The sequence below is a fragment of the Anolis sagrei genome, chromosome 1 (assembly GCF_037176765.1).
Source record: "Anolis sagrei isolate rAnoSag1 chromosome 1, rAnoSag1.mat, whole genome shotgun sequence".
In the NCBI taxonomy this organism is placed as follows: domain Eukaryota; kingdom Metazoa; phylum Chordata; class Lepidosauria; order Squamata; family Dactyloidae; genus Anolis; species Anolis sagrei.
The window spans coordinates 168,353,861-168,641,788 of record NC_090021.1 but is presented as its reverse complement, the minus strand read 5'-3'; the positions used below and the strand labels follow the sequence as shown (position 1 = coordinate 168,641,788).

At 40.8% G+C, this 287,928-nt stretch overlaps 5 protein-coding genes across 12 annotated transcripts; 2 read left to right on the top strand and 3 right to left on the bottom strand.

Moving 5' to 3' along the window:
* Positions 1–87,538: 87,538 nt before the first annotated feature.
* On the bottom strand, positions 87,539–104,308 carry FASTKD2 (FAST kinase domains 2). 4 transcript variants are annotated; one of them, XM_060782724.2, is made up of 13 exons: positions 104,227–104,308; positions 103,405–103,535; positions 101,093–101,898; positions 98,853–98,956; positions 97,943–98,051; positions 97,175–97,298; positions 96,455–96,594; positions 94,987–95,159; positions 93,227–93,390; positions 92,649–92,870; positions 91,920–92,007; positions 89,374–89,488; positions 87,539–88,256 (listed from the first exon to the last, which is right to left on the bottom strand). In XM_060782724.2, the coding sequence occupies exons 3-13, from the start codon at positions 101,813–101,815 to the stop codon at positions 88,158–88,160; spliced, it is 2,061 nt and encodes a 686-aa protein (XP_060638707.2). In that variant the 5' UTR covers positions 101,816–101,898; positions 103,405–103,535; positions 104,227–104,308; the 3' UTR covers positions 87,539–88,157. The 4 variants fall into 4 exon arrangements, with proteins under 4 accessions (XP_060638707.2, XP_060638724.2, XP_060638716.2 ...); XM_060782741.2 differs by having other exon boundaries at positions 103,405–103,468; positions 104,227–104,289; XM_060782733.2 differs by having other exon boundaries at positions 103,405–103,496; positions 104,227–104,283.
* A 2-nt stretch (positions 104,309–104,310) lies between these two features.
* MDH1B (malate dehydrogenase 1B) lies at positions 104,311–134,123 on the top strand. The gene is made up of 13 exons (XM_060782753.2): positions 104,311–104,454; positions 107,158–107,270; positions 111,988–112,122; positions 115,028–115,170; positions 118,029–118,528; positions 120,114–120,255; positions 122,190–122,353; positions 122,602–122,741; positions 124,685–124,736; positions 125,993–126,061; positions 127,709–127,771; positions 130,497–130,568; positions 133,706–134,123. The coding sequence occupies exons 1-13, from the start codon at positions 104,433–104,435 to the stop codon at positions 133,723–133,725; spliced, it is 1,635 nt and encodes a 544-aa protein (XP_060638736.2). The 5' UTR covers positions 104,311–104,432; the 3' UTR covers positions 133,726–134,123.
* A 4,267-nt stretch (positions 134,124–138,390) lies between these two features.
* DYTN (dystrotelin) lies at positions 138,391–167,186 on the top strand. Its single transcript, XM_067463886.1, has 13 exons — positions 138,391–138,409; positions 139,397–139,471; positions 141,173–141,374; positions 143,336–143,421; positions 146,057–146,157; positions 147,228–147,299; positions 148,754–148,917; positions 151,828–151,939; positions 157,047–157,192; positions 157,988–158,102; positions 159,836–159,906; positions 162,977–163,124; positions 167,172–167,186. The coding sequence occupies exons 1-13, from the start codon at positions 138,391–138,393 to the stop codon at positions 167,184–167,186; spliced, it is 1,326 nt and encodes a 441-aa protein (XP_067319987.1).
* A 2,052-nt stretch (positions 167,187–169,238) lies between these two features.
* Positions 169,239–173,053, bottom strand: FAM237A (family with sequence similarity 237 member A). The gene is made up of 2 exons (XM_067463869.1): positions 172,626–173,053; positions 169,239–169,378 (listed from the first exon to the last, which is right to left on the bottom strand). The coding sequence occupies exons 1-2, from the start codon at positions 173,005–173,007 to the stop codon at positions 169,239–169,241; spliced, it is 522 nt and encodes a 173-aa protein (XP_067319970.1). The 5' UTR covers positions 173,008–173,053.
* Positions 173,054–181,093: 8,040 nt separating this feature from the next.
* ADAM23 (ADAM metallopeptidase domain 23) lies at positions 181,094–265,075 on the bottom strand. 5 transcript variants are annotated; one of them, XM_060782785.2, is made up of 26 exons: positions 264,725–265,075; positions 260,756–260,976; positions 241,493–241,569; positions 234,064–234,127; positions 232,077–232,159; positions 230,709–230,772; positions 228,177–228,249; positions 227,693–227,760; positions 227,178–227,243; positions 226,235–226,306; positions 225,668–225,834; positions 223,475–223,559; positions 220,326–220,416; positions 219,165–219,216; positions 218,549–218,648; positions 217,823–217,894; positions 216,897–216,983; positions 215,730–215,810; positions 214,277–214,327; positions 213,619–213,682; positions 212,136–212,241; positions 210,655–210,774; positions 203,202–203,370; positions 202,229–202,340; positions 196,017–196,107; positions 184,515–184,654 (listed from the first exon to the last, which is right to left on the bottom strand). In XM_060782785.2, the coding sequence occupies exons 1-26, from the start codon at positions 264,882–264,884 to the stop codon at positions 184,609–184,611; spliced, it is 2,442 nt and encodes an 813-aa protein (XP_060638768.1). In that variant the 5' UTR covers positions 264,885–265,075; the 3' UTR covers positions 184,515–184,608. The 5 variants fall into 5 exon arrangements, with proteins under 5 accessions (XP_060638749.2, XP_060638768.1, XP_060638760.1 ...); XM_060782777.2 differs by lacking the exon at positions 196,017–196,107 and adding an exon at positions 193,699–193,789 and having other exon boundaries at positions 264,725–265,074; XM_060782766.2 differs by lacking the exon at positions 196,017–196,107 and having other exon boundaries at positions 181,094–184,654.
* Positions 265,076–287,928: the final 22,853 nt, after the last annotated feature.

Below are 287,928 nucleotides of genomic sequence, written 5' to 3'. Positions count from 1 at the left end.
GATGGACAATTTATTGTAATGCTGCATTTTAAATAATTTGAAAATGGAACGCTACAGGAACAAAATGGAACAACACCAGTGGTTCCCAACCTTTGGTCCTCCAGGTGTTTTGGACTTCAGCTCCCAGAAATCTCAGCCATTTTACCAGTTAGGAATTGTGGGAGCTGGAGTACAAAACACCTAGAGGACTAAAGGTTGGGGTCCACTGACTATACTGTAGAATTAAGGAAGTTTGACACCACTTTAATTGGCATTACTCAATGCTATGGAATCATGGGAGCTGTAGTTTTTCATAATTTTCAGCCTTCTCTGTTCAATAGAGCTGGTGCCTCAGTGAGCTGCAACTCCTAGCAACCCATGGTAGTGAGGCATGGCAGTTAAAGTGGTGTCAAACTACATTAATTCTACAGTATAGATGCATCCAATATTGACTTTTTAAACTTCTCTACTAGCTCAGTGTAGAATATGAAACCATCACCTCTTAGGTGGCTGGAAAGGCAACTCACAGAAGAATGTGTACTGTGCCCTGGTCTTCAAAGTAGGCCTGTCTCATAAGAATCAGAAAACACCATGATGGCAGATTGGATTTCTGCACTGGCCTTTCATCTCTTTCCAATGGCTCCCCAGAATTAATGAGAAAAACATGTCCAGTTATTTAGAAAAAAAAATAGTTAAAATAAACATGGCATGCTCCTCAGGAAAAATGAAAAAAGATCCACCAAGTGAGATGGCAGGACAAAACATAAAAGCCTAGTAGTGATCTTGGGAGAAGAAACTGACACCAGTAATGGGGGAGGCATTGCAAAATAGTGATGGAGGCTACTATGTTCCTAACATGACAGGCATGTACCAATGAACATGTCAAGAACACCAAATATGGTGTACTTCATATGTGGCTGACACATTAGTCTGCTGGCCAGTCACTTGTACTCTGTGCCTTCACCGCTGTTTTGCCATGTCCACCAGTAAGGCTACCAGATCCCTTTGGTCAGCATTTGGCATTGGCTCCATCCCTTTCTGTTATTATTGAAAAGACCACTCTGCAATCTGCTTTGTACTAAAGAGGCAAATCCTATGGAAGTCAGGATTACACCGTGAGATGTGCACAGAATTTCCCTCTTGTTTTTGAGGTCATCAGCAGAAAGGAAAATCATATGTGATGGGAGTTGCTATAACAATAAAGAACTGTGCTTTTTAGGGAAATCCTTTTTCATATTAAGCGCCCTAAATAACCTGAAGAGAAAGTCTGTAAATATTACAAGGGCCGAATTTCACCACTCATTCTGGCTCTCACTCCCTTGTACGTTTTTTTTTTTAAAAGGAGAGCATTTTCTTACATTGTGAGAGTGATGACAAACTTCACCAGGCCTAGAGCTTGACCTTGATCCAGAAATGCTAATGGGAGGAGATCTCGTAAAGAGCAGTACTTTTTTTTGGATGCTCACCTCCAGAATCTCACAAAACAGCATTCTGAGGGATTCAGGGAGTCATTCAAAAAAGTAATTCTTGGCCCAGCTTTTTGGGTGAGAAGCAGCACTTGATCCCATAGTCTAGCACAGTGGTTCTCAACCTGTGGGTCCCCAGATGTTTTGAACTTCAACTCCCAGAAATCCCAACAGTTGGTAAACTAGCTGGGATTTCTGGGAGTTGTAGGCCAAAACACCTGGGGACCCACAGATTGAGAACCACTGGTCTAGCATAAAGACTATGCGATCAGGTTAATAGGGAAGGGAACTCGTAAGGAGCAGCCCTTTCGGCTGGAGAGGTCTCACTCAATGCTTTAGTAGGTCAGATGTTCTGCTCCATAGGATTGTGAATTGCATTATATTGTCTATGTCAACCATGGCTTCATAATTTCTGCCCTTGGTCCCATGTTAAGACTGATTTGGGTGGACATTGTTTTACAAAATAAGCTAGAAGGCATCAAAGACTTCCCTTTCCTCTTGAGTGGTAATTATTAGAACATGAATTGGAAAGAGCAACACTCCTAACAGAACTTTCTCTGGGTTGTTGTAGGTTTTTCAGGCTATATGGCCATGATCTAGAAGCATTCTCTCCTGACATTTTGCCTGCATCTATGGCAAGCATCCTCAAAGGTTGTGACCCCACAACCTCTGAGGATGCTTGCCATAGATGCAAGAGAGAATGCTTCTAGAACATGGCCATATAATCTAAAAAACCTACAACAACCAAGTGATTCCAGCCATGGAAGCCTTCAACAATACACAGAACTTTCTCTATTTAAGTCTCTCTCCTTAGCCTTGTTTCTGGATGGGATTAGACCAGTGCTTCATCCTCCCCACCTTCCCAAGGGGGAAAAAGAACACAAAGGAGGATCCTAATGAGAATGGATAGACTGTTTTACTTTGAAACGCAAGGCAAGGTTTTGTTTTGTAATATATTATTTCTGCATGCTCATAGATTTAGGAATTTACATTGGTTCCTTTGTCCCTCTCTTTTAAAATGTCACATTTCTTTGTTTTGAGTAGAAGACCACTAATATTCCCACACAAATGACTCCGATCTCTAGTGTAGTAACCAACAGTGCCTATTTCTACTTGGCTTGGTGAGGATACTACGAGTGAGTGAGTTTTAGAAACATGGCAGCTAATGTAGGGACGTTTTTGCCTGTGCTGCAAGACATATTTTGTTGTGTACAGTGAGTGAATAGAGCACAAGAATGGGTTACAGGAGGAACCTGAGCCTGAAACTGAAACATGGTGAGGGGTGACATTTGTTTTTGAAGTCAACTTCGCTCTTTTGACTGTAGTGAGCCAAAATCTGCTATCAACACAAAGCTCTCTTATTTTTATTTTTGTGTGACTGGCTGTCAACTTGACAAATGAATCTGTGCAGTTAACGTCCACTCAGATAGGCATTCCTGGGAGTCTGAAATTCCTCCACTTCTGTTGCTTAGTGCTTTCAGTGGATATATGGTTGTCATGTACTATGACATACAGCCAGGACAAATAAATGTTGCTCTGGAAGGCCAATTGGCCAGACATCTTAATGCTCAAATTATATTTGTTCCACTGCAATAATCCAGTGCGTCATTTATCAGTTCCTCATGCATTTCTGAGCTCTGTGCCTGCTCACTCTTGAACACCAAATTGCCAAACTCCTTTTAAACATCAGACTTCGCTCCATTGTCGGAATTGCATTGATTTTGTGGTGTTGTTTTCTCCCAGCTCCACAGACTCATCCAAATTGTTCTAGCAAAAAAAAAAAAAGGGGGGGGGGACGACGACACATTCCAGCATGTGTCATCTGCAAGTGAAGACACTAATCAGAAATGGCAATTAGTTTTTTCAGAGAGTTGAAAGCAATTATATAATAGAGGCATCATAACCTATTGTATACACTGGAATTTGTGTTCTAAATATTTTCACCGTGTAACAAGGCTTTTAGTTTGTTTTTAATGGAAAATCCCCATTGGAAACAGTATATTTGTGGGAAGAGGAGTACAATTTGTTGTTGTTCATTTGTTCAGTCGTTTCCGACTCTTCGTGACTTCATGGACCAGTCCATGTACAATATAAGCCAGGTTTTATGTTGAAGGAACATGGGAGATGGCCACAGGTGTGGGCAGGGTGCATTCACACTCTCTGCCATCAGTTTTCCATGGTTTTCTCCTTCTGGCTAAACTTTCCATACGGGCTCCCTTCAGGGTTCACCCTTTGTTGTGGAAGCTCTGCATCCATACATCCTGCCTCTGCCCCATGGAGGGCTCAAGGGTCACAAGAATTTCACAGATTACTTTGAGTTGAAAATACCGAGTGGATTTTGCATGCCTGAACATTGATTCCTAGTAACTTTAGTAGTTCTGTCCCCTGAGTATGGAACATGCAGGGTTTGTTTCAAGAAAGCTCACTCAGGGAGGGGGGAAATCTAACTTTAAGGTGAGTCAGGGGAAGTTTGAACATTGGTAGTTCTAGTATTGGTGGGGCAACTGTCTTTTTAAATGTCGGCTTTGAATTTGCACCACGTTTTACTGATTGACCTGCTTTAGGAAGAGTTAAAACCAGCACAAGCATGTGGTTAGTTCAGATCTGTGTTTGCTACTGAAATCCCAGCAATTGGCTCTTAATGTGTGCAAATAAAAACTAAGGACTACCACTCCATGCATTTTGCACTTTCCAAATCCAAAGATCTCAAAGTCTCCCCTTAGCCTGGCTCAGTTTTCTTGCCATACTAGATGAGAAGTATGGGAGATGATGTTCCTATCCTTACTTTCTTTCCCTCCTTCTTTTAAAGGGGGGTGGATGGGTTTCAATCCTTCAGAAATAGGATTTCAAACCACAATTGTAAATATTTATCTTGAATTGGGGCCATAATTGTACATGTATGCCAGGATTAGGGTTCCTCTTCCTTCTCCATCCTGTCCCAGCACCTTGTACTTGCAGTGAAGATGTTCCACATTTCACATGTGAATAATCCCTTGGTAAACCGGAGCAACTTAGTTTTTAAAGTGCAGATTTGACCTGCCACCTCTCTACGATTATTGGATCAGAATATACACAGAGATTTCAAGCACTTATTAGGAGAACATTGCTCCTCTGGAATGCCATCCTGCCTTTAAGAGGGCTTGTTTTTAGCATCAGTGACAAAAGAAAAGGTATCACGACAGAGATGAAGAGGGGGAAATACACCAACATTTCCCACATAAATAAAAACGTGACCCATCATGTCTCCTTTAACAATCAAACAAATCTACTAGAGTCCCTTTTTTAATTTATAAAAGTATGTATCGTTTCTTTTTAGTGTCGAAACTCCATCATTCCTTGAATCAAGAAACACCACAATACCTATCTAACAACCAATAACGCTTGAAGGACTTTTCGTTTTTGCACTACGGCTTTCCTTTTGCCAGATGTTTCTGCCAAGTGCATCTGGAGAAAACTTTGGTCACATTCTCTCAGGCCTTCTCTGGTATTTCTAGTATATCGCAGAAGTACCCAAACTTGTAGCCCTCGGTTCTGCCTTTTTTGGTTGACATTTTATTTTTTTTAAGCTTTTATATATATATAAATATAAATATATATATATGAATATATTACTTTGTCAATTTTTTTGGCTGTACAAAAGTCTTAAGATTTAAGAAAAAAATATTATTTGTATTATATGATGGTGGTATGTTAATGTATCAAGATTATTAATGAAGAAGAAGATTTATTTTTGTTACTGGTCTGTTTCATAATTCTTTTTTAAATTCGTATATTGTAAGATATCTATGCAAAAAAAAAGTTATGTGACGCATTTTTATTTAAGAATGTAATATGTGTAATAAAAAGTAGAATGTGTTTGGCCTGAAAATGGTTCAGATGTCCTGAATGTTTTCTTTGTGTCATGCACAAACCCTGCAAGTAATGAGGAAGATTTATCTGGGGGACAATTAATACGGTGGTGAAATTCACTTGGCTAAAGTAATGGCACTTGGAGATAATAGTGTGTGAAACCAGATTTTAGCTGATATCTGAACCATCCTGTAAGTTGGTCCTTGGGGTGAAAAATAGGTCTCCTTACTATCATTCAATGGCCTCTCTTAGTAAGGAAAAAGCCAATATTTTGAGAAGCAACAATACAGTTCCAGGGGCGTTCACGGACCCCCATTTCTTGGGAATCTTGTTCTCTTGCTAGGGAAAGGTATTAGGCCAGGGGTCCTCAAACTAAGGCCCGGGGGCCGAATACGGTCCTCCAGGGTCATTTACCCAGCCCTCGCTCAGGGTCAACCTAAGTCTGAAATGACTTGAAAGCACACAACAACAACAACAACAACAACAACAACAATGCTATCTCATCAGCCAAAAGCAGGCCCACACTTCCCACTGAAATACTCATAAGTTTATATTTGTTAAAATTGTTCTTCATTTTAATTATTGTATTGTTTTTCAGTGTGTTTTTTTTTTGCACTACAAATAAGATATGTGCAGTGTTCATATGAATTCATTCATGTTTTTTTTCACATTCTAATCTGGCCCTCTAACAGTTTGAGGGTCTGCGACCTGGCCCTCTGTTTAAAAAGTTTGAGGACCCTGCATTAGGCATTTCATATTTCTGTTTTGGAAGAGAAGAAATATTTGACTCTTGCATTGGCCAATACAGCCTATCCACCAAGACAAAAGGAGCCCCCGATGGTGCGGTGGGTTAAATCTTTGTGCTGGCAAGACTGCTGACCAAAATGTCAGCAGTTCGAATCTGGGGAATGAGGTGAGCTCCCATCTGTCAGCTCCAGCTTCTCATGCAGGGACACGAGAGAAGCCTCCCACTGAATGATAAAACACCCGGGCATCCCCTGGGCAATATCCTTGCAGACACCCGATGCTCTCTCACCCAAAGTAACTTGCACTATCTCAAGTTGCTCCTGACATTAAAAAAAACCAAGACAAAAACAAAACAAAACATGAAATACTTAAGCCTGTACTTCAGTACTATATTATTAATGCATAGATGCCCCTTTCCTTCCAGATCAAAACAAGGCTGGGAGCTTTGGACACACAACAGGATATCAACCTCAAAGTCTGGAGGACCCAAAGTTTGCTACCGTTGGGAAATTGCTTTGAAGCATTTGGAAGTGGATCAATATATGTATTAGGGGTGTGCAAAACATCATTTTTATTTAGTAAGTCATATTTAATTATAAGTTTTGTATATAAGAACAGATATTAAGAAACATGGGGGGGGGGCACCCACACAAAAACTTAAGAACTTACCCAATACTTTTTCGTTTGAATTCTGTAATGCCAGGAAGCCTATCAAAGTCCATTTCATTTTCAGCGCAAGCAAGACGAAGCCAAAAAGGCTGCCATTTCTCTTTAAATTAATGGCCTCCCACAATGAGGAGGCGAAAGCAGCAGGGCAGGACAAGCTGAGCGAGGTGGGAAAGAGACATAGAGAGCACAGAATTCTGGGAAATGTAGTTTAGGAAGGCAAGGAGCCCTATGGCAGAGAATCCAAAAGGCTCTGCCTCAAACTACATTTCCCAGAATTCTGCTCAGCATCAGAAAGTTTCCATTAGGAGAAGGGGGAGATTTTTCACTCCTAGCAGCAACCAGACTTCCAATAAATTGTTGAATCTGCAAAGAGGAAGATTGATTGATGCTTCAATACAAGTAAGTAAGTCAATGTTGGGCTGGGAAAAAATCCCTACATTGAACTTCTATTGGCTAATATGAGGGACATTCAATGAGATAGCTATTGTGGCTTTTTAAAAAGGTTTTTTAAAATCCCAAAAATCAGTAGTAGATGTATGAATATTTCTGAAACATGGGGAGAATGATTCTCTCTTATCTTGTGTCATTGTATAGAAAATTCAAGGAGATAGCTCTTGTAGTTTTTAAAAAGAAACCACAATTTAAAACTTTGAAAATTCCCCCAAAATTTATGGATAATAATAATATACTTTATATTACACCCTGTCTCCCTGAGGGGACTTAGGGTGGATTACAGTACACATATACGGCAAACATTCGATGTCGTTATACGATTAAAGACAGACAGTACATAAACAGAAGTAAAGGCTTCCCATCTTTTTCCATCTCCGGCATCTGGAGGCTGTTCTCATCTCCAACCACAGGGGGTGCTGTCACTCTATCTTCCATGGCGAGATTTGTTGTCTTTAGACGCTCTCCCGATCAAATCGCCAGCATGTCCACAAGGGTGTCTTTTATTACCTCCCTATTTATCTACTCGCATTACTGTTTTCTAACTTCTAGATGAGCATAAGCTGGGCTGATGGTTGGGAGCTCACTCCAACCCGGGCTTGAATTTGTCGAACTTTCAGTCGGCAAGGTTTTCTACAGCTGGCTAAAGCCCGGCCCTAAGTGAAATGTTCTGACACTTGATGAGCTAGCTGTGGTAAATGTGTTCTATAATTGTAGCAAGTTTCATGTCAATAGCTCTAACATTGAGAGAGAAAGGCACTCCTGAAGTTTCCCACTGGCACTATTTGTTAATGAAAAGTAACAAAAAAAGTAGTTAACTCATTCTAGTTACAATACAGACTCTGTCCAATTTCAGAAACATTGTACAAACTATTTCCCCCATCTCCTAATTTCATAATGAGTATTGAAACATTTTTTGCATTGATCACACAGACCTAATATGTATACCTAGGATTTGTAAGAGCCTAAAGCAGTGGTTCTCAACCTGTGGGTCCCCAGATGTTTTGGCCTTCAACTCCCAGAAATCCTAACAGCCGGTAAACTGGCTGGGATTTCTGGGAGTTGTAGGTCAAAACACCTGGAGACCCACAGGTTGAGAACCACTGGCCTAAAGTGTTACACCATGCTCCCTTTGGTCCATATTCAAGGAAGGACATCAACACTCTCATTGAAGAACATGGGGTGGGTTCATGAACGCAAAGGGCAGGAAGGAGTGCAGCCACATAACTCTTTCCTCAATGAAAAGCATTGTATCTCATCAAAGTCTGTCAGCCAGTCTCTCGTAGGAGTTGCTGAACTGAAGACCTGAAGATCATTCGTTCAAATCTGTGAGACAGGGTGAGCTCCAGCTTCCTTTTTTTGACATGTCAGGAGTGACCTGAGAAACTGCAAGTCACTTCTGCTATGAGAGAATTGGCCGTCTGCAAGGACATTTGCCCAGGGGACGCCTGGATGATTTGATGTCTTTATCATCCTTGTGGGAGGCTTCTCTCATGTCCCCACGTGAGAAGCTGGAGCTGATAGAGGGAGCTCATCTGCCTCTCCCAGGATTTGAACCTGCGACCTGTCAGTCTTCAGTCGTGCCGGCACAGGGGTTTAACCCACTGCGCCACCAGGCTTCCCATGCAGGGACATGAGAGAAGCCTCCCACAGGATGGTAACACATACAGGTCTCCCTTGGGCAATGTCTCTGCGGACGGCCAATTCTCTCACTCCAGAAACTACTTGTAGTTTCTCAAGTTGCTTCTAACATGATAAAAAATCTGTCTATCTGTCTCCTATCTTTATCCATCCATCTGATCTATCCATTCATCCATCTGCCCATCAATTTTTCTAGCCATCTGTCCAACAGCCATGGTATAAGGAAAAGGTTGGCAAGCTGAATAGGATAGAAATGGCAGGAAGGGTCTACCCTACAGAAAGAGGGTGGTCTTCACTGTTGGCATTACAGAGTACTCATTGGTGCAGAAGGGACACAGTGGTATGTGAGATATGGGAGGGAGGGAAGCAGTACAGAATATGAATTGCGGTGCCACTTTGGAATATTTTGAAAATGTAAAATGGTCTTGTAAGGAAGAGCCAAAGTAGTGTAGTGGTTTAAGCATTGGACTATTTCTCTGGAGATCAAGGTTCAAATTCCCACTTGGCCCCGTTGGGTGTTCATGGGGAAGTGACAGCTATCATTCTGAGAGGAAGACAGGGGTAAACTCCCTCTGAAAAAGTCTTGCCAAGGAAACCCTATGAGAGAGTCAACATAAGGCAGAAACAATTTGGGTGCACACCACCACCACATCAAGGGAACAGTACTAAAAAGGTTATTTTCACTTGGGTTTCTGAAAAGTGCTGTTTTTAATAATTCAGACTGCTTTTACCCAAGTAAATCTGTTTAGCATTAAAGTGTCAAAAGTCAAAGGCCATTTTATTCCCATAGCCAAGATAGTGTCATCATGTGCACATGCTTAACATTCAAAACTGTACAAGCTCAAGAGCTTTCTGGATTTTTCAGGAAAACTGCATGTATTTGCTTTACAAGCATGTATTTGCTTGTATTTGCTATATGATTTCTATATTACTCTAATATAGAAATCATATAGGTACCATTATATGGGCCCAATGGTGGCACATCGAGTTAAACCACTGAGCTGCTGAACTTGCTGGCCACAAGGTTGGTGGTTTGAATCTGAGGAGCGGGATGAGCTCCTGCTGTTAGCCCCAGCTTCTGCCAACCTAGCAATTCAAAAACATGTAAATGTGAGTAGATCAATAGAATCATAGAATCAAAGAGTTGGAAGAGACCTCATGGGCCATCCAGTCCAACCCCCTGCCAAGAAGCGGGAATATTACATTCAAAGCACCCCCGACAGATGGCCATCCAGCCTCTGTTTAAAAGCTTCCAAAGAAGGAACCTCCACCACACTCCGGGGCAGAGAGTTACACTGCTGAACGGCTCTCACAGTCAGGAAGTTCTTCCTCATGTTCAGATGGAATCTCCTCTCTGCCTTGGTGGGAAGGTACCAGTGCTCCATGCAGTCATGCAGGCCACATGACCCTGGAGGTGTCTATGGACAATGCTGGCATTTCGGCTTAAAAATGGTTGAGCACCATCCCCCAGAGTCAGACATGACTAGACTTAATGTCAGGGGAAACCTTTACCTTTTATAGGTACTGTTGCATTAAATCTAGTTGTGTCCAACTCTGGGGGGAGGGGGGTGGTACTCATCTCCAATTCTAAGCCATAGAGCTGGTGTTGTCCATAGACACCTCCTAGGTCATGTGACCAGCATGACTACATGGAGCACCATTACCTTCCCACAGAAGCGGTACCTATTGACCTACTCACATTTGAATGTTTTTGAACTGCTAGGTTCATAGATTGGCAGGGTGAGGGCGTTTCATCATCATCATCATCATCATCACCATCATCATCATGTCCAACTTGCATGATACGTGTGTACATGTATATGCAAGTTTTCTTGCATTCCTGATTCTAAAACAACAGCAGATAATTGGAATTTCCAAAATAGGGACTGTGCTTGACTCAAATCATTGCGGTTGCCATTTTCCCAGCAAAGCAAAGCACTGTGCTTCTCTAGACGGAGATGTTTACAATCTTGGTGTTAAGCATTATGTGTGTGTATGTGGAGGAGGGGCTCCTTTTTCCATCTTTCCACAGCAATAGTTTCATTTCCTGCCATTCTTGGAGAGTCCGAGCAGGAAGAGAGGTCAGGAAGCTTGCAGCCAAGTCAGTGATTAAGAGTGGACTCACTTCCTTCCTTTTCCTCCACTACCATTGGAAAGATGTGTGCGTTCCCATGTTTGGACTTCTGAAGCACTTCCCTCACACATAATATTCAACTAGTGATGTTACGATTTTCTTACAGCCTCCTGGAGTGGAAAAATGTGGCACGTCTAGTGCTTCTCTCATGGATTGTTCTTGGTGCTTGTTTTTACGGATGGAAATCATGGGAATGAGGAACCTACCTCAGGCCTTGACTGAGCTAGGAATGTGGGTGTTGTAGCAACAAAAGTGTGCATCTTATACACAGGGCTGTCCTTGCAATCAAGTGTTTTAATTTTTTTTAAAAAAAAAATCTTTCAGCAGAACTGGGTTTAGATGTATGTAAAAAAATAAATGTGATTCTAGGCTGCATCAATAGAAGCATAATGTCAAGATCAAGGGAAGAAATTGGCCAACTCTATTCTGCTTTGGTTGGACCTCACCTAGAATACTGGGTCCAGTTCTGGGTCCTACAATTCAAGAAGGATGTTGACAAGATGGAAGGTGTCCAGAGGAGGGTGACCAAAACAGTCAAAGGTATGGAAACCATGAACCCCTATGAGGGACAGCTTAGGGAGAATATGTTTAGTTTGGAAATGGAGACGTTAGTTGGGCTCAGATATTTGAGAGGATGTAATATTGAGGTGAGAGCTAGCATATTTTCTGCTACTGTAAAACACAGAACAACATATTCAAACATCAGGAAAAGAAATACACCTAAACATGAGGAAGGACTTCCTGTTGGTAAGAGCTCTTCAACAGTGGCGCATGCTGCTGCCTTCAAGCATAGTGAGGAGAACCTTGACCACCTGGCAACTCGATTTGGTGAGTTCGTACATCATTATGCAGGCAAAGTCACTCAACTGCGTTCCGACTTAGATGCTAGTTTTGATGTAACGGAGGCACCTGTCTGTCTGGTTTTGATGGATTCATTTCAACCTGTTCAGCCTGATGACATGGACAAGATTCTTGGAGCGGTGAGAGCGACCACCTGTGCCCTGGAACCTTGCCCTTCCTGGTTGATCAATCTTGCCAGTGGGGGGTTGGCCGAGTGGATCTTGAAGATCATAAATGCCTCATTGTAACAGGGACCTATTCCATCCAGCCAGAAAAGTGGAATTATGAGACCGTTACTCAAAAAGGCATCCCTAGATTCCTCTGTCCTAAATAACTGCCGGTCAATTTCTAACCTCCCTTTTTTGGGCAAGGTTCTAGATCGGGTGGTTGCCTCCCAACTTCAGGGATTCTTGGACGACATTATCTAGATCCATTACAGTCTGGTTTTAGACCTGGCCATGGTACTGAGACGGCTTTGGTTGCCTTGGTGGATGACCTCTGAAGAGAACTTGACAGGGGGAGTGTGTCCCTGTTGGTTCTCCTGGATATCTCAGTGGCTTTCAATACCATTGACCATGGCATCCTTCTGGGGTGGCTCTCCGTAATGGGTCTTGGGGACATTGCTCTGCAGTGGCTCCACTCCTTCCTGAAGGGTCGCTCCCAGTTGGTGAAGCTGAGGGGTACCTGCTTGGATCCGTGGCCTTTGGCCTGTGGGGTCCTGCAAGATTCCATTTTATCCCCCATGCTTTTCAATATCTACATGAAACCACTTGGTGAGGTTATCTGGAGTTTTGGAGTAGGGTGCCATCTGTATGCATATGACACCCAACTCTACTACTCATTTCTAACAAATTCCAAGGAAGCCTCCCAGACATTTGAACCAGTGTCTGACAGCTGTGATGGACTGGATGAGGGCTAACAGGTTGAAGCTTAATCCAGACAAGACAGAGGTCCACCTCGTCAGTCACAGGGTTGACTGGGGTATTGGGTGAGAACCTGTGCTCAACGGGGGACTGGGCTAGGACTGGTCATTCTCAAAGGCTTGTTGAAACCACCTGGTCTTCAAGCTCCTGGACTCAATGCTGTTGCTGGATGCTCAGTTGTTGGTAGTGGCCGGGCCTTTGCACAACTTAAACTTGTGTGCCAGCTACAACCATACCTCATGAAGTCTGACTTGGCCAGGGTGGTCCACACCTTGGTTACATCCAGACTGGACTATTGCAATGCGCTCTATGTGGGGCTGCCCTTGAAGATGGCTCGGAAGTTTCAATTGGTACAAGCGGCAGCCAGACTCCTCACTGGAGTAAACTATAGGGAACATACAACACCCCTTTTAAAACAGTCTCATTGGCTACCAATAAGTTGCCGAGCCAAATTCAAGGTGCAGGTTATGACCTATAAAACCCTAAATAGTTCAGGCCCACCTATCTTTGCGATTGCATTTCCTTCTATGAACTGGTGCAAACTCTAAGATCTTCTGGGGAGGCCCTCCTTTGCTCCCACCACTGTCACAAGTACGGTTGGTGGGGATGAGAGAGAGGGCCTTCTCGGTGGTAGCCCCCCGCCTCTGGAATGCCCTTCCAAGGGAAATAAAACAGGCCCCATCCCTCCCCTCCTTTCGTAAGAGCTTGAAGACCTGGTGATTTCAACAAGCCTTTGAGAATGACCAGTTCTAGCCCAGCCCCAAACATTGTTGAATATGGCCATATACTTCCTATATTGCCCCGGTCATCTCTCTAATAGGACCTGGAAATGAGCAGCCACAAACCCATACTTGTTATTGCTGTTAGCCTGTTATAGCACTGTACTTAATTCCTGGTCCCCTCATATTTTAAGTTTGCACTAGCCTCGGCCCAGCCTTTTAATTACTCTGAACAGGCAGGATTATTTTTAATATATATATGTGTGTGTTATTGTGATAATTTTATGCTTATGTTGTTTTTGTTAATTTTATGTTATGCTGTATATTTTGATGATGTTGCTTTGAAACCGCCCTGAGTACCTCTCAGGGAGATAGAGCGGTATATAAATAAAGTTATTATTATTATTATTATTATTATTATTATTATTATTATTACTCTGGAGGCTTTCAAACAAAGGCTGGATGACCATCTTCTAAAAATGCTTTGATCGTGTATTCCTGCATGGCAGAATGGCATTGGACTGGATGGCCCTTGGTATATCTTCCAACGCTGTGATTCTACAATGGTAAGACACAATTCAGGCGCAAGCATGGTGAGGCATGACCTTGCTACCACCTTCTAGCACCTGCTGTCTGAAATAAATGTTTTCCTTTGCTTAATGGTAGAACCAGTTATGATGGATGATCAACCTCAAAAAAAAAAAAAGCCATTGTCAGTTCTCCTGTTAAGCTTCCCATCTCTTTTTCATGATCTGAATGCAAGTTCCTTTGATTCCTTTTCCAATACAGTAGGAAGTGCAGCACACAGTGACACAAATCTCACGCAACAAACAGAGGTCTCCACAATCTTCAGATGCAAGTTCTCACTTTATTTCCATTACAGCTGAACCGAAAGGCCAGTAAGTTCGGGCACTTTCCCAAAGGAGTGGGAAATCCCCAAAGGGTTCGAGAGAGCTTTCACAGCTGAAGTGAAACTCCGCCGGAAATTTGCTCCATGTGTTAGGTCAGTCCTTTCACAGAGGATGGAAATGAGGCCATTCTTTCTCCCATGTGCGGCTTCCATGACCTTTCTCAGCTGCAAAACTTCATTTAAAAAAATGCTGACTCCCCATTTCCGTTTTTCTCAGCAGATCAGTTACTAAACAATTACACTATGTAACACAATTTTTGTTCCTGGGTTATAAATGTCATTTTTTAATTGGTCCTATCATAAAAACATGGAAAAGGTTTATTAAACTACAAAAACTTTGTTTTTGCAGGGCATCCTGCAGCACATTTTGCTATGGTTTTCCAATGAATATCTCAGAGAGTCTCGACCAATTCAACATAGTTTGTGGCAGCCACAAAAACAAAGTTTCTGGAGTATAACAACTACTTTCAAAGTAAGTACTGCACAATTAAACAGGGAACAACATTTTCAAACAAAAAACAGATTTCTTTTTTCAATTCTTGTTACATAGTGTTATTTACAGCGCTGCACTCTGGAAGGAATGTGGCCTTTTCAAGACCATGAGGACTTCTTTGCCTGCTATGTCAGCTCTGGGTTACAAATGTCATTTCCTAATTCATTTTATCAAAATTACATGGAAAAAAATTAAGAAACTGCAAAAGCTTTGTTTTTGCGGGATATCGCGCAGCACATTTTGCTGTAGGTTTTCAATGAATATCTCAATCAAATCTGAATCAATTTAACATATGTGTTGTTGAAGGCTTTCATGGCTGGAATCACCAGGTTGCTGTGAGTTTTCCAGGCAGTATGGCCATGTTCCAGAAGCATTCTCTCCTGACGGTTCACCCACATCTATGGTAGGCATCCTCAGAGGTTGAGAGGTCTGTTGGAAACCAGGCAAGTGTGGTTTATATATCTAGGGAATGTCCAGAGTGAGAGAAATAACTCTTATCTGCTTGAGGCAAGTGTAAATGCGGCCAGTTGCAGCATTCACACTTGCCTCAAGCAGACAAGAGTTCTTTCTCCCACCCTGGACATTCCCCAGATATATAAACCACACTTACCTCGTTTCCAACAGAACTCACAGCCTCTGAGCATGCCTGTCATAGATGTGGGCGAAACGTCAGGAGATAATGCTTCTGGAATGTGGCCATACAGCTCGGAAAACACATAGCAAACCAATTCAATATAGTTTGTGGTGGCTACAAAACAAAGTTTCTGAAGTATAACAACTATTTTAGAAATAAGTACCGCACAATTGAACATGAAATGAGACTTACAAACCAGAAACAGATTTCCCCCCAAATTTTGTTACATAATATTATTAAAACCTAGAAATGGAGGTGCATGTGACTGGACGCGGAACAATGGCTTCAACCTACAAGAAAGGAGATTCCATCTGAACATGAGGAAGAACTTCCTGACTGTGAGAGCCGTTCAGCAGTGGAACTCTCTGCCCCGGAGTGTGGTGGAGGCTCCTTCTTTGGAAGCTTTTAAACAGAGGCTGGATGGCCATCTGTCAGGGGTGATTTGAACGCAATATTCCTGCTTCTTGGCAGGGGGCTGGACTGGATGGCCCATGAGGTCTCTTCCAACTCTTTGATTCTATGATTTGGTCAGTAGCGATCTTAATGCAGCTGACTCCCAGCCGGCTGCGCCGCAGTCAGGGGCGGCCCAACCCATTACGCAAAGTAAGCATTTGCAGTATAGCTGATTTTGTCAAGGGGCGCTCTTGAGGCGCTCTTGGGGGGAAATAGACCTTGACATATGCAAGTTGTAGTTACTGGGATGTATAGTTCACCTACAATCAAAGAGCATTCTGAACTCCACCAAGGATGGAATTGAACCCAATATGGCACACAGAACTCCCACGACGAACAGAAAATATATATCAGTGATTGGTTTGGGGGGGGGGGGGGGCGCCAAAATACTATTTGCTTACCATCGAAAATTACCTAGGGCCGTCTCTGGCCGCAGTCCCAGTGCTGTGGCACAGCTGGCTGGGAGTGGCAAAGTAAAGCTACTTTGCCGTCATTTAAAAGTTGCAAAAGCTTTCTCATACCGTTCCACAGAAAAAACAAAAATAGTATTGGATGCAGTTACCCATGCAAACCAGGCATCATTTGTAATCAGGAAAGCCCTAGTCTTGTGTTTGAAGACAAAATTGTATAGCGTGAAAAGAACGGCCCATCTTTGCTGGACTGAACCTTTCAAAAGAGACCGTATTTGGCTTAGAAAAATTCCAAATGTATCATTGGTACCATATGTTAGGAACCCGAGTGTGAATGGGAGTAAACACCTGGTTGAGCAAGACTCCAGATGTGTCAGTGTGTTTTGCTGCTGGCCAAAAATCATCCTGAATTGCTGTCCCCCTCCAGCTGTGGGCTGGATTTATTTCACTTACTAATCAAGCCAACCTTGCATTCAAATATATTTGCACATATTATTTTCTTCTTTGAGTTTTACCAGGATTCTGAGCCCATTTATATACTTTCCCACCATAACTATTTCCACAAACGACTTTCCCAGTTTACTCCCAGTCCTCACTTGCTCTGCAGCACTTCAAATATCCACCCTGCTGTCAGAAGAGTCCATCTCCTGGTCTATGGCATTGGACCTGAAATCTCAGGCCCCTTCTGCACAGATTATCAAATCAGATAATCCACATTATCTGCTTTGAACTGGATTATCTGAGTCTACACTGCCATATCTTCCAGTTCGAAGCAGATAATCTGGGTATTGGGTGGCAACCTGTGCTGGATGGGGTTGCACTCCCCCTGAAATCACAGGTCCGCAGTTTGGGGGTCCTTCTGGACTCAGCACTGATGCTTGATGCTCAGGTGTAGGCGGTGGCCAGGAGGGCCTTTGCACAACTAAAACCCGTGCGCCAGCTGCAACCTTACCTTGAGAAGTCTGACTTGACCATGGTGGTCCATGCCTTAGTTACCTCTAGACTGGATTACTGTAATGCTCTATATGTGGGGCTACCCTTGAAGACGGCCCGGAAAATTGCAACTTGTCCAACGTTCGGCAGCCAGATTAATAACTGGGCCGACTTATAGAGAATGGTCAACCCCCCTGTTAAAGGAGCTCAACTGGCTGCCGTTTATTTTCCGGTCCCAATTTAAGGTGCAGGTTATCATCTACAAAGCCCCGAACGGTTTGGGACCCGCCTACCTTCGTGACCGTATCTCCCTCCATGAACCATCTCGGGCCCTCTGATCCTCTGGGGAGGCCCTGCTCTCACCACTGTCAGTGTCAGAAGCTCACCTGGTAAGTACAAGGGAGAGAGCCTTTTCCGCTGTGGCCCCCCGACTCTGGAACTCGTTGCCTGGAGAAATTAGGAAAGCCCCTTCTTTAGAAGTTTTTAAGAAGAACCTTAAAACCTGGCTCTTCTACTTTTCCTTTGATGAGTAGGTATACAATTTCACATGACTGTTTAGCTGATAATTCAGTCATTAGAGTAGACGTCCCTCTCCTTGTGGGAAAGCTTGACTCCACAACCCCTGCCATGATGAGTACTACTCTGCGTATTATCTGCTCCTCTCTTTTATCTTGTCTGAGTTTTTAATTAGTTTTAATTAGTTGTTTTTTTAATAATTACAGTAGCTGTCCCCTGCCACACGTTGCTGTGGCCCAGACTGGTGATCTGGAAAATAAAGTAATGAGAAAGTGTTGGTTTCTAATATATGTAATGGAATATACCCTGGAATATGCAATGACAATTACCAAATGACAAAATCAATTTTTTGAGTGGAGGACATAAATTGGACTGTTAGGTGTCTTGTGTCCAAATTTGGTGTCAATTCCCCCAGTGGTTTTTGAGTTCTGATGGTAGCACGAACTAACATTACATTTTTATTTATATGGAAGAAAGATGTAGCCTGCCCATTGTCTGTGCCTGTGTTTATTGCAATTCTTATATTGTTATGTATTCATATGTTTTATGTAATTATGATGTTGTTTATTGTTTGCATTTTCGGTTGTGTTTTGGTTTTCTTTCTTGTAATTGTTGTTCGAGCCTGGCCCCATGTAAATTGCTCTGAGTCCCCATTGGGGAGATGGTGGCAGGGTACAAATAAAGATTATTATTATTATTATTATTATTATTATTATTATTATTATTATTATTTTATATGGCATGTAAAAGGGACTTCAGAGAAAGGAATGCTTCTGCCTGTAACCCACTTCTGTTGAAATATGCCTAGGATTACACTGTAAGATGAGAAAACATCCAATTCAAGAAATGTCTAACAGGCCATAGAACTGAAAATGATTGATCAAGCTTTGCTTCTGGGATCAAAAAAAGCAAAGAAAGTGCTTATCTGTCTTAAGAGATCTTATTTCTATCCAGATGCAGAACTGACAGGTTGCTTGATTGATCATGTAACGTTCTTGCAATTAATTAAAATTTGGAATCTATTATTTAAATAACCGATGTGAATTTGATGATGTATCACCTTCTTCTTCTGTCTAAGTAGGATGGGTGATTACCATCTGCCACTTTTATAAACATGTGTTTGTGTGTGCATATATGTATGGCATATTAACAAGGAGCACCTCATTGTCAATCAAACCCCTTGAAGCAGTTCATCTCACTGACTAAACAAGTCAATCTTGCATCCTGAATATATTTGCATGTGTAGACTGAGCTATGTATGGTGTTTCTGCTAAACATGGGGTTCCCAGCTGTGCAGGGTTTTTTTTTTCTGTGTCAGGAGTGACTTGAGAAATTGCAAGTTGTTTCTGGTATGAGAGAATTGGCTGTCTGCAAGTTGCCCAGGGGATGGACAGATGTTTTACCATTCTGTGAGAGACTTCTCTCATGTCCCTGCATGAGAAGCTAGAGCTGACAGATGGGAGCTCACCTCACTCCCTGTATTTGAATCGCTGACCTTTTGAGCAGCAGTCCTGCCAGCACAAGCGTTGAACCCATTGAGCCACCGGGGGCTGTAACTTTGCCCCCCAATTGGACACAGTTACCCAGTTATGCTGGACTCATCTAGTATTCTCATTTTATTATTTTAAGCCATTGCATCTTCCTCAAGGGCATCTGCTCTCCACCCCTGGGGAAGGTATAACACAGCAATTAAGAAGCTGAAGTGTTGCTTTTGTGTGCCTTCACATCATTTCCAACTTATGGCGATCCTATGGCAAGCCTATCATGGGATTTTCTTGGCAAGATTTGTTCCAAGTAGATTTGCCATTGCCTTCCTCTGGATCAGAGAAAGTATGTTGTTCATTCATTCAGTTGCTTCCGACTCTTTGTGACCTCATGGACCAGCCCACGGCAGAGCTCCCTGTCGGCTATCACCACTCCCAGCTCCTTCAAGGTCAATCCAGTCACTTCAAGGATGCCATCCATCCATCTTGCCCTTGGTCGGCCCCTCTTCCTTTTTCCTTCCATTTTCTCCAGCATCATTGTCTTCTCTAAGCTTTCCTTTCTTCTCATGATGTGGACAAAGTACTTCATCTTGGCCTCTACTATCCTTCCCTCCAGTGAACAGTCCGGCTTTATTTCCTGAAGTATGGACTGGTTGGATCTTCTCGCAGTCCAAGGCGCTCTCAGAACTTTCCTCCAACACCACAGTTCAAAAGCCTCTATCTTCCTTCACTCAGCCTTCCCCATGGTCCAGCTCTCACATCTGTAGGTGACTACAGAGAATACCATTGCTTTTACTATGCGGATCTTCGTTGCCAGTGTGATGTCTCTACTCTTCACTATTTTATCGAGATTGGTTATTGCTCTCCCTCCAAGAAGTAAATGTTTTCTGATTTCCTGGCTGGAGTCTGCATCTGCAGTAATCTTTGACTTAGAAATACAAAGTCTGTCACGGCCTCCATGTTTTCTCCCTCTATTTCCCAGTTATCAATCAGTCTGGTTGACATAATCTTGGTTTTTTTTTAATGTTTAACTGCAACCCAGCTTTTGTACTTTCTTCTTTCACCTTGATTAGAAGGCTCCTCAGCTCCTCCTCACTTTTGGCCATCAAAGTGGGGTCATCTGCATATCTAAGGTTGTTAATGTTTCTTCCAGCAATTTTCACCCCAGCCTTGCATTCCTCAAGCCCCACACATCGCATGATGTGTTCTGCATGCAAGTTGAATAGGTTGGGTGAGAGTAAACAACCCTGCCATACGCCTTTCCCAATTTTGAACCAGTCTGTTGTTCTGTGGTCAGTTCTTACTGTTGCTACTTGGTCCTTGGTCCAGAGAAAGTATGACTTGTCCCAAATCACCCAGTAGGCTTACATGGCCGAATGAAAATTCAAACCCCATCTCTTAGTATCCAATCTAACACTCAAACCACATGCTGGCTCTCTACACTACACTGAGTTAGAAAACACAGCATATCTTCAGCTGATACGCACCAACACAGGAGATATCTTGACACAGGCCCAAGCTCCTTCACAGTAATGAGATGCTTCAGGATAGAAGAGCAGACAAGGAACAAATGGCTCATAGCCCTCATCAAATTTATCACCCATGACTTTGTCTGATACTTAATGGCCCTTTAAAGCCGTCAAAGATAGTAGCTCATCACCACGCCCTTGTGCTTCTATTCCTCAGCCACAATTGTTCTCCTTTTAATCATTCTTGCTGTACTAATCCTTCCAGTTTATCCATAGCAAACCCTAAACAACCTGTGGAAGTTCATGTCTTATCACCTCTGCTTTATTAGTTCTTCAGATGTCAAGAGGAAGGGGTTTTAGATGTGGAGCAGGAGGTCTAGGTTAGAGTCCCCACTGTGGCTGGATCTACACTGCCCTATATCCCAGGATCTGATCCCAGATTATCTGCTTTGAACTGAATTATATGAGTCTACACTGCGGCTGGTTATAGGGAGCATACCTTGCCCTATTAAAGCAGCTCTACTGGCTGCCGACAAGCTTCCAGGCCCAATTCAAAGTGCAGGTTATTACCTATAAAGCCCTATGTGGTTTGGGTCCAACCTATCTTTGAGACCGCATCTCCTTCCATGAACCGCGCTTGGCGGGGACGAGGGAGAGGGCCTTCTTGGTGGTGGCCCCCCGCCTGTGGAATTCGCTCCCTGGGGAAATTAAGTTATCTTCATCCCTTCTCTCCTTTAGAAAGAAGTTAAAAACGTGGATGTGGGACCAGGCCTTCAGATAACTATGCGGACTATGACAATGATAATGATGACAATTGCTATGGTAATGGACTATGGACATGCTTGATGGAGTCTCCAACTACTGAATTCGGCTAGATAATGGCCATCAGACGGGGTATATTTTGGTAGATTGTATTGAATGTTTTTTAGTATGTATATATATATATATATATATATATATATCTGTTTTGTATTTTACTATGTGTAAATGGAGGCATCAAATTGTTGCCAGCTGGAAGTTGTCCTGAGTCCCCCCCCCCCCCCCCGAGGGTTGAGAAGGGTGTGGTACAAATACTCAAAATAAATAAATAAATAAATAACCAGCATGGGCCCTAAGATCTGCTGGTGAGGCCCTTCTCTCGGTCCCATTTCCGTCTCAAATGAAGTTGGTGAGGATGAGAGAGTGGGCCTTCTCAGTGGTGGCTCCCCAGCTTTGGAATGCCCTCCCTAAAGAGATTAGGATGGCCCCCACTCTCCAAGTTTTCCAGAAATACCTGAAAACATGGCTTTTAAAACAAGCGTTTGACCATGTTTAGGGATTACGGCCTTAATCACTATATTCAAGAACTTAGTGTGTTACTTCATTTCTGCACTTTATGGGGACTGATACTGTACATGGCCGCTATTTTGTAGCTTGCTGGGTTTTATAGTATCTCTTAAATCAATAGGGGTTTTTATTGCTATTTAAGTATAATTGGGTCAATTTTATTGTTATTATTTTTTCCCTTTCTGTATTTTGTTGTATTCGCATTTTGTTGCACCATTGAATGCTTTCTGTGAGCCGTCCCAAGTCCCTTCAGGGAGATGGTGGCAGGATTCAAATGAATGAATGAATGAATAAATAAATAAATATTCACAGCCAGATAATCCAAGATAAGTACAGATAACCTGGGATCAGATCCTGGGATATAGAGCAGTGTAGACCCAACCTACACCTACACTTGGTGGATTGGTTTAGGACAGTTACTCAAAGAGTTGGTGTGAGGATAATGTGAATAGGAGGAAAACTCTGGACACTGGGACAGAAGTCCTAGATCTCATGATCCAGATGTGGTCATTTGGGTGAGGAGGAGATGGTGGAGGAGGAGAAATATTGGGCCCAATCTAAACTTTCATATAAAATCCAGTCTATCAGCTTTGAAATGGATTATATGTAGGTAAAGGTAAAGGTTTTCCCCTGACATTAAGTCCAGTCATGTCCGACTCTGGGGTGTGGTGCTCATCTCCATTTCTAAGCCGAAGAGCTGATGTTGTCCATAAACACCTCCAAGGTCATGTGGCCGGCATGACTGCATGGAGCACCGTTACCTTCCCGCCGGAGCGGTACCTATTGATCTACTCACATTTGCATGTTTTCAAACTGCTAGGTCGGCAGAAGCTGGGGCTGATAGCGGAAGCTCACACCGCTCCCTTGATTTGAACCTGTGACCTTTCAGTCAACAGCTCAACAGTTTAACCCACTGTGCCACTGGAGGCTCTCGATTATATGTAGATTTATACAATCCAATTCAAAACTCATAATGTGGATTATCTGCTTTAATGGTCTGGATGATTTTGCAGTGTACATTCAGCCTCAGTGTGAGGGCACTACCTCTATAATTAGATATATCTTATGTGTACTTGACCTTTTCTTGCTTGCAAAGGTATTAAAGGTATTAAAAGCAGAACTGGGGAAAGTGTGAGGATTGGTCTTCATGTACCTCTGAACTTAGTTGATTTCTAATGAGAGAAATATTATTTTCATTTACTAAACACTGAGATTTTGATTCCATGCTGTGACCATGCTGATGTATCATGCTTAATGACATCAGCATGGAGCATCTCTACCGTGGAGATTTTGGGTTGTTCTCGAGCTGTCAACCCTAACCAATAAATAAATAATATAGATAATACGTAATAAAAATCCATTGATCCGTCTCCATATAATTGCTCTTATTGAGATGTAATTCTTTTTAGAAATCTAAATCGTTCATTTGCCAGCTATTTTCCACATTCAATACAAGTAAAACTGTCACAGAATTGCCCTGTATGAATTACAGCCTCTCAGGCAGTGATAGCTTGAATTGTGGGGTAGAAGCAAATATTGACACCTCGATAATGTTTGCCTAGCAATCAACAAATGGCATAGAGCACTCAGATTGTCTGTGTTACACGAATCAATTAGGAAAATGGAAAACTGATGTTCTTCAATAAGAAAAATATAGTGAGTGCTGGCATTGCTGACCATTTTCATTTTACGCGTAATTCTGGAAACATATAAAATGCTTAATCATTGCTATCTGGGTATAAACAACAAGCAGCTTCTTGTCAGTTGCGGCTTCCAGGAACTGCATTACAAAGTGGAGTCTCTATGAAATCTCAGCCAATCTCTAGGACCAGAATTATTTACCCTATATACTCATGTATAAGCCTAGTAATTTCAGTCAAAACTTAACCTGAGTCAGCTTGTTTAATATCTTTACTAACGATCAGCCACAACCACCACTCACAAAGAGCTTTATATGAGGGGTATTTTTAAAGTAAGGTCCGTTTGAACATAAGTACACAATGAAAGTTTATTTCAAAAAAGTAAATTTATTTTCAGAAAGTACATACTTCACTCTATTTTTCGACATAGTTGCCAAGTTTGTTCAAACACTTATCATACCTCTGAACCAATTTTAAAATACCCTCTTCATAAAAACTTGCCACCTGCTGAAGCCACCAAATCATCTGTAATCAAAGAAGGGTGACCGGAGCCAGGCCTGTAGCGAGGGGGTGGTTTTAGGGGTTCAACCCCCCCCCCCGAAATGTTTCAGATTTTTTTAAAAAACCTGGTTTACTCATGAATTTTAACTGGTTAAACAAATCCCCATGCTAGGTCTATGAGATGCAAAAAATTAAGAGTCCCTCCAGAACTGTAAGCACTATCTCAAGCAAATATTGATAATATATTCACACTGTCATTACTTGCAGCAATAGCCGATGTAGTGAAGCAACCAAGTTGGGTGTGTGTGTGTTGAATGCTCTCATTAAGGAGGCCAGACTTGGTGGAGGTGGTTGACAGGGGCGGAGCTACAGGCTATTGAAGGCTGCTCTGCCCCCTGCTGTGCTCTTTGCTTCAGCGTGAGCTAGGAGGCAGGTTTCAACTCCCCACCCTGAAATTTTCAACCCTCCCCGAAATTTTCAACCCCCCCCCCGAAATTTTCAACCCCCCCACCGAAATTGTCAACCCTCCCCGAAATTTTTTTCTGGCTACGGCCCTGACCGGAGCGGTCCTCATCATGGACGTTGTCACGACCATCTTTGAATTGTCATACCCACTTACGCACTTTGCTTTCACTCATAACAGTATCACCGTACACTTCACAAATCTGTCGATGAATTTCTGCAGCAGGCAGGTTCCTTGCTGACAAAAACCGTATCACTGAGCAAATCCCACATGCGGCGGGTGAGTTGATAGTCTTAAACATTTTTAAAGCACAGAACAGAACCGTACAGGTTAGCTACAGAGCGGAAACTGAGCACAGTTGTTCCCGAGGCGTGCCGGTACACGATGCACACGCGCGTTGCAGTATGCCCATGAACTACTAGTGTCTACAACAGGGGTCCACAAACTTTCTAAACAGAGGGCCACGTCACAGTCCCTCAAACTGTTGGAGGGCCGGATTATAATTTGAAAAAAAAATGAATGAATTCCTATGCACATTGCACATATCTTATTTGTAGTGCAAAAACCACTTTAAAACAATATAATAATTAAAATGAAGAACAATTTTAACAAATATAAATTTATTAGTATTTCAATGGAAAGTGTGGGCCTGTTTTTGGCTGATGAGATAGGGTTGTTGTTGTTGTTGTTGTGTGCTTCCAAGTCGTTACAGATTTTGGTTGACCCTAAGCGAGGGCCGGGTAAATGACCTTGGAGGGCCGCATTCAGCCCCCGGGTCTTAGTTTGAGGACCCCTGGTCTACAACAAAACAGACCTTACTTTAAAAATACCCCTCGTATATGCTGATGACCTTGGACTAACAACACAAGCAAAAGATGTTGAAACAGTTGAAATCCAACTTACTAATGCCTTGAAAGATCTCTCCAGCTACCTCAAAGATTTCCACCTGAAGCCTAACCCTGCCAAGACACAAGTGTGTGCTTTCCACCTACGCAACCGTGAAGCCAACAGGAAATTGAAAGTCACCTAGGAAGGTCAAGAGCTTGAGCATTGTTTCCATCCTAAATATCTCGGTGTCACCTTAGATCAAACACTAGCATATAGAAAACACTGCTTGAACACCAAGCACAAAGTAGCTGCACGCAATAACATCCTGCAGAAACTTATTGGCAGCACATGGGGTGCAGACCCCAAATTAATAAGAACATCAGCCCTAGCCTTGTCTTAGTCAACTGCTGAGTATGCCTGCCCTGTTTGGCATAGGTCTGCCCATGCAAAGCAGGTGAACATAGCATTGAATGAAACATGCAGAATAATCACAGGATGTCTTAAACCTACACCTATTGATAAACTCTACAAGTTAGCTGGCACTCCCCCCCCCCCCATGTGCGATGGGAAGTTGCTGTGAAATGTGAGAGAAATAACACTGTGAAAGCCACCCACTGCATAGCTACCAGCCTCCTCCCAGTAGACTCTTGGCGTCCGTCCAGCAACAGCAAGGGTATCCCTCTGGGCAGCTAAACCAGTAAATCCCAACTGGATAGCCCCCCACGAGGGTCTTCCTCCAGGGGCAAACCAAGAATGGGCAACTTGGAAGTCCCTGAACAGACTCAGAAGCGGAGTGGGCAGATCAAAAGACAACCTGGCAACTTAAAAGAATCCTCCACCTTGTGTGACTGTGGAGCAGAACAGACACATCTATGTACAATTGTCTGTTTTGTCAGTGTATAAATGGCATTGAATGTTTGCTGAATATGTGTGTTCTGTGAACGGTCCTGAGCCCCCTTTGGGGTAAGAAGGGCAAAATATAAATACTGTAAATAAATAAAGCAAACTTTTTCATTGGACTAAATTTTGCAAGTTTTACTTGTTGTTATTGTTGTTGGTGTGTCTTCAAGTCATTTCCAATGACTGGTGACCCTAAGGCAGTTTTACCACTGATTACAGGGTAGATGGGTGAGATGCCACTCCAAAATGGACTACTGAGTACATGTGAGAACATGCCTATAAATTCCTCCTGCTCTGATCAGAGTGAAGACCAACATCTAGGTCACCATGGTTGGGCCAGTCTGTCCACTTTCCTTCAGGGCTGCAGTAAGCCAAACAGATTCCACTAGGATTCTTTCCTGAAATTTCACCTGTGTCTGTGGTAAGCATCATCAGAAGTCTGTTGGAAATTAGACAAGTGGAGTGTGTGTGTGTGTGTATTGCTTGTGCATTCCATTTTGGTGTCACCCAGATCCTACAAACCAGTAGTGTGATAAGTTGTACAGCTCTCCTTTGGGGCCACTGGGTTGAACTGCTATTCAGGCTTGGAAAAGGAAATGTGTTAAATTTTGGTCCACCAATAGTTTGGGAGTATTGATTCCTTCCATGCCGTAGGCTACAATAATCCTGCTTATCCTATTAAGTTTCCATCATTTGTGCCTACACACCACCAGGGAACCACGTTCACTGTGAAAAGATGAATCTGGAGGAAGACAGAGAAAGGTAGGGTTTATTTTTATTTATCGTGTCAGGAGCAACCAGACAGTTGTATTACATTTTTAACAAAACAAACAGACAGACAGACAAAACACAAAGTTTGCAAGCTTGGTAGTTGATTAAATGTCCTTTGACCAGTAGCTGGCCACTTGGAGTGCCTCTGGTGTTGCTGCAAGGAGGTCCTCCATTGTGCATGTAGCAGGGCTCAGTGGTTTGTTGCATTGCAGCAGATGGTCAGTGGTTTGCTCTTCTCCACGCTCACATGTTGTGGATTCCATTTTGTAGCGTCATTTTTCAACGTTGGCTCTGCATCTCATGGTGCGCAGTCTGTTCAGAACCTTCCAAGTCACCCAGTCTTCTGTGTGCCCAGGAGGGAGTCTCTCATTTGGTATCAGCCATTGGTTGAGGTTCTGGGTTTGAGCCTGCCACTTTTGGACTCTTGCTTGCTGGGGTTTTCCAGCAAGTGTCTCTGTAGATCTTAGAAAACTATTTCTTGATTTAAGTCGTTGACGTGCTGGCTGATACCCAAACAGGGGGTGGGCCGGAGATGTCACTACCTTGGTCCTTTCATTATTGGCTGCTACTTCCCGGCGGATGTCAGCAACCCAGTTATTTCAGCCATGAAAGCCTTCAACAACACAATATCCCTATTGTTTTTGTTAGCAGCTCAATACTAATTTTACACGAGGGGGATATTTACCCCATGAAGAGATTCAATGGAGTCGAAAGATAAAGTTCATTAGCCTTACATTTAAGACAATTAGAGCAGGGAAGGCCATAAGAAAAGCACTTAGATTTGGCGCTCAGTTGGCACTCTTTGCAAAGCAAACAGCTTGGGTTATCTAACCAAGTTTAATGGCTCCCCTCTTTTGCCCTCCCGCTTGGAGGCTGTTGCTGACGATTGTTGTCAGCTTCCGAGAATGGAGATGGATGGAGACCCAGGGCCAGGAGCATTGGCAAGCTGGAATGACCTTCCAAGCTGACCGGTGCCGTGAGGGGGTCCTGGGGATAGAGGCAAATTCTGTGTCCCATAGAGACAGTGTGGTTGCTAGGGATGTGATGCTCAGCCACGCCATCCGGGTTGCAACACAGTTAATTGCGGTGTCCTCATTCCAGATATCAGGGGAAATACCTTTTTGTAACTCAGGTAGGAGTATGGCGGGGAGTTAGTGATTTAAAAATCCACCCAAAGGTATCCATTGAAGCAACACCTGTCAATCTGTCTTGATACTGTTGTTTGATTTAACACTGCATGCATTGTTTAAAGAGCGTCCCCTATTATTTCCCTAGTCTCCCTCTATCCTTCGATACCCAGCTCCCAAACCTTGATCTTCTTTCTGGATAGTTGAGAATGGCCTCCACCCCAATAGTTATTCAGTCCAGCTATTAAACCGAACATGGCTCAGGGAAATGAACAGAAATGTCGAGTAAGAAGAAAAATGTCCCCACGAAGGAGGGAGGGGAGAGGGAGGGTTAGCCCAAGGTAATAGAGATTGATCACTCAATCTATCCACAGCCTCAAATAAAACCGATTGAATTTAACATGTTAGGTTACAGTTAAAAGAGCCGGGTTATTTCCCTCCCTCGTAACACATCTCCCAATGATCACAGAGAGTCATTATTTATTCCTGCATTTCTAAGTCATCCCAGCAGTCCCCTGCATGGATGAGAATACATTTATTATCCCGGTATCTGCTGTCATAAGATCTATTAACACCACACTGTCTCAAATAGATGAGAGTCGAGGGATGATCTTGTGTTTGATTTTCTCTTAAGTTCGTCTTTTTAAAAAGAACATGTTGAAATTTTTATAAAATGGTTCCTTGGACATTTCCAGGGTCCTTTCACTATGCTAGCCTCTACATTTAAAAAAACAAAACAAAAATAAAGTTCTACGATTATTTTATTTATCATGTCAGGAGCAAACCAAACAGTTGTATTGTATTGAAAAAACACACAACGTTTGCAGACTTGGAAATCTATTAAATGTCCTTTGACCAGTAGCTGACCACTTGGAGTGCCTCTGGTGTTGCTATCGGAGAGTCCTCCATTGTGCATGTAGCAGGGCTCAGGTTGCATTGCAGCAGGTGGTTTGTGGTTTGCTCTTCTCCACACTCACATGTCGAGGATTCCACTTTGTAGTCCTATTTCTTAAGGTTGGCTCTGCATCTCGTGGTGCCAGAGCGCAGTCTGTTCAGTGCCTTCCAAGTTGCCCAGTTTTCTGTGTGCCCAGGGGGGAGTCTCTCATTTGGTATCAGCCATTGGTTGAGGTTCTGGGTTTGAGCCTGCCACTTTTGGACTCTTGCTTGCTGAGGTGTTCCAGCAAGTGTCTCTGTAGATCTTAGAAAACTATTTCTTGATTTAAGTCATCCAAACAGGGAATGGGCCAGAGATGTCATTGCCTTGATCCTTTCACTATTGGTTGCTACTCCCTGGTGGATGTCAGGTGGTGCAATACCAGCTAAACAGTGTAATTTCTAAAATATTAAACACATATGTAGATGTGTTTAATTAAACACAATAGTTTGTGTTTATTTCTATTTTAATGTTGACATATTTATATATTTTGAATTGTATACAAATGCTTTTATGCTAAGATGCTTTGAGTCCCCTTTGGGGAGTTTTTTTTTTTTTTGTCGTGTCAGGAGTGACTTGAGAAACTGCAAGTTGCTTCTGGTGTGAGAGAATTGGCCACCTGCAAGGACGTTGTCCAGGGGACGCCCGGATGATTTGATGTTTTTATCATCCTTGTGGGAGGCTTCTCTCATGTCCCCGCATGAGGAGCTGGAGCTGATAGAGGGAGCTCATCCGCCTCTCCCTGGATTCGAACCTGCGACCTGTCAGTCTTCAGTCCTGCCGGCACAGGGGTTTAACCCACTGCGCCACTGAGGGCTCCTCCTTTGGGGAGATAAAGCAGGGTATAAATAAATAGAAGAAGAAGAAGAAGAGATGCATCCAGAGTAAGGAGCACACATGTATTTTTTTATTGACACATATCATCAAATTTTTACACATCATATACATAATATTTTTTTGTTTCCATATTATCTAGTTCATTGTGTAAATTAGATTAACATTTTAAACATGAAATCCCAATGCTGGAATTTTTTTTCTTCCAGAAATTTTTGAAGGGAGCACACATCTATTGAATTGTTCACTTCTCTAAAAGACCAAGGCTAGTTTTTAATGAGCGGTTTTCACAGTGCGGGACACAAAATGACTTATGTTTTTTACTCCGGGGCCTCAATTATAGTGCTATCATTCCACTTCAGCTGCCACAGTTGTATCCTGTTGAATCTTGGGATGGATACAGGAGAGATATTTGGAATTCTCAGTCAGTGATCTCTATTGTCTCCTGAAGCTGCAAATATTAGGATGCCATGGCATGTTCCTATGGCAGAGTAGAATTATAGTGCTAAAACTATGTACAAGTTCAGTATGCCATATAAGAAAGGCTTTGGATTTCAGATTTTCTAGGATTACGGAATGCCTATATTTGTATAAATGCACATAATGAGAGAGCTTGGAGATGAGATCCAAATCTAAACACAAAATTCATGTATGCTTCCTATACACTTTATACAATTTTTCTAATAATTTTGTGCACAAAACAAGATTTTTATACACCGGAGTATCGGAATGCAAATATGTCACTGTCTCAGCCATCCATGTGGATCATTTTGAATATCAGAAATTTCAGAATTTAAGGTAAGGGATGCCCGACCTGTATTATGAAAGCACCTAAGGTCAGGATGAGGAGACAAGGTTGTCATGTGCATGTTGCTCTAGGGAAGAGTTCCACTGAGAATGGCGGGGTAAAACTTCACTACTTTCATTCTAGAAAAAAATCCCACTGGAGCATTGCGGCACACCAAAATACCCATGAGTCACTCCGGATTATGCTCTGACTTACAAAAAGCACTGCTTGAACTATCAAGCAAAAAAGTAGGAGCTAGAAATAATATTGCATGAAAACTGACTGACACAACCTGGGGATCACAACCAGACACAGTGAAGACATCTGCACTTGCGCTTTGCTACTTTGCTGCTGAATACGCATGCCCAGTTTGGTATACATCTCACCACTTTAAAACAGTGGATGTGGCTCTGAATGAAACATGCCACATTATCACAGGATGTCTATGCCCCACACCACTGGAGAAATTGTCAGTACTGTTGTTTAACTGAGATGAAATATTGCATATAGTTTAAACTCTCTGTGTTCAATGTAGAAATGTAATGCTGTGCAAGGGTTAAATGCACAAAGCTTTTGATTTATTTCTAGAGTGTAGCTTTGGACAGTTCCTGTTTTGTCACGCATTCCCGAGTAGAGATAACAACTCCGGTGTCTTCCAGTGATGACCAACAAACAGGGAAGACACATCTGTGAATATTCTTGTACATAGTTTTTGTAGTTTTTTTCTTCTTCTAGAAAGTAACAATAAAAGTGCCACTTCAAGGCTTTGAAATTGAGTGAAGGCTGCACACTTTCTTTGTTCTGTGCCTCCTAGCAGTCGCTCTGAGGCCAATAAACTGATAGAAATTATACTGTTTATCCGGTATTGCACCACCTGACATCCAGGCCTGTAGCGAGGGGGTGGTTTTAGGGGTTCAACCCCCCCCCGAAATGTTTCATTTTTTGAAAAAAAACTGGTTTATTCATGAATTTTAACTGGTTAACCAAATCCCCATGCTAAGTCTACAAGATGCAAAAAATTAAGAGTCCCTCCAGAACTGTAAGTACTATCTCAAGCAAATATTGACAATTTATTCACACTGTCATTACTTGCAGCAATAGCCGATGTAGTGAAGCAACCAAGTTGTGTGTGTGTGTGTTGAATGCTCTCATTAAGGAGGCCAGACTTGGTGGAGGTGGTTGACAGGGGCAGAGCTGCAGGCTATTGAAGGCTGCTCTGCCCCCTGCTGTGCTCTTTGCTTCAGCGTGAGCTAGGAGGCAGGTTTCAACCCCCCCCCCCCCCCGAAATTTTCAACCCTCCCCGAAATTTTCAACCCCCCCCCCAAAAAATTGTCAACCCTCCCCGAATTTTTTTTCTGGCTACAGCCCTGCTGACATCCATCAGGAAGTAGCAGCCAAGAATGAAAGGACCAAGGTGCTGGACGAGTGCCTGGCCGCTGTGTCTATCTGGATGAGGAGGAACAAGCTGAAGATCAATCCCGACAAGACAGAGGTCCTTCTGGTCGATCGTAAACCTGACCGGGGTATAGGGTGGCAACCTGTGCTGGACGGGGTTACACTCCCCCTGAAGTCACAGGTCCGCAGTTTGGGAGTCCTCTTGGATTCAACGCTTACGCTTGAGGCTCAGGCGTCGGCGGTGTCTGGGAGGGCTTTCGCACAACTGAGACTTGTGCGCCAACTGCGACCGTACCTCGCGAAGGCGGATCTGGCCGGAGTGGTCCATGCCTTGGTCACCTCCAGATTGGATTACTGCAATGCGCTCTACGTGGGGCTGCCCTTGAAGACATCTCGGAAGCTCCAACTGGTCCAACGATCAGCAGCCAGGATGCTAACTGGGGGCCCTTACAGAGAGAGGTCAACCCTCCTGTTCAAGGAGCTCAACTGGCTGCCATTTATTTTCCGAGCCCAATTCAAGGTGCAGGTGCCTACCTACAAAGCCCTGAACGGTTTGGGACCAGCCTACCTGCGTGACCGCATTTCCATCTACGAACCCACGCGTTCTCTTCGGTCATCTGGAGAGGCCCTGCTCGTGATCCCACTGGCATCGCAAGCGCGCTTGTTGGGGACGCGGGACAGGGCCTTTTCTGTGGTGGCCCCCCGACTCTGGAACACTCTCCCCAAAGACCTTAGACAGGCCCTTACATTGGCTGTCTTCAGAAAGAACTTGAAGACCTGGCTTTTCCGATGCGCCTTCCCAGATTAGGAAATCTCCACTACCAAGTCCCATATGCACCTTATCAGAACCAATGATTGCTGCACATCACACATCGCACTTGCCCTGGAAGCCCTGTATACACCTCCTGTCACATCAGCACTTTTAATCTTGTACCCATTGCTCTGGCCCAGCCCAGTTTTATTGTGTTTAGTGTATTATGCCTGTTGTTTATTTTGCTTTATTCTGTTTTTAATTGTTTGATTTGCTTAGATTGTATTGTGTTGTGTGTTGAGGCCTCGGCCTGTGTAAGCCGCATCAAATCCTTCAGGAGATGCTAGCGAGGTACAAGTAAAGTTTAATAATAATAATAATAATAATAATAATAATAAAGGTATTGATATCTCCGGCCCATCCTCTGCTCAGATATCACCCAGCAAGCCAATGCCTTAAATCAATAAATAGCTTCCTAAGATCTACAGAGATACTCACAGGAATACCTCAGCAAATGAATGTCCAAAAGTGGCAGGCTAAAACTCAATCAGTGGCTGAGACTGGATGAGAAACCCTCTCTTAGGCACACAGAAAACTGGGTGACTTAGAAGCCACTGAACAGACTGTCCTCTGGCACCACAAGATGCAGAATCAGTCTTAGGAAATGGGGCTACCAAGTGGAACCTACGACATGCGAATCTGGAGAAGAGCAAACCACAGACCACTTACTACAATGCAGCCTGAACCCTGCCACATGCACAATGGATAGAGGTCCTTTCTAAACCTCAATGGCTACTAATGTGTGTTAAAGAGCATCAAGAAGTGCCCATGGATTTATTTCCTGAGTGGTGCTTTTTTTTTTTTTGTCTAGAAGAGTCAGTTACAGAGTCTGTCCCAATGATTTGGCTGTGTGAGCAAAGGTGTAAGATAATGCCTACATATACTTGCAGATTTTTTTCCCAGTTTGATGCCCTCCTCGGCATTTTGAGAATTGGACTTCAGCCCAAATATCTACTTGTAGGGATTGTGAGAGGTGTAATTTAGCAATATCTCTTCAATAGGTGGACTACAACCCCCAAGTTCTCTTGCCGTTGGCCATGCCAGTTGGGCTAAGGTCTAAAACATCTGGTAAGACATCTGTTACATCCCTCCTTCGTATAAAAGTAACTTCCAACTGGACCGCTCTCTTGCTTGTGGGCTTTCTAGCAACACCTGGCCAGCTGTTGTGAACAGAGGGCTGCAGTAAATGAACCTGCACAGATTAGTTTATGGAACTCAGTGAGATTTACATGCTAGTAATTAGAGGCACACAACACAGCCCTATCCTTGTTTAATTTAGGAGGAGATCTCACTGTGTTTAATGTGCTTAACTCCGTATTAAGTCTTTCAAAGTCTACAATTCTCATTTTAGACATTCTAAAGAGAAGGAAGTCCCACTGAATTCAATAAAAGGAATGCCTATAACATTGTGTGGTTAATCTTATCTTGCAATGAGCTTTCTATGCCTCAAAATTTACTCTGACCCGTTTCAGAGCTCTGGATTGTTTGCCCGATGGGGATTTGCTTGAAAAAGTGGTATCAAACCATATTCCTGCATGTTTATTTATTTATTATTTATTTATTTCATACACTTTTACCCCGCCCTTCTCCCCCCCAAGGGTGGACTCAGGGCGGCCTCACATAAGCACCGTACGATGCTATCATCATATAAATTGTCAACAAATACATTAAAGCACTGGGATTGTGGCGCTGCTGGCTGAGCGTCAGCTGCATTAAGATCACTCTGACCAAAAAGGTCATGAGTTTGAAGGCAGCCCGGGTTGGAGTGGGTTTCCAACCAATTGTGTAGCCTGTTGCCGACCTTTGCAACCCGAAAGACAGTTGCATCTGTCAAGTAGGAAAATAAGTTACCACCTTAAAGTGTGGGGAGGCTAAATTAACTGATTTATGAGGCCATAAAGAAGACTCCAGCAAAGCATTCCAGTGGGGAAGCATGCGGGGAATGCGGAAGTGCTTCATCAGCGTTGCAGATGGATGATGAAAGCGACAGCTCCCCTGGTGGCCAGAAAAAGTTAAATAGCCTCTGTGTATGTCTGTATATGTTTGTATGTCAAAAATTGGCATTGAATGTTTGCCATATATGTGTACACTGTAATCCGCCCAGAGTCCCCTGCGGGGTGAGAAGGGCGGAATATAAAACCTGTAAATAAATAATAAATAAACACAAAAAACAATTCGTTAAAACAATGGATTCGTCACGCCAGTTAAAACCAAATCGAAGTCTGGAGTTAATTTAATGTTGCAGTATCCAAGTCTTCTTTTCAATTGCCTCTGTCCACTAATCGAATGCCTGATCCCAAAGCCAAGTCTTCAATTTTCTTCTAAAGGACAGGAGGGATGTGGCCAACCTGATGTCCCTGGGGAGAGAGTTCCACAGAAGGGGGGCCACTGCCGAGAAGGCCCTGTCTCTCATCCCCACCAACCGTGTTTGCGATGGTGGTGGGATTGAGAGCAGGGCCTCCCCTGAAGATCTTAAAACTTCATGATGGTTCGTAACAGGAGATATGTTCGGACAGGTAGTCTGGGCCAGAACCGTGTAGGGCTTTAAAGGTTAAAACCAGCACTTTGAACTGTGCTCGGAAGCTGGCAAAACAGAGGAGCCACAGGTCCGCAGTTTGGGTGTCCTCCTGGATTCTTCGCTCACACTTGAGGCTCAGGTGTCGGCGGTATCCGGGAGGGCCTTTGCACAATTGAGACTTGTGCGCCAGCTGCGACCGTACCTCACGAAGGCTGATCTGGCCGGGGTGGTCCATGCTTTGGTCACCTCTAGAATGGATTACTGCAATGCGCTCTACGTGGGGCTGCCCTTGAAGACGGCTCGGAAACTTCAATTGGTTCAGCGGGCGGCAGCCAGGATGCTAACCGGGGCTCATTATCAAGAGAGGTCTACCCCTCTGTTTAAGGAGCTCCACTGGCTGCCATTTATTTTCCGAGCCCAATTCAAGGTGCAGGTGCTCACCTACAAAGCCCTGAACGGTTTGGGACCACCCTACCTGCGTGACCGCATCTCCATCTACGAACCCACACGCTCGCTCCGGTCATCTGGGGAGGCCCTGCTCGTGATCCCACCCATGTCGCAAGCGCGCTTGGTGGGGACACGGGACAGGGCCTTCTCTGTGGCGGCCCCCGACTCAGGAATGCCCTTCCAAAAGATCTTCGACAGGCCCCTACTTTAGCAGTTTTCAGAAGGAATCTAAAAACTTGGCTGTTCCGATGTGCCTTCTCAGATTAGGAATCCCCCATCCCAAGTCCTAGAAGCACTTTAGTACAATCAATATCACTGCACACTGCACTATTCAATCCTACGTTCCTCCTGCCATTTCAACACTTTTAACCCTGTACCCCATTGCGCCGGCCGGCCCAGTTTTAAAGTATCTTGATGTATTGTCACTGTCGCTGTTATTTTGCTTAATTATTTTGATTTGCTTTGTTATTGCTGTGTTTGTTCTACTGTATTGTGTTCTGAGGTTTCGGCCTGTGTAAGCCGCATCGAGTCCTTCGGGAGATGCTAGCGGGGTACAAATAAAGTTAATAATAATAATAATAATAATAATAATAATAATAATAATAATTGTATGCTCCCTGTATGCCGCTCCAGTGAGCAACCTGGCTGCTGATCATTGGACTAGTTGAAGCTTCTGGGCAGTCTTCAAAGGCAGTCCCACATAGAGTGCATTGCAGTAGTCTGTTCGGGATGTGACAAGAGTGTGGACCACCGTGGCCAAGTCAGACTTGGTATAGGCGCAGCTGGCACACAAGTTTTAGTTGTGCAAAAACTCTCCTGGCCATCGCCGAGACCTGGGGTTCCAGGCTCAGCAGTGAGTCCAGGATCACTCCTAAGCTGCGAACCTGTGTCTTCAGAGGGAGTGTAACCCCATCCAGCACAGGCTGTAACCCTATGTCCTGTTCGGCATTTCGACTGACCAGGAGTACCTCTGTCTTGTCTGGATTCAGTTTCACTCTGCTCACCCTCATCCAGACCGACACAGTAGCCAAGCACCAGTTCAGGACCTGCACAGCCTCCTTAGTGACAGTGGGAAGGAGTGATAGAGCTGAACATCATCCGCATCTAACCCCAAAACTCTGGATGATCTCATTTGATGTTTCATTCCTTTCTGTATTGAGATGCTTCACCTTCCCAGGACTTTCCTACCTATTTGAAAATAAAATATATTTCTTAACAATAGGCTTGGTTGTGTAGTGCTGTGTAGGAAGTGCTCAGTCTTTTAATGGACCCTGAGATCTTTAAATCTATTCCATTCCTAAAGATAATTCTCAGGATGGCTATAAAATTTTGGCAGGGTTAACAGAAGCTGGTTCACCTTAGTAATATGAAAAACTTAAAACTGATTTATTTGTTAGAGATTGCATGGTGCAATGTGAGTGTTTCTGCCAGTGAGTTTTTACTGCCAATCTTATCTAACTACAACTAGCAAATAAAATAGAATATCTGTTATTAGACAGAGTGTGTGCGTGCGTGTGTGTAGCAGCTAGCAATTCTGCTTAAGAAGCAAAGACACAATTGGCTAAAGAAGCAAAATAAGGCTTCATTGTAATAGACAGGAAATCTCTCTCAGGATACTAAACAAATCTGTTCTGGTAGAAATGAGAGGGAAAGAGGGCAGGAAGGGAAGAGGTGGAAAGATCCATAAGATGACCAGTTTACACTTCAGATTGGTTGGGATAGATGGATATGAAATTATGGGACTTTGGGTCACTGAAAACATTTGAACCGTATCACAGCTGCTCTCTCAAAGACATCTTTAATTCTTTAAGTGCCGAGCATTAGTACACTTCCAACAATTGAAACTTGAGATTTGAAGTGTGTATCTTTTCCACGGAGAGTTTTCTGCCCTGGGTTATTGTAAGAAAGGGCGGGATGCTAAACCAATAAATCAATACAATTGCTACTTACCCACCCACTTAGTCAATACAATCTCGAAACCTTTACTGTAGGAGTGAAGAACTGTGGCAGTTTCAGAGAGTAATTTTCTTCTGCCTCTTAGACCTTCCAAGTGGCACACTGTATAAATAAAATTAGTAACATGGATATGGACAGAGTTCTATTTCTGAATTTGAAAAATAGTGCTTTTTAAGGCGTTAAACAGTCTGATTTCCAGGGATTGGCAGAACTGCATCTCCAGGAATTTGCAGTTCCCTGGCTGATAATTTCTCATGCCCCTCATCTAAGCTGCCAATTCCATAGGACGTTGTCATGGCAGTTAAGGTGGAATCATAGTACTATAACTATATAATGTGAAATGGTCTTACTTTAGTGGTTAATTAGGAACTTCCACGGAGGCCGCAGTGGGTTAAACCACTAAGCGGCAGAACTTGCTGACTAGAAGGTCGGCAATTCAAATCCATGGGACGGGGAGAGCTCCCACTGTTAGGTCCAGCTTCTGCCAACCTAGCAGTTCGAAAACTGGCCAGGATATTCCTTCCTTCTCTGGTTTAAAACGGGCTTCTCTGGCTTTAAAACTGACTTCTCTGGCTTGAGCCGAGGCCAGGATATTCCTTTCTTCTCTGGTTTAAAACTGGCTTCTCTGGCTTTAAAACTGACTTCTCTGGCTTGAGCCGAGGCCAGGATACTCCTTCCTTCTCTGGTTTAAAACTGGCTTCTCTGGTTTTAAAACTGACTTCTCTGGCTTGAGCCGAGGCCAGGATACTCCTTCCTTCTCTGGTTTAAAACTGGCTTCTCTGGCTTTAAAACTGACTTCTCTGGCTTGAGCCGAGGCCAGGATATTCCTTTCTTCTCTGGTTTAAAACTGGCTTCTCTGGCTTTAAAACTGACTTCTCTGGCTTGAGCCGAGGCCAGGATACTCCTTCCTTCTCTGGTTTAAAACTGGCTTCTCTGGTTTTAAAACTGACTTCTCTGGCTTGAGCTGAGGCCAGGATATTCCTTTCTTCTCTGGTTTAAAACTGGCTTCTCTGGCTTTAAAACTGACTTCTCTGGCTTGAGCCGAGGCCAGGATATTCCTTCCTTCTCTGGTTTAAAACGGGCTTCTCTGGCTCGATCCGAGGCCAGGGACCAGAAGCAGGAAAAAGCTGAATCATTTCCAACTCACTTCCTGAGTCATAACATAAATGGCAGAAAAAAGCTTTGGAAGGGCAAGAGGGACTTCCAATTTTTTTAAAAAAACTTCGATATTACTTCGAAAAGGCAATTTTAACGAAATTATTATGAGCTACGAGTTATCCAAGCAACTCTATCCATGCCTATTTTGGTCAATATTAGAAAACATAGATGTCCTCAAAGATTCAGTTGAACTGCCCAAAGAGAAGTCAATGTTATTTAGAGGTTATCTATACTCTAGAGATGCAAGAGCAACTAAACTGATGGTGTGAGCCAACAGATAAGGGGATATAAAGAAGCTTCCTGGAAGCGGTAGGCATGAACAGCTGCAGATAATAGAAACAGAAACCAAGACTATTGCTTCACAGAATAAAGAGGGGAATATACTGGGGAAAAACATCTATTCCTGGAAAAATCTTATCACTGGCTAGAAAAAAGCGCATTATTGCAAACTGGACTAGCCTGATATGCAATGTGTGTTAGCATTATCTGATTCCTTCCGCTGCCATTTTCTTACAAAGCAGCAGAACCTTGTTAATGGATCATTTGAATTTCCTCCACCCATCATCAAAGCATTTATTTCCAACTAGGATTTGTTTTGTATCCAAATCTGACCAGTGACACAAGAACACTGTGAAGCAATCGATCATAGTAATAAACTGCCTCCTGCAATGTGGCTCAGTCTAAATTATATTTTGGCACGCTCCAAATGTTGTTTGGAGTGGCTGCACAGTAGGAACTTTCCCCTCCAGTTTTTCCAGAAAGAGGAGGATTCACTACAGAAAGGAAACGTTACCTGTGTGGAAGCAATCCTTTGCAGTCTAGCATTGTACTCGTATAGAGTGAGGCACTGAACATAAATCACACCAAGAACACTTATATATGCTGTGTTTGCACAATGTGGGTCACTTGGTCTGCCCTTTTTCCTGAGATGTCTCAACTCTAAATGCTCAACTAAAGTTTGAAAGTTTGAAATTCTAGAACTTTGGGGATTGAAAGAAAAATTAATTGGGAAGGCAGACTTTTTTATTTGGGGAGAAGTGCCCTCGTTCAGGAGGAATAGTAGTTGGTAATACTACCGTTATACCTCTGATTAATAGTTGCCATCCATATCCATGCCCTGCTCACCCCACCAGCTCAATAGATATCTTGAGCAATGATTAATCGATTTGCCCTAAAGAAATGGGAAATTATTGTTTCCATTTGATGTTTGATGTTTTGTCTTATGTCTGTTATAACAGGCTGTGCTTTTATTTAATTTTAGTTTGTTTGTATTTATATTTTGAGTTGTATACATTTTGTTAGTATGGATGTACTGTTGTTGTATTCGGGCATTGAATGTTTGCCTTTTATGTTTGGAATCCGCCCTGAGTCCCTTTGCGGAGATAGAGCGGAATATAAATAAATTATTATTAGTATTGTTATTATTATTATTATTATTATTATTATTATTATTATTATTATTTGAAACACCACAAGATGAATCCACAGCAGACACTCTTCTTCTTCTTCTTCTTCTTATTATTATTATTCACATCCCCAGTAGATAAACCCCTGAAAGCAGATCAAAGCAAGGACTATGCCCGTCATTCATCAGTAGCAAAATGCAAAAATGCAGACAAAAAATTGAGACATTTTTCATTAGCTTTCTTGGTGGCTGCCAGTACCCCAATTATGGGAATACATTTAATATTTCAGCCCAACCTAGGACATTTTCACATGAATCCGCCATTCCATGACAGCCACCTTATCATTGATTGCAGATACCATGTTTTCCCAAAAATGAGACAGAACATAAAATAAGCTGTAGGATTGCTAAGCATTTGCACAATATAAGGCATACCCTGAAAATAAGACATAGTGATGAGGCATAGAGGGAGACATAGAAAGTGAAATACAAGAACTTTCGACAGTGGTGGGGGAGGCAAGTCTGGGCCTCCCTCCCTTTCACTTCCTGCCTCCTCCTCCTCCTCCTCCTCCTCCTCCTCCTCCTCCTCCTTTTTCTCCTTCTGTTCTTTCTTCCCTTTGGGCCAGGCCAGGCAAGGCTTACACCCCAAGTGAGTGAGAAAGGGAGTGAGTCACCAGCTCCAATGGGGCCACGGTTGGCGATGCTGCTTCCCTTCAGCCCGTCCCCCAGGAAGTCTTCTCAGTGAAGTGAGGAGCAGGATGCTCTGCTTTAGGTACTGTGTGTCCTCAGAGGGAAGAAGTTGTGGCTACTATTTTACTCAGCACTATATTTGTGTTGCACCCCAGAGTAGGAACAGGACCCTCTAATCATTAATTACATCACACCTTGGATGAAAGAAGTCATCTTTAATTGAAGAATAATTGGAGTCAATAAAAGAGACAAAGATAAAGCTGATAAAAGTCCAAAAGCAAAAAGCCAAAAAAGCAGTAATATGAACAGTGTCCAAACATAGGAATAATAACAGAGTTTCAAAAGCTTGCTGTAATAATCCAGATGCAATGAAATATCAAATGCCTTCAATAAAAACCATGAACATAGTCACTGCTAATCCACTAGAAAAGCCAGGAGGTCTTGGAGACGTGGCCACAGGAATATCCAAAAGAGTTGACTTGAAGCCAAACGATGCCTGGTCTGAAGGAAATTCCCCAAGAGCTCAATTTAAGTCCCAGAAACTGATTTCTAGTCCCCCCAGTCTTTGACCTTAACTGTCGAATTCTTTCTGACCTGCGTAAACATTGGGCCTCTCTACGGCCCTGGCTGATTTCCAGATGGCGACTGGTCTTATCTATCTTCTCATTAACTGCAGGTGTGAAACTATCTTGGAGACTCGAGCCTGGAGAAGGGAATGAACTTTCCTGCAAACTCGAGCCTGGAATTTTCTCATGAGAACATAGCCTTTCCTCTGACCCTTCTCGATCAGAGTCTGTAGTGACCTTATTGTCCAAAGTGTCTCCATTTTGTACCTCATCCTCACTGACATCCAAGTCAGACTCAGAAACATTAGAAGGGGGAAGCACTATAACAGATTCAGGGTCAAACATAGGCTGAGTCCCAACAATTTGAAGGAAAAAGGAAGAGGGGCCGACCAAGGGCAAGATGGATGGATGGGATCCTTGAAGTGACTGGATTGACCTTGAAGGAGTTGGGGGTGGTGACTGCTGACACGGAGCTCTGGCGTGGGCTGCTCCATGAGGTCATGAAAAGTCAGAAACGACTGAATGAATGAACAACAACAACATTTGAATAAATTTGGATTGTTGTACCATACTTAATAAAAAAAACAAGAAATCACCTGAAAATTAGCCATAAATAACTATAAGACAGTGTGCCTTATTTTTTGTTGAAACACGGTACATCCTTACTGGGTTGGTTATTCTTGATATCACTCCTCTCTTCATTAGCACAATTGTACTGATTTGCCAAACTGTGATCCCACGATTGTACTTCTGCACACCTTTGTAACCCTGTTTTCCAACAGAACTGCTCTTCAGTTTTATTTTTAGTGCAATTATGTGATTTCAGCATTTAAAAACAAATATGAATATAAATGTCAAATGTAGAATGAATGGAAACAGAACATTGCTCCCTGACATCAGTTTACTGCTGGCATGCTGATAGATAAGTATAAGAGGTGCATTGCATAAGGTAAGTGAAAGAAATGTTGCAGGATATTGAGTTATTGATAGATTTTACCTGTCATTAGCTAGGTGTAAGAGAATTGTGCAAAAGAAACACATGACATCATGCAATAGGGACCATCACCAAAGGTGCCAGTCCAGCTGCAATGCTGCTTTGCCTGCCTTGTGCAATAAAGTCTCCCCCTTTGAGCCAGCATTTGACAGCTGACACCAAGCAGCTGAAGGGTAATTCTAATTTAACTGGACATTTTTATTTCTGCTGTATGCATTTTGCTTTACTTCAGTCTGCTGCAAAGCCCTTGGGAGGCTTGCAACAAAAAGTAAATGACCAAATGAAGGAATGAAGACTGTTTTTGTTTTTTACTTGCCAATGCTTCTGTGCTTTTAATGCACATGATGTACAGAAATCCAGTATATACAGATTTTTCTGCCATGCAGTAACAACAGTGGGGAAAAATTCACTTGGTGATTTATTTATTTTTTTGCTTTCCACATGACTGCTAATGACTCACTTCAAGTAGATTTGACTTGGTTCCAAATTCAGTTTGCCCAAGCTTGGCTATAGACTTCAGCTGTCCCAATTTAGCAGAATTAGTCCCAATTGCTCTAATTGTTGCAAATTGATTTCAATGTATAAATGTAGTTTTCAGTCAATCAACTCAGCCAGGAGAAACTGAGAGAAATGGGTGAAACGTTTGCCCTTCCCAGTAGACACAGGCAAGGGCAAACTGTTGCCGTTTGTCCAAGCTTTTATGTACTTCCTCGTATCATTTGTCATCTTAACCAGACTCTGATTTTACATAGCCTGGTTTAATCTACACTGGAGGGTATGGCACCAGGAGATTCCACCTGAACATTAGGAAGAACTTCATGGTCACAAGAGTTGTTAAGTGGTGGAACTCTCTGCCTCAGAGTCTGGTGAAGACTCCTTCTTTGGAGGCTTTTAAACAGAGACTGGATGGCCATCTGTCAGGCAGAATGGGATTGGAAATAATAATAATAATAATAATAATAATAATAATAATAATAATAATAATGACAACAACAAACAACTATTATTGTCCTCCAAAGCACTTTACATTGTTTTAGGTCTGCCTGTATGTTTTCCACAAACCGCCCCATCACTTTTTCACCCATGTCCAGCATTATTTTTAATTTTAACTACATCTGACCTACGCATAGATTTTAAAATGTGTTGTCCTATTGATAATGCTATGTTATTGTTTTATTGTTTTGTTGTTTTTAAATTGCTTGTATTGTTGTTATTGCTTGTATTGTTGTATGATGGGCTCGGCCTCATGTAAGCCGCACCGAGTCCCCTGGGGAGATGGTAGCGGGGTATAAATAAAGTGTATTATTATTATTATTATTATTATTATTATTATTATTATTTGGGGCGGCTAACATGAGGCCAAGCCCAAAATGAATACAGCAAAGTTTGACACACAACAACAGAAAATTTACATCAAAACAAAATACATAAAGTAACAAAATGGAATAACTAAACAGTACAGAATAACATAATAAGATCAAACAAAACAACTCTATGGTTCTTTGATTGTATGATTTCATCTGTTCATGAAAGGTAACTGGTCAGGCCCAGTTAATACTTAGATCAGAGACTGAGAATGAATACCAGGTACTGTATACTGTACTATATGCATCTGCGAGGAAGATGATCCCCATATGATCTTAAAGTCCTAGATGGTTCATAAGGATGGCGCCAATTCCCCCCCCCCCCCCCCGTGAGTTCTAGATTTTTAGATACAGAACATATACCACAGGCCAGTTGCCATCTGCTCATCCATAGAAAACCACAATAACCATACCTTAAGAAACTAGAACTGAAGTTGTCTAATTTTCTGAATCAGTTCCCAAATAACCCCAGGAACAGGACTAAAAACAAAAAACAATGTGTGTAGTAAGTAGTTTTTTTTTTCCAATTCAAGCTCACATACACCCTGAAATCTTTCCATGGATCCCTGGTTTAACTATCTGGAGGAATAACACCAATGCAGTGAATGAAGAGGGATTGTATGAAGAGTGTAGGATAATCAGATCTCAGGACCTGGCCTTTCTTTCTATAGTTCTCAGGCCAAGGAGGATTAATCTCATATTTCCAATCCATTTCAGCTTTAAAAAAATGGAATGACAGACTCTGATGGTTGATGGTTAATGATGGTTAATGAGCGGAGTGCCGCAGGGTTCCGTCCTGGGCCCGGTCCTGTTCAACATCTTTATTAATGACTTAGATGAAGGGCTAGAAGGCATGATCATCAAGTTTGCAGACGACACCAAATTGGGAGGGATAGCCAATAGTCCAGAGGACAGGAGCAGAATTCAAAACGATCTTGACAGATTAGAGAGATGGGCCAAAACTAACAAAATGAAGTTCAACAGTGACAAATGCAAGATACTCCACTTTGGCAGAAAAAATGAAATGCAAAGATACGGAATGGGGGACGCCTGGCTCGAGAGCAGTACGTGTGAAAAAGATCTTGGAGTCCTCGTGGACAACAAGTTAAACATGAGCCAACAATGTGATGTGGCGGCAAAAAAAGCCAATGGGATTTTGGCCTGCATCAATGGGAGCATAGTGTCTAGATCTAAGGAAGTAATGCTACCCCTCTATTCTGCTTTGGTTAGACCACATCTGGAATATTGTGTCCAATTCTGGGCACCACAATTCAAGAGAGATATTGACAAGCTGGAATGTGTCCAGAGGAGGGTGACTAAAATGATCAAGGGTCTGGAGAACAAGCCCTATGAGGAGCGGCTTAGGGAACTGGGCATGTTTAGCCTGAAGAAGAGAAGGCTGAGAGGAGATATGATAGCCATGTATAAATATGTGAGAGGAAGCCACAGGGAGGAGGGAGCAAGCTTGTTTTCTGCTTCCTTGGAGACTAGGACACGGAACAATGGCTTCAAACTACAAGAAAGGAGATTCCATCTGAACATTAGGAAGAACTTCCTGACTGTGAGAGCCATTCAGCAGTGGAACTCTCTGCCCCGGAGTGTGGTGGAGGCTCCTTCTTTGGAAGCTTTTAAGCAGAGGCTGGATGGCCATTTGTCAGGGGTGATTTGAATGCAATATTCCTGCTTCTTGGCAGGGGGTTGGACTGGATGGCCCATGAGGTCTCTTCCAACTCTTTGATTCTATGATTCTATGATTCTATGATATCCTCAGCTAGCTTCACCAAGGCCAAACCTTTGCTCTTAATTCAATAGGAACAGAAGTCCAGCAGCAGCTACAGGTCCACCAGTTGCGCATCACAACATTAAATACTTGGGTCGCTATCCAGCACATGCACAAGCATACCCGAGCCCAATCATCTCAATTGTTTTAAATTCATTGATTCTGCACTGCTTGAATTCTCCTTTGAATAACAACCCCTGGGATCTTCATGTTTGACATGGTTCCCTGTATGCTTGAGCAGGAATTTTACCGCTCAGGGGCTTTCTCCTCCTCGGCTTTCCCCTTTTCCCCAAACCTCACACCATTTCTCATATATTCTTTGCTGTGTTATATATACCTCGTGACATTTTCTCCTTAAGATGTGGGCTTGATTTTATAATGTTTCTCATACAGTAAAACAACTGCTAACTCAAGCAGTTACTGGGGCCAGAAGATCTAATCGTCTTCCAATCTGCAGAAGCCCTTCCGAAGTAGCCATTGTACTACCTTTAGGAATAGATTATCATTATTGAGCTTGTATTACTCTGGCTGACAGCTGAGCATGTCCTTGCTAACTCAGGGTCACCGAAAATGACGAATATTCCTTTACTACTCAATAAGACATGGGATACAAGTGATTAAAATGGGTTTTGGTATTCAGACAATCCTTAGCATGCTGCAGTCAAATTAAATTTAAAGTGATTTGACTGCAAGCTTCCTTTAATAGCCATTAAAGTCTTATAACAATACTGAGTGTCTCTATGAATAACTTTTGCTCAAGTGCTACGATTTGCTGGCAGTGGTAAAAATTAAAAATGAGAAAGCAAATCATGAGACATGGCTCATTTATTGATGGGGATGATATCGCTTAGATCACACAGAATGAGGGCCTCGGCTGTGACTCCAATTGTAGTTTAAGATGGGCACATTGACCCTAGAATTAAAAACAAGGCCAGCAAAAGACTGGATTCTCTGGGTTGGATTTACCCTGACTCAGAGTAAGTTATGTGCCTCAGGCTTCTTCTACATTGCCATATAAATTCCTGATTGTCTGCTTTGAACTAGATTATATGGCAGTGTAGACTCAGATAATCCAGTTGAAAGCAGATAATGTGGATTATCATTGGTGGGGTTCAGAATGCTCTGTGATTGTAGGTGAACTATAAATCCCAGCAAGTACAACTCCCAAATTTCAAGATTCTATTTTCCCCAAACTCCATCGTTGTTCACATTTGGACATATTGAGTATTCGTGTAGAGTTTGGTCCAGATCCATCATTGTTTGAGTCTGCAGTGCTCTCTGGATGTAAGGAACAACTCCTCTACAACTTCAAAACTCAAGGTCAATGCCCACCAAACCCTTCCAGTATTTTCTGTTGGTCATGGGAGAACTGTGTGCCATGTCTGGAGAACAAGCCCTATGAGGAGCGGCTTAGGGAACTGGGCATGTTTAGCCTGAAGAAGAGAAGGCTGAGAGGAGATATGATAGCCATGTATAAATATGTGAGAGGAAGCCACAGGGAGGAGGGAGCAAGCTTGTTTTCTGCTTCCTTGGAGACTAGGACACGGAACAATGGCTTCAAACTACAAGAGAGGAGATTCCATCTGAACATTAGGAAGAACTTCCTGACTGTGAGAGCCGTTCAGCAGTGGAACTCTCTGCCCCGGAGTGTGGTGGAGGCTCCTTCTTTGGAAGCTTTTAAACAGAGCCTGGATGGCCATTTGTCAGGGATGATTTGAATGCAATATTCCTGCTTCTTGGCAGGGGGTTGGACTGGATGGCCCATGAGGTCTCTTCCAACTCTTTGATTCTATGATTCTATGATTCTATGTTTGGTTCAATTCCATCGTTGGTGGGGTTCAGAATGCCCTTTGAATGTAGGCGAACTATAAATCCCAGCAACTCCAACTTCCAAATGACAAAATCAATTTTTTTGAGTGAAGGACATACATTGGGTTGTTAGGTGTCGTGTGTCAAAATTTGGTGTCAATTCGTCCCGTGGTTTTTGGTTTCTGTTAATCCCACAAACGAACATTACATTTTTATTTATATAGATAAGTCTAAACATTTTAGTCAAAAAATCAACCCCAAAAACCTGGGTTGACTTATCCATGAGTCAGTATAAATACTGTACCTTAACACTGATTGAAAAGCGGACCTTCCCCTTCTCGGAGTATAGTAGCACAGGGTTAGAGCATAGTCCCTGTCACGGGATTTGCTGGTCATGAAGTGATTTCTAATTTCTAAACCAGGAACTCTTTGAACCACTGCAAACTGGATAGCAAGTGTCCCAGAAACAAGCTAAAATATAGAGTCCACCTGCCAGCATCTGACCTTATCGATACACTGTATAGTTAACTCAGGTTTTCACACAAAATATCCAGAGACTTTGATCTTCACCGTTACAATATATACAAACGTACAAACAGGATATGCAGGTCCCCTTTCTGTCTTGTACTTGCAAACAATCAGAGTCATCAAACAGTTACATACAACATAGACAGATACTCACACTGAGTCACACAGGAGAGAGAAAGATGGATCCTTTCATCCTCCTTATATAGTCAGCTGCTGATAGGTCATCAGTAAGGAACACTGGCTGATTCAACCCCTCTGCAATACACCTCACTCCACATTCCCTTAGGTATTTCATCATGACATTCACAGTCATTACCCAGGTGCCCTCTATCAACCACATGTTCATTAAACAGTATTTTCTTTCATGATTAGAAATGCTGCCCCATTTCTATCTAACAGTCCCTTGGTTCCCAACATGAGCCACACACCTCACAGGGGGGCAATTTGATTTTTTAAGAAGGACAGTTCAAGAATGCATTATTAACAGTGAGTTTTTGAATTTCTTATGGTTCTAATGGCTTAATATATCTATCTATATATATAATGCTCTGTGCATAATGAGTACCTTAAAAACAAAAAGAACCAATGAACAAAATCACACCAAATTTGGCAACAAAACATCTCACTACACAAGGAGTGGCCATCACTCAAAAATATGATTTTTCACTTGGGAGTTGTAGTTGCTGGGATTTATAGTTCACCTATAATCAAAGAGCATTCTGAACTCCACCAACAATGTAATTGAACCAAACTTGGCCCACAGGACTCCCATGATCAACAGAAAACACTAGAAGGGTTTGGTGGGCATTGACCTTGGGTCTTGGAGTTGTAGTTCACCTACATCTAGAGAACACTGTGGACTCAAACAATGATGGATCTATGTATTGTCGAAGGCTTTCATGGCTGGAATCACTAGGTTCTTGTGGGTTTTTTCGGGCTATATGGCCATGTTCTAGAGGCATTTCTCCTGACGTTTCGCCTGCATCTATGGCAAGCATCATCAGAGGTAGTGAGGTCTGTTGGAAAAATGATGGATCTGGACCAAACTTGGCACGAATACTCAAGATAAACCTGTACCCATTACTCTGGCCCGGCCCAGTTTTATTGTGTCCTGGTGTATTGTTTTATTGCTTGTTGTTTAATATTGCTTTAACTGTTTTTAATTTGCTTTAGGTTGTGTATTGTTATGTTGTGTTTTGAGGCCTTGACCTTTGTAAGCCGCATCGAGTCCTTTGGGAGATGCTAGCGGGGTACAAATAAAGTTTAATAATAATAATAATAATAATAATAATAATAAACACAGATGGTGTTTGAGGAAAATAGACCTTGACATTTGGGAGTTGTAGTTACTGGGATTTATAGTTCACCTACAACCAAAGAACATTCCAAACCCCATCAAGAATGTAATTGAACCAAACTTGGCACACAGGAATTGGGCCAAACATCCCACACAGAACCCCCATGACCTACAGAAAATTCTGTGTTTTCTGGTGGTCTTTGGTGACCTTTCTGACACCCCCTGGTCTTGACTTCTCAGGTTGAGAAATGCTGCCTTAAGGCCATCCAGTCCAACTCCCTTCACCAGGGCATGAAAACATAATCAAAGCCCTCCTGACAAAGGGCCATCCAGCCATTCACACACACACATATATGTATATGACAGATGCAGTATCATAGATTTGAAAGGGACCCCTAAAGAAGGACAATTATATGTTGCATTTTCCAGAGTAGGCAAACCAGGCACTCTCCACGTCAACACTGGCAAAGAAACAGCAAGAAATACTGTTTACCCACAAGCATAACGAAATTACATATATTAGAAACCAACACTTTCTCATTCCCTTTATTTTCCAGATCACCAGACTGGGCCACAGCAACGCGTGGCAGGGGACCGCTAGTAATATATAAATATAGTGACATACATATCTTTAAAATTAAAATAAGAATGTAAACGGCGATCAGTTGGTGACAATGGAGAGGGGGAAAGCCCTCACTTGTACTATAAGGTTGACTTCTACCTGAGTATATGTAATACCTTATATTGTCTAAGGAACTTTTTTTCATTTTTCCATTAAATATGGTATTCTCTTTAGACTTATATCACACATTGAAATTCCACCTAGACCCCTTCAACCATCATATCAATATTCAGTGAAGGTATAATTGGAAATTCTTTGAACTTTTGAAGGGCAGAGTTGGTATATCACGGAGACTAAATATCACAGAGCTGGGAAACAATGTGGAAAATTATTTCATTGCTCAAATTCATCACATAGAGCAGCAACAAATTCAAAACTTGTTCTTTAGATTGTCAAAATGTTAAATGCTAGCGCTGAACGTTTCTTGTCATCTTAACTCTTCCCAATCGTTAAAGTAATATTTTTAAATTTTAACAATTGAATCAAATTAAAATTTATTTATTTATTAATGCGCTTGTATCCCGCTAATATCTCAGCCTAAATCGGCGACTCATTGCGGTTTACAACACTTAAAAAACAACAATATTCAGTTTAAAAGCATAAAACACATATACAATACAAATTATTGGGCCACCAATAACCATCCAATGCATCTCGTAACTGGAGTCGCAATCCAAATTCATCGTCCATGATTACCAGTCCTTTAGTCATCATAATTCGTTGCAACGGATTAACCGAATGCTTGTTTAAACATCCATGTCTTCAATCTTTTCCGAAACACCATCAGCGAGGGGGCTGATCTTACCTCTATGGGGAGGGTGTTCCAAAGCCAAGGGGCCACCACAGAAAAGGCCCTGTCTCTCGTTCCCGCCAGCCGCACTTGTGAAGCCGGCGGGATAGAGAGCAGGGACTCCCCAGAAGATCTTAGGGTCCTGGTGGGCTGATAGGTTGAGATACGTTCGGATAGATAAGTTGGGCCAGAACCGTTTAGGGCTTTAAAGGCCAACGCCAGCACTTTGAATTGAGCCCGGTAGCAGATCGGCAGCCAGTGGAGCTGGTGCAGCAGAGGAGTTGTATGCTCCCTGCGCCCCGCTCCTGTTAGTATCATGGCTGCCGCCCGTTGGACTAATTGGAGCTTCCGGGCTGTCTTCAAAGGCAACCCCACGTAGAGAGCGTTGCAGTAGTCAAGACGGGATGTAACCAGAGCGTGGACTACCGTGGCCAAGTCAGACTTCCCAAGGTACGGTCGCAGTTGGCGCACAAGTTTTAACTGTGCGAATGCTCCCCTGGTCACCGCCGAAACCTGGGGTTCCAGGCTCAGCGATGAGTCCAGGATCACACCCAAACTGCGAACCTGCGTCTTCAGGGGGAGTGCGACCCCGTCTAACACAGGCTGTAACCCTATACCCTGTTCGGCCTTGCGACTAACATCTTAATTGACCAACATATTAGAATTATTAACATTTTAACATCAGTGAATTATATCTTTTTCTGATTTAACATTCATGTGCAAGTGCCACAGCAAGCATTTCCAAGCTATGGAATAGCACACTTGAGAGTTATTTTATACAGCAAGAAAGAGAGGAAGAGAGACAAAGAAACCAAGGACATCTGCAGGAAGCTACCTGTAAAGTTACACAGAGAGGTGGGGAGGGGGGGGTTGCATGTATCAAAGTCCCCCAAATAAAACACTTATATAGGAATGTGGGGCCAAGAAATGACAGAAATGCCCCACAAGACATTGAGATGGCAAGTTCACAAGTTCATATTCTTCAGATCTCCTTTGGGCACAATGTTCTTGCAAAGTGTCTCTCATATTACAGTGAAATATCTAATCTATACTGAAATGTAGCACCCCTCCTGCTTTGTTCTGCATAAGAAATAATGCCACCATTTACCAAATAATTATGGACCTGGGGCTGATATGCAGAAGTGACATGTGGAGCTTCAATGTGGTTGTTGTGTGCCTTCAAGTTTCTGACTTACATCGACCCTAAGGCAAATCTATTGCAGGGTTTTCTTGGTGAGTTTTTGATCAGAGTGGCTTGCCTTTCCCTTCCTCGGAGACTAAGGCCCCTTCTACACTGTCATAAAATCCAAATTATTGGAGCAGATAATCCACATTATCTGCTTTGAACCGGATTATATAATCCACCATATAATCCAATTCAAAGTAGACAATCTGGATTTTATATGGCAATGTAGAATAATAATAATAATAATAATAATAATAATAATAATCCTTTATTTGTACCCCGCTACCATCTACCGAAGGACTCGGTGCGGCTTACAAGAGGCTGAGCCCACATACAACAATAAACAACAACAACAATACAACAAAATAAATCAAAACAAAGCAATAACATTAACAACACACAATGACACAATTAAAAACTATGGCAGGGCCAAATGTAATAATTAAAATTAAAATTAAAAAGTGCTGGGCATGACCAGGAGAAAAGGGTAGGTGTTTGGAGAGGGATGGGTTTGCAGATATCCTAAATCTCTGATAAAGTGTGTTTGGGACAAAATGCTCGGAGTTTCCTTATTCTGGGAAGGCACACTGGAACAGCCACGTTTTCAAGCTCCTCCTAAAAATTGCCAGCGATGGGGCTTGCCTGATATCCTTAGAGAGAGAGTTCCAGAGTCGAGGGGCCACCACCGAGAAAGCCCTATCCCTCGTCCCCAGCAATCGCGCTTGCGATGCAGGTGGGATCGTAAGTAGGGACTCTCCAGATGAACGAAGAGATCGTGTGGGTTTGTATGCAGAGATGCAGTCACGCAGGTAGGCGGGTCCCAAACTGTTTAGGGCTTTGTAGGTAAGCACCTGCACCAAGAATTGGGACCGGAAAATGAAAGGCAGCCAGTGGAGCTCCTTAAACAGGGAGATTGACAACCTGGCCGCTGCCCGTTGGACCAATTGAAATTTCCAGGCCGTTTTCAAGGGCAGCCCCACGTAGAGTGCATTACAGTAATCCAATCTGGAGGGCCTAAGAAGGGGCCTAAGAGAGTGCAACTTGGCCAAGTTCATGCACTGGGTTTCCATGGCCAAGTGGGGATTCCAACCTTGGTCTCCGGAGTCATATTGCACCAAAAACTACAAGGTAAGACAGCCATGGTGATTCTTTTTTTGAAACTATGGATTCAGAAAGTTGTTTGGATTTGTGCTGATTGGGAAATTAAACACATCTTCTTTACCAGTTTTCACATTGTATAAGTCTGTCCCAATGCAGTCTTCAGTCTATTCTTTTTTTTTTAATTATCTATGTCTTTAGAGTTGAAACATATGTTCAGGAATCACTAGCACATTGTGAGTAGCATAATTTTAGTCATTTAGATATTTTTAAAAAGACTCCTTAAGGAGAAATGTGGTACAAGTTGAATATGCCTTATGTAAGATGCTTGGTATCAGAAGTGTTTTGGATTTTTTAAAAAATGAATACCTGTATTTGTATATATGCATCTTACATATAATGGCCCCTGGTGGCGCAGTGGGTTAAAGTGCTGAGCTGCTGAGCTTGTTGACCGAAAGGTCGCTGGTTCAATTCCAGGGAGCGGCGTGAGTTTCCGCTGTCAGCCCCAGCTTCTGCCAACCTAACAGTTCGAAAACATGCAAATGTGAGTAGATCAATAGGTACCGCTCTGGCGGGAAGGTAACGGCGCTCCATGCAGTCATGCCGGCCACATGACCTTGGAGGTGTCTACGGACAACGCCGACTCTTCGGCTTAGAAATGGAGATGAGCACCACACCCCAGTCGGACATGACTGGACTGTATGTCAGGGGAAAACCTTTACCTTTACCTATATTATTTTAATATTTATTTACTTAATTTTTATCCTGCCTTTCTTCCGATATAGGAATTCAAGGTGCCTAACAGTAAACATGACACCTCTCTCTCATCAATCTGTCATCTCTGCATATTTTGGACTAGCAAAACATCCTTCATGCAATAAGGTCTTGAATCCTGGGACTATATGAACAAATCTATCAATGTTTCCTCTTTCACCACATTTGAATGTTTAACATGTCAGGTTCTTTCCACCTCCAATATCAAGAGATTTCTGAAATATTGCAAGTTATTATTAGATGCAAACAGAATGTGAGTTCTCATGAATTCCAAATGGGTGAAAGCTGCAAATCCTTTGACAGTGTGATGAAATAAGCCAGTGAATGAAGGTCTTTGTGGCTCCAAAATCCTGGGAAAGGTGGAGTTTTGTTTTGTCTGGTTTTTAATGTGAGAAGGCTTTCCAAAACTTCTAATCTCAGGACTGGCTAAAAGTACATGAGCAGGGAGCGGGGCAGCTCATAGTGAAAATCTTGATTTCATTAAGCTACTAGCTGTCCCCTGCCATGTGTTGCTGTGACCCGGTCTGTGTATATGTGTTTTGTGTGTGTATGTATGTCTATATGAGTATATATGTAGTTTTGTGCCTGCGCTGTAGCATTTTTTTTTGCTTTTTTTGGCTTTTTAAGTCCCTTCCGTTGTGTTTTCCAGTGTTTTTATGAGTGGTGATCACTTGTTGGCCTGATAGGTATATTGTGTCCGACTTTGGTGTCAATTCCTCCAGTGGTTTTTGAGTTATTTTAATCCCACAAACAAACATTACATTTTTATTTATATAGACTAGCTGTCCCCTGACATGTGTTGCTGTAGCCCACATGGGGGTTCTGTGTGGGAGGTTTGGCCCAATTCTATTGTTGGTGGGGTTCAGAATGCTCTGTGATTGTAGGTGAACTATAAATCCCAGGAACTACAACTCCCAAATGTCAAGATTCTATTTTCCACAAACTCCACCAGTATTCACATTTGGGCATATTGAGTATTCGTGTAGAGTTTGGTCCAGATCCATCATTGTTTGAGTTTGCAAAATTTGTGGGTTTTTTAAATCTGTTTGTTTGTTTTGTTCTGTTAGAAATGTAATACAATGGTATGGTTTCTGATGACACGATAAATATAAATATATTGTTTGAGTTCATAGTGCTCTCTGGATGTAGGTGAACTACAACTCCAAAACCAAAGGACACTGCCCACCAAACCCTTCCAGTATTTTCTGGTGGTCATGGGAGAACTGTGTGTCAAGTTTGGTTCAATTCCATCGTTGGTGGGATTCAGAATGCTCTTTGATTGTAGGTGAACTATAAATCCCAGCAACTACAACTGCCAAATGACAAAATCAATTTTTTTAGGGGAAAGACTTACATTGGGTTGTTAGGTGTCTTGTGTCCAAAATTGGTGTCAATTCCTCCAGTGGTTTTTTAGTTCTGTTAATCCCACAAACGAACATTACATTTTTATTTATATAGATTGCGGACATATTTCACTGAAATCTCATTCAAAATAAGAACAGTGGAGAAGATCCCTGGAACATAGAGGCCAATATAAATTCAGGGGACGGGTGGGGTGTGTGTGTGTGTGTGTGTGTGTGTGTGTGTGGATTAGATAGAAGCATGTGTGGCAAGATAATTCAGATCCTTTTTGCTTCCTTGACATAGCATTCTTCTCTTAAACTGTGGTTGACCCAGGCGTTGCTGTTTAATATGGACCTTCCTGGAAGACTTTGTCAGGTTGCATTAGGGATTCGTTAAAGATATCACTGAGACACACATACACACACATATTCCCCACCAAAAAAACCCAGCCTCTTTTAATGTTTTAAAGGAAAAGAAGACCCCGCAGCTCTTAACCCTTTGCAACCAGCCTCAACTCCAGTATGAACCTTTACTACTATGAACACACATCGCCAGAGAGCGCTTGAGCAAGCGGGAGATGGCTTCCTCCCCAGGGTCTTTCCTTCTTCTCTTTTCTCCTGTTCCTTTTTATTTATTTATTATTCTGTAGGATGTGTGGGAGGCATCACTGTCAAATCCTGGGAATGGTACTGACAGTGAGATGATGTCCGCGCCGACGGGATGCAGCGACAGCGAGAAGACTCTTCACCTTCTGGAGCATCTTAGACAATCTTGAAGGCTGCAGTGGCTCTGTGTAATTGTGTGCTCAACCCTTCTTCAAATCCAACTGCACAACAGAAGTCTTGTGATGAAACTCTTTGTCAGTGTTGTTGTAGATATAGCCTTTTTTGTCTCGCTTCAGAGTAATAATTTCTCATTTCATCTAAGTTAAGGGACAGGATGGGGAAAGACCCCAGTGTCTATTACAGGGAACTGCAAAAAGATACTGTTATTACAAAATACACTATTTCGCTCAACCTCCAAATGCCTGTGATCGATTCTCCTGTGGGGTGGCAATGGTTTTGTACAATCTGGCGAGGAACATGTGGTAGCGTCATATTTTGTCTAGGGTTTCGTTTTTCAACCCAATTTCTGGACGTGTCAAAAACAACAGGGAAGAGAGTTTCATAAGCAGTTTATTTCGCCTTATGGCACAACGCCATCTTGTGGGTATATTTTAAAGACAATTGCTTTCTCTTTCTTTCTCTTTTCTTCCTATGTGTCAGTAGTCTATTATTATTATTATTATTATTATTATTATTATTATTATTATTTGAAATACAACAAGATGAGTCCACAGCAGACACTCTGCTGGCTGTTGTATTGGATCACACGTAGGACTGTGTCAGGCATGTAGCCGGGGGGGGGGGGGGGTCTTGAGGGGCTTCAGCCCCCCCCCCCCCCAATTCTCATGGTGGTTCACAAAAAGGCCTTACTGGTGCATTATTTAAATTGTTATGTTTATTCATATCATGATCTGATCACCATACTCAATATATCCCATATGCATGGGGGTATTGGGGTAATGATACAAAAGGTTTGCTAGGCTAGACCCTCTTTCACTCAGACTCAGCCGCCCCCCAAACTCAGCCCCCCCCCAAACCCACCCCCCCAAAAAACTCAGCCCCCCCCCCCCCCGAATCAAAATCCTGGCTCCAGGCCTGGACTGTGTGATGTATTGGTGAATAATGCATGCAGATCCAAGTAAGGTGGCCTTCTGCAGCTGGCAGATGGAAATCTTGTCAGCACCAGTTGTGTTTAAGTGCAGGCCAAAGTCTTTAGGCACTGCACCCAGTGTGCCGATCACCACTGAGACCACCTTGACTGGCTTGTGCCAGAGTCTTTGCAGTTCAATTGTTAAATCCTCATATCATGTCAGCTTTTCCAGTTGTTTCTCTTCAATCCTTCTGTCTCCTGGGATTGAAACATCGACGATCCATACTTTGTTTTTTAACACGATCGTGAGGTCAGGAGTATTGTGCTTCAAAACTCCGTCAGTCTGAGTTTGGAAGTCCCAGAGTAGTTTGACATGTTCATTTTCTGTAACTTTTTCAGGCTTGTGATCCCACCAGTTCTAGTCCCAAGATTTGTGGCACAGGTTCCAATGAATCATCTGAGCAACGGTGTTATTCCTCTGCTTGTAGTCTGTCTGTGCGATCTTCTTGCAGCAGCTGAGGATACGATCTAATGTTTCATCTACTTCCTTGCAGAGTCTACACTTGGGATCTGTTGTTGACTTTTCAATTCTGGCTTTGATGGCATTATTATTATTATTATTATTATTATTATTATTATTATTTCTTACTCGCCTTTTCTCACGGCTCGAGATGGATCACAGCACAGTCAAGGTTTCTTTACACATCCAAATGATATTTCAGTTCACCTGGACTATTTTCTGACCCTTTCCCAAGCATTTGTTGTAACATTTTATTGAATGGGTTTCTTTTTTTTTTAATTCCAAGATGCATTGGAACAATAAAGTGTCCATTCTTCCTTTCTCAATAAAATGAACTATAGCATTATAACTCTTTTTTAAAAAACCAGAGAAAAGAAATCTTTAGAAGAGACCAATAATTTCTAGAAACAGTTCCAAATAAGTAATCATGGAAATGACAAGAATTGGGAAAACTATAATATGATAAGTTAGACTTGATTAGACAACTTTTTCCTCATCCATCTCATCACATGAGGTGGATTTAGCATCATGGCACACTGCCAGGATGTTTCAATATTAATTGTTAATTATTATTAAATTATGGTTAATATCAAATTTAATATTAATATAATAATAATAATAATAATAATAATAATAATAATAATTTGGAAACAATAAACATTGACAAAATCACGATCTGTCAACCGCAAAAGGCCACCTTACTTGGATCTGCACGCATCATTGGAAAATACATCACACAGTCTTAGACAATTGGGAAGTGTTCGACTTGTGATTTTGTGATACGAAATCCAACATATAGATCTCATTTGCTGTGGCATACTGTGTTTTTGTGTCAGTAAAATAATAATAATCATAATCATAATCATAATCATAATAATAATAATAACACAGCAGGACAGAAGAGAAACAACTGGAAAAGCTGACACATTATTCGCCGATACATCACACAGTCCTAGACACTTGGGAAGTGTCCAACGTGTGATCCAATACAACAGCTAGCAGAGTGATCTTGTCAGCTATGGACTTATCTTGTTGTGTTTCAATAATATTTTATGGTATATTCTCCTCCAAGATATGTAAAGAATTAAAGTAACAAGAGACCAATCCTGGATCGAACCTGGAAATCCTTCATTAAGGTCTTTGCCATCTTGTCCTGCTGACTGACTGTATCTGCAGTGTAGAATAAATGCAGTTTGGCACCACTTGAACTGCCATGGCTCAATGCTATGGAAGCAAGGGATTTGTAGTTTGGAGAGGCGCCAGTGCTCTTTGACAGAGAAGGGTCCCATGATTCCCTAGCACCGTGCCATGGCAGTCAAAGTGTTCTCAATCGGCTTTAATACTACAGTGTAGATGGACCCAAAGTCACTTATCTGTGTATCACATTAATTTCGTGACACTGAGTCACCGTGTCATAAAGGCTTTCCTACTTCGTGCTTCCTTCTCCCTTCAGTTTCCCAAAGTCCCACGTACATTCCCCTGTTTGCAGCTCCTGTTCATTTGCTTTGAAACTGTGTGCTCCCTAGAGAGGCAAAAATAGATAAATGCCTCTTAGCAGAGCAGAGCACATGTTTACAAGTAATTTAGGGAATTAATCTAGCAGTGGAGAGATATACAAAAAAGTCATTTGTATTCCTTACCTGTTACTGAAACTCCCTAATCTACTTCAAAATACCTTAAGTTATTATCGCCTACACCGTTTATTTATACTTCCCAGCAAGCAAAGATATTCTGAGATTTATATAGTATAGGCAAGATTTGACAAAATAGGCCCTCAAATGAATTGTGTTAACTGCAGCATCAACTTCCCAATTAGTGGGTACTGGAATGGGAATCACTGCATAGCACCACAACTACAGTACTCATACATTAGTAACTCCAAGATTATGGCCAACATCATTACACATTCAACTTCCCTTTGACATTCTTAAAAAGAGCCAAGACAAGGAACTGGATTTGATTTGATTTTGTACAGTACAATCTGCTATAGAAAAGTCTCTTAATGGTTTTTCGAACCTATTTTGGCACACCTTGTCTCAAACATTTTCCACATTATTCAAAAAGAAAATATTCAATGATCCAGTTTTTCATTTCTTCTGGAAAAAAATACAACAATTTTTCCTCCTATGGCTTCCCAGCCTTCACATTGCTATTATAAGTGTGATCATATTATGGATTTGGAAAAGGGTGATATGCTATGGCAGCCTGATTTTTGATTCCACATTGGATATTTTCATAGAATATCAACCATTATCCATGAATTACTTGGTTGAATGCTATCCACTCATACTCAATCAAGTATACAGACAGTCCCCAATTTATGAATAAGATAGGGTCTGGAGTTTTGTTCTTATGTTGAATTTATATGTAAGTCAGAACAGGTACATTTTTATATGTACCTGTTTTGTATATACAAGGGTTATCCGTAAAGTGGGGCCCCCGGTGGCGCAGTGGGTTAAAGCACTGAGCTGCTGAGCTTGTTGATTGAAAGGTCGCAGGTTCGATTCCGGGGAGCGGCGTGAGCTTCCGCTGTCAGCCCTAGCTTCTGCCAACCTAGCAGTTCGAAAACATGCAAATGTGAGTAGATCAATAGGTACCGCTCCGGCGGGAAGGTAACGGCGCTCCATGCAGTCATGCCGGCCACATGACCTTGGAGGTGTCTATGGACAACGCTGGCTCTCCGGCTTAGAAATGGAGATGAGCACCACACCCCAGAGTCAGACATGACTGGACTTTATGTCAGGGGACTACCTTTACCTTTACCTTATCCGTAAAGTAAGGTTACAAGCCATGTAGCTCTTGCGGAGAATTTTTTGGGGGAAGTTGGTATCACTGTAATGTAGCGGGAAGGCAGCAGAAGCGAACGAGCAGTGTCAATCGTCAGTAGCTCATCGACTGCCGTTGTGGTGAAGGTTAGAGATGAGCGTCCTCATTCCGTTTTCCTTCTGTCATGTCCACACACCGTTCATGCAATACAAGAGGTGTTGACTTCATTTGGTTGAGATGTTTTAAGCCACCCCGCTCACAGCCCCGATCTCACGCCCACTGACTATCATCTGTTCATTACATTGAAGGAACAACTGGGTGGAAAACACTTTTCCAATGATGATGAGGTGAATATCAAAGTGACGAACTGGCTGAGAAAGAAAGTGGGAGACTTCTATGACACAGGCATCAAAAAACTTGTTACACGGATGACAAAATGTATTGAACTGAATTGTGATTATGTGGAAGAATAATGTAATACCTACACTATAATCCATGCAAGTTTTATTAAAATACATTCATTCTTTGTATTTTAAAAATACTGTAATGCATCACATTGTTGGCTCATGTTTAACTTGAAGTTCTTGTGGACAACAAGTTAAACATGAGCCAACAATGTGATGTGGCAGCAAAAAAAGCCAATGGGGTTTCGGACTGCATCAATAGGAGCATAGTGTCTAGATCTAGGAAAGTAATGCTACCCCTCTATTCTGCTTTGGTTAGACCACACCTGGAATATTGTGTCCAATTCTGGGCACCACAATTCAAGAGAGATATTGACAAGCTGGAATGTGTCCAGAGGAGGGCGACTAAAATGATCAAGGGCCTAACAAGCCCTATGAGGAGCGGCTTAAGGAGCTGGGCATGTTTAGCCTGAAGAAGAGAAGGCTGAGAGGAGACATGATAGCCATGTATAAATACGTGAGAGGAAGTCATAGGGAGGAGGGAGCAAGCTTGTTTTCAGCTGCCCTGGAGACTAGTACACGGAACAATGGCTTCAAACTACAAGAAAGGAGATTCCATCTGAACATGAGGAAGAACTTCCTGACTGTGGGAGCCATTCAGCAGTGGAACTCTCTGCCCCGGAGTGTGGTGGAGGCTCCTTCTTTGGAAGCTTTTAAACAGGGGCTGGATGGCCATCTGTTGGGGGTGCTTTGAATGCAATTTTCCTGCTTCTGGACTGGATAGCCCATGAGGTCTCTTCCAACTCTATGATTCTATGATTCTTACCTTCCATATATCCCTCATAGATAGATAGATAGATAGATAGATAGATAGATAGATAGAGATAGAGATTCTCTCTCTCTCTCTCTTGGTGAGATAGATAGGTAGATAGATAGATAGATAGATAGATAGATAGATAGATAGATAGATAGATAGATAGATAGATGTGATTCTTTCTCTCTTGGATAGATAGATAGATAGATAGATGGATGGATGGATGGATGGATGGATGGATGGATGGATAGAGATAGAGATTCTCTCTCTCTCTCTCTTGGTGAGATAGATAGGTAGGTAGGTAGGTAGGTAGGTAGGTAGATAGATAGATAGATAGATAGATAGATGTGATTCTTTCTCTCTTGGAGAGATAGATAGATAGATAGATAGATAGATAGATAGATAGATAGATGATAGATAGATAGATAGATGATAGATAGATAGATAGATGGATGGATGGATGGATGGATGGATGGATGGATGGATGGATGGATGGATGGATAGAGATAGAGATTCTCTCTCTCTCTCTCTCTTGGTGAGATAGATAGGTAGGTAGGTAGGTAGGTAGGTAGATAGATAGATGGATGTGATTCTTTCTCTCTTGGAGAGATAGATAGATAGATAGATAGATAGATAGATAGATAGATAGATAGATAGATAGATAGATAGATAGATTCAGTGCTCTTTTGGAGAAATACAACACCATAACCCAAGAGCTCTAGAAGCAACTAAGATGCAACAACACAACAACACAAAGGCAACATCAACACCACTCCAAGCCCTGGTTTGATAGGAATGTATCCTGGTATGTATCTGCCATCAATGATCATGCGACTGCTGTGGAATAGCGCCTTTGTTTGATAAAGTACAAAGTGGGTTAACATGGCTTCATTTCCATTCATGGATCTATATCAGGGGTGGGAAGCTTGCAACCTTGTAAAAATGTTGCTGGACTGCAAATACCAACAACTTAGCCAGTGAGCGCTGGGAATTGAAGTCCAACATCTGGACGGCCACATTATTCCCACCCCAATAGTATATGCGCCAAGTCAAAAGGCTTTGCAGCTTTTTCTGTTAACATTAAACCTTAAACGTGATGAAACGCAATACAACATCCTTGCTTCTCATAACATACCAGCCACACCGATTAGCTGAAACAACACAAAGAGAGTTCATCTTCTATGGCAGCTCTATCTGCTTCTCCATGGGAAACAATCACTTTCTGTATAGCGCATTTTTGTCAATGCAAAAGAACAGAGGGCTCCTAGATGTCAGATAAACTTTCCTCCTAAATGAACAGCTCAGCTGTATTTAGAAGTTTATTTCCCATAAATGCCTCCACTTGCCGCACTCTTGTTTTTTTTCTACCAAGAGGGAAAGAATCGAGATGCATAATGACTGTCTGTCCCCACTGGCATTACATTTTAATTACCACCCAAAGAAAACCATGCCAGCTAGTCAGATTGCTGCCAGATGGCTAGCCCTTATTTACTGATAAACCTTTTACAATAGCTATTTTGGAGATGGGTAATTTTTTAAACACTGCAGGATTATGGATGGGTCTGCTCAGGAGATGAAACACAAAGGCATTCAGTGTGGCCAAGTTTTGAGTATGTGCATTTTCCTTAACACAGGAAGAGAATTTGACTGTGCAAATGGGGCCTCTTGTGACATTGTTCCTCTTGCTATAATTGGAAAATGATGGTCCTTCCTTTATTCCAGAAGTGAGTGCATGAAGTGGCTATCCTTCTTTCCGTTTCTGAAGACCAGAGGTTGCTGTAAATCAGGACAGGGGAACCTGTGCTTCTCCACATGTTGCTAAACTGTAATTCATTGTTATCCCTCACCACTGGCCACGTTAAACAGGTTAATAGGAATCGGAGTACAACTTTACACATGATAAGGATGGAAATTTTTGACTTTCTTTGTACCAAGGTTGGACAATCTTCAATTTGTGCTTTGCATCACCATCCACTATGTCCACATTAAATTGTAAAAAAGGGATGGGAAATTTTAGTGTTCCAGTTGTTCCGAAGTATCCTGCAAATCTTTTCCACTGACCATATAAGGAACAATTCCATCAGCGCTGCCTCTGGAAAATCCTGCAAATCTCTTGGGAAGACAAGCGGACAAATGTCAGCATGCTGGAAGAAGCAAAGACCACCAGCATTGAAGCGATGGTCCTCTGCCATCAATTCTGCTGGACCGGCCATGTTGTCCGGATGCCCGACCACCGTCTCCCAAATCAGTTGCTCTACTCCGAACTCAAGAACGGAAAATAGAATGTTGGTGCGCGGGAAAAGAGATTTAAAGATGGACTCAAAGCCAACCTTAAGAGCTCTGGCATAGACACTGAAAACTGGGAAGCCCTGGCCCTTGAGTGCTCCAGCTGGAGGTCAGCTGTGACCAACAGTGCTGTAGAATTTGAAGAGGCATGAATGGAGGGCAAAAGAGAGAAATGTGCCAAGAGGAAGGCACATCAAGCCAACCCTGACCAGGACTGCCTTTCAAAGCCAGCACTTTGAATTGTGCCCGGTAGCAAACTGGCAGCCAGTGGAGCTGTTGTAACATGGGAGCTGTATGATCCCTGTATGCCGCCCCAGTTATTAACCTGGCTGCCTCTCGTTGGACTATTTGAAGCTTCCGAGCAGTCTTCAAAGGCAACCCCACGTAGAGTGGGTTGCAGTAGTCTATTCTAGATATAACGAGAGCGTGGACCACCGTGGCCAAGTCTGACTTCCCAAGGTACAGGTGCAGCTGGCACACAAGTTTTAATTGTGCGAACGCTCCCCTGGCCACCGCTACAACCTGGGACTCCAGGCTCAGTGACGAATCCAGCAAAACTTCCAAGCTGCGAACCTGTGCCTTTAAGGGGAGTGTGACCCCGTCCAGCATAGGTTGCGACCCTATACCCTGTTCAGCCTTGCGACTGATCAGGAGGACCTCTGTCTTGTCTGGATTCAACTTCAGTTTGCTCACCCTCATCCAGACCATCACAGTGGCCAGGCATCGGTTCAGGACTTGGACAGCCTCCTTAGCATCTGGTGGAAATGAGTGATAGAGTTGGACATCATCTGCGTACAGATGGCATCGAACTCCAAAACTCCGGATGATCTCACCCAGCAGCTTCATGTAGATGTTAAACAACATGGGGGACAATACTGAGCCCTGCATGACCCCACAGGACAATGGCTGTGGAGCCGAGCAGGAGTCCCCCAGCAACACCTTTTGGGTGCGACCCGCCAGGAAGGACTAGAGCCACTGCAGAACAGTCCCTCCAAGACCCATCCCTGCAAGTCGCCCCAAAAGGATACCGTGGTCTACGGTATCGAAGGCCGCTGAGAGGTCCAGGAGAACCAACAGGGACACACTCCCCCTGTCGAGTTCTCTGCGGAGATCATCCACTAAGGCGACCATGGCTGTCTCAGTTCCATGTCCCGGTCTGAAACCGGTCTGTGACGTATCCAGATAATCAGTTTCGTCCAAGAATCGCTGGAGCTGTGAGGCAACCACACGTTCCAAGACTTTGCCCAAAAAGGGGAGATTGAAAACTGGCCGAAAGTTGTTCAAATCAGTGGGATCCAGTGATGGCTTTTTCAACAGTGGTTTTATCACAACTTTCTAGTTCATTTCCTTCAGATCTCAAGAAGTTTCTTTTCTGGACTACAATTACCAGATTTCTCCCACCAGTACAGGCATTGACCATGCAGACCAGGGGAGGGATCTAGGAGTTGTAGTCCCCCAAAAGAAGCTTTCTTCATTTTGAATGGAAATTAAGCCAGTTTTGCCCTTATCTATGTCCTGATATCACAAAGATAGGATGTAATTCTTCCAGTGCAGAACATGGATTAGTAACACTAGATAACATGGAGGGAGGGAATGTGTTAGCGTTCTTCAACTTGATTCCCTCTAGATATTGAACTCCTTCTCCACCAGTCCCCATATTACACGACTAATAGGGAAATATATTTCAAGTGGAAGTTCAAAACACCTATAGGATACTCAACTAGAGATGTCTGGGCAAGAGACACGGATGTCATTTTTTGTGGCAGCTATCACATTTTAATCTATCTATATATAAATGCTCTGTGCATAATGAGTACCTTAAAAACAAAAGAACCAATGAACGAAATCACACCAAATTTGGCAACAAAATGTCTCACTACACAAGGAGTGACCATCACTCAAAAAATTATGATTTTGTCATTTGGGAATTGTAGTTGCTGAGATTTATATTTCACCTACTATCAAAGAGCATTCTGAACTCCAACAATGATGGAATTGAACCAAACATGGCACACAGAACTCCCATGACCAACAGAAAATATTGGAAGGGTTTGGTGGGCATTTACCTTGAGTTTGGGAGTTGTAGTTCACCTACATCCAGAGAGCACTGTGGACTCAAACAATGATGGATCTGGACCAAACTTGATACAAGCACTCAATACGCCCAAGTATGAACACAGATGGAGTTTGGGGGAAATAGACCTTGACATTTGGAAGTTGTAGTCACTGGGATTCACAGTTCACCTACAATCAAAGAGCATTCTGAACCCCACGAACGACAGAATTGGGGTAGACTTCCCACACAGAACCCCCCTGACCAACAGAAAATACTTAAGGCCATCCAGTCTTACTCCCTTCACCAGGGCAAGAAAACATAATCAAAGTCCTCCTGACAAAGAGCCATCCAGCCATAGAGATAGATAGATAGATAGATAGATAGATAGATAGATAGATAGATAGATAGATAGATAGATATGATTCACACAGAGAGATATATAGTATCATAGATTTGAAAGGGACCCTTAAAAGACAATGATATGTTGCATGTTCCAGGGTGGGCAAACCAGAAACTCTCCACATCAACACTCACAAAGAAACAGCAAGAAATACTGTTTACCCACAAGCATAAAGGCATTACATATATTAGAAACCAACACTTTCTCATTACTTTATTTTCCAGATCAACAGACTGGGCCACAGCAACACGTGGCAGGGGTCAGCTAGTTTTATAATATCAGAGGAATGATGATGGAAGATGTGGTCTTCCTAAATCGCAATGAGCCAAGAAACATAGAAACCTGATGCTTCAATGAAAAGTCTTTAATACTTTATCACTTGCAGAATGTGATCCGTATATTACAACAAGGGAAAACATCCCATAGTATTGCTGAATCCAACCTTTTCCAACCACATTTTCTCCAAATATGCTGACTGCAATTCCTTTTTCCTTCAGGTATCTGAAAATGCTGGAGATTGTGGTAGAAGACATTTTGTGGTTGGTGGATTGTCTTAGGCCTTCCAGAAACAATTTGGAGCAGGGAAAGTGCATCTGTTTTCTCTCTCTATCTGATAATGTTGTTAGCTATTGTTAATCTGGCTCTATAAATATGCAACCACTGGTTCATAAAGGGAGGAAATCATTGAAGAACTTATTAGCAAAACATTGTCCATTCATATAACCCTTTATTTTCTAGCATTGATTTTTCACAAATTAGCAAAAGACCCTGCAAATTGCGAATGGGCTATTTTGCCGAATGACCTACTTATATTGTTGCTTAAATTCTGGTCTGTCCCTCTGCCAGCAGTTGTCTTTGCCATTTGCCAATACTTGTTGTGTCCAGAAATTCCTCAACTCAACCAAATTGCAGCCAACTATCTGCATATTATGCAAATCTAATGGGCAAATTATGCAGTTAATTTTAGTGGTCCTCCCCTCCCTCCTCTGATCTGCTTTATCTCCTCTCGTGCCCAAAGGAGAGATAGAGAAGTCATTATTTCTTATGACTGCTCATGGTCTATGAAAAGAAGCTCTACATATGGCTGAAATCTTTTTTAGAAAATCAAATTACTAGTGTGCCATACACATATCTGTTTGGAAGTTAGTCCCTCTGTCTTTGATGAAAAATATTCCCAGGAAATTAGTTGCAGTATATTTGGTATTTTGTTGACAATAATTCCAAAAATATAAAACTCTGCTGTTTCCCTCCAGTTGTCAATATACCACAATTGATTTTTTAAATGTGTTGCTGTCTTTATATCACACACAAACGTATATCGACAGATAGAAAAATGCTGCATTAGATACGAATACATTGTATGTACCTCCAAGATGTATGAAAAATGCAGTTCTAATGCAGTTGTGTTCACAGCATAGTCCATTGAAGGATTAAAAAAAGTAGAGATGTGTGTAGATATTAATTTGGGTCTACCTTTTGACTTTATGTTATTGTGTATTGTTATACAGCAGTGTTTCTCAACCTGGGGGTCGGGACCCCTGGGGGGGGGGTCGCGAGGAGAAGTCGGACGGGTCGCCAAAGTCCATCAGGAAACACAGTATTTTCTGCTGGTCATGGGAATTCTGTGTGGGAAGTCTGGCCCAATTCTATTGTTGGTGAGGTTCAGAAATGCTCTTTGATTGTAGGTGAACTATAAATCCCAGTAACTACAACTCACAAATGCCAAGGTCGATTTTCCCCAAACTCCGTCAGTGTTCACATTTGGCATATTGAGTATTTATGCCAAGTTTGATCCAGATCCATCATTGTTTGAGTCCACAGTGCTTTCTAGAGATAGATGAACTACAACTCCAAAACTCAAAGTCAATGCCCAGTACTTACTTACTTACTTACTTAGGCGATCCCTCGTTGGACGAGTAAGATGGTCTTCCATTATGGATTTCCTTGTGGGTCCGCATGTGGCTGTGGAGCCCTATTCTTGCTCTGCATCTTCTTCCGCAGTGAGGGCATTGGTTTCCAGGTGGAAGGCGTTCCCGGTCGGGGTTGGCTTGACGCGCCTTCCTCCTGGCACGTTTCTCTCTTTCACCCTCCACTCGTGCCTCCTCGAATTCTGCAGCACTGCTGGTCACAGCTGTCCTCCAGCTGGAGCGCTCAAGGGCCAGGGCTTCCCAGTTCTCGGTGTCTATGCCAGAGTTTTTAAGGTTGGCTTTCAGCCCATCTTTAAATCTCTTTTCCTGTCCACCAACGTTCCGTTTTCTGTTCTTAAGTTCGGAGTAGAGCAACTGCTTTGGGAGACGGTGGTCAGGCATCCGGACAACGTGGCCGGCCCAGCGGAGTTGATGTTGGAGGACCATCGCTTCAATGCTGGTGGTCTTTGCTTCTTCCAGCACACTGACGTTTGCCCAGTATTTTCTGTTGGTCCTGGGAGTCCTGTGTGCCGAGTTTGGTTCAATTCTATCGCTGGTGGGGTTCAGAAATGCTCTTTGATTGTAGGTGAACTATAAATCCCAGTAACTACAACTCACAAATGCCAAGGTCGATTTTCCCCAAACTCTGTCAGTGTTCACATTTGGCATATTGAGTATTTATGCCAAGTTTGATCCAGATCCATCATTGTTTGAATCCACAGTGCTTTCTAGAGATAGATGAACTACAACTCCAAAACTCAAAGTCAATGCCCAGTATTTTCTGTTGGTCCTGGGAGTCCTGTGTGCCAAGTTTGGTTCAATTCCATCGCTGGTGGGGTTCAGAAAAGCTCTTTGATTGTAGGTGAACTATAAATCCCAGCAACTACAACTCCCAAGGTCCAGAGAATGAAAACACATCCTATCACATATTTACATGACAATTAACAACAGTAGCAAAATTCCAGTTATGAAGTAGCAACAAAAATAATTTTAGGGTTGGGGGTCACCACAACAAGAGGAACTGTATTAAGGGGTCACAGCATTAGGAAGGTTGAGAACCACTGTTATACAGTATTGAACATTTGCCATTTTATTTATTGTAAACCATCCCGAGTCCCCTCTGGGGAGATAGGATGGGTTAGAAATAAAGTTTTGATTCATTCATTCATCATAGAGAGATAGTTATTTCCTCCCTAGAGGAAGAAATGGGAGTAGCTTGTATGTGCACTTTCTCTTTGCCATGTGCTTTCTCTCAGCCATCTTAGATGCTTGACATTATCTCTCTGCATCTGTAATCTATCACCATCTGTGCTGTGTTAGTGTCTTGCTATAGCTGTGAGCATCTCAGTATACTGATAGCAGACATGTAAATAGTTGTATGTAGCAATGACTGAAGAATAAACCTCCAAAGCAGTTTGGATGAAAGTCAGAGCTCAAGTGTACTTATTCAATAAGCCAAGGTCAGAGGCTGTGATATAAAATCTCTGCTAAGTGTGAGGCTTGCCTTTGAGACAGTCCATACCGTTGTGCAGCTGGAGGAGGACAAGAGAGGAAGAATTCATGCGCCTCCCTAACAGGGGTGTTGTGTGTGCTTTACTCACTTTTCCATCTCCACAACATATGTGAACTACTGAAAATCAAAGGTGGTAATCTAAATCCACAATGCATGACAGTCCTGTTTGGGATTTCAATGGACAAAGACAATACAATTGGCTCTTTGTAACCATGGATTCAACTGTGCACGCCTTGAAAATATTCCCCACTCCAAAATTTCCAAAAGCAGACCTTGATTTTGCCATAAAGGAACTAGCTTTCTGTTTCACTGCATATAATCAGACTTGAGCATCCATGGATTTATCGTCAAAGGCTTTCATGGCCGGAATAACTAGGTTGTTGTAGGTTTTTTCAGGCTATATGGCCATGTTCTAGAGGCATTCTCTCCTGACGTTTCGCCTGCATCTATGGCAAGCATCCTCAAAGGTATTGAGGTCATCCTCAGAGGTAGTGACCTCACTACCTCTGAGGATGCTTGCCATAGATGCAGGCAAAATGTCAGGAGAGAATGCCTCTAGAACATGGTCATATAGCTTGAAAAAAAAACCTACAACAGTCCATGGATTTTATTATCCAAGACGGGCAGTTTTGGAATCAAAACCAAGCGCCCACTGTACAACAGCACAGGAAAACTGTGTGTCCTTTTGATCCATTCATCCATGGATTTATCGTCGAAGGCTTTCATGGCCGGAATAACTAGGTTGTTATAGGTTTTTTCGGGCTATATGGCCATGTTCTAGAGGCATTCTCTCCTGACGTTTCACCTGCATCTATGGCAAGCATCCTCAAAGGTATTGAGGTCATCCTCAGAGGTAGTGACCTCACTACCTCTGAGGATGCTTGCCATAGATGCAGGCGAAATGTCAGGAGAGAATGCCTCTAGAACATTGCCATATAGCCTGAAAAAAACCTACAACAGTCCATGGATTTTATTATCCAAGACGGGCAGTTTTGGAATCAAAACCAAGCGCCCACTGTACAACAGCACAGGAAAACTGCGCTTTTGATCCATTCTGCCTAATCTTAAGACAAAAGTACACTCTAAAGGTCCCATGAGTGATTGCTACAGATTCCACAAGACATTATGAGTGGGGGGGGGGGGGGATCTTTTCATGTAAGGGTTCCCTGAAATCTGATTTTTTTCCCCCCAAGGGTTCTCCTGCATTAAAAATGTTGAGTGTAGCTAAACTACACTGCATCAGATTTGTCACTGGATGTGACTATGGAAGCAAGTCCACGGCTTCAAGCATGGTGTGAACCAGTTGTTGCTTCCTCATAAAATCTGAAACAAAGGGCAAAATGTCACACAGAGATCTAAATGGCCCTGTCTGTTTTGCTTTATTTCAGCAACGATGATTGCACAGTGTTATCCACTGAGAGCAGCAGGCTGGCTTAAGGATACCGGACAGGCTATGTGACAAAAAAAAGTCAGGGGCTGCTGTGGTTTTTAGTTTTGAATATATTTCTAATGGATTTTAATTGAATTTTTAAAATGCCAGTTCTATTGAATTCTGTTTAATGTTTGTATATTTGTAGATTTTAAATGGTACTGAAATGCTTTTAATGTAATAATAATAATAATAATAATAATAATAATAATAATAATAATAATAATTTTATTTCTTAATAATAATAACAATGCTAGAAAACCACACAGTTATAAAATGCTATTGCAAAGGCTCTGGCATAAACCAGTACAAGTGGTCCCAGTGGTCATCGGCACACTGGGTGCCATGCCAAAAGATCTCAGCTGGCATTTGGAAACAATAAACATTGAGAAAATCACGATCTCTCAAGCGCAAAAGGCCATCTTACTTGGATCTGCATGCATCATTCGAAAATACATTACACAATCCTAGATGCTTGGGGAGTGTTTGACTTGTGATTTTGTGATACGAAATCCAGCATATAGATCTCATTTGTTGTGACATACTGTGCTTTTGTGCTCTAGACTTATTTTGTTCCGTTTCAAATAATAATAATAATAATAATAATAATAATAATAATAATAGTTCTGCTCTTAAAAATGGAAATGGACAGGGAAGCTTAGAGGAAATAGGTAAAGATTGCTGCTTCTAGTATCCCAACAAGCACCCTCCACCTGAGGCAGATGCCTCATTTTGTTTAATAGTAGGGACAGTGTTTCACTCCATGAAAATCTGGATTATTAAAGCTTTTAAGACTTAATGATTTTGATCAAATCTCTACATCTATATGGTTTTACATGGTTTCTTGTTAGCTAATCTAATAAGCTTTTTAACTCCTTATAATCTTAGGTTGTTTCAGGTTGTTTTCAATTGATTTGATGTCTAGACCACATTTAATCTACATGTTTTAGTAAGTCAGATACATTTTATAGAGAAGGATGGTCCATTGGGTTTAGTGGGACTTGTTGTTAGGGAATGTCATGTGGTCTCAAGAACATAGGACTGTGGACTATAGCATAGATAAAAACTTAGAGAGATTTGCTTTTTTATACCATAACATCCAGGCTAGGGGATTCTGTAGTTCAACTCCCAAGCTCTGATGGGAAGTTGTTAATGCTAGTGAGGGCCACTGTGCATACAAGTGTGACAAACACTGGCCAAGCTGACCGTCTGCAGAAGATTGGTTCAGTCTCTGCAGTATTCAATCAGACATAGGTAAAGGTAAAGGTTTCCCCTGACATTGTCTAGTCATGTTCGACTCTGGGGGTTGGTGCTCATCTCCATTTCTAAGTCAAAGGGCCGGTGTTGTCTGTAGACACCTTCAAGGTGATGTGGCCAGCATGACTGCATGGAGTACCGTTACCTTCCCGTTGGAGTGGTACTTATTGATCTCCTCAGATTTGCATGCTTTTGAACTGCTAGGTTGGCAGTGATGTTGAGCACCTCCTCCCCCCAAAATAATGGATAGTGACTTATAGTTCTGCAAAGGGCAAGGGCACCAGACTACACAACAAGGGTTAAGTCTTGGTCACATTGCCAAGGCACTGACAACAACAAGGACCCCACGAGGCTTTTGGGAAATGGCTGGATCTTGGGACTTCTGCCCTTTGTGAGAGTTGTAGTTCCCCCAAGGACCGAGCGATGGATCATGTTATCTATCAACTCAGCGCCCATCTGCTGACTTCTACCAAGAGAAATAACTCTTTGCTGCCTGACTTGGACTACAAGCCACCTCCGCTTCCACAAACCTTCCCCAGGGGCATGGGATTTCCAGTTCTTTTAATAAATCAATATTGTAATAAAATAATAAAGATGTGGGGTGGGAAGGGAAATTTTATATGAACTATGTATAAGAAAATATTGTATGAAATGTAATATGTTCCCCCTGCCTTTCCTTTGACTTTTGCCCTACAAAAAGTGACCAGAAACTGTTGCAATGCTAGAGGGAAATTCTCTGCTTCCCTTGAGACTCATCCCTGATTGACTTATCTGCATGGAACAATAGCTGTTGATTCCCTCATCTCGCCCTCTGAGCTTGACTAGCGAGAATGAGGAAGTCTACAGAAACCTGGGAAAAAAGAATGATTAAATTTACAAAGGACAGCGTTGATCCCCTTTTGAGGTCCACTGTCCAACTCAGCCGTTTCTTCCCCCCAGAGCCATTTCCAACAGGAAGACCTTTGTTTACAGCGATAACACCTGGCCGGCCAGAACAAAGCCTCACATTCCATCCTGGCTGGCCAGCTGTAATCCCATCATTTCTCCATTGTATGTGATCATCCCGCCCTCTCGCTCCTGATTCGTCCATTCTCGGGAGCGAGAGGAATGTTCTGATTGGCCTCCCCGAGGCGGAGAAGCATGCCGATTGGCTCGGAGGCGGGGCGGGCTGCCAAGCCTCCTCCCAGCTGTTCAGCGGCCAGCCAATCAGCGTGAAGCCGGCCAGTAGAGGGCGGGCGGGAGATTTGAACTGTTTTCCTTTGTGTTTTCTCTATAAATATGTTTGTAACTGCCCTAGCTGTATGCTGTGGTGGAATGATTCCCACTTGCATCCGATCTCAGCTGAATTGCTAATAAACACCTCAATGCCCCTTCTTCGCTTTGGCAAGGGTCTCATTTCAATTATTAATATTAAATAAAATTGCTGGAATCAGGCTTCTCTGAAGGCTTGCCAAGGTAGCGTTCCCTCTTTGGTGGGAACTAAGGGTTATCTCTCCTTGGAGTTGACCCCCCCTAAAGTTTAGTTTGGCTTCAGCAGGAGCTGGGGCTAACAGCAGGAGCTCACCCGGCTCCCTAGATTCGAACCACCAAACTTTCGGTCAAGCAAGTTCAGCAGCTCAGCGGTTTAACTCGCTGCGCCACCAGAACATACTAAGGCATATAATTATTGGTTTCTTTTTTAAAAAAGGTGATGGCTAATACTAATTGCTTGGAAACGATAGCCCTCCCAACTGCTGTTGCTGGTGCCATTTCTTGGCAAATGAGGGGGAAGGGATTTCACTTTCTTGCCGGCTTCTCCATTAAGCAAAAATGATTACATGTGCATTGCTAACAGGCTGGCATAACAGCTGATGTGTCAGCGCAAGAGAGCCTCATAGATGCTGGATGAATGTTTCGCTCCCTGCATATAAATACATCAATTTCACTTTCCATAAATGCTCCAGTTTGCTTTCCTCATTGACTGGAGACAATATCCTGTATAATGTCTCTGCCTTCCCAATTGACATTACATCTTAATTATGTGAAAGGAAAGCAATGCCTGGGAATCAGATTGCTGCCAGATGGCCGGCGCTTATTGACGGATAAACCTTTTACAGTATCCAGTGCGGACATATAATTTATTTTATTTTATTTTAACAGTACACTGAAATTAGAACTCGTCCTGCTCATTTATGATTATGGGCTAGGTTTACAATTATGGCTTAGGTTTATGGTATACAAAACATGCCTCCCCATGTCCACTGAAGCCCATCAAATTGTCAGGAAATGTCTTGGCGGATTATATCCACAGTGATTATACTAAATGAGCTGCATTTTGATTGGTTATTTTGGGTTCGCTCCCACCAGGTAGAGTTAGGTAGAGTGAAGTCCCCATCCCAGACATTAGAAGATGGGAGATGAGACGGCAGTGGTGACAACCTTCTGGCTATTTCTTATTCTTGAGTCGTGGCAGACAGAGCAGAACTAGTGTGTGCTTTCTTCATTTTCTTGCATCTCTTTAGTGTGTGATGGAAAAGAATCAACTCATTTGAGATGGGGTGCTGGAGGAGATACTATGAATTGCCAAATAGACCCTAGAGCAGCATTTCTCAACCTGGGGGTCAGGACCCCTGGGGGGGTCATGAGGGGGTGTTAGAGGGGTCACCAAAGACGACCAGAAAACACAGTATTTTCTGTTGGTCATGGGGGTTCTGTGTGGGAAGTTTGGCCCAATTCTATAATTGGTGGCAGGCCCGTAGCCAGGATTTCGTTTCGGGGGGGGGGGGGCTAAAAGATTTGGGGGCGGGGTTTCGGGGGGGGAATGAGTTTCGGGGGGGGGGGCTGAGTCTGAGTGAAAGAGGGTCTAGCCTAGAAAACCTTTTGTACCATTACCCCAATACCCCCATGCATATGGGATATATTGAGCATGGTGATCAGATCATGATATGAATAAACATAGGTAAAGGTAAAGGTAAAGGTAGTCCCCTTACATTAAGTCCAGTCATGTCTGACTCTGGGGTGTGGTGCTCATCTCCATTTCTAAGCCGAAGAGCCAGCGTTGTCCGTAGACACCTCCAAGGTCATGTGGCCGGCATGACTGCATGGAGCGCCGTTACCTTCCCGCCGGAGTGGTACCTATTGATCTACTCACATTTGCATGTTTTCGAACTGCTAGGTTGGCAGAAGCTAGGGCTGACAGCGGAAGCTCACGCCGCTCCCCGGAATTGAACCTGCGACCTTTCGATCAACAAGCTCAGCAGCTCAGTGCTTTAACCCACTGTACCACTGGGGGCTCCGCACCAGTGCCTTTTCACGAACCACCATGAGAATTTCGGGGGGGGGGGAGGCTGAAGCCCCTCAAGCCCCCCCCCCCCCCGGCTACATGCCTGATTGGTGGGGTTCAGAATGCTCTTTGATTGTAAGTGAACTATAAATCCCAGCAACTACAACTCCCAAATGTCAAGGTCTGTTTTCCCCAAACTCTACCAGTGTTCACATATGGGCATATTGAGTATCCATGCCAAGTTTGGTGCAGATCCATCATTGTTTGAGTGTTTGAATATTCCATATGCCCAGGGGCGGCTCAACCCATTACGCAAAGTAAGCATTTGCAGTATAGTTGATCTTGCCCAGGGGCGCTTTTGAAGCAAAATAGACCTTGACATATGCGAGTTGTAGTTACTGGGATGTATAGTTCACCTACAATCAAAGAGCATTCTGAACTCCATTAATGATGGAATTGAACCAAATATGGCACGCAGAACTCCCACGATAAACAGAAAATATATATCATTGTTTGAGTCCACCTCTGGTTGGCTTACCATGCCTTCCTCTTGGCACGTTTCTCTCTTTCACCCTCCATTCGTGCCTCTTCAAATTCTACAGCACTACTGGTCACAGCTGACCTCCAGCTGGAGTGAAATGAACTGAATATGAAAGGGATGATAAGTGGAGCCACTAGGCTGCAGAATTCTGGGAATAACTTGTGGCCCAAAAAGTAACTTTTCAACTTTGATTCTGAGACCTCCAACATGAATTGTCACCTAATCCTATGGCTGGTCCCCAAATCTGGCCAAGAAAACCCTGTGATATGTTAAGAGCATAAGTAGGAAATGACTGGAAGGCGCACAACACTAATAGGTTCCAAAAGGGGAAAAAAACATTTTAAAAACTGGGTTGTTGTAAGTTTTTTGGGCTGTATGGCCATTTTCCAGAAGCATTCTCTCCTGATGTTTCTCCTGCATCTATGACAGGCATCCTCAGAGGTTGTGAGACCTCACAACGTCTGAGGATGCCTGCCATAGATGCAGGAGAAACATCAGGAGAGAATGCTTCTGGAAAATGGCCATACAGCCCGAAAACTTACAGCAACTCAGTGATTCTGGCCATGAAAACCTTCAATAATACATTTTTAAAATGTTCAGAGGATTTTCTCCTTTACAGTTTCCAATCTTTATAAGTCTTAAACTTGTGCCATAATTCTGGGGGAGTAACATTTGCCTATGAGCATTTGGAGCAAAGATTCGCTTTGGACCTGGTTTAGCGCAACCAGCTGGCAAAGGCAGTTGAGTAGGGCACTTTGCCAGGAGGAGAGTGATTGGATATGCGCTTGTTTTTTTGCAGCCCTGAAATTGAAAGATCCTCTAAGGCACATGATAATAAAATGCATGTGGAGCAACCACATTTGGCATTTGACAGCACCCTTGGTGTTCAAGCAAATGTTATGCAAACTGTTAATTATGTTAATTAAAAGATGCAAATTAGGTGCTGTGTTCCTGTTTATAAAGTATATCAAGCTTGATCATGTTGACCACCTTTGTGATAGGGTCTGTGTTAACTTGAGTGTTTGCTTCACACCTTAACATAATAGCATCAGTTGAAGAAGGGAGAGGTGTAACTGGGTCAAATGAATTAAAGATCTGAAATTAATAGCTTGTTCTTACTGTGCCAGCTTTCCTTAAAATGAATCCGTTCCTGTCTTTTAGAGCTTAAAAATTATATTTAGAATCCAAATACAGCTCTAAGATCCCCCCAAAAAAATAAATGTGCAAGCTTGTCTTTCTTGTTTCTCAAGAAACACACTTTGTCTATAGTATTTGTTTACAATCTCTCAACATACCCGCCACCCACCCCAAAGGTTACCAGTTCTTGATGATTCCTGGTTCTCAGTTTCCAGAGACAAAATCTGACACCCAGAGACAGAAATGACTCAAATATTACCAACTGCAATAACTTCCTTGCTTGGGAAGATGGGATAAGGACTCAAGGAACATTGGATATAGGCTACTTATTTACTCATAGCCAGAAGGGAGATGCAGAGCAGATCGAAAGGCAACAATGTGGTGGGAAAGTGAAAATTGCCTACATAAATACATTGAACACATGCACACCAAGAGCCTTCGCAAATTGCAGCAACAAATCAAACCTTGTAAATTGTAGCATGCTATTGTTCCATTACTTATTACTTTTTAAACCTTTTAAAAACGTTTTTACTACTTAGGAGATCCCTCGTTGTCCAAGTAGGATAATCCTCCAAGGTGGGTCCGTAGGTGACTGTGGAGCCCTATTCTTGATCTACATCTTCCCCCACAGTGAGGGCATTGGTTTCCAGGTGGAAGGTGGTCCCCGTTGGGGTTGGCTTGGCATGTTTCTCTCTTTCGCCCTCCATTTGTGCCTCTTCAAATTATACAGCACTGCTGGTCACAGCTGACCTCCAGCAGGAGCACTCACAGGCCAGGGCTTCCCAGTTCTCAGTGTCTATGCCAGAGTTTTTAAGGTTGGCTTTGAGCCCGTCTTTAAATCTCTTTTCCTGTCCTCCAACATTCCGGTTTCCGTTCTTGAGTTCAGAGTAGAGCAACTGCTTTGGGAGACAGTGGTTGGGTATTCGGACAATGTGGCCGGTCCTGCGGAATTGATGGCGGAGGAGCATCCTTTCAATGCTAGTGATCTTTGCTTCTTTCTTTACCTGTGTGTAGGGTGGACAAATTGTACTCCTTCAATTACACTATCTAACAACATTGGGAAAATGTTCTGTACCTGGTTTGAAAGTGTTATTTCCTGTTTAATTGTGCAATACTTACTTTGAAACTAGTTGTTATACTCTAGAAATGTCAATTTTGTGGCTGCCACAAACTATATTGAATTGGTTGAGACTCTATGAAACAGTCACTGAAAAACTATAGCAAAATGTGCTGCAGGATGTCCTGCAAAAACAAAGTTTTTTGCAATCTAATAGACTTTTCTCATGTTTTTATGACAGAACCAATTGTTGTTGTTGTTCATTTGTTCAGTCGTCTCCGACTCTTCGTGACCTCATGGACCAGCCCATGCCAGAGCTCCCTGTCGGCCGTCACCACCCCCAGAACCAATTAGGGAATGACATTTGTTACCCAGGAACAAAATCGTGTTACATAGTGCTGTTGTTAGGCTGCAATTCCCAGCTTTGCCAATCTATCAAGCTGGGGTTGCTGGGAGGTGCAGCAAAAACTGTATCTAAAGTGGTTCACATTGAACTCAAATTGCTATCCTTTCTTACTTGCATTGGTGGTATGAGTAAATAAAAACTTAAAAACATTCAAATACTAAAGCAGTGCAATCCAAACCATGCCGACTCAGAAAGTAATTCCTGTTCTGCAGGAGTGGTTTTGATTTCCAGTTGCACGGCTCTTGGATTGTAGCCCACAGCTGTGGAAACACATAAAGCACAAAGACGTTTCTAAATCTGCCTTCAGAAGGCTTTTTAATACATTTATTGCTAAATGTTTTACTCATTTATTGCTAATGCTTTGCTTGTAATAACATAATGAAACTTTGTATATATATGGAATTTTATTACTATCAGCTTATCCATAAAAGAGCAGGAGTAACCCATTATTATTCTCAACCAGTCTAAAAAAGATTACCGTAATGCAGTGGGAGATAACCAGGCACTTACATTTTTATAGGTTTTTTTATTGCAAGCAATAAAACAGCATATTAACTATTTAAGCACAGTATAAATGAGAACCATTGGGAAGACTCAAATATAGCAGAAAATCCAGGCAAATATTTATTTGCAATGTAAATGATACACTCATAATCTAGTAGGTGTAGGAAAGTGTTTATTATAACTCTCAAATCTCACTTGTGCATAATCCGTTGATAAATAATTTTCAGGGTTTTCCAGGTGACATGCAGACCCGATCCAAAGATTTCATAGTTTCAAAGACTTCCCTCAACCAAGGTCTTCCTCCTCTTCATGCTACTAATATCACAAAATATTTGAGAGAGGAGGTGATGATGATAACATTACCATGTCAATGGAGATGACATTTTAATGGAACTTATGGGCGGCATACAGGGAGCATACAACTCCCATGTTATGCCAGCTCCACTCGTTGCCAGTTTGCTACCAGGCACAATTCAAAGTGCTGGCTTTGGCCTATAAAGCTAAACGTCCCCGAGCCAATTTACCTGTTCAAATGCACCTCCCCTATGAACCATTGCAGAGTTTAAGATCCTCTGGTGAGGCCATGCTCTCTGTTCTGCCATTATTAGAGGCACGATTGGTGGGGACGAGAGACAGGGCCTTCTCGGTGATGGCCCCCCGGCGATGGAACTCCCTTCCTGGTGAGATCAGATTGGCCCCCTTCCTCCTGTCCGTCAGAAGGATGGTAAAAACTTGGCTGTGGGTCCAAGCTTTTGGGACAGGGCAATAAAGCAGTGATAGGAAACATTACCAGGTTAATTAGATTTGACACAGATGACCACAACGGTTTTAAACAGCATATTTTAATATTGAGATAAATGTTTTTAATGTTTATGTATGTATATAATGAATTCTTGTCCCGGCATTGAATGTTTGCCGTATATATGCTGTGCTCCGTCTTGAGTCCCTTCGGGTTAGAAGGGTAGAATATAAATGTTTTAAATAAATAAAATACATAATAAATAAAATGCTGATAATGTATGATGCCCTAGTGACAGTTTTCTATAGGAGAAAGAATAAAGAGAAACAGCAAGGGAAGAAAGAAAAGAGCACCCAATGAATGTTGATTGTGATTATATATTTTTTTTCTTGATTGAACCACACATGATCCCAGTCTTCAAAATTTCACAAGATCCCATCTGAGAAGGAATGGGCAAGGAAGTTAGTAAACTAGGCATTGCAGAGATTGACGATTTTAACTCAGCTACTGGAGGAAAATCTTAATGGTTTGCCAGATCGTGAAACTCACTTATATTCTATAATACCAAGAAAATGAGAGATGCTGTCACCAGGTTTTGAAGAATTATTGATTTTTGATTTAGTTTTTTAAAAATCAGATTATAAGGAAAGTATGCATTTTTCTTCCTTAAGTTAGAAAGTCTAGAAATGGAAAGGTTTAGAAGGAATAATTAAATAATAAAATTATATGCTGTTTTCCTGACATATGGAAAGTCATTTTTAAAGATGAGTATATAGAAATAGAAATGGAGAGGGGCAAGGACAGGTACAGGTTGTAGTTTTTGTAATGGGGTGAAAGATTAGGATTGTGTCGGATTGCATTCTTTCTTTCTTTTTCTTACTTATATCTTCATGTGCTTTGTAGTATTGTAGTATGTTGTCTGTATTTTCAGTTATGTATGTTTTTTATTTTATTTAATCTATTTTAATTATATAGAGAGGGGAAGGGGAGGGAGAGGGAGAGGGAGAGAGAGAGAGATCTTGTTTACGGTCCCTTAGACTTTTAGGGTGCTGGGCTATAGTTTGAAAACACAAAAACAAAATCCTATGCACACTGCACATATCTTATTTGTAGTGCAAAGAACATGAAATAATAATAATAATAATAATAATAATAATAATAATAATACACTTTATTTCTATTCTGCTTTGTCTCCCCAGAGAGACTCATACAAGGCAAATTTTCAATGCCGTTTTACATTACCAATGCCATACAATAACACAGATAAAGGCCTTCCCCTTTTTTTCCATTTCCGGCGTCTGGAGGCCATGCTCAATTTCCGGCCATGGGGAGTTACTTGTTGTTCTATTTTCCATGCCAAAGGAGCTTTCTGTCCATAGACATCTCTGATCTTTTCGCTGGCATGTCTGCATGGGGTGCCTTTTTACCTTCCCACCAAGGTGGTACCTATTGATTAACCTGCATTGCATGCTTTCGAACTGCTAGGTTGGCAGAAGCTAGGACTGACAGTTGAGAGCTCACCCCCAACTCATGACTTTGAACTGTTGATCCTCCGGTCAGCAGCCTTTCCTGCAGCTAGCGGTTTTACCACAACCCCAATGCAATATTTAAAATGAAGAAAACATTTAACCAACATAAACTTTCAGAGAGGACCGTTGGCCTGCATTTGGCTGATTAGATTGTCAAGTTAATTAGGATGACTGTGTTCCATCAAATTGTTTCAGACTTTGTTGTTGTTTATTCATTCAATCAATCGCTTCCGACTCTTTGTGACTTCATGGACCAGCCCATGCCAGAGTTCCCTGTTGGCCGTGGCCACCCCCAGCTCCTTCAAGGTCAAGCCAGTCACTTCAAGGATCCCATCCATCCATCTTGCCCTTGGTCGGCCCCTCTTCCTTTTTCCTTCCTTTTCCCCCAGCATCATTGTCTTCTCTAAGCTTTCCTGTCTTAGGATGATCCTAAGTCTAAAGTTTATGGCAGGGGCTGAGTAAATAACCTTGGAGGACTGCATCCGGCCTGCGGGCCTTAGTTTGAAGACCCCTGGTTAAAAAATGGAATATAGTCACATCAAAGAGAAGCATAGTGGCCCCCTCCATCCCAATCATATGTCTTTGTGGCATAAATGTCTTGAAGGGCATAATACCAATTGACAGCAGTGGAAAATTTGAGCCCAAGCATCTCAACGAAATCCAGCCAAACAGCAGAATTACAGAGTCCTTGGCAAGCAAAGCCCTGCAGGAGCACCACTGCAGACTGGTGACACAGGATTCAATATTGGCTGTCTGAAAGCATCAGATTCAAACTTGGCAAGCAAAGGTATGCGTTTTACCTCCGCAGAGTTTCCAGCCTGCAGTGGAATGGACTCAGCAGCCCGTGGCTGCCATGGAAACTAGATTTTGTTGGATTTGTGTAGAAATGTCTTCCTACAGTTTGGAACAGAGCAGAAACCTTTGCTGATGTTGCGGGAATATAATAGGCAAGCACTGTGCATGCTGTTTGCCACAGAGGCGTATTTTACTCAAGGCAGGCATGACACCTTCAGCATGCTCAGTGTAGTGAAAAGTACCGCTCATTAAATTCGGCAGAGCTTACTGTGAACATGGTGAAGCGTGGACAGCAAGGAAAGATTTTCCCCCTAAAGAAACGCTTGTAGGAGGGATTTCGGTTGTTTTTGCTTCTGTTTTTGCATTAGGATTATTATTAACTGCTTTCTAAAGGTTACAAATATTCTCAGCACTGGTCATTTGTTTCTGGGCATATTAAATCACAGGCTTTATAGGCTTACAGATAGATATATCATTCTTATTTGTACATATTTAGTTCAAAACATAGTCAGGAGCAGAGGTATTTTGTTTCCAGTCACACTCCAGTCACATTGTGAACTTTGTATTCTCATAACCATGTATATATTTTGTGAGTGTGGGTGTTTTATTCACAAAGAGGAAGGCTGCTTGGTTCATCAGGACTGGACGATACAAAGTACAGCTAATTTTGGCAAAAGGATTGACAGGACATAGATTTTGGTACATTATCTCTGCCCCCAGTGGCACAGTGGGTTAAACTGAAGACCAACAGGTCACAGGTTCAAATCCGGGGAGAGGTGGATGAGCTCCCTCTATCAGCTCTAGCTCCTCATGCGGGGACATGAGAGAAGCCTCCCACAAGGATGATAAAAACATCAAATCATCCGGGCGTCCCCTGGGCAACATCCTTGCAGATGGCCAATTCTCTCATACCAGAAGCGATTTGCAGTTTCTCAAGTCGCTCCTGACACGATAAAAAAAATATCTCCTTGAAGTGACTGGCTTGACTCTGAAGGAGCTGGGGGAGGTGACAGCCGACAGGGAGCTCTGGTGTGGGCTGGTCAATGAGGTCAGGAAGAGTCGGAAACGACTGAACGAATGAACAACAACAACAACAACGTCTCCCCTCCATGCTGTCTTTAAAATGTTTAGTTGCCCACTCAGATAATATTATCTCTAAAGCACAATTATTTGGGCTATGTTAAATTCCATTATTATTGTAAGATTCACATCTTATTCCCAAAACATTCTATATTGTTAGAATAGCATTTGTTTCAAAAATGTTAACTTTTTAAAAGTGAGGATTGCTAGAGATTGCTATTTGTAGAAATGTCACCCATTGTGGCATAGGCTTGGCTCAGACTATATTAGCATTAAAACATGACATGATAAAGGCCTGACTTTGTTTTGGTTAATATGCTGGATTGGAGCCTTTATATTTTTGTACTGTCACTGCCTGTCAGTTGAATTTTATTGGTTTCCTTTGCCATGCTGAGCTGGGCTCCATTGAGTTTTAAACCACTGCTGCTCAAAGCGGGGGACACTGGACCGCTGCCAGCCCATAAGACATCGGCTGCCAGTTTGCTGAGTGTTTTGAAGAAAGACAGAAACAGTGGTAGTCAATGATACTGGTCTCTGATCCATTTAAAATAAAATTCCTGTTCCCCATGCCAGAAGGTCTGTCAAGCACTATTTTAGATTATTAACTACTATCTTAGGTACCCAATGGAGCCCCCAGTGGTGCAGTGGGTTAATCCCCTGTGCCAGCAGGACTGAAGACTGACAGGTCGCAGGTTCGAATCCGGGGAGAGCACAGATGAGCTCCCTCTATCAGCTCCAGCTGAGAGAAGTCTCCCATAAGGATGGTAAAACATCAAAACATCTGGGCGTCCCCTGGGCAACATCTTTCCAGACGGCCAATTCTCTCACACCAGAAGTGACTTGCAGTTTCTCAAGTCGCTCCTGACATGACCAAAAAAAAAAGGTACCCAATGATGCTAGGTTTAGGTAATTTGTAATGCTATTTATTTAAAAATGTCATTGCTTTGGGATTTTACGAATGGTCCCATTAGAAAATGCATAAGGATGTGGGTAAACCACATCTCCCATCATCATCTGTCATTGCACCCAAACTGCACCAGTAGTTAGTCATGATAGGTATGTGTGCCAAATTTGGTCAGTCCATCATTGGTGAGCTTCACAGTACTTTCTGGGTGGGTGGACTGGAATTCCCATCATTGTCTGTCATTTTTACCCAAACTGTGCCAGAATTATAGATAATTGGGGGTGGGGGTTGTGTACCAAGTGTGGTCCAGATCCATGCTTGTTGTGGTCACAGGGTACTCTGGATGTGGGGGCCATCTTGGAAAATACATACATACATACATACATACATACATACATTTTTAGCGCATATTTACTTCCACACTGATATGGAGGCCACTAGTGTTGAAGGTGGATTGAGTTGGCAGTCCACTCAGTTTCTGTATGTAGAGCAGTAGGGTGGGGGGCATGATTACTTCTGGTCCTTCATCTCAAGCAGAAAAAAATGTGATGTATTGCCACATCGGGGTGTTGTGTGGTTTTCGGGATGTATGGCCATGTATTAGCAGCATTTTCTCCTGATGTTTCACCTGCATCTGTAGCTGACATCTTCAGAGGATCCTCTGCTAGAACATGGTCATACAGTCCAGAAACTAGACAACTCCCCAGTGATTCCAGCCATGGAAGCCTTTGACAATAGATTACCCCTTTGCCCTTCTCCTGTTGTACATTCCGGGACTGTGGTGCAGCTGGCTGGGAGTCAGCTGAATTAAGATCACTACTGACTGAAACGTCATGAGTTCGAAGCCAGCCCGGGTTGGAGTGAGCTCTCGACCAAAATTGTGTAGCTTGTTGTCGACCTTTGCAGCCGGAAAGACAGTTGCATCTGTCCACTAGGAAATTTAGGTACACTTAGTGGGGAGGCTAATTTAACTGATTTATGAGGCCATAAAAATCTCCAGGAAGTATGCAAAGAATGAGGAAGTACTTCATCAGTGTCACAAACTGACGGTGAAGCGACAGCTCCCCTGGTGGCCAGAAGCTGGAATGTTAAATAGCCTCTGAGTGTCTGTCTATATATGCTGTGTGTTTATGGCATTGAATGTTTGCCATGTATATGTACATTGTAATCCGCCCTTAGTCCCCTGCGGGGTGAGAAGGGCAGAATAGAAATACTGCAAATAAATAAATAAATTCCAAAAGGGATAGCAGCCTTAGTTTGTCACCATCATAAATTTGTTTGCTCTCTAGATGTTACATCTCTTTTGTTGTTGTTGTTGTTTTGATATTCATTCTGAAGCTTATTTCGCTATTTATAGCCTAAGAGAAATATATGGTATACATGACAGGAATTGCATAGCAAAAACCTTTCATCTTAGAAGTAAACTGAACTGGATCTCCAGAATGAACATACTTTGTGGAGGTGGTAGTGGTGCTCAGGTAACTTCGTGGTCCTATGATGTGGCCCTCACTCTACCAACGCTCATGCCATTCCACAAATAGACCAACACTGCTTTTTCAGTTTTACTTGAGGGGGGTTTATAAGATGTTGTGATAAGTGTCGAGAGGTGGAGCCCTCTACTACAATGCACCCTCCTCTCCAACTGCAAGACTTGTAATTTCATTGCAGACACAGAATGAGTCATTCTACAAGTAACTTAGGAATATTCCCTACTTAGATCTTTCCAGCACATCAAGATGCATTTCCATGCATTTTGAAGGTCATTGGGTTCAGCTGTACATAAATATGTACAGGATGAAGCTGTTTGATGGCAATTGATCACTGCTTCTGAATGTTGTCTGCGACAAAAAAATGTATCTAAGACTGAGAAGGGCTGAATCATGGTCCTGTGCAATTAATTTGCATATTATTGAGCAGATCATTTCTGAATTCGCCCCATAGGGGTCACACTACCTATGGATTAGTCTGTGTTGAAATCCATAATGCTTACTTTTAAAAAGATTTAGCAGCTATTCCAAACACCATAAGTAAACCAATGCCAGATGAATATAACATAAAAGAGAAAGACCTTTGCCCTAAAGCCATAAATGACTGCCTAAAAGACTGAATTCAGATATTATACCTTCAAGGGGTCAAGTTTAAGACAGGCTTCATAAGCATAGAGAAAGGAGAAACAATAGAATGGTGTCCACTAGGCTTGGTTGACCGACAAAAAAATGGTTCAAAATTTGTTTCGGATGTAGGGGGCACTGGTGGTTCGATTCTAAAATCAATTCGGATTTTCACAGATTTTTTTTTCAAAACTTTTGGAAACTTCCGAATCCTTTCATTAAAGGTTCGAAAGTGTTATTTCCTGTTTCATTGGGTGGTCTTTACTTTGAAAGTAGTTGTTTTACTCCAGAAGTGGGGAAAAGCAAGCGGAGGAAATTCCTTCCTGCTCTGGTTTAAAACTGGCTTCTCTGGCTTGAGCCAAGGCCAGGGACCAGAAGCGGGAAAAAGCAAATGGAAGCAAATGGAGGAAATTCCCTCCTGCTCTGCTTTAAAACTGGCTTCTCTGACTTTAAAACTGACTTCTCTGGCTTTAAAACCGGCTTCTCTGGCTTGAGCCGAGGCCAGGAAATTCCTTCTTTCTCTGGTTTTAAACTGGCTTCTCTGGCTTAAGCTGAGGCCAGGAAATTCCTTCCTGATCTGGTTTAAAACTGGCTTCTCTGACTTTAAAACTGGCTTCTCAGGCTTTAAAACCGGCTTCTCTGGCTTGAGCCGAGGCCAGGAAATTCCTTTCTTCTCTAGTTTTAAACTGACTTCTCTGGCTTAAGCCGAGGCCAGGAAATTCCTTCCTTCTCTGGTTTAAAACTGGCTTCTCTGGCTTGATCCGAGGCCAGGGACTAGAAGCTGGGAAAAGCCGAGTTATTTCTGACTCACTTCCTGAGTTGAAACAAAAATGGCGGAAAAAGATTCAAAAGGGCAAAGGGACTTCTGCTTTTTTTAAAAAAAGCTTTGATATTGCTTCAAAAAGGTAATTTTAACAAAATTATTACGAGCTACGAGTTACCTGAGTGACTCTAACCATGCCTAGTGTCCACACCTCTTACTGCATGAAAACACATCAAAACTAGTTACAAGAGAAGACACAAGTGAACACGTCATGAGAAAATGCTATGGAGATGGAATACACTTGAGTTATATTTGAATTTTATTTTTTCTGTGATAAAATGTAAACCATTCAATTAGCTTTCAGATGTTCATTAACTTATTTATACAATATATCCTGCTTTTGCTCTAACTGTGAGTCAAGAGCAAACCATATAATATAGTCTGAATATTTTAAGTACACAGCGCAATTCAGCAAATATCCTCTTAGCAAAGTGTCAGGGCAGTTCAAATCACAATGGGGCACAATTCCAGTGTTACATTTCCCCTCCCTTTTTACCCATTAGGGGCGAACAACATGTAATCCTTCAGATGCTGTGTACTACAATTCTGATCAGTTTTAAGCAATGGTGAGAAATGGAGGGATTTGCAATCTAGCAATCTAGCAAATCTAGTGTCCATCCCTGATTTCACGCACAGAAACATGGGAAAATGCAAGAAGCCCATCAGGATGAGCTTTTATATGTATGCAGGGAGATCTTCCTCACATGATTTCTTGATAGATTGATTGGTTCACTGATATATACTCTCATAGTAGCTTGAGCCTTTATCACAGGAGAGTAACCAGTAAACAATATAGGGCCTTACTCCTAGCAAATAGTAGGCGAAAGACTGCTGTCTAGATTAAACAGTCGTTGGATGTTCTAATTAGAAAGTGAACATGCTTCTGCTGAAAATATTTCTCCTTTTAAGAATTCATGAGCCTCTTCTTTCTTCAGTTTTTGGAATTCCGGGTAATGAATCTCCACCGAAAAAAGAAGAAAAGAATGTCATTTTTGAATCTAAATAGAAGTCCTGTAAGTAGACAGATCTGATACATGGAAGAGATATTTACAGTATTCAAAAGCAGCATCCAAACAACCACTGAGGCTACAATAACTGTCCTGAAAGTCAAAGTAGATAATCATGATGATGACAACACTTGCACTTTTAGTGCAAACAAAAGAGTTGCAGGCTATCTAGATCTATTAGCTGTGGCCTGAATAACGGTAACAGCTTTTTTTAAAAAAAATCTGACATGCATTTAAGAAATTAGCAAGGCCAAGATGTTTAATGTCATTGTCAACACTGATTTCGTGAATAGCCAATCAGATTGCTTTAAATATATAACAATTTAATGAAATTATTGGAATTTATTTTTCTGTGTGGGTTTGATTTCATTCTGAATTTATTCCTTTGATTTATCCTTCCTACATTCTGTAACACTTCTCTTATTTGATTAAATGGATGACAATCCAGAAATCCTATGCCATACTGAACTCCAAAACACACTGTCCTGGCTACCTCTTTGCAAACTATATGTTTTTCAAGTTCAAGAGTTCATACATCCAAACCAGATAATAAAAATATATACCTTCTTATAGTTTCTGCAATGCTTCCGAATAAATGAATTCATACTTTTAAAAATAGTTTTTTACATCCAGGTTCAGACTAATACCTTTTCCCTAGTGGTAGCATTTATTTATGTATTTATTATTATTATTATTATTATTATTATTATTATTCTCTCTCTCTCTACAAGGAGACTCAAAGTAGCTTACATTAAAAGGGTTCCAGTACAATTTAAAATCTATGAATATATAAACATTAAAACAGAATTAAATATGATAGGTATTTAAAATTCAATGCAAATCAATGCATAAATATTTAAACTAAAAACCACAGCAACCCCTGACTTAAACATCTTTAAAAACCTGTCTGAATAAAAAGGACAGCAGGGATTTTGATCATTGTTGTCACCATCAACACATTTCTTACAAGACACGCAAAGATGGAACGATGATCTGGGTTCTCATTTTCTATTCACAGTTGGTATCACGGGATCCTGTGATAATACAAGACCATTTTGCTTTTACCTACCAGGATCACACGATAGCCTAAAAGGTGTAAGTGCCTCATTTTCATCGCCAACCGTCCTCGGGGATGCCTTGAGTCAAAACAGAAGGCAGATGCAGGGGCACACAGCAAAGCTATCCTAAAACCAACAAGAGCGTTAACTGAGTGACTGCATTAGTCTGATGAATGTCACAGTCATTGGTTTATCAAAGCCATGGCCTAAAACTCAAGATGTTGTTGAACTGCCACTCCCAACATTCCTCCCCACTGTCTGTGCTGCAGGCCCGTAGCCAGGATTTCGTTTCGGGGGGGGGGGGGGGGGGGCTGAATTTTTTTTCAGGGGGGGTTTCGGGGGGGGGGGGCTGAGTTTCGGGGGGGGGCTGAGTCTGAGTGAAAGAGGGTCTAGCCTAGCAAACCTTTTGTATCATTACCCCAATACCCCCATGCATATGGGATATATTGAGTATGGTGATCAGATCATGATATGAATAAACATAACAGTTTAAATAATGCACCAATAAGGCCTTTTCGCGAACCACCATGAAAATTTCAGCTTCAGCCCCCCCCCCCCCGGGCTACATGCCTGCTGTGCTGTTAAGGATTGTAATCTCATGGCATCTGGAGGACTTATGAGTCCAACTCTTAGCCAATATCTATTAGTTTCCATTTTTTTAATCTATTTAGTTTCCAATTTATACATACCTAAGGAACCATAATTATCTTGGTTAATTCCCATTGATTTAACTGATCTATTTAGTTGGAACTAGTACTCACAAATAAGCTACTGATCACAACAACAAAGACTTCCACAAACAAATTTTGCATTTTTTTTCCAATGGACATATTCTTTGTCCATTGAGGGTAACTCTGGAACGCCCTCCCCAAGGACAAGCCCCTACGTTGGCAGTCTTTAGGAAGAGCTTGAAGACCTGGCTATTCCGGTGTGCCTTTCCAGAATAGGAAACTCCAGCAACACATCCCAGAAGCACTTTATTAGAGATTTAAGATTGTCCGCACATGGCACTTACCCAAAATCCTTATATTTCACTCGGCATACTCAGCACTTTTAATCTGTACCCATTACACTTGGCTGGCCTTAGTTTTACTGTGTTATGGTGTATTGTTTTTGCTGTTTACTGTCTATTGCTTTAATATTTTGATTTGCCTTATGGTGTATGTGTATTGTTATACTATTGTTTTATTGAGGCCTTGGCCTTTGTAAGCCGCAACGAGTCCTTCGGGAGATGTTAGCGGTGCACAAATAAAGTTAATAATAATAATAATAATTATTATTATTATTAATAATAATAATAATAATAATAATTTGTTTTAGTAAAATATAGTGCTGTGCCTTGTTGTCTGTCCCCATTTTGGTCTCTTTCCTCTCTATCCCAAAATGGGTTCATAGGAAATAGGGAAGATAAAAACAACCACTCCCCTTCCCTAGCTCTCGAGAAAAGTTTTCTCTTCTTTGCAATAGGGATACGGGGAAATTTGGTCTTCTGGCTATTCCTCAGCTACTGAATCACAAACCCATGGTGACAGTGATGTCTGTAATTCCCAAACTTTGACCCTCCGGAAGTTTCAGACTTCCTGACTGATGACCAAGGCAGCTAAGGCTTCTGAAAGTTGGAAGTCCAAAACACCTGAGGGACCAAAGTTTGGGAATCAGTCATTAGGGCATAAGAAACAAATGTCTTCTAACTTCTGAACAGTCTCTGTTTACATTTTCAAAACAAACATTCTAACAAAGAAAAGTAGGTATGTATGGGCCAGTCAGTATATCTATATAATTGAAATTTTATGTGTAAGTTATATGTTTTCCTTTTATGATTTTATATCCTCTGAAGAAGCTTTAAGAGTATACCTTGACCAAACACGTTAGGCTTTTTGATTAATAAAACCACCTTTTGAGCACTGTGAGATATGTCTCCATTTTCTTCTATGGATCTTAAAGCATCCTCCAATGTATAAAAGTCTGTATCCAAGCTGCAGACAGGAAATTCTTACTCACCACAGACAACCAAACAAGTGAATTATTAGTTATAAATCTGATTTGATTAACATGTGATTTTGCGATGCAAATAGCTCAACACCAAGTAGCTGTCTTTATACCACTCTCCTCACTAAACTTATTTATCCTAGTTGAACATTTTGCTAAATCCTGTGGATCTAAATCTAACAGTTAGTCCTGAGTAGACCCACTGAACCAAGAGCTGAATGATTAAGCTACTGTCTTTCTATGTCCCATTGATTTAATGAGTCTACTTAAGTTGAGAAGAGCAAATAGATTCATGCCAGGAAAGGACATCAGATGTTGCCAAATTACAATTTGCAGCAACCTTAGCACTCCTAGGCGACGGGGAATGATGAGGAATGTTGGAAAATGCAGTCTAACAACATGTGTAATGATGTTTCAAAGGACTGCATAATTTTCATTCTTGATTTAAACAACAGAATATCCAGTAAATAAATGAGATCTAGATGTTTAACAGATTAAGAAAGTGTTGAATCTGGGAGAAAACCTTGCAACACTGTATGCCAAGAAGATTACATTCTGATAAACATACCTTTGAATGTTAGAATTATCTCCTAACTGATCAGGATCAGTATTTGGCATTGCTACTCTTGTGCTTGCATCCATTAAGATTTCAAAATCTGGTGGAAAAAGAAAATTTAAAATATTTAAAAAATATTGCAAGACATTTAGATGCCTTGTGTGCTCATAGCTCCTCCCTTTCCACTCATTTATTTCAGGTCTTTCATATCAAACCAACATCCAGGATAGACTCAAATCAAGGGAAAGCCTCCTGAGAACCACCACTTCCCCTAATGTTCCCCCAGCAACAAGAAGAGTATCCCTCTGGGCAGCTATACCAGGAAATCCCAATTGGATGCCCCCCCCCCCCCCCCCATGAGGGTCTGCCTCCAGGGCCAACCACGAATGGGCAACTTGGAAGTCCCCAAATAGACTCAGAAGTGGAGTGGCAAGATCAAAAGACAACCTGGCAAAATTGAACTACCTAGAAGAACCCTCCACCTTGTGCAACTGTGGCGTAGAACAAATGACTCTGCATTTGTGTGCTTGCCTACAATGCCCTGCCTCATGTACAGAGGAAGAATTGTTTAAAGCTACAGTCAATACAGTTGCTATTGCCTCTTTTGGGTCAAAATTGTTTAGTCACTTGTGATCCTTCTATTTTATCAGTTTTGTATTATCTATGCACTGCTTCTGAAACAAAATAAAAAATAACATCCATGATTATTTAAAGGCAAAACTAAGAACGCCATATTCATACCTATGTTGTAGCCATTTGCTAACTGTAAGTTTTCTCGGAACAGACTTTTATCTCCCAGAAGCGTAAGCAGCACCTCCTGAACATCAAGAAAATCCCAAGCAGAGGGTGAAGGGAGCTTCTCTGTTGGTAAAGCTGCTCGTTTAGTCAATGAATTTCCATCAAGTTCAAGGCAAACATTGATGGCATGCAGCATTATTTCGTTTTGTTCCACATTCTGGCCGGCTGAAGGAAATAAAAGAAATGGAAACACTGTTGTCAAGTGAATATTTTGACAGCTGAAGCTGACAGTTCCTCTTGGGTTACATCTGTAACAAGAATAATTTGAATGAAGCAAAGTAATGCTAACAGCTGCAATCCAACATCTCGAAGACACACAATTCCTCCCTTTGTTCCAGGAATTCTGGCTAAAACCTTGGAAGTAATACTGTGAAACTGTAGATAGAAATGCCCTTTTTACTAAATAATATTTTAATGGAAGTCTTACACAATATTAAACACACATTCCTGTAACAAAGACAATCCTGGAGCTGTCTGACCTCAGCTTTGATTTGGACAAAGAGTCAAAACAAGGCACTGACCTGATGTTACCAGATCATGGAGGATTTCATCTTGTAGTAGTTGATCAAGTGCTGGTTGTGGAAGATATCCAAAAATGCAGAAAGAATATACAGCCCTTAGTAAGTCCACATTAGAGATTCTGGAGAGATAAGTCTTCAAGACACTATTCAGCGCCTCAAGAAATCTTTAAAAATGTGGGAAGATAAATACAGTCACACAAAAAATCACAATTAGACAGATAATAATATAATACTCTGTTTACTGCCTGCCTTCTGTTATTACCTGCCTCTCATGGCTCAGGGCAGGGCACAGAATTAAAACACATCATCATAAAATATGTACCATAAAATACATACATTAAAGCATGCCATCACAAAATAGTTATACTAAAAATATAGTGAAAGGATTAAAATGCAATACATGTACTCCATATTGGTAGAGACACAAATAGGTTTGTAAGCACAACAATGTGTTCGATTCTACACATTTGCAAAAATGCCACATACATGTTTCATCCTTGACAAACAGATACATTAGTATTTCCTAATATCATGGAGCCCCCGGTGGCACAGTAGGTTAAACCCCTGTGCCGGCAGGACTGAAGACTGACAGGTCGCAGGTTAGAATCCGGGGAGAGGTGGATGAGCTCCCTCTATCAGCTCCAGCTCCTCATGCTGGGACATGAGAAAAGCCTCCCACAAGGATGATAAAACATCAAATCATCTGGGCGTCCCTGGGCAACGTCCTTGCAGACGGCCAATTCTCTCACACCAGAAGCGACTTGCAGTTTCTCAGGTCGCTCCTGACATGACAAAAAAAATTCTTAATAGAAATATCATTGTATACAAAGAACCATTTAATTTCTACAGCCATTCCATTGATATGTGAGTTTGTTATGGGGTAACAGCATCTGTACTAAAATTAACTATTCAAGTTAGTGTTCTGAACGCTAACAATTTTATAGAAAGTATGTTACTAATTGAATTTGGATCAATACCAAGAATGAAATGGGTATTTAATATGTATGTGGGTAAATCACTCATTCATACAATTATGTATTCAACATGCAGGTCATACATAGGCATTTCTCAGGATAAAAGTCAAAAATAGAAGAATGCAGAAATGGCATATTCTTCTGAAAATCCTTCCAAGGTGCAATTCATCTGAAGGTTCTGTTATATTTATAACAGTTTTAGCACAAAGAAGTCAATCATATATTTGCCCAAGTATCAGAACTATGGTTACCAGTGATACACAATCTATATTTAAGAAAGAATGCAGACCAATGGAGAATATCCGTACTTTCTTTTGTTATTTGCCTTCAGGTTGTTTCTTATTGGCAGTGACCCCAATTTGAAGCTATCATTGATTTTCCTTGGCAAGACTTATTCAGAGGGATTTTGCCTTTTAGCTTGCCTTGCACATTCTTTTCTGAATACATAGACACTACATGAGGTTGATGATAATCAAAATATCACGAGGGCCATGCTTTGTTTATTTATTTAATATTTATTATTTGTTTAGGAACATGCTGTGTTCCTTAGAAACACCCACTCCAGATATAGATAGATAGATAGATAGATAGATAGATAAGATAGCCTGTCAAACCTCCCAGCCATTGCAGATTGTCTAAAAAACTAATAGGAATTACCACCTTGACAATAGCTATCACAATGAAATGATTCCACAGAATAATTGTGTTCCAAGTTGTGATTTTCTTCTAGATAATTTAATTATTCTGAAATTATCACAAAATGATTTTTCCTAAACCAGAACCTACCTGTTCTTTTGGCCTTTGGGAGTATGATTAAGACTAGAATAGCATTTCAGAACAGACACTGTGTCTTTCATGTTCAAAGATTCAGGACGAGACATCATTTTCTCAGCAAACATATCCATCAGATGAACAGGCCGAAAGCCAAGATTCTCAAATGCCAAAAGGAAGAGGACTACCTTGAAACCAAGAAGAAAAATGTACATAATGTTCAGAGTAGGGATGGTTATTAATCATGAAATTCGGTTCAGAACTCAATAATCCCAGTTCAATCCAGAAATGATAGTATGAATCATCAGGATGCAGAGTGCACTGCAGAAGTATTTAACCAGTGCCAGATTGTCATTGTTTACTTAAGGTTTGTGCTACAATAAAAAATATTTGGTATTTAGCATCTTGTGTACATCTAATGGTACCAAAGACAATCAAAACCATTTTAAATCCAGATTGTGACACAACAAAAAGTGGAATAGTCAAAGGGTGTAGATACTTCTACAAGGCAGTATAATCTGAAGATAAACTCAACTGTGAAATCCAAATTGTCATGCCTTCTATTTGCTGTCACTGTAATTCAACAATTGGTCACTTTTTTGTTTATAAACAAGATGGGTTCTGTAGGCTTGTTCTTAAATTAAATTTGTATGAAAGTCAGAACAGGTACATTTTTAAAATGTTACTCCAATGATAGATAGCACCTGTTTTGGACAGCCTAGAGAAGGATTAACACTCCCATGGTGTTTGTTTTGCTTTCTGTGCTCCTATTCAGAAGATTGCACCTCACTTTCTGTCTCTGTGATCATTGGATTGTGAAAAAAATGGCTTGTAGAAAAAAGGATTGGTGATAAAGCTTAATTGAGATTCCTTTTCCCCATGATAATTCTTTCATGAGGAGTTATCCCTGCCTAGGGATAGATTTCTCCCACTTCCTGTTTTCTCAGGGATAGGAAGTGAGATTAAATCTAATAGTTAAAATATATTTAAAATATATGCAGGCAGTTCCCAAGTTTCAAACATCTGACTTCCATATATTTTAAATTAAAATTTAAATATATTTTATCTTAATTTACAGTTTGTCTCTATAACAGATTTATACACTTTCTGCAATGCTCTGGGAATTTTAATCTACACAGACACTTAGGGAATTGTGTTTCAAAGTTATACACTATAAAACCTAGACTGATGCAAAACCAGGATACTGCTGTAACATTAATGTGCCCAACCAAAGAGTTCTTCACCAGAGCTTTGTGTATGTGTGTGTGTGTGATATCACCTCATATTCAACTGTTAGAACACAGAACTCTGCTCTCTCAGCTGCAGCATGCAGTTATAGTAGCAACAAATATTCAAAATCTCAGGCAACTTTAGTATATAATGATAACCAGAGGCTACAATGACCTATTACTCAAATGCCACACAGATACCTCATTTGTACACGCACATGTGGACAAGTGTAAAGGCCCCTCAGAAACAGTACCTGCTTTATGTCCCACATGTAGAAAGCTGTGGCAGTATAATCTGCTACTGCAGAAAAGAGTGCGCTGTTGCGATAATAGAGGTCTCTGCAAGACCTCAAAATAGTTAGTAGTGGCCAAAATGGCATTCCCTGGATATTTTCTGAAATAAAGAATATAAGAAAATGTTTTATTAAGTATATCAAGACTTTTGAGATGGAGCTGAATTAAAAACATATTTGGCCATTTAATTTGTGAAAACAACAACACCCACCCATGTTAAATTACACCAGAACACAGGGTAAATGATGACATAAGGAATTAGTGCTAGCCAAGGGAATTTTTCTTCTGATCTTCTTGTCATAAAAGAACCAATTTTTCACCCCTGACCACCACTTTTTTAAAAAAAAAAAATCCATTTGTTTTGTAATAACAGGAGCAGTTCCAAAATACATATAATGTTCTAGGACTCCTTAGACTAGATGCACTGCTTTTTGGAACTTTTGAACCCACTGTTTGAACACCAACCTTTAGCTTGAACTGTATCAAATATGACTATGTTAAATATTTCAGAGAAAAATGTTCCATGAACAACCAATCATTCCTATTTCTGCCATTTTTCCTGCTCCTCTGCTAGCTATTCTCCTTCAAGCGTTCAAAAAAGAACAGGACATGAGGATGTTATAATTATGGGGAGATGATATAAGAAAGAGAAAAAAAATCACACATTCTTTAAGACTTACCTATTACTTTGTTGCTACAAGCTTCCAGAATTGGAAGTGAGCGATGATTCATTTCAGCCAATACACCGAACATGTGTTGAGCATTTGGGAAAGTAAATTGGTGCATCTGACTCAATGCCCTGTTCTAAAATTAAAGAGATTTGAATCAGACTAAAATAAATATCCTTACTTGACAGGGGTTGGTGAAACAAGGAGAAACTTCTAGCTATTGTACTATCAAAAGACTAGGGAAAGTAAACTCAGATTTGGATAAATTACTCAAAAGTTCAGATTCTTCTGAACAAAAAAGGGAATCTAAATTTAAATATATACTCTATTTTCCTCTCCCTTCCTGTATGGATTCCACTAGTCAATGTATGTTGTTTCTATCAAACTTCCTGGAAAAGTAAGGAAGCTAATATATTCGCTTCCATTGTATAACTACAATCACCAGAATAAATGTGAAGCAAAAGGATTGGATTCTTGATTACAGGAGTACATGTTCAAATCCTTCATTATAATGAAACCCATGTCCTCGACATCTAAAGTAATTTAGTTTGGTGTATGTGCCTGTATCACATAGGATACTGATTTGCTTCACTGGGGGGTGGAGGGAGGGAGAACTCAAATGTCTGGGGAGAGTGTAGTCAGGAACACATCGGAAAAATTAGAGGAGGGGGGAATGGGCACCATTCTGTTCTAGTACAAGCCTCCAGTTATTGGCTCCAATATCAATTTCAAATTCTGAGCAAATTCACGTGGTTGAACGAATAATTTCTATCTTTTTACCTCCAGTTTTGTCTTTAGACTGAGTGGGGCATCCTTCCCAATACACTTCATCATAGTTTGCAACATAAACATATTTGAGATTTTGGGGATGCGTTGCTCTACCACCAACCTAATGAACAAGACAAAGGGTTCAATCAGCTTGACAAAAGAATACACTCTGTTTTAAATGTATAAATGGCAACAGTTTTTCCTCTTCTGTCCATAGCTATGTGCGGACTTAGCCAGCTACTCCATCTTGCTCAGTAAATCACCACTGCCTGTTGCTGTTCATTATAGGAAGGACTCCGACATTACCAGTTAAGGATTCTAGAAGGCTTGAACCCTGGTGTTTTAAGTACTTCCTGGACGAAGGTGAGAAACAGGAAGACAGAAAAAAGTAACCGAAGTACAGAACCAAGAAAAGAATCTCTCTTCTTTGAGATTCACACAGACCTACTTCTATTATTGCTTCTAAATATTAAGTTCCAAATATAGGATTTTTGCACAACTATATTACAGCAGACTCTGTTTCAAAGGTATACAATCCAGAACAAATCTGGCACTCCAAGGCAAAATCTGTACAAGTTGTGTTCAATATTTACACCCCAAACTTAAGACAATTTACCCTCAAAAGACAGGCCCACAAATCTCAATGAGAATCCAATTACCGCTTTGAGTCCCCTCAGGGGTGAGAAAGGTGGTATATAAATACTGCAAATAAATAAATAAATAAATAAATAAATAAAGTATAGCTGTATCCCATTGCCTTTATTTACAGATTGGAAATACAGCCTACCTACTTTAATTTAGCTCTCAAACACTGCAACCACAGCTATACTGAGCTGGCAAAAAGAGGCTTTTGTAGAAACATGCTTATTTCAAATGGGTGCCATGCATAGTGTCTATTAGAACCCCCCCCCCCTCCTCTTACTGCAATCCAATCTGAAGAGCGTCCACATTTTTGCTTTTTTCCATTCCTTGCAAAGTAGTTGCCAGGATGGAGAGGCATCGATCATCAAATTCATTGAGACGTTCCTATAGAAAATGCAAACAAAACCCAAGCAGTTGAAGTTAACCAGTCAAGATTTAAACTGCCCTTCATTCCAATTCCAAATTATGCAATGAACAATTATTACAGTTTTCCAAACACTTAGTCATGAGCAATGACTAATAAGGTGGAATTACTCTTTAGCTAATACATTTTCAGTCAATGATTTATGACTCTCTTAAGTGAAATTAGCAAGCAGTAAGATCCTGTTGGCCAGCAGTGTCCAGATGTAATTTGTCTGAATTGTTTTCACTTTTTGGCACTGAATGTTTGCCTTACATGTTGGAAACTACCCTGAGTCCCTTCAAGGAGATAGAGCAGTCTATAAATAAATAAATAAATAGATGATGATGATTATTATTATTAAGCGACAGTGATGGTAGAAACACAAGTAGCCAGGGTAGAATGACAACTGGGGAAATAAATGAAAGCTAGTGCTATCTAGAGACAATGCTACCCACTTGGCTCCCACTGCTTAGGAGTCTGAAGGGCAGCCGTCTCTCCTCAGAGCAGCGTTCTCTATCTTTCTCTACCAGCACTGAGCAAAAAGTGCACCACGACAGTGTAACAGATCATTGTGCATCAGCAGGACTCTAGTCAAGGGGTGTTTATTTAGGCTGCACTAGATTATGATTGGAAAAAGAATGATTGGGGGGAAAATTCAATTTGTTCAGATCAGAATGATTGCACATTCAGTTTTTATGATTACTAAACATAAAAACAACACAGCAGCAGAGAGAGTTGAGTGAAACAGGGCTTTTTCCAGCTTCTTCCAATGCGCTCTAATCTCCCTGTCCTAGTGAGGAAATACCAAAAAACCACTGTGATTTCCACACATAAAACAAATTCACGTACAGGTGTCTTCCAAGAAAAACACATGATGGAAAGCTAAACTTTAAAAAATGTGGAAGAAACACCAAGAACTGGGGAGCCTTAGCCCTCGAGCCTTCCAACTGGAGGTCAGATGTTTCCAATGGTGCTATGGATCTTGAAGAGGTATGAATAGAGGGCAAAGGGGAGAGACTTGTTAAGAGGAAGGCATGTCAAGCAAACCCTTGTTAGGACCGCCTTTCATCTGAAAATGCATGCCCTTATTATGAAAAACCATGAGGATTCAGAATAGGTCTCCACAGTCACTTCCGGATCCACAGTCAAGACTCTATCTTTGGAAGTCAATTATACTCAGTCATGAGTGACCACCTATGATGATGCACAAGCATGAAAAGTAGAGGGGCTCTGGGTTTTATTCAGGTTCTCCTGACCCCTTCGAACCCTTCTATCCCAGGGAGAAAATGCCAATGAGCCACTTTGGTAGTAAAGAGCATCAAGGAGGCTGGACCTTTATTCAGGTTCTTCCAACCCCTTCTAACATCTCTGCCTGTGGTGGAAAAAACACTACAGAAACACTACAGTGGTGGGAAAAGAGGGGATTGTGTCTTTTTGAGATTCTGCTAACCCCTTTGAATCTTCCCACCCTGAGGAAGATATGCCAAAAAGCTGCCAGCATGGCAGGGAAAATAAGAGGAGATCTGATCTTATTTCAGATTCTCTCAATCCCATCTAAACTCCCAGTTCCAGTGAGTAAGTACCAAAGCAACAACACTGCAGTGGGTAGAAGGGGTCAAAGCTTTTGCAGGTTCTCCCAGGATAGACTAAGGCAAACACTTTGTTTGTTCAGGGAGAGCTTAAAGGAAGCACTGCCCCCCTATGCTTTCTCTGCAGTGGTGACAAAATGTCAAACTGCCGCCATTTTTAAAGCAAGTATTACAAAAGGCCAAAAGTAGTGTCATGGCAGGCAGAAATACCACACAGACCCATGTATAGTTCCGCCCAGGTTTGTTGAGTCAATTTTTGGCATATATTTTTCAAACTATAGCTGGTATAGGCATTTTCTAGTAATGTTGCATAGTAGGGCCCACTGGTGATTCTGGCTCTCTATATACCATACTCTGTCACCACTCTTTATATTCACACTAGACAGTACAGAAATGGGAAACCTTTGACCCTCCAAAGGTTTTGGACTGTAATAGTCACCATCCTTTCCCATTGGCCATGCTACATGAGGCTGACATCTTGAAGGGGAATGTTTCCCTTCCTGTGCTGAAAAGGGTAATTTGTCTTACCTGGCATACCCTAAGCAGGGTCTGAACCAACCGGGTGTTCTGAGGAATCCCCAGTTTCACCACAGCCAGAAAGCTGTAGGCCAAGGCATCACGCCACATGAACTTGGCTTCATGCATAACACACTGGCAGACTTGACTAAACTGGGGGTGCTCAAACATCAGCCTCCTCTCATAGCGCTTCTGGTCGTCTGAGAGTCTTTTTGTGAGCATCCACATGGTTGCCAGACAGTTGCTGACATACTTTTTAGAGACTGGAAATTTTGCAACAAGATCAAGGACATCGCAGGGAGATGTACACTTCCGAAGCTCATCAAAGAATTGCCGGTCTGCACTCCTTTCTTCATTTTCTTCAATAGCACTACTGCCTTCCCTTGCAGAAGTCAAGAAACCAGATGCATGTTGAGGATCTTTGGCAGTCATTGGTGCTGGGATTGGTCTATGGTTATCAAACAGGGCATTAGCAGTTTTCTGTTCATTTGGGCCTTCCATTTCTGTGTTGATAGATGGGACATCTTGAGAAAACCCCCGAAGAGATGACTGAAGACAGCAAGGAGGTGCATAAAACAAGAGTTGCCTCAGATGATTATTTTCCACAATATTCTTATGTCTGTTATTTCCCAGTGTAAATGATCTCACTGCAGTTCTAGAAAAAGGATTTGGGACATAAGGGCATGTCTGCAATTGTTTCGTTGTCCGTATTAAGCAATTCAGCTTCCAACTCATTTTGCTTCTTTCAGAGAAAACAATTTCATTAAAAGATTATCAGAGCACAAATGAGACGTTCACATCAGGGTTCTACAGATTACCTGTGAAATCAATTCAAAATGTGAATTTCATCTGTATTGTACAGTTTTATGATCATATCTACAGAATAACATGTTTATTTATTTACAGTATTTATATTCCACCCTTCTCACCCTGCAGGGGACTCAGAGCAGATGACAATGTACACATACATGGCAAACATTCAATGCCATAGACACACAACACATACAGACAGACAGTCAGAGGCTATTTAACATTCCAATTTTCTGGCCAGCAGGGGAGCTGTCGCTTCACTGTCCATCTGTGACACTGATGAAGTACTTTCCGCATTCCCCGCATGCTTTTGCTGGAGATTTTTTTATGGCCTTGTAAATTTGTTAAATTAGCCTCCCCACACATAGGTGGTACCTAAATTTCCTACTTGACAGATGCAACTGTCTTTCGGGTTGCAAAAGTCGACAATAAGCTACACAAATTGACTGGAAGCTCACTTCGACCTGGGCTGGCTTTGAACTCATGACCTTTCGGTCAGTAGTGATCTTAATGCAGCTGACACCCAACCAGCTGCGTCATAGTCCCGTAAGAGATATTTTGTATGCCACAATCAATCATTAACAGGAAAAAGCAATTTCCCAATATGGAATCATGACCTCCTAATCATAATATTGACATAACAGTGAAAAAAAAAAGAAAACTGGCATGAATGACTGGGTTCACTTGGGCACAGATATTACTAATGAGGGTTGTAGACAAGGATACGGGGGTAAACCAGATTCCATCTTTTGCAGATGTTTTAATTTGCAATGGGATGGAGAGAGGTTGAGGAATCAGTTTCTTGTTTTCTTACTTCAATGCTCTGTGAAAAAACAATTTTATTTCCTTGTACAAATAACAGGAACCACTGTTGTGTGGTCGTTTGAGCACTGGTTTAGGACTCTGCGTTTGAATCCCTACTCAGCCATGGCTTTTGCCAAGAAAGTCCCGTGATGCTCTCATTGCATGGTGGCCAACTTGAAAGACATGACACTATATCAATAACAACTTGAGAAACAACATTCACACTTGCTTCAAACAGATATGGATTCTTTCTCCCACTCTGGACATTCCAGATATATATACACTCCACTTGCCCCATTTCCAACAGACCTATGAATAAATCTGAGTTTGCCTGCCATACATGCAGACAAAACATCATGAGAGAATGCTACTGGCACATGGCCATACAGCCCCAAAAACTCACAGCAACCCATTCATACTACCATATAGCATGTTTAGAAGCCAGGGGAAAAGATGTGCCTTGCCACACTTTCTGAATATAAGAAGACTAGAAGCCAGTATGAAATAGGAAAAAAATATTTATAGTCTTCAAAAGGATCTCTCTTTCAGTTCCTAACAATTCTACCTCTTCTTTGAAATGCATTCCCTCTTCCAGTCCTGCAGTTCTGCCCATTTAAGGGAAAGTGAAAACAACACTAAGTAACCAAATTTGAAAAATGTTCTGTTCCTGATTTAAAAGTGTGATTCTTGTTTAATTGTGTGGAACTTACTTTGAAAGTAGTTGTTCTACTACAGAAACTTTGTTTTCGTGGCTGCCACAAACTAGGTTGAATTCTGTGAGACATAGAATTGGAGACATTCACTGGAAAAGTAGAGCAAAATGTGTTGCAGGATGTCCCTCCTGCAAAAACAAAGCTTTTGCAGTTTAATAAACAATTTCCATGTTTTATGATAGAACCAGTTAGGAAATGACATTTATATCCCATGAGCAAAAATCGTGTTACATAGTGTTATCAGTTTAGAAGGGCAAAAAAGGCAAAGGCCTCAAAAAGAGGCTATGTGCTATCCCTTTTTCTCTGATTCATTAATGACTGAATAAAACCCCACATTATCTGCTTTGAACTTGAATATATGGCAGTGTGGACTCAGATAACCCACTTTAAAGCAGATATTGTCGGATTTTCTGCCTTGATATTCTGGGTTAGCTGAGTGGAAAGGCTCTGAGTTGGGGGGTCACTCGCTTCAAATAACCCACAATATCTGCTTTGAACTAGATTATTTTAGGCCCCTTCCACACAGATGCATAAAATCCACATTGAACTGGGTTATATGGCCGTGTGGATAGAGATAACCTAGTTCAAAGCAGATACTGTGGGATTTTCTACCTTGATATTCTGGGTTAACATGGCTGTGTGGAAGGGCCTTCTGTGATAGAGTTCATTTGGGTCTCCATAAATCAGAAAGGACTTCAAGGCATAAGTTAAAAAGGAAACATAGCAAGGCGAGGGATCCTTCACTCTCTGCCCCCTCCTCCAATATCTCCATGGAAACCTTCGCCCCCCCCCCCCCTCCTCCCCGGCTGTTTCACGAACCTCGTTGGCCCCTTCGCGTGACACTCAGACGGGAGCCGCCATCGCAAAGTGACCACGTGACTTTACCCGGCGAAAGCGCCGCACTCGAGGGACGGGTGCCGGGAGCGGACAAAACAGTCCAGCTTTTTATTTATTTAGTTCTTGCTTCCTGTTCGGTTGCCTAGCAACTTCCTCAACGCGCTCTAAGAGGAGGCGGATCTTCTGCCATGGCCAAATTCGTACTCGCAGGTGAAATGTTTGGGATTTCCCATTTGTACAGATTTTGGCTTCACTGTGTTTGCATCTATTTATTGGTCGGGTCAGAAGTGAATTAATAATAATAATAATAATAATAATAATAATAATAATAATACTTTATTTATATTCCGCTCTATCTCCCCAAAGCGACTCAGGGCGGATTCCAAACATAAAAGGCAAACATTCAATGGCCGAATACAACAACAAGACATCCATACTAACAAAATTTATACAACCCAACATATAAATACGAATTATAACTTAACAAACTAAAATTAAATAAAAAGCACAATTGAGATACAGTTATAATGTATAGAAAAAACAAAGTTAAAAAAAAACTTGGCATTATGCTCAATGTCCTTTGAACAGTAGCCTCTGGTGTTGCTGTAAGAAGGCCCTCCATTGTTCATGTGGCAGGGATCAGGCTGTATTGTAATAAATGGTCTGTGGCTTGCTCTGCTCCACATTCACATGCTGTGGAGTCCACTTTGATGCCCCATTTCTTAAGATTGGCTCCACATCTTGTGGTGCCAGAGCGCGGCCTGTTCAGCGCCTCCCAGTCTTCTGTGTGCCCAGGGGGGAGTATCTCATTAGGTATCAGCCATTGATTGAAATTCTGTGTTTTAGTCTGCCACTTTTGGACTCTCGCTTGCTGAGGTGTTTCCTGCGAATATCTATGTAGATCTTAGCAAGCTATTTCTTGATTTAAGGCATTTGGTGTGCTGGCCAATATCCAAACAGAGGATGGACTGGAGATGCCACGGCCTTGGTCCTTTCATTGCTCGCTGCTACTTCCTGGCGGATGTCAGGTGGTGCAATACCAGCTAAACAATGTAATTTCTCGAGTAGTGTAGGCTGTAGACATCCTGTGATAATGCAGCATGTCTCATTAAGAGCCACATCCACGGTTTTATTGTGGTGAGATGTATTATAATAAATAATCATAATAACACTTTATTTATATTCCGGCCTTCTCACCCCGAAGAGGACTCAGGGCAGATCACAGTACATATACACAGCAAACATTCAGTGCCACTTTGTATATACAATACACAGATAGAACAGAAGGAGGTGGTTTATTTCAGCTGTTTTTGGTGCCATGGAAGGTTGGGCTTGAATCCAGGGAGTGCTGTTGCTCTATCCTCTTATGACAAAGAGCCATCAGGCCTTCCTCCTTCCTTTTGGTCGCCCAGCATTTTCTGATCTTCTTTCGTTATGGCGTCATAAAACACCTCCTCTGCTTTTAGTGGTACCTAATTTCTATAATCACAGCTAAAGCTGTTTTCAATTGCTTAGGTAAACAATGAGCTAGGCTGACAGTTGGCAGCTCATGCCAACCCGGGGCTTCGAAATTGCAACCTTTTGATTGATAGATCTTATAATTGCTGATGATTTACCAGCTGTGCTAAACCTCCGGCCCTGCATTCCGCACTAGGCATGCATACTCAGCAGCAGAGTAGCAAAGCGCAAGTGCAGATGCCTTCACTGTGTCTCCTTGTGATTCCCAGGTTGTGTCAGTCAGCTTTCATAATATATTGTTTCTAGCACCCACTTTTTGCTTGATAGTTAAACAGTGCCTCTTGTGGGAGTTGAAGTCTAAAACACCTGGAGGGCTAAAGCTGTACCTGGCTCTGAGGCTGAGAGACTGTGGCCCCTTCTGCACTGCCATATAATCCAGATTATCAAAGCAGGTAATCCACATTATCTGCTTTGACTGGATTATATGAGTCTACACTGCTATATCATCTCATTCAAATCAAGTCAGATGATCTGGATTTTATATGGCAGTGTAGAAGGGACCAAAGTCTTTTTAGAAAAGGCTGGATGTCATGCCATTTAGGCATTTAGGTTATTAACTAGACCAACATGAAGCAAAACAAACAAACAAAAAACACCATGGACTAAAACGTATTTGAAAAGGCGAGATGATGACAAAACTTCAGTTGAGACTAAATGTGAATGCATGTGAATGTCACAAGTGCTCAATACAAGAATTTAAAAATTTGTTTCAAAGAGCATTGTCTGTATGACTCAAGGCTCAGGACAACCATTTTTTAATAACTAGTTTCTATACCTGGTGATGCCTGAGTATGTATTTTGTATTCTTAGAAATGCATGTTGTTTACGATTTTACATTGCTTTACAATTTTATTATTTGTCCCATTAGAAAAAGCATACCTTCAGTTTTGGAGAATATAAACACAACAGCCCTGGCAGAGAAGCCTATGAAAACATCCTTAATACATTTCATACAGACCAAATCCAAGTTGACGTTATAATGTATGGGAGGACATTGTGCAACCAAATTCAGCAAAATTTGTCAGAGTTTGCTTCATATCCCCAGAAAAATATTGCAGTGTTGGGGTAGTACTGCAACCTCAGGATGACATTTTTCTTCTTCTTAGGAACCTCCAGGCTATAGACATTGCTGCAACTGCCTCTTTGCCCCAAAACAATTTCTGGTTTTGAAAAACAATAGTGTGAAACAGGGTGGGGCATGGAAACTATTGGAAAGGTGTATATCTCAAGTCATTGTTCATCCTTTTTTATCTGGCCAGAAAATGGTGGGCATAGGTCACAGAAGCATTCATCCTTGATAATTTTCATCTGTTTCTACAAAACGTTTGTTTTCTTTTTAGTATCAACTTTGAAATTGCCACATCAAGAAAGTGTGCATTTGTCATTGATTTCTAGGTAAGGCAGACTGCCCGTTTTATGCTAAAGCAGAATTACTTGCTGACTACTTGGATAAAAATTTGCCAAACTTCAGGATACACAAGATTACACAACATCCTGACAACTGGGAGGTAAAACATTTTGGTCTGTTTCACTCATGATGTGCTTCCCAAAAGGGGGCGAACTATGATATATTTATCACTTTGTCAGAGTGCTTCAACAGGTGGTGAAAAGACATGTATTTATCAGTACACATAGTTCTCTTCCATTTCAAATCTTGAATTTGACTTGTTTTGTTCTGTGATCAGTCCTTAGCATACGGATACAGATGGTGCAGGTGTTCCAAACTGCAGATCTGGAGGCACAGGTTTCTGCAGTGGCCAGGAGGGCCTTAGCACATTTAATATTGGTGTGCCAACTGCACCTGTTCCTTGAGATGCTGGATCTGGCCGTAGTGGTACATGTCTATGTTATATCCCATTTAGATTGATGTAATGTGCTCTATTTGGAGCTGCCTTCAAAGAATGTTTCAAAATATTGTCGAAGGCTTTCATGGCCGGAATCACTCAGTTCTTGTGGGTTTTTTCGGGCTATATGGCCATGTTCTAGAGGCATTTCTCCTGACGTTTCGCCTGCATCTATGGCAAGCATCCTCAAAGGTCTGCTGGAGCTGGGAAAAAGGGGTTTATATATCTGTGGACTGACCAGGGTGAGACAAAAGGCTTTTGTGAGTTGGGCTAGGTGTGAATCTTTTTCAACTGACCACCTTGATTAGCATACAATGGGCTGACAGTGCCTGGAGCAAACTCTTCTTGAAAGGTGATTAGATGTCCCTGCCTGTTTTTCTCTCTGCTGTTTTAATTTTAGAATTTTTTAATACTGGTAGCCAGATTTTGTTCATTTTCATGGTTTCTTCCTTTCTGTTGAAATTGTCCACATGTTTGTGGATTTCAATGGCTTCTCTGTGTAGTCTGACATGGTGGTTGTGAGAGTGGTCCAGCATTTTTGTGTTCTCAAATAAAATGCTGTGTCCAGGTTGGTTCATCAGGTGCTCTGCTATGGCTGACTTCTCTGGTTGAAGTAGTCTGCAGTGCCTTTCATGTTCCTGGATTCTTGTTTGGGCGCTGCGTTTGGTGGTCCCTATGTAGACTTGTCCACAGCTGCATGGTATACGGTAGACTCCTGCAGAGGTGAGAGGATCCCTCTTGTCCTTTGCTGAACGTAGCATTTGTTGGATTTTCCTGGTGGGTTTGTAGATTGTTTGTATGTTGTGTTTCCTCATCAGCTTCCCTATGCGATCAGTGGTTCCCTTGATGTATGGCAGGAACACCTTTCCTCTGGGTGGATCTTCATCTTTACTCTTGTGGCTTGTTCTTGGTCTTGCAGCTCTTCTGATGTCTGAGGTGGAGTATCCATTGGCCTGTAGAGCCCAGTTGAGGTGGTTCAGTTCATCTTGGAGGAGGTGGGGTTCACAGATTCTTTTTGCACGGTCTGCCAAGGCTTTGATGGTGCTTCTTTTTTGACTTGGGTGATGGTTGGAGTTTTTATGGAGATATCTATCTGTGTGTGTGGGTTTTCTGTAAACGGTGTGACCCAATTGTTGGTCTGGTTTGCGGATGACTAGGACATCTAGAAAAGGCAGTCTTCCTTCCTTTTCTTTTTCCATAGTGAACTGGATGTTAGGGTGGATGCTGTTAAGATGTTCCAGGAACCTGTTGAGTTCTTCATCTCCATGGCTCCAAATGGTGAAAGTGTCATCCACATATCTGAACCATATCATGGGCTTTTTGGTTGCTGTTTCAAGAGCTTGTTTTTCAAATTGTTCCATGTAGAAGTTAGCTATGACTGGGCTGAGAGGGCTCCCCATAGCTACTCCATCTTTCTGTTCGTAGAATTCATTGTCCCACTGAAAATAGCTAGTGGTGAGGCAATGGTGAAACAGCGCCGTGATGTCTACAGTTCCCAGAAGACATCACGGCGCTGTTTCACCATTGCCTCACCACTAGCTATTTTCAGTGGGACAATGAATTCTACGAACAGAAAGATGGAGTAGCTATGGGGAGCCCTCTCAGCCCAGTCATAGCTAACTTCTACATGGAACAATTTGAAAAACAAGCTCTTGAAACAGCAACCAAAAAGCCCACGATATGGTTCAGATATGTGGATGACACTTTCACCATTTGGAGCCATGGAGATGAAGAACTCAACAGGTTCCTGGAACATCTTAACAGCATCCACCCTAACATCCAGTTCACTATGGAAAAAGAAAAGGAAGGAAGACTGCCTTTTCTAGATGTCCTAGTCATCCGCAAACCAGACCAACAATTGGGTCACACCGTTTACAGAAAACCCACACACACAGATAGATATCTCCATAAAAACTCCAACCATCACCCAAGTCAAAAAAGAAGCACCATCAAAGCCTTGGCAGACCGTGCAAAAAGAATCTGTGAACCCCACCTCCTCCAAGATGAACTGAACCACCTCAACTGGGCTCTACAGGCCAATGGATACTCCACCTCAGACATCAGAAGAGCTGCAAGACCAAGAACAAGCCACAAGAGTAAAGATGAAGATCCACCCAGAGGAAAGGTGTTCCTGCCATACATCAAGGGAACCACTGATCGCATAGGGAAGCTGATGAGGAAACACAACATACAAACAATCTACAAACCCACCAGGAAAATCCAACAAATGCTACGTTCAGCAAAGGACAAGAGGGATCCTCTCACCTCTGCAGGAGTCTACCGTATACCATGCAGCTGTGGACAAGTCTACATAGGGACCACCAAACGCAGCGCCCAAACAAGAATCCAGGAACATGAAAGGCACTGCAGACTACTTCAACCAGAGAAGTCAGCCATAGCAGAGCACCTGATGAACCAACCTGGACACAGCATTTTATTTGAGAACACAAAAATGCTGGACCACTCTCACAACCACCATGTCAGACTACACAGAGAAGCCATTGAAATCCACAAACATGTGGACAATTTCAACAGAAAGGAAGAAACCATGAAAATGAACAAAATCTGGCTACCAGTATTAAAAAATTCTAAAATTAAAACAGCAGAGAGAAAAACAGGCAGGGACATCTAATCACCTTTCAAGAAGAGTTTGCTCCAGGCACTGTCAGCCCATTGTATGCTAATCAAGGTGGTCAGTTGAAAAAGATTCACACCTAGCCCAACTCACAAAAGCCTTTTGTCTCACCCTGGTCAGTCCACAGATATATAAACCCCTTTTTCCCAGCTCCAGCAGACCTTTGAGGATGCTTGCCATAGATGCAGGCGAAACGTCAGGAGAAATGCCTCTAGAACATGGCCATATAGCCCGAAAAAACCCACAAGAACTGAATGTTTCAAAACTTCAGCTGGTCCAAAGAGCTACAGCTAGGAAGTCTGACCTGGCCACGGTGGTCCATGCTTTGGTTACATCCCGTTTAGACTACTGCAACGCTCTCTACGTGGGGTTGCCTCTGAAGACTGCCCGGAAGCTGCAGTTAGTCCAACGCTCGGCAGCCAGACTACTAACGAGTGCTGGGTGCAGGGAGCACACCACTCCGCTGTTACACCAGCTCCACTGGCTGCCAATTAGCTTCCGAGTACAATTCAAAGTGCTGGTGTTAATCTATAAAGCCCTAAACGACTCCGGCCCTGTTTACCTCTCCGAACGTATTCTCCCCTATGAACCATCAAGATTATTAAGATCATCTGGAGAGGCCCTGCTCTCAGTCCCACCGGCCTCGCAAGCACGTCTGGTGGGGACGAGGGACAGGACCTTCTCGGTGGTGGCCCCTCGACTCTGGAACTCTCTCCCACTGGAGATCAGAACCGCCCCTTCTATCCTGACATTTAGGAAACAGGTGAAGACTTGGTTATGGAGACAGGCATTCGACGAGTGAGCCAACACCCTGAGATATGGATGGAGGGTGATGAGCAACGATTTTAGTGTGATGACTGACCATTATAGTTATTGATTGTAATTGCTGTTTTAATGTTTTACTGTAATATGTATTATGATGTTTTATTGATTGTATGTGATATTATGGTTGGAAACCGGTCTGAGTCCCTCAAGAGAGGTGAGAAGGTCGGTATACAAAACTTTTAAATAAATAAATAAATAAATACAGCCAGGTTTCTCATTGGGGCTAGCTACAGGGAGCGGACAACCTCTCTGTTTCAGCAGCTCCACTGGCTGCCAGTCTGTTTTCAGGCACAATTCAAAGTTCTGGTTTTGACCTGTAAAGCCCTATACAGCTCAGATTCAGGCCATTTGGCAGATCACATCTCCTTCTACAAACCTGCCCAAGCCCTGGGATCCTCGGGAAAGGCCTCCTCTTGGTCCCATCTCCATCACAGTCACAGTTGGTTGGGATGTGATATGGGGCTTTCTTAGACACTGCCCCTTGACTCTGGAACTCCCTTCGTGATACTGCCAATTGCATTTTAAGGGTTCACTTTCAATACAAATGTGATGTGTGAAATTTGAAGCCAAATATTCATGCATTTGTGAAGCAGGAATAATTCCCCGAAGGGATTTTGTTACATAAGACTTGGGCTACTTCTCATTTTATCTTCCACACACAAATACAGATACTCAAAAATAAAATGATAAGCTTTTTATTGAAGACACTTGTGGCTCATGTTCTAGGGAGGTTGAATGCCTCATCTGATGGGGAAATAAGAGGCTTCCTACTCAAACTATAGATCCGTGGTCTTCAAAAATGCAAACGAGCACCATTTGGGGAACAGGGGCAATATTCAACATTGCACTGAAAGTTTTCCCCTGGATTTAGTCAGTATTGCCATTTCATTCCAATGCTTATTTTGTGGGGTTTGCCTCCAGGCATGGCTACAAGAGATCTGTGAAAAGAATGGATGGAAACACAAACGTTCTCCAATTATTTGGAGAGAGCTCTTGGATCGTGGTGGAAAGGGCCTTCTTCTAGGAGGATACAATGAATTCTTGGAGCATGCTCAGGTAAAATAATTCTTTTTATGTTTTCTATTTATTACTCCATTTTTCTTTTTTGGATTGGTGGAGACTGGAGTGTTCACATTTAATCAGTATCAGATTCTAGGCATAAAGATAGTCATGGCTAAGGACATTGGGAAAGCACAGTAAGTCATGAGTTCATTTATGATGTATTTATTTAGTGACTATAGTTAAAATAGTAAAAACACATTTAAATTTAAAACACTAATAAATAATTAAAACAAAATACTCAACCCCACGCTACTGCTGTGTAAAAATTAATAAGCTTTCCTGATGAAAAGTCTTTCCTGGCTGGCAGAAAGAGAACAGGGAGGTGGCCTATTGAACTTTTCCTGTGTCCTTACCAAACGTGCCAATGAAGATAGTGAGACCTAGAGAAAACACTCCCCTGCAGATCTTAAAGCGCATGTTTTCTGAGCTGCTGAACTTGCTGACCAAAAAGTTGGTAGTTCGAATCCAGGGAGCAGGGTGAGCTCCTGCTGTTAGGCCCAGCTTCTGCCAGCCTAGCAGTTTGAAAACATGTAAATGTGAGTAGATCAACAGGTACCACTTCCATGGGAAGGTAACAGTGCTCCATGCAGTCGTGCTGACCACATGACCTTGGAGGCGTCTACGGATAACGTTGGCTCTTCAGTTTAGAAACTGAGATGAGCACCCCCACCCCCCGAGTCGAACACAACTACACTTAGTGTCAGGGAAAACATTTACCTTTGCCTTTATACTAGGAGAGTATATTGATGCTGCTTGTTCACTTTTTTACTATGTGCTTCAAACGTGTAGGTCTTTGAAAGTTAAATCTTGTACTTGGAATTGTGTCTGGAAGAGTGGGGAGGGTGTCACATGGTCCTTGTAACCAGTTGCAGTATTTTCAAACTGTTGAAGTTTCTGAATATTTTCCAATGGCAGCCCCATATAGATACATGTTACAGTAATCCAAATGGGATGTTATCAAAGCAAATGTCACTTTAGCCAGATCTGGCTTCTCAAGGAATAGGCAGTAGACTAGTGCACAATATTTGTTTCATTTGTTTCCTTCAGGTATTCGTTTTGTACCGTCCATTCGGAAGGCACGAAATGAAAGACCAATTTTTGGATGAAACGAAAGGCGAAACAAAAGAGAAAGTTACACGGTTTCCATTTCGTTGTTTAGTTTTTGGGCCGTATGAGTTTCCTCACATGGCCCAATGAGTTCTTCTGCATTCTGCATCAGAGGAGGAAAAGAGGTGTTTGGGCCAATCAGAGGGAAGCTCTCAGAATCAGTGGGATCTTAAGCCCTGTCTTTAAGCTCAGGTCTCCTTTGCATATCCAGAAGAAAACCTCTCAGAATCAGTGGTATCTTAAGCCCTGCCTTTAACCTCGGGGCTCCTCTGCAGATCAAGAGGAAGGAAAAGAGGGGATGTTTTTAAGGAGATTTTATTTATAGAAAAAAAATCCCTTAAAATCGGGGGATGACCCAAATGTTAGAAAACTTGGTGGGCTAAGAGTGGTCGATGTGCCCTCCATGTGTGGTGATTTTCACCTCTCTAGTCCTAAAACTCAGGGGAAGGGGAGCCTGGGAAGGCTTCCCATGTTGACCAATGGTCTGAAAATTTTTGTTCATTTGGACAAAAGAATAAAACAGCTCATTCAGAAAGACCTCCGTTTTTGGAAGCAGTGCTTGAAAATGAAAACGGGGCTATACGAATGAAATTAATTGAAACAGATAGCAATTTTATACAAATGCACAAGACTAATAGGCACAGCTGGCATACTAGTTTTAACTGTGCAAATGCACTCCTGGACACCAAAATTGTGTATCCAGGGTCAGTTTTGAGTTCAGGGGTTCATCCAAGCCATGAACTTGAGATTTCAGGGAAGTATAATCCTATCCAGCACAGGCTAAACCCATACAGAACTAGACTTGATGATAAGGATGATTTAGTTCCATTTTGCTATCACCTTATATATTCAGGATATCAAACACCACACAGAGCCTGATAAAGCCTCCTCCAGAAGTATATTTTATTCTTCTCAATTTCTGCTCATACATACACAGCTATATACTGTTAGCACTCTGTATCCATGGATATTAGGGCTGGGCAATTCGTTTCGTTAATTCGTAATTCGTTAAAAAATTCGTTAATTTTTGAATTACGAAACGATTACAAAACTTTTTTTTTAACCTGGAAGTGTTTTTTAATATCGAAACGGCAGGCGCCAAAAAGTTTTGTATTTCCGTCCATTTCGGAAATACGTAAGATGGCCGCCTGCCGATGCTTGCTGGGAGCTCTCCTCTCTCGGCGCCGGCTGAGCAAGCGAGCGAGAGGGCGAGCGAGAGGGGCGAGCGAGCGGCGAGCGAGCGGCGAGCGAGAGGGCCCGCCAGAGTGAGTGCCTGCCTTCCCTCCTTAATAATAATTTTAATTTCTCCTCCCTATTCTACTAAATTAATAATTAAATTTAAAAAATATTTTAAAAATATTGGAAAAAAAAGGGCGCCATCTTTACAAAATGTTTTGTAAATATTTACGAAATTTCGTAAATACCGAACTTTTTTTTTGGAAAATTTTGTAATTATTTTAAATATCGAAACAAACCCCCCCCCCAATTACAAATCGATTTTAGAAACAAATTTTTGCGTTGTTACCCAGGCCTAATGGATATCTATGAATTCAACTATCAATAGAGTGAAATGTATTTAAAACCCCAAAAGCAAACTTTAATTTTGCTATGTTGTATTACATACCATTTTACTATGCCATTATTTATAATGAGACTTCAGTAGGACCTGGAACCAAGCCTCAGCAGACACTACTGTATTAAACATGCTTTTCATCAGTGTTTCAGAGTTAGATGATTTTTTTAAATTTGAGGCGTATTTGGATGCGTATTAACAGTGCTTTTCAATCTTCAGCACTACTATAACATTTCATCGGACATGAGAACTGCAGAGATGCTTCTCATAGGTAAAGAGAACCTGCAGACTCGTATAATAATCGACAAGGAGGAGGAAGAACTTAAAAGCCTCATCAACCCCTTGCATATTTGGATCAACAGGTAGGACGATAAACAAGAATCATACAGAAGTTCAGTCCCATATGTTTCTTCTGCAATAATTTCATAATTGTGGAAACAGGAAAACGTACTGTAATTAGAATATATGCACAATTGAATGCTCTTGTAGCTTGTGCATAAATCCCCATGCCTGCATGTATGGATCAATGAAGCATTAGACAATGTGATATATATATATAGAAAAAGCTGCAAAGAACTATTGAAGGCACTGGCTAAATCACATTTTGTCCCTTTATGGAAGATTGGTACCCTTTCCACTCTTCTGCTGAGTCTTCTTTGCCTTGCTTTCTCAAATCCCACTATCTCTTTTATTTGTGTATTTATTTATATCCCTAACATTGGTTGGCAGGCCAGTTATTGTAAGACATGGCAGATATTGTAAGGCATTGCACCTCAGGGAAACAGACTGCAGTATTTCCGCCTACCTCTGCTGATTCAGGCAAAATCTGGAGAGTGTTTGCAGATTTACAGCTCTCTCACATTGTTACTGCAGAATGGCTTTAGGGAAAGAATGTTAATAGGGGGAAGTCTACTAATCCATGTCAACCAATAGCACTATGGAGCCCCCGGTGGTGCAGTGAGTTAAACCCCTGTGCTGGCAGGACTGAAGACCGACAGGTCACAGGTTCGAATCCGGGGAGAGGCGGATAAGCTCCCTCTATCAACTCCAGCTCCTCATGCAGGGACATGAGAGAAGCCTCCCACAAGAATGATAAAAACATCAAATCATCCAGGTGTCCCCTGGGCAACATCCTTGCAGACGGCCAATTCTCTCACACCAGAAGCGATTTGCAGTCTCTCAAGTCGCTCCTGACACGACCAAAAAAAAAAAAAAGCTCTATGTAACAAAATTTGAAAAATGTTCTGTTTCTGGTTTGAAAGTATTCTTTCATGTTTCATTGTTTGGTACTTACTTTGAAAGTAGTTGTTATACTCCAGAAACTATGTTTTTGTGGCTGCCACAAACTAGGTTGAATTGGTTAAAACTCAGTGAGATAGTTATTGAAAAACTATAGTAAAATATGCAGCAGGATGTCCTGCAAAAACAAAGGTTTTGCAGTTTAATAAATTTTGTCCATTTTTTAATGATATAATCAATTAAAATGACATTTATAACCCAGGAACAAAAAATGAGTTACATAGTGTAATCATTAATTTTTTATTGTTAACTTTTATTCTGGAATTCCTGAATCATTACTTTTTTTTCCCTCCCACCTTTATTATGTAAAGCCTGAGGGTGCTTCCGGACAACACCAAATCATGAGTTTTCTATGAGGGACAAAAACAAAACAAAAAACACCAGGACTTGAGAGCAGGTCTGCTCACAGACATGTTGGTCCTGGGATTTCCGCCTGCAACGTCCAGACTTGCTACTTCATTATGGGATTTTGGAGCCGACAAGATGACCACCACAGGACATCTGCTGGAAATTTCGGCTTTAAAAAAAAAAACCTTTAAAAGTGCAGCTGCGAATATGTGCATTGTTCATAAAAGTTTTGTTCCTGGGTCATACATGTCTGTTCCTCATTGCTTTTGTCTATGAGAATATACATATATTACACTAATTAGATTCGTTTTTATTTTAGTGTAAACATGTGTTTTAGAAATAGTTCTGGAATAATGTCTTATTTTTTAGTGTTTATGTATGTTTATAGTTTATTTTCGTTCCGGCATTGAATGTTTGCCGTATATATGTTGTACTGAGTCCCCTTCGGGGTGAGAAGGGCGGAATAGAAATGTTTTAAATAAATAAATAAATAAATAAATTTTATCCTGAAAAGATGGTGAAAGTTGACTAGAGGGTGAAAACTTTGTCCTGGCAATAGAAACTTTGTCTTCCACAGATTTCATGAAGTGTGTTGCACACAAACAAAGTTTGTGGAGTAGGACCACAACTTTCGAAGTCAGGATTACACTGTTAAACAGGAACTGATACTTTCAAGCCAGGAACAGAACTTGGTCATGATTATCATTATTCAGAGGCTGCCAGACCATCTGTCCAGAGAGGTTTGGTTGTGTACGTGTGCCTGGGAACAATGAGGTGATGCTCCTGTCTTATACATGTTCATTCCTCTTTGCTTTTATTATAAAAACATGGAAAAATTTGATTATGTGGCAGAATATTTGTTTGTGTGTCACAAACTTCATTAAATGTGTGGAGAACCAAGTTCCTCTTACCAAGATAAAGTTTTTGCCCTCTACTCAACTGTTGCCATGTTTTTAGGATTTGAGCAATCAGGAACTGATATGTATAACTTGGGAACAAACCAACATAAAAAATCCCGTATTTTCTGAGTGTAGGCACATGCAGAGATTCGAATATCTGCATTTTCCAACCAGAACTGGGATATTCCTGCAACTGAAAATCTTAACGTTTTTAGCCCTTTATAGCAATTCCTCCTGTGTTTTCAAGAGACATCATTTGGCCACTCGCCATTTTGAACTGGGAGCTCTTGAGATAAAGGTACTGTGTGGATGGGACCTGAGTAAGCTAATTTTTAGATCCCCAATCCTTAAAAATACTTAGTAAAAAAGTAGGAAAAATAAAGTAAATTAAGCACATTGCTGATTTTTAAAAGAAAAGTCAGGTGCAGCTGTCCTATAGGAGACAATCTTCTAGAGTTCATGGCTAAAGAACAAAGTTTAAGTCTTGTATTGCCTTTTAAGTATTGCATTCCTTTTTAAAGTGTGAGCCAATTTGGGGCTCAGTCCTGAGAAGAAAGCAGGGCACTAATACTAATGATGGAGATTATAATGTCTTACAAGACAACCATTAACAGTTGTATACTGAGGAATCTGAATACCAATATAGTACTAAAGATTCTTCTTTCCTCAATCAGTGCATGTGTTCATATCTGCTATCAGCTGATTCCTTTACTTACCAATGGGGAAATATTTGGAATGGAAAATGAAGTCAGCATTCACTTGCTGGATCGAAGCAGCTACAAAGACATTCTTGAGGGTATTGTTATGGAGACTCAGGACTTGGCATCCCCCCTCCTTCGCAGTGTCTCTTTACACACTGAACTGGATGAGGCTTTTCTCGAGGCCGACGTCATTGTTTTACTAGATGACATCCTTCAGGAGAGTATCCCAACAATTGAAGATTGCATCCGGCAAGTGGCCCATCAGTGTGAGATATATGGTCCTCTGATAGAGAAGAACGCCAAAAGCAGTGTCAGAGTTGTCGTGATGGGGAAGACCTTTACCAACCTTAAGGCTTCATTGCTTATGACGCATGCACCATCTGTCAATCCCCGAAATATTGTCACAGTTGCCATGCTGTTGGAAAGTGAAGCCAAGGCCATGGTGGCCAGAAAATTGCAAATGCACCCAGCAGGTGAGTTACATGTAACCGTGGGCTACTTGATATTCATTTAATAAATTGATTATTCATTTAACTCATAGTGAATGTATAACACCTAGCTTAACTAATAAAAATCAGAATCTTAATCACAGAATTGAATTCTGATAATTCAAACTGAAATAAGAGTAAACCCTTTAAATCAAGCAAATTTGCTTTAAGTGTTGATTTACTAAATGTCCATTTAGTCATTGGATTTAGGTGTCAACCTTTGTGCCTATCTGAGGGAAGGGAATTCTGCAGAAGTGGCACCGCTCCAAAGGAATGTCTCTCTGCATACCTTTCACAGGCATGAAAGGAAGCCACAAGGGCCAGAGATCATAGTACTCATTCAATCCAGAGAAACTGCTTGGTAGGGTGGGTTAAATTAATAGAACCCATCGTTTCAAGAGGATTGATGGCTTTGCTCAAGTATAGTGTGCCTGATCCTTAAATGGGGACTTTATATTCAGATATAATATATAATATAATATATTGTATTTACATATTACTTGTGAGCAGCTCTGAGCCCCCTTCAGGGTGAGAAGGGCGGCATATAAATGTTGTAAATAAATAAATAAAAGACATTGGGATTAAATTAAAGATCCATGTATAACCTGCCAGATATGCAGGAAAGACTGAGACCCTTCCCATCACTCTGAATAAATAGTGGTAAAGGGGCAGGTAATAAATGTCTGATTAATACTCTCCATATACCAATTTGCATGGAGGTCTGTATGCACTGGTGCCAGCTATTGATATCCAAAGCCAGGGTGAATATAACATATTAGACACTATTAGGAAAACCAAAGCCAGGGTGAATATAACATATTAGACACTATTAGGAAAACCTCTGCATATCAGAGCTGCGTTCCTAGTGGATATCCAAGCAGAAGTACAGTTACTTAACACTGAAAAGTATCCTGAGGAGGTATATTTTCGTGGGAGATGTCTCCATATGAATTATTATTATTGATCAATAGCTACAAAATGGTACTTTGAAAGGACCTGCTCTAGGGAGCCTTTGCGGCCTGATTATGGGTTTATGAGGAGTATCCGGATGATTACTGGGAAATAGCATGTCAGGGATGGGAAACCTGTGTTCATCTCTGTGTTGCTGAACTACTATTCCCATCATCCCTTACAATTGGTTAGGATGGCTAGAGATGGGTTTTTATTATTGTGTCCAGAGTGACTTGATAAACTACAAGTCACCTCTGGTGTGAGAGAATTGACCGTCTGCAAAGACGTTACCCGGGGACACCTGGATGTTTTACCATCCTTGTGGGAGGCTTCTCTCATGTCCCCTCATGAGAAGCTGATGCTCACAGATGGGAATTCACCCAACTCCCTGGATCTGAACCGCTGACCTTTCGGTCAGCAATCCTGCCAGCACAAGGGTTTAACCCATTGCACCAACGGGGGCTCCGGCTAGAACTAGTGGGAACTGGAGTCTAACCATGTATAAAAGGCCTCAGGGATCTCAGGCTTGAGTTGGATGAACCTTTAGTCTGATACAACAGGGATATTCTGAGTTTTTAACTATCTTGTTCATCATGTTTCTCTTTGTTTTCTTCAATAGGAATAAAAAATCTCATTGTCTGGGGCAATATTAGTGGATGTAGCTACGTTGATCTGAATAGAACAGAGCTCTATAGATATGACAGTGCCATCTGGGGCCCACCAAGTTACTTCCGGCGTTTGTTGGATCTGCTGTTTGATCGGTATTTTTTTGTTACTGTAAAAAACTTATGTATATATGTATGTGTGTGTGTTAATAAAATATTTGACATAAATGCATACATATGTACACATGTTACATATGTATTGTATTTCTTTACACACAAAATACATTTTTGCATGCTCAGGGAATTCTGTTCCACCCGAAACACAGAAGATTTGTCATGTACTTATTAGCCCTATCCTTTATGTTATTGTTGCACTAGTCCGCCCACCCATGACGATAAACTGAATGTTGTTATTAGTTGTTGATTTTGATGCTTGCTTTATATTTTCACTACGTTGTTGTTTTACTTTGATTTATGTTTTTAATGTGTTACATTTTAACTGTCTTGATCGGGCTTGCCCCCATGTAAGCCACCCTGAGTCCCTTCGGGGAGATGGAGGAGGGATACAAAAATAAAGTTATTATTATTATTATTATTATTATTATTATTATTATTATTTGTATAGGGCTTGTAATAGAAAAATTCTCCTCATCTTAAAACAGCAATTTTAATTGTAAAATATAATCTAAATACATTTTCCAATTAAAATTGGTTGAAGGGAAAATATGCAAAGGCTCTTGCTTTCACCAGTAGAGAGAGCTCTGCTACATAGAAAAGTTTCTGGCATGAAACTTTTGAACTCACGTGGAATGATGTTCAAGAAACCATCATATATTTATCTTAAACATGGCACAGCAGAAAAAAAAATCAACTGCTTTTTTTTTTTTTTTGCCTTTTTACTTGACCTAATGAAGATATCACCACAAGATTACCTGTATTTGAAAGTTTTGCTTTTCTTTGTTCTGAGGTTCTCTTAACCACATGTGTTTGCCACTTTGCAAACTGTAGACTCCCCTTTTATATTGGAACCTGTTGTTGAATTGGAAGACTGGGCAGCCACATCCTTTCCAAACCATCTCCCATGGTTTCCTTTCTTGGAGTGCTGCTTATCATAGTCCATGGGAAGAGTGGCGAGAAACAGGAGCAGAAACTAATATCAATGGGAGAATATTTCTCTTTAATCTGGTCCTGAGCTGGGATATGGGATATCCTTGAGGAGGAATGTCAAAGTTGTAGCAGCCTGACAACTTGTGTGGAGATGAGGTGCATCTACTGTAGAATTAATTTAAAAAATTGCTACCAGTATTTAAAAACTCTAAAATCAGGACAGTAAATAAAGAGTAACACTCATAAAACAGGTGAATTCCAGACAGGAAACAACCAGGGCTTTCTAACACCCTCCAACAAAGGATTCCCCCAGGCAGGAAGCAACCAGGCTTTAAAGCTGCAAGGCCATTCAGTGCTAATCAAGGTGGCCAATTGCAACATTCACACTTGCCTCAAACAGACAAGAGTTCCTTCTCTCATCCTGGAAATTTTACAGATATATAAACATCACTTGCCCTAGTTTCCAACAGACTTCACAACCTCTGAAGATGCCTGCCATAGATGTGGGCAAAATGTCAGGAAAGAATGCTTCTGGAACATGGCCATACAGCCCGGAAAACTCACAGCAACCCAGAATTAATACCATTTGACACCCATTTTAACTGCCATGTTTCAATGCTCTGGAATCCTGGGATGTGGAATTTGGTGTATCCCCAGCACTCTTTAGCAGAGAAGGCCAAAGGTCTTGTAAAATTACAACTCCCAGCATCCCATAGCATTCAGCCATGACAGTTAAAATGGTGTCAGGTTGCATTAATTCTACAGTGTAGTTGTACTAGAGATATAGCAAGTTATCTGGCTGTTCCATAGCACTCCAGAAGCAGTTGGAGTAAAATATAAGGCTTGAGGGTTTTAGGTATAAGCCATACCAAGAAGGATATTGTAAGCGGGTTGGGAAGAGAAAAGTAGTTTGGGATTCCTTTCTAGAAGTTTTACTGTAGTTTTCTCAATTTTCATTTGCATGCCTGCTTTCTTGCTGCCAGTGAATGGATGCGTACTGAATTTGTGACTGCACTGAGTTCATTGGCTTCTTGGGGAACTCACTGCTTAGGCTTGGCACCTGCACATACCATTGCGACCCTGCTGAGATACTGGTACCAGGGCTCCCCACCAGGCGAGATGGTTTCCCTAGGAGTGATCACTGAAGGTAAATACGCGTTTTCAAGTTCAAATCCAAGGTCATCAAGTGGGAGAAACTGATATGTAAACCACTTGCATTTCTGAATTACACTTCCCCTTCTTCTTCTCCCTCCCCTTATATATCTAAAAGCTTCTCTCACTTCCAGACTTTGACCCCATTCAACATCTAACACATTCTTGGCTAGTAGCAAAAGTATATACATGTATTTGTAATTCTGAATGAAATATTGACCAGGGATGTTTTCTTTTGCTTAGGTCAGTTTGGACTTCCTGAAGGTATTGTTTATTCCATGCCTGTCAGGTTTGAGAATGGTGACTGGATTGCCCTTACAGAACTAGACATCGACGAGAAAACAGACGCGTATCTCCACATTCTAGCCTGTGATCTGATTCGGGTAACATTTTATAGTGGTATCAAATAGAAGCTTCTAAAACGTTTCCTTACATGGAAAACAGGAGGAATTTCGGATCAGCAACAATATAATCCCCCACCCCCACCCCGGTCCCCAAATTTAAAAAGGAAGAATAATCCCTTATCTGTTGTAAGAAGCAAGATATTTGTCTGCAAGGTAAATGGGATGGCATGAAAGGCAGGGGAAAAGAGAAACCACCGTGCCAGATGAGGATCCTTCTATGTGGTTTACCAGCCCAGATTCTCCTCTCTGCCTTTATGCCTTAGCATTTCCTCTCTCTATAAAGGTCTCAATTTATTTCTGCTATTTTAAATTGAACGTGTACAATTAAGTACAGTTACACTAAAACATTCTGCATTTCACTTCTTTTGACATATTCAATGGTTGCTGTGTTGACAATGTTGTTTCGTCGAAGGCTTTCATGGCCGGAATTACTGGGTTGTTTTTTCGGGCTATATGGCCATGGTCTAGAGGCATTCTCTCCTGGCGTTTCACCTGCATCAATGGCAATTATCCTCACTACTTCTGAGGATGCTTGCCATAGATGCAGGCAAAACGTCAGGAGAGAATGCCTCTAGACCATTGCCATATAGCCCAAAAAAACCTACAGCAACCCAATGTTGTTTCATTTCACCTTTTTATTTGTCTCCTTGAACATTCGATTTATGCAGACAGAGGACAAAATAATAAATTCGTCATTCAGTATGTATTATTACTTATTTATTTACAGTATTTATGTTCTGCCCTTCTCACCCCAAAGGGGACTCGGGCGGATCACAGAACACGTATACAACAAACATTCAATGCTGTTTATACACTGACAAGACAGACAATTGTATGTAGATAGAGGTATATATAGGCTTTTCCCATCTTTGGCATCTTGGAGGCTTGTTCTCAGTTCTGGTCACAGGGGAGGAGAGGTACTGTCACTTTATCTCCCCTGCTGAAGAGCTTTTGTTCTTAAACTTCCTCCTTGATTTATTGCTGCTATTTTTCTAGCATTTCCATATGGTAGCCTTAAATACCCCTCCGCTTTAAGCAGTACATATTTATCAACTCACATTTTGCTTTCAAACTACTAGGTAGGCAGAAGCTGGGCTAAAGACCAAGACCTCACCCTGACCTGGAATTCGAACTTCCAACTTTTTTATTGTCAGTTGGTGGTTAACCTGCTGTGCTAAAGCCCAGGGTTATGCATGGTCGAATGCATAGTTGTGAATCTGTACATCACAGATCTCCTCCTAGGAAGTTTCTTCCATCTCAAGCCCCCTCTACACTGCCATATAATCCAGTTTATCAAAGCAGATAATCCACATAATCTGCTTTGAACTGGATTATATGAGTCTACACTGCCATATAATCCAGTTCAAAGCAGATAACCTAGATTTTATATGGCAGTGTAGAAGGGGCCTCATACTCCCCAGAAGCATAAAAAATAATTTTAAAATGCCTGTGGATAAGATCTGTTTGTTTGTAGATAATTTTCTAGTTACAAAACAGAAACATAAAAGACATCTGCATATTCTTAACAATTACAGGGAACACTGTAATAGCATCAAATGTCTTTTGATTACTTAAGAACAAGCTATGGCACAATCTCATTTAGATTTATAATAATTCATTTTTTTAATTTACTAGATTCAGAATATTGAAATAAAAGAAATTACTTGAAGTGTGCTACTTTAAAATGCTGAAGGATTTGATTATCTCTGTGAATCACTTTCTCAGACGTGTGATATCTGGCAGCAACTGTTATATTGGCCTGCATTAATATTACACAAGAGAAGCCAGAAATCATTATATGAAGAGTGCTATTAGTCATGTTCATATGAATTTATATTTAAAAAATCAGAATGCAATTTAGAAATGCTATATTTATATCACTCATACTTGTTAAATGGTGAATAACATTTTTTTCCATACAGGAAAAACAGGTTGCATTAGGTGAAGTAGAAGAAATGTACCCACAGAGAGCAGGTAAAAATAAGTGGTAATAATAATAATAATAATAATAATAATAATAATAATAATTTATTTTTATTCCATCCTATCTCCCTGAGGGGACTCAGAGCAGATTCCAGCATATATACAGAGTACAGATATAGGCAAACATTCACTATCTTTGAAACACACAGTGAAACATAAATGCCCAGAAAAGTCAAAAACTTTGCCTTTCATCTCCAGATCTGAAGACAGTGCTCATCTCTGGCTCTGGGAGGTGCTCATCTCCATTTCCAAGCCAAGGAGCCTGTGTTGTCTGTAGACACCTTCTGGTCATGTACGCAGCATGACTTTGTGGGGTGTCCTTTTACCTTCCTGCCAAAGCGGTACCTTTTGATCTACTCACATTTGCATGTTCAAGTTCACTTTATTATGGTCAATGACCAGCTTGAAAGGAGAGGGACCCAATCCCACACAAACACATCAGATCTAAGAGATTTTCATGTTTTTGAACTGCTAGGTTGGCAGTAGCTGGGGTTAGGGCTGACCGCAGGAGCTCACCCCATCTTATGGATTCGAACTGCCAACCTTCAGGTTAGCAAGCTCAGCAGTTCAATGGTTTTAACCCATTGCAACACCATGATTAAGTAATCATGTCCTATGTGGTAGAACATGATTACTTAATATAAAAGCTAACACAAATGGAATCTGAAGGTCAGATTTTAAACCAAATATTCCTAGAATCTGGAACTTTAAAAGATTTGAACATCATGGTGATTTACTATAGTTGGATTCACTGTAGTCATCTAATCTGTTTATAGACCTCACTACCTCTAAGGATGCTTGCCATAGATGCAGGCGAAACGTCAGGAGAAATGCCTCTAGAACATGGCTCTATAGCCCAAAAAACCCCACAAGAACCTAGTGTTTATATAATCTCTTGTAATTGTTGGAAATAATGGAAAATTATACATAAAAATGAGCAAAAGCTTATATAGGGTCTGGTCGAAGGTCACTGTAGCATAAAAGATCTGTGGGTGACCACAATAAGAAAAAGCCCTGGAAGCAAAAATAGGTTTATTGATGATACAGCAGGTACAGATTGGGCATCCTTTATCCAGAATTCAAAAATCTGAAATGCTCCCAAATTCAAAATTGTTTATATGTGTGGCTGAGAGCACAACGCCTTTGGCTTCTGATACTATATTTTAGCTTAACAAAATGTATTTCAAAGTTCTCATTATTTAATTTAAAAATGGTTAAATAAAAGAACATTTATATTGTCTTTTGAGTTCGTAAGGCACGTATTTATGTGGAAGACGAAGAGGAGGACGCAGAGAAGGTTCTTGACGTCCTTGATGGTAAGACTAAAAAATACTTTAAATGTTTGATTCCATTGGACAAAAACACCCCATTTCACTGACTCCCTCATCAGCAAAAAAGTGAATGAGCAGCATCGATATACTCTCCTAGTATATATTATTTCAAATAGACTTTTGATTACATTTTAAAATAAAATAATTAAAAGATGGATGCATGTTTTGACAAATGAATGAACCTTCCTCCAAATAATGGACAAATGTAGAGGCCTCCACAACTATTTGATTTTGTAGTCAGAATGCCATCAATACAGGTATTTAATTCTGTAGTCAGAAAAATATGTCAGAGACCATTTTAAAACCTATGCGTGAATCGTTTTCCAAATATGCTCACAACCTTTTTTATCCACTTGATCAGACAAAAGAGCCATGATGGAGAAGTAAAGCAAAAATAAACAAACAAATCATGCCTTGCTTTACTCAGGACAATTGGTTAAGCATAAATCGCTCAACAATTAAAGCTTTGAATCAAATTGGGATAAACTGTAGACAGATGTGTGATGTAACCTTGTTTCATTTCAGCATTCTGGTGACTAGAAACCCTACATTCACTTTGTTCGCTGTCTTCTAGCTTGCCAGATTTGATGTTAGAAACCATAATAGTTTTTCTGTGAGAGATGGAATTTATTTATTTACTCTATTTATACCCCGCCTTTCCCTATTATTTATTATTATTACCATATTTATATACCACTTCTCTCAGCCTGATAGCGACTTGAGGCGGTTTACAATCTGCAATCAATGCCTCCAACACAAAAAATATAGTTTAAAAGCACTGACATATAATATAGAGCAAATAGAAACACTCAGAAGAGGACTCAAGGCGGCTTACATATAGGCAATTATTCAATGTCTTAAAATGCATACAATTCCAATAACATTAAAATTAATACATATTAAACATTTAAAAACATTACATTCCATATTAAAATCATGCCATCCATAATTGTAGTCTAAGCCGTTCCATAGTCATTGAACATATTCCAGATCTGTTATCACCTTTTGCACACTCTTAAAAATATATTTTGAGTCCTTCAGCCTTTTGTTGGTTTTCAGAAATGTGGCATTGAGTTGTAGTTGTCAGGTGTAATTTCTCCACAATGAATATGCCACCCCCTGCTTTTTAAGTCTCTTCGGCTATGGTTTTCAGTGTTTTTATGAGTGATGGTCACTCGTTGGCCTGATAGGTGTTTTGTGTACAAATTTGTCCAGTGGTTTTTGAGTTACGTTAATCCCACAAATGAACATTACATTTCTATCTATCTGTCTGTCTGTCTGTCTGTCTGTCTGTCTGTCTGTCTGTCTGTCTGTCTATCTATCTGTGGACCTATTCTCTGGATGGCATAGAAGAGCAGTCCATTTACCCATTGGTTAGATTCTCATAAACTTAATTGCTTTTGACATGCATACACATGTAATGGAGTTCAGCTTTAGCCACTATGCTTGATACTCCAAGATGTTTTATGTTTTATGACTCAAGTGCTGCATTGAAAGTTGAAGCAGGCTGAATTCAGTGAATCTCTGCTGATTTAGAGCACCAGCTGGAATAGATCATAAGATTACATAAATATAATATGCCTGGGGCGCTCTGAGATTTGTGTCATTCCTCTTTAATGTGGTTTCTCTTAGATCTCAAATATTCAAGTGCCCAAGAGATCCCCTTGGAAACCGAAGATCAGTTTACTGCTGAAGGTAAACCTCATTGAACTGTTAGGCATTCAGTCATCTTTTTTGGAACACAAAGACATCCTAGGCATGCTGCAATCGAGGGCAATGAAAGGGCAGATCTGAGGAGCAGCTCTATCCTTCTCCCTTCCATGGTTTTCTAGCCTAGAATTACCTGTATATACTCAAGTATAACGCACCCTCAATTGTAATGCGCATCTCAATTTTGAAGGTATACATTGTAAAATCCATACTATTGTTGAATGTAATGTGTTGCTGGCTTTGCTGTCAGGCAAGGGGAAGCCATGTTCATCCAGCAGGACAGGTAGCAGATTCCCAACTAAGTCCTCATTCCCAAGGCCTTCAAAATTGGGGGCAGGGGAGCCATGCCTTACATCAGGCTGAGGCTGCAGAGTTTACCAGCCTCAGACTGATAGAAAGCGCAGGTGGGTTTACATACATAGTTCTAATGTACCATCCAATCTATTTTATTTATTTATTTTATTTACTATATTTTTATACCACCCTTCTCAGTCCTTAGGCGACTCTGGGTGGTTTACAATGGCAATGATTAGATGCCCCAAAACACCATAAAACATTTAAAAACATTAACACATAATATAATGCCATAACAAGAATACTAAAAACATAAATCATTTGTGTCTCCTAATAAAAACATTGTCCCATCTCGTCGTCCAGTCATTCCAATTCCTATGCCTTGCATTTTCAAACACTTGCTCAAACAACCAAGTCTTGACTCTCTTCCGAAATGTTAAGAGGGAGGGGGCGATCTAATGTCCCCAGGAAGGGCGTTCCATAGCTGAGGGGCCACCACTGAGAAGGCCCTGTCTCTTGTCCCCACCAAATGTGTTTGTGATGCAGGCGGGATCGAGAGCAGGGCCTCCCCAGACAATCTTAAAGTCCTAGCAGGTTCATAAGGGAAGATGCATTCAGACAGGTAAGTTGGGCCAAAACCATCGGATGCACACTTCACTTTTGACCATGTAATTTAGCCCAAAAAAAGGTGAGCATTAGAATCAAGTAAATATGGTGTTTATCCTTTCCCCACCCATGGCTAGTAGTGGTGGGGAGACAGCTCTGTCATATCAAACAATAGTTTCATTTGTATATATTACCAGTGGTGGCTTATAGACCAAATGTGATGCACTCCACCTTTTTTGGATGATACAGTTTCCCACCCCAGTTTAATCATGTGCTTTGACATATGCAGTTGACATGTTTAGTTGATTGGCCCAACAGACCCTACAGAAAAGCCTTCTATCTGAGGTGATTGGTGGAAGTGTTAAGGTTCTGCCATGGTGTTATATCTGTTGTGAAACTGATAGAGCAGGCATGGGCAAACTTAAGCCCTCCTGGTGTTTTGGACTTCAACTCCCACAATTCCTAACAGCTGATAGGATAATACCAAGGAAAAGAGTTTAATGTATTTTCTATTGTGTTCTATAAAGCTATTCTTGTTGTTTTAATCCTCTCTGTCAAGCCTGAATAGGTGTAAGGCCACGCATACCAAAACAAAGAATCCACACATCAGCACAGCCACACGTCCACATTTAGAAGGATTACCACACAGCCCAGTAATCCCATTGCATCCCATTATTTATACCCCGCCAACATCTCCTCAAAGGGGACTTGGGGCAGCTTACATGAGGCCAAGCCCGGTAATACATTACAGCAAAATAAATACAGAATGACAAAAATGACATCACAATAAAATAAGTAAAAACATAAAAGTACAATAAAACAGTGCAAAGTAACAAAAGGAAAAATTAAACACAATGAACGGACCAAATGTACGACATAAAATGATAAAATCCTGGATGAGATAAAAAATAAAAAGGTATCTGTAAGCAAGAAAATAAAGGGAGTGGGGGGTCAAGGGTGCAGGGTGAGTGGCAGGATTCTTCGAGATTGAAGGTTTGGAATTTGTCACAGTATGTAATTGGCGACTACGGCCAACAGAATTCCTGTCTCTTCAATATCTTGACTTTATTGCCGGCAGTATAATTCTCACAGCTAATGAATCAATGTATTGGCTTCACATTAATTTATGCCATTGGCTGTCTCCTAGAGAACTTCCTTGTGAGCTTCATATGTGCAGCAGGTTTTCTGACTCTCTGCCTGCAAATAGTCCTAAATACTGCTTGATAACCAAGTGTTCCACTTGAAAGTAGCTTTCAATGAAGCATCTGAATCAACTTTAAACAGGTATACATGCATTTGTATTAGTGTTAATTTATTTGTAAATAAACTAACACACACACCTACATAAATGCATTCTCTAACCCAGTGTTTCTCAGACTGCCCCTCTGGGTGATTTGGACTTTAGCTCCCAGAAAGCCCAACCAGTTTACCAGCTGTTAGGAATTGTGGGAGATGAAGTCCAAAACATCTGGAGGAATACAGTTTGAGAAACTCTGCTCTGGACCATGCCTGTTGATCTCCAGTTATCTCCAATACTAAAGCCCATTTTACAGATGTAGATCTTGCTTGTCGCCCAATGACTTCAGCACCTGAATTAAAGTCTTCGGCAACCAAAGACCACAGTTCTCTATACTACTTCTTTACTCATCGCATCTTCCCATTTTATAAGTATCTTCTCATTTCAATGTTAACAAATAGAAGCGCATTTGGATACACACTTGTCTTAATGCTGCTGTAAAAAACAAGTAATGGATTTTTAAAAAGATATTGACATGGCTCGGTGTAATGTTAGCAATTTCTTTTGTCATAGAAACTGGAGGATCTAGGAGTCCAGAAGAAGAAGATGATGAAGAAGAAGAAGAAGAAGAAGAAAGTTTTGATGGTATGAAACCTCCATGAAATCTTTTGTTTCTAACGTTTGGTGTGACTAGTATGCAGAGAGAAGCCCAACTGTGCGACAAAGAGAAATAATGTAGAGAATGACTCCAGTTGTATTTCTTTATGTTACATTTTGAATACAACGTCCACTGAAGCAAAGCATCTATTTTTCGCTCTGGACTTCTATTAGCACTGGCAGGATATTGTTCATTTGTAACGGGAATTACCTGGATTTTTTAAGAGATTCAGATTAAGCCCAAGCAAACTAAGTGCCTTCACAAGAATCAAAAGCTGAATAATTCCTGAAGGTACAACTAGGGCCTTTTCTACACTGCCCTATATCCCAGGATCTGATCCCAGATTATGTACTTTGAACTGGATTATATGAGTCTACACTGCCAGATAATCTGGGATAAACAGATAATCTGGAATCAGATCCTGGGATAGTGTGGCAGTGTGGAAGGGGCCTATATTGTAACTTCCTTGAAGAAAATCTGGTTAAAATTATTTGCTCTTTCAGAAAATGCCACAATAGAAAAAGAAAATCGCCACAAGGAAATGAAATTAGATTATAGTTTGTATTTATTTTAATTGATGAAATGTGTTTCCAGATTAAACAAAAGCAACAGTAAAATTAGGACTGCCCTGTCCTTCAGATACAGTTTCTACGGCCTACAAAACTTTTAGAGCCAACAAATACAATATAATACTAATAATAATGCAATATAAGAATTATATTTTTATATTACATGTAATATTACTAATAATATTACAGTATAGTAATATCTATATAAATAAAAATGTAATGTTCGTTTGTGGGATTAACAGAACTCAAAAACCAGTGGGCCAATTGACACCAAATTTGGACAGCATAGACCTAACAACCCAATGTATGTCCTTCACTCAAAAAAATTTGATTTTGTCATTTGGGAGTTGTAGTTGCTGGGATTTATAGTTCACTTACAATCAAAGAGCATTCTGAACTCCACCAATTATGGCATTGAACCAAACGTGGCATACAGGACTCCCATGACCGACAGAAAACACTAGAAGGGTTTGGTGGGTATTGACCTTGAGTTTGGGAGTTGTAGTTCACCTACATCCAGATAGCACTGTGGACTCAAACAATGATGGATCTGGACCAAACTTGGCACAAATATTCTATATGCCCAAATATGAACACAGATTGAGTTTGGGGGAAATAGACCTTGACATTTTGGATTTGTAGTTACTGGGATTTATAGTTCACCTACAATCAAAGAGCATGCTGAACTCCACAAACGACAGAATCGGGGCAAATTTCCCACACAGAACTCCCATGACCAACAAAAAATACTTAAGGCCATCCAGTCCAACTCTCTTCACCAGGGCAAGAAAATGTAATCAGAACCCTCCTGACAAAGAGCCATCCAGCCATAGATTAGATAGATAGATAGATAGATAGATAGATAGATAGATAGATAGATAGATAGATATAGATAGATAGATAGATATGATTCACACACAGAGAGAGATATAGTATCATAGATTTGAAAGGGACCCCTAAAGAAGGACTACAATATGTTGCATATTCAAGAGTAGGCAAACTAGACATTCTCCACATCAACACTGACAAATAACAAGAAATACTGTTTACACACAAGCATAAAGAAATTACATATATTAGAAACCAACACTTTCTCATTACTTTATTTTCCAGATCACCAGACTGGGCCACAGCAACGCATGGCAGGGGAAAGCTATTAGTACAATATAGTAATACATTATACTAATGTTGTGCTGTGCTAATAATACAATATATTGTATACACATATAATATTGATAATATTATAATGTAATACAATATAATACTGCGAAAAGATTGTTTGCACTCAATTAATTTAGTGGGGAGCAGAATCCTGCCCTTCCTTGTGAATTTTGGCAAAGGCAAACTGCTGTAGCCTTGTTTTGCTTTTATTTTCTTCCTCATTAATAATTTTGGCCATCTTATGTTGCTTGTTCACAATATTATTTTATAATATAATACAATATAATATTACTACTAATAATATGATATTATAATTATATATTTTATATTACATTTAATATTACTAATAATAATACGGTATACTGGTGTAGTACAATATGGGAATATATGTTACTAATGTTGTGCTATGCTAATAATATAACATATTGTATTTATTTACATATAACTTGTAAACCACTCTGAGTCCCCTTGGGGGTGAGAAGGGTGGCAAATTAATTTTTGTAAATGAATAATAAATAAAAATAAAGAAACAAGATTAACAACAAAAAAGAAATTGGAAGAAAAACATAAATTCAGAATGAAGGTAATTTCAACTTCCAGATTTAAATTGTGCATAGAGATCAACAGAACAGTTTTTGAAATGATCTCTCTATGTCCCTAATAATATGTTGAGATGAGGCAGGGAGTCAAATACAACAAGAGTGCCTAGAAGCTACAAAAACCTTAATGTGTCCCTGTGTAAAGTAATGGCTTATACAACTCTTATAAATCAAATCTGATAGCCAAGCAGCTTTCCTGGTCAAAATCAGTAATTTCCCTTAAACTGGGTCCATTTTGCTCCCAGAACCTTCTCAGTCTTAAATCCTATCCAAATGACTAAATGCTGAACTATCTACCATCTCTTATTAAGCTTTTCCAGCAACCCTTTTTGACCTCCATGCTTCTAACATTAAGTTGCCTTTTTCTTTGCCTTTCTGCTGTTCCAATTGAAGCCATGTTGTTGCAATTTCTTGGGATGCTTTCACACTACAGCATTCTAAGGCTCTAATTCCACATTATCTGCCATGGCTGCATCCTATGGGATCCTTTTAGGAATTGGGTGATTGTTCAGAAGAGAATGCTCCTCCTGAGGATTTCATAGGTTATGTTGAACTGGTTGAGACCCGATGAGCTATTCATTGAAAAACTATAGCAAAATGTGTCGCAGGATGCCCTGCAAAAGCAAAGTTTTACAGTTTCATAAACTTTTCCCATGTTTTTTGATGGTGCCAATTAGGAAATGACATTTATAACAAAGATCCTGCTGCATAGTGTAATGAGTTATCCAATTAATCTATTTTAGATTTTGAGAACAACTGAAAAATAAATGCCGTTTTTATTTTTTTATTCTGCAGTTCCTGGTGATTTCTTTTAAGCAATTTGAGCAACAGCGAACAAAGCTCATTTATCACTGCTCATTTCCATTGGACTGAGAGAATTCTTGGATGCAACAGCTTCTGTGACTCAACAACAACAGATTTGGTGCAGAAAAAAATGCCAATTTTGTTTTCTGTATATCATGAAATGTGTTACTATTTAAAATCCTAAGCATATTAGTTTTCTTTGCATACACTAAACATTTGTGATGTGGTCAGCTAGATCCATCTCAGCTGCAGTATTTGGGCTAAACCACCTTAGCGTCTTTTGGTTCTATTCACACTATCTGAAAGTAATTTTTCAGGTTAGAAAAAGGTGTAAAGTATTCAAAGCACTTAAATGTTAAATTTAAGAAAAAATAATACTCAAATAAAATATTCAAAATAATTCCCTTGGTTCGACAACAGTATTTTTTGTCTCTTCGGTGAGATTTATTTACCATTTATTTATTATTTATTTACCATATTTATATACCGCCTTTCTCAGCCTGAAGGCAACTCAAGATGGTGGTGGGATACCAATAAAGTTTGGACAAATGACATAGTAGCCCTTCATGAAACTGGGAATATATTTTGAACCGAGACCGGCCTCATCTTCTGAAATTTGGCCCAATACCAACTCTGTGCTTTCGTTAGACTCCAGATGTTTCCACCATTCGTGGTTTGCTGTGGTCCACCCTTGGTCAGGGAGAAGAGCAGGAAAGAGGCAGGAAAGCTTGACCTAGGAGGCCTCTATGGATAACGCCAGCTCTTTGGCATAGAAATTGAGATGAGCACCATCCCCTAAAGTTGGACTCAACTAGACTTAATGTCTAGGGAAATCCTTTACCTTTAATAATGGTATGAGCTTTTGAATAATTAAGCTCTTACTACGATTAGGAAGCCTGTCCTGCTTTGAAAAACAGCTAATATTACATTTTCTAACATTGGTTGCATCTATATTGCACAATGAATGCAATTCAACATCACTTTAACTGCCATGGCTCTGTGCTAGAGAATCCTGATAGTTGTAGTTTGGTGAGGCACCAGCGTTCTTCGTCAGAAAATGTGAAGGATCTTGAATCACAAGATCCGCATAGTCAAAGCAATGGTATTCTCGTAGTAACCTATGGATGTGATAGCTGGACCATAGGGAAGGCTGAGCAACGGAAAAAAGATGCTTTTGAACTCTGGTGTTGGAGGAAAATTCTGAGAGTGCCTTGGACCGCAAGAAGGCCCAACCACTCCATCCTTCAGGAAATAAAGCCCAACTGCTCACTGGAGGGAAGGATATTAGAGGCAAAGATGAAGTACTTTGGCCACATCATGAGAAGAAAGGAAAGCTTAGAGAAGACAATGATGCTGGGGAAAATGGAAGGAAAAAGGAAGAGGGGCCGATCAAGGGCAAGATGATGAATGTGATCCTTGAAGTGATTGGCTTGACCTTGAAGGAGCTAGGGGTGGTGACGGCCGACAGGGAGCTCTGGTGTGGGCTGATCCATGAGGTCATGAAGAGTTGGAAGCAACTGAACAAATAAACAACAACATCACAACAGTTCCCCTGATTCCATAGCCTTGATCCATAGCCTTGGTGCCAAACTGCATTCATTCTACAGTGTAGATGCACTCATAGTGACATATCCAAAACGGATAGATATTGACACAGCTTTAGATATCTGTTCTGGTATGGCCGTACCAGGAGCTCCAGCTTATCTTGCTATTTGTTGAGTGTTGCATGTATTTTAAAGTTCTATGCATTTGCAGTTAGATGGCTTTCCTTACTTTGCAGTTATTAGGTCAATGACCTGTCAATTATCATTAGGTTCCCTAGTTCCGCCCCCTTTTTGGGTTTTGGAAGGAATAGAAGCCATTTTGGCTCAGCCCACACAGAGAAGCCTTTCTTACAGGACTTAAACCAGGGCCTCCTGTAAAAGGCTTCATCATTTACAGCTTGGCCGGGGAGAAATAGCCCCATAGCTTGGCTGGGGAGAAAAGGCTACATAGCTTGGCCAGGGATATACAGTATCAGCACAGCCTTTGCTGGGGACTTTACAGTTTGTTGAGGAACTTACAGCTTCACAGCTCCTGCTAGGGATCCAGTCCCACAGCGCTTCAGCCAGCCATCACTGGGAAGTGAACATCTTCCTCCTCCTGAAAGTTCTCCAAAGATCTCTGTTTCGGTAAGGGCCCTTTGCGGCAACCATAAAGTAGATTGGACCGGATGTAGGGGCCCCACGCCAACAGAAGAGAAGACAGGGTAGAGGTCGGGGATTTTCCCAACAGTGAAGGAACAGTTGCCTGCCCTTGGGGGCAAGATTGAGAAAGCCAATAGTTTATTAAGAAAACTTTGAAGCTAATTGTTAAAGATTTGTTATTTGTTCAGTAATAAAGATTTTGTTGCATCTTTAAAGACTTTGAAGCCCATCTTTTTAGGAAAATCCCAAAAAACCTCTCTCTGAGGCAACTCCGGCAACCCGTTGGGCTAACAGAATTTAAGTCCTGTTTACGGTATTTTATAGGAGGTCAGCGCGCAACAGCACAATATCTCACAACATGATCAAATCATTTATTTCGGTCATAGACCAGCACAAGAAATAGAAGTCACATTTTCATTGAAAATGTGACTTCACACCATGTATTAATTTCAACAATGCATGTAAGTATAAGATGATGTATAAAAGAGACCCACTGTGCTGGAGCTTGATTTGCATCACAACTTTAACAATTTGAGCTTCAATAAGGTACATTACAAGTGCTTATGATTGCATCACAGACTTATTTTCTTATTTTAAAAATGAAGGTAATTAATTTGAAACAATCATGGTGACTGATCGTGTAACCTTCCTGTATTAATGACAATTGTGTCCCTCGTCCTTCTCTATTTCCGTAGTAGCATCATGTTTCTCAGGAAGCAGATATCCCAGTCTTCATCTGGGGAGGCAGAAGGGGAACCTGCGCGGAGTGCCCTTTAGAGGCCAAGATCAAAGAAGCTGTTCCATTTTCAATTATTCACACTTTTGATTATTAATTGATTACACTTGTTTGGGGAGGGGACACCAGATGAGGGCGTAATAGTTCATGAACTTGGGCATCTCGCTGTGTTACTGTGAAGTAGTAAATGAAACAGCCATTTCATGATGAAGAGTTTTGCTTGGGACATCATTCTACAATGAAGGTAAATGCTTTAGTTGTCGGTGTGGGTCTATGGGAGGACATAGAGGTAAAGTCTTTACTTGAAAATTAAGGAATGCAATTGTATCACAATGTCACTGTGCCTGGTTTTATACTTAAATGCCTTCTGTTTCCTTGGTACGGCATAACATCTGATCTCCTACCTAAACACTTCCAGAAACTTAAAACTGGTACGGCAATTGAGAGATGCCTGGAAGAAAGATGTAAACTTGTCAAGTGAATAGTGGTTAATATATATAATTTTAAACTCATGGGTCTAAAATATCTCTTTCTTGTAAAGCTTTTTGGTCAGATCTTCTTATTAAAAGAACAGATCTAAGTAGCATCCATATACTTAGAAATGACATTTCATTGAGTGTTTACTTATTACGTTGTGCAGGTTTGACTTTTGTAGATTTGATTATTCACAGATTTAATTACTATGATTTCTCTAGGAGTCTCTAAGCCAGGGGTCCTCAAACTTTGTAAACAGAGGGCCAGGTCACAGTCCCTCAAACTGTTGGAGGGCCAGATTATAATTTGAAAAAAAAAATGAATGAATTTCTATGCACACTGCACATATCTTATTTGTAGTGCAAAAAACACTTAAAACAATACAATAATTAAAATGAAGAACAATTCTAACAAATATAAACTTATTAGTATTTCAATGGGAAGTGTGGGCCTGCTTTTGGCTGATGAGATAGGATTGTTGTTGTTGTTATGTGCTTTCAAGTTGTTTCAGACTTAGGTTGACCCTGGGCAAGGGCCGGGTAAATTGACCTTGGAGGGCTGGATCCAGCTCCAGGGCCTTAGTTTGAGGACCTCTACTCTAAGCCCTCCAACAGGACTCTGTAGTCAACTTCTGATGGAAATTAAGTGCAGTAGCATGGCAGGACAAAGAGTAAGAGCCCCCAGTGGCCATCCAGCCTCTGTTTAAAAGTTAAACGCCTGTGCCGGCAGGACTGAAAACCGACAGGTCATAGGTTCGAATCCAGGGAGAGCACGGATGAGCTCCCTCTATCAGCTCCAGTTCCTCATGCTGGGACATGAGAGAAGCCTCCCACAAGGATGATAAAACATCAAAAACATCAGTCCATCCCCTGGGCAATGTCCTTGCAGACAGCCAATTCTCTCACACCAGAAGTGATTTGCAGTTTCTCTAGTCGCTCCTGACACAACAAAAAAAAGTAGAAAGAGTTCTAGAGAGAACACATTTCTAGGAATCTCAAGATTCTCCAAAACGGCATCTGACAAACATTGACCATAGAATTGCACCAGAGGAGCTAGAGATTCCTAGAGATGTCTTCTCTCAAAATAAACAAAATATTTTTATTTATTGTTTGTCTATTTTAATGGGGGGTTCTGGTGCCCCTAATCTAATCAAATATGGAGGGCTGACTGTATATTGTGAGTTGTACTGGACATGTACTTCTCTGCTCTGATTTGAAAATGGTAACATTCCTTTCCTTATAGGAAATCTACCATTGCTCCGTATCCCCAAATGTAATAAGATGGATCCAGATCAACAAGGTAAATATGTAATAGTGTCCATTACCTCCCTCCAAAATTCTCAATGGTTTGCAATACACAATGGAGTTTGACCTTTGACTGTTTGAAAGCAGGACTAGAACAGGGGGATGCCACTTTACACAAGACAATGAGTAGATCAAAAAGTATATTCCCATGCACCAACATACCTGTCTGATGATCTACTACCACCAGAATTTGGAAATGTATCTTTTTGCTGGCCATAAGGGCAGGATGAATCTGGGAGTGTGAACAAAAAAGAGAGACCCCTTTAAAACTCTATTTCTGACATAATGTGTTTTCAGGATCCAGAGTTCTGCCGGTATGTGGGCAGTGGTTAGCCAAAACACCACCTGGCTTGTGTCAAAAATGTTTTACTTAAAGCAATAACTTAAACACTTGGTCACTTCAAAGCACAAAGATAGTACACAGCTGAAGTTACAAAGCAAAGTTTCATTAACAGTGAGAGTACCACAAAGCTGGTTCAGGAGATAGAATAGACAGTAGCCAAGGTTTGCAGTCCAAGAGTCAAACTTCGAGAGTTCACTTAGTATAATGTTCCAGGGGGCAAGATTACAAACTATAGTCAAGAGTTCCAAGAGTTGAGCCAGATAAACAAGAGTCCAGAGCCAAAAGTTCCTTAGCGTAGTGTGCATGGTTTCAGGACTACAAATCGTAGTCAGAGTTCCAAAAGTCAAGCCAGAGTCCAAGGGAAGTCCTAATCCATAAGTCAGAGCCAAGGAAGATTCAGATTCCAAGGATTCAAGATACAACAAGGTCCACAACGAGGTTACAAGATCAGCACTTTCCAAAGCAAGGTTCTCACCAAGGTGCAAGTTTCAGCAAAGTACATCTTCTGCTTGTCGAGTGTGTGTCCTGAGAAATTTAGACTCCTCTTTCATATTCCTAGTTCATACTTCTATCTGAAGGTGTCTTGTATAAACATATCTATAATCATTCAGATTTAGTAATCTTTATTTTATTTCACAGAGGCTCTGAACGTTATTCCGAATTCTGTCTACAGAACAGCCCTGAAGCTTCGTGCAGTGCAAAGCCTCTGCCAGCGTGAGTCATGTAATAGTCAGGATTAGACCACTTTCTAAATCAGTGGTTCTCCACCTGAGGTTCCCAGATGTTTTTGGCCTACAACTCTCAGAAATCCCAGCCAGTTTACCAGCTGTTAGGATTTCTGGGAGTTGAAGGCTAAAAACATCTGGGGACCCCAGGTTGAGAACCACTGTTCTAAATACTTTCGAAAGGATTAAGTCAAATTTTAATCCTTGTGCGATGCAGTCTCAAGTTACCAATTATTTCCACAGCTTTGAGCATTTTGTCTTTACCTCTGGACCAGAACAGGTTCCTTATGGGAGCACACCACTGAATCTACCAGCTCCTTTGTGAATCACCTGGGATTTGTAGCTTGGTGAGGCCCCAACACTCTTCAGCAGGCTAAATATCTGGCAAAACTACAGCTCTTATGATTCCATGGCATTGAACCATGAGAGTTAAATTGGTCTCAAACTACATCAGTTCTACAGTGTAGATGCACTTGTGACCTATCCCATTTATTAAGCAAGCCAAGGTTGGAGGACTTTACCTTAAAACACTGCTTTTTATACTGTGGACCCAAATTGGGGGGGGGGGACTCCAAATGGGGTCCCCTTAGTTCAATGTTGGGGCCCCAAAACATTTGACAACAGTGAGAGGTTTCAGAATGTCACCTAATTTACACTAATGTGTGCAGTATTTAAAGTGGGAGATTACATCTGCAGAAGACGTTTCGGCTGTACTTCATAAAAAGGAAAATCAGCCTGTTTAGTAAGTTCTGTAAATGCTGGTTTTTTATCAGTAAATGTTGGATTTTTACATCTGTTTTATATATCTACTAGCCGTCCCCTGCCACATGCTGCTGTGGCCCAGTCTGTGTATATGTGTTTCGTGTGTGTATGTATGTATGCAGAGGCGGCCCTAGGTGATTTTCAATGGTAAGCAAACAGTATTTTGGCGCCCCCCCCCCCAACTAATCACTGATATATATTTTCTGTTCGTCATGGGAGTTCTGTGTGCCATATTTGGTTCAATTCCATCATTGGTGGAGTTCAGAATGCTCTTTGATTGTAGGTGAACTATACATCTCAGTAACTACAACTCGCATATTTCAAGGTATATTTTCCCCCAAGAGCGCCTCAAGAGCGCCCCTGGGCAAAATCAACCATACTGCAAATGCTTACTTTGCGTAATGGGTTCAGCCGGCCCTGTATGTATGTGTATATATGTGGTTTTATGCATGTGTTGTAATGTATTTTTTTATTTTTTGGCTTTATAAGTCTCTTCTACTGTGTTTTTCAGTGTTAATGCACGATGGTCACTCACTGGCCTGAGAGGTGTCTTGTGTCCAAATGTGATGTCAATTAGTCCAGTGGTTTTTGCGTTATGTTAATCCCACAAACGAACATTACATTTTTATTTATATAGATATACCAGGGTCATATATACCTTTCTCGGGTTGAAAAGGGCCGCGGGTGGAAAAGTTTTAGAAGCCCTGCCCTCAACCACTATTGAAGAAAAATACCAAGGGAGTAATGCCAATAGCTACAAATCCAACAGTGGATCCTACAACAAAAAAACATCAGAACTTCTGGTGTACCTTTCTTCAAAAACTGGGTTAAGTTACTCGGAAACTAGCATCACATCTTCCTGAAATAAGAAATCACCCTTTGTTCCGGTGGGGACTATGTAATGAATGTCTTGCTTTATTTTCCACAGTTGATTTGATTAATGTCTCCTTGGTTGATTACATCCTGCCAAGCCACTCATGCCAGGCTGAGAAACAGAAGCCTCTGCCAGCAGAGCAGCTCTTCGAGGGGCTCACAGAGCTTTTCAAGAGAGCCAGCTCAGACAAGCCGGGCCAGGTAGAACCCAAGGCCCCAGAACTCACACTGAGACTACTGACAGCTGCATATGACAGGTGAGATGCCACCACCACACAAAATAGTATCCAATTCCTTTGCTGATTTAGAAGTGTTCATCTGAGCCCCATTTTCGTTTTTTTGGGGAGTTCATAATTGCTGCAGAGATGTCACTTATTGCATTGCTGCTGTTATTTAAATGCAAAATTCTATGTTTTGCAATTTCATACTCTGGTGCTGAGCACATTTAGTTTTCTGAAATTATGGTTTGAATGAAGAAGCTAAAGAGACTAGTATGCAGTAGGACTGTGCACTGATTTGTTTTTCAAAACAGGCTCCAGCTGATTCGGTTCTTTTGGCTGGCCATAATGGCATGGGCATCACCTCAATTTTTTCTGGTTGCAATGGACTACGTGGTTGCCAACCATGGCTACTTTTGGTTTCATTCGGCTACATGGGGAGAGGCAGCCACATGCCTGTATGGGGTTTTTTCTCTGTGAGCCCTGCCTGTTGATCCAATCAGAACAGAAGAAAGCCATGACATGTCTTTTAGCCAAGCTGGACCTCAATTTTTCTGTTGCGAGAGAGACAAATCATTCTCCAGTCCACTGGTGATCTAAATTCTCATTGCAGTTTGTAGCTCTGCATGACTTGCCTTGCTTTTTGACTCAAATAGCAATAAATAAGCGTTTTTACATACTTAAGGAACTGCCACCGATCGTGTCTTTTACACGACACAAGATTCAAATGTGGGGTAGAGGTATCTTCTAAAGCCACCATAAAATGAGGAGGTAATTTATATCTTTTTTAAAAGAATGGCTAATGCTCCTTCAGGTGGTGAGGCTCCTAATGAAATGAGTGTTTTCAAAGGGTGCCTTGACTCAGCTTCATTGAAAGCATGTTGATGGCAAACGATCCCAGAAAAGGTTGTTTCTTAAGTCTGATACCTTAACGCAAGCCTTGTTGAAGGATATTAGGGGAGACAACCCCAGAAAATGTGGTTTCTTAAGTGTAATGCCTTAACTCAGCTTCATTGAAAGCATGGTTAATGGCAAACGATCCCAGAAAACGTGGTTTCTTAAGTCTAATGCCTTAACCCAGGTCCTATTGAAAGATATGAGGAGAAACTATTCAGAAAAGGTGGTTTCTTAAGACTGATGCCCTAAAAATGACTGATACACTTCATCTTCTCCTCTTTTATGTTCTCACGTCTATATATTATCCAGTTTCCTTTCTCGTTGTTATTCCATTTTACTGAAGCCAATTAAAGTTTTGCTCCTTCAAGTATTCTCTTAGGGATGACCAATCCATCTTGTGTCTCACCAATTGATCTTGAAGTAGGAATGTTAGGGAGTCCAGATCCATGTAGTCTCTTAGTTTGTTAAACCATTTGAGGTGGGAACACTTGACTTGCATGACAAACAAAGAGTTGGGCATCCTGTGACAGCAACCACTGAGTTTCACAAGCAAACGGTTGTCAGATTAATTCAGGATGATTGTTATATAACTCAGAGAGAAATTTCAAGCTTTATCAGCATTTCACAAGAACGTGTGGGTCACATTATTGCTTTGCTTGGCTATCGGAAGATCTGTGCACGATGGGTTGTGGAAACAGAGTGTTGACTTCTTCCATGACGGCTTCAGAAAACTTGTTCATCGTTGGCAGAAATGTATCTAATTGTCTGGTGATTATGTGGAAAAGTGAATAGTGGTAGTTAAAGAGCACATTCTAAGGATTATTTCTGCATTTGATTTATTAAAATATTCCGATCTAAACCCAAGTAACAAAGGTGGAGGCATTACTTTTCACTCAACCCTCGTACTAACTAAAGACATGTGCTTGCTTGTACATTGATTCACACTGCTCTTCACACTAGAGATATTATTATGTCCTCAGAGATGGACCTCACAGCACTTACATTTTGCATTAGTCAGATAAGGAAACATAATATGACATTGTCATGCTAGAGCTCATGTGGCAGTTGTTGACCTTACTCTTGTCATTCTTATCGCATTGTAGAAATGGCGTGGGTTTTATCCAGCTGCGATCTGCTGCAGCTGCTCTGATTGCGCTTTCAGGAGACAGCTTGCCTACTAAATACAGAGGTAAAGGATGTGCCTTTTCTACATACTTATCAACAGATTGCTGACAAATAGACATTCATTATTTTTTCCTCTATGAACAAGTCCAATCTTGCCAGACACATACCAAATGAGCTGGAAGTACCCTGGGAGTAGCAGGTGCACAAAACAGCTTCTCTTTCCAATGCCTTTTGTTTTGCTGCATTGATTTGTAGAACGCTGGTTAAGTGGATGGGCAGGTTGGAGATGACAGCTAAAATCCAACACAGAATTAAGTGAAAATTGAGTGACTCCATCATGGATTGTCTCTAATTGTGTCACCATCATGAATAATCAACAACGACAGCACTGTTGTGTAGGTGTTAGAGCAGGAGTGTAAATCACACAACATTTCAGATGCTGTTGAGTGTAGCTTTCAATGCTCTCCAACATGGATTATGCTGAAAGTTGCAGTCTCTGTTTTGGTATATGAAGGTAGAAGACAGTATCTGGAGGATACATGATCTCCAACCCTGTTTTAGTGTCAGTACCACAATAGGAAAGAGCTAGGTACAAATCCTCACAGAGTCATGAAAATCTCGGCATGGCATGTAGTAAGGTGCTTATCACATAAAAGAGGCAAATCACAATTACAGCAGGACAACAACGCCTTTGCTTTGGGTTTATCCCATGATGTTGCTCCTAAGCTGTGACTCTCCAGATGAGATACTATTGGGGGTGTGTTTCTTTTACAAAAGGAGTTCATTAAACATTGATTTGTTTAAAAGCTGATTCTCATCAGGAAAGCAACAGAAAAAGACTAGCGTCCTGTGATAAGTCCAAGGGCTGTATAGTCATGTTCTATTTATTTATTTATTTACAAGATGTCTATCCTGCCTTTCTCAACCCCCGTGCGGGGACTCAGAGCGGCTAACATTGCCAACAATACGATGCCGCAATATCAATATAACAATGAGATAAAACCATAAATGTGCAATATCTTTAAAACAATAACATTAATTGTATTGTCGAAGGCTTTCATGGCCAGAATCACTGGATTGTTGTAGGTTTTTCCGGGCTATATGGCCATGTTCTGGAGGCAATTTTTCTCCTGACGTTTCGCCTGCATCTATGGCAAGCATTCTCAGAGGTAGTGAGGTCTGTTGGAAGTAGGAAAAATGGGTTTATATATCTGTGGAATGACCAGGGTGAGACAAAGGACTTTTGTCTGCTGGGGCTAGCTGTGAATGTTTCAGCTGATCACCTTGATTAGCATTCAATGGCTTGGAAGTGCCTGGGGGGAATCTTTTGTTGAGAGTGATTTTATGTGCCTGTTTGTTTCCCCTCTGTTGTTTTGCTGTTGTAATTTTTGAGTTTTTTAATACTGGTAGCCAGATTTTGTTCATTTTCATGGTTTCTTCCTTTCTGTTGAAATTGTCCACATGCTTGTGGATTTCAATGGCTTCTCTGTGTAGTCTGACATGGTGGTTGTGAGAGAGTGTGGTGAGGAAACACAACATACAAACCACTTACAGACCCACCAAGAAAATCCAACAAATGCTACGTTCAGCAAATGACAAGAGGGATCCTCTCACCTCTGCAGGACTCTACCGTGTACCATGCAGCTGTGGACAAGTCTACATAGAGACCACCAAACGCAGCAGCATTGGCCAAACACGCATCAAGGAACATGAAAGGCACTGCAGACTACTTCAACCAGAGAAGTCAGCCATAGCAGAGCACCTGATGAACCAGCCTGGACAGAGCATTTTATTTGAGAACACAAAAATGCTGGACCACTCTCACAACCACCATGTCAGACTACACAGAGAAGCCATTGAAATCTCTCCCTAGGGACATCAGATTGGCCACCTCCTTTATCTTTTAGAAGAAAACTGAAGATTTGGCTTTGGGACCAGGCATTCAACTGGTGAATAGTGGCAAGTGGAAAGAAGACTTAGGCAACTTGCGACACTGAATTAACCCAGACTTGAATTTGGTTTTTAACTGGTGTGTTTAATCAATTGTTTTAATGAATTGTTTTAGTGTTTTAATGTATTTGTTGATCGTTTATGATGGGTGATAGCATTGTACGGTGCTTGTTGTGAGGTCGCCCTGAGTCCCCCCTCGGGGGTGAGGAGGGCGGGGTATAAATATATGAAATAAATAAATAAATAAAATAAACCTCCGAGGATGCCTGCCATAGATGCAGGCGAAACGTCAGGAGAGAATGCTTCTAGAACATGGCCATACAGCCCAAAAAATCTACAACAACCCAGTGATTCTTGCCATGAAAGCCTTCGACAATACAATGGTGTTATGGTCTTGCTTCAATTGCAATTAAACTCCTTAGTTCCCATCTCTTGGCATGAACTACTTTATTGGGCTGTGGTTGAAGGTAAAAAGTGGCTGGTGAGGAGATAAATAAGAATCACTTCAATCTCTGTGTGGAATACAAAAGAATGGAACAATGAAAAATATTTGCCAGGGTTTTGGCCCCTTATAGAAGGGGATTAGTCTGTTTTTATTATAACTGTGGATCCAACAGATTCTGCCCATGAGTGTTAGAGTCACAATTACTTTCCTTATTAAGTTTGAAATGACTAGCCTCAAAAACAGGGTTGAAAATAATTTCCTGAACTCTATGGAGTGTCTGCTTTCTATTATCTGCTATTGGTAGCTCTCTTTCAGCTCTATGCAGCATGTTCAGGAAGGGGTTCTGGAAGCAGCCTTCACATTACCCGAACCAGTGTGAGGAGTCTGCTAACAGATTTACTCCAGGTAATTCAGTTCCTGTATAATGAGGAATTGGAGGGAAGATATATCTTCTAAAACCCTCTCGGGGGGGGGGGGGAGGGGGTTGGCCAACAATTGCCCCAGTCCCATCTAGCCATTGCCAAAATGTAAGGAACAGTGGATTTTGTAGCCCAAAACATCTGGGATGGAAGCTGAAGTCTGACAACATCTGGATGGTGACATCTTCACCCAAATCGCAAGAGCGATTGGTGGGGACGAGGGATAGGGCTTTCTCGGTGGTGGCCCCTTGACTCTGGAACTCTCTCCCTAAGGACATCAGGCAGGCCCCATCGCTAGCAATCTTTAGGAGGAGCTTGAAAACGTGATTGTTCCAGTGTGCCTTCCCAGAATAAGGAAACTCCTAGCATTATGTCCCAACGCACTTTATCAGAGATCCATGCTTGCCCATCCCCCTCCAAACACCCCACCTTGTCATGCCCAGCACTTTTAATGTTATTTATTACATTTGGCCCAGCCATTGTTTTTAATTGCGTCATTGGGTGTTGTTAATTGTTATTGCTTTGTCTTTTTGAGTTATTGTGCTGTTGTTGTTGCTGCTGCTGTTTTATTGTTGTATTTGGGCTCGGCCTCTTGTAAGCCGCACTGAGTCCTTCGGGAGATGGTAGCGGGGTACAAATAAAGGATTATTATTATTATTATTATTATTAATTGGGCTATATTAACACAAAGCCCCCCCCCTCCTGTTTCAAGGCATATATTAGGGGATATTATGTTTATTATTGAAATTACTTTTCTTGTTTCCTCTGATAAGCACACAGATACACATTTGCGTTCACATTTGCCCATTACTCTTTTTTTATTCCTTTTGAATAAGCATTATGCTTGTAGTTGTCATTTATCAGGTTGGGTGACTGTTAAGAAACCACCAACAAAAATCAGGTGCTGTAGACTATATTTCAGAGGAAGGAAATGACAAAGTTTCCTCCCTAAGAAAGCCCTATGAAATTTATGGCATCATCATAATCCAATAGGCAACTAGAAGGCACACACCATATGCAAACACAATCTAATGGTGTATTTCCCCCCTGCTACAGCTCACAGTGGTTGTTGGAGAAGGCCATAACATGTCTCATGTGGAAAATGCAACACACAGTTGTTTCAGTGGGGTAAGTGAAAGGAAGTATAATATGGACCCTCAATTTGAGTTATATTTAGCAGACTGTTTTTAAAGTACACTGTTTTTGGAAGGGCAATAAATAAATAGTAATCAAGATGAATAAAATTCTGTGAATGATGTGGTGCAGTGGGTCAGTGAAACACTTCCCAGTAAGTAATAAGAACAAGAAATATGGATTCAGTTGCAGGTCTTCTCTGTGGCATGTCAGAGGTGTACCGACTCCGAACCATATGTGTCCTCTAAGTACAGTTGGAACCAGAGAAGTATTCTGTGGGCTCTTCAACACAGGCTCATAATTCGCGACAGATCATGGGTCATGTGTTTATTTATTTATGTATTTACAGCATTTCTACTCTGCCCTTCTCAACCCCACCCCGGGGAGGGGGGGACTCAGAGCAGCTAACATAGGCAGCAATTCGATGCCACAATATCAATAGACAATAATATAAAACCAAGAATATAAAAAAAAATTAAAAACAGTAACATTAGTTAAATAATCACATCACATAGTAAAGGTAAAGGTTGTCTCCTGACATTAAGTCCAGTCGTGTCTGACTCTGGGGTGTGGTGCTCATTTCCATTTCTAAGCTGAAGAGTTGGCGTTGTCCATAGACACCTCCAAGGTCATGTGGCCGGCATGACTGCATGGAGCGCTGTCACCTTCCTGCCGCAGCGGTACCTATTGATCTACTCACATTTGCATGTTTTCGAACTGCAAGGTTGACAGAAGCTAGGGCTGACAGCGGAAGCTCACACCGCTCCCTGGAATCGAACATGTGACCTTTCGGTCAACAAGCTCAGCAGCTCAGTGCTTTAACCCACTGCACCACCAGGGGCTCCTAATCACATCACATAGCCATTTCCAATTACATCACATATCCGTTTCCAATTATCATAACAGTCGTATGGTCCAAACTGGGATTTCTCAGTTTACTCCAGATTAATCTGACACCTTGAAAGATCGAGACCTTAATGTAAGGTCTGGATCCTTCCAGGTGTGGGTCTGTGAGAACTGACTTTTGGGACCGTGGTCTGCAATCCCAGGGGTCAATCCCCATTGCCATCCAGGTCTCAGAGCCTGAAGGAGCAGAATGGCACTTTCCTCTCCTCCATCCCCATCCATTTTATCTGAAAAACTTATTGAAGAGGTCTAGCTGTATGCACAGTCTCCTCAAAAACAGCTTCTGATGCATCATTTGCATTTTGGCATAAGGAATCTGCATTATCTTGAGCCGAATTAGACAGAACCGTGATAGAAATCAGCTCAAAAGTCACAAAATCTTAACATATTTGCAGTTCAAAATTTCACTCCATAATAGTAGAGAAATCAGTGGGCCACTCTTTACTCCAGAAAGCAATCCTAAACATCTGCCAGGCTTTGCATTGTGTCTTGTGGAGATTGTGAGCAATAGAGGTCTTGATACAACTGAAATTCCCTTTCAGGTTCTGAACTCGGCTGTTGGGGAAGAGAGATTCTTGGCTTGGCTCTGGTCTGAACCCACAATCCTCCTCTGGCTCCCCACCCTCTACAGGTTGTTGGCAACAGAAATGGTCACCCACAAGGTCAAATGCAATGTCTGCAAGCAGTTTCCTATCACTGGACTCAGGTGCATTGCATTACAATTTGAGTGCTAACATTGCTTTTATTTCCCTTTCAGGAATGGTTAAAGACCCTGGTCAATACTGTGGCTCAGCTCCACATGCTAAGTTGAAAGAACCTCTTTTTTCTCCAAACTGCTTGTGAAACAAGTTAGGAATCTGACAGGCTTCCAGATGGTGGTGGATTGCAACTCCTAGCATTTTTCTTTATAGACTATGCCAGTGAATGCTACTGGAATTGGCAGCCTAAGAACATCTGGAGGGCCTCTAAGGCTGGGTTTCCACTGCTGTATATCCCAGGAACTGATCCCGGATTATCTGCTTTGTTCTGGATTATATGTCTACACTGCCAGATGATCTGGAATAAACAGATAATCTGATCCTGGGATGTAGGGCAGTGTGGAAGGGGCCAAAAATGACAGTCCTGGTACATGACCCTAAGAGATTGCCATCATGATATTTTAACCAGAACTTGGAAAAGTTACCAGTGATATCTACAGTGTTCAGAAAGTGATAATCCAAAAATATAACTTTGCCAAGCTATGTTTTTTCTTCGCAAGTGTAGCACGAGAGGAACTTGGGGACCGCATCCTTCCCTACAAGCCCACACGGTCTCTAAGATCGTCCAGGGATGCTCTTCTCTCGCTCCCACCCCCCGTCTCAGGGGCAGCTGGTGGGGACGAGAGAGAGGGCGTTCTCAGTGGTGGCCTCTCGTCTCTGGAACTCCCTCCTCAGTGAGATTAGGCTGGCCCCTTCCCTATCCACTTTGCGTAAGGAATTAAAGACGTGGATGTTTCACTGTGCTTTTTCTGACTGACGACTCCTATGGCAATTGATCTGTATCATGACCTGAATCTGAATTCCTATATTACATCACTATATACACTTTTAAGTTTAAGTTGAACTGATCATGTTTAATTGCCCTGTTTCCATGATATTTCCTATGCTATTGTACGTTTCTATCCACCTTATTGAACTCCTATCCTTTAACCAATTTGCATAGTGGCTCCTCTCCGCCCCTCCAAAATTAGCTTGTTTTTGTTTGATGCTTGTTTATTATGATGATAATGTTTTATGCTATTTTAATTTGTTATTGTTTTACTTTTAATTGTATTTTGCCTGGGCTTGGCCCCATGTAAGCCGCCCCAAGTCCCTTCAGGGAGATGTAGACGGGGTAGAAAAATAAAGCTCTTCTTCTTCTTCTTCTTCTTCTTCTTCTTCTTTTTCTATCATAACGTTTGGGAGTCTCATGTATCTATAACAAACTCTCAAGTTTGTTAAAGTAATACGTGCGTAGTGTAGATGGTCCCTGCACATGTAGTCCCCAAGTTGAAACATCCAAGTAATGGATGACTCATAGTTAAGAACGAGGGTGTGGAAAGGAAATTCACTCCTGGAAGAGGTATCATAAGGAAAGGGTGTCTCCACCGAAACTTTATCACCAATTCTTTTTGCACAACAAGCCAAAATTTTCAAAATCCCATTTTCACAGAAATGGAAAGTGACGGGAAGTCTTTTGAACAGGGGCACACACAGGAAAACAAACACCATAGGGGTGTTAGCCCTTCCCTATGCTGTCCAAAACTCTGTGTATGTGTGTTTCATTGGAGTTACATTTTTTAAATGTTCCTGTTCCAACTCATACAAATTCAACTTAAGAACAAATCTACAGAACCTACCTTGTTCATAACTTGGGGACTGCCTGTAGAGTGCAAGATGGAAACATAAGATGAATCAAGGCATATACATCTTTAAAGGCTAAAGCAAAAGCAAAATCAGAAGTGGTGATCACGATACATCCTAGCTGTAATTTGTTAATTTTGTTTACCTTCTTCTATTACAACTCCTCAAATCTCTGACTGTGCTGGTTGGGTTGAACTCATACTTCAAAAAGTAACTTTCCAAGCTCTGCTCCTAAATTATTCAGATACCTATTTATTTATTTATTTATTTATTTATTTATTTAATGCATTTCTACCCCACCCTTCTCCCCCCCCCCCCAAAGGGGGACTCAGGGCGGCCTTGTAAACTCCGAACTTACCATAGTGTGAGTCGGCATCTGATTACTTTGATTTATGAAAATGTGATTGAGAAGGATCAGGTCAGATCTCCTGGTCTTCTCAGAATTCTACAGATTTGGACAGAAGGAAATTCGTTGTCAGACATATTAATCAAATCAGTATATAACTCATTGGATCAGGGGTTAGCTAGTTTTTAAGCTGAGAATTTGAATGTAGGGCCGCCAAGTAAAACCAGATGCTTTCAGAGGGAAGCAATGGCAAACCATACCTGAGTTCATCTTGTCTACGAAAATCCTATGAAATTCACAGGATTCTCACATGTCTGTAAAACTTGATGCACACACACGCAAACACTGGTTAATGGTTTTCTTTTAATCATGGGTTTACGGTAGTGGTTCTCAACGTATGGGTCTCCAGGTGTTTAGGCCTACAACTCCCAGGAATTCCAGCCAGTTTACCAACTGTTAGGATTTCTGGGAGCTGAAGTCCAAAACATCTGGGGACCCACAGGTTGAAAATCATTTATAGGATCATAATTTAACTAATGTCATCCACAAAGCTAGCAGTTCAATTGTTCCAGGAATTCTAGTCTGTTGTCAAGGGAGGAACATAGGACTGCTTTCACTTTATTCAGCTTATTTATTCATTTACCATATTTCTATACCGCTCCTTTCAGTCCAGAGGTGACTCAGAGCAGTTTACGACTTGGCAGCAATTCAGTGCCTCAACAATTATAACAAGTAAAACAATAATAAAATTCTGTTAAAAATGATAGCAAACAATATAAAATATTAAAACTCTGGTGCTAATACTGCCTGTGGGTGAATGGATGTTTTTTTTTCCTTTCTGTTAAATTTTGATTGCTAAATTTGATCTTTGTTGTTGTCTACTGGACAGGTTTCGTTGTCTGAAATGCTTAAACTTTGACCTTTGCCAAACTTGCTTTTTTACCGGGCAACATTGCAAACCCCACAAGAAGAGTCATCCTATTATAGAACACTGCAGGCCAGTAAGCAACAGATTCCTTTCCTTTTTTTTTATTAGTCTGTCAATTGGATTCAGTATGCGAATTGGCTTGCAAATGATTGGCATGCTACAGTTAGCTTTCCATATTTGTGGGGATGGCATCCACATATTTGATTATAATGGGCTTGCTGCACACCCACCCACCCCTCGAGGTCAATGCCTGGTGCTTTGCTCTCTTCAGTGATGATCTGAATCACCAACCACCACTCACATCAGCTGGTTCGTAGGCATTAATGGGGGGTGGTTGGTGACTGACATTGTCACTATTCCACTCATCTTGGTTTTAGATAAAGTACAGCAGTACAGCAAGAGCCCCCGGAGGCACAGTGGGTTAAACCGCTGAGCTGCTCAGCTTGTTGACTGAAAGGTCGCAGGTTGAAATGTGGGGAGTGGTGTGAGCTTCCGCTGTCAGCCCCAGCTTCTGCCAACCTAGCAGTTTGAAACATGCAAATGTGAGTAGATCAATAGGTACCATTCCGGTAGGAAGGTAACAGCGCTCCATGCAGTCATGCCAGCCATGACCTTGGAGGTGTCTACAGACTACGCCTGCAAAGAAATTGAGATGAGCACCAACCCCCAGATTTGGACACGACTGGACCCAATGTCAGGGGAAAACCTTTACCTTTACAGCAGTAACCCTCACCTGCTAGGTGTACAAGGAAACCTTGCTTCTCCCTAGAAACATTCAGGGTTTTCCTCCCCTGAAGGGTTGACTATGGAATAATTTATAAGTATTTCTCTGAAATACTTGAGACCAGAATTATTTATTATTTTATTATTTATTTCTTGCATTTATTGACCGCCCCTCTCAGCCCGGAGGCGACTCGGGGCGGTGAACAACAACAACAAGAAGACAATGTACAGTAAATAAAGACAATACAAACCAGACGGATACAACATAACATATACTTATACTAAAAATCCGCTTCGTCAAGTCCTGGGGTCATAGCCGAAATTCGTAGTCCTAGTTCATTCCATTGTCAATTTAACTACACTCAATTGAAGGCCTGTTCAAAGAGCCATGTTTTTAGCCCCCTACGAAAGGCCATCAAGGAGGGCGCCTGTCTAACTTCAGCAGGGAGAGTGTTCCACAGCCGGGGGGCCACCACCGAGAAGGCCCGCTCCCTCGTCCCCGCCAGACGTGCCTGTGAGGCAGGCGGGACCGAGAGAAGGGCCTCCCCAGATGATCTCAAGGCCCTCGTGGGCTCGTAGGCCGAGATGCGGTCAGCAAGGTATTTTGGGCCGGAACCGTTTAGGGCTTTGTAGGATAACACCAGCACCTTAAATTGGGCCCGGTAGCAAATCGGCAGCCAGTGGAGCTGGGACAGCAGAGGCGTTGTATGCTCTCTGCGTCCAGCCCCCGTTAACAACATGGCTGCCGCGCGCTGAACTAGCTGAAGCTTCCGGGCCGTCTTCAAGGGCAGCCCCACGTAGAGAGCGTTGCAGTAGTCGAGGCGGGATGTGACCAAAGCGTGTACCACCGTGGCCAAGTCAGACTTCCCAAGATACGGGCGCAGCTGGCGCACGAGCCGAAGCTGTGCAAATGCTCCCCTGGTCACCGCTGAAACCTGGGGCTCCAGGCTCAGCGATGAGTCCAGGGTCACACCCAAGCTGCGAACCTGCGCCTTCAAGGGGAGTGCGACCCCGTCCAGCACAGGCTGTAACCCTATACCCTGTTCGGCCTTGCGACTGACCAGGAGTACCTCTGTCTTGTCTGGATTTAATTTCAGTTTGTTCGCCCTCATCCAGACCATTACAGCGGCCAGGCACCGGTTCAGGACTTCGACGGCCTCCTTAGTAGCAGGTGGAAAGGAGTGACAGAGTTGGACATCATCTGCGTACAGATGACACCGCACCCCGAAACTCCGGATGATCTCACCCAGCGGCTTCATGTAGATGTTAAACAGCATGGGGGACAAGATGGAACCCTGAGGAACGCCACAGGTCAACGGCTGTGGCGCTGAACAGGAGTCCCCCAGCAACACCTTCTGAGTGCGACCCTCCAGAAATGACCGGAGCCACTGCAGAGCAGTGCCCCCAAGACCCATCTCTGCAAGGCGTCCCAGAAGAATACCGTGGTCGACGGTATCGAAGGCCGCTGAGAGGTCCAGGAGCACCAACAGGGACACACTCCCCCTGTCTAGCTCCCGGCGCAGATCATCCACTAAGGCGACCAAGACCGTCTCGGTACCATGTCCCGGTCTGAAACCAGACTGTGCCGGATCCAGATAATCCGTGTCTCCCAAGAATACCTGGAGTTGTGAGGCCACCACGCTTTCCATGACTTTGCCCAAAAAGGGAAGATTGGAAACAGGCCGAAAGTTGTCCAATTTAGTGGGGTCAAGTGATGGTTTCTTCAACAGTGGCTTTATAACAGCCTGTTTTAGGCTCGCTGGAATCTTGCCTTCCCGAAGGGAGGCATTAACCACCACCGTTACCCACTCGGCCAATCCCCCTCTGGCCTCCTTAAGAAGCCAGGATGGGCAGGGGTCTAGGATGGACGTGGTGGGTCTCATTCCTCCGAGTATCTTGTCCACATCCTCGGGTTTCACAAGCTGAAAAGAATCCAACAAACACTGACAAGCAGGTGCTTGAGTCACATCCACAGAGACTGCATCTAATGTGGCGTCCAGCCCAGAACGGATCAAAGCGACTTTGTCTGCAAAGAACCGAGCAAATGCTTCGCAGCGCGCTGCCGAGTTGTCAGGGCTCCCACCCATGGGGGGAGTTAAAAGACCTCTGACAACCCGGAACAACTCCGCCGGACGGTTTTTTGCAGACGCAATAGTGGCCGCAAAGAAAATTTTCTTTGCGGCTTTTATTGCCGCGGCATATGCCCTCAAAAAGGACACAAACCGTGTTCGGTTTGACTCGCTTGGGTCCGCTCGCCACACGCTCTCTAGAACCCTCTTCCTTCGCTTCATCGCTGCCAGCTCCTCAGTAAACCAAGGGGCTGGTTTAGCTCGGTTACTTGAGAGGGGACGTTCCGGAGCGATCTTGTCAATAGCCCTGGTCATCTCCCCATTCCAGAGAGCGACCAAGGCCTCGACATTATCACCTACCGCGGCGGCGGGAAATTTCCCAAGAGCCATCAGGAATCCGTCCGGATCCATAAGCCTCCTGGGGCGGACCATCTTAATGGGTCCTCCACCCTTGCGGAGGTTAGGGGGCGCAGTGAGCCTAAATCTAATCAGGAAGTGGTCGGTCCATGGCAACGGAGAGATGGACAACTCCTCCACACCGCCACCCTGCTCCCATCCCTGGCAGAAAACCAAGTCCAATGTGTGTCCAGCACAGTGAGTGGGGCCAGTTATTTGTTGGGACAGCCCCATGGTTGCCATGGCAGACATGAAGTCCTGAGCCGCACCTGTGAGGGTTGCCTCGGCGTGGATGTTGAAGTCCCCCAGCACAAGGAGCCGTTGGGACTCCACCGCCAAGCTCGAGACCACCCCCGCTAGCTCAGGTAGGGAGACTGTAGTGCAGCGAGGTGGACGGTACACTAGCAGAATCCCTATTCTGTCCCGGTCACCCACCCTCAGGTGGACGCATTCAAAGTTTGTGGTCTGCGGGATGGGGCTCCTGGTTAGATGGATGGAATCTCTATAGACCACTGCGACCCCGCCTCCCCGTCCTCCGGCTCTAGGTTGGTGTTGCACGGAGAAGCCTGGAGGACAAAGCTGGGAGAGATTTACGCCCCCCGCTTCATCCAGCCAGGTCTCCGTGATGCACGCCAGGTCTGCCCGCTCCTCCAGGATTAAGTCCTGAATCCAAGTTGTTTTTCCGTTGACAGACCTGGCGTTCAACAACACCACCTTCAAGCCAGAGGGCCCGCTCACCTGGTTACACCAAATCACCTTAGGAGACCTATTGGGAATAGTTAATTTAGGAAAGCGGTCCGAATTAAGCCGAATTCGGGGTCTCCTTCTCCCGCATCTCCTCCTTCCCACCACGACCTCTATGGGGGCCCCTCGGCTAGTGGAACACCTCCCTCCCTCCATGCCGCAGTTATGAGCCATAAGGGTATTTCCTCCTATGCTTGTTGTTAAGCTTATTAGTTCTTGCCAGCATCTCCCCTCCCCCTCCTCCCCCCTTCCCACCACACTCTCAATCCCAGATTCCGGGCCACCGGAATTGGCTTTTGGAATACCTGCATTTGCATATGTTTTGGCTTTTGGAATACCTGCATTTGCATATACACAATGAGATATCTTGAAGGTGAGGCCCAAGCCTAAACATTCATTTTTTCCCATAGATATCTTTTATATCTTATATACATATACTTTGGTAATTTTATTTACAAAAAGGAGAATGGTGACAGTGATAACAGGGCAGCTGTACCCTGAGGTGGTGGTACTTTCCCCTTTCCATGAAACAACCCTTGTGTTGTACATGGATCAAAACAAAATTCAGCTTTTGACCCCAAAATCTGTCTTCTACATTGGTATTTATGATAATAAAGAATTATACCTCATACTTAATAGCAACTAACATAGACCAACTGAATCAATTAATGAATATTGAATCAATACTTCTATACATTCCATTGTTTTACGATGTCTACTCCAGTGGGGAATAGTAAGTGGATTTAAGCCTCTGCAGAAAAAAAACTCTGTTACAAAATCTTATTTGGATTCACTTTTGCCTACCAAATATGGGTTATTTAGGGGCCTTTGGAGTCTGATGAAACAGCAAAACATTTTTTTTTTGAGGAAAGCTATCTACATTACAGAAATTCCACCTGGGGAAAGAAGGATAACTTGGGAAATTACTTTTAGGGTACCTGCGTGCATGGAACACAGATGTAAGAGAAGTGTGGTAGTAAAGTTGCTTTGAGAATGCCAGTCAAGCTGGTCTAGCTAAGAGAGGGATCATGGAAGACAAGAGGGATGCATGCTAGATGGTTTTAGTTATGCAGGCACATGTGCTCAATAGTTCTTAAACCTTAATACAATTGCCCCATGTCCAGCAGTGACTGATCTGGAAAAAAGAGACAATAGAGAAGTTGTTACTGTTCACTGGTGCCTTAATGTTTGCAGTCAGCACTCTGAAAATAGCTGCCTCCCTTCTCTGTGATTGTGCCATTTGAGCAGGTGTCAGCAAGAGAGAACATCAAGCTCATTTTCCGCATCGTTCGAAACAATTTGCTGCCGGGACGTTGCAAGAGGAAGGAAGCACTGCGAAGGAAGGCCTTGGGATTGATGGATAACAGAGACTTTTCTACCCAGAGTCAACCACAGTGAGTCCCTCATTTAATAATGAATATTTGGGAGTCTGAAGTTATCTGTATAAGTGGGTAGTTATGCAGATGCACATGCGTACTGCTTAGGGAATTATCAAAGGCAGACCATTATCAAGGAAATAATAATAATAATAATAATAATAATAATAATAATAATAACAACAGCACTTTATTTATATTCTGCCCTTCTCACCCCGAAGGGGACTCGGGGAGGATCACAAGTATACAACAAACACAGCAAACATGCAATGCCATTTGTATAGACAGTACACAGACAGCACAGAAGGAGGTGTTGTTTCGATGCCATGGACGATTGGGCTCGAGTCCACAGGGGGTGCTGTTGCTCCATCCTCTATGACGAAGAGCCATCAGGACTTCCTCATTCCAGCATTTTCTGATCTTCTTTTTCTTTATGGCATTGTAAAACACCTCCCCCACTTTTAGCGGTACCTAATTTCTCTAATTACAGCTAAAGCTGTTTTTGAACTGCTTAGGTAAACGGTGAGCAGGGCTAACGGTCAGCCGCTCATGCTGACCCGGGGCTTTGAACTTGCAGCCTTTCAGTTGATAGGTCTTATAGTTGATGATTAACCAGTTCTGCTAAACCTCAGGTCATCAAGACATCAAGATATGCTTGGAAATGTGAATGCCAAGGTTGGAAAGAGAAACATTCACCATCTGTCATGAGGAAGTAGCTATATTTTTGATCTTATTTGGAATATGTTCTAGTTGTCAAGCTGATGAAGGTGGTTGGGTATATTGCATAATTCCTGTCCCTCCTTCTCCTTGCAGTCCCTCTTCCATTCAACTCGTTTCCACAGGGGATCCGAAGCCACCTGACCTGTTTCCTGCAGAACATACTACAAAAGTTCAGCTTAACCATACTTCAGATGCCAAAGCTTCCCAAGTACATCAGAAGGATAACAATGGCAGATCACTTGATCAAAAAATAACATCCAATCAGGTAATTAACAATGAGTAATACTGACCAACCAGACATCAATGCAGGGTTATTATCCAGAGATTCTGGAGCATTGTCAACGTTATCAGTCTGGTATAATCTGATCTTGTCTTGAGTTTAGTGCCTTATCACTGCCAGAACGTTGCAGAGGAGAGGTTTGTAAAGAAGTTACAGCTTTTTGTGCTATCTGGGAATAATATATTCCCTGCACTTGAGAAAATAGACTTTACTTTGTAAACACTTATGCTGTAATAAATATATTAGACTGGAAAGTGTTACAAGACAATCGTTGTTGTTTTTAAGGTCCCATAAATGGATGACATCTGGCTGCGTCATACTGTTAGTTTGTGGTTTGCATAATCTTGTTCTGCCCATTCTGTTCACTAATGCATATTGAGATCAAAGTTACAGGATAATTATCAATCGGAATACATTGGATGGAATCCTGCTGGTGAATTATAGATGACTTGGACTTACTCCTTTTTCTTTTTTTTTTTTGCTCATAATGGAAGACTGTTTTCTTTTTTGACCAAACAAAACCAAAATTATCTCTAAAATTTTGCAAGCAGTGTTGCCCTTCACCCAGTTCAGCCATTTCAATAAATGTGGAGAGAGGAGGGAACTGAAGAGGAAGGTTGTTTTCCTACATCTGGATACCCAGCAAGGATGTTATCTATAGCCATTTTTGGAGACTCTTGTGAATGCCTGACATAAGACACTGGAGGCATATTTGCTATTCCCCACTCTCCTTCCTACTCTCTGACAACACTGAAATTGTTGGGTTGTGGAGGGTTTTGGTGTTTACATGGTGAGTTAAGAGGACATCAATAAACAACACTTCAGAGATATAGAGCTACACATATACTTTCCGAAGTAGTCGCTGCCATTCGTCCCATCCTGTGCAATGACCACCTGCTTCATACGTCAGTTTGAGGACTGGGACATCTGTAGGGATACCAAGGTGTTTGTTTATAAAGCTATTGTCCTCCCAACCCTGCTATACGCCTGCGAGACGTGGACAGTCTACAGACATCACATGCAACTCCTGGAATGATTCCATCAGTGCTGCCTCTGGAAAATCCTGCAAATCTCTTGAGAAGAGAAGCAGACAAACGTCACCGTGCTGGAAGAGGCAAAGACCACCAGCATTGAAGCAATGGTCCTCTGCCATCAACTCTGCTGGACTGGCCACGTTGTCTGGATACCCAACCATCGTCTCCCAAAGCAGTTGCTCTACTCTGAACTCAAGAACGGAAAATGGAATGTTGGTGGACAGGAAAAGAGGTTTAAAGATGGGCTCAAAGCCAACCTTAAAAACTCTGGCATAGACACCAAGAACTGGGAAGCCCTGGCCCTTGACCGCTCCAGCTGGAGGTCAGCTGTGACCAGCAGTGCTATAGAATTTGAAGAGGTACAAATGGAGGGCAAAAGAGAGAAATGTGCCAAGAGGAAGGCGCATCAAGCCAACCTCGACCGGGACCGCCTTCCACCTGAAAACCAATGTCCTCACTGTGGGAGAAGATGCAGATCAAGAATAGGGCTCCACAGTCATCTATGGACCCACCACTAGTACACTGATCCTGGAAGATTATCCTATTCGGACAATAAGGGATCGCCTAAGTAAGTAAGTAAGATATGTCAGTAAAAAGTGCTTCCCCCTTTCTCTGTTTCTTCTGTAGGTACCTTCATCTCTTGAGTTGGAGATGGCTAAAACACAAGAATCCATTAAGGCTCTTCAGAATGAGAACAGGTAGGTATAAGGATGTTGGGGATGTGATCTGTGGTGAAGATTGTAGACAAAGATTTGAAGTGGCTTATCTTCCCAAAACCAGGGAATGTTTACCTCCACATCTTTGTTTCAGATTGTAAGGAAAAGGCTTGGAATGGTGCAGCAGGAGACAACAGGGCCACATTTATCAGTCAGTCATGGCAGCTCTATTAGAGAAGTGGGTGGAACACATGTCTGATATATCTCACATAGTAAATATGTAGGTCATCTCTTATTCTTCCAGTCATGTATGTGGGTGTACTTTGATTGCAATCACTAGATGCAGGGAATGCAAAAGCTTTTAAGTCCAGAAAAAATGGCTCAGACATCCCGCAGTACCATCACATGTTGTAAAAAACAATCAGCATCCATTATCTTTGGTACCAAATACACACAATGCCTATGCCCCTTCAGATGAAACTAGGCTACAGCTTCCATTATTGCTTGCCATGAGTCATTTAGAAGGCCAGAGGCACTAGTGCCCTGTTGAGCTATATCAGGATAGGCTCAATGAGAGCATACCTTAAGTTTCATATCTTTAACTGGAGTTCCTCATTCTTCACAGAAGCCTCAGTCCCTATCAGTGGGAGAAGAAAAATAGGCACTTAAGAGCACAATATTATAATATGATTTGCTCCTGAGAAGCAAAATTGTTAATGAGGGAGAGAAAATAGTGTGTGGAGTGGATAAGAGGAAATGGCACAGAACAGGATTGGGAAAAGATTCATATTCTCATTGCATGGGTATTTTAAAGGAAATATTACATGTATCATCGCTAGCAATGCTACCATAAGAAACAAAAGCATGATGTGATGTTACAGTGTGTGTGTGTGGAGGTGTTATTGTTTGTTCCTTTTACAGATTTTCACCTGTGCCCTAAATTGTAGTTTGTTCACAAGTCCAGCAGTGTGTGCAATCAGTAGAAGTGTAGTTGAGTTTTCAAGAGATGGTCAAACATGATCAAGAACAACTGAAGGCAATTGCTTTGGGAGATGTTGGGTCTTAAGGGCTTCATCACATGCGGGGCTGCAATCATTGTACAACACTTGCATCTGTCACAATGCCATGGCTCTGCCTTATTTAGATAGAGATGAACCAAACAAATGCCCAGTTTGTGTTAAACAATTTAATTAAAGCAGCACTTACTTTCTGGCTGTTTTAATAGTCCAAGACATAAACGAAAGATAGCACTCAGCCACAGAATATAAAACAAAACTGACAGCAAATGCTGTTGCAGGTTCAACATAACACCGTAGTCAAAAGGTCCAGTCTAGTGGTCAAACACCGATAGTTCAATGAGCAAAGTCCAGGGATCAAGAGTCTATACCGTAGTCAAAAGCCAGTCCAGAGATCCAAGGTTCCATGGGTTCAAGACACAGGTCAGGATACCAAAAATCCACAAACCTGGTGAAAAACCAGCAGCATTTACCACCAAAATAAGACAAATACTTTTCTCCCAAAGATCAGTCCCAAGGCTAACTCATTATATCCAGAAACACCCAGCTGCAGCCTATCTCTTGCATACCTCCACCCTTAACTGCTTTCATCCATTACTTACAGATTATTCAACCCTTTAGAACTAAGACTTACATTAACCCTTCCATCACCAACTGCTAGGCCTGCCACCACCAACCACCAACAACTGCAGAACATGATACATGACAGTACCCCAGTTAATTCACAGAGTCCCACATTGCCCATCACATGACATACACTGACTTCCGGTGGGATGCCTTTAATCAACTGGAACGCAAATGTAACGACGCCACCAGTTGTAGGGACGTTACTGATTTGTCAGAGTCTCCTATGATTTGTAATGAATCTACAAATTTGATAACACAGCCACTAGCCTGTAATATTTTGTTTATCTTCCTTTGATGTGTAGCGCGGCTTGACTCAAAAGTATACGAAACAGAGACTTGGATTTAAGAGAAACTGAAATAAGTTTAATGAAGTATAGAAGCTTAATGATTTCAATGTTTCTTAACTCCTAGAGGTACATTCCTTTAGTGGTTACATTTATAACCTTTCATAAAACAACTCTTAAGAGGACTATTCTTTCCACTAGACAGGTTTTAAACTTATTTCCTTCAAAATGTGTTTTTTTCCTTAACAGATCACTCTAGGTTCTAGCCTATTCTTTCCCTCTGTTATCTCTGTTACAGTAAAGATTCTTACTGGGGTTCTCTTCCCCTTTTTGCTCAAACCCAAATTACTAATCTAAATAAATCAACTTGACCTATCTAAACCACACAGGCTAAAAGCCTAAACCTTCCTGATTCTCAACACAGTAGAACCAGCTTTCCCTGCGGTTCTCTGACCACAGACTGCCTAGTGGCAGTTGGCTTGTCCCCTTTTACCATGGCAACCCATCTCAGAGTGAGCTGAGCTGGCTACCATCCCCCCAGTTATGCTATTTTAAATACTTACCCCTTTAAACACCTACCTATAATTATATATGACTATAGGTTAAAATTCACATTTCACCACAGCAAGCATCCTACAACATTGTGCCCAGAACACAGGAGACTTCCTGTGTTTCGTTGGGAACAACGGGGCAACGTGGGTGGAAGCCACACAGTGGTGCTTCCCCACATGTGATAGAGAAGCATCATTGTGGGTGAAGCGGGGCACCAGGTACCGGAATTGCCCTGCTGCCCCACCAATTTGCCAAGGAAGCTGGCGAATTGCCCCATACAACCTTATCAATGGAATGAGGTCAGATGTGTAGCACTTTGTAGGTCAAATGGGATTGTGAACTAAGCCAGCAATGGTGCAGTGATGATATTGGCTTTCAGAAGTCTGTTCTCTGGTAGGATTTGGGGCACTCCTTGAAACATACTCTTGAGAGTTTCTGAAAAGTCCTCAAGAACAGCCTCGGCAAACACGTCTTCCTGTTAAGCAATCTCATGATATCTTGAGACACTGAATGCCAGTCAGTAGTTTCTGTGAATTTTAATCTGGCTCCACTCACTCTAGCCCAGTGTTTGTGATAGCCCCCTTTCATATGTTTAGCTTGATATGACTATTGTGCCATTTGAATGTCATGCAGGCACCTGAGGAAGCAACTGACTAAATGGAAGAACCAAGTGCAGGCCCTTCACTCTGCTCAAGAGGACAAAAAACGCAGGTTTGATGAGCTGATGATGAACCAGGAAAACCTCAAGATGGAGCTTCAGAAACTGAGAATAGAAATTAAGGTACAGAAGGGGGCAAAAATCCCTGGGGTCTATTCACAAAGAATTACTTCAAAATCCATTTGAGAAGAACAAGATTCAGAACCGTACTGGACCAATCTTGTTGATGAAATTATATGCATGCCCGCCAACAGTTCTAATTTCACACAGACTTTCCAATTGATCACCTGCCATTCCAGCTGATTTTAAAATGTCCCATTTTCTTTCTCCCCTTCCCACATTCCCATTTTGTCATCAGGTTGCTTTTATTGATGGAAACTCGGTTCATATGCAAAAAGTAGCTTGCATTCAATTAATTAACTCAGCAGGAGATAGAGAAGATATCGAATCTTGCCTTTCCCAGTAGGATCATGGGAAAGGAAACTATTTATTTATGAGCAAACTATTTATTTATTTATTTGCTGTATTTATTTATGACATTTATATGCTGCCCTTCTCACCCCGAAGGGGACTCAGAGTGGCTTACAAGATATATATACATACAATATATTTTAGCATAGTACAATATCAGTATTATATATTACTATATTGTACTCTACCATTATACTGTAATATTATTAGTAATATTACATGTAACATAAAATATGTAATTATTATATTGTATTACATTATAATATTATAAATATTATATGTATGTTGGAATCAATATATTCTATTATATTATTAGTAAAGCACAGGAGGCAAGATGGAACTGTCTTCTACCCCCGTCTCTCTTCACTCTGGCCTAACTATTGCAGCCTCTCCTAACTTATGTGTTGTGCCACATTAATTACTTTTGCTGTCTTGACCACACTCTGATGTTGCATGTCCACATGTGTCCTGATTTGTATTTGTGAAATATTGGAGTTTATGGATATGGACCACTTCAAGAACAAAGACAGAGATGGGTAAACCTTGGCTTTCTGGAGATTTGGGACTACAGTTCCTACTAATGAAATGGTAATGAAGTATGGAAGGTGTAGTCCAAAATCTCCAGATGACTAAACTTTCTCCACTCAGTTCTAGCATGTGAAGAACTATGAAGTGTGCTCTCATGACTGGAGCTTTATGGCCCAGGTTGGATAACTTCTTCTCAACTACTATTTTGATTATCCCAGACCTATGTGTGTGTGTGTATTAGCTGTAACTGCTCACTGGAACTTTCCATACATGATTAAATTAATTAACTATATGCAAATCTGCTATATACTTGGCCCTCAATATCCATGGGTTCTGTATCCATGAATTCAACAAGCTATAGCTTGAAAATATTTTTTTTAATCCTCCTCATAACAAATGTTGTAATTTTTCCATTCCAACTTTTCTGGCTTCATGAGGGTATGCTGGATTCCAGCCACAGGGTGAGCTGACGCTTCACTGTTCACTTATGACAGCAAGTCATTTGATGGAGTACTTCCTCATTCTTCTGCACACTGCTGGAAGGTTTTATGGTATCGTAAATTAGTTAATTTAGCCTCCTTGCATAAAGGAGTACCTAAACACTATGCTGATGTGTAGATATATTTTGCTGTAAAAGTAAAGGTAAGGGTTTCCCCTTGTTGTTAAGCTTAGTCAAGTCTGATTCTGGGAGGTGGTGCTCATATCCATTTCTAAGCCAAAGACTAGTGTTGTCCATAGACGCCTCCTAGATCATGTGCTCATGCATGGAATGCCATTACTTTCCTGCCAAAGCAGTACCTATTGATCTACTCACATTTGCATGTTTTCGAACTGCTAGTTTGGCAGAAGCTGAGGTTAATAATGGGAGCTCACCCCGTCCCGCAGATTCGAACAGCCAACCTTCTGGTCAACAAGTTCTGCAGCCCCACCATGGCCCCATTTTTTCTGTAGCCTTCTAAAATTTTACAGATTCACAGACTATCTCCAGCACTTGTTTGAATTTTGTATACAAGATGCCATTTTACTATGCCATGGGTCTTGAGTACCCACAGGTTTTCTTTGTATCTTTCTGTCTTTGCCTCCTCACTCTCATCTTCCTCCCTCTTGGCACATTTAATCATTTCAATCAAGATCTCATTTTTCCTTTACAACGCAGACTTTACATAACAACAAATTCCTGAAGGAAAGGAATCTTCAGCATGGAACCAGTCATTCTTCATTCAAGACCAAGCATATGAAATATTTAAAGTGCAAGTCTGCTCCTTGTACTCAAAAGAAGTGGTCCTTGAAGGAACCACAGACAGCTCCTCTTACCAAGAATCCCAGAATGCCAGCAACCACATTGCAGTCACCGCCCTCACCAAATGCTCGTCCTGAAGTTGTGCATCATGAAAACCCAAATAGAGAAACTGTTCCTCTTACAAACCACTCTGGAGGTCAAAAACCCAAATACAATGGGTACCATCTCAGCATGGGGATTAAGACCTCAAGCTCCCACTCTTCCTCTCCAAGAGAGGCATGTCTCAGTGAAAGGCAGACAGAGGAGGAAGAACTGCAGCACTTATTGACAAAACTGAAGGATGCCCTGTCCTTCCAAGCACAGCCTGGTAAGAATATCCCAAATGTGCAGCCCCACATCAGGTCTTGCTCTGATGTGGGGCTCAGCCTATTGTCTAGCCTTGTCCCAAGGGCCAAAAAGGACCTTCATTGAGCACCTCTTTTTCATGAATGCCTTTTAAATATTGTGTTTTCTATCTATTGCAAAATGGATTGCTCAAATGGGCTAGGTAAACAATATCTCTCATTACTGTATGTTGTTGGCCTATAGTTCCTATCAACATTACCCAATATTAATGATGAAAGATTGTGGAAGTTGCAATCCCAAAATATCTGCCTTTAATCTCTAGAGTGATAGGAAGATAATGCCAGATGGTTTCTTTTAATTTTGCTTTTTGTTTGACATTTTATGATGCAGTGCTCTTATGTGGTTTGGAGAATGGTTATGTTGGTTTTCAGATATTTATTATTATTATTTTATCATTAGAGCAGATTACAGGATATACACAGACACAGGAAAACATTCATGTTTTTGAACTGCTAGATTGGTAGGAGCTAGGGTTAATAGCTGGAGCTCACCCTGTCCTGTGAAGTCAAACTGCCAATCTTCAGGTCAGCAGTTCAGCAGAAAAAGGGTTTAACCCACTGCATCACTACAGCCGCCGTCTTCTTCTTCTTCTTCTTCTTCTTCTTCTTCTTCTTCTTCTTCTTCTTCTTCTTCTTCCACTACTACTATTACTACCACTGCTACAAATAATAATAATAATAATAATAATAATAATAATAATTATTATTATTATTATTTCGAATCCAGACTGACAAAGTTTTGGAACACAATACACCAGACATTACGATTGTGGAAAAGAAAAAAGTTTGGATTATTGATGTCGCCATACCAGGTGACAGTCGCATTGAGGAAAAACAACAGGAAAAACTCAGCCGTTATCAGGACCTCAAAATCGAACTGCAAAGGCTCTGGCATAACCAGTCCAGGTGGTCCCAGTGGTCATTGGCACACTGGGTGCCGTGCCAAAAGATCTCAGACGGCATTTGGAAACAATAAACACAGACAAAATCACGATCTGTCAACTGTAAAAGGCCACCTTACTTGGATCTGCGCACATCATTCAAAAATACATCACACAGTCCTAGATGCTTGGGAAGTAATAATAATAATAATAATAATAATAACTTTATTTGTACCCCGCTACCATCTCCCCAAGGGACTCAGTGCGGCTTACATGAGGCCAAGCCCACAGCACATCAATAACCAAAGGCGATAACAAATAATCAATACAAACATTTAAAATAAAACTCGTAAACAAAAATACACAATAAGCAATAAACAATAACATACAGCATTTAAAAACCTATGTTACATCTGTCATGTAGGGAGTGTTCGACTTGTGATTTTGTGATATGAAACCCAGCATATAGATCTCATTGGCTGTGACATACTGTGTTTTTGTGTCAGAATGATAATAATAATAATAATAATAATAATAATAATAATAGACACACCTTTACTCTACTTTAAAGGAAAGAAGTCAGGCTAACAACGTCTTTCTCAAAGTGTACCCTAGTTAGACTTCTCCTTCCTCTTTTGTCTTTCAGGATCTTCAGCCATGAAATGCTCCTTATCAGTTGCGTGTTTTAAAATAATTCATTATGATTTGCATTGCTCTAAATTCTAACATTCATTTCCAATCTGAAAATTGAGTGCTGATTGATTCAAGAATGTCAGCCTCCAGCACCCTCAAGATGTTTAGTGTCTTACTAGAATTTGCCCTACTATTAAACAGAGAATCATGACCTTAGGCAACAGATCTGAGATATTATGAAATGGTTAGATATTTATCTGGTTAATTCTTTACTTCCGGTCAAAGCGTGGATAAAGGGAGATACTTGTAGAATCTCCTGTCTGAAGAAAATGACATAATGATATTTTTGGTACTATTGCACCTTGAGCGAGGTTCTATTAGTCACTGTACTATAGTGGAAAGGTTTTTGATTCCTGGGATCTTTGAAATCTTTCAGTTGTATAAAGTTGGAATCATTTTATTGGAATCCTGCCTTTATGGAAGTGAGAAAGCTTTGCTTCCTACAAGATATGCTGACATCTACACTGACTCCAAATAATGTTTTTCTTCCCTATTCCTACTGCAGGTCAGCCCTGTCTACCCAAGGATGGATTGATCTCCACAGCAGAGCATGTTTATAAATCATTCTCTGATGTCATCAGCCAAGTAACTTTGCCAGCTAGGAAATATGAAGACAGTGGTACTAATCCTTTCCTTCTGCTTGATTGCCCAAGGTAAAGAAGGCAGGCACTTCATGCTCACTCAGAAATTGCCTTAGAATCAACTGGCATTAGGTACATTAAGATCACTACTGACCGAAAGGTCATGAGTTCAAAGCCAGCCCGAGTTGGAGTGAGTGTCTGACCAATTTGTGTAGCTTGCTGTCGACCTTTGCAACCCGAAAGACAGTTACATCTGTCATGTAGGAAATTTAGGTACCGCCTACGCAGGGATGCTAATTTAACTAATTTCCGATGCCATAAAAATCTCCAGTAAGCCTGCAAAGAATGAGAAGTACTCCATCAGTGTCACAATTGGATGGTGAAGCAACAGCTCCCCTGGTGGCCAGAATACCCTCATGAAAAATCGAAATGTTAAATTGCCTCTGTGTGTCTGTCTATATATGTTGTGTGTCTATGGCATTGAATGTGTGCCATGTATATGTACATTGTAATCCGCCCTGAGTCCCCTGTGGGGTGAGAAGGGCGAAATATAAATACTGTAAATAAATAAATAATAGTGGATATTCATGCAGTGCTATGGGCAAATCATTTGTACGATGATTTCCATTGTCTTTATATTCTAATAGTTTCATTCCAACAACACAGTACCACAGAAAGAAATGGACTGAGAGTAAGTGCCCAATCATTTTGATCCTGCTTGTTTTAATGGTAAAACCACAATGGAATGTTGTTATATATTTATTTATTTACCATATTTATATACCGCCTTTCTCAGCCTGAAGGCGACTCAAGGTGGTTTACAATCAGCATAATTCAATGCCCCCAACAACATAAAATATAGTTAAAACATTAACATATCGTATAAACCATATAAAATCAATAAAAGCAATAAAAAACAATAAAACACAAGTCCTCAGCATCTCATTACTAAAATCATTTTCCAGTCGCATCGTCCAATCGTTCCATGGATCTAAATTAGCCTGTTACACTGCATCTGTGAATGCTTGCTCAAAGAGCCAGGTTTTAACTTTTTTTTCGAAATGTTAGGAGGGAGAGGGACGATCTGATATTTCTAGGGAGGCCATTCCATAGCCGAGGGGCCACCGCTGAGAAGGCCCTGTCTCTCATTCCCACCAGTTGCATCTGCGAAGGAGGCAGGACTAAGAACAGGGCCTCCCCAGACGATCTTAGAGACCTAGATGGTTCATAGGGAGAGATGCATCCGGACAGGATTATATTACATTGTACTCATAGTATACAGGTATTCCTTTTCCCATTAGAAACAACATAAACTTAACTTAGAACAGAGAGAGGAGGGAGAAAAGGAGATAGATAGATAGATAGACAGACAGACAGACAGACAGACAGACAGACAGACAGATAGATAGATAGATACAGAAGGAATCAATAGTACAATTCTACATTTCATTTTTCTTCACTCCTAAGAGTCCAGTAATCCTTGTGAGCAAAGCAGGCTGTCTGTTGTGCGCATGGATGCATATTACGTTCTGTTCTTTTTTCTTTCTTACAGGAGTCCCCAGCATTTGTGAGAAGGTGCCTAGATGTTGAGGGGAAAGCAACATGAGAATATATTTCTATACCTGAAATTGTATATTTACCAACATGACCAATGCCATCTTTCATTTGATTATAATGGATCAGTCTCTCTCAAGAAAGCAACTTTTCATTGTATTGAAAGACTGATACACCATCTGGTTAGAAGCAATGGGAACGATATGACTAAAGGGAGGCTGTAGTCTGGCAGGACCTCAGGTGAGATATGATGGCACGAGATTCTCAGGAGACAGATACAGAACTTCCTTTAAGTCACCCTGATCATCTGATGAGTTGTGGATGTGGCAGAAGGTTGGAGAATAGCCATATATCCATACACTCTTGCTCCCCCTCAACGTTTTGTTCCCATAGTACACTTTCCTCCACCTGTATGAAGGCCTGTTTTGTACGACCCCATTTCTTTATGAGCTTCTTCCTCACAAATAATCTGCTCCATTCCTATCTCACTCTGAGTTTTTAATATTTTATCTCGCACATGCAGCCCGCTCATTGTCATGATTGTGAATGATTTTGCATTGTATTTTTATATTGCTTACTGTACTCATATATTTTATGTATTTTACTGTGTTGTTGTTTGTGCCTTGGTTTTTATTTTATTGTAATATGCTGTTAGGCTTGGCCTCATGTAAGCCGCACCGAGTCCCTGTTGGGGAGATGGTGGCGGGGTATAAATAAAGATTATTATTATTATTATTAGTACTATTGTATTGTCAAAGGCTTTCATGGCCAGAAACATTGGGTTGTTGTAGGTTTTTCGGGCTATATGGCCATGTTCTCGAGGCATTCTCTCCTGACGTTTTGCCTGCATCTATGGCAAGCATCCTCAGAGGTAGTGAGGTCTGTTGGAACTAGGAAAAGGGATTTATATATCTGTGAAAAGACCAGGGTGGGACAAAGGACTCTTGCCTGCTGGAGCTAGGTGTGAATGTTTCAACTGACCACCTTGATTAGCATTTGATGGCCTGGCAGTGCCTGGAGCAATCTTTTGTTGAGAGGTGATTAGATGTCCCTGATTGTTTTGCCTCTGCTGTTTTGCTGTTTTAATTTTAGAGTTTTTTAATACTGGTAGCCAGATTTTGTTCCAAACTATCTTCAAAGGCAGCCCCACATAGAGAGTGTTGTAGAAGTCCAAATGGGAGGTAACCAAGGCTTGGACTACCATGGCCACAGCTGGTGCACAAGTTTTAATTGTGTGAGAGTTTTCTTGGCCACCACCAACACCTGAGGTTCAGTGCTGAGTCCAAGCTGTGAACCTGCATCTTCAGGGGGAGTGTGACCCCATCCAACACAGGCTGTAATCCCACACCCTGATCCATCTTCAGACTGACCAGGAGTACCTCTGTTTTGTCTGGATTTAGTTTCAGCTTGTTGGCCTTCATCCAGTCAATTACTTATGACAGGCACCGGTTTAGGGGCAGGACAGCATCCTTGGCTTTCGGTGGAATGGAGTAATAGAGTTGAGTGTTGAACTCCAAAACTCTGGATGATCTCTCCCAGCGGTTTCATGCAAATGTTAAACAGCATGGGGGACAGAGCTAAACCCTGAGGGACCCCACGGGTCACTGGCCAGGGTGTCCCCTGGCACCACCATCTGGGTCTGACCCTTCAGGAAGGACCAGAGCCACTGAAAAACAATGCCTCCCAGTCCCATCCCAGAGAGCCAAGTCAGAAGGATACCATGACTGATGGTATCGAAAGCTGCTGAGAGGTCCAGGAGAACTAGCAGGGACACGCTCTCCCTGTCTAGCTCTCTTGATAGATTATCAGCATGGGAATCAGATTCAGGATTTAAAATAGAAAAGAAACAATGGGCCTTAATCTGAAAAACTCAAGCGCATAAATTAATTTCAGCACAAGTGAGACAAAATGTATTGAAAATTATATAGAGCACTACTATCCACTTAAACGACATAGAATTAATAATAGTATGCATGGGATAGGTTTGATAATAGGATAGGTTGTTTTAAGTGGCATTGAATCTTGCCGGAGTTGTAAGCCGCCTTGAGTCTCCCTATGGGGTCGAGAAAGGTAGGGCATAAATGAAGCAAATAAATAAATAATAGTATCCCTAAACTACAATATGTTGGAGAAAGTTGGAGAAACTGGGGATGGTACAATATGTTGGAGAAAGTTGGAGAAACTGGGGATGGGAGCCACATGTGGATAATGTGCCCAAAAGATTCTGGGATGAAGTTCTATTGTGGATAAAGCAAATGGTGAGAGAAACAATACATTTCAGGGGAGCTTTATTACTGATCTCTGTATTAAAAAGTGAGAATAAGGATTTGGTAAATAAAAATCTTCTAGTATTCATGCTATGTGCCACAATACTTGAAATAGTCAGAACGTGGGGGAAAAAAGCTAGAGAATTTATCAGTAAAGAATTGGTTAAATAAGATAATTTATTTAACCAATAAATTAACATATAAATTAATATTGGCAAAAGGAAGAACAAAAGAAGACCTAATTGAAAATACATGGAAGCCATTTATTATGTGCATGTGCAAAAGTAATGGCAAATTTAAATGACCAAATGACCAAGAAAAATTATGCATGAACAATGAGAAAACCACAACTATATGCAATGGAGAAAATTAGAATAAGCAACAGAAGTGGAACATCTGTATTTGTATAAAGCTATGTGAACTATGTGGGCAGGGGTGTATAGATCTGGGAATAGTTAATGTAACAGTGCAATTGTATTGTGTTAAATGTTTTTTAATTAAATAAAAAATAGCACAGGTGACTCATGGAGTGAGAGCAGTTCATGGCTTGCTTTCCCCCCCACACTTCTTTCAGACCAGAGCAATACTGATGTGGGAAGAAGCTATGCAATGGGAAATTTCACTTGTATTGTGGCAAAATTTGGAAATTATTTGTAAAAGTTATTTGTTGTCCTGATTGATTAAAATATTTGAAAACAATATAGCAAATCATTTTTTAGTTAAATAGGTATCCTCAAACTGCCACTCTCCAAAATTCCTGACCATTGAACAAGCTGCTGGGCAGCTAGGGCTTCTATGATAGCTATAACTCTAATATTTCTATGCCCTAGTCTGCAAACATCCAACATTGCCTCCTCATATGGAAAAGCCATTTTGCCCCAGAAGTCACCATTAAGTTTGGCAGGTTTTTGCCATGACAAAATTCAATACCTTTTATGTGCATCGTCCCTTCATTCTTGACATACCGTCCATGTGTGGTGAAGATACAGTAATAGCCGTACTTACTTCTTATGTCCATTTGCTTTTGGTCTTCACCAAGCTGCCTTTTCCCCAGACCATGTGTTCTGGAAAGGACACAGTCCACATAGATATCCCAGAAGAGCTGTGCTAAATCCCAGAAGAGCGCACCATGCTCCAAGTTCTCTGATGACTTTAGGGAGACCATGAAGTCCCAAAAGCTACTAACAGAGTCAGAAACATGTAGGTTCCTCATCTCCAACAAAATGGCAGATGAGGATTCCCAACACTGGGGATCAGCTTGGCCAAGAGCCTGAGGATCAATCTGGCTGTAACAGAAGGAAGGTGCCATATAAAAGAAGCCCACGATGAACAGAAAACAGACGGATCTCATATTGTGGTGAATCTCTCCTCTGATGCCAGAATCCATCGACTTTCTGGAGTCTGTCAAGAGCACAAAGAGTATAACAATCCCATACCTTTGAGGTAATTTGTAGAATACATGCTTTGTATACAAAATTACAAAACCAGTTCTCCAGGTAGTGTAGACCAGAGGTTCTCAAAATGTGCTCCATGGATCCCTTCAGCTCTGTGAAGCATACTGAGGAGTTCCATGGTTCCCTCCTCCAAGCTTTCCTTCCTCCTTTCTGCTTCTCCCCTCACTTCCCTTGCCACCAAAAGCCCTTTCCCCTTGCCTTCCTTACTTCTAAAACTCTATTTCCCACTGCTCAGGGAGTGCTTTGATTGTCCTTTTCCTACATAACAGGAGGGAGTTGGACTGCATGGTCCCTGGGGTCTTCCACTGAAATACTATTAGATTTATATTGGTTAAAATGGTTCTTCGTTTTAAATATTGCATTGTTCTTTCTTTCCCTTTTTTTGCACTACAAATGTAATATGTGCAGTATGCCTAGGAATTGATTTATTTTTTCCCCAATTAGTTCACACAAGCACTCTCCATCTGGCCTGTCTGTCAAATTTTAAAACACAATGTGTCAAAAAGCTTGCATATGCCTGATATATGTATGTTATATATAATATAATATATAAACATTTCTTGGGGCTCCACAAGAAACGTTTTGTTGCTACTAAGGGTTTGCAATGTACTTTTCCTAAGTTTTGGAAAGGATCAGGGCTGTTTCTGTTGCAGCCAATTGAGTGTATTGTTATCTCATGTATATAGTAAGCTACTGTGTGTTTGTACTTTGAGCATTGTGTTCAATGCTGGGAGCATTGCGTTCTGTGATTTGCTTGAGGGCTCGTTCTGAGTTGAAAAGCCTTTGGTTGGTGCCAGAACAGCATCCTGAAGATAAATTTTGTTTATACAAGACAAGGTCAGTCTGCTGACAACAAAGGAAAGAAGGACTGTATATTGTTCCCTGTTACTTTCCTGCATTTTGCTGTTGAATGAAGACAACTCATCGAAGATATTGTTTTGTATTACATTTTGGTGAGAGCAATTCTTTTGTTTTGTTTTTGTATGCTGTGAATACAACTTCATTTTCTTTTCTACTTAAAGCAACAGACTTATGTGTTTTTATGAGTTACTTTATCACACTTAGAGTTACAAGGTCTAGAGTCATTCTGTGGGCTACTTATGCTAAACACTGACATGTTTGCTTCAAAAAGAGCTCTGCGACTGAAAAACTTTGGAAACCACTGGTATAGACAGTCCTTAGCCTTAGTCCTTAGCTTTAGATTATGTCAGTGGTCTGCTTTAGTGTAAGGAGGTTCCCTCTGCTACTTGGGTTGAGTACTTGAGTCCATTTTTCTCTAATAATGTTCCAAATATCAAATAAAGAAAAGTCCAAAAGCATAGGAAACTGTTATCCAGGAGGAGGGTGTTGAAATTCCTTGGAGCATGCCTAAACTACTTCATGTGGGGCTATGATATCCAAGCTATTTTGTTGAGGTGGAGTTTTATGTATTTTTGTAGTACATGCTAAGGATACAACCTACCTTTTGTCATTCCTTCTATTAGCAAACTCAGGTGATGAGTGCCAAATGGATTATCAGTAATATGAAGCTACCAAGAAATGAGAAGGAAATATCAGGATGCCAATATATTTTGGTCAATCATTTCTTCATTGTGATAGAGAAGTTGTGAGACAGGAGAAACACCCACTTTGGGCCTTTCCACACAGCCATATAACCCAGAATATCAAGGCAGATAATCCACAGTATCTGCTTTGAACTGGGTTTTCTGAGTCTATGTTGCCACATAATGCAGATTTTATACAGCTGTGTGGAAGGGGCCTTTGTCATGCCTCTTTATAAATAGATCTTCAACAAAGTTTCAAAAGCTCTACTAAGGGTGGAGAGATCTGTCCAGGGTGCTGAAGTGTATTATATCTACCTTAATAGCTCCTTAGTATTTGTTAGTTCCTGCTTTCTCCTTTTCTTGCTGCCTAATATTGCTTCTTCTTCTGCATCTATTTCAGTACTTCTTCAGTTGTGTTTTCCTTTTCTCTGTCCTCCCCCACCTCCATTTTCTTGGCAGTACTGAGAGTCTGAGATACTTGGAGCCCAAACGGTGTTTAACAATCAACCATTTCCCGAGCAAGAAGTCAGCAAAGCCTTATGGAGGGCCATCATAAATCCTAACACTACACAAGGAGATATATTGAGTATTTATTTATTTATTTACTATATTTGTATACCGCCCTTCTCAGCCCTCAGGTGACAGGGCGGTTTACAATGGCAACTATTTGATGCCCCAAAATACCATAAAACATTTAAAAACATTAACCCAGAATATAAAATCATAACAAGAGTATTAAAAACATAAATCATTTGTATCTCCTAATAAAAACATTGTCCAATCTCGTTGTCCAGTCGTTCCAAATTCCTATGTCTTTTACCTTGCATTTTCAAACACTTTCAAAGTCTTGACTGTTTTACGAATTGTTAAGAGGAAGGGGGGGTGATCTAATGTCCCCAGGAAGGGTGTTCCATAGCCGAGGGGCCACCACTGAGAAGGCCGTCTCTCATCCCCACCAAACTATTTGTGACGCAGGCGGGATCAAGAGCAGGGCATCCCCGGATGGAAGTCCTAGCAAGTTTATAAGGAAAGATGCGTTCAGACAGGTAAGTTGGGCCAGAACTGTTTAGGGCTTTATAGGCCCTATAAAGTAGCTTTGATTTTTGTTTAGATTTGATCGTGGGTCATATTTCAGAGGTATGTCTGAGTTTCTCAGCTGCCTTGCAAGCTTAGAAACTATTTTTGCTGTTGTTATGTCAGCTCCAACTTGTGGTAACCTTATCTCAGGGCTTTCTTTGGAGATGTGTCATTGTGGTTTTCTAAGATTGAGAGCCTGTGACTTGTGCAAATTCATCCAGTAGGTTTCCATGGCTGAGAGGTTTCAAACCCTGATCTCCCAGAATCATAGTCTAACACTCAAATCACCACACTGGCTCTTCACACATCATGCTGACTGTCTGAATGGAGAGGTCTCCAAGTGCCTAAAGCAGTTGCTTTTCACCTTTGCTTCGCAGTGGATTCCCAAGGCCCCTCCTTGGTACTGAAACTGGGGCAAATCCTCACCACCCCTTCTTGCTGTAGAGGAATAAGGAGTGATAATATATACACTTACCTATTTGAATCCAGTGAGGTTTCCTTAAGTAAAATAACAAATTGTAGCTAGACAATACTGCCTTAGTGGTAACTTTCTCTGTCATGAGAATCTGAAATCTGCTTCGGATGTGTGCCCATGGCTTTCTTTTCTTTATGTGGGAGTGTATGGTTTTTCTTTATCTTGCGTCAAAGCTCGTCGCAGATCATTCCCCTCCCCCCCCCCCCACCTTTCAGGTTCAATCTATGAAGCAGATTCATTTCTGGCCCTCCTACGGTTATGCCTTGCCTTGTGAGCACTTCGAAATAAATTAGTTTCAGTTCCCACTTGGAAGTAATGCAAAGACTGGACTGAAATCATGTAGTAGTCCTTCTGTAATCTCAGCAGCTGAGAGTAGTGAGTGGGCTGAAAAAGCATCCATGATGAGAGGGATGAGAGGCATAAATGCAGTTCTGCTGCGAAGTACTAAACCTCTCCTTGAATTGGAGGGAAGAGTCCATCAATTGGTTCAGACAAGGGCAAATTTTTAATTAGGTTCTTTTTTAGGACAAATTTGATTTCAACAAAAGATTAAGTCTACATGTATATTCTTTTCCAGAAAAGTGTATATAGGGTTAGTCTTGAACAGGCATGTTACCATTCCAATTATTGGAACATGAACATTCTCGATTTTGGCAACATTATTGCCTGGATCAAGCTGTGCCTTATGTGTCCAGAAAGATGTCAGTCTGTGAAAAATCACCAAGGAATGGTAGGAAGTGATGTCACTAAAACTTGCATGAGAGTTAATATTTATAAGCCTAGCCCTTTTCCTTTCTTCATGTGACGTATATAGGAGAGGCAAAGTGACCCATTTAAGGTGGAATCGGGTGTCAAACAGGGATGTATTATCGCCCCAACTTTATTCTCCATCTTCATCGCTATGATACTTCACCTTGTTGATGGGAAGCTTCCCACCGAAGTGGAAATCATCTATCGGACAGATGGCAAGCTATTCAACCTCAGCAGACTGAAAGCCAAAACCAAGGTTACAACAACATGTTATAGAACTCCGGTATGCTGATGTGCGCATTCAGAAGAAGATCTACAAGCCGCTCTAAACATCTTTGCAGAAGTATACGAGAAGCTCGGCCTGTCATTGAACATTGAGAAAACCAAAGTGCTGTTCCAGCAGACACCAGCAAACCCCTCCAATGCCAGAGATACAGCTTAATGGTGTAACATTAGAAAATGTTGATCATTTCCGCTACCTTGGCAGCCACCTCTCCACCAAAGTCAACATCGACACCGAAATACAACACGGCCTGAGCTCTGCGAGCGCAGCATTTTTCCGAATGAAGCAGAGTGTTTGAGGACCGCGACATCCATAGGGATACCAAGGTGCTTGTTTATAGAGCTATTGTCCTCCCAACCCTGCTATATGCTTGTGAGACGCGGACTGTCTACAGACGTCACATGCAACTCCTGGAACGATTCTATCAGCGCTGCCTCCAGAAAATCCTGCAAATATCTTGGGAAGACAGGCGGACAAACATCAGTGTGCTGGAAGAAACAAAGACCACCAGCATTGAAGCGATGGTCCTCCGCCATCAACTCCGGTGGACCGGCCACGTAGTCCGGATGCCTGACCACCGTCTCCCTAAGCAGTTGCTCTACTCCAAACTCAAGAACGGAAAACAGAATGTTGGTGGGCAGGAAAAGAGATTTAAAGATGGGCTCAAAGCCAACCTTAAAAACTCTGGCATAGACACGGAGAACTGGGAAGCCCTGGCCTTTGGGCGCTCAAGCTGGAGGTCAGCTGTGACCAGCAGTGCTGAGGAACCTGAAGAGGCACGAATGGAGGGCGAAAGGGAGAAGCATGCCAAGAGGAAGGCATGTCAAGCCAACCCTGACCGAGACCACCTTCCACCTGGAAACCAATGCCCTCACTGCGGAAGAAGATGCAGAGCAAGAATCGGCCTCCACAGCCACATACGGACCCACAAGAATACTGGAAGACAATCCTCCTCGGAAAACGAGGGATCGCCTAAGTAAGTAAGTAAGGAGAGGCAATGCAATATTCCTGTACTATTCCAAAAAGCAGAAGGAAAGTTGCTCTCCTTGCCAGGAATGTGACATACAAGTGAAACCTGTTTTTATCAAACTGCAGAACTCACAATATTATGCCCTTTCTAGATGTAGACCAAAGACAGGAGTCATTCACCAGATTTTTAGACATTGTTCCATCATTCTACACCTTTTCTCTTGCTGGCTAGGGCTGATGGGAATTGCTGTCCAGCAATATATGCAAAAAGGTCATACATTCCTCACCTGTGATGTAGAAAATACTTTTTAATGGGCGTATAACCTTTTGAGCATCAGCATGGCATAAGGATTTCAGCTATGACTCCAGCTGCAAATCAGGTTTTGAATTCTCGCTTCATCACTGGGTGATCTTGGGCACGCTCTCTCAGCCTCAAAGGAACACAATGACAAACCCCTTTTAAACAAATATTGCCAAGAAAATCCTATTATAAGTTTTCCTTAGGGTCTAACGTAAGTCAGAAATGACTTTTTCTGTAGCAATGCCTTGATCACATCAGAAGAACATTGAAAACAACAATAAAGACATCAGTAATTAACCACACATGCCCTGCAGACTAGCTTTCTCCTTTCAGTCACTCCGAATACTTTTATCGAAGACTTGACTATTAATTTTAATGATCCCTTAAATGTATAATGTATATTCTGGGGACAAAAACATTCCTCCAATGGCTTTTATTGTTGGGATGCAAATGCACATCTTTGACAAGTCAATAACATCATTATATTTTTCTTTCCTGCTTTTGCCCATTAGCTTTTTTTTTTGTAGGCAATGAAAGAGTCAATTTCTGAGTACATCCCATCTGCAAAAAGAATGATTCACTCTGGTTCAATGGATTCTCAAGGAAAGTCTTGTTTGTGGGGAAGGGTTGGAAATGAAGGTTGATGATAAAAAAGGTTTCCCCTGACATTAAGTCTAGTCGTGTCCAACTCCAGGGGGTGGTGCTCATCTCCATTCATGGTCATGTGGCCGGCATGACTGCATGGAGCGCCATTACCTTCCTATTGACTATATCAAGGCTAATCCCATTATAGGAGGTGGAGAAGGTAAAGATATTATTTGACCTTCAGGCTGGCTTTGTTCATCCCTTTCAAAGGGAAACTTTTTTTTTGTCGTCAGGAGCCACTTGAGAAACTGCAAGTTGCTTCTGGTGTGAGAGAATTGGCCGTCTGCAAGGATGTTGTCCAGGGGACACCCGGATGAATTGATGTTTTTATCATCCTCGTGGGAGGCTTCTCTCATGTCCCCGCATGAGGAGCTGGAGCTGATAGAGGGAGCTCATCCGCCTCTCCCCGGATTCGAACCTGCAACCTGTCAGTCTTCAGTCCTGCCAGCACAGGGGTTTAACCCACTGCGCCACCGGAAGAAATCTTCCCTAAAGTGCCAATGGGAGTTCCAGTTGGTTTTGGATAGACATGCTTAAGATTGTGAATTCAGGATGTATGCATTATAATTGCATATTTGCATTTCAAAAATATTGCTGCAGTAATGATGAAGGCATGATTCTACAAAACATTTTGTAAGTCTGCATTTCATATTCCTGTTGAAGAAGATTAGGGTCTGATCCACCATGGTTATAATGTGGGAAAGAGAGGGAAGCCATGACAACCCATTGAACTTTGAGTCTGAAGCAAGGATTTTCATCACATTGTAGACAGTATCATGTTAGAGACATATAGCAATAAAAGTCTACCATTTGCCTCTACATGTCCTCTTGTTTTTTGTCTCGGTCACTGCAGAGGTTAGTATTCTTGTCCACCCTCTGCAACACTAAACACTCTCTGGTCTAGTAATCACTATTTTGCTGCAATAGGTCTTTGCATGTCCATTCCTTGGCTAGTGGAAAGTGGGGCAGGGAAATGGAAGAAACATTTGATTATGCTCCATAGCCAGGTGCAGACTAATATCATCCTCCAAGACCCAAGTTGATGATGCTAGTGGATTACTGCCACTTTGGGGTAATCGCAACCGAGTTCCACTTGATAAATTCTTTGTGCTATTCTGGGCCATATAGAATCTTGGCCTAAATGCATTTATCGGTTCAACCATGTTTGAGCATATTGGGAATGGAAATGGTGGTGAAAAGGACTGGTTTATACATGGGAAGGACCTTACCATTTGGATGGAGGTCTCCACCTTTCTAGGCAATTGGTTGCATTCCAAACCAAAGTCACTGTTAAGAAGTTCCTTCTAGTATTAGTTCAACATGTACTCTAGTGACTTAAAATCATTGGACTCTGGGGCAGCAGAGAACAGGTCTGCCCCTTCATTATGTGGCAGTCCTTGAGATATTTAAAGACTGAGGGGTGATATTATTGTCATCTCTCAATCTTCTCACCAAGCAGAACATGCCCATTTTGTCCAACCTTTCCACATAAGTTCTCCATACGTCTCAGTATCCTTGTTGCCTTTCTCTCAATCTGCTCCAACTTGTCTATGTCCTTAAAAAAACTTAAAATACACATTAAAACTCTTTCTTAGGGGGCTTGGCCGAATATTTCCAGATATAATTTCTTCACAGATATGGAAATCTGCTCCAAGTATTACCACACCCTACAAAATGTAATATAATTGATCTACAGGGGAAATGCACTATTATTCTTTTACATAATAAAGTGACCCTTCTACACAATACATATATGCTAACTCATATTTGAATATTTTTTTCTAGACACATATAAACCTATTTAACATTCTAGCTGTACTAACGGGAGAGACATCGGACAGCACTCACAATCATGTTTACCTCCAGTGTTCTGATGAAGAGTGACCAATTTTATTATTTTCTGGCTAGGTGTAGAATACAGAAATGTAATCTAATGACAATGCAAGGCAACAGAAAAAAAAGATAAATATACCAGTTGTAACTTTCCATGTTCATGAAGTTTTTAATACTCATTTACTAAGATGCAGAACGACAACTGAATTTTCATCCATCAGCAGCCAACAAGAAATGAATGAGTATAAACTGTAAACAAAAGTGAATTTGTCATATTGTGCACGTCAAAAATAATTACAAATAATTTTAAAGGAAGATTAAGAGTGAAAGCAACAATGAATAGAAAATGATTGATAGCTTCTTACATCAAAAATAAATTCAAGTATTATTTTGTAAAGTTCCTCAGACATTTGTCTTTGAATTTTTAGTTTGTGCAATACCTATAATTGCATAGTAAAGAAAACTTTGTAAAACTTCAGTTCTATGTAATTTATTTTAACATGCACCTAGGATATATTTTTGTTAACCTGCGTAGTGGAGATTTCCCATTAGTAAAGAATTTGCTCAATTCAGTGGAATCATGCAGCATATCAACGTAAGCTATATAAAATTTCCATACATTTTTCTGTCAAGATGAATTTTTTTCAATGGAATAAAACTAAAGTGACTGAAATGGGAACATAACATTTATTTTGTCAAACACCATTAACATGACATTGATTATGGTTAAAAGAAACTAAGAAGCACGTGTTCTCTACAAAATGTGGTAAATGAAGACTTACAAAATAAATATCGGCCTTAACAGGGTTGATTGCATTAACTGTAGTACCACAGAAAACGTTATAATCCATTCCCGTGAACTAGGTGGTTGCGTGGTCATTTACATTCTATACAAGTCTGTGTTTTTTAAACACACATACACATAAACAGAACAGCAGAGGAGAAATTTAGACAAGAAATTATATTTCTTATGAAACTGCTAGTGTAACAAAAAGTTACACCAACCCTTACCATATGTACATAATTGGGGACCAGTGTGGTCTAATTAAAATATCACATCGCACGTTTACAATGTTTTGTGAAGAACGTCAAGATTTTTTTTCTTTTTAAAGTACAACGATTTGATTTTTTGTAACCATATTCAATGGCATTGCCTACTGTGGTTACCACATTGCTCCCAGAACATAACCTAAAAGGAGCCCTTAGCACCTATTTAGATATAATTTGCCCAAATATATTCAAATGTGAAGTTGCTTTGAGCAAAATAGTTCAACAAGTCAATATGATTTAGGAAGAAATTTTGAAAAGGAGTTTATCAAACTCATATTTATAATTTTTAGAGGCTCAGATCCAATGTTGGTTTTTTGGTAGAGAAAAGAAGTAAAATACATTACCTTCAAAATCATAATTAGATGTATCAGAGCATTTTGATCCTATTTCCCATGTTATTTGCTCATAATGTAGTAACTGTTTGGCAATGAAGATGTGAGAACACCCATCAGATAGATAGCTGTGCCCTCATGGGAATGGCTCCAACTGGGAAGACACAACTGAGAAGATAACTTGAGGAAGATATTTTAAAGAATTGATTCTTTTTTTTTACTATACAGTTAAGTATAAAAACAGAGACGCCGTCCTTTTAAAATATAACTGGCTAAGATCCAAGGGGTATTCCTGATAAAAGAATGGCTTTTCATGCCACCTCCCAATCTATCCAGAGGGCTGGGAACCACTGGAGCTGGTTTGAGGCTTTTTTAAGGAGAGAAGGCTGGAGGAGAGGAGGAAAGCTCTGTCAGTTGCATGAGATCAGGCTGAGAGACAATGTGGTTGGAAGCTCAAAATGATGAGAGGTTTAATGTAGAATGACTTGCCACTGGTACCATTTCCCTCCATGGATGGAAAACCTCTGAGTGCACTTTATGGAGCTACCACTGAGATGTTGATTTGGACATCAGCAGAAATGCAATACACAACTACTCTTCAGATTGTGTACTCATTCAGGCACACTTGGTTCATCATCCCATTCATTGTAATATGTTGATATCACCATTGTTGCTCTTCACATTTACACTAGATAAAGATGGCCAAATTTGTCTTGGCTTAGAGGTTTGCGAGGGGTCTTGGTATCTAAATCCACTCTCATGTTTAAGCATGAAGAAGTGCTACTGGGTCAATTATTATATTCTCTTTTATTTTGCTAAATAGACTGAGCCATGAGAGTAACCACAAGTAGTTTAGGAAGTAACATTCGAGGCTGTGCTTTCAAAGATCAATATGAAATAAAATAAATTTTGAAAAGAAAGAGTATTTAGATTATTTTACAAACTGATCAGAAAGGTGAATCTGGGAGGTGGGGTGAGGGGGTTGCTGGGGACTATAAAATAATATACGGGAAAGCCTTAACCTATTAAAAGCTCTCAGCATTTATGAGTATTAAGGCTTATTTAGGCTTTTTTTTCCTTTCATACAATGTTTACAGAAAGGAAAACAGATGGTAAAAATAAAAAGTTTAAAGCTTGGCACTTTTGTGATTAATTTGAGAAGGTGTCAACTTCTTACAATATATACAAAATATCTGCATGACAGCAAATAATGCATCTGGAAAGAGGAAAACGCATTGCATACATATGCATTTACACATATGGATAAGTCTTGGAAGGGTTAGGTGTTGTTGGGTTTGGGTTTTTTGTTTTTTGGTTTCAAGCATACAAATTTTAGAAGCACGCCTGTTTTCTATTGGAATTTCCTGTGTCTGCATGCGGAATGCCTTTTTAGAGCAAGCCCAAAACCTCCACTATACACCATGCTGTTTTTTTTTAGACAGAAAGCAAAACTTGAAGGAGATATAACTGCATATAGAACAAAACCTTTAAATAAAGTGTTACACCAGAGTAATATGGAGAGATTCTGAGAGTAATGACAACAATGTCTTATTTTCAAACTGAAAAACATACATCATCATGGCATGGCCTGCCACACTCCAAAGTGGTTTGTCCAAAAAGCAAACGAAGAATAATGACAAATACATATATCAGAAAAGGCATTGCAGTGCGCAAAGAACAATATGTGTAGCAGTGGTGGAATGTGATTTCTTAAGAACCCAGAATCAATTTTCCTATGTCACGTTTGGTTTGTACTATTTTCTTGGTATGAAGATTTTGCTTGGGGTCAGTTGGTTAGCTTGTTTGCTGTGTATACGCCATGCAGTTTACCGCTTCAAAAGTTAGCTTATCATGCCACTGCAGTCTGTCATTAATATTAAAAGGTCATGCGAACGCAAGTTATCAGTTAAGAAACTCTTTACCTATTTGAATGTTTTGAAACAGTTCTCTTATTGCACTTGATTTGTTCATTCCGTTCTTAGGTTGGATTTTTTTTTTTAAAGAAAAGTTAGGTCAAAATAGTTCATTTATAACATCTGTCTTGTCTCTAACACTCTAAAAAAAAGAGAGAAATGAATGGAGGGAATTCTTGAACTTGAATCTCCAAAAAGGACAGCTTTCCTTCAGCCCTTTCATAAATAACTCAACTTGCAGTTTGTAGCAAATGATTTGCTTCAATTTTCCGCTGCAGTGATATATTTTCTGCACAGCTGCTACAAAAAGCCACCATATCCCAAATCCAGTGATGTACCAAAAAACTCTTCCAATGGCTTCCTTAGATACCTGAATTATTTGGATCATATCTTCTCTTCTTGACATTTCTTCCAGTTAAGGAAGAGAGAAAATAGTGAGAGAAAGGGAAACAAGAAATATGTTAGTCATAATTGGAAACAAAGCTGCGTTATAATCACATTATAGAAAGGACTTACGTGAAGACACTCCAGATTTCAACTTGAAATAAACCAATTGATAGCTTCATGTGAAGAGAAGGTTTTGATGCGTAGTTCTGATATAATTTCTTATATGTATGAAAGTGCTTGTACTAAATCTTCATTCTCTATTGTGAAATAATAATGACTGATTGCACAGAGAAAAAAAACCCTGCCATATACAAACATCTGCTCTTTAAACTGGCTCCAGTGAAGCCAATACAGGTTTATTTCAATGCAAATCCATTTGTGTGTCCTAAGTCAGCCTTTCCTACAACATGGAACATAATATTTTCCATTTCTGCTCAGGAGATGCTCAGAAACTGCTTTTGAAGGAGAATGGACCCCAGCATGTGTTAGTTTTGCCATTGCAATTTCGCAGCTGTCATTAGCAAACAATAAGCTTTTATATGTAAATAAATGTCCATTCTCCTGTCACACCGATATCCTATATAAATAAACAGCAAGACATTACAAGGCAACACAAAAACTGGATGCAACCTCCCCATAATCTGGCTTTATGTGGGGCATCAAGCAAGGGGCTCATGCATTTAGTCTGAACACTGGGCGTGTGCATTGCTACCGCCACCAAATTGTCATGCACTAAAACATAGAACAGAATTTCACGGATTCCCTATCATCGTGGAACATAAAGCCTTGGTCTTTTTGACTGCATGCTCCTCCAACTCTTCCTGCAGAAAAGACGCTCTGAAAATATTTTTCCCCTTTTGTCTTGAAAATTTTGTGGATAGCAACAAGAAGGCAGTGCCTTTAGGGATTTATTTTTTTGTGCCACATATCCATTGTAAGCATGCACTTTATGGATCAACGTTTTCAGATGTTTTATAGCATCCATCTTCATAGCTTTTTGTGCAAGGATTGCACCCCCATTAATACATATAAATCATAGTGACTGAATTATTTTGCTATAACAGAATAATCTCACTACTGCTCAGGGAGTAATGGCAGAACTAAACTTTCTACTCATCAAGGTTTTCTTCCTCTTTTTTGCCCTTAACTTCAAAACACCAACACATAAATTTCAACTAAGACAGAAAGTATCACTACTTGTTGCTCCTGTGAACACATAACATTTTAAAAAAATATGCATACATTTACACTCTGTAGAGGGTTTTTTGTTTTTTTTGTTTTGGCATTTCATAGATTATTGATTTCACTGTAAACTATTATTTTTTGTACTCATGTCTGCCTCTCTGGAATTTAACACAAATAATGAATTGAACAAAATTTTCTTGCTGTGTTTTCATATCAGACAATGTGTTTCATGTGTGAGGACACCTTGAAGCCAATGCCAAACCCTGTCCTCCAATGGATTCGATTCAAACTCAAATTCCACAGTCATACAATTGATCTCATATTGTTAATGACAATAAGATAATACAGGCAGTCCCCAAGTTATAAACGAATCATAGTTAAGAATGGAGGTAAAACAATAGGAAGTGAGAAAACTCTTTCCCCTCAGAAGGGAAAGAGTTATCATGGGGAAAAGGGGTCTCCACTGAAGCTTTCTCGCCAATCCTTGTTTCCACTACAATCCAAATATTTCAAAATTCAATTGTTAAACTTCTGAATAGGGACAGACAGCAAAACAATAATCATGGGGGTGTTAACCCTTCCCTATGCGATCCAAAGTTTTAAAATATATGTATTTTTTTGGAGTTGCACTTTAAAAAAATGTACCTGTTCCAGCTTAGATACAAATTCAACTTATTAAAAAACCTGCAGAACCTATTTTGTTCATAACTTGGGAACTGCCTGTATAGTTTCACCAAGAAAACAATACTTCAGAAAATTGATAGGCTCACATCATATAAAATATATTTGAAAATCTGGGAAAAAAATCACAGCAGAATTGATCCATGTCATGAGTTTGTCTTCACACCTCACAAGATGATTTTATAGTAGACAACAGCATCACTGTGTTGTTATTTTTCCATTTTTCACCAGCTCTAGGTTGAGACATACACTAAACATTATACTATACTGCTATTACTACTCACAACAGCTTACATGCTTGGCATTTTATGCGTATGGTGGAAATCTATGTAGGATGAATCAGAAACAAGTCTCATTTATTTTAAAGGAATCTCTTCCTAAGAAAATCTAAATACTGTCCTAGAAACAAAGGCAAACCAGTCAGGTAGAAAAACACTACTAGTTACTTCTTTGGTCTTAATGTTGGTATCCTTGTTTTCTAAGGCAGGAGAAAAGTGTGGTATCTGGTTTCCTTATGAATAATTTGCAAAAGGATTTTTCACAAAATGAAGTGAGCTAGAGACTACACAAATCTTTAACTACATCATAAGAAGATCATGGAAGGGTGTTAATAGGTTCTATGACAATATAGGCAACAGTATTTGCTGTGCATAGAGAAATGTATTACATAGCTCACAACTACCAAAATGTTAACCAGAGAATGGGATCCTCCTTTACTGGAAGCTAAATGTCTTATTTAGATGAGGAGAGACCACTGTAAGCAAAAGGTGATCTGAAATACTGAGGTTATGACTGAGGCTTTCAGACACTCAACAATGTTTTATTGATGTAAAATCAGCCCATATATGCCAAACACATTTGGCATTAATCAACATTATATTGAGGTTATAATGATCCAATTAGCAAATAGTCTGGACAGTGTTCTCCTAGGTTATGTAATTAGAAAAATTCTGTTTATGGTGAAAACTTAATAAGAGTCACCTTTTGTATATGGCTTCAAAGGATTAGCTTGCTACTAAATTTGGCAGCTGTGCAGGGGGTTAGAATTATCAGTAGAAACAGGCAGCATTGTGTTTCTCCTTCTCCTCTTCTTCTATACAATGGGAAATGTCATGTTTTCACTATTAGTCCTCAAAACTTAGTTTGCTTCCAGACAACGATTTCTAAGCACAGTTTGACTACGGTTTAAAGAACATAGTCTATTCAAACCATCTTTTCACAGATAAATGAGCAAATTTGAGGTTGGTAGAGACGAGGAAGAGAGAACCACGTTTAATTAATTTTAAAATGCAAAGCAAGGCAGGAGAGGAAGAATGTTGGATTTAGGACCCTGACCGCTTGTTCTCACAATACCAAAATATAGATTTGAGTTACATGTGATGGCAGCTGTATGAGTATCTGCTGAAAATAGACAGGCCTAAGAGGAAGACAATGTTTTGATGAAGAAGATATAATATTATCCAGATGTCTGGACTGATATGGCAGAAAGTGAGGGAATTTGACGAAGAGTAAGATAAGGAGGAAGCTGATGAGGAGGAAGTAGGTATAACAGAAAGCAGTAGGTATAGATGATACAGGATAATGGCACACAGGACTTATTGTACCATGTATTACTTTGGTTTTCAAATGACCATCTCTCAGTCTCTATTCAGTTCAGTATCTTTCTCGTTGGTACACAGGTAAAAACTGGGAACAATTCAAAAGAACTGAAAGAGGGAATAGTATGAAGCAGATTAAAATGATGCAGTCAAGACCAAAAGCCCAGACCTGAACAACCTGTGGCCCTCCAGGTGTATGAGACTCCAACTGCTAGAAGACTTAGCCAGCTTGTCCAATGGTCAGGAATTTTTGGGACCTGAAGTCTAAAACACCTGGAAGGCCTGACTTAGATCAAATATGGACAGCTGTAGTCCTCCAGATGTTTTTGGACTATACTTTCTACCAGCACTATTCAACATAGAAGAACAATTGGAACAGCAGCCTAAAAACATCTAAAGATCACAGTTATCCACCAGAGAATCAGAGAATTATAGGGAATAACCACCAAGAGTTGGAGGTGACATCATGCCCACCATGAAAAAAAAGTTCACCAAGAGAATTTTAAATTGACTAAAGAAAGAGGATGGCTAAGTGGAGGTGTAGTGATCCTGATGAAAAATGACCTTTGTTCACTATTGTGAACCACTTCAGATTAAGGTACACAAAATACCCTATAGGAAGGAAGGATAGGAAAGATAAAACATATATGGAAAGATTAAAATTATGCAGATCCTAAAATCATTTGAATAAGTATTCAGATATAACTTTGGCCTGAATACAAAGTCACAATTTGAGCAGTGGGAGTGTCATGCAGTCTCTTCCCATTCTTAACATCTATGTTCCCTTCCTTGGCAAAAAATGTACTAGCTAAGGATCACTGTGGCAACATGGGACAGGTGATTCTGGGTTTAAGTAACCCTGATCAGGAAAGGGAAATAAATTGATGGATGCAACAAGTACAGGGATGAAGAGCCTGTGAACCAATAGCCAGCCATCAAAATGCTATTGGCAATTGGGCAGTGTTGTGTCTGTAATGGACAACTGTCTTTGATATTATACATGAAATGCTACAGCAAATCTAGGTGGAAAAGACTGTGAAATAGAAATAAGAGATTAAACTCATACCAAGAAGTTTAAGGGGATGAGAAAAGGAGTTCTAAACTGTCAAGATTTCTAGCATAGAAAAATGGAAAAAAGGTGGCATCACAGTGTTGAGATAGAAATCTTTCAGTACTACCAAATATAAACAATTAAGTAATACATCATTGAATTTACACATATTTACCACTGTGGAGAGCAAGAAAGAAATTACTTGAAATAATTTATGTATTCCATCATCCATGCTGTCAAAGCAAATCTTTCCAATAACTTATATTTTGTATACTATCTTAAATAAGTTTTTTTAAAAAAAACAAGCATAGGCATTTCTAATTACTTATGGGCACATATGCATGGCTTGTAATGAGGGAAAATTCACTGGATTTATACACATTGCAGGGAGCACCAACAGTATTATTCTCCATTATGAGACAGAGTCTGATGAAACACTTGGGGACAATTATGAATGCTGTTATCAGCAAATGTTTGATATCTATACCACTTTTCTCAAGATGTGCCAGATCACATAGAAATCTGGTATCACAGAATAGTTATATTGCCTGGCCATTTCAATGAAAATTTCCTAGGTCTGAATCTTCAAAGAGGTACCTGTTGTATCAAATATAACTGCTGATAAACTAAATAAAATGTAAATCTAAGTACTTTCAAAACATACCGGTTTGGATCTAGGCATGATGAATGGAAGGCCACTCATCCTCTTTTTCCCACTGCTATCCCCTTGAAACCCATTTCCTGCTTAAATCCAATTTTCATCCATTTCCCTCCTCGGCTTTTAGCCTCTGCCTCATTCCCAAGTTGTCTGGAAGAGTATCCATCTTACAGCAATAGCTTGTCAGAGGAGAACAGGAGCCAAAAGCCCTGTTGAGTGAGCAGCCTCTTGCTTGCACAAGCCTAGATCCAAGTCCAAGTCAAACAAAGCACGGTAAGTATCCATCTAGTGTTGCCAGAGTGAAAACTGGAGGCAGTATCTACATCTTTAATGGCGATTTAAATGAGGGAATTTAATCAGTCGTTTCTTGCCATGAAATCTGCTGACATTCCCTCATCTACCCAACCATTAAAAGTGCTATATTTAGTTTTAATTGTGACAATCTTATGCCCACCTGAAATTTTTGCCTATTTCATTAGAAATATCTCTTAGAACCATGAAGCCTTAGATATTCAAAGTCCCCCAATGCATTGCTCCTTCTTTACAATTAAACCATAATTCTAAATATATGATTTGACTTTCTTTTGCATATCTTTAATGCCCTCTTCCTGGTTTGAACACAAATGGAATGGATTATGTTCTTGAAATCATTGGGACATGAAAACAGTTGTTGTTTTTTTTTGTTGACTACTTTTGAAAATGTCTTACAAAATATAAAACACATTCTAGCTCTTCTATCAAGCACCTCTCTCTCTCAGACACACTTATGCATACATACTTGCTAAATAAAGCAGCAAAATACAAGAGGGCCTACCTGAACTAGGCCTCTTTCATAAAGTGAAAATTTCTTTTCAGATTTATCCCAAAGAAACATGCACTTCAAGCTGTGAGCTAGGCGAGGCCATTATTATTTGAGGTTCTGCTACAGAATGAAATATTTTCTTTTTGAAAAAAGAGAGAACTGTTGGGGTGCTTGCAGTGAATGGCTATCCTTACAGGGATGCTAGATCATTTATGTCATATCAGTTACACTGGAATGACACACAGGATGCAAAGTACCACATACGAGGAAGAATTAATGCACTATGTTATGTTGCAATGAGCTGAATAAAATGGGTTGGATCTGGAGTTTGATCTTGGCATTGGGAGCACTAGCTCAGCTGAGTACCATGCAGGACACTAGATGTTAAATGGGGAAGTAATGATTTCCTAGAGACCTTATTTCTATGGTTGCAAGAGGGAAGGTGGAAATCAGCAAACACTATTCCTCTGATTCTGCCCCTGGAAATACTCTGCTGAATCAAAAACCTTCAATGTTTGAAAGGAACATTTCACAGAAGACAAGCCTTTGTGTGTAAACAATTTTGCATGGCAGCAGAAACAGTGGAATAATGTGCTATTCATAAAGGTTGTGTAGCAGTGGTTCTCAACCTGTGGGTCCCCACGTGTTTTGGCCTACAACTCCCAGAATTCCCAGTCAGTTTACTAGCTGTTCGGATTTCTGGGAGTAGAAGGCCAAAACATCTGGGGACTCACAGGTTGAGAACCACTGGTCTATAAAATAGCTTTGGATAAGTTTTACTTTCATACATTTGAGGACGCTGCTATAAATGCAAACAAAGTGTTTCGAAATCAGACTTTGATACTTAATTCTTTAAAAAGCTTTATAACTGTACAGAAACTATAGAATTTTAATCTGAATGATGTAATTTAATCTTTTCATTTGAACTAGTATAAAATGTATATTTAAACAAAATATCTGGTATTTGTTTTACTAGTAATAATAATAATACTAAAAACGTGGCTGAAAACGTGGCTGTTCCAGTGTGCCTTCCCTGAATAAAGGACACAATCCCCTGCAAAATATCCTGAGAAGCACTTTAATTACCCATTGGGTTGCTTCCCCTACTTCTCGTTTAAAACCCTCCTACTAGATACATCCTACCTCTGCTCATGTCCAGCATTTATTTTAAAGTTTTAACTGCTACATTTGGCCCGGCCATAGGTTTTTAAATCTCTATGTGTTTTGTCTATATGTGAGTTATATTAATTGTATTGTTTATTTGCTTACTGCTTGTTTTTTATTGATGTGTTGTTGGGCTTGGCCTCATGTAAGCTGCTCCGAGTCCCTTCGGGAGATGGTGGTGGGGTATAAATAAAGTATTATTATTATTACTATTAATACTTTATTTATATCCCGTCCCTTCTCCCTGAAGAGACTTGGGGTGGCTATATGTGTCAGTATAGGACATTAGTATCGGAACCACTCGCTTTCTGACAATTTTCTACACTCAGTACATAAATAAATATATTAATTTATCATATACACGAGGGTTTAATGCTGTTGCTTCTAGGGGTGAATGGCTGTAGGGGGAGGCTGGATGTTGTAATCCAAATGTAATTTTTCTAAGCTCAGATGGTTTACTGGAAAATTGTTCATTAATATACAAAGATCTGCTTCAAGGAACTCAACAGAAATAACAGGAAATGTTTAGTTTTAGGTGAGTTTTATATTCTTAGAGAATATATAATGTGTGCTAGTTGTGAAATCTATAATTCTGCATATAATTAGCAATGAGCTAAGTAGAACACAGAAAGGATAATATCTTAGCCACTGTAGCAAGTACAATAGTAATGAGAGGACAATCTGTGAACAGTATTTAATTTTCACAGACAGTTCAGCGTGAATAAAATCCACTGATTAACAGAAGTCTCTTTAAGAAAAAAGACTGTCTTTGAATGAATGTTTTGAAGTACCTAATCCAAGATGGACCCTAGGTGCCAAATGTCCTTCTTTTAGGCCATTTCTGTGTTCTATGGAGTCTCTCACTATCCAAGAGACCCTGCCCCTCATTTTAAATGATTTTTAAACCACCAAGCATTGTAGGGTCATTCAATATGGGGAAGAAACATCACTATCTTTAAAACTGGATGTTTATTTCCAGTTTGACGTTGGGGTGGAGGGAGATCATAGGGCCTTCAAACCCACCAAAGTTGCCCACACCTGTCAGTAAATCATACCATAAACATTGCCCCCACCCAATGAATTGTTTTACCACAAACAAAATATTTTAAGTCAAAAATTGAGAAATATCTCACAGTGATTTTTAACATACCTACTTGTAATTCAGTTCCCCTGAATTCAGCAGAATTTACTCTCATATAAGTTCAAATTAAATGGTAATCTTAAAAAGGAAAGACATGGGACCAGTTGAGAGTAGAAACAGATATATGTTCATGAATGACAGAGGGAATATCAGAGAGGACAGATGGATGTAGGGTCTTGGACAAGAGGTAAATTTCCAGTATGTGTTGTGCCTCAGCAGTTTCCTACCTACATGTTCCTCCCATGAAATGGATATCTTCATTTGCTTTTGTGATTCAGTCTGTCATCCAGCATTATACACTCATTCCCACCCTTTGCTATGACTTCCATGGGCAAGTTACTGATTTTTATGAGTGGACACCATCCCTCTCACGGAAGATATTTAGTGCTGGTTGCGGCCATGGCTGTTTCTCAAATTTCTTGATGTGTTCAGTGGTAAAAAAGAAAAGAAAAGAAACAACCTTGGAGACTCCAAGGGTCTGAGCCCTCCAATCATGTGTATACAGAGATATGTGCTACAAACAAATGGTATTTGTCTCATTTGACTTGTGATAATTTGACACAATTATCTAGTTTTTCCTATTTTACAACTTTGCACCCTGGTGACATCTTTGAGATTTTAATAATGACATTTTGGCCTTTTGAATCCTAGATTCAAAAGGATTCAGGGAATAATTTACGTAAAACATTATCAGAGATCTTGTAGCAGGAACTCAAAATTTAGTGATGTAAGCAGAAGAGAGATATGCCATAGCCACTGAAGAGAAGACATGCGGCATTGCTTACTTAAAGCCCCATCCTGTCCCCCCAAGGACAATAGCTGCTACCAGGATGGCACCAGCGATGGAGCCTATTATAAGATTGGTGGCACTAGGACCTGTGACAAAGGATTACGGGAAGAAAGACATAAGAACCAACCACTTAATTAATTGACATCAAGGGAAATGTAGTAAAGCCATTTAAACTGTGTGCTATTAACTTTAAACCAACATTGTCAAAAGGGGCAAGCTTATTTTTAAAATATATGAGGAGAAAGGAGCTTTTTTCTAATTATCATGCTTACACATCCAAATTAATTCCTTATCAGGATAGCTTCTGTTACTGGAACTTCCAACTCCAATTTAAACTTATCTAAACATATGTTAATGTTATATAGAATTCACAATGCTGCAACATTCAAATGTTTGTTAAAGTAAGAAATCAAATATTGTGTTTTTCTGCTCTGAATATGGGGAATGCAGAAGATCAACGGGATTTAGTAGAGCAAAGCAATTTCAGATATGTTTCCACAAGGACCTGCCCTTTTAATGCTTAGGATTCTGCTATAGATTCTCTTTATAAAAAAGTAAAATAGCTGGTACTTTTGTCAATATAAGTGAAAGACTTCTTACAACTATACAATGCTTATTTACATTGAAAATCAGCTTTTGCCATCTATAGAAATATATATATCTGAGAAAACAAGAAACACCTTATAAACTATATACAATAAGCAGTAACAGAAAACATAAAAACAAACTTCATTATCCTAAGCAGGTTAAAAGTGCAAATGATGATGTCTTTACTTTTTTGTCACTTAGCGAATAACCATGTATAGAGGTAGCTAGAATTACATTCTACTGCTATGGAGACCAAAATTATCTCACTTGCAGATATGAAGGATTCTATACGCTTGTTGACCTTTCAGTAACATTTCTCAATTTGACTTTTACTAATGTAGCACACTAAGTAAAATTACACTTGAGCTATGCTAAAGTAATGACAACTCAATTTTTGTATCTCATTTGCTGTCTATCTTATGAAGTATTTGCAACTTCTAAATAATAATAAGGAAAGGTTTGCAAAGAGAAAACAGTGACTCTGTTTCTGTAGCTTTCGGCGTAACCTACAGTCATTTTGTGGCAAACGCTGTATATTCTAAGAGGTACATTATGCCTGTTTTATTCCATTGCAAAGCTGGTAGGAGAAAAGTTTCCCTCTTCCTCCCTTCTATTATAATTTCAGCTCACATGTTTGGTGACTGTATCCTAATACTCGAAAAAGATCCAACATAATTACACCAACATTAAAAAAAACGACTATCAATGATATTAAGACAAACTAAAAACAGCTTACATGAGGCCAAGCCCAATTTGTTGATTCTATATAAACTAGTTTGTGTCCAAAAGAAAATAAAACATAAAATGCAGATGAAATCATCATTGTTTGAAAGGGAAAAAAACTAAAACAACAATACCAGTGACTATAAACAATATTGCCCATAATTCATGGCTGAGCAGCACAAATATCAGTTAGTGTGTTAATAACTAATATCTTAAAATTGTATTGCATATTAAGCACAAATATTCTTACAGCTAAAAGCCCTGATCCAGCTTTAGCTACATATAATAACAGATGACCAATTTGATCCCTTCTGAGCATTAAAATATGGTTTTAGCCAGGCTAACGGCCTTAGATAATCTCTGTAAAGTAGATGAAATATATGCCCAGATCCTATTTGGATGCACATTAGCTACATGTGCCAGAGATAGTTCCCATATGGAATTTTCCCCTGCTGGCTCAGGACATAACAAGACACAATTCTAGTGGTCTAGAACAACAAAGAGAAAAACAAGAATTGAGAGTTATGAAAAGCTGATTATACAAATGCTAAAATTCCCTTGAAGTTCACATGTATATTATTTGAAGTGGGTGCTTGATGTTTCTATTACACTGTAAAAAAATCCAATTATATCCAATTATGTCAAGTTGTTTGTTATACTATATTTTGCAATCATGATACTTTAAAAAAACTATTTTTAGAATTTTGAGGAAGGAAACGAGCAGTTTGATAATTTAGAGCATGAAAACATATAAACACTGAATCGTATTAATAATAATGATTCAAAATTCACAAATATTTTATGCCCCACATTATCCCAGACATGAGAGGGTTAAACATGGCATGAGCATACCACATAACACAGACATTCAAATCACATGACAAATACAGTCACCACGGAACACAAAGCTAATGGGATAGTACACAGAGGGCTTCGATGCGTACAGTTACCTCACACACTAGGCACCAGACATGAAACTCTGAAACTAAGAAGGATGCTTACTCTATTCCCCACCCTGTGCCTCCAAAAATCACCCCCAGAGCCAGAATGGTCCCTGCCACTGCACCTATAAGCCTGTTAGTGGCCATGCTCACTGTATAGAGGGAAAAGGGAAGACTTTTTAAAAAAGAAAGCCATCAGGTACATAGAAAATGTCTGAAAAGATGAACAAAACGGCACCTCAAAATGCTTTTCATCTCATTTTACGAGTAACTCAGTTCAGCAGTTTTTGAAATATCAATTTAGCAGAAACCACAGTTGTCTGTATTTCATTATGTTTGAAATCATCAATATAAACATTTTAATGGCATAACCCATACTTGTATGTGTACAATTGCAGACAGGAAAAAAGACAGGCACAAGACTCACTGGACTTGCATGTTTGTCTTGTTTTCTGGCTATCTTTTGCCTATATGCCCACACATCAATTTTGAACAATACAGTAGAACTTTCTCAAGGTATTGCATGTATGGTACTTTTACTATTAGCACTGATAAAGAACGTTAAGAGGCCTCTGAGAGGAGAAATGTACTGTAGTTTAATCCATGGGCAGTGTGTGTATGCATGTCCTTTTTGCCACTAGCCAGCCAACAGCCTGGGAGAGGAAGGAAAGAAAACTCCATCATGGTCAAACCCAAAGCCTGTGGGCCAAATCTGACCCTCCATGTCATTTTATGTGCCCCCCCCCCTCTAGATGTGGGACTACAGCTCCTGTATTCTTCATCAATAGAGCTGATAGGAGTTGTGATACAGTAACATCTGGAAGGCTGCAGTTGGTTCTGTTTAGACAGGATAGTGGGGTTTGATTTAGATACAAGGCTTGCGGATTTGATGTTGATTTCAAAATGTTCTTTAACCTTCCCCTAACCTCGGAGTCACAAGTGCTGTTGGGTTGTAATTCCCATAATCCCTAGGCTACATGTTAGATAGTCAAAAGTGATGGAAGTTGTCGAACAATAACATCTGGAGACCCAAACAAGATAAAAACAAAAGAGAACCAACCACTATGTTAAAAATTTATGCTTGGCCATCTGTATCCATGGATTCTCTGTTCAAGGATTTTGAAGCCAAATTGTGACCCTCTATAAAAATGATTTTGACAACCCTGGTCTAAGCCAATACCTTCTTATGAGAACAGAGATCCACACAAAAGGATGGATTATGTATGTAGGATTTTATACACAGGACCCATTTCTTATCTTCTATAGCTCATCCATTTTAAAACACACACAGTTTAGAGTAATTGTAAATAAAGCTCTTTTGTATCATCTGCAATATAAAACACACTGACCATTAAGCCAAGCACACAAGAAACACATTATAAACATATTTATATATGTCTTAAAATGCAACCTAAAATGCAACCAATACTTACTTTTCAAAAGTATGATGGCGGCAGAATTACTGAAATCATTCCAAACAACATTGCAATGCCTTTTTAAAGCAATACAAAAATACTATGTTTCATTGAAACTTCCAACAATTTGTGGAGTATCTACTACCTCTGATGAAAGGGAGTAGACATTTCTGAAGTACTTCCCACCAGTAAACTGAGTTCATAGTATAAAGGACTTATGACTTACATTCTAGTCATGCAATTGAGTACTTTTTACACTGCCATATAAAATTCAGATTATCTGCTTTGAACTGGATTATATGGTAGTGTAAACTCGTATAATCCAGTTCAAAGCAGACACTGTGGATTATCTGCTTTGATAATCTGGATTAAATGGCAGTGTAGAAAGGGCCTTCATAACTTGGTTTGAGTGACTGGCAACCAACTGCAACTTTCAAAAACGATTTCTTTAGACTGTAACGTCCTAAAACCCCAGTATAGCATGGTCACTGGCCAAAGACAAAGTTCCATTGCAGTTCATGAAGGTAATAAAATGAACTCTATGCAATTAAAGCTCATATCCCAATAAACAGAACTGGCAGCTTTGAATCTTCTATGCTGTGCTCCTCCATTCAGGAAGACTGGAGCAAAAAGATTTAAGAAATTTTGATAACTCAACCAAAGTTTAATCTGAAGACTGTGACTGAATAGTATGCTAATATGCAAGTTACAAATATGCATTACCCACCCTAACACCTTTCCCCCCCAAAAAATTGGAAATTATTTCCCTTACAATTGTTAACTGAATTTCATGTAAGTGTTGCACCTTCAGGATGAAATCCCTATGATGTTCTTACACACAGTGGGGGAGATTTGAAATCTAGGTCAATTTCATGCCAGAATAGATAGAAAGATTGAAAATTACACTCCTCTGTTCTCATAAATTCCAAAGAAAGAGCAGCCACAGGGAGTGCACTTTTATTCCCCTGCTACTTTGCTACTGCAATATTTTTCATATGGGGTTACAAAGGTGTCCATCCACAAATAGAAGGCCTTTGTACATTAGGAAAGACACTTTCTGGTTTATCAACAAAATACTAATGCAGGGAGAAAACTCTAAAGTGTGTTTCTGTTTGCATGAGATTATTCAGTATAGCTTGTATACACACTATCAGCACTAGGAATTCTCTTGTGCATTATCAGGCAACAGCTTTCTCCTACTAGGGGTTGAGCAATATGTAACTGTGAGATGGTGTCAGGCCTGTTAAAGCTGTTATGCAACATTCAACCCTTCTGGGCTGACATTTTCTCTTGGTAAAAAAAGGTGTGTGTGAATTGTCTCCTCAAAGTTGTCCTATTCTATTCTGCATGCTTTTTAGTAAGACAAAACTAAACATGCGTAAGTACACCGTTTTTAAAAAATGAAAATCATTATAATAAACTGCTAGATAAGTTTAATTTTGATTATCTTTTTAGATCAAAGACATTTTGATCCTGTGGCAACAGGTCACCTTCAGGTTCAAAAGATGGATTTGCATCTCTTATTTGCTTGCTCAAATACAAGCATGTTAAAGAATAAAATAAGCAGGAAGGAGTTGGTTCCTAATTTTGTAAAAGTTGTACTCACTGCTAAAGGAAAAGAGTTACCTTTTAAACTTGAGAAACTAAGGCCCTTTCTACACTGCCCTATATCCCAGGATCTGATCCCAGATTATTTGCTTATCCCAGATTATATAGCAGTGGAGACTCATATAATCTGGTTCAAAGCAGATAATCTGGGATCAGATCCTGGGATATACAGAAGTGAAGATCCAGCCCAAGAAGCAAAGCTTTAGCCACTGGCCTTTTCTATAACACAGTTTATTTTATGGACCAAAATCTTCATCCATTGATTTTTTTACACTTATTCTAATTTTTCCTGTTATCTCCTACTCCGTATATGTGTTTCCTCCTTCAAGGGTGTCCAAATCCAAAAGCTTCAAAATGCATCTTGTTTTCCAACGTCAAATACATGCTTCCCAGAGGACTATTAGAAATTTCTCCCAAAGTATGTACTTTTTTTCTAATAGAGTTTAAAATGGGAAAATTAAGATTTCCCCTAATAGGTTCATTGAAACTCTGGTCTTGACCTACTCTGCCCTCAAGAAGAATGAATTTGGGACAGATGGCAACTACTTGCCCCACTAGACAGTGGAATTAATTGGGAATCTCATATCCCTGTTATGTTCAATGCTCCATGAGCATATTTCTGTCAAGAAACAAAGTTATTTTCCTTCCTCTTTCTTACAGCTTTTTGTGAGGAGCCCCCAGTGGCGCAAGCCCTTGTGCCAGCAGGACTGTTGACTGAAAGGTCAGTGGTTCAAATCTGGGGAGTGGAGTGAGCTCCCATCTGTCAGCTTCAGCTTATCCTGCGGGGACATGAGAGAAGCCTCCCAAATGGTAAAACATCCAGGCATCTCCTGGGCAACGTCCTTGCAGATAGCCAATTCTCTCACCCAAGAAGTGACCTGCAGTTCCTCAAGTCGTTCCTGACATGTAAAAAAACTAGCTTTTTGTGCATCCCATCTAATTTGCTGCATAGGTCCTCTAATCCTTGAGGGGCCGTACCAGCTGCAGAGGAAGAGGACACAATTTATTTCATCCATCTGATGCTTCAAAAAAAAAAAAAGAAGAAGAAGCCTGTGCTGGCACAGCAGTGCCAGGTAATTTTAACCTTTTCTTGCACTACTAGTTTGCATGAATCTATTTAAGCAAGGTAGCTTCCCTCAGGTTGCAGTCATAGGGCCAACAACTTGCCAATCATCGTCAGAGTCTTTAGACCTGCCCCTTTTCCCAGGGTTTTGGAGGGAAAGGAGGACCTTTGTTCAGTCTCACTGTTTGAAGCCTAAAAGCAGGACGTGTGGGATTTTCTTTCCCACCTGCACAAAAGCTTCATTTCTCACAGCTCTGCTGTGGGAGAAAAAGGATAGTTCCATAGCTATGCTGGGGGAGTAAAGAAATAGATCCACAGCTCTGCTGGGGAATAAAGGAATAGTTCCTACAGCCTTCGTGGAGAAACTAAAGGACACCTTTCAGCTTGGCAGATCTACAAGAACCTTGCCTGGTAAGGGACCACTCGAGCTATCCATAAAGCAGCTTGGAGCCGAGAGTAGGTAAAGAAAGAATGCCCAGGGAGGGGTCAGAAGATTTCCCCAAGGAAGAAGGGAACAGTTTACCACCAGTTGCCCCTTGATAACAGATTAAGGAAGCTACCGGTTTTCCAAGGTTATAAAGTGTTTAATTCGTGTGTTTGAAGATTTAAGCCCAAATTGTTGAATCTATTTTGAGCCTCAATAGAACTTTGTGTTGGGAAATCTAAAGGGCCCTTCAGCTGAGGCACCCCAGCGTCCCGTTGGGCATACAGAAGGCACATCCTGTAAACAGACATTTTTTCAGGCCCAGCGTGCAACAGCACAAAGCCAGTTAGAGATACTATCCTTATACTCTTGTTGGACACTCTGTTTAGGAAGAGGGTAAGAACAGACAGTAAGACAGTGTCCATTCTTAATGTGGGATGATATGGGACTGAAAGGCCTCTGAAAATACATCAGAGTAGAAATGTATAGTTCAAGTTGTACTAAGGATTATTAATTCTTTCATCCTTTAGGAGAAGATTATTTTCAACTACAACTAGAGGTACTTACCAGCAATTTTATTTTTATTCTAGAAACTTTGGCATTATGATTTAATGCTAACTTCTTTAATGTACTGAATTATTGCATTATCCCAATATTATAGTTCTTCATTAAAAGTAATAGAAAGATCTAGGATTTCATGTATACAGTATATTTAGCATGCTTGATTAAACTGTATTATACTCCTAATTATGATTCATTCTCTCTCTCTCTCTCTCACACACACACACACACAGAGTCATACACATAACCCTACTTTATTAAAATAAACCGTGTTCTGAAAATTGATATTTTCTCTTTTATGACAAAAGAATTCGGACTCCAAAAATTCTAGAAATTAAAAGTATATGTATAAAAAGTGTGTGTTGATATTAGAAAATTTGAGAACCATCCACATAGGCTCTATAAAAGTAAACTACTACAGTTTTCACAATTGTGGAATTAAAGAGTTTTCTAAACACACACACAATATATATTTAAGCTTATCGAACATGCAACAATAAAACAAAACTCTATTGGGCAAATAAGAAAAAGTATGCATTAATATTTCTTAAAAACTCTTCACAAATTCTGTAGAATTATGCTAGGGGAAGAATCAGAAACATTCCAGGAAGTTATTGAATTAATGAGAGAAAGGTGCTTCAAATTTCTCATATTTCAAAATTTCTCATATTGCAAAATCTTACACAGCACTATATAGGAATAAGTCCTGTCAAACTCAATAACATCTTACTTCTAAAGATATATGCACAGTACTGGTCTCTCACATTATGAAGTTAGCTTTAATTAAGTTTTTAATTTAATAAAAGTTGTCAGCTTTTCTTTTTTGAGACTATTGTGTTCAAAATGGGACTCAGAAATAGAAAAATCTTAATCAAAATGTTAATTCATTTGCCAAACAGAGAGATAACACTGCTTAGTAGATGCCAAATGTAATAAACTGTATTTTCTAATAATTTTAGAGACAAAAATTCAGAAAGTTATGACGATTTCTGCTTTTGGAACAGAGTCAGCACTGTATGGGTGCATTGAATCCTAGCAATGAATAATCAACTTTCCTCTCCACTTGGATCATTGATAAAACATAAACAATCAACCCAGAAATAGAATACCCATAATTGCATTGTTGTCAGAAACCGTTTCCAACTTTTCCTCTGCAACAATGTAATTATATGGGGGAAAGAGGAAACTGAAATCATACAAACCCTTTGGTCCACTAGGTTTCTCTGCTTCTTCTTTTTTTCTTGGGTCAAACATGCTACAATCTGTCCCAGCCCAAGTGTTGTCACACATGCATGTGGCTTCATTACTGCATACCTAGAAATATATTAACATTGGTTGGCATATAATAATATACTAATTATAATATAATTATAATATAATATAAAATATAATATAATACTAATGCACATGGATTACATATAAAAATTGCTAAGGCACATTCAGACTGATGAAGAATAACCCAGGAAGTCTCAAATTTTATTCCTGTTCTCTTGCGTATCCAGGTGGATGGGGGGGAAACCCCAAAAAACTCCAGATTTTGTTCCATCTCTTTCCTATTTTATTTCTAAAATGCATACACATTATGTTCTCCATAGCTCTGTCAGATGCTGGTAGGATCCGATTATTTTTATAATATCTTCCTTGGTTGTTTCATTTTATTTAAATAGAAAATTAGAAAGAACAGGAACAAAATCTGTGACTTTTAATCAGTTTGGACATACCCTAAATAGGATAAACAATGTTATTTAAAGAACAACACACTCGAATGTATGATCCAGATATCTAGGTATTATTTGTAAAGTCTGCTAAAATATGATTGAAGATAAGCAGAACTAAGCACCGAGGCCCCATCTACACTTCCAAATAAAATCTAGATTATCTGCCTTGAACTGGATTATATGGCAGTGTAGACTCATATAATCCAGTTCAAAGCAGATAATCTGGATTTTATATGGCAGTGTAGATCTGGCCTGAGAAGAAGAAAAATCCAGCTCATTTTCTGTCTCTTTTAAACTGCCTCGAGTCACCTCAGGGCTGAGAGAGGCAGTATACAAATACAGTAAATAAATAAATACATAAATAAATAAAAATCTGCTATAGAGATCTGTGTTGATCAACACAAAAAAAAAATGTTTTCATTTATTTAAATATTGGTATGCCTTAACTGTGACTTACCCCATGTCCTGAGCAAATTTTTCCATTAGTACCCACAGGGCAGCTACTTATGTTTAGAGACTGAATGGAAAGGCACCTTCTGTCCATGCACATCATGTTAGGACCACATGGAGCTCCATCTTCCACATAGCCTAAGTCTGTCTCATCATCCAAAAGTACATGCGCACAGCTACAAGAAGCATTTATAAAAATTAGTAAAAATAAAGAAATGGACACATAATTTTAAACTAGCTGTGTTTTCAAAACAAGCATTAAAATGGTAAAGAGATCACTTGCTGTTTTGAATAATTGTTGGAGTTTCTTTAACAGATACCAGGAAAACGTTACTACGGTTGTTGTTTTTTTTAATCTTCCATGTTGAATTTAACGATGAAGTTAAAGATTGCCTCAATGGAAAAGAAGAACTAAAGCATGGAAACTATATTTATATGAAGAACATTGGCATTAACTAGCTGTATCTAGAAGACAAAATAGATTCCACCACTTAAACAATATTTAGTGTATACAGTTAGCCCTCCACTTTCAGAAGCGCAGGAACCCTACAAATGTTTTTTTTTAAGCCATTAATATCTAAAGAGGTGGGTCAAGGCTTCTTTGCCGACTTGTCGGGGAGGGGGGCTCACTGTTTTTCTACTTCTCCAGAAGTGTGTGGTTGGGGGGGAAGAGGCGACAGCAGTAGCAGCAAGCCCCTTAGTCAACCAACTCTGGAAGCCCAGACACTGGCTAGATGCCAGAGTTGGTTGTCAAAGGGCCCAATGCTGCTCTGCTTCATCACACAGCTTTGAGAGTGGGTAGAGGTAGAGCCAGAGGAACAACTAGCCCAACCGACCCACTGGCTCCACTAGGAAGTCTTTCCCTGCCTATAGAGATACCCACCGACTCCATAAGGAAGTCTTTCCAAAACTATTGGAAGAGCAGGGCAACAGCAGGCCTCTTTGCTGACCAATTCTAACTACCAATGCAACAGCGAGGCTACTAGTTCTGGAGACCTTTGCTGCGATGAAGGTCTGGAAATGGTTGGCAAAGGAGATCACTGTTGCTTCATTTCCCTCAAAGCCTGAGGGGGAAACAGCAGCCTTAGAATAATAGAATCATAGAGTTGGAAGAGATGTTGTGGGCCATCCAGTCCAATCCCCTACCAAGAAGCAGGAAAATCGCATTCAAAGCACCCCTGCCTTGGGAAATAACTGGCGCCAGATAGGGCAATTGCTGGTGTTCCTCCCTCCCAAAGTCCAATGCTGCAGTGAGAATGTATACATGGCAGCTTCAAATCTGAAAATCCCACACCTGTAAATGTGAAGAGCCAATTTACTACAGAAGGCATAAATACCCTAAAGCTGGGCTTCTTAATTTTATTTATTATTTATTTCATTTACTTATACCCCGCCCTTCTCACCCCGGGGGGGACTCAGGGCGGCTTACAGTGGGGGCACAATTAGATGCCCAAGACAATTCACAGCAATACAGATAAAAACAATTACAACAATTAATTAAAAACATCAATACATAATAAAATCATAAACAATCTCATGCTCAGGTTCAGAGTCCATAAATCCATCCATTCCATTAGTCCTTGTCTATCATCAGTTCATTCAGTCAGCTTTCAGAATTACCAAAGGCTTGATCCCAGATCCAGGTCTTGAGTCTTTTCCTAAACACCAAGAGGGAAGATGCCGATCTGATCTCCCCGGGGAGTGAGTTCCACAGGTGAGGGGCCACCACTGAGAAGGCCCTGCTCCTCGTCCCCGCCAGCCTCACTTGTGACAGTGGCGGGGTCGAGAGCAGGGCCTCCCCAGAAGATCTTAAGCTTCGAGGTGGGACGTAGAGAGAGATCCGTTCGGACAAATACACTGGGCCGGAACCGTATAGGGTTTTGTAGGTCAAAACCAGCACTTTGAATTGTGCTCGGAATTGGATCGGCAGCCAGTGGAGCTGGCGCAACAGGGGGGTGGTATGCTCCCTGTACATTGCCCCGGTGAGCAATCTGGCTGCTTCTCGCTGGACTAGTTGTAGTTTCCGAGCAGTCTTCAAAGGCAACCCCACGTAGAGTGCATTGCAGTAATCCAACCGGGATGTGACAAGAGCGTGGACCACCGTGGCCAGATCTGGCTTCTCAAGGTACGGGCGCAGCTGGCGCACAAGTTTTAATTGTGCGAAAGCTCTCCCGGCCACCGCTGAGACCTGGGGTTCCAGGCTCAGCAATGAGTCCAGGATCACTCCCAAGCTGCGAACCTGCGTCTTCAGGGGGAGTGTAACCCCGTCTAACACAGGCTGTAACCCTATACCCTGTTTGGCCTTACGACTGACCAGTAGGACCTCTGTCTTGTCTGGATTCAATTTCAATTTGTTAGCTCTCATCCAGTCCGATACAGCAGCTAAACACCGGTTCAAGGTCTGGACAGCCTCCTTGGTGACAGGTGGAAAGGAGTGACAGATTTGGACATCATCTGCATAGAGATAACATCTCATTCCGAAACTCCGAATGATCTCTCCCAGTGGTTTCATGTAGATGTTAAATAACATCGGGGACAGAATAGAACCCTGTGGGACTCCACACAACAACGGTTGTGGGGCCGAACAGGTGTCACCCAGTAACACCTTCTGGGTCCGTCCCTCGAGGAAGGATCGGAGCCACTGCAAGGCAGTGCCCCCGAGCCCCATATCCCTGAGGCGACCCAGAAGGATACCGTGATCGACGGTATCGAAAGCCGCTGAGAGGTCCAGCAGAACTAACAGGGACACACTCCCCCTGTCCAGTTCCCTGCGCAGATCATCTACCAAGGCGACCAAGGCTGTCTCAGTTCCATGTCCCGGCCTAAAGCCAGACTGTGCCGGATCCAGATAATCAGTGTCTACCAGAAACCCCTGGAGTTGTGTTGCCACCACACGTTCCATGACTTTGCCCAAGTAGGGGAGATTGGAAACTGGCCGAAAGTTGTCAAATTGAGTGGGATCCAGTGATGGTTTCTTCAACAGCGGTTTTATCACAGCCTGTTTTAGACTCGCTGGAAATTTTCCTTCCTGTAAGGAGGCATTAACCATCACCTTCACCCACTCCGCCAAACCCCCTCTGGCTTCCTTGACCAGCCAGGATGGGCAGGGGTCTAGGATGCATGTGGTGGGTCGCACCTCTCCAAGGATCCTGTCCACATCCTCAAGCTGAACCAATTGAAAAGAATCCAATAAAACTGGACAAGCAGATGCTCTCGTTACATCCCCAGAGACTGCCGTTAACATGACGTCAAAACCTGACCGAATCCGCTCAATTTTATCCGCGAAGGATCGAGCAAATGCTTCACAGCGAGCCACCGAGTTGTCCGAGGCCTCGCTTTTTGGCGGATTTAACAGGCCCCTGACAACTCGGAAAAGCTCCGCCGGACGATTCTTCGCTGATGCAATATTGGCTGTGATGAATATTTTCTGAGCTGCCGTTATTGCCACACCGTAGGACCTTAAAAAGGCATTCAGGTGTGTTTGGGCTTGATTGGTGGGGTTCTGGCGCCACACGCACTCTAACCTCCTCTTCTTTCGCTTCATTGCTGCCAGCTCCTCAGTGAACCAAGAGGCTGGTTTAGCTCGGTTACTCGAGAGGGGGCGTTCCGGAGCGATAGTGTCAATTGCCCTAGTCAGCTCATTATTCCAACGAGAGACCAGAGCATCGACAGTATCACTAGCCAAGGAGGTGGGAAGATCCCCAAGAGCTGTCAGGAATCCATTTGGATCCATAAGTCTCCTGGGGCGGACCATTCTAATGGGTCCACCACCCCTGCGGAGGTTAGGAGGCCCAGTTAGTCTAAAACTGATCAGGTGGTGATCGGTCCATGGCAACAGAGCGATGGTCGGCTCCTCCATCCCGTCACCCCCATCCCATCCCTGAACAAAGACCAAATCTAAAGTGTGCCCGGCATTATGGGTGGGACCCGATATTAGTTGGGACAGGCCCATGGTTGCCATGGCGGCCATGAAGTCCTGAGCCGCACCAGAAGGAGGGGCCTCGGCATGGACGTTGAAATCTCCCAAGACCAAAAGCCGTTGAAAGCTCAGCGCCATGTCCGAGACCACTCCCGCTAGCTCAGGTAGGGAGACTGTAGTGCAGCGGGGTGGTCGGTACACTAACAGAATCCCTATCCTGTCCCGGTCACCTATCCTGAAGCCGGCACATTCAAAGGAAGATGATTGTGGGATGGGACACCTGATCAGTGGAATAAAGTTCTTATAGACCACTGCGACTCCGCCTCCCCGCCCACCAAGCCTTGGTTGGTGCTGAACGGAATAACCTGGTGGACAGAGTTGGGAGAGATTGACCCCTCCCCCCTCGTCCAACCAGGTCTCCGTTATACAAGCCAGGTCGGCTCGTTCCTCTTGGATTAGATCTTGAATGATAGATGTTTTTCCATTTACCGACCTGGCATTGAACAGCACCACCTTTAGCCTGGAGGGGCCACCATCCTGGCACCTCAGTTGTATATTGTCAGGAGTGAGTTTTGGAGTTATCAAATTATCGTTATTAATTTCAGGCCGAATAGTAGCATTAATTTTTGGAATTGTCAATGTCCTATTAAGAATTTTGGATCGAATTTGCTTTTGTCTTTGATTTCTAGGATCTTTGGAAGTTGCCAATTTGTTATTAAGAATTTTGGGCCGAAACGAATGTTTTATACTCCTTTTCCCGTATCTCCCTCTCCCGGTCACCACCTCAATGGCGGCCCTCCCACCCGCAGCCCCCCCCCCCGGGGATGTTCCCTCCATTTCCAGCAATTGTAATCTCGGTTGTGGGCGAATGCTCATAGTATTGTTTATCTGTCTCTGGGTCCCAATATTCCCACCTCTCGGTGCTATGTATTCCTTCCAGTGTAGCAGAAGCTATAAAGTGCGCTTGTGTTGATGCTATGTAGTCCAATTGTGCTAAAGTTGTTACAATCTGCACTTGCGCTGAAAAAGCTATAAAGTGCACTTGTGTTAATATTATAAAGTGCACTTGTGCTAAAGTTATTGTAAAGTGCACTTGCGCTGGAAATTGGAGGGATATCAGTAGCAGCAGAGGTGAAGTAATCATTGACCTAGATGTAGTATTCTGATGTAAACAATTAGCAGGATCCCAATGGACAGAACATAAAGTGCAATAGCTATGAGCCACTTGACCTAGGATTTTGGACCACTTAGTCGAGGTATGGGATCTAGCAAGATCTAAAGTGCTTATAGTAATGATATAAGGTTTAGCAGGACTAAAGTGCTTAGATTAAGATGACCTGGGCAAAATAGGCTGAGATAGTTCTAAAGTGCTCAATATGCAAGGAATGTCTACTATAAATGGTTCACAACTACTCAGTCAAGACAGACAATTCGCCCCGAAGAACCTAGGTCCTTGGGCCCGTGGAACAACAAGCCGGCACCCAGGGCCAGGTCTCCGGTTCTTCTTGGCCGTCTTGGGTGAAGATGATCTTAGCAGAGCAGATGGTAATCCGTAGTGGAGACAATATATGCCGTTATTGATGACTCAGCAGCACTATTTACGAATGTCAGTTATATAATAGATGTTATTTGCACCATTTGTCCTGACCACAAGGGGCAGTGTGGAAAGAATGGGAGTCTAGTTCTTTGATATAGAGCTCTGAAGGTCGTGATTAAAACCCTGAGTCATGAGGGGACAGACCAGAGACGTAATGATAAAATAGGGAACGTCCCGGTCAGCACCAGTCCTTCCGGAGATGAACACAATGGATGCGATGAAAGGCGTCATATACTATGGCGGGTTCGACACACGTTCAACACAAGATAGCAGCGTCACAAAAACGGTCGACACAATCAGTCTGAACAGCACAATGATAACAACACAACCAATCCGCCACAGTGGAGGAGCCGCTGGGCCTTGCTTCCTTCTCTCCTTCCTCTGGGTCAGCAGGAAGGGGGCGCAGAGCGATGGGGCTTGGTCAGCCAGATGGTAGCCTCTGGGCCTTGTCCCCTTGCTTCCCTCTCTCCCTCTCCTTGATCGGCGAGAAGGAGGAGCGCGGCGCGGTGGGCCCCAGCAGGCCCGATGGGACTCCGGATCGTTGGAGGCTGGGCCGCGATGGAGGGCTGGCCTTTCCTGCGCCAGAGAACGCTGAGGGAAACAAGAAGGGATGGCCCCGCCCGGGACCAAGAAGCAAGGCCAGAGGATCAAGCGAGGAGCCGGCCGACCGGCAGGAGGCCGGCGCGATGGAAAACCAGCCCTCCACGAGCCAACACGCCGGAGCGCCGGAGCCACGGACAGCAGGGCGTCAGCTGGAATCGGCGAAGGTGCGGCAGCGCGCCAGGCCCCCCAGCAAATCCCACCGCAAATCGCGGCCCCGCTGCTGAACAGCCGAACCGGCGAGGCAGCAGGACAGCCAGGCGGCGACGCGCCAACAGCGGAACGCCAAGCCGGGCCCCGGCGGCGCGCTGGAGCGGCGTCCCAGCAGGCCCTCAGGCGACAATGGCGTCCGCGCCACTGATGTAGGCGCTGGTACAGGTCAGGCTTGCTTCCCCTGGGTGACGTGAGGGGACGGGCCGCGGTTGAGGAGCCAGCACCCCTCCCGGGCCGTAGATCTTGAGTCGGCCGAGCGAATTAGGTGGCCACAGTCGGCCGCCACAGTCGGCGGTTGGGAGGGAACGCTCTTACTAGGCCCCAAGATGGAAAGGCCTCGGCGTTCTACCTGTCCTCCCCTCTCCTCCCCTTTTCTCCCTCTTCCTTGGAAGGAACTCGCCAAAAAGACCCCCAAGTGGTTCCTTCAAACCCCTGGGTGCTAAATGTGGCGGCTGGTGGTTGGGGGAGGTTTGGATGAGAGGGATTAAGCTCGATTAGAAGATCTCACCGGACCGCTCCGCAAGTCAGCTGTTAACTCTCCGCCATCATACCGGAAGTTTCCACTCAAATGCCTTTCCACTCAAATGCCCCTTTGGTCTGAATTTTTTAAAATGTTATATAGGTATATAAAATAGGTATTTAAACATTTTCTGATAATTATTCAGCATGTGAAGGCTTGCTAACCAGGCAGATTTTATGAAGTACAGCTGAAGCATCTTCTGTATAGACACTGCACAATAGATTCATGTAAGTGTCTAAAACAGCCACTCAATCAAGTCCAGGGGGGAAAAAAATAGGACCCTAATATTGAGCTAAGGGGATGCTATTTGGGGTCAGGGGCCATAATTTAAGAAGCACTGCCCTAAAGCACTTGCATGGGAAACTGTCAAAGTTGTGGGCTCTATTTTAGAGAAAGAACTGGAAAAACCACCTCTAGGTGTTCCTTGCCTAAGAAAACACTATGAAATGCATAAGTCAACTCACAGCATGAAGGCATATACATTCTTATACTACAAAAATAAATAAATAGTGTTATGAAACAAAAATGTGGCCTTAGTCTTTGAGACATTGCCTTTCAAAATGCAGAAGTGAGCTAAAAGAAGCATTTACACACATCGTCAAGGACATTACCTGCAATTCACTACCACACCTTGGTGGAAAAAGGAAGTTGGAGTGATTTCTCCCTCAAGATGACCAATTCGTGGAGTTCCATCAAGATTTGCACAAAGCAATAATCCACAAAATACATCACTGTTAAAAGAACAACAAATGGTTAACTAGCAAAATATTGTATGGAATAAAAATGAAAGAAATGTTCTGGAAAATTATAAAACACAGCTTGGATTGACTTTAATAGCAAAATTCCAAATGATCTGAATGAGCCAAGATTGAAAAAAGAATTCAGAGCCTCATGAGAATTAGTGATAGTACATACTAAAAAGTGTAAATTTGTTCAAATTTCTAAATCGATTAAGGATTGAAATATTCATTCTAGAGGGGAGCAAAAAGGTAAAGACCTATAAAATCAATACTGCAAAATATTATTTGGCACTGGAAATAATAACAAGTATGTGGGCTCAGTAGTAGACAGGTAAACATCCAATACATTTCAAGAGAAAAGAATCTGGAAGGGACCGAAAAGATGTGTTGCTTAAGTTAAAATGTTTCTCACACAAATGCTTCCCGCAGTTTCTGTTCATACATTTCTGCAACTCCAGCCTGTGTCACATCACATATTATTTCAGGGAAAGAATTAAAAGGAGAGCAACAGGGCATTACACTTTGCAGCAAAGCCAATGCATTATGTGTTAATGTCCCCAAATAATAATAATAATAATAGTAATAATAATAACAATACCTATTATTATTATTATTATTATTATTATTATTATTATTATTTATACCCCACTGTATCTCCCCTAAATGAGACTCAAAGCTGCAAATATTCAGGGAAATCAAGATTATTACCCAATCTATCACATTCCGATCTAAAATAAAGTGGAGGCTGCTGTACTAAATTGTAAGGATAGAAACTGATTACAATGTTATCTAAAGAACCAAGAAATAGATGGAAAAAATCTCCCATCATATGATTGTAAGAGGTATTCAATGTGTGTACATGGAAGAGAAGACAGTAGATGATATTAACTTTTCCCCCTTTTCCCCTATGCTGGACTCTTGATTTGAATCAGACCATTGAAACCTATTTGCACTGGGAGAAAGCATCCACTGGCTCATCCGTGCCTACTATTCACTCTGAGAAAAAGCAGGTGCTTGCTAGTTGCATGGCTTTATGGAGGTGGATTGTACCCCAAAATGCCACTTATCTGCTAAACAAAAACATACTGTCACTTAGAAATATACTGTTTTCACCATCAACTCTTTAGTAGAATGATGTGGACACCAGTGATACAGAACTTACAGGCAAAAATGCAGAAAATGCATAAAAAACATGCAACATAATTTTTTTAATTCCTGACTTAACATAAAAACCTAGCTGCATATAGATTTTCTACAAAATATTTGTATGATTTGTCATTTCATCGAGACACTAAATACACTGTGAATTTCAAAACTTAACATGTATATTAATTCTAAGATGTTAAACATACTGTTTGTTGCAAGGAATCCATCTATCACCATCCTTTCCACAGTTTCCCTTGCTTGTGCCTTCTGTGTTAAGCTTTTCATAACAGTGTTTATGAGACCCTGAAGCCTCTGTTGAAGAAAATGTAAATGTAATTTCTATTAACTGACAAAAGGATGGAAAATACCAAAAATAGCAGATAACTAAACATTACAAGTTTGGAAAAATACAGTAAGGCCTTCATACCTACAAGAACAGCATCTGTGGTTTCTTTTATCCATATTTGACAAAATATGTCTTCTATAGGCATTTTCTAAGTGTTCACCCAGAGGGAGGGGCTACACCAAAGATACTGTAGTGGAATGCTCTCAAAAGGATAAAGGAGAATGTACCTCCTAATTCAATATATTTCCCTAGTTATAGTTTAAATATCAGCCAGGGTTATCAGCAATTCTGAAATAAGATATTTGTTTATTTATCTCATGTCAAAAGCATTGCATAAATAAATAAGCATAAAACTGATAAAATAAAGGGAACACAAGCAGCTAAATACTTTTTGACCAAAAAATGGACAAAAGCAACTGTAGCTTTAAACAGTTTTTCCTTTGTGCATGAGGCAGGGCATAGTGGACAAGCATAGAGATGCTGAGTTATTCGTTGTGCTCCACAATCACACAAGGTGGAGGATTCTTCTAGGTAGTGCCATTTTGCCAGGTTGTCTATTGATCTGCTGTCCAGTTGGAATTGCTTGATTTTTCTACCCACAGGGATATTCTTGCTGTTGCTGAAGAAACATTAGGAGTGGTGGAGCTCATGAAACTTCTTGATTTAAATCTCTTGGGAAGAGGCTGACAGCCATACAATGGGTGGCTTTCACGGTGTTCAATCTTATTTCTCTCATAATGGGAAGCAACTTACCATTACATATTTGAGGGGGGGGGGGGACTTATAAAGTCAGCAGGTAAGGGTTGAAGACATACTGTGATTATTCTACATGTTTCACTCAGTGCTATATTCACCTGCTTCGCATGGGCAGATTTATGCCAGATGGAGCAGGCATACTCAGCAGTTGAGTAAGACTAAGCAAGGGCTGATGTTCTTATTAATTTTGGGTCTGCACCCCATGCACTCTCAGTAAGTTTCCAAAGGATGTTATTGTGTGCAGCTATATTGTGCTTTGTGTTTGTACAAATTTTAGTGTTCAATCTAAGGTGACACCGAGATATTTAGGGTGGGAGCAGTGTGCAAGCTCTTAGCCTTCCCAGGCAACTTTCAATTTCCTGTTGGCTTCATGATATACATAAACCTTCATTTATCACTTTGATCAACCTATCATGTTTCTACGGCCATATGCCAAATTAAGGCTGTTTTAAAACCAGGAGATAATTTGTCTTATCATTACCATTTAATGCTAGTGCGATACATTTTTAACTAAAAGCCACACTAAATTTTAAATGGTGCAAAGTAAGAAGGAAACACATTAATAAAAAAAATTTGAATGAACGTACTAGGTCCCCAGATGTATTTGCATTGGCTATCTCTCCTCTTGCACTCTCCATTGTAGCAACGTCCCTAAATAAAAGCAATATATACAAACAAATTGGCACATTTTGTTTTTCTCCCTAAAAAACACCCATACACTAACATTAAAGTACCGCTTTACTTTATTAGCACACTAAAAACTTTGAAAAAATAAGTTCTTTCACACACCTAGATTGATATTGAGTCTTGTAAAAACTGTTGGTAAGCATGCCAGTCAAATAAAAAGAGCTTGTCTTATGAACAGGTATTACGTTATGAAGAGAAATTTAAGGGAGAAAGAAACAAGTGTTCTGGAGAGAATTCCAGACAGATAATGAATATAGGTTAGAAGGTGATACTAACAACTGCTGGTAATTGACAATACACACAGCAATGTCCAGTGAATATTATTCTTTGGACAATATGAGGAAAACAATGAAAAGGACAAAGCAATTAGATATTTGATATTTACATATATTCACTTCCTCTCACCCTTCCAAGTGGCTAACAGTGTTAACAAGTAAAGCAATCTAACACATAACATAATGAGGCAAATACCAAAAAAACAAAGAGATAAAACAAACAGTTCAACAAATCACAAAGTAAGATAAATATTGTGTAAAAAGTAGTGAAAGATTTATATACCTGATTTGAATCACAAGCAAATCCATCTTGCTTATGAAGGTTTGGTGGGCACTGAAAAACAAAAAGACTTCTGTAAGAACAAACCTTTGAACTATGAAGTAGTCTGAGGAAAGAGCCCAAGAATATAATTAGGCAAAAATATTATTTTTTATGGACTGACTCCCCACAATAGGTTTGGGACAGGTTACTATTGTGTTTATTAAAAAAAACAAGAACAAAAGCCTCAAGAAGAAACTCTTGTCTTCAAGACAATCAAAGCACAAGTTAACTCTTCAAGCACACTCTCTTTCACAGAAGGAACTGGATAACACTTTCATTCTTTCACAGAAGGGACTGCTTTTATGCTGCTTCTAATTGGCTCTAGGAAATCTCATAAGATCTCAACAACAGATCCAAACATATGGTCATCAAAAGTATGCACAAATATTCCCAGGTATTATCTAAAATGTCATATCCATTTTTCACTAATGTTAATTATATATGTTTGCCCTTTTCCCTCTAGATCACTAAAGTTGCTTCTGCCTGATTTTTTGACCATTCCTCCTCAATCACCAAACACCACTAAGAGTTTTGGCTCCACTTTTATCTCAGCCATGGCACACAACACTATGGTTCTCCCTGAGCTTTGGTGCAGTACAGCAATTAGGAATTTGTTTTGTATTTCATGCTGAAAATAATCAATTAATGACATCCCCTTTCAGCTATGACTCAGTAGCCAATTTGAGCATCTTATTCCATTTTATGGCTAGAACAAGTGGTTTCTAAACCTGACTGGCATGATAACCATTTTTGATTTCCACAGTAAAAAGATATTTAAAATGTTCAGGGTGTGGTCTATTACAACATGCAACAAGAAAAATAGGCAGCAATGAGGGTACCATAATGATGTTGTGCCATAATGTTGTCATGCCATAAGTAGTACAGTGTGTGTGTGTGTGTGTGCGTATGGGTGTAAGGAGTGGTACACAGCATTGAAAATCAGCTCTCATTATGGATACAGCTGAAGAAGTTTTCCAGTGGTATCACTTGGGATAACAGTCTGCCATTATAAGGACCGTATTCGAATGAGGATCTAACTCAACTAGCTTGAATCTCAACTTGGGAGAAAGGCAGAATATAAAATCAGTAAATATAAACAGTCACTAAATAAAATTAGGGAAACTTTTTAGCAGCCTCAAGACACTACAGGCAGAAGCAAGAGTTAGGAAAGTACCTTCCACAAGCTTCTTTTGAATGGTCTCTTTTTAAATCATTCAAATGTGGTATCTCAAATGTACAAACATTTTCAGAAATTAGATGTGTATTTTTTTAGGAAGGCATAATATAGAATTAATTCTCCAGATCTCTTGCTGTGTTTTGGCTCAAGTTAAAAGGTGCTTCATTTAGTCACGAGAAACAAAAATGTATTCATGGTTTTACAAAATACTAGAAAACATTAAAAGAGTTTAATTACCTGGCCAGAATCCCCAGTACAGATCTCTGTAATATCACAATCATTTACTGCTTCACGACACTCAGAACCTCGAGGAATAAACTGGAATTAAAGAGATTTCTGTCTTTAAAAAATGAACTCAAAATATTCAAGCGTCTTGTTTTAAAACATAAGTGAAAAAAATTATTTTGTATAAAAGTGTATCACTCACACTTTATTAGAAAGCAATGTGGGAGAGATGTGATTTTGATGTGTGCAACAATTGATTCAATGCAAAATGTTGCTTTTAATTTAAACATCTTATGAGGACAACAGTGAGAGGAAATGTTCATGTTGGTTCCTTTATCTGTTGCTAAATTTTTTGGTATGGGGGTTACTAAACAGCCACATGATGTTTCCCTTTTCATAGAACATCCACAGGCAAGTTCCAGGATAAACGGAAATATTTTATTACTACCTAGAAACTGACTTCTTCATAATCCAGAACAAATTGCAGTGAAAAAAATACAGTTTTAAACAAGTTTGATTGTCTAATTGTATAAAGGTACTACTAATGCCTCTTTGCAAGCTGGGAAGGCAGAGCCTTTGTGGTAGAACAAAACGGTTTTTAGAATGCTGCACCTCTAAAAGGAGGGCATGTCCATCCACGTCTCCTGAGCCAATAGTGAGCAAAGACATAAACAAAATCCCTTATTGACAAATTGTCTACAGCAGTGGTTCTCAAGCTGTGGGTCCCCAGGTGTTTTGGCTTACAACTCCCATAAATCCCAGCAGGTTTACCAGCTGTAAGGATTGTTGTGAGTTGAAAGCCAAAACATCTGGGGACCCACAGATTGAGAACCACTGATCTATAGCATTATGAAATCTAAAATTTATTGGCCAAATTGCCTGCCTAATTTCCTTCAACCTCCCTCTTCTGTCTGTTGGCAACCTCCCTCTTCTGTCTGTTCCTTCAACCTCCCTCTTCTGTCTGTTGTCTGTATGGATTGAAAACTTTTTCCAGGAAGTCTCTACCAGAAATACATATGTCTTCCTGTTGTGAGATATCCCGTATCTTTGCAATAATATGAACAGACCCTATGTATTTTAAAAAAGTACAACTTATTCACCTTCAAACTTTAGAAGGAAACAGTAATTGTACAATTTAGACCACAGTTCTTGCAAGCATGAAAAACCTTTAAAACTCACAAGGCAGGTATCATTGCAACATGGGCCATCACTGCAATGAGCTCCATTGGAAAGTGAGCACTTCTTACAGCAGTTTGCATAGCAATCCTTTAAAAAATGTTAAAATTGAAATTCAGTAACTGGAACAATCACACAAAAATACAACTAAGAATTTTCTTTTATAGGACAAATGTGCAATATATGTGCTGCATGGCTGCCAAACTGTACAACAACCTTGGTCAGGGAATTTTATAAGAGGAATATCTTACAATAAACAAGCAAAGTAATTTTAAACCTATTTTTTTCTGTAAAAATGTGTATGACATTCCTGGGACGTCAAGGTACATGCAGGACTTTGATGGGCTACAGGAATCCTCTTTAATTGCTTTCAAGTTGAATGTGACTTATGGGGAAACCCATAACTGGATGGTTCTTTGGGCAAGATTTGTTTACAAAACCTTTGTCACTGTTTCCTTCTGTAAGCCCAAGGTCACCCAGTGGGTTTTTATGGGTGATAATTCAAATCCTGGTTTCCAGCACCGAAACCACTTACCTGTGCTGGTTCTCTCTTATGCTAAAATAAGGAAAGGTCTAAAAATAGTGGTAGGGAGCCACTATACTAAGTTTCTTTTTTATTTACTGTTTTTGTCTGAATAATTTTTCTTAAAATTTCTCACTGAAGACTAATTTCCACTTTAATCAGTTTCTACTGACATTATTATTTAGCTACAAAAGTTACACTATTTATCCAGATGTTCTTTGACAATCACTGTCATCAGCACAAGACAGCAAAGATGAGGAAAATGGGAGTCCCAACCCAGCAACACAAGTTCCCAACCCTGGCTATAAAGCATGAATCCTGTCACTTATGAAGTAACCTTGAAGCTTTTTTTTAAAGGGCGAGTTACAGATGAAACAATTAAAGATATCTTTATTTAAAACATTACCATTTGGAAACCACAGTCACAGTCTTCTCCAGGTTCCACATACCCATTTCCACATTCGGTAGTGTCAAATAACTTTAAAAGACAAAAACAGAAAGCACTATTTTAAAATGATTATACTAGAAGATTATGTCATATGCTAAATTAATTTTTGCAACAAGATGATTGGCGTTCCCATATTGAAAAATAAAGATATTTTACATATTGTTGTCCAAAGACCAGCTGCAATTTCAGACAAAGCAAACAACACAACTGAGTCAGGTGAAAAATAAGCCTAAGTAGAAACAATATCAGTCCCCCACATCAAGTGATAACAACAAAGTATACAGAAAAAGACCAAGAGTTTCTTGAATATCACTTTCCCATACAAACACAATATCACACAGCGAACTATTTTTGGACATTAATTTTTGATTCCTTAAATCTAGTTCATTGTTTACATCTCACAATGAACCATTCTTTGGTTCACTGTCTCATTCTCTAATATAAAGTCTTTAGGGAAAATAGTTTGAAAAGAAGATTAAGTAATATTAAAGTTTCTATTAAAATACTTAAAGCATAATTAGTAATCATACATTTTTAAATAAATAAATAAACTTAGGAAACTTTCCAAAGCTATTTTTGATACATGACCCTTTGAACACACAAATCCTTCTACTGCCACCACCCTAATTCAGCACCCAAAATTATAGAAGATATTAGGAATTAGTTCCATTGTAAGCAGAGTACCTTTGTTGGCCTGTTGAAAAGACAGGAACCTCCCCCTCGGTATAGAAAGTCTCTGTATTCTAGAATGCTACACTTAGAAAATTTCCTGGGATGGTAGACACTGAAAAACAAAACAAAAAAAGTCAATTCAATAAAAAATGACATGAAAAAAATTCAACAGTTTTATTCTTCTATATTATACTATAATATAGAAGGTATGCTATCTTAAGAATTAAATGTTTCTTCCTGTAGTGTGTCCAACAATGGTCTCAAAGCAGGATTCATAACACTACGGAACAAAATTTGAAAAAAAATCTGTTCCTGGTTTGAAAGTGTTATTCCTGTTTAATTGTGTGGTACTTACTTTGAAAGTAGTCATTATACTCCAGAAATTTCATATTAGTGACTGTCACAAACGATGTTGAATGGGTTGAGACTCTGTGAGATATTCATTGAAAAACTATAGCCCAATGTGCTGCAAGATGTCCCGCAAAAATTAAATTTTGTAGTTTAATAAACTTCTTCCATGTTTTTATGATTGAACCAATTGGGGAATGAAAGATATAACCCAGGAACAAAAATCGTATTATATAGTGCAATTTTCTGTTGCATTCAGTCACTGTTTATCACTGCCTACCCTGTTTCTTCCATGATGCATCCACCCCAGGGCTCTGTGCAGTCACAGCCCTCTGAAACAAAATGAAAATACAAAACAAATGAGAACTGTGCATAAAAATATAAGCAACACATATATTCTTTATATTAAAGTGAGAAAGATAACAGAGAAGGAATGGTTTTGCTTGATAATGTTTAAGCCAATAGCTAACGATAAATAAATAAATATACATAAGACTGATGAACTACAGTAAACGCAACAAACATAGTACTTTAGAATATGATTTAAGTCTCTTGATAAGCACATTTGTAGACTAAAAGTGTATAGAATACTCCCTTCGACATTCATGATCTTAAAAAACTATTCTTTCTTACAGACAACAAACTATAAGTAGTCTCTTATGGCAGGGTAAAAGTTTTAACTTTCCTTGGAAGAAAATATTCCATAGAAGAAGAATGGCCCAACCAGTGACCTAACCCCACTAAAATTTTGTGGCCAAACCTAAAGTAAACTGTTCATGTAATGAGTAAATGTCTTTGAGCTCAAGCAGATTTATATAAGGCAAAGGGCCCAAAATTTGTGAAATGAATGTGAAACACTAACAGTTTTAATAATTGTTTGCTTGAAGTCATTGTTGCTCAAGGGGGTACAAGTATGTATTTAATTGAAAGATGCAGATACTTTGTAAGACATGGGTGCTTTCAAGCTCATGGTTTCATCTGCATGTGCTCCAAGCATGCACTGGTGTTTTTGGTCACTGAGTTTGTTAAATTATCTGGAATTTTAGCTGCAATATTGTGATATAGTCTGGTATGAGAGGAGGTCCATGAAGGTGACCCTGTAAGTTACTGCAATAGGTGACATCAGCCCTAGTGATGCCACTGACTTTAGCTCCTTTAAAACATGATGGACTTGATATTGAATGTTCTCAATAAAAATTTGCTCAAATGCTATGTCTCCATTTGAAGTTTGCTCTTTTCTTCACAAACCATTAACCTCCACAAGCTACATCACAATCCTTCATTCTGAGGTTTGTGGGGAAATCCTTTGCAGACTTTCATTCTCACACAACTCAGAAATCTGGTCTATATTTCTTTCCAGATTATTTCAACACACAAACTATGCAAAAAGTTTATAAACTGAACTTAGACAGAAGAACAGAAGGAATTTAAGACCAAGTACTTTGTTTTCTCGATCCTGGTTCCCACTGTATTCCTAAATTCTGCGCCAAACTTTGCGACAACTCTTGTGCCATTGCCCAGGGAAGGCCATACTGTTAGATAAAAAAGTAGAGACAGAGAGTTTTAAGTACCAGTTTATTGCAAATCTTAGTACAATTCTGTATGCAATTTGACTTAAGCCCTAAAACATACTATCTAGACTAATTATTTACTTTAAATCCTTTCACGTTATTTTATTTATATCTCTGTAGCCCAGGCAAACCACTTTCATAAGTACAATACTGTAATATCAAAACAACTTACTTACATGATATTGCCTTATATTTTTTTGTTACTGTATTGTAATGCAGTAACAATGTAAGCTGCCCCGAGTCCCCTTTGGGGAGATGGTGGCGGGGTATAAATAAAGATATTATTATTATTATTATTATTATTATTATTATTATTATTATTATTATAGCTGTGGTTAAGCTGATTCACACATTTGCCTTTGCAGACTTCCAAACCTGAGCAATTGGGTGAGAATAATTATACACATATATATTCAACTTTCAAAGCTGATCAACACAAATACTTCCAGAGCCCATTCCCATAATTTCTGCTCAGTTCATACAAGATATCAGAATAACACAAGTGAAAGAAATCTCCCAGAAATGTGTTAACTACTGCATTGCGTTTATCCACAGATGAATGACCATATTAAAACCACAGTTATAAACAAATAATTTTTTCTTCTCTGTGCATTACACATATGGAAATTATAAAATGTATTTATTGCTGTTGGGATAGATATGTATTCCAAAGCTAATGACATAATGGTGTAAATGAACAAGACATCTCTCTTGGCATGAATGTCAAATCTATTATGATATGCCAAAGTTGAAAAATAAGCCCCCATCACAGTCCAGTACAAATTCAATACTGTGACAGTTATAGTAAAAGCTCCTGATACTGAAATAAAGGGAAATGGGCATGGGTATTATCTGAATATTAATACTATTAATTTGGTAAAAAAAGAACAATTGAACGAACCAGTTATGATAGAAAGTGTGAAGAAACTGGCAATTGAGTCAAATCTTCCAAGGTACACAAGATATCAAAAAATTAATTTCCTTGTTGAAAGTTGTTCAAACACTCTTATAATAGTCATCTTATTAGAATGCTAAAGCCATCCTAACACTGAAGTAATAAGGTGAACTCGCTATGGATTAGAAAGAAGAATTGTATGACTATGGCTGAATAAAAGATGATCTAGCTGTCACGTGCACTTTTGAAAATGCATCTAATAATCTTAAATGATCTAAATCTATATTATCAATTATCTGTTGGAAAAGCACTGCATTCTGAGAGAAAATGGAGATAACAGACCCTTTAAAGAATATAACACCACTATGTAGCAGTTTTCATCAGTAATAGGAGAACATCAATTACAAGGTGGTGAGTAGTGGTTTGTCAGAATTTTTGAAGGCTAGGTGCCTTGTTTTATCACCATTTTCTGTAACTAGATTTGAAAAGGGGAGTATGATGGTGGTAGAGATATTCTTTACAAGATACTCCCCATCCCCCCACCCCCATAAACTTCTCTATCTAATATAGTCATACTTTAAGCATTTTTGGATGGGACATTTAGAGCTGTAAGTCCTGACGTGTTTTGGGTGGCTGAGACGTCTGCCTGGTTGCTCAACTTTGGAAAATTCCTGGAAGAGGTCTCTTCTGAACAGAACAAGATAAAACTGCAAAAACTGATATTTATAAATGATGCAAACAAGAAAAACAACACCGAAAGGAACAACACTAAACACAGCTAGCACTTTCTCCTTAACAAAAAGTGGAGAGGTTTTTCAATTATGTCACCAGGATTGTGGCTGAACAGGAAAGATAGGAAGTTACCCTTGAAGCATGCACACTCTGATGGCAGGTGGCTATATTTAAGAGATTGCTTGTCTTTGGAAGGTTTTTGAATATCAGAGGCCATAATGGAGAATTAATTAAATTAACTTTTTTTTTCATGTCAGGAACAACTTGAGAGAATTGGCCATCTGCAAGGACTTTGCCCGGGGAATGCCCGAATGTTTTACCATCCTTGGGAGGCTTCTCTCATGTCCCTGCATGAGAAGCTGGATCTGACAGATGGGAGCTCATCCATTAACTAAATTAACGAAAATCACAAATATATGTAGGTTGAGTATTCCTCATTCAAAATGAACAGGTGTTTTGGATTTCATTTTTTTCCTGGATTTTGGAACTGCTGTATTTTCATATATGTACATAATGAGATATCTTGGAGATAAAATTCAAACCTAATCATGTTTTAATATGTGTTTTTATAAATGTCTTTGACTATGTTGTGCTCCGCTACAAGCCAAAAGGAGAGGTGGGTAATAAATAAGTCATTATTATTATTATTTAACATAAATTTCATTGATGTTTCATATACACATTATAGATATAGTCTGAAGATGCTATATATTATTTTTAATAATGTTGTACATGAAAGGACTTTTTGTGAAGTGACCCAGCAGAAAGCAAAGGCATCACAATCGCATATACATTTGGATTTTTAAGTATTTTAGATTTCAGACTTTCAAATATGAGATTCTCAACCAGTAATAACAAATCAAAACACACACACACATACAAAACCTACCAGCAAAACCAGACCGATACAGATATGAATAATTTCTACAGGTCAACACTGTTTCACATTAATGTAAAAAACCAACTCTGGGCAAAAAAGGACAAGCAAAATAGAAAGGCTACATTATAAAGTCAAGTTCCAAACAAACAAAAAAACAACTGAGAATGAATTCAATGACTGAAATCTAGTTAATAACCTCTATAAAAGATTGTACCAGAAGCTTGTAGTATGCCCATTTAAATACCCCCATGACCTTTTTTATGAAAGCTGTCCATACACACCTAACATGAAGAAAAAGCATTCTCAATCACAATTAAACTCTGCTATTCTACATACACATTAAAACAAAAAAAGTAAACATTTACAGCCAATTTCAGATTTAATGTTTCTCAGTATACCTATTTTTAATTTTGAAAACAGTACACAGCACCTTTTTTAAAAAGTACATGTAATAAGGGAACGATTTCATAATGCCCCCCCCTTCCACAAAACCTTCCAAAGAGAAATGTTACCTCATTTACTCCAACACCTCTAGCCACAGAACATATTCCTCCAAAGTAGCTTAGACTACTTCTTTTGTAATGAAAGGTCACATTCCTTAAAAGCAAGATAAATAACATGTTTAATGGAATTTTCTTTTCTACAGTGGAAGGACAATGCACAAATAAATTATTGGAATGGTGGGAATTTCCATGAAAATTTAATTTCATGCAAAAGGTAGAGGACAATTTTGGTTGCATACAGGGCTTCTGTCAAATATAGGATCTGAAAACAAACTGGTTTGGTATTTCTAACACGGGATTCTCACAGCAACTTTATATAAGAGTAAAGCATTTAAAAATCAATGACGCATAGTAGTGATTAACTATACTTAGGAATTATACTAACAGATCATCTTTTGTCCCAGAATGAAAATGTAATTACAAGTATTAATACAATTAATATTGTACAGGCAGTCCCAAAGTTATGAACAAAATAGGTTCCATAGGTTTGTTCTTAAGCTGAATTTGTCTGTAAGTCAGAACAGGTACTTGTACTTCGAAGTGTAACTCAAGCGCTCTCTCTCTCTCTCTCTATTTATATAAATATATATAAATTTGGGTAGCATAGGGTAGAGTTAACATCCCGGTGGTGTTTGTTTAGTTGTCTGTGCTCCTGTTCAGAAGATTACAGCTCACCTTCTGTCCCTGTGATAACTGGATTTTGAAAAAAATGGCTTGTTGTGGGAAAAAGGATTGGCAAGAAAACTTCAGTGGAAATATCCTTTCCCCATGATAACTCTTCCAGGAGAGAATTTCCTTTCAAGGGGTAAATTTTTCTCACTCCCTGTTTTCTTACCTCTGTTCTTAACTATGAGGTGTTTGTAAGTTGGGTGTTTGTAACTCGGGGACTGCCTGTACTAGTATTTAGTCATATTGATTTTTGTATGCAGGAAGGAAAAAACCAAGGACTCCTTTATGTGGATGCTCCTAGACGCTGGAACTCCCTTCCACATTTGCAAACATTCACTTTGTCCTATTTAGCTGAATCAGACTGAGGAAAAGTTCTATGTAACAAGAGTTTACATCCCATGAGATCATCCTTGCACTTTACCAGACCTGACACTTTTTTCTGCTGTTCTTCAAATATACGTTGTTTTTCTTGCAAAAGCAAGTCTTGATCACATAACGAGTCTTAAGGCCCTTCTACACCAGCCCTAAACATGCGACTGATCACGGATTAACCTGAGGTGTCCAAACAACTGTTTAGATGCCTTGTTATTTACCAGTTTCCTCTGGTTTAATTTGACACCTGGAAATATCTGGACCTTGAGGTAAGGTGCAGATCTTTGCAGGTGCCAGGCCTGGGAGGATCAAAAGAGCAGTAACAAAGGGATTAAAATAAGACTCCTGTAATCACAGGACTGATATACACAGTTTAATTTACCCATATCTGCCATGTTTTCTCTAAGCATTTTCAGATCCTCCAGTACAATTCTATGGGTTTACTATTTTCCATGGCTTTGTATATCCACAAAGTCCTGAAATACATCCCTTGCAAACACAATGGCTCTATTGTGTTATTCAGAGCAGTACTTCAGGGATACTACTCTGTCTTCTGCGGATAACATCTATGAACAGAATGTGGACACATAATTTCAGTATTCAGTACTGGGGAAAATAAATAATGATATAGAAATAATTGCACAGATTTAATCTCTGCTTGACAGAAGAGGCAGCAGATGTAGTTGTGATTATTCATTTGCTAAAACACAAGTATGCTATACCCAAAACCATGCTTAGGGACAAGAAAAATGCAAAGATTTGCTAAAGTCCTGAGTTCAACACGCATGAACAAATTTGGGCACAACAAAAGTCAAAGTGGTTGTTGATGGGTGAATACAAAAGATGTCTGACTTAATCCCAGACCATTTTGCTAAATCATATTTATGTGTTTCTTTGACTAAACTGTAGATTGCCTATTAATAAAAATTGGGTTTTTTGAAGTTTCTTTAAAAATCTCAGATCCAAATGGGTTTAATATAGAATACAGAGGTTTATAAAGTTTATGAGCATTTTCATGTCTACCTCTTTAATATTTGTTTTGCAATTTTATAATGACAGAAATTAAGAAGTATTTAGAACATATTTAAGAAATTTAAATTTTCTGTTGTAAAGGACACAGAGGAGATATCATGCACAAAATAGAAGAAAAACAACACATACGAGAGAAGGTGTACAGCATCAGCACGCTGTTTGATGAAATGCTGTCGATATTTGGAAAAATCATGAAGCATCTGCCTTGGATCAGGGCGAATATTAATGCGATCTTTGTCTGACCAGGTTTCAACAGCAACCAAAACAACCCTGGTGTTTAGCTGTTCCTTGTATATCTGTGGGCAGAGACAGGACAGGCATAGGAGTAGAACACAGGAGAAGAACACTGTGTCAGACAACCACAGTTAGCCAGGCCAGTGGAAAGACAAAGGGGGCAAAGCAGAAGGGAAACATTGGGACAATTAGCTGAGTTGCCTTTGATTTACTTCAAAGTCAGAATTTCACCATGTTTACGTTAAATCCAGTATTTAAAAAGAAGGTGACAATTATTACTATACATTGTATCATATTTATAGCGTATTACAGAAAATTACAAATGTGATGGATGAGATGAATGCAGTTTCAGTTATATCTCAAGAGGCTAAAGTTATTATTCATTTGTCATTCTAGACTGACTCCATTTTCAACCAATGACATTCAAAGCATGTGTTATTATATAGATTACAGTATACTTACAGCATCAACAAGGTTTACCACAGATTTTGCAAAGTTGTTCGTAAAAACATGGGATGATCGATGCTTTTTGAACTACAAGAAAGACATCAAGTGATCAGCCGAAGTATTTGTTACTCTCTATTGTCTCCTAGCGATGTATCTAGCAATGTATCTAACCTCCATCAATACAATAACTTTTTCAATATTTAACTGCTTCAAGGTCAGTTGCACTAAGGTAGAGTGAAATCTATTATGAAACAGTTTGCAATAACTTTCCCCCAGCAATTTCAGTATACAAACTGATTTAACTTTTGGTTTGCCTCCAAGTCTAGCTCATTTTCAGTGCTGCCTCCCTCAGCTTCTGGTTAAAAAAAGGCCTACTGTTGAGAGATGGTCCTATCTCTTTATGGGTGAAGATATCAAAATCTGCATTTTTATTAAAGAACCATAGTATTTCTATACTGACCAGAATTATCTGTGGATGTCTTGATATTGTCTACAATAATTACAAATAACTAAGCAATGAAGGGAACAGTGATAGCACATATGGCCCTGTTTTGCTCTTAAAACAATTCTAAGCATGTCGTAGATTGAATGCATTAACTGAGCTTGGGAATACAAGCTAAAATAGAGGTGTTTTTTGTTTGTTTTATAAAAGCCATAAAATCCATCTACACTTTATTCCAGATTGATCTTCTGTGTAGAGTTAGAAAGTTTACCCTTAGTCTTCCTGAGACATGTTTCCTGTAGACCTTTAGCAATGCCCAAAGCAAATAACCTGGGCATGGATACATTTTTCTCACATTTGCTTCTCAGCTCTCCACAAGTAAATGAAGTTATCAAGTTGTACTAGCAATTAATATGTATAATAGTTGACAACTGTAAAAAAACACATAAAATATCCTTTCTACAGTTGGGTCTCTAATGTGGTCATTTGATAAAAGAATTAAAACAATTGACTCACCATTTTATGGTCATTAACAATCATCAGCTCTAGGTATTTCATTTCTTCAAATACACCACGTAATGCCTATAAGATTGAAAAACATGCAATTCAATGCAACAACCAGCATAGAGGCCTTGTTTGCTGTGTACTAATCTTGTGTTTTAAATAATATAAATGATGATGATGATGATAGAGGATGAAAAATAGGAAACTTTTAGCAATCTTGATTAAAAAGTTTACACTCCATATTCACCATTCATACTTCTTAAAAAGAACTAATATTCCACCACTCAACTCTGGCCAGAGGCATGTGCTTGTTGATAATATTGATCATTAAGTTGGCTTTCCTAGTTTCAGTTACTTCTGTATGTATACATTCTAGTATCATTAAATTCTTTGATAATTATTCTGTTCCTCCCAAAAATGAAATGTATGAGGAACCACAATACATAGCATAGTTTATGTATGCTTCTTAAAGCTAAAGAGTTCATTAGCTGTTATAGTAGCGTTATAGTACTATTGATAGCACTCACAGCCCTCTTTTTTCTTCGTAGCCATGGCAGCTCAGACAGGAAAGATCGTTGAGAAGAAGTGTCATCATCTACAGAAGGTAAGATTAAAAGCAAAGAGGTTTCAGTTTCATGGGATAGTGCTTTATCAGACGAAAGCTTTTGGGCTGATAAATAGTTTTGTCTAAAGAAGCACGAGTTGTTATTATGTTGTTTTCCCACATTTTTGTCACCTTTGCTTCTATTTATTACATTCTTTTTCAGAACTGTTTGTAGCAATTTCTTGGGCCTCCATTAGGGCTCTACCAAAGACCCTGTTAAAACTGAGGCATGGTTTTCAGAAATAACCTTATGGTTTGATTGACAAATTTCCTCACTTTCAGAAAATAAAGAGCTCAGAGCTCATTATCAAAATATATTATTACAATTGTAATAGCAGTTATTATAACATTAATAATTCAGACATATAACACTTCAGATATTACTGTAATATCATATAAAATTATACCAGGGTCTTCCAAATGCTTGGAAATGTTTCTTCCTAATGTTCTCTGAATGATGTGTGGTCTACATGTATTAGTCTGTAATAGAAGAGACAAGAGGTCTACCATATTGGTGACACAGATCTTAGCACATCGAATTCTAATATATGGATTTTTTTCACATATTTGTACACAGAAAACCTCACTATGAAAATTATACGATCTTGAAATACCTTAATAAAGTCGTCTATAAATGAAGCAGCATATTTTATTATTTTGACTTCAAATATTGAAAAAAAATCATACTATAAATCTTTCTTGTTTTAAGGGGTGTGTAATGAACTGAGTGTAGAGTAATTACATTCCATATCCTGTCCACATTGCTGTACATTTCCTCAACTCTCAGCCAGGACTCTGTGGTCACTGGGCACTCTAAGCCCTTCGTGAGCTAGTTTGGAGACAAGTACTGGATTCTCATCCCCCCCCCCCCCCCCAAAAAAAAACACAGTGTTTTTTTGTTTTTTTTGCAGTTCCTCTGAATTTCCAAATACCTTCCCCTCTGGTATATAGATGGTACCTTTCTGTTATAAAAGAACCAGCACTTATAGAACTGAACCCTCTATCAGTATATGGAATTGAGACTTCCAATAACATTTTTGTAATGTTGGTTTTTTTCTACACAATGTTCCAGCTAATCCAGTCTATCTCTCCTTTCCAATCCCAGTTCCTCATCCCCAGTCAGTATTCTGTGCCCACCAAGCACACTCAGTTCCCACTAGGATGGTTGCAGGAAAATCGCTCCCTTATTTATTTCGCGCATTTCTACCCTGCCCTTCTCAACCCCCGAGGGTTGGTAGCTTAGAAAACCTCAAGGTTGTATCAAGCATGCTAATATATCCCTTTTGTATGTAGAAGGGGGTGTTTTGGTTGCATGAAGACCATAAGTTAGAAAACTGAGTCTGCAATTAGTGAATCACCTGTAAGCAGACTACATATGCCCTTGGCCTCTTCCTGCATGATCCATATAGCCCCAGGGTGTCTTGCCTATTCTTCCCTGCTATGAGTAAACAGATGGCAGATTGCGGTATTTGGAGAGAGTAATCTGGATTCAGGGTTGCTGTAAGAACAGGTTTTTGTCTCCCAGAATGCTTGCCCTTCTGGTGGGTTTCACACAGGCAATTTGTTAGTCACTTTGTGAGCAGAAAGTCGAACTAGACAGGGTTAGATTCTACTCAAGAATAGTGCTTCTTATGATCCCATGGTTCCATTGTTTTGTTTTGGGGTTTGTTTTTTTTTTTGGGGGGGGGGGTGCTGCTAATGATTTTTGCTGTTTATAAACCACAAGGCAGACTGTTCACCTGAGATCAACCTAAAATCTTTTGCTTCCTGAAAAAAACAGAGAGATATTATTGCTTCTACATAATGCTGTGTAAATTCTATCTTCTGGATTAGTTTCTACAAGATCTCTAAACTTCTCCCAAGATAGATGGATGGACAGACAGATGGATAGATAAGATAGACAGACAGATGATAAATTGATGTGTAGGTAATTGTATAGACTGATGATGTATAAATAGATGTATAGAGAGAAAGAGATGCTATCAAATTCAGTTAACATAAGGGAGAACAATGATGAGATATGCATAATGTATACCATCTTAAAACACAGCCGAAATAACATAAAGAAAGAGAGTAATGGGATTGGTTAAATTTGAACTGCTTAACAAAATAGGTATATATAATGTATACTAGTAAAAAAGTGTCAGAGATAATTTTGCTAACAAACAGTGGCAAATATAGAACTTTTATCACATATTATCACATGTTACTTCTGTTTATGAGAGCATACAACTGTTAAGTTCAACCTGGCTATGAAACAGCAATATTAAAATACAGTTTGAATATCCCTTATATGAAAAATACAGGTGAAGTACCCGTTATCCAGAAATCCAAAATCTGAAATACTTCAAAATCTAAACTGTCCACATGGATGTCTAAGATGGTAAGTCATTTAGACGGACTCTTTGCTTTATGATGTGTCAATGTACACAAGTTTTGTTTCATGCCAAAAATTATTTAAAATGTACAAAATTACCTTCAGGATATGTGTATAAGGTGTATATAAAACATAAATTATTTTTTTGTTTAGACTTGGATTCCATTTCCAAGATATTTCATTCTGTGAATATCAGTAAATTTAGGCATTCCTGAATCTAAAACACCTCCGGCCTTAAGAATATTGGATAAAGGATAGTTAACCTGTACAAATGAAGTATTAGAGTACAGTGGTTTATGAAGTCCATATCTTCCTTTAACTCTGGAGAACCAAACATATATACCATGTAGCATGTCGCAAATATTTATTTAAGTATAGAAATAAAAGAAACATGTTGCATAAATATTTCTTTCTGTAGTGTACCTGTATGTTAAAAAAATACAGGTACACAACATACTGGATCTTAATCTGCATAAGATGCTCTTCGTCTGTGTAATTCTTATTTCTATTTGTACATGTCTATCAACAATCAAGTAAAGATCTATGTAATTTATTAACTTACCATACTATGAATTAGCTCCATAGGTTCTATCAAGTATACGTAACTACTGTCTTCAAACATACCACTAGAAGATAAAGGGGGGAGGGAAAAGATTTCAAAACACTACAGTCACCAAGAAATAAATCAATTATAGCAGACTATGCATTTTCAGAATCACATACTCATTGTAAAATATCTGAACATTCCAGAAATTGATGGGGCTACCATAAGTTGACAAGTGACTAGAAGAGAGGTCTAGGAGACATTGTCCCAGGCTCAGGTTTTCTCTATTTTATTCCCTCAGCTTCCCATGCATTAAATTCCAGAGAAGATATTCTAGTTTACTGAACTAGTTTTCCCTGTGATGCCCAACCCTGAAAGTTATGGTTTAAGCACTGCCTGAAAACTGTGGTTTGAAATTATGCTTTGCAAAGAGAACTTAAACTCATTCAGATGTGACAGAAAAACATACTGAACAAACCACAAAATGTTTGTGTCTGACAATAGGCATATGAGAAGAGGAGATGACAGTCAAGCTTATTCACTGTGGAGTACAAAGACGGACAACCCATACCCAATTGAGAAATTCACCAACAGCATCTGTTGTCTAGTAATTAGGGATGTGCTAATTGCATTTTTGATATTTTCAGAGTGTATCTGAAAGGGGAGGAGGGATGTGTCTGAAATTCCAAAGCTCATAAAATAATACTTCCCTTTTCTCTCTGCCAGACATCAACTCCACAAGATATATACCTCTCTTTCTCTTTCATATATTAGATAACCAAGAAATGATGGAAGTGATGGCAAGACCAGGGGTAGGACATAAGGAGGAAAGAAGAGTGTTCTTCTGTTCTTCCTCTGCATAACATTTCTTAGGAGAAGAGCTTCCATTCATTGAGACTGCCTACATTACTACTAGTACAATTGACAGCATCAGTTCATGAGAACACTTCCTCTCACTAGGCCTGCCATTTATTTTCACGCCATCCCTAGTAAGACATTAAGGCACAGAAGAATGTATGTTTTGATAATGACGCCTAGGAAAGAAGGGGAGGATAGGAAAATTTGTCCAGCTTTCACATTGCAGTGAGAAGATAAAACCCACCTCTCATTTGAGGTAGACCTAAAAAAAAAATCACCAGGATCAGTTTAAGAGTCTTAATTGGGAATTTTTTTTTCAGAATAACTGATCTGATACTGCAGGGCTCCTGGCCCACTTTTCTCCTGGAAGAGAAGCATGCTTCCTTACACACAGAACATTTAGTGCAATACCAATTTCTTTGTGCTAAAAACCAGAGGTTTAATAAAACTCCCAACAGTAACAGCTATACGAACTACCAAGGGGAGCCTGTAATTAGTAAGATACTTATCAGCAATATTAATACTTACTGGAGCCCATTACATGTGGAAAGTGCAGCTTTGGAGTCCTTGATACCTCTGATAATCCCATGATAGTAACAGTGCTCTCCTCCCTAAGGATAAACGCAAATCCATTAACTTAAGTTGTTTTCACTCAGTTGAATGTAGCATACCCTACAGCTGGGATAGCTACGTGACTGCAATTCTTAAGTGAAGAATTATTATGCCTTTTTATGTATCTATTTTAAAGACAATGCAAAAAGGTCAATTTAGGCTGTTCTATCTACTAAATAGCCAAAACACATACTTCTAGTTAATAAATAATAATAAATACATGGAGCTGCTGGTGGTGCAGTGGGTTAAACTGCTGAGCTGCTGTACTTGCTGACCAAACAGTCATAAGTTCGAATCTGGGGAGTGGGGTGAACTCCCACTGTTAGCCTCAGCTTCTGCCAACCTACCAGTTCGAAAACATACAAATGTGTGTAGATCAATAGGTACCGCTCCACCAGGAAGGTAATGGCACTCCATGCAGTCACGTAAGCCACATGATCTTGGAGGCGTCTATGGACAATGCTGGCTCTTTGGCTTAGAAATGGAGATGAGCACCACCCACCAGAGTTGGACACAACTAGACGTAACATCAAGGGGAAACCTTTACCATTTTTACAAATAAATCCATTTTGATTTCAGGGAAGTAGTGATTAAAACAACTGAAGTTATATTTAGAGCAAAAGTTTATTATTTTCCATGTTAAAGAAAAATGTATCAGTTAAAAAGATTAAAAGTATTACTCTTGCTTTTCAACATTTTCTTAATATTTTGTTAAAGGTTTAAGGCATATTAAATAAAATGTTTTACACTTGGCTGATGGCGCCTTGAAGTTCTAGTCCTATTGAAAGGCTACTCCTGTCAGAAATTAGCTCTACTTTTAATTTCAGTATCAATACTCTGGAATGGAGAGGTTCTTTTTTTCCAGTTGACAATTTATATAGATAAGAATAAATGTCTGCAGGTACATTTGACAAATCACAAATTGGCTTGTCAAGAATGGGCAGCCTAATAATGCATGCAAAACAAAACATAGAACTTCACTTTTTCATTAGCTTACATCATTGATTAGCAAGTGTCCCCTTTTCTGATTTTGCTCCCAAGAAACAAAGAAAGAATTCATTCAAATGATCAAATGCTCAGAAAGTTTGAAAGACCTCGATGGGCTTTGAAAAGTTTCATAGTCTGTTTCCAATTATTGAGATCCATGAAGTCACGAGTAAGAAAGTAACAGTAGCAACAACAGAAATTATAGATAATATTGATCTACATTTCACTAGAATTGTTTCTATAAGCCTTTTGAGTAGCTGGGGGGATAATCTTTGCAGATGTGTATCTGCTTATTATCATTAGTGACAAACATCATGCATACAATACTCTAAGATTTGAGGACAGGAAATCCATAAAATGTATATATTCATGTATATGTATAAAAAAATTACTCAAACAAATCTGAGTCAACTTAGCAATGGGTCACTAGATGTACTGTTCCTTAACTTATCATAAAAAGGAACCATTCGCTTATCTGAGCAGAGTGAAGAAAGGCAAAAATTTAGTCCTTCCTGGGAGAATGTAAATGAAGCACTAGTGTAGCTGCCATAGTACCACTTCTGGCCTTTTTAAAATGCCTGGACAGGGGAACGGCAGAAGCAAGAGCAACTCCTGTTGCTTCCCCTCAAAGAAAAGATGATGGTTTGGGGCCAATTTTCACCCTTTTTGTGGATTTGGGTTTGGAACGTGAGCTGAGGCCATAAATGGTCTGAGAAAATTTTACAGATATTTGTGAGTATTTCAGGAAAACTATAACCTGAAACAGTAAAAAGCAGAGGGAGTCAGGGGCTTGGGAGTCATAAAAATAGTTTGAGAGTCATGTAAAGGCTAGGCTTTCCCAAACACTGAGCTAAGCAAAACCATGCTTCTAGTGAATATGCTGCTGATTTTCTTTTCTTGAGCAAAGAGACAATACCTTTGAATATTGTGGTTTTCCATCTTCATAATGAATCTCCATGTAATCAGAAGATAATAAATCACTACAAATAAATAAGGAAAGGTACATAAATTTAGTTCTTTAAGCACCATTGTTTTTTTTTTAAAAAAACCCTGCATGGACTCATACATGAGATGTTTTCTTTATTTCAGAAATATGAAAACAAAATAATAATGAATCATTTACCTTAACCATGTCTACAAAATGTGTAATGTTTTCAACTGCTATCTTATTTCATCTAATGTATAATTATTGATGTAATAACTAATTCAATTATTCAATTGAGAGCTTGCAAAAAGATATAAATATAATTAGTTACTTGCAATCAATTCCTCTTTCCAATAATGAAGGATGGGTACATTACATTAGGGGTTTCTATTCAACAAGAAGTAATTCCTTTTGCAGCTTAACTTCACTTTTAATTATTTTTACCATTACAGCAGTGTGTTCTCACTAACTGGCTGTGACGGTGTATGAACACCATAGAACGAATGTCGATTAATATCACATTTAACTGCTATGGCTCAATACTATAGAATCAAGGGAGGTGTAGTTTTCCAAAAGCATTAGCCTCATCTTCCAAAGAGTGTTGGTGCCTCACAAAACTACAATTCCAATTATTCCATAGCACTGTGTCATGGCAGTTAGTGATGTCAAACTACATTCATTCAACAGTTTAGATGCACTGTAAGACCACTTTCATATAGCTGTATAAAATTCACATTGAACTGACGTATATAGCAGTGGGGACTCAGATAATCCAGTTCAAAGCAGATATTGTGGAGTATCTGGTTTTTTTCCGTGTCAGGGTCAACTTGAGAAACTACAGATAGCTTCTGGTGTGAGAGAATTGGCCATCTGGAAGGACATTACCCAGGGGACACCTGGGTGTTTTAATGTTTTACCATCCTGTGGGAGGCTTCTCTCATGTCCCTGTATGAAAAGCTGGAGCCGAGATGGGAGCTCACCCTGCTCCCTGGATTTGAACTACCAACCTGTCGGGCAGCAGTCCTGCCGGCACAATGGTTTAATTAACTGCACCACCGGAATATCTGTCTTGATATTCTGGGTTATATGGCTGTGTGAAAGGGTCCTAAGTATTAATTCAGTCTGTGCCTTGTGCTACTGCTTCCTGCTCTGTTGTGATTGTTCAAGTGATTATGAGTAGATGGGAAGAAAATCCTTTTCTACCACTGAAACTAGCTTTTTAGTTACTTTATGCACCTAAAAGCAAAAAGTTTGGTCACTCTTAAGAAATGAGAACAGATTATTATTTAAATAATAATTTGAACAAATTGTCTTGCGGGACAATGCGGGAATATGAAAGCTTCTTTTATCTGAAGAACTGAATCTGTTAAGGAATATTAAGCAGCATTTACTGTATATGTTTTCATTTTTCAGCTTACAGCCTACATCTAAGTACAATTAAGCAAATACAACGAGTTAGAAGAAAATCAGAAAAACTAGATATGACCACTAACTGCAGAATTCAGCTTGGTCCCCACTTGAGTGCTGGCGTTTTGGGAATAAAAAAACAAATAAACACAGACATTAGAAAGAAAAAGATCTCTGTCTCAAAAGAAAATGAAGAATGGTGTGGGCAGGAAATTGCTCCTGTAAGAAAAGTGTGTGGTTTTGCTTTAATGCTTAGGAAAGTCCTGAAAATATTGATAATAAACATAAAAGCCATTAACTGCTATTGGTGCATCCCCACAGGAATCAAAGAGCTGCTAAAAATACTGGTTTATAAAGACGAGAGAAACAAGCATAGAACTGATGTGTATGTCAATTTGGCCTTTAAGTAAAACAAATACAAGTTGGATGTTTTGCTCTAAGGATTTGAAGGTAAAAAAGGTTATACATAGGCTATTTAGTAAAGACCTGAATACATATGTAAGAACATACTTTGTTCAATATAATGGATATATAAACAAACAATATAATGGATATATAAACAAACAGGGCTCCTCACCTTTGCTGGGAATACACATACAAATAAAAATGATCTTAAATATTCTAATCTTAAACATCACATGTTTTCCCTTAAAAACAAACCTTTAGACAAAATATTGTTGTGAGGATTTACTGAGTATTCCAACATAGAGTGGAAGTAGGAAAAGAAAACAGCAAGTAAATAACTCACATCAGTAAGTTCAAATGGAATCTTAATACTTGGTTCCAAACTTGTAGAAGTTTGTCATAGGCCCCTTCCACACACCTGTATAAAATCCACATTGGACTGGATTATATGGCAGTGTGGACTCCGATAACCCAGTTCAAAGCAGATATTGTGGGTTATCTGCCTTGATAGTCTGTGTGGAAAGGCCCATAGATCTCCAGGATTATTTTTATGTTATTAGTTATACCATTAATGAAATGAACAATTACAGATGCCTTTAAGTCTGGGAAGTCAGTTTTGCAAATGAGAAGTTGACAATTGTATTCCTCCAAATGTTTTTGACCCATCACTCTCAGAGCCCTTCCATACAGCCATATAATTCAGAATATCAAGGAAGATAATGTACAATATCTGCTTTGAACTGGGTTATCTGAGTCTACAGATAACCCAGTTCAAATCAGATAATATGGGATTTTATACAGCTGTGTGGAAGGAGCCTCAGTTTCCTTCTACACTGCCATATAATCCAGTTTAGCAATACAGATAATCTGGATTTTATATGACAGCATAGAAGGGGCCTCACTACGGACTGGATCTACGCTGCTCTATATCCCAGGATTTTATCCCAGATTATAATTTTTGAACTGGATTATATGATTCTACACTGCCAGAAAGGGCCCTTCTACACATCCATACAACCCGGAATATCAAGGTAGATAATTCACAATTGGATAAGAAGATAATCTGGGAACCGATGCTGGGATAAAGGATAGTGTGGAAGGGGCCTGAGATGTTGTCACTTAAGATGGTATCGTGGGATTTCAATGTAGGCTGAGGCTACTTCCCTATTTGGCTATGTGAGAGTCAGGATTCAGGTCAATACAAGGCAAGTAATACAATTTAAACTCCATTAGTGTAAAAAAAAATGTCTCTTGAGATCCAGCTGTGCCTGTCTCAGCAAAGTTTTACCAGATGCCATCTTCGGTATGGCAAGGGGACAGCCAACATGCAAAGCCCATTTTTTTCCCTTGGCTATGCAGACTTTGGAATGGGTTTCATAGACCAACTCTGAATGAATGGAACTGACCTTAGACTGTAAACCTAAGGGCAAGGGACTTACTGTATACTGTTTCTGTAAAGTATCATGTATGCTGATGGTGCTATATAAATTAAAACAACAACAACAACAACAGCCTGCAGACTGAGAAAGACTTTATACAAATACCACCTTTTTCAATAAATAAATAAATAAATAACACGCAGTGGTTTTGTTTACTTCTGCCCCATCCCCAAACTTCTTCCAAAAGAAGAATTCATTAAGACAAATCTTCAGATCCTCCTGCTGGGGATTTTTAAGGGGAAATGACCACCCTTGCACTACAGTCAAGCCATAGTTGGATACAATATAATGGCAACATACTGGCTGTTACAGTTAAAGCACAGTGTACTGGCCCACTACAAACTCTCTCATCAAGCAATCAGTGTGCAGTAACGTATTTCACAAATCAGTGGTAGACTGGGGAATTCATAAGCCATAACTATGGTAACAGAACTCATTCTCAAGCATGAATGGTAAAGGGCATTATCTTCCTTCAGTCACAGAACTACAAGAATGCATACTGAGGGCCATTCCAGACGGCCCCAAAATGCAGCTCAAGGTACCTGAATGATACCTCAGGTAAAAGCAAATTAATGCAGAGTAATCTGGGTTTTCCCAGTTTACTCCAAATTAATTAAACATCTCTAAAGATCTGGACTTTAAGCTAGTGAAGAAGAGTGCAGAGACACACAAACCACTCACTCCCCACAGCTTGAACATTTTCCATCTTGAGCTATTGCTTTTATCCTTTAAATGGCCTTGGATCAGGATGCACTGTGAATTCTCTCCCCAGATAGGAAACTTGTATTTATATTTACTTACTAAGGCCCCTTCTACACTGCCATATAAAAACCAGATTATTTGCTTTGATAAATTCCATACTTATATATGGACAACTATGGAGAATAAAAGAAAGTGCCGCAGTAGCATATGTCCCATGCAGTTAGCATTTCTTATTTAAAGCATTTTTTTCCACTCTAAAGCTGGGAAAGCCTCTTATTTGCTGAACGTTCTATACATAACAATAGGGACAGAGTACCTTAATTTGGCCATTTTGCAAAACCAAACATTTCACATAAAATATACTGCTACATATCTTTGGATTAAGAAATGCATTTACTACTTCAATTAGCAATTGTTTCCTTACTTTTCCTCTTTTGCATCTTTTCACTTAATATTTCTTATACCTATATGGACAGCTTTCCACATCTTTTGCATCTTTCCTTCTAAATACTGCAGTAATCCTACCTTGCAATTGCAGAAAGAAAAGAACAGCAAACAACATTTACTCTATAATATGCAGCACACACACTATCAAACTACTGCAGTCACCTAACCTGCTACACTAAATCAATCTTATTGAACATGTAGGATTTTACAGTGGGATTAATTTGGAATAGACAAAATAGGCTGTACTTCGTACAATTAAGAATGTGAAATTTGGCAGCATAAATAACGTGTTTGGAGTAGCCCTTTGTTGGAAGCAATGTCTTGAAATACAGCTACAGCTGATACCTTGTTGGTGACCATTGTGCCCTGAACCTCGGACTACATGTTTTGGATCTTGACTTGGACATTTGGCGAGACTATCTGCTACTGATCTTGTGGAACGAATATTAGACTTCTTTCTTGCTTTGAACTTCTGTTTGAACTGATTACTGTGTTGACTTTTGAACTGCCTCTGACTATCGTATTTGGAGAACGACAGTACAGTGTGATACAAAATGTGCCCCAGAGGTTTTCCTAGTCCTCCAAAATTAGTTCTTAGTATGTACTAGCTGTGCCCTGCCACGCGTTGCTGTGGCCTATAGTAAAACTTATCAAAGTTGAGGTAGATATCTGGACTATTATGAAAGAGAGGTCCCTACCTATTCCTTCCCCCTTTTCCTCCCCCTTTCTCTCCTTTCTTCCTTCTCTACCTCTTTCTTTCTTTCCTTCTTTCACTACTTGGTTTCATCCTTCTCTCTTTCCTTCATTCCCTCCCCCTTTCTTCCTTTGCCTTTCTTCCCTCCCTGTTTGCTTCCTTCTTTCACTTTTTATTTCCTTTTATTTCACCACCATCATAACAATAACAATAATGCAATGCATTGCCTCTGGGACCTGACACCTCTCCCATTCCCCCTAAAAGAGTCTCATAGGAATAATAGCATAATAATAATAATAGAAATAACAACCTTTACCCGCCACGTGTTGCTGTGGCCAATCTTCCCTCTTTCTCTCATTCTTTCCCTCCTTCCTTCATTCCCATATTTCCTTCTCCTCTTCTTTCTCTATCTCTTTCCTTCCTTCCCCCTTTTTCTTTCTTTTCTGCTGTCTCTCTTTTCTTTCCTTCCATCTTTCCTTTTCTTTCCTTTTCTTCTTCCTCTAACTTTCCTTCCTCCCCCCTTTTTCTTTACCTCCCTTTCTCTTTCTTCCTTCTTTCCTTCCTTCCTGTCTTTCCTAGATTTTGACAGGGCGGGAAGGGGCGGGGTGGGGTTTGGAGGTGGAGTGAAGTAAAAGGAGGTAGGATTGGGGCAGGGGAGTGATGGAGCGTGGGGTTGCGTGTGTGTGTGCGGCGGCGGGGGGAGTGATGGAGCATGGGGTTGCGTGTGTGTGTGCAGCAGCGGGGGGAGTGGGGTTGCGTGTGTGTGTGCGGCGGGGGGGGAGTGATGGAGTGTGGGGTTACGTGTGTGTGTGCGGCGGTGGGGGGAGTGATGGAGCGTGGGGTTGCGTGTGTGTGTGCGGCAGGGGGTGTGTGTGTGCGGGAAGTGGCGGGGCTTGGAGTAGGCATGGTTTCCGCAGAGGGAACGTTGGCCGGAAGGCCATGTGCGCGCGCCAGGGAACTTGCGGCTGGGCACCAATGCGCATGCTCATTGTTTTGCCGTTTTGTGAGTGTGTTGTTGTGTTGTTTTTCATTTTGAGTAGATATGTTTGTACCTTGTGGGTTGTGTTATGGGCATGGACATTTTGGTTAAGTTTCGTTGGGGGTTTTTTGAGTTTTGTTGTTTTGCCATTTTGTGAGTGTGTTGTTTTTCATTTTGAGTAGATATGTTTGTACCTTGTGGGTTGTGATATGGGCACGGGGATTTTAGTTAAGTTTCGTTGGGGGATTTTTGAGTTTTGTTGTTTTGCCGTTTTGTGAGTGTGTTGTTGTGTTGTTTTTCATTTTGAGTAGATATGTTTGTACCTTGTGGGTTGTGTTATGGGCATGGGAATTTTGGTTAAGTTTCGTTGGGTTTTTTTTTAGTTTTGTTCTTTTGCTGTTTTGTGAGTGTGTTGTTGTGTTGTTTTTCATTTTGAGTAGATATGTTTGTACCTTGTGGGTTGTGTTATGGGCATGGGAATTTTGGTTAAGTTTCGTTGGGGTTTTTTTGAGTTTTGTTGTTTTGCCGTTTTGTGAGTGTGTTGCTGTGTTGTTTTTCATTTTGAGTAGATATGTTTGTACCTTGTGGGTTGTGTTATGGGCATGGGGATTTTAGTTAAGTTTCGTTGGGGGATTTTTGAGTTGTATTGTTTTGCCGTTTTGTGAGTGTGTTGTTGTGTTGTTTTTCATTTTGAGTAGATATGTTTGTACCTTGTGGGTTGTGTTATGGGCATGGGAATTTTGGTTAAGTTTCGTTGGGGGGTTTTTGAGTTTTGTTTCTCCGTTGGATGCCCCTAACAAATTTATATATATAGATGGAGAGCTACAAAAGAGCATTGCCAACTCTTGGGAAAACAGCAGTATCCAGCAGAAGTACACAACTTGAACTTGGCTTCTGAGATTACTCATTGTACAGTCAGACTTCCATATTTATAATTTGACATTTGTGGGTTGGATTATTCACAATTTGATTCTGACATATATTCAAATGTAAATCCCATGGATTACAGTGTTTTTGCTACAAATCACTAGGTTCTTCAGCATGACTCTTAAGTCATGCTTGAAGGCCTAGAAATTTCTCTACAGTAAAAAATTAGCAAGTTCTTTATTCATGATTTTCATTTTCCTAGAGGTCTTGTGCCCAAACCTCTGTGAATGTGGAGAATTGACTGTTTCCCCTTTGCATAATTTTGTCACAAACATATTTGGAGGGTTAGCATTTCCTTTGTAGTCTGGGATAGATACTATTTCAAGAAATGAATACATCCTCTATAGTTTCTGACAAACGGAATATGTCATGATTTCTATAATGAAAAAGAAGAAATAATGATTACAAATGTAAACTTACTTATTCAGTGAGAGGTCAAGAACAAACGAAGAGCCAAAGGCTTCAATTTGAAAACTTGCCTGAGCCAGATGCACAGCCTAAAGGGAAGAAGTGAAGAATGTAGGGGCAGGGGGAGAAGAAACAAGCACAAGAGAAACATTATTTTGCAAAATAGTCAGAAAAATCCAGTTCATTCACCAAGTTTTAATTATCTTAGACATAGTAAATTTACATTATTGCAATACATGTGAGACATTTCCAAGTTATTACCAGAGCATGGTAAATTACTAGCCATACTGACTGGGGAATTCTAGGCATTCTAGTACACAATAAAGGGTTTTGTTTTTTTTTTCAAGCTATGTCTATTACATTGAAGACCTTAGAAGTTAACTGTATATATATTTTGTTCTATTACTCATTATGTGCCTTTATTAGGGAACTCATTGTCATTGGTACAGTAATATAGTCCCATTCTTTTCTTTATTTCCAGGGAGAGTTATATGTCCAGCACCCACTGAGTTTTTTCCACAAGAAGATTTAATGGGCAAACAGAAAACAGGAAGTGGGGGGGGGGGGCTTTGCTTATTGTACAAGGCCCTTGTAAAAAGGAGACATCACTGACACAAATCTAGCTGTCAACATATTTTCTGTTTGTTTAGCAAAGAAGATGGAACCATTTTCTTCTTCCTCATCCCTCTCCCCCATCAGTATTTTCTATTTCTCCAGGGCTGGATACAGACAGCAGTTTGTACTCGCATCTGTTTCCATATCACAGCTGTTTCTATTTCTATATCACCCATCATGTGCTGCCTGTCACTGGCCAAGTGGAAGGTGAGAGCATGAGGGATTTTGTATAAGGCCAGTCCTCCCTACATCCCCCTTTCTCTTTCCATTGGGGCACCTTGAGGAAAAAGTCAGTAGACACTGGAGATTCAACTAACTTTCTTTCCTTAAAGGTGGGAATGGGCAGCTGACAGCAAAAAGGTTTGGGTTTCTTAGTATTTTGAGTTTGAGATGTCTGGATAGACTCAACCTATACATGTAAGATGAACGTGTGGATTTCTGTTTTTATTTTATTTGAAAGTAATGAGCCCTACAGTGCTCAGAATACAATGGAGTCCTACCAGCTGCATCACAAAAACTGAAGAGAAGCTGATGCACACACTCTAGACACTGCAAGCCTCAGCAGTACATCCTGCAGTGGCCAGGAACACCGCATTTCGTCCTAATCTATAGAGTTTTGTAATTCTCCTGTTTGTACAGCTACTAAAGTCCACAGACTGTAGTCATTTCAGCTTCTATGATATGGCTTGCAGCATGTAGGTTCCCATGTTCAGAAATCTCCAGCTTTTCCAGTTTCGCTTGTTAAACCTCTGTCATCCAACTTTGGGTGAATCTACACTACAAAAATAATGCCATGGTTCAGTGTATGAATCCCTGGGAGTTGTAGTATGGTGAGGCACAGCAGTCTTTGGAAGAGAAAAATTAAAGACCTTGTAAAATTGCAGGATTTTATGGTGGCAGTTAAAGTAGTGTCAAGCTGCATTAATTCTACAGTGCAGGTTCATCTTTTCTCAGCTGAATTTAAAATGCTCCTCTTACTTTTTCCTCCTCCTACATACCTTCTTAATCCTATTTCAATTGCTACAAATTCATTTCAAAACACAACAGTGTGAATCCATTTTAGCAGGACGGAGAGGAGGGATAGAGTCTTGTCTTTCCTAGGGAGCCCAGAATATCAAGGCAGAAAATCCATATAAACAAGAATATGAAGGCAGAAAACCCTACAATATCTGTTTTGAACTGAGTTATCTGAGTCCACACTGCCATATATTCCAGTTCAAAGCAGATAATGTGGGATTTTATTCAGTTCTGTGGAAGGAGCTCCAGACAGAAGCAGAGTAATGCAGACTCTCCTGGCTTTGAAACAGACTATACTGTGGTGTATAGCTTCAAAAGGAATACCCATACCTTGCAAAATATAAGGTAAGGTGACAGCTCTGCTGATTAAGAAGGGCTTTCCTTGATAAGATCCCCCTTAATTGCAGCATGCTCAAATGGCATACAAGATGTTTTTTTTTCTTTCTCTCAGATACATGATTACCCTCAAATCTAAATTACATAAAATATGATAATTTGTAGAAAATAATTCCTGATTTGAAATTTTATCTCCATTCAGTTCTGATTTTTATTTGTCTTTGAGATTTGTAGAAATTTTTATATTTTAAGACTTAGTTATACTGGTTTTCTTCTCGCCATCCCCTTCTTTTTTGTACTGTATCTGTGTCAAGTGACACAGGAAAGAAACTGGAACTTGCAGAGATCAAACACTGGAAGAGATTTTACTGTCTACTTATTTTGAGAGAAGGGTTACTTTTTTTCTGCAAAACAATGTTTATTTTATATTAATAATGTCAGCATACAAGTTTTGATTCAGAAGTATGATCCAGTGAGTTCAGGGGATTACTATTAGGTGAATTTATACAACACTATATATAATTGAAATTGTAAAGATAATTTTGGACACCCTGTACTGTAGCCTGAGATCAAAAGTATTTCTTTAGCATGATCATGTTTTCACACTATATCCTTCTTAATGAATTACATTTCTTTTATCTCCTGGAACTAAAAGTTTAGTACTCTTTTGTTTGCACCCAGCCTCCACGTTTTTAATTCCAAGGAAAACCCTGTGAAATAATATATACAGGCAATTCCCAAATTATGATTAATATAGGTTCTATAGGCTTGTTCTTAAGTTGAATGTGTTGTAAGTCAGAACAGGCACATTTTTAAGGAAAATTTGGCTAGCCGTTGAAATAATGATTATTATTATGTTTGTTTATACCCTGCTTTTTCTCTCCGCAAGGAGACTCAAAGCGGATTACTGAGAAACCTTCAGTGGTGATACCTTTTTCCCATAATAACTTTTCCAGGAGTTAATTTCCCTTCTGAGGAGCAGATTTCTCTCACTTCCAGTTATTATACCCCTGTTCTTAACTATGAGTCATTTGTAAGTCGGATGTTTGTAACTTGGGGACTGCCTGTAGACTGAGGGCCCTTCCACACAGTCCTACATCCCAGAATATCAAGGTGGAAAATCCCACATTATCTGAGTGTAGATTCGGCTAGCCCAATTAAAAGCAGATAGTGTGGGATTTTCTGCCTTGATATTCTGGGATATAGGGCTGTGTGGAAGGGCCCTCAGAAGCAACAGTTGGCCAAGGTTACCATATAGTAAACCTTGCATGTGAGAGAAAGGTGTAATTTTGAACAGGTTTGATAAAAGGATTTATTGTTAATCATGTTACACATACAGTTGTATATTTACAGACTATTTTATTTATTGCTGTGGGGCTCCTAAACTGAGAACATGAATACAAGGACATCGCTGCTTAAAACAGTACTTTTTGTGTTCTTACTCATTAATCATTTATCTTATTGTCTGGTACATACATCCTAGTTTTTCATCCATGAAATGTCGGCAAGCATGAGACTTTGGCATGCTTAGCAACATGTAAACATTTGGACTCAGTATTTTAATAGAGTGTAACGAATTAAAGGGAGACTGTGTATACATTTGTTGATAGACTTAAATTTAAAAACAATTTTTATGAGTCTTTGTTGAAAGTGCTGTCATTTTTCCTGTCTTTTCATTTCTTCTTTTGTGATTATACTGGTGTACTATTTTGTGCATTGTCATAACTGTTCTTTAAACATTTTATTTATTGCTTATAAAATAGTATAATAAAGACCATCACAGCTTGGGAAAGAAGTTAAGAAGTTCTTTCCCAGGAGGCTGATGATTTCCTGATGGCTTTGGAGAATTTTCTTGTCACCTCGGCAGACAATATTGTTGGAGCTATAGTTGATCTCAAGAATTGGGATATGACCAAGGTGCCAAGAACAATAACTCCTGAGTGCGCCTTTCACAGGTAAAATCTAAATCAGCCCCTTGGTTTTCTAGGGAGCTGGCAACAATGAAATGAGTGAGACAGCAACTCATAAAACATTGCCAAGAAACCTAGAGTAAGTCAAATCAGGCATGGACTATGGCAGTTTTCCAAACTTTTCATGTTGGTGATGGGCTTTTTTATGCAACACACTGAAGGACAACAGCTGACACACCAGTGTGATGCAATACACAGTTTGAAAACCTCTGGGCTACAGCCTATTTGAATGCCTATGAGATGGCAGTGCTAGCACACACATACATATATACACATGGAAATTCAATCTGCCATCATTGCATCTGCAGAGAAACATTCATCCTAGCTGTCTTGATTGGTTAGGGATCTTTTAAGACTTGATCTACAAGAGAATGCAGATCATTTGGCAGTCTCCAGTGAAGAAATTCCTGGGCATTTTGCAGATATAAATGTTTGGCTATTTTCCAGCATGGACAACATAGTTGACACAGTGCAGCCAATGTAGCTTTGGACCCTACTTATCCAGTGATAATGGATAATTTTCTTTTTGTACAACTGATGGATGCGGACAGGACCTTTAAGAGGGGAAATCTACCACATTTTTCCAGATCCTTGCCATTTCTGGTTCATTAAACACACTGAAGGAGGAGTGACTGAGTGCATAGAAGAGCAGTTAATGACTCTTTACAGCAGGGCAAGATCCCAAATTGGCTAAAGAGGAATGATGTAAGACCTCTATTGAAAAAAAAAAACAAATTACCTGGATCCTGTCATACTGGATAACTATCCAGTTTTCAATTCTGGCAGTCCCTGAGTTACAAACACCTCATATTCAAGAACAGGGGTGAGAAAACAGGGAGATAAATCTACCCATAAGAAGGGAAATTCATTCCTGAAAGAGTTATCATGTGGGAAAGGTGTCTTCACTGAAGCTTTCTCACCAATCCTTGTCTCCACAACTAGCCAAACTTTTCAAAATCCAATTGTCAGAGGGATAGAAAGTGAGGTGAAATCTTCTGAACAGGGTTATTTGTCGTGTCAGGGCAACCAGTCAATTATATTACATTTCTAACAGAACAAAGCAAACAAACAGACAAAACAGGGTCACAGACAGCAAAAATAAAATAAAAAACACTACAGGGGTGTTAACCCTTTCCTGTGCTATCCAAAACTTTTTATATGGGGGGGGGGGGGAGAGTGCTAGAGTTACATTTAAAAGTGTACCTATTCTGACTTACAAACAAATTCAACTTAAGGACAAACCTACAGAACCTATCTTGTTCATAACTTGGGGACTTCTGTTTTGGAGTAAGACACTGTGTGGTAGCTTCTCAGCTCCAGAGGCTTCATAATGAGACAGATTTTCAGAAAGATAAAGTCTAAAACATCTAGAGGGTCAATCCACAGATCCAGATCCATTTCCATTTAGTTTCAGGTTTGGTTATGTTTTGGTTCCCCGATTAGATAACATATAGCAGAAACTGGCCAGGAATAATGTGTCCTTGTTGGTTCTGCATTATCTCTCTAGTATTAAACTTGTATTAAACTTGTATTAAAAGTTATTTACCTGCTGACAAAAGCAAAGCAAAGGGGGGAAGGCCAAGAGTAGCTTCACCACATGTGCTTAAGATGATGGATGGTGAGCTTCAATGTATATGAGAACTAGCATACATTTTTATAATAAGATATAGTCTTTCAGAGTCTATATCCAATAATTTATAGCTTAAAAAGTTAAAGTCAGAATTTTTAGTTGTGTCTGGAAACGAACCATTATTCAGTAAAGCTGCTGTAAGAGAAGAGCTATACGTTTTCTGTAACCTGCCACTGTCAACAATCTGGTCGCAGCATTCTGGAGCTGATGAAGGTTCCACAGAGTTTCCAAAGACACAAGGCGTTACAATAGTATCAACAGTCAAAGCATGTGTCGACATGAAAAATATGCTTCCTTAACCAGTGAAAGTATGGCTGTAACATGCGTACAGTATTTCCTAGTATTTCTCAAGAGGCAGCCCAGGTAATGTGTTTGAGTAATCCAGACAAAATATACCTTGTGGTTATATCAGACACATAAAGTAACAGATGTAGCCTCAGCTGAACAAAATCACTTCAGACAACCACCAAACTCTTGACATCAAGCACTATGTACTGAACACTGAGCAGTGAAGGAAGTGTGACTCCACACAGTGTACTCCCCGAAATACCTTCCAGTTCAGCAGAACTACCCCACCTTAACTGGGTAATGTTTCAAATCAATGGACACAAAAATTGACTGACTAGCCAAAGGAGAGGGGGAATGGATGGCTATCTTGGAAAAGGACATGTTTCACTGGCTGGTATCCTAAACAAGAACACCCTACAGTCCAAGAGTTTGCCATATGTCTTTACAGCCACTGAAGATATATCCCCCATGATTTCTCTAATCCGTGTCTAAACTTCATACACCAACATGTCAGGCTACACACCTGAAATCTCATTTCTCTGGGAGACAGTCATTTTAAAATATTTAATTTAGGCTGAAGAAAGGTCAATGGAAGTTGCCAAGCTTCCTGGCAACCCTTTTTTAAGGCTGAAGAAGTCAAGGCCAGGGATTTCTAAGAAGTTAGGCAGTTTCATCTGATACATTTAAACAGTGTTCTACTTTACTAGCTAACCAATTGTTTGAATATCATTTGTTTTGCATGCCTTCAAATCATTTCTGACTTACTCCAAGGCAAGCTTATCAGAAATGTTCTAGACACAATTCTGTTCAAATGGAATTTGCGATTGCCTTCTCCTGAGGCTGCAAATTTTTCAGATAAATTTTGCCCAAGGTCACCCATTGGGTTTTCATGGCTGAATGGCGATTTGAATTCTGGTCACCCAGAGTCCTAGTCCAACACTCAACCGCTACACCACACATTTCACCAAATACTACTATAAGGTTAAATTTATCTGCTACTATAATTTCCTTCAATAAAATATATAGGTAACGCCCATGGTAATAATTAAGAAATTTCAATTGATATCCTTTTACAAAGAGAACCATAACATCATTTTTTGAAACAGGAGAAACTCTGGTTTTGTCAAAGCCTCAGTTAGTCTTTAATTGCTTCAGAATCCCTCTTCCATTATTTATCATTCTAAAATAGTTTGTAGTTCATAATTAAGTGAAAATCCCATTTTAAAAAATCTACAGAATATGCATGCAAAGCAGGATAATCTCTTCGTTTATCTCAGGCTATGGCATAGGAAAAAAGCCCTTTTTTAATATTAAAGGTTCTTAATACACTTGTTAAGGGCATTCCATCTGCTAAAGCCAAATAAATAAATAAATAAATAAATAAATAAATAAATGGCCATAATCCAGCTATGAATTGATACAGCTGTCAAACTTACAGAAACAAAGCTCTCTTGATTGTTCTAACTCCTTCTCCTCCATAAAATGTCCTCTATACCCACAGATTCACCCACCTTGAAAATACCCCCCCCCCAAAAAAAACCCACATTCTAATTTGCAAACTGTGGTTTTGTCATTTCATATAAGGAACATCATTTTACTATGCTACTGTTTCTAATGGGACTTTAGCATACACACATTTTGGTGTCTACATGGGGTTCTGAACCAAGCCTGAATGGCTATCTGATGCCCACTTGTACGTGCAATGATACACAAATATCATTGAAAAAATCTAGGGTTTCCACTTACAATTCTTCATCCGGCTAGGAACTATACATATGCAATAGGCTATTTCCATGTGCACATGTAACTTCTAGCTAGAATAAAACCACTATCTTTAAATAATCCATGGCTCTAAAAATGGATCAGAATCAGTATTTTTCAAACAAAATTAAAATAGGAAATGTATATATTGAGTGTCATTTTTTAAAAAAATGTCCATGCAACTTTATGGAAAACCTGGACTACAGGTCCCATGGAACCTGTAGTTCAGGTTCCATGGGACCTGGGATGTACCCTTCCTAAAATGCCCTGATATTCTCTTCTATGGCTGAATTCTCCCCTAGCTAATTTCCCACTGAATTAGTACAGATTGCTTTTCCATTGATGGGGAAAAGAACAATGTGTACCAGAACTACTGGAAAAAACGATGAAAAGAGGGTTCTTCACTCTTTCGCAATAAAGAAAGAAGGTTGTCTGTGAGTTGGAATGTGGAAGCAGCTCTTGACACTCATAGCAGAAACACACACAGTCCATGGACTACTCTTTTCTAGGTAGTCCATAAAAACTCGCCATTATTACGAAGTATGGAATTATTTCATAATTTTTCAATAGCACAAATATTCAACAATTCTACATAGTAATACTGATGCCCACCATTTTATTTTATTTTTTGTTGTGTCAGGAGTGACTCCTGGTGTGAGAGAATTGGCAGTCTGCAAGGACGTTGCCCAGGGGACGCCTGGATGATTTGATGCCCACCATTAATATTTGTGGATCATATTTCAGTATAATTACATACAGCTGTAAGGACGTAAATTAATGCTGCCACCAAAATTATGCGAAGAAGTATTAATGCCACCAAATATTGTAAGGTAGTTCCTAAAATGCTAAATTAAACTGCCACCAATATGTATAGAGACGCTGGTATTAAAGTCTCTGTTTGTCTCTGTTTATGTTGTGAGGTGATTTTGGTAGAGTGGACTGCACCGAACGTAAAATCAATGGAGATGAGGCAGATTTAAAATAACAAAGAGAACAAGTTTATTGTTAAACAAAGCTTATTGTTGCAATATAAAGATGTTGAGCTTGGCATATGCTTGATGGTTACAATATGGCTTGGTTGAGATACATTCAGGCTATTGATGTTACAGCTTATAAACTCTTTCTTTTAGTGAAGCGCTTTATTATTTCAGTGTTCCCTGTTGTGAATATTCTCACTGTTTGTCCTATACTGGATAAAACCACTGATCTCCAGTCTTCCACTACTGGCGATCCTAAAACCCCTCTGTTAGCTCTTTTAACTCAAGCAACCTAACAGAGTTTTTCCCTTCAGCTCCCTTGCTGAAGAAATATTCACGAACACACTAAAAACTAACTGAATCTACACTGCTTCACTTCTCAGAGTCCCTAACTGACTCTGCTCCTCTTCTCAGGGTCTCTTCCTCCTGACTGAGCTATCCTCTCAGAGTCCTTAACTGACTCTGCTCCTCTTCTCAGGGTCTCTTCCTCCTGACTGAGACTTAACTGTCACTTTCAAACCTTTTTCTCTTTAAGCTCCGCCCACCTCCTCTTCAGCCTTGTCTCCATGGCAACCTATCCCTCACAGCTAGGCCATAGGCAACCATTGTAAAACACAAATACAGTTTTAAACACATTATAATAAACACTTTATAATAAGCACTTCTGTACACAGCCATCCACAACCTTACTTCTGCATAGTTTTGCAGTACATGTGCGTTTATCTGTGACATAAACTGACCTGAATATAAAAGTAAAATATAAAGAAATGTACCCATTTAGTTTTATTCATATTGATTCCTGAGTTTATCTAACTGTAGTTTGGGGGGGAGGGGGCAGTTGCAGAAATAGAACTGCAAGATTGGTACTTAAGTAGATAATTAGCCTGTATCTACTCGGCATTAAGAAATAATGTCACTTAAAGCTGATTTTTTTTTAAAAAAACCCATAATTTTGGTAACAGAAACAGTAACAGAAGTAAAAACAATCAATCAATGTATACTTAATGGCTCCCTGAACACAGAAATAGTATGGAATTACCTCAGGTAAATAACAAATGTAAGTACAATTGAAACTGTGTATCATGATATATGTAGAAACTTTGCCTAGGCCCAAACGGGACACTACATTCACGGTTGACTTTAACATGCATTTTTTATATTTAAATCTGGGAAGAAGCAGGAAAAGAAAATTTATTTATTTATTTATTTATTTGATGCACTTATTAACCGCCATTCTCAGCCCATAAGGGCGACTCATGGCGGTGTACAGTACACATAAAAGACAATTACAAAAAAGCCAGTTACAACAACAACATATAACCTATGCAACAATTACAGACTACACTAAGAATCCGCTTCGTCTCATAGTGGAATCATAACCAGTCTCATATTCCTTGTTCCATTCCAGTCCTCTTTACCGTATTGTTTTAGCACTTAATTAAATGCCCTCTCGAACAGCCATGTCTTAAGGCTTTTTCGAAAGGACATGAGGGAGGGCGCCTGTCTGATGTGTGCAGGGAGAGTGTTCCACAGCCGGGGGGCCACCACCGAGAAGGCCCTCTCCCTCGTCCCCGCCAGCCGTGCCTGTGAGGCAGGCGGGATCGAGAGAAGGGCCTCCCCAGACAATCTCAAGGTCCTCGTGGGCTCGTAGGCCAAGATGCGGTCCGAAAGGTATTTTGGGCCGGAGCCGTTTAGGGCTTTGTAGGCCAAAACCAGCACCTTGAATTGGGTCCGGTAGCAAATCGGCAGCCAGTGGAGCTGGGACAACAAGGGCGTTGTGTGCTCCCTGCCACCCGCTCCAGTTAGTAACATGGCTGCCGCGCGCTGAACCAGCTGAAGCTTCCGGGCCGTCTTCAAGGGCAGCCCCACATAGAGAGCGTTGCAGTAGTCCAGGCGGGATGTGACAAGAGCGTGTACCACCGTGGCCAAGTCAGACTTCCCGAGATACGGGCGCAGCTGGCGCACGAGCCTGAGCTGTGCAAATGCTCCCCTGGTCACCGCTGAAACCTGGGTGTCCAGGCTCAACGATGAGTCCAGGGTCACACCCAAGCTGCGAACCTGCGCCTTCAAGGGGAGTGCGACCCCGTCCAGCACAGGCTGTAACCCTATACCCCGTTCGGCCTTGCGACTGACCAGGAGTACCTCTGTCTTGTCTGGATTTAATTTCAGTTTGTTCGCCCTCATCCAGACCGTTACAGCGGCCAGGCACCGGTTCAGGACCTCGACAGCCTCCTTAGTAACAGGTGGGAAGGAGTGACAGAGTTGGACATCATCTGCGTACAGATGACACCGCACCCCGAAACTCCGGATGATCTCTCCCAGCGGCTTCATGTAGATATTAAACAGCATGGGGGACAGTATGGAACCCTGTGGCACCCCACAAGTCAAAGGTTGTGGTGCGGAACAGGAGTCCCCCAATAACACCTTCTGGGTGCGGCCCTCCAGGAATGACTGGAGCCACTGCAAAGCAATGCCCCCAAGGCCCATTTCCGCAAGGCACCCCAGAAGGATATCGTGGTCGACGGTATCGAAGGCCGCTGAGAGGTCCAGGAGCACCAACAGGGACACACTCCCCCTGTCTAGCTCTCGGCGCAGATCATCCACTAAGGCGACCAAGACCGTCTCGGTACCATGCCCCGGTCTGAAACCAGACTGTGCCGGATCCAGATAATCTGTGTCTCTCAAGAATACCTGGAGTTGTGAGGCCACCACGCTTTCCATGACTTTGCCCAAGAAGGGGAGATTGGAAACAGGCCGAAAGTTGTCCAATTTAGTGGGGTCCAGTGATGGTTTCTTCAACAGCGGCTTTATGATAGCCTGTTTTAGGCTCGCTGGAATCTTGCCTTCCCGAAGGGAGGCATTCACCACCACTGTTACCCACTCAGCCAATCCCCCTCTGGCCTCCCTCAGAAGCCAGGATGGGCAGGGGTCTCATTCCTCCAAGTATCTTGTCCACATCCTCGGGTTTCACAAACTGAAAAGAATCCATCAAAATAGGACCAGCAGGTGCTCTTGTTACATCCTCGGAGACTGCATCTAACGCGGCGTCCAGCCCAGAACGGATCAAGGTGACTTTGTCTGCAAAGAACCGAGCAAATGCTTCACAGCGCGCGACCGAATTGTCAGGGCTCCCATCTGCAGTGGTGGGAGTTAAAAGACCTCTGACAATCCGAAACAACTCCGCCGGACGGTTCTTTGCAGACGCAATAGTGGCCGCAAAGAAAGTTTTCTTTGCGGCCTTTATTGCCGCGGCATATGCCCTAAGAAAGGACACAAACCGTGCTCGGTTTGACTCGTTCGGATCCGAACGCCACACGCTCTCTAGTTCCCTCTTCCTTCGATTCATCACTGACAGCTCCTCAGTAAACCAAGGGGCTGGTTTAGCTCGGCTACTTGAGAGGGGACGTTCCGGAGCAATCATGTCAATAGCCCTGGCCATCTCCCCATTCCAGAGAGCCACCAAGGCTTCGACATGGTCACCTACCGAGGTGGCGGGAAAATCCCCAAGAGCCGTCAGGAATCCGTTCGGATCCATCAGCCTCCTGGGGCGGACCATCTTAATAGGTCCTCCACCTTTGCAGAGGTTAGGGGGCGCAGTGAGCCTAAATCTGATCAGGAAGTGGTCGGTCCATGGCAACGGAGAGATGGACAACTCCTCCACACCGCCACCCTGTTCCCATCCCTGGCAGAAAACCAAATCCAATGTGTGTCCAGCACAGTGGGTGGGGCCAGATATTTGTTGGGACAGCCCCATGGTTGCCATGGCAGACATGAAGTCCTGAGCCGCACCTGTGAGGGTCGCCTCGGCATGGATGTTGAAGTCTCCCAGCACAAGGAGCTGTTGAGACTCCAACGCCAGGCTCGAGACCACCCCCGCTAGCTCAGGTAGGGAGACTGTAGTGCAGCGAGGTGGACGGTACACTAACAGAATCCCTATTCTGTCCCGGTCACCCACCCTCAGGTAGACGAAAAGGGTTCATATTCACAACAAAATTCCCCATGTGAGGGAAAAGTCTTGACGTTGTGAAGAGCCAACACTGTCTTTACATACTCATATCTGACTACTCATATAATGCTCCAGTTTGTTTCTTAAGAAAGGAGAACTGTAATTTTTATTGGACTGTGTAAGCAGTGTATAACTTGTCACCATTATATTACAGAAGTATTAAAGAAACAAAACCAACCATTACAAGGAAAAGAGATTATATACCCTTCTGGTATAACTCATTTTGACTCCTTTCTAATTCCATCTTAGTCTTCTTCTTATATCTATCTCATTTTATTTTTTTTTCCATCTCAGCACAACAGTTGCTTGTGCTACTCCTATCATATATATTTTATAATATCTTTCCAGGATAACTGCAAAGTTACGGTTTGTACTGATGGCCCCTCTGAGAAGCAGCTCCCCCTCATCCTGAATTGGAGGCTGGGCTCCTGATCAAGGTTAGAGTCATTACACTGGTATCCACACTGACAGAAACAAAGGAAACAGCAAGGGTAGACATATGGTTCATAAGAACAACAAAGTTTATTATGACCAAGGCCAATGTTTTAATAAATATTCAGATGAAGGAACAAAGGGCTACATGGTATGATGGTACAGCATATTATGTGGTATACAACATTCACTAAATTGAGATATAACTATCAGTCTTGAACTCTCTTTACTTGGATTTTGGCAGAGGGCTTTATTCAAAATATATCAAAGCATAGGTATCTGAGGAGTATCTCTGTATGTCTTCCCTCAGGAGAAGAATGCAAAAAAAACAAAACAATCTGGAACCAAAAATAGAAGCTTCTGTGGATGCCAGATGAAACTTTCAAGTAATTAGGGATAGATGAGAAATAAAATTAAAAGGTGACAGAAAGAGGATCAGAATCCTGAATGCAACTTTTTAGCAACTTGTCAAAGAGAATACAATAATTAATGCAAAGAAACAGAAGACAACAAAAAAGAATAAGAGACCTCTTCCAAAAGATCAGAGAAATCAGAGAGAAATTTAAACCAAGAATGAGGATGCTCTACAACCAAAAGAGGAACACACTAAACGTTGAAGAAGAAATAAAAACATGATTGAAACAATACATCAAAGACTTAAAAGAAATAAAACGATGTCAGACTCATTCAAGAAAGAAGCATTTGAAGACGAATCCACATTCAGAAAGTGAATCCACTTTCAAAGAGCTTGGAAGAAATAAATCACTATGAACAGATGTCATACCAATAGAGTAATTTCAAGTTGCAGAGACAGAATCAATTCAAATACTAATTTAAAACTGCCAACAAATATGGAAAACCAAACAATGGTCTACAGTTTGGAAATGTTTTATATCTTTCAATATATGTAAAAGAGGGCACTAATAACAATAACCACAAGACTGTTGCATTATATTCCTATAGAAACAAAGTCATGCTCTAAATTCTGCAACCAAGACTTTTACCATATGTGGAGCAAGAAATGATAAGTGTCCAAGCTGCATTCAGAAAACAAGAAGGCACCAGGTTAGATAATAGAGCATATCAAAGTATTTCAAAAGAAAATTAACCTATGATTTATAAATTATCACATAGCCTTTGATTGTGCAGATCATGAGGATTTATGGATTGCTCACAAGACATTAGCATTCCACAACTTCTTATTATCCTAATGTGCAACCTGCACACAGGAGAAGAGGTCAGTACTATCACAGAATATGGAGAAATACAGGATGGTTTCCAGTTGGCAGAGATGAGAACTAGACTAGGTAGCAATCATCTAAAAGCTCACTAGAAATAGAACCTGACAAAAATGCAATGTGGTGTGCCTGAGCTATATACCCCAATTCATCCTGCCAACAGTCATCCTGCCTATAATGCCCACTGAACATGCTTAGATTACAATATGCTGTTTTAAGTTTCCTTATTTAGTCCCTCCCCACTCTAAAATAGTTCCTGTCTGCAAACACTGAGATTCTCTTGGGTCTGTTGATTCCTCTCTCTTCAACATGGATGTTACTTTTCTATATTACAGTATTTGGAAGTCTGGGTTTGCTACCAGTATGTATCATGAATGCTGCAGACATTACCACTTTTGTAATCAAAACTAACAATTTTATGGTCTTCCTGTGCTAGAAAATTGCTGATTAAAAACAGCTCTTGGAGCAGCTGCCCCCCCCCCTCCCCACCTCCCATTTTGCCACCAGGCAGAAAAAGAATGATTACAGAAAGCACAGAAAATCGTCACTGCTGGCTGCAACATGGTAGAAACAGCAAGGCATAACAAGAGGACAAAGGCTGCAAGAACAATTTCACTAATCAACCAGGAAGTTACATGAAAGAATGTCAGGAAAAAAAAACTGTATTTCAGTGGTCCAACATGGATTGTGCAGGCAAAGAGTCCCAGGTTAAATCACTGTTTTTTTAAGTGCAGAGAATAGAAATAGTTCTGTTTAATCAACAAAAATAAATTAGGTAATTTTGACTGGTTAACATTTCTGCAATTATCTACAAAATCCCAATTCTTCTCAATTGTTAAGAAGATCTATCCTCCCCGTTTCTGAATAAGCACAATCTATCTAACATTGATCTATCCTGTTACAATATGAAAGCCTAAAGTTTGTCCCATTTGTCGTAGAACGGTGCAAAAATCATTAAAAATTACAACTTAATGCAAAAATCCCAAAGAGCTAAGTTCCTCAGGCACACATGCATCAATGGCTACACCACACTAGCTCCTGATATGTTCTGCTGCACTCCTTCCAAACCAACTTCTAAAGCAGTGATTCTCAATCTGTGGGTCCCCAGATGTTTTGGCTTTCAATTTCCAGAAATCCTAACAGCTGATAAACTGGCTGGGATTCTGGGAGTAGTAAGTCAAAATACCTGGGGACCCACAGGTTGAGAAACATTGTTCTAAAGGCTGGAGGACCCTACAAAGCAAAATTTTTTTCTTGAATCATAGAGTTGGATGAGACCACAAGGGCCACCCAACCTAACCCCTGTCATGCAGGAACACACAGTCAAAGCACACACATACCCTGACAGATGGTCAGACTTTGCTTAAAAACCTCCAAAGGAGACTCAGTCATGCTCCAATGCAGCATATTCCACTCTTGAACAGCTCTTAGTACAAAAAGCTGCAGCACGAAGAGAATGATTGTTTTCTTGCCTGAGCTTTGCATTTTGTGTACAAGCACAGGTCTATTTGAATCATAATCAGTTACGTATATATTAGAGTATAAGCTGGCCTGAATATAAGCCAAGGCACCTAATTTTTTAATTTTTATATAGATTACAACAAAAGAGTGAGAACAATAAAGTATAGGAAAGTGAGGAAATAAAGAAAAAAAGAGAAAAAAGAAAAAACACAAACATTTACTAAAATCCCAAATAACTCCTAAAAAAAAATTCTACAAAAATACACAAAAAACACAAAAAAAAAGAAAAAAAAGAAAAACAAAAAAAATGACTTCCATTCCATCTTCTTGGATCATATCTTCTTATTATTCAAAAATATAAAATAAGTTCAAAAAGAAATTGTCTCTCTTGTTTCTTATTTTCCCAAATTGTCCAGATATTCATGGAGATTATCCCAATTCGTTCTTCTTAGTATCATACCTGTATTTTTCTTCAACAAAAAAGTCAATTCATCCATGCCCTTTATTTCTCTGATTTTTTCCACCCATTCCTGTACGGGTGGTACTGAGTCTTTCTTCCATTCTCTAGCAAAAACAATTCTAGCGGCAGTCGTCATATATGTAAAAAGTTTATCCTCTTGTTCCGTCAATTGTAGATCTAAATCTGTAAAACCTAACAAATAATACTCCGGTTTTCTTATAAATGTTCTTTTTAAAATCTTTTGTGTCTCTTCATGAATTACCCTCCAAAACTTTACTGCTTCTTTGCAAGTCCACCACATATGGTAGAAGGAGCCAACTTGTTCCAGGCATTTCCAACACTTATCAGAAACTGTTTTATACATTTTAGCCAATTGTTTCGGTGTGGTATACCATCTGTGGAACATTTTTATCCAATTTTCTTTTAAATCCATTGCGTACGTATATTTTAATTTTTTCTTCCACATCTGTTCCCACTCCCTCATTTGAATTGGTCTTCTTAAATTTTGAGCCCACTTTATCATACAGTTTTTAACCTGTTCTTTTTCAGTCAGCCAGGTAAGTAATATGCTATAAATATTTGATATTACTTTCTTTTCTAATTTTAAATTTTTATCCCATGCTGTTTCCTCCCAAGAGAAGCCAAGTTTTTTATCTTGATTGTAATATTCTTTAATTTGCATATAATGTAACCAAGTAATATTAGAAATTTTTTGTTTTAATTCCTCATAAGTCTTAACATTGTTTGTATCTTCATTTAACAAATCTTTGTAGGTTGGCCATTTTCTCCATCCTAAAAGTCTTCGCTGATTTGCCTCCATAGGAGAGACCCATAAAGATGTTTTAGAATAAAAATGTCTTTTATATTTTTGCCATACTCTTAATAGGGATGCTCTCACAAAGTGGTTACCAAAACTCTTTTCTTTCTTTTCCCTTTCGTACCATAAATAAGCATGCCATCCTACTCTTAAGTCATTTCCTTCTATATTTAAAAAGACTTCTTTGTTCAACAATATCCAATCCTTTATCCATATCAACGCACATGCGTCATGATATGCTTTAAAATCTGGGAGGCCCAGACCTCCTCTATTCTTCTTATCAATCAAATTATCATACTTTATTCTTGGTCTTCCTCCGGCCTATATAAATTTCAATATTTCTTTTTTCCATTTTATAAAAAGTGTTTGGCTTCTAATTATCGGGAGGTTTTGAAAAAGGAACATCAATTTCGGTAGTACATTCATCTTAATCAAAGATATACGGCCTAAAAGTGACAACTTCAGATGTGTCCACTTTTGTAAGTCCTTTTGTATTTTTTTCCAGACTTCTTCATAGTTATTCTTTAATAATTGTCCATTTTTTGTCGTGATCCATACGCCTAAATATTTAAATTTCTTGACTATTTCCAGACCTGTTTGCTCTTTAATCATATCTTGTTTTTTCTTTTCTACATTTTTTGTTAATAACTTTGTTTTTGACATATTGATTTTAAATCCTGCAACTGACCCAAACTCTTTTATCTTCTGCATCCATCTTAGTATATTTTTACTTGGTTCTTCCAAGGCACCTAATTTTACCACACAAAAAATGGGAAAATGTATTGACTCGAGTATAAGCCGAGGGTGGGAAATACAGCAGCTACTGGTAAATTTCAAAATAAAAATAGATCCTCATAAAATTACATTAATTGAGGCATTAGTAGAGTAAATGTTTTTGAATATTTACATAAAATTGTAATTTAAGATAAGACTGTCCAACTCTGATTAAATCATTATTCTAACATTCTTCAATGCAAATGTGCTTACGTATCTTTCCAGTAGTAATAGAGAGTGAAATAATAAATATAATAATAGTAATAGGATAAAATAATGGAAGTGTAATAATAATAATAATAATAGAGTAAAATAATAAATATAATAAAATAATAACCCAGTAAAATAAATAATAAAGTTTTGACTCGAGTATAAGCAAAGGGGAACTTTTTCAGCCTAAAAAAGGAACTGAAAAACTTGAGTATATATGGTACATCAGGATTTTCTTAAAGTTTAATGTTCATGTTTGGTGCCTCTAGAATTGCCATATACTGAAGTTTGGAGGGGTTTAGTCATATATTACTAATGAGAGAAAATGCAGCCTTTTCACCATGAAATCACGCTATGAATAAAAGTTTAGAAGAAGCCTCCTATAAAATTTGGATGTATTCTGTCATTCAGACAGAAAGACACTAGCTATTGAGGTGAATGGGCAGATAAGGGAGGGTTTGCACAAGAAATTCAGATAAATTGCAGTTTAAACCAATGGCCTTATATCTAAATACAGCCCTCAGGCAATGGAAGATTCATTCACATTTCTCTTCTAATGTATATTTCCACACTGTGGCCTAAATTCATTCATTCGTTTCCTTATTTATTGTATATCTTTCTCTTATAATAGCATCCGAAGCAGATTACAATATTTTAAAACAGCTAAAATCTCATTTTACAGAAGTTTTAAAAAACAATCAAACAATTCTATTAAAGTGATTTAGTCCCACTGAAATGAATGGGACAATTATGGTGGACTTAAATACTAACATTAGTAGGAACAGGATTATATTACTTAATCCATGCCTTCCTACTTAAAATAAAGTGCTTGGATCTGGCAGGGCCCGGCATCCACCCATCATAGTAAGAGAGACTCAACTGCTATTTCCCTACCACTCTCCCTCTAATCAGTAAGCTATTCAGGAGGGAAAATATTATGTGCCAGTAGAGAAATGAAGAAATCAGAGTTCAATATTTGGTTTGTTTTACTATTTTTCAGATGAGAACAATAACAATGCTGAAGATTTAGTTACAAGACATCCTGGCACCATATTTCAGCCAGAAGATGCCACTGTATGTACAGTAATCATTACCCATCTTTTTAATTGACACAGCCTTCAGTCTTAAGAAGAGTACAATGATTCTGAAGTATTACTGACACACTGAACACAAATTACAAAAGACAATTCCTCAAGAGATATTAATATTTTGAGACTCAGTACTATATCATTTTTAAAATAGTAGGTGAGGTGCACTACGATATGTTTTTTTTAAAGTCTTACCTTATTGTGTTTTTGCTGGTGCCTTGTCCTAGTATCCAAAATATGGTAAGGGCTTTCAGAGTCTTTGTTCAGATAATAGACAAGTCTTGAAGGCAATGTGATTTCTTTTTGGAATGCAGTGCTATAACTATTATTTTTGCTGCTGCTACTGTTAGTCTGTTGAAATGCAGTGTCTTCATCCACCAGGGTTCTTTCTTCTGCAGATTCATTCCAATGCAGAGCTAAGGAAGACAGGCAAATCTATCATGAATTCACAAAGGAACCAGGAACATTTTATAATATGTTTTCAATTCCACCCCAGATACTCTGACTAATCCAACACATTTTATTTAAATGTGGGCATTTTCCCTATTGTGCCTTATTTCGGGCTATTCAGGGACATCACAATATATTTCAAATATACAAAGACCCAGTTTTCAAATTCAAGAAAGCTTCTAGTTATAAGCACACTACTTCATTACCGTATTTCTGTCAACTTTTCATGCCAAATAATCAGTGGTTAAAAATTACCCATATAGAAATCTACATACAAATGTAACCCATGTGCACTACATATTAACCGATTTATTTTACACTATAAGTTTTCACTGTAACTTTAATTGTAATCTAAAGCACATTTACCAGAAAGTCTCAATAAACTTGGGGGTGGGGGGTTCGAGAGAACGTGCATACATCGCTTGCTTTATGGATATCAAGCAATATCTTTCTGCAGACAAGATTTCTGAGGGCTCTGAATACACCGCAACGTCAATTATGTCTGCAGAAGGTGCGTTCAGAATGGTTAGAACAGATAAAGACCAACAAAAACCATATCTATGAAATGTTAGTTTTGTTTCAAAATCCTGCAGCAGCCTTCAAAAACCTTCAAACAGTATTCTGCTTCATTGGCACCTTTTGAAATCATTTCTTGCCCATCATTCTAAGTTTGAAGCAATATGTTGAACCAATACAGGCTGAATATTCCTCATTTTTGGCCCATCATTCTATGCACATCCCTACAGGTGAAGCTATACAGAGTATCTCTTATTTGAAATGCTTGGAGCCAGAAATGTTTGAGATTTAGCCCCCCCATATTTTGGAGTACTTATATTTGCATATACTATACGTAGAGAATGAGATATCTTGGAGATAGAACACAGCATTTGTTTAAATTTCCATATACATCATATACATTAACAATTTTAAATGTTGTGCATGAAACAAAGGTCCCTTCCACACAGCCACATAACCCAGGATATCAAGGCAGATAATCCACAATATCTGTTTTGAACGGGATTATCTGAGTCCACAATGCCATATAATCCAGTTTAATGTGGATTTTATACAGCTGTGTGGAAGAGGCCAACATTTGCGTATACTGAAACCATGAGAAAGTCACACACTCAGCTACTAAATTCTGGAGTATTTCAGGTTTCCAGAAAAGGGATGCTCAACCTGTACAAAGAAAAGGGCATGGCAGGGGGTTGGGCTGGGCAGATAGCCCTTGTGGTCTCTTCCAAAGGAAGATGAGCCAAAGCTGCAGTCCCGGCCTGTTCCTACCGAAGCCTGACAAGGAGGCGATGAGATGGGATTGCGTCAAGAGGGAAACAAATGTGTGCGTGGAAGTACGTGCATGGAAGAACTTATGAGGAAGAAAAGCTCTGTGTGACAGGCAGAGAAAGGAGGCTTGCTTGAAAAGAGTTGCTGCTGCTAAGGAGGTATAGAATTAATATAGCGAGCACTGATGCTGATTCTCCTGACTATTTTATTAATTAAAAGAGGGAATTTAAAGCAGAAGTGTCAACATTACCTTCAAGAGGAAGCCATGAGCTGAAACCAGCTCTATAGAATCATAGAACAGAGTTGAAAGAGACCACATGGGCCATCTAGTCCAACCCCCTGCCATGCAGGAAAAGCACAGTGAAAGTATCCCTGACAGATAGACACCCAGCTTCTGTTTAAAAGTGTACAAGGAAGGAGCTTCCACCACACTCTGGGGCAGAGAGTTCCACGGCTGAACAGCTCTCACAGTCAATTCTTCCTAATGGAATCTCGGTTCCTGTTATTTGAATGCATTGCTCAAAGTCCTTGGCCTCTTCCACACTGCCCCTTTATCCCAGGATCTGATCCCAGATTATTTGCTTTGAACTGGAATATATGAGTCTACTTGACAGATAATCAGAATATCATGACAGAAAATCCACAATATCTTCCTTGAACTGGGTTATTTGAGTCCAGACTAACATACTGTATAATCCAGTTCAGTGTTTATACAGCTGTGTGCAAAGCATTCCTTAGGAGTCGGCACTGCCATATAATCCAGTTGAAATCAGATTATGTGGGATTTAAATTGGATACAGTTGTGTGGAAGGGGCTACAGTTCTTTAAGATGCTCCTTATATGGATTCATGGTCTTCAGACATTTGATCATTTTTCAGCCCTTCCAGACAGGCCTTATATCCCAGGACCTGATCCCAGATTATCTGGCAAAAGAGACTGAGGGCCCTTCCACGCAGAATATCAAGGCAGAAAATGCCACAATGTCTGCTTTGAACTGGGTTATCTGAGTCCACACTATCATATATTCCAGTTCAAAGCAGAAAATGTAGAATTTTATTCAGCTGTGAGGAAGGGGCCCCATATAATCCAGTTTAAATCAATGAATCTAGAGTTAGAACCTGGAGTAAAGGGCCTATCTGGATAGGTATTAAATTGCTCTCCTCTGGACGCCTTCCACTTTTAATACTATCTATGACTAGGCCCTATACCCCAGGATCTGATTCCAGATTATCTGGCAGTGGAGATTCATATAATCCAGTTTAAATCAGTTAAATCCAGGAGTAGATCCTGGGGTATAGGGTCTGTCTGGGTGGGTATTAAGTTATCCTCCGCTGGGCAACTTCCAGTTTTAATTCTATCTATGACTGGGGCTCCTATATCCCAGGATCCAATCCCAGATAATCTGAGATTAGATCCTGGGGTATAGGGCCTGTCTGGATGGGTATTAAGTTGCCCTCCTTTGGGCAACTTCCACTTTTAATTCTATCTGAGACTGGGGTCCCTATATCCCAAGATCCGATCCCAGATAATCTGGATAGGTATTAAATTGCCTGTCTGGAAAGGTATTAAATTGCCCTCCTCTGGGCAACTTCCACTTTTAATTCTATCTAAGACTGGGCTCCTATATCCCAGGATCCGATCCCAGATAATCTGGGATTAGGTCCTGGGTTATAAGGCCTGTCTGGATAGGTATGTAGTTGCCCTCCTCTGGCCAACTTCCACTTTTAATTCTATCTATGACTGGGGTCCCTATATCCCAGGATCCAATCCCTGATTATCTGGCAGTGGAGACTCATATAATCCAGTTTAAAGCAGATAATCTGGGGCCAGATCCTGTGATATAATGCCTGTCTGGATGGGTGTCAAACCGCCCTCCTCTGGACAACTTCCACTTTTAATTCTATCTATGACTGGGGTCCCTATATCCCAGGATCCAATCCCAGATTATCTGGCAGTGGCGACTCATATAATCCAGTTTAAAACAGAGAATCTGGGATTAAATCCTGGGGTATAAGGCCTGTCTGCAGGAGCGTAGCCAGGATTTCGTTTCGGGGGGGGGGGGGCTGAGTCTGAGTGAAAGAGGGTCTACCCTAGCAAACCTTTTTTATCGTTACCCCAATACCCCCATGCATATGGGATATATTGAGTATGGTGATCAGATCATGATATGAATAAACATAACAGTTTAAATAATGCACCAGTAAAGCCTTTTTGCGAACCACCATGAGAATTTCGGTGGCTGTAATGCAGTTGGACGCCACTTTGCCTGCCATGCCTCAACCCTATGGGCTGATGGGGTGAGGCGTTTGGCAGAGAGGGCTCCAGTCAGACTTTGCAGAACTGCAACTCCCAGGAGTTGCCCTAGAAGGCAACATGGCAGTGAAAGCGAGGCCAGGCTGCAGAGGCTTCCCTTCTCCCGCGCTGACTCACCGGTGTCCGCAATGACCCCCGCGCCCCGCGGTCCTCCCAGGCAGCCGAGGAGGAAAGCCAGCAGCCAGGCCCAACGAGGAGGAGGAGGAGGAAGACGAGGCGAGGAGGAGGAGGGCGAGGAGGTCTGCCGCAGAGGACTTCTCCTTCCAGGCGGCTTCATGGCTCATCGCTTCCCTCCCCGGGGAAAGGGGAAGGCAAGTCGTGTTTCCGAGGCGGCGAGGAGGGGCCTCATAAGCGAGGCCGGGCAGCTCTTTCCCTCATCGCGGCGGCGGCGGCGAATGCGGCACCTGCCCGCTCGCCTTGCCTTCTCCCCTCAGAAAGGCGAGCGCGAGGCGAGGCAGGGGCAGGCACGCGACACTGCGCGCACGCGCCGAGGAGGGCCGAGCCAATGAGGGAGCCCGCCCGCGCGCGCGCGCGCTTTCTCCCTCCCTGAGTGGCTGGCGCTGCCCCTCTTCCCTCTCTCCTTCCCTCCCTCTCTCCGTCCCTCTCTTCCCTTTTCACTTTCTAGTGACGTCAAAGGCCTCGTTTGACCGTTAGCAGCCACCTGAAAGAAGGGGAGAGGGGGGCGCGAGCCTTCCTCCTCCTCCTCCCAATTTCTCCCCTCCCCTGACGTGGGAGGTGGTACGACCCCAGGATGCGCGAGTGCGGGCCGAGGGGGGAAGAAACCATTCCTGCTGCGAGGGGGGGGGGAGCGGGAGGAGGACTGATGCGCATTCCCTTCCTAGTCGCGTTGCAGCAAGAAGCGAGAAGGAGGGAGGTCCTGCATGCTGGTGTCGTTCCTCTGGTGCTCCCTTCCCTCGAGATTTGGTGCAGAGGCTTTTTTTGCACTGTATGAACCCACACAGCCATATAACCCAGAATGTCAAGGCATTGGACTGGATTATCTATGGCCCTTTCCACACTGCTGAATAAAATCCCACATTTTCTGCTTTGAACTGGGATATATGGCAGTGTGGACTCAGATAACTCAATTCAGAGCAGATATTACTGGTTATTCTACCTTGATAGTTTGGGTCATAGGGCTCACTGTCCTATAATCCAGTTCAATGTGGATTTTATACAGCTGTGTGCAAGGCATTCCTTAGGAAACCATAATAAACTTTGGTTAGAGATATATAAAAACAGAAGCTTTCTCATTTTTATTTAGTAACGATGTATTCTCAAAGGCTTTCATGGCCGGAATCACTGGGTTGTTGTAGGTTTTTTCGGGCTATATGGCAATGTTCTAGAGGCATTCTCTCCTGACGTTTCGCCTGCATCTATGGCAAGCATCAAGCAAAAAGTGGGCGCTAGAAACAATATCATACGAAAGCTGACTGGCACAACCTGGGGATCACAACTAGACACAGTGAAGACATCTGCCCTTGCGCTATGCTACTCTGCTGCTGAGTATGCATGCCCAGTGTGGAACACATCTCACCACACTAAAACAGTGGATGTGGCTCTTAATGAGACATGCCGCATTATCACGGGGTGTCTGCGCCCTACACCACTGTTTAGCCGGTATTGCACCACCTGACATCCGCCGGGAAGTAGCAGCCAATAGTGAAAGGACCAAGGCAGAGACATCTCCAGCTCATCCCTTGTTTGGGTATCAGCCAGCACGTCAACGACTCAAGAAATAGTTTTCTTAGATCTACAGAGACACTCGCTGGAACACCTCAGCAAGCGAGAGTCCAAAAGTGGCAGGCTCAAACCCAGCACCTCAATCCGTGGGTGATACCAGATGAGAGACTCCCCCCTGGGCACACAGAAGGTGCTGAACAGACTGCGCCCTGGCACCACGAGATGTAGAGCCAATCTTAAGAAATGGGACTACAAAGTGGAATCCACGACATGTGAGTGCGGAGAAGAGCAAACCACTGACCACCTGCTGCAATGCAACCTGAGCCCTGCTACATGCACAATGGAGGACCTCCTTGCGGCAACACCAGAGGCACTCCAAGTGGCCAGATACTGGTCAAAGGACATTTAATCAACTACCAAATTTGCAAAATTTGTGTTTTTTATCTGTTTGTTTGTTTTGTTCTGTTAGAAATGTAATACAATGGTATGGTTGCTGATGACACGATAAATATAAATATCCTCAGAGGTAGTGAGGCCACTACCTCAGTTATTTGGTAACTGTTCCTCTAGACAGTCTTTAAGCATGGATTTTAAATGTGTGTCCTTTTTTTAATCTCAATGTTATGTGTTTTAATAGGTATTCTATAAAAACATTTTAATGTGTAGCTTTTAAAGAAATATGTGTATCTATACTGTTTTTGCAATGTTGTTTATGTAATTTAATTATTCTGTAACCCGCCTCATGCCATGAGTAAGAAATAAAATTATTATTATTATCAATTTTATTTTATGTATTTTAATATGTATTCTATAGAAATAAATTTTAATGTGTAGCTTTTATAGAAATGTGTTTTAATATGTGTATCTATACTGTTTTGCAATATTGTTTATGTATTTGAATTATTCTGTAACCCGCCTCAAGCCATGAGTAAAAAATAAAATTATTATTATTTTCTCCATACAATCTTACTCAGGGCAGCTGATTATTATTATTATTATTATTATTATTATTATTATTATTATTATTATTATTTTGTCGTGTCAGGAGCAACTTGAGAAGCTGCAAGTCGCTTCTGGTGTGAGAGAATTGGCTGTCTGCAAGGACGTTGGTCAGGGGACGGCCAGATGATTTTTGATGTTTTCATCATCCTTGTGGGAGGCTTCTCTCATGTCCCCACATGAGGAGCTGGAGCTGATAGAGGGAGCTCATCTGCCTCTCCCCAGATTTGAACCTGCGACCTGTCGGTCTTCAGTCCTGCTGGCACAGGGCAACGTCCTTGCAGACGGCCAATTCTCTCACATCAGAAGCGACTTGCAGTTTCTCAAGTCACTCCTGACATGACAAAAAAAGGGGGAGGGGTTTAACCCACTACGCCACCAAGGGCTCCAGGGCAGCTGATGAAAAAATACAAGATATCATTTAACTGGGGGCCGTTCTACGCATTTAACTGGGGGCCGTTCTATGTCCCAAAATATCAAGGCGGAAAATCCCACAATATCTGCTTTGAACTGGGTTATATGAGTCTACACTGCCATATATTCCAGTTCAAAGCAGATGAGGGATTTTATACTGCTGTGTGAAAGGGGCCTAAGGAGGCATCTACAGTGCAGTTTGACACCACTTTAACTGCTGTGGTATTCTGGGATTTGTGGTTGGGTGAGACACTGGCTCTTTGACAGAAAAGCTTAAAGGTCTTGTAAAACTATAACTCACATAAACATAGCAAAACTGCAACTCCCAGTATTCCATAGCATGGAGGTATGGCAGTTTAAGGGGGTGTGAAACTGCATTAAGGGCCCTTCCACACAGCCCTCTATCCCAGAATATCAAGGCAGAAAATCCCACAATATCTGCTTTGAACTGGGTTATTTGAGCCCTTACTCAGATAATGTGGGATTTTCTGCCTTCATATTCTGGGATAGAGGGCTCTGTGGAAGGGCCCTTAGTTTACAACTACTGTACATGCACTCTTTTAGTTGGGAAACAGAGCATGGGTTTCAGTTTGCTCTTTGGAGCTGTCCAAGGTCCTGAAGTTATTTGTGGCTCGGATTCAACTCTATGGAAAGTTCCTTCGAAGCACACACAAGCATGGAGTGAATTGATAACCAGAGGCGGCCCTAGGTAATTTTCAACGGTAAGCAAACAGTATTCCCCCCCCCCCCCCAACCAATCACTGATATATATTTTCTGTTCGTTGAGGGAGTTCTGTGTGCCATATTTGGTTCAGTTCCATCATTGGTGGAGTTCAGAATGCTCTTTGATTGTAGGTGAACTATACATTCCAGTAACTACAACTCGCGTATGTCAAGGTCTATTTTCCCCCAAGAGCACCTCAAGAGTGCCCCTGGGCAAAATCAACTATACTGAGCCGCCCCTGTTGATAACCCCTGCCAACTCATTGAGCCATGTCAGTTAAAGTGGTGTCTAAACTGCACCAATTTTACAGTGTAGATGTGACCATCATCTATATATAGTAGAAAGAGTTTGCTAATTGGGGAAACCACCATCTCAAAGAAGATGGCATTTACTTGTACTCCACTTTCCCCCTGAAAATATAATATACACCTTTTCTAAATATGGAATAATAAAAATGAAGAAAAGGCCTTCTGTGCTTTTTTTTTTTTTTTAGTCATGTAGTTACAGCTATGGGAGAAGCAGTCACTATTATTTATTTATTTATTTGCGGGATTTATATTCCATCCTTCACACTCTGAAGGGGACTCAGGGCAGATCACAGAAGACATATACGACAAACATTCAGTGACATTATATACTGACAAGACAGACAACTGTACATAAATAAAGGTGTATATAGGCTTTCCCATCTTCAGCATCTTGGAGGCTTGTGCTTGATTCCAGCCACCGGGGAGGGTGCTGTCACTTCATCTTGTTCATAACTTCCTCATTGAGCAAATTGCTGGCATTTTTCTGGCATTTCCTTGGGTGCCTTATATATCTCCCCTCTTTAAATCTGTACCTATTTATCTACTCACATTTGCTTTCGAATTGCTAGGTAGGCAGAAGCTGGGTTAAAGGCCAGGAACTCGCCTCGACCCAGGCTTTGAGCCTTTTGACTGGCAAGATTTTCTGCAGCTGGTAGTTAACCTGCTGTGCTAAAGCTTGGCCCCTACTGATTTTTTGCCTTCTGGGCAGTTAATACCATTCAGTGGTATTTTGAACTCATCTCTCTGAAGCTCTCCATGTGTGGTCCCTGCAATCCAGGTCTTGAAATGAGTCCCAAAGGCTCATTTGGTTAGGGACAATTTTTTTCCTCAAAGTGCTATAATGTTGATATTGATTTTTGTCTGCTCAAAACTGCTAATGGTTTTCATGGTAGAATCTGGTCTCTTTATTGAGTCAAAACTGCTGCTGCTATTTTTAAGACAAACACCAGCATAAGATAAAGCATTTTGAAATAACAGTTTAAGTGGCTTGGATCCATCAAATATTTTGTGGTTATTTTCTTGTGTGTTTTCTGTACAAGACTTTGGCCTAAAACTGGCCCCAAACACCTGGATAAATACCAGTAAGTATGTTTCCTATTCTACAGGCAGAAAAACCATGACTAGGGATGTAAGCCTTGGCCAGGATTGAATCTATGGCCTCATCTATACTGCCATATAAAATCCAGATTATCTGCTTTGAACTGGATTATATGGCAGTGTAGACTCATATAATCCAGTTCAAAACAGATAATGTGGATTATCTGATTTGATAATCTGGATTATATAGCAGTGTAGAAGGGGCTGAGGACAAGGGCTAGACTTGAACCCAAGTTTTGATAGGGGCATAATAATAATAATAATAATAATAATACTTTATTTGTACCCCGCCACCATCTCCCCAAGGGACTCGGTGCGGCTTACATGAGGCCAAGCCCATAGCACATCAATAAACAAAGCCATATGACCTTGGAGGTGTTTACAGAAAATGCCGGCTCTTTGGCTTAGAAATGGAGATGAGCACCTGCATTATGTAGGAATGTTTATTTGTTTGATTTTTGATTTAAGTATATTATTATTATTATTATTAACTTTATTTGTACCCCGCTAGCATCTCCCGAAGGACTCGATGCGGCTTACAGAGGCCGAAGCCTCAAAACACAATACAATAGGAAACATAACACAACAATAAACAAAGCAAATCAAAACAATTAAGCAAAATAACAACAATGGCAATACATCAATACATCAAGACATTATTAAAACTGGTTCGGCCGGCGCAATGGGGTACAAGGTTAAAATGCTGAGATGGCAGGAGGAACGTAGGATTAAAGTGCTGTGTGCAGCAACAATGGTTGTGCTAAAGTGCTTCTAGGACTTGGGATGGGGATTCCTAATCTGCGAAGGCACATCGGAACAGCCAAGTTTTTAGGTTCCTTCTGAAAACTGCTAGAGTAGGGGCCTGACGAAGCTCTTTTGGAAGGGCATTCCAAAGTCGGGGGGCCGCCACAGAGAAAGCCCTGTCCCGTGTCCTCACCAAGCGCGCTTGCGACGTAGGTGGGATCACGAGCAGGGCCTCCCCAGATGACCGGAGCGAGCGTGTGGGTTCGTAGATGGAAATGCGGTCACGCAGGTAGGGTGGTCCCAAACCGTTCAGGGCTTTGTAGGTGAGCACCTGCACCTTGAATTGGGCTCGGAAAATAAATGGCAGCCAGTGGAGCTCCTTAAACAGAGGGGTAGACCTCTCTTGATAATGAGCTCCAGTTAGCATCCTAGCTGCTGCCCGCTGGACCAATTGAAGTTTCCGAGCCGTATACATTTAGCCTAAAAGGTCCTGTGCCAAAAGTATAAAAAAAAACCCAACAGCACTTGCTAAGAGAAACCAGTATTTCATTTTCCTGTGTTTAAATGTGCGAAGAGCTGTGTGCCACAAAGATGGATCTGCTCGGCTGGGTTGGGCTGGACTGGCACGGATCCACCAGAGCTGCCAAGTGAGTGCAGCAATGTTCGCTGTCTCTGCTCTATTGCTTCTTTCACGTGTTCCCTGCTCTTCAGGCTGCCACCCAGCATTTTCAGAAAGAGCTACCAGTGCAATGAATATTTGAAAAGATATATTTAGCTTCAAAGAAACACTGCCAGTTGTCTGTTCTTTGTGCTCTGTGTAAGGGCTGCAGGAATCAGGAAACATTTCAGGGGCATCAGCTTGGGAGAAAAACAGGCTGTACTGCTGTAAACATTTCTGTAGCATCCCAAAAATAGATGCTTCTGTTTGGGTCAGAGCTCACAAAGTAATACTTCACCATCAGCACATCCTCAGTGCTATCCGGGGAAACTTTTTCAGCTGGTATGTGAGCTCCTCCGGTTTGGACAGTAACACAATGTTATAAAATCCTTTGATGCAGTGCAATGGCAGAACAAAAAAAGACTTGCATCCATTGCAAGCTGTTCTCCACATCATTTGCTGATATGTCAAGGAATGTATCCATTAATGCTTAGAACTCAAGAATACATACTTAGCTACCTTTGAGCCTCACTCCTGGATATATAAATTATTTAAAATAAATAGGTGATGAAAAGAGAATTCTTTAGACCCATGCTGTTTCTGTTGCAGAGTCTGGAAAACATGGAAGTATTTGGGGGAATTCAGACTGCCACACATTTGTGTGATTGTTGCCTTTCTAGGATGACAATATAAAGCAGGTCCTAGCTATTCTGAAAGAAGGTCACTCCAAAATAAAACTTTTCACACACATCCCAAGAACTCCAACTAATGTTTGGTTGGTGATAAATATGCACTTTGTAGGCAACATGCTCAAGTTATGTTGCTGCATATTTATTTATTACTAGCCATCCCCTGCCACGCGTTGCTGTGGCCCACATGGGGGTTCTGTGTGGGAGGTTTGGCCCAATTCTATCGTTGGTGGGGTTCAGAATGCTCTGTGATTGTAGGTGAACTATACATCCCAGCAACTACAACTCCCAAATGTCAAGATTCTATTTCCCCCAAACTCCACCAGTGTTCACATTTGAGCATATTGAGAATTCGTGTAGAGTTTGGTCCAGATCCATCCTTGTTTGAGTCCACAGTGATCTTTGGATGTAGGTGAACTACAACTCCAAAACCAAAGGACACTGCCCATCAAACCCTTCCAGTATTTTCTGTTGGTCATGGGAGAAGTGTGTGCCAAGTTTGGTTCAATTCCATCATTGGTGGGGTTCAGAATGTTTTTTGATTGTAGGTGAACTATAAATCCCAGCAACTACAACTCCCAAATAACAAAATCAATTTTTGAGTGAAGGACATACATTGGGTTGTTAGGTGTCTTGTGTCCAAATTTGGTGTCAATTCATCCAGTGGTTTTTGAGTTCTGTTAATCCCACAAACAAACATTACATTTTTAGTTATATAGATTTATTTATTTCTCACATTTCTATCCCGTCCTTCTCAACCCCTGAAGGGGGACTCAGGACGGCTTACAATGGGCCTCATTATGAAGCCATTACATAACAATTACAGTAATTAAAACCACAATTAAACATAAAAACATAAAAAAAATTGTCGTGTCAGGAGCAACCGCTCCTGTTGTGAGAGAATTGGCTGTCTGCAAGGACGTTGCCCAGGGGACACCTGGATGATTTTTTTATGTTTTATCATCCTTGTGGGAGGCTTCTCTCATGTCCCCGCATGAGGAGCTGGAGCTAATAGAGGGAGCTCATCCGCCTCTCCCCGGATTCAAACCTGCGACCTGTCGGTCTTCAGTCCTGCCGTCACAGTGCTTTAACCCACTGCACCACCGGGGGCTCCTAAAACATAATTAACAAAACATAAGCCATCATTAAAACAATAAAACAGTCTCATCAGCCATATCGTCATTCCAGTCATATCCCTTTAAAGTGAGCTTGTATCTATTGTCCAAAAGCCTGATCCCAAAACCATGCCTTTAATTTATTTCAAAAAACTAGGAGGGAGGTGGCCGATCTTACCTCAGTTAGGAGTGTGTTCCATAGGCAGGGGGCCACCATCGAGAAGGCCCTGTCTCTCGTCCCCACCAGGAACAATTGTGCTGTTGGCGGGAGTGAGAGCAGGGCCTCCCCGGATATATATATATATATCTCCAAGTCCATTCGGGGGATTACTTTTCTGACACTAATATTATCTGACACCTGGTTAACTTTGGGTGATAAAAAATTTGGTTTCCCTGGTGCATGGCCTACATTTGGAAAAGGCCAGGGTTTCTGCTAATTCTCCGGGACTCATTTTTGATATATAGTATGGTTATATTTTTCTGCAGAAGCTGAGATGGTGATTGCATGCATGTGTTTCAGTGTCTGCCTTTGTACTCAGATTTTATACTTGATTTCCATTTATATACTTTTATATAAATGGAAAATTACCATTTACCCTAGAGCAGAGTTTTTCTGATACGTTCTGCAGTCTCATAATTTGTCTTCCCTCCTCTCAACATAAAGCTGTTGGCTGAGATCATTTGGAAGATAATTGTGTCTCTGGTAAACAAGTCGCAGAAGTCTGACATGTGAATAGCATCTCATTTTGGATGTAATGAGAAAGCATTAAAAGCTACTGTGGTGCAATGATCTGAGCCCTTGTCTACAACCTTGGATGCCAGGATTTGATCCTGGGAAAATCAGACTCTGTCAGCTTCAGAGGAAAGCATAGTCTAACCCCCTCTGAAGAAATCTTGCTAAGATGATTTATGATAGGGTTACTATAAGTCATAAATTATTTGAAGGCACACAGGAACAAAGCAAGCACTAGAACTTATTCTGAATATTTTCCAAGAGCAGCTGCACACTCCAGGATTTGTAGCGCTAGGTGATGGCACTCTCAGCCATAGCAGCAACCTGGCTTTCCAGAGGCACACCCAGACCTGCTTTTTCAGGAGGAGTTCACCTTGGTCTGAGCAGATTGCGCTTCCAAGGCAGAACTTGTATTGATACATAATACTTCTGACTTGTCTGGATCAAGCTCCAGCTTGTTCACTCACAGCAGACAATTCTGCTTGCAATGGCAATATGAAGGATGTTGTATAAAACAGCCCTTTGAGATTTCCAATGTCTTAATTTGGGAAGTTTGCAACCACAGTGACTATTATCTGAGAATATGCCCCTGGCATCAAGTCATCCCTAGCACTTAATAATCAGGCTAAAGCAACCCAAGGACATGGCCTCCTTAGCAATTAGGTTGCCTGTATTTGGGTTACTTGCATGTGAGGATGAGTGCCATCCCAAGTGATTGTCACTCCTTCCCTTCCTGTGTCTCATTCCACTCTGAGTCCCCTAGGGAAGAAGGGTGGAATATAAATAAACTGATTTATGTATTTATCATCATCATCAATAATAATAATAATAATAATAATAATAATAATAATAATGGGTTGTTGTAGGTTTTTTCGGGCTATATGGCCATGGTCTAGAGGCATTCTCTCCTGACATTTTGCCTGCATCTATGGCAAGCATCCTCAGAGGTAGTGAGGATGTCACCTCACTACCTCTGAGGATTCTTGCCATAGATGCAGGCAAAACATCAGGAGAGAATGCCTCTAGACCATGGCCATATAGCCCGAAAAAACCTACAACAACCCAGTGATTCTGGCCATGAAAGCCTTCAACAATACAATAATAATAATAATAATAATAATAATAATAATAATAATAATAATAAGTGGGTGCATAGGGGAAGAGTGTGAGAACAACATCAAGTTAGTAATTGTATATGGGAGAAGAGAAAGGGGGGATATCTCCCATAGTTGTACTTCCCCAAATCCTTTCTTGCCTTTCTCACTTCTGTGTGTGGGGCTATGTTCCGCTATCTCTGCAGTGACTAGAATGAAGTATGATGTTTGCTGTTGGCATCCAGATTCCCAAGATAGAGTCTCATTTTTATCTTCTAAGGAATATTCTGAGGATAGGCTGTTTTGAGCAAAGAACATTTGGAGGTTTAACTTCTGCAGATTTGATTATTGCTGGATTTAATATGTCCTCTCTAGAAATCTCAAGACCCTAGTGCAACTCTGTAGTCAACTTCCACCAGAAGGACCCAGGGATTCCTAAAGAGAACACCTTTCTATGCTTTTGTAAGTCCTCCGGTCCAATTCTATGGTCAATTTTCCCAGTGAATATGGAAGGCACACTGTATCGTGTGTTCAAAAGACCCTTCCTTTGGTTCCCCTCACCACACTTTCCCCTTGTTAACATGGATTGAGAGCTGCACGCCAGCTATCTCTCATTATAGCTTCCCTATCTGATGTTACCTGCTGGTGATGATATGCTGTGATTCTTATCTTACTGTTCGTCTGTCATTGAATTACACTTTATCCTTTACCCTGCAGTGTTGATATGGGCAAAGGGAGGGGAAATGCCTGGTCACAGTCACGGGGTATATCTAGGCTGGGGGATAAAACTCTGCATCCATAATGATTCTAATCCTCAAAGTGAAATGTTCATTAAGTTCCCCAAATGTATAGTATTGCAATTACTTAATAATTCAGGTGAGCATTTAGAAATAGAGTTTAGGCATCAAAATAAATGAGACAGAGAATATTTCCAAGGGAATGTGAACACAGCAAATATGAGTGTTGTTGGTGTGAATTATTTTTATTGTCTCTCTGGAAGTCAAGAACTTCTAGGCTCCTTCCACACAGCTGAATCAACTTCCACATTATGTGCTTTGAATTGGAATATATGGCAGTGTGGACTCAGATAACCCAGTTCAAAGCAGATATTGTGGGATTTTCTGCCTCAATATTCTGGGTTATATGGTTGTGTGAAAGGGCCCCTAGTCTCAGCCTTAATGTAATGGTCATAATCGGTAGTGCTATAGTTGTGATTTGAAATAATATAATATTTATTTATTTATTTATTTACAGTATTTATATTCTGTCCTTCTCATCCTGCAGAGGATGGCAAACATTAAATGCAATAGACACACAGAGGCTATTTAACATTCCAGCTTTTGATGAGGGTATTCTGGCCACCAGGGGAGCTGTCGCTTCACCATCCATTTGTGACATTGATGAAGTACTTCCTCATTCTTTGTATGCTTGCTGGAGATTTTTATGGTGTCATAAATTAGTTAAATTAGCCTCCCCGCATATGCGGTGCCTAAATTTCCTACTCGACAGATGCAACTGTCTTTCAAGCTACATAAATTGGTCAGAACCTCACTCTGACCCGGGCTGGCTTTGAACTCATGACCTTTCAGTCAGTAGTAATCTTAATGCTGCGCAACAGTCCCAGTCCAATGTTCTGCCTGCAGTCTCTTTTCTATTTCAGCCTTTCCTGTACACCTCAAATTTATGTTGATGTGTTTTATTTTCCCACGGTGGGGTTCCTAGCAGTCCAGTCATGTTGCAGGACTATACTCTGAATCTATAGCCTGGGCGTACGGGCAGTCTATAGTGGGCTGAAAACTGTTCCACATAACGGAGGAGACTGGAATCATAAGGGGAAATTCAGATCTGGAAACAATCTATCTAACAGTCATTATAGTCAATGGAGCTGCAAAAGCAAGGAATCCTCTGTATATAAGTTGGGAAGGCAGACTCCATCTTTTGAAGTGGGATCCCTGTGCTGCCTTCATTTCTCCCTTCTGCAGAAGTTAAGTTGCAGAGCATTAATAAAGAAAGCATACATATCTGTCTGCTCCCTTTGGTATTTATCCAATGGTGTCATCCCAAGGACACAAGAAGTCTATAGCTTTTGGAAAAGCTGTTTCCATCCTCATGCAAGCAGCAAATTGCATGCTTTGGTTCTACTTCTGCAGGTCACTACACTATACAAGCAATTGTACAAGCCATGATAGCTTCATTGGGCTAAATCTAGAACTAGCAAGGGATAGTGATTGAAGAGTTGGACTAAGACTTGGGGAGACCAGGGTTCAAATCCCCACTCATTCATGTAGATTAGTAGTTCCCAATCTTTGGGCCTCCAGGTGTTTTGGACATCTAATCACAAAATTCTCTGCAGCTGGTAAGTTAGCTGGGGTTTCTGGGAATTGAAGTCGGAAACAACTGGGGGGCTAAAGGTTGGGAACCACTGGTGTAGATCCACTGAGTGACCTTGGTCAAGTCACACTCTCTTCCCAAGAGGAAAGCCATGATCAACTCCTTCTGTGTAAAACTCACTCAGAAAACTCTGTGAGAGGGTCATAATACGCCACAGTCAAATTGATGGTACACAGTAACAACAAGGCTACATCTGCTTGTGTTAATATTTCATTCAATGGTTTCAAAGGCAAAAGTAAAGCCATGTAAACTTCTGGAAATAATAAACTCTAAGATCTTTTTTCCTTAAAAAGAAGTAAGACTCATAAACAATGGAGTGAAGTACACCACTTCACACTGGAATAGGTAACAGCATTGATTTACCTTTCGACTGCTATAATGAATAATAGAAAGAAATAACTTTAAATCATGGATTTCTGAGCTCTAGCTTAACCTGACACTTTCGCCTTCTCAAATTTCTGTGGTAGAATCAGCATTCTTTAACATATTCATAAATGATCCAGGGCAAATGAAGTGGTTGTATTTTCTGATGACACCAAATTATTGAGGGTGGATAACCACAAAACACAATCCCAAAAAATGTCAGGGGGGGATCTTTGAATTTGGAGAGAGGTTTACCATAGTGGCAAATGGGTTCAGCATAAGCCAAGGTGACAGATTTGACCAAGAGATATATTTTTGGTTGTGGTGATGGCTACTATTGTTGTTGTTGTTTGGCTTCATGTCATTTCTGACCTATGGCAATCCTAAGGAGACCCTATCACAGGGTTTTCTGGGATCAAGAGGGTATGAATATCTCAAGTAGGTTTCCATGATTTACCAAGGAATTGAACCCAGATCTCCGGAGTCATAGTCCAATGTTCAAGACACCACAAAGGTACAAAGGCTATGCTGAAAATTGTTCAAAAAATAATTGAAAATGAAATTGCCAATATTTGGGTGAGAATCAAATCCTGATCTTCCAAGTCATAGTATTAGAGTCCTGGAAAAAAGTCCCATTTTACTCAATGAGTATATTTCACAAAACCCGTGTAGCAGGAGTAAGGTTATTCAACTCTATACCTAGTAGGCATGGTTAGGTATTGTGGGAATACTCGTAATTCAGAATAAAGTTGGAAAAGTTACCCTTTTGAAGTGATTTCAAAGTTATTTTAAAAACAGGAAGTCCCTTTGCTCCTTCAAAGCTTCCCTCGCCATTTTTGATACGACTCAGGAAGTGAGTCGGAAGTAAGTCAGTATTTGGAAGCAAGCAGCCTCCTAGCATGCAAGCTGCTTGCCTCCCAGCCAATGAGGGGAGAAGTTTTTGGGAGAGGAGAGGTTTCAGCACGGCAGCCATTGCACTATGTAAAGGGTGCAATGGCGTAGAGGCTCATTTGGAGCCGGGAAGGGAAGGGAGAAGGGAAAGGGAAAGAGAAAGAGAAAGGGAGGTTTTGAAGGGAAGTTGGAAGAAGAGCGGTTGGAAGGGCAAGGCAAGCAGAGAAGGGCTATTGCCTGGCTGGGCTGCCTGCCTTGCTGCTTGTGTGTTGTTGCTGTTGGGGTCTGGGACAGGTGGGCGATGTGTGGGTGGGTAATATTGGGGTGTGAGGGTGCGTGGCGTGGTGTGGGTGGAAGGAAGGAACACCACGGAGGAAACAAAGCACTCCAACATTTGAAAAAGCCCCAGTGTTGTACCAGGTCTCTCTGGCCTGGCCTCTGTGTTGTACATTGCCTCAATAGGACTAGATCTCCCATCAATTCAAGCCACTCTTTGAACACAAACTATCCTTCCTAAAGGTGTGAAATCAGCTTCCAAAACCACAAAGGCCTCTCTCTGCTGTTTGTTCCCTTTGTTTGCCTTGTGTTGCCAGAAAAGACACAACAAATCCCATATAGTCAAAATATTCTTCCTAAAGGTGTGAAATCAACTTCCAAAACCACCAAGACCTCTCTCTGCTGTTTGTTTCCTTTGTTTGCCTTGCGTTGCCAGAAAAGACACTACAAATCCCATATAGTCAACATATTCTTCCTAAAGGTGTGAAATCAACTTTAAGGAAGCAATTCAGAACTTTTGGAAATTTTGGAAAGTTCCGCAAAAAAATAGGAAAAATTCGGAATTTAATTCTCAATCGAACCACCACCGCCCCCAAAATCTGAAATGAGTTTTGAACCATTTTTTTTAATCAACCAAGCCTAATATCTAGCATTTTAGATATTTGTTTCACGGTGGTCAATGTGCATAACAGTAAGAACCTGTATATGTTCCTTGAATAAGCTACAGACTTCACCTGGTGAGTCAAGGAGCATGCTTCCAAGAAGTCTTATGCATTGAGGAACCTCAAGCCATCAGCATTAATCAAATGAAAGAGCCCTAACAAGATCTCATTTTCAGAAAGTAACAATATGTAATTTTTTGACAAGGAGGTTAATTGATTCCAATCAAGTGGGTAGATACAAAGATGCCCATTAAATATTTAAGCTTAACTGGGACAAAATGGAATGCTGCTCTTAATGGTGGAGAGGTTTCATGTCCTGCAGGAATTAGGATCAATATGCTTTCTTCCTCCTTCAGAAGGCAGAACGAGCAGATGGCTGATCTGTTCTCACTTTTAGTAACTCCTGTTTGTGGAAACGCCAGCCAAAATGCCACTGTCTCTCGCTTCCCTTATTTCAGAGTGTAACATTAATGCTTATTTTAATGCTTGCCTTTTCCTAAATGGAAAAGCTGGCAAATGCTAAGCCTCGGAACTGTAGTCATTTAAAAGTAGAGAGTTTACCTTTATTGATGACTGGAACCACCATCGCTGTGCGTGGTTAATTGTTAATTTAAAAGTTTAATTGCATGAGGGTTTCATTTTATTTTTAATGGAAGGACAGTTGAGGAAATTGGCAGCATCAGCATTATGACTGTAAGATTTCCAACTATACTTAAATGTCTGAGGAAGACATTTCATACTAGACTGTTATCACTAATTGGTGGAAGCTCTAAGGCAGCGTTTCTCAACCTGGGGATCGGGACCCCTGGGGGGGTCACAAGGGGGTATCAGAGAGGTCACCAAAGACCATCAGAAAACACAGTATTTTCTGGTGGGTATGGGCGTTTGGTGTGGGAAGTTTGGCCCAATTCTATCATTGCAGAGGTTCAGAATGCTTTTTGATTGTAGGTGAACTATAAATCCCAGCAACTACAACCTCCAAATATCAAAGTCTGTTTTCCCCAAACTCCACCAGTGCTCACATTTAGGCATATTGAGTATTCAAGTTTGGTCCAGATCTGCCATTGTTTGAGTCCACAGTGCTCTCTGGATGTAAGTGAACTACAACTCCCAAACTCAAACTGTTGGTCATGGGAGTTCTGTGTGCCAAGTTTGGTTCAATTCCATTGTTGTTAGAATTGAGAATGCTCTTTGACTGTAGGTTAGCTATAAATCCCAGCAACTACAACTCCCAAATGAAAAATGATTTTTGTGCAAAATTTGGTCCAGTGAATGAAATTCCATCCTGCATATCAGATATTTACATTATGATTCATAACAGCAGCACAATTACAGTTATGAAGTAGCAACAAAAATAATGTTATGGTTAGGGGTCGCGGCATTAGGAAGGTTGAGAACCACTGCACTAGTGTAAAATTGTGCTACTGTATATCTAGTGGTAATTTGCACTTTTCTGGTGCTTAACAATTGTAGCTAGAGAAGAAACACGTTCACTGAAGGCGCTAGCACAAGATCAGTTGCCGTTTTTTTTTCTTTTAGACCCGTCGCAAACTAGGTTCCTGCGGGAGAAAACCTTGCTAGCACATCCCTGACGTCACGAGACTCCGCCTCTCGCCCCGCCCCTTTCTCCACCCCTTTCTCCGTGCGAGAGTGTTTTTTCCTTTGCTAGGGCAGCATTGCCAGCGTACTCTCTCATTTGGCAGAATTCAACTGAGAGAAAATGCGGGCAATGCTGCCCTAGCAAAGGAAAAACCACGCTGGCAAAGAGAAAGGGGCGGAGAAAGGGGCGGGGAGAGAGGCGCAGGCTTATGACGTCAGGGACTTGCTAGCAAGGTTTGCTCCCGCAGGAACCTAGTTTGCGACGGGCCTTACAATGTCTTACTTTTCATTCCTCATTAGCCAAGCTCCCTTTAGACCATTTTCATAGACAGGCTGAAGTTCCCTTGCAAACTAAATATTACATAGCAATTAGAAGTGGCACAGTAATAAGGGAATTGTCATTTCATTGAAAGTAATTTAAGAAGACAAGCAGCTTTGACATGACCTCGTGTATCTTCACTGTCATTTAAAAGGAACTTTGAGCTGAACTGGCTGACCATGGTCACAGAGAACAAAAGGGCAAGCCAAAGAATACACAAAAGTTATAGATGTTTACACAAGAGTGGATGTTTGCTCATTTGTCAAACAAAAGAACACACAATGTTCAAGAGGGCCCAGAAACCCAGAGAGCTTTCTGGCTGTCACAAGTATCAGGGAAAACCTTAGGCGATCCCTCGTTTTTCAAGGAGGATTGTCTTCCAGTATTCTTGTGGGTCCATATGTGACTGTGACCGTGGTCGGGCATCTGGACTACGTGGCCGGTCCAGCAGAGTTGATGGCAGAGGACCATCGCTTCAGTGCTGGTGGTCTTTGCTTCTTCCAGCACACTGACGTTTGTCCGCCTGTCTTCCTAAGAGATTTGGAGGATTTTCTGGAAGCAGTGCTGATGGAATCCTTCCTGGAGTTGCATGTGACGTCTGTAGACAGTCCATGTCTCACAGGCGTATAGCAGGGTTGGGAGGACAATAGCTCTATAAACAAGCATCTTGGTATCCCTACGGATGTCCCGGTCCTCAAACACTCTCTGCTTCATTCGGAAAAATGCTGCGCTCGCAGAGCTCAGGCGGTGTTGTATTTCGGTGTCGATGTTCATTTTGGTGGAGAGGTGGCTGCCAAGGTAGCGGAAATGGTCAACATTTTCTAATGTTACACCTTTAAGCTGTATCTCTGGCATTGGGGAAGGGATGGCTGGTGTCTGCTGGAACAGCACCTTGGTATTTTCAATGTTCAATGACAGGCCGAGCTTCTTGTATGCTTCTGCAAAGGTGTTTAGAGTGGCTTGTAGATCTTCTTCTTAATGCGCACAGATGACGTTGTCATCAGCATACTGGAGTTCTATAACAGATGTTGTTGTAACCTTGGTTTTGGCTTGGTTTCAGGGGAAACAATGATATTGTGAATGATTATCCAGAAACGTCTAGTCATTGGGTGAGATGCTATGATGCTGACCACTCAAAACTTAAATTGTCAACTGGTAAGGATAACTAGGAGTATCTTTTCACAACTCCAAGAAGTTTTAGAATTTTGCTAAGTTCTGTTAAATTATATTGGACTTAGCAAGCATAGGTAGGTCTTCTGCCACAAGGTTTTTAGCTTCCCACAAAAGGAATATTCATTTAGAACACTATCTGACTATTCCACTTCCGGACTCTTAAGAAGAATATATACTATACTAGTCTGGGAGTGATCCTAGACTCATCGCTGAGCCTGGAACCCCAGGTCTCGGCGGTGGTCAGGGGAGCTTTTGCACAATTAAAACTTGTGCACCAGCTCCGCCCGTACCTTGGGAAGTCTGACTTGGCCACAGTGGTCCACACTCTGGTTACATCCCGTATAGACTACTGCAACGCTCTCTACGTGGGGTTGCCTCTGAAGACTGTCCGGACACTGCAATTAGTTCAACGAGCGGCAGCCAGATTACTAACAGGAGCGGGGTACAGGAAGCATACTACTCCTCTGTTGCGCCAGCTCCACTGGCTGCCAATTAGCTTCCGAGCACAATTCAAAGTGCTGGTATTGACCTATACATTCCTAAACGACTCCGGCCCAGTTTACCTGTCCAAACGGATTCTCCCCTATGAACCATCAAGGTTGTTAAGATCTTCTGGATGGGCCCTGCTCTCGGTCCCACTACCCTCGCAATCGCGTCTGGTGGGGACAAGGGACAGGGCCTTCTCGGTGGTGGCCCCTCGGCTCTGGAACTCCCTCCCATTGGAGATTAGATCTGCCCCTTCTCTCCTGACTTTTAGAAAACTGGTGAAAACCTGGCTCTGGAATTTAGCATTTGATGAGTGAGTCAATAACTCCTGACCACATGGACGGATGGCGATGAATTGTGACTTCATTTTGACGACTTGGCATTATGTAATTATATGATCGTATTTTAATGTTTTAGTGAATTATGGGATATGATGTTTTAAACTATTGTTTATGAATCTTTTGTTGTGAACCGGACTGACTCCCTCTGCGGAGGTTGAGAAGACCGATATATAAAAGTTCTAAATAAATAAATAAAATACTAGGGCTAGGTTTGATTATGCAAACTGGGGGTTACTGTAACATCCCAAGAAGTGAGAGATTCTGTGTTTGGGGAGAACAAACAGCGGAAGACATTGAACATTTTTTGATCGACTGTCCAGCATATACTGAACTGCGATACAGATATTTACATCCAATATTATCCAAATTTAGGTCCTCCAACAGAAATGGCCTTCTGACATTCCTCTTGCAAGGACAAGAAAGATCCACCATAATCAGAGTAAGTGTTTTTATTCTGAAAGCTATCAAGAAAAGAGCACATTTCCTGAAAGAAGAACCAGGAAAATAAGGTTCTGACTGTAAATAGAAGGTCAGCTGCAGTCCTCTCCTTTTTGCCTTGACTTTTACTCATGTTGCATTTTGAAATGACTGGTCAAATAAATAAATTATATTAAATTGCACTAAATTTTACATTCTGCACTTGCTATCCCAGAGTGAAACCCATTTGCTGTTTTATCTTATGAGAAGAGATGACACAAAACAGGAGATTGAAGAAAAAATGTAATGTGTCGTCGAAGGGCTTCATGGCTGGAATCACTGGGTTGCTCTGGGTTTTCTGGGCTGTATGGCCATGTTCCAGAAGCATTCTCTCCTGACATTTTGCCCACATCTATGGCAGGCATCTTCACAACTTCTGAGGATGCCTGCCATAGATGTGGGTGAAATGTCAGGAAAGAATGCTGCTGGAACATGGCCATACAGCCCAGAAAACTCACAGCAACCCAGGAAATGTAATTTTTGGAGATAGCATAAAATGACCTGAATTTTTTTGATGGGAAATATTAGCACCCATTTTATAGATTGCCAAATATACTTGATCCAGTATGGTCAGGTGATAATTGACTCTCTAGGAGTGCCTGTTTAAACCAGTGTGAGTTATTCAGCAAGTAACATAATACTTATATGGCTTTAGATTTAAAAGAAATGTACCAAATAATATTTTCTTCTTAATTTTAAAGGTATTTTGGATGGATTTTGACATACAGTTTTTTAAATCTTACTAATTTTCAAATCATATCAATCTCATTATATGTTTGCCTTTTTGAAAAGTGATGTGAACTATATAATGCAATGATGGACTTTATGACATATCGCACTAATGGGTGATGATAACGGAGAGCAGTTTGCTGCACACATTTGCGAGTTTAACTTTGATAGATTTGACTGTATTCTCCACTAAAAATTGACCATAGTATTGTTTTGGAGGACCTAGAAACAAGAATCTAGGTTTTTGAAATTTGTGCATTTTCCACTTTCACACGATCCTGTTATTGAAACTCTGGGACACCAAAAGAAGACCTGAAAACCCGCAGCCATGGAAATGTCTTGATAGTCAAGTCTAAGGCGTTCTTTCAACCAGAAACCTTATTTGAGCTAACCTCAACAGATGACATTTAGCTGCACATACGAATTTTGCAAGCACTCATACACTCACCAGGGGGAACACAGGAAAATCCCATAGGCCTTTCAGACAGTAGGCATAATCCCCCAACAATGCCTCCACATACCTAACAATGGAGTCAAACCAAAGGTCATGGAAATTGCCCAACACCCCACCTCTGGGAACCCATTCAGACTGGCTAACACCCATTGCAACCGATTGTTTCACAAGCATGGACTGTCAACTTGTCGTGGTGAGGGGGCTTGCGTGTTCCAATGAACCTGCAGGCACAATGGCTGGAGTCATGCACTCCCAGGAATGGCAGCGGGGGGGAGGGGTGATCCAGACCAAGCACAGTCCGAAGACCCAAAGACCTCAACGATGGCGCAGGTGGAGGATAACATGGTACATGTGACAATGGCTATGAAGGCGGAAGAAGGCTGCAACAGATTGAAAAGCCACGGTCATCTTGTTAAACTATGCCACCTGTGGAACCTCACTCTGTGAAGACTGTGTGTTGATCAGTTGTGCACTGACCTCCACACATTAAAAAAAATTCATGCACCGGCAATCTTCCAAGAACTCCTGGAACAATTCCATCAGCACTGCCTCTGGAAAATCCTGAAAATCTCTTGGGAAGACAAGCAGACAAATGTCAGCGTGCTGGAAGAAGCAAAGACCACCAGCATTGAAGCAATGCTCCTCCACTATCAAGTCCGCTGGACCCGCCACATTGTCCGAATGCCCAAAGCAGTTGCTCTACTCCGAACTCAAGAACAGAAAACGGAATGTTGGAGGACAGGAAAAGAGATTTAAAGATGGGCTCAAAGCCAACCTTAAAAGCTCTGGCATAGACACTGAGAACTGGGAAGCCCTGGCCCTTGAGCACTCCAGCTGGAGTTCAGCTGTGACCAGCAGTGCTGTAGAATTTGAAGACGCATGAATGGAGGGTGAAAGAGAGAAATGTGCCAAGAGGAAGGTGTGTCAAGCCAACCCAACCGGGACCACCTTCCACCTTCTCACTGCGGAAGAAGATGCAGATCAAGAATAGGGCTCCACAGTCACCTACGGACCCACCGCCAGAACACTGATCTTGGAAGACTATCCTACTCAGACAATGAGGGATTCCCTAAGTAAGTTCACAATAATAATAATAATAATCCTTTATTTGTACCCCACTACCATCTCCCGAAGGACTCGGTGCGGCTTACAAGAGGCCGAGCCCAAATACAATAGTAAAACAATAACAACAACAGCAATAACTCAAAAAGACAAAGCAATAACACTAACAGCACACAATGACGCAATTAAAAACAATGGCAGGGCCAAATGTAATGAAAAGTTTAAAAGTGCTGGGCATGACCAGGTGGGGTGTTTGGAGGGGGGTGGGCATATATGTATCCTAGATCTCTGATAAAGTGCGTTGGGATATAATGCTAGGAGTTTCCTTATTCTGGAAAGGCACACTGGAACAACCATGTCTTCAAGCTCCTCCTAAAGATTTCTAGCGACGGGGCCTGCCTGATGTCTTTAGGGAGAGAGTTCCAGAGTCGAGGGGCCACCACTGGGAAAGCCCTATCCCTCGTCCCCACCAATCGCGCCTGCAACGCAGGTGGGACCGTGAGCAGGGCCTCTCCAGATGAACGAAGAGATCGTGTAGATTCGTACTCAGAGTTGCGGTCACGTAGGTAGGAGCATGGAACATTGTTCTCATTCAGGTTGGAGAAACTACCCTCGTTACCACCCATTACCTCAAACCTACCCACATTTTTTTCCTTTCCACACCTATGTAAAGCAGAAGCAACAGCCACAAAACTTCAAACTTCGCAAATATAGTTTATTTAAAGTTCCTCCAAAACCAGAAGCCAATCAGCAACAATGACAGACAGCACATCCCAGCCAACCAGTCTGCAGATCCAGTCACTATCTAGACTAATCAACAATTAGGACAGCAAAGTCCTTGGTTTCAAATTGCTGCTGGAGTGCTGTATCTATTTTTGCATGTTTACATTGAGTTGTGTCAGTTTTTGGAGTGCAGACTCCACTGACACCTGCTTTGACCAAGGTGAACACATACCTTTGCTCTTTGCCTTCATCCTATGTTCTGACATGCGCTGGGCCTGTAAAGAATTTCCTTTAGAACAGGACATGCAACCTTTGCCCAGCGGGAAGCCAGCGGGCCCAAAGAGAAGTTCTCAGAGGTTTTCCACCACAAATGATCTTTAGATGGCTTGTGAAGTATAACAAAGTCTTTTATAAATGAACAATCAAACAGAAACTTCTCTTGTCTTCAGAAAGTTAAACAAATGATTCCAGGCTTTTATGCAACTGGTGGCTTTCTAAACTTGCCCACGAAGGACAGGCAACTGTCTTCTATAACTTCTTTTTTACTTTAAAGGAAAATCCCCTTTTTAACTTCTCCCAGGCAGACTGTGATCTAACCCTTACTGATGTGGGCTCCGCTACCGGGTCGAATTGCGTCTTGAAGCACTGAGTGGACCTACCAGTAAAGGCTTAGATACTCTCCATCTGGAGTTCTTTGGTCTTTCAAACTGTTCACCCTCCGAAATTCCTCAAAGCTTTAGGACTGCTTCCCTAGAAATCTTTGGGTGCTCTTAAGACTGTTCTACCCCAGAAGGTCTTAAGGGTTGAAGTTTTTGTACAGGGGAAGCTTGCACACGTCCTGTACATTAGCTTTCCTTGCTGAGACTAACTAAAAAATGGCTCCCTTCCCAATTGCCCTGAGCAAGGGGCGGAACCAAAACTTAACGATGATGGACAGGTGACTTGCCCTACGACTGCAACCAAAGGAAGCCACCTATCTGCAGAGTCCCTGAAACCTAGGACTGCAAACAAACATTTAATACAAAGCAAATAAAGTTGGAGCTCCTGGTACAGCCGTACCAGCACATCCTATCTGTGTTTTATTCGGTCCTTTAGAAGCTTGACACGCCAGGCCCT

Coding starts and splice junctions, on each gene's coding strand:
- MDH1B (XM_060782753.2), top strand. CDS start 104,433: ATGGCCAAATTCGTACTCGCAG. Junction 120,256..122,189: donor TTGGATCTGCTGTTTGATCG/GTATTTTTTTGT, acceptor TCTTGCTGCCAG/TGAATGGATGCGTACTGAAT. Junction 126,062..127,708: donor GGTTCTTGACGTCCTTGATG/GTAAGACTAAAA, acceptor GGTTTCTCTTAG/ATCTCAAATATTCAAGTGCC.
- FAM237A (XM_067463869.1), bottom strand. CDS start 173,007: ATGGATTCTGGCATCAGAGGAGAGATTCACCACAATATGAGATCCGTC. Junction 169,379..172,625: donor AAAGCAAATGGACATAAGAA/GTAAGTACGGCT, acceptor CTCAACATCTAG/GCACCTTCTCACAAATGCTG.
- FASTKD2 (XM_060782724.2), bottom strand. CDS start 101,815: ATGAGTTGGAAGCTGAATTGCTTAATACGGACAACGAAACAATTGCAG. Junction 92,008..92,648: donor AGCAAATGGCTACAACATAG/GTATGAATATGG, acceptor TTTTTCCACCAG/ATTTTGAAATCTTAATGGAT. Junction 88,257..89,373: donor TAGGCTATCGTGTGATCCTG/GTAGGTAAAAGC, acceptor TTTTCGGTGGAG/ATTCATTACCCGGAATTCCA.
- DYTN (XM_067463886.1), top strand. Junction 157,193..157,987: donor TCTACCCAGAGTCAACCACA/GTGAGTCCCTCA, acceptor TTCTCCTTGCAG/TCCCTCTTCCATTCAACTCG. Junction 158,103..159,835: donor CAGATGCCAAAGCTTCCCAA/GTACATCAGAAG, acceptor TTTCTTCTGTAG/GTACCTTCATCTCTTGAGTT.
- ADAM23 (XM_060782766.2), bottom strand. CDS start 264,884: ATGAAGCCGCCTGGAAGGAGAAGTCCTCTGCGGCAGACCTCCTCGCCC. Junction 226,307..227,177: donor TTGTTAATGACCATAAAATG/GTGAGTCAATTG, acceptor TCTTTCTTGTAG/TTCAAAAAGCATCGATCATC. Junction 202,341..203,201: donor AAATTTGCTCAGGACATGGG/GTAAGTCACAGT, acceptor ATATATTTCTAG/GTATGCAGTAATGAAGCCAC.